The sequence below is a fragment of the Leucopleurus acutus genome (assembly GCF_964270905.1).
Source record: "Leucopleurus acutus genome assembly, chromosome: X".
Taxonomy (NCBI): Eukaryota; Metazoa; Chordata; class Mammalia; order Artiodactyla; family Delphinidae; genus Leucopleurus; species Leucopleurus acutus.
Window position 1 is genome coordinate 92,574,841 of NC_139148.1, and position 288,358 is coordinate 92,863,198.

At 38.7% G+C, this 288,358-nt stretch overlaps 3 protein-coding genes across 6 annotated transcripts in view; all 3 read left to right on the forward strand.

Annotated features, from left to right (window-relative positions):
• The first annotated feature begins 70,120 nt into the window (after positions 1–70,120).
• RADX (RPA1 related single stranded DNA binding protein, X-linked) lies at positions 70,121–133,090 on the forward strand. Its single transcript, XM_082864629.1, has 14 exons — positions 70,121–70,802; positions 78,298–78,440; positions 79,591–79,783; positions 90,128–90,236; positions 90,437–90,528; positions 90,636–90,758; positions 93,766–93,870; positions 95,228–95,392; positions 96,579–96,739; positions 97,502–97,674; positions 109,836–109,909; positions 117,625–117,915; positions 125,121–125,288; positions 132,103–133,090. The coding sequence occupies exons 1-14, from the start codon at positions 70,160–70,162 to the stop codon at positions 132,231–132,233; spliced, it is 2,571 nt and encodes an 856-aa protein (XP_082720755.1). The 5' UTR covers positions 70,121–70,159; the 3' UTR covers positions 132,234–133,090.
• Positions 133,091–141,268: 8,178 nt separating this feature from the next.
• Positions 141,269–238,619, forward strand: RNF128 (ring finger protein 128; the record flags this gene model as incomplete). 2 transcript variants are annotated; one of them, XM_082864631.1, is made up of 7 exons in its annotated part: positions 141,269–141,674; positions 205,575–205,822; positions 224,790–224,861; positions 228,887–228,969; positions 229,862–229,958; positions 230,754–230,922; positions 238,250–238,619. In XM_082864631.1, 7 exons carry the CDS (start codon positions 141,269–141,271, stop codon positions 238,381–238,383), a joined length of 1,209 nt encoding a protein of 402 aa, XP_082720757.1. In that variant the 3' UTR covers positions 238,384–238,619. The 2 variants fall into 2 exon arrangements, with proteins under 2 accessions (XP_082720757.1, XP_082720756.1); XM_082864630.1 differs by lacking the exon at positions 141,269–141,674 and adding an exon at positions 180,019–180,718.
• A 7,746-nt stretch (positions 238,620–246,365) lies between these two features.
• TBC1D8B (TBC1 domain family member 8B) overlaps positions 246,366–288,358 on the forward strand; it is an 83,796-nt gene continuing 41,803 nt past the window's right edge. Inside the window, exons 1-7 of one of the 3 annotated variants that reach the window (XM_082864627.1) lie at positions 246,366–246,587; positions 261,782–261,892; positions 264,313–264,431; positions 264,929–265,154; positions 265,867–266,107; positions 268,932–269,091; positions 269,750–269,917. In XM_082864627.1, the coding sequence (XP_082720753.1) occupies positions 246,458–246,587; positions 261,782–261,892; positions 264,313–264,431; positions 264,929–265,154; positions 265,867–266,107; positions 268,932–269,091; positions 269,750–269,917 (1,155 nt within the window). In that variant the 5' untranslated portion in view covers positions 246,366–246,457. Of the gene's footprint in view, positions 246,588–261,781; positions 261,893–264,312; positions 264,432–264,928; positions 265,155–265,866; positions 266,108–268,883; positions 269,092–269,749; positions 269,918–288,358 lie in introns of all 3 variants that reach the window. The other 2 variants (XM_082864628.1, XM_082864626.1) reach the window with 2 other exon arrangements.

The following is a 288,358-nucleotide window of genomic DNA, read 5'->3' on the forward strand; positions in this document are numbered from 1 at the left end:
TTAGGGGTGGGGCCAGGGTGAGTGTTCTGGTGCAGAGGTAGGGGCTTGCATGGCTGGAACCTCCTGCTGGCTTCCAAGAAGAGATTACCTGGGATTTCGTGTCAGCTTACCCAGCTGTGGGGTGGAGGGGAAGAGGGAAGGCTGAGTCCTAAAAGTCCTCAGCACTCAAACATCATAAAGGAATCAGACTCATTTTTACGTGAGCCAATCTGATTTTCACTCCTTGGTTCCCAGATTCATATACAGTAGATTTGGCGACATAGCGTCAAATATCAGTTTTTGATTCAGTGCATATACCAGATCCTTGAGGAATGTGTCCCAACTATGCAGAGTGTCGTACCTGCACTGCTGCAATAGCTGAGCTGCTCCACCTGGTGGAATTAAGCCAACCAGAAAGGAGATGTTGTTGATCGGATATACTCCTCCCCCTTGAGCCTGAATGTACCCTAAGGCCAGTCTGTCATCCATTACAAGAGTACAAGGAAGTTTAGACTGATTCTCTTATCTTCCAGACCTTGTGCCACCTCATTGGCTATGAGAGCTAAAGTTACAGGTATGTTTCTGCCATTGTCTCCAGGGCCTGGACACTGATGCCAGGGCTATGGAACCAGGTATCTCCCCAGGTAGAACAGCCCTCTTTGCCTGGTGTCTCTAAAGGTGCTCCAAAGGGTTGCGTCACTTCCAATAACTACAGGGGACAGTGCAGGATTTAAAACATTACCCCTCCTCCCAATGGAAAGACGTTCTGTGGCCCACTCTCCAACACAGACAAGCATATAACCTAAAGGGTCTTCTTACACTTGATTTGGATCACCTTTATATTGGTTTGGTAAAGCCACATGGGCAGTGTTGCTGAATAAATGCAGCTTCAATATCCATACATGCCTCTGGTGCCATGGATGCATCAGGAGAACCATGTGGACTTGTATCAGTAATAATGAAACCAGGTTGCCCTGGTCAGAGTGTTTCTATGAGGGGGTTCGAATTTAATAGCCATGGCCATGGAAGATTTTCTGTTCCCATCTATGTGGATGGAAGGACAAACCTCAGACAATTCAGTCAGCTGCTACCGCCACTTGACTCAAGTGGGCCGTGGGGATATTTGCCAAGCCGTGGTGCTGGATTTAGGGGACACAAACCCGATCCCCATCTCTGCACCTGCCAGCTTACAAGGAGTTCCACTCCAGATACTGAGATTGTTGTTTTCCTTCCATGGCCCCATAGTCTGCTTGTCCTAATTCAGTAGTCAGTACTTCTCCCGTTGACCCAGCCATTTCCCACGTGCATCCAGACCTATCTGGATGTTCCAGGAGTGACATAGGCTGTGGCACAATGGTAGAACTTTCAATGGTCTATTGACCATCACCTACTGCTGCCTGAGGGAGCCACCACAAGGGTAATCTAGGTTTCACAGATTCCACCAGTGGATCACTATCCCTGTGATCTGTGACCCACAATGTCCAATGACTGGAGCCAGGTAATAGTAGAAGCAATAAGCTGGAGTCACTTTCACCTCGTTCTCTGACTAAGGTCAGTGAAGGAAGAAAAAAGAAAGAAAGAGGAATGGTTGGGGATTGTCGGTGTGGAATCACTGATAGAGTGAAGTGATCTCCCTGTCCTGACATCCCCCAAGCAACCATCCCCTTTAGAAAGGGAATATTCCTGGGGAATTCCCTGGCAGTCCAGTGGTTAGGACTCAGCGCTTTCACTGCCCAGGCCTGGGTTCCATCCCTGGTTGGGGAACTAAGATCGCACAAGCGTCAAGGCGCAGCCAAAATACAAAAAGAAAGGAAGAAAGAACGAACGAAAGGGAATATTCCCTTGCTGGGAACAGCCTCATATAGTGACCCTATAGTCTGACTGTGATGTCTAGTCTGGCAGTGATTATTCTGGCAGCACGGCCTGTCCAGCAATCTTTTATAGTCAAAGCTTTGAAAATCCACTCTACTTCTTGATCATGCCAGCCACCAGAGCATGAAAAGGGGCGTGGAATACCTATGAAGTGTCATGCCCATCTCTGCCTGTTTTTTTAGTCCTTGAAATTTCAGCCGTTATTATTTGATTTATCCTAGAGGTTTTGCTTCCATCCAATATGCTCTTGAGAATGTTGACCAAGGCTGTAAATCGTGAACAGCTCTTGTCTCTCTAACTGTGCTCCTCCAGTTCTGTCTGGCTGCTGGTTCTCTCCATGGAATGAGCTTCTCTCAAGTCATTACGGAGAATAACGGGTTGGTCAAAAAGAGCTGTACTCTGTTTGGAGTGAGAACCAGAAAGGTATTCTTCATTGGCACACACCACGGCACTTCCGGGGTGCTCTGGCGGTCTTGCTTGAGTCTCCTTCATCATGAATGGCTCGCACTGAAAGATTACAAGTGGCCAAAAGCGTGGCGGAACTTAGATTCAAGTGTCGCCCTGGTGCTGCCAGAATCTGCTGCTCACACAGGAATGGCAACTTCGTAGCCAGAATAGGTTTCAAAGGTTATTTGACACCAGAAGTAGCCACCGGATGGCAGCAGAGGGTGGAAGTAGTCTCTTTGCCAGGCGTGGGCAGAGCTCAAAGTCCTGTCACCTGCTGGCAGGTAACCCAGATGGAGGCCTTTTGAGCTCATTCGATTCTGGTAGCAGGGCCACTTGCCCAGTCTGACAATCAATCATCCCCCATGAACTCCAAGAGACAACTAGGCTGTTAGCTAGAGCCCAAGAGCCAGTGAAAATACAGCATGCCTGCCCCTTAGGAGCATTGTCTAGGGCAAGGAGGGCAGCTTTTAATTTAGCCCATGGTGCTGACTGGTCCTCACTGCAGTGGGTCCTTTATGATTGTCATTGAGGCTAAAGGAGTGCTGAAGCCCGGGGACACTATAAGCTTTTATTGTGGCCAAGACACCAGTAAGCCAACACCAAGCATCCTTGGGGACTTCTTGGAAGTGTGGTCACCAGGTAGCAAAAGACTTCCCTTGTAGTTGAGCAAACAGAGGTGAAATGGCCCCTAAATAGGTAGCCACAGCCTTTTCAAATAAGCAAGACACAGCTATAGGACCAGACCTGCCCCTCTCTCAAATACAACATTTCATTTAATAAGAAAAGATTGTTGTACCTTTCCAACCTTGTTGTGAGGATCTGAGTGGAACAAACTCAAGGTAGGGATGTCTGGACGTGCTGTTCCTTGGCAGTCCTGACTAAGGCTCTCATTCTCCACAAATGTCCAGTAGCAGGTTAGCAGCTGTTGCTCAGGAAGGGTGCAGTGGATGGCCCTCTCAGGGAGGCATCAAGTTCAGGACTCCAAGAGGCACTGCCAGGTGGAGGTGGTCTCCCTTGCTAGAAGCTCAAAATAGCCTAGTTATCAGTAGCAGACACCTACAATTCCAGGGGACCCTTGGGGTTTTACAGGCATCAAACATAGGGCTGCTGAGATAGCCTGTTGCACTATCCCAGCTGCCTGCTACTCCTGTACCAAGCTACATTTGCTAGATTTTCTCTTCAACATAGACACAGGGTACAACAAACTGTCTAGGTGAGACATATTGTCTCTTAATAGTCAAACACTCAAATTAAGCGCTGGACTTCTTTTTAGGGAGTAGTGAGCCATAGAGTGAATGACACTTCCTTTCCTATCTTGGAGATTGGTCAGCCCACGTGGATCTCAAGAATTTGACTTGAGTGGCTGGTCTCTATATCTTATCAGAATTAAGGAGCCACCCCTTGGCTTTCATGCAAGTGAGCAAACAACCATTGCCAACTCTTCTTTATTGGGGCCTACCATTATGATAGGATCAACAGAGTGACTTGTTCCATATGTCAGCCTACCCACTGGTGGTAAGTAGCAGGAAAATCTGAGTCCCCCAGGTGCAACATGGTAATTGTGCATTTAAGCCCAAGGTCTGGAATAGCCAGAGCTACAGTGTCAACAGCTAAATTCAGTTGGCAATAATAATTACACCATAAGTCTCCAGATCTCATTAGCCTTTTCCCCTGGATACTCAATACTGTAGTCTTGAGATACAGATGCTCTCAGACCCCTACTACCCTTAAGTCCCTCATCAAGCTTTTGATTACTTTTCCCCCTGGAATTATATATTGCTTCTGCAGTATAATATGGGGAAAAACTGGAAGTCTGTGGGTGGTTTTGGTGTCATCTTCCTACTGTTACAACTCTACAAAGGGCTCTTCACAATTGGGAGAGTCTCTTTTGAGTCTTATGAGCACTCACAACGTGAACACACCCATATAATAGCCCTCAGAATAGGAAGCAGCGCATTGCCACATCCTAAAATCCCCTCGTGTCTGCTTCAAGTCACTACATGTCCGGAGAGTGAACACTAATCTGACTTCTATCCTCACAGATTAGTTTTCCCTGTTTTTGAGCTTTACACAAAAGGGCTTTTACTATACACTCTTTTGGGACTGACTTCTTTTGCTTTTGAAAGACTCATCTAATTTTTTGTGTGAGTGGTTGTAGATTGTTCATTTTCATTGCTCCATGTTATTCTCTGATATGAATATACCACCATTTATCTAGCAACTCTAGTTTTCATATGCGTTTGGGGAGTTAAAAAACATTTTGCCTACTGTGAAGAGTGCTGCTGTGAACACTCTTATACAGGTGTTCTGGTGCACATATGTATATAATTCTCTTGGGTAAATAGCTAGGAGTGAAATTGTTGCATCATAGGTTATGCATAAATTCACATATATTGAAGTTGGCAAATAAATTTCCAAAGTGGATGTACCAGTTTTCACTTGCATCAGTTGCTCCACGTCCTCACAAAGACATGATGTTTCTATCAGTTTTCATTTTACCTATTCAGGTGTGAAAGTAAAAGCATCACAATATGGCTTCAATGTTCATTTCCCTGACCTTCATGAATTACGAGGTTGAGACCCCTTCATTTGTTTATTAGTCATTGGTATTAGCCAGTTTTTCTGAAGTACCTGTTTGTCTTTTCCCATTTTTTCTGTTGGGTTGTTTGCCTTTACTTCTTGATTTGTAGGAATTTTTAATGTATTCTGGATACAATTCCTTTGTTGGATACATGTATGGCAAACAAATAGTCCCAATCTGTGGACTGCCTTTTCTCTTTCTTAATGGTGCCTTTTGATGAACAAATGCTCTTAAGTTTTACATAGTCTTTTTTCTTTATTGTTAGTATTTTATTTCTGGTGTGACCTGTTAAAAAGAAAATGTTGCCTACTTCAAAATCATGAAGACATTCCCTATGTTTGCTTTAAATTATTTTTTACCTTTCACATTTATATCTGCAAACCATATCCAATTGATTTTTGTTCCTAGTTTGAAAAAAGGTCGATTCATTTTTTTCAAGTGGATATCCAACTGACAAAAAAAGACCATTGTCTCCTCACTGTACTTAAGTGTCACATTTGTCATAAATCAGGTGACTTATCATATATGTATATGCACACACACACATTTTTTGCCCTGTGTGATGAACCAGTATGTGTATAGATTGATAGATAGATAGATAGATAGATTCTATATTCTCTGTAATATTCCATTGGTTAATTAGTCTCTCCTTGACCAGTACCCCATGGCTTAATTCCTAGAATTTCATAATAAGTTCGAAGTGTGGTAACCTATGTCTTCCTTTTTCAAGATTACTTTTATATTCTTGCCATTCTGCATTTCCTATACCTGCACTGTCCAGTACGGTGGTGACCTGCCACGAGTAGCTATTTATTTGTTTATTTGCTTGGTTGGTATTTTGGGTTTTGTTCTTTTTTTATTGCAGTATAGTTGATTTACAATATTGTGTTAATTACTGCTGTACTGCAAAGTGATACCGTTATACATATATATGCATTCTTTTTTATATATTCTTTTCCATTATGGTTTATCACAGGATACTGAATATAGTTCTCTATGCTGTAGAGTAGGACCTTGTTGTGTATCCATTCTATATATAAAAGCTCACATCTGCTCACCCCAACCTCCCACGCCATCCCTCTCCCAATCCCCACCCCCTTGGTAACCACCAATCTGTTCTCTATGTCCGTGATTCTGTTTCAGTTTCTCAGATAGGTTCATTTGTGTCATATTTTAGATTCCACATACAAGTCATATCATATGCTATTTGTCTTTCTGTGTCTGACTTACTTCACTTAGTATGATAATCTCTGGTTGCTTCCATGTTGCTGCAAATGGCATCATTTCGTTCTATTTTATGGCTGAGTAGTATTCCATTGTATATATGTACCATACCTTCTTTATCCATTCATCTGTCGACGGACATTTAGGCTGTTTCAATGTCTTGGCTCTTGTGAATAGTGCTGCTGTGAACGTAAGGTGCATGTATCACAAGTAGCTACTTAATTTGAAATTTAAAATAATTAAAAATTTAGTTTCTCAGTCACTGTAGCCACATTTCAAGTGCTCAGTAGCCACATAGTGACTACTGTATTGGGCAGCACAGATACAGAACATTTTCATTATCACAGAAATTGGTATTGTATAATGCTACTACTCAGATCAGTTTATCACTTTCCACACACACTCACACACAAAACCTACTGGGATTGGGATTTGGTTTGGTTTCAATCGCCAGACCAGTTTGGGGAAAACAAACATCTTTATGATAGTGAAACTTCCAATCCCTGTGAAAAGTCCCAATCCCAATTAGTAGCTAAGCTGTGTATGATTAATACTGCGTAATTAAATCCTAATGGAAAGCTCAAATGTGCAAGCACCTCACTATATTGCATCCGTGGAAAACAGAAGTAGCTAGAGCGTGGAGGTCTGAGGTCTGATTGCTACTGCTCCCTTTATGAATTCAATTTGGCTACAGGTTTAATTCTAGTCTATCCTGGACCTTTTCTTATGCATTTCATGGGGTTCGAGATAGCTTCCTCTTGCTGCAGGTTCCCTCAGTATAGATCCTGTATCTACACCCTTTGCCTAAGGACTCAGTAGACGTTCCCACTGAGAGAGGGACTATATTTTCTCATTCACTGACTTTAAGTTTGTCCATTTGATTGCATGGGCCAATGAAATATTAGTGGGGGCAGCACAATCAGAGGCATGAAAAAGCACTTTTGCATTTCAGCCTTAGGTTCTTGTACTTGGGCATCATCATAAGTATATGCCAAGACAACATGGAGTATAAAAGGCAAGTGGACCAGAGTTAAGTAACCCTCAGTTTCTGAAGTGAGGCCTGTCCAATCAGTCAACAGCCAAACAACACACATGCATGCAAGTAAGCCTAGCCAAAATCAGGAAAACTGCCCAGCTGAATCCGGACTAAAATGCTCACCTGAACACTCATGTTCTAAATGGTTACTGACATATGCAAAGGAAGCAAATAGAAGAGGAATAAAATGAAAGACAGACAACTAGGCATGCCCATATAGAGGCAGCACTCTCCAGCCTATGGAAAGTTCCATCCTCACCTAAACGTGTGTGTGTGTGTGTGTGTGTGTGTGTAATAAAATAGGATTGGCTATTTTCAGATCCATTTTAGTTAAAAAAACATTGATCAGGACTTCCCTGGTGGTGCAGTGGTTAAGAATCGGCCTGCCCATGCAGGGGACACGGGTTCAAGCCCTGGTCCAGAAAGATCCCACATTCCATGGAGCAACTAAGCCCGTGTGCCACAAATACTGAGCCTGTGCTCTAGAGCCCACAAGCCACAACTACTGAGCCCATGTGCCACAGCTACTGAAGCCCAGGTGCCTAGAGCCCGTGTTCCACAGCAAGAGAAGCCACCGCAATGAGAAGCCCACGTGCCACAACAAAGAATAGCCCCTGCTCGCCACAACTAGAGAAAGCCTGCGCACAGCAATGAAGACCCAATGCAGCCAAAATTAAATAAAACTAAAATAAATTTATAAAAAAAACATTGATCAATAAATAATTTTAAAAGATGTTAAAACTTAAGAAAATACACATCATCAGTGATCACACAAGATAATATTTGGATCTATAAACTTCCAAATTTCAATTTTGAAAGGAAAAATTGTTATTCTTTTAAGCTTAACTCTCTATTTTATAGATTCACCATAATTTGAGTCTCATTTAATAGACTACCTCATGTACTTGGAATCTGCTCTGAAGATAGGAAAGCAGGGAAATGTGTAAAATGAGAATTTTAAATTATCAGGTCTCTTCACTTTATACCCAGCCCAAGGTATCGTCTTTTTTTTTTTTTTTTTTTGGCGGTACACGGGCCTCTCACTGTTGTGGCCTCTCCCGTTGTGGAGCACAGGCTCCAGACGCAGAGGCCCAGCAGCCATGGCTCATGGGCCCAGCTGCTCCGCGGCATGTGGAATCTTCCCGGACTGAAGCATGAACCCGTGTCCCCTGCATCGGCAGGCAGACTCTCAACCACTGCGCCACCAGGGAAGCCCCCCAAGGTATCATCTTTATGTACGTTGTACAAATTCTTGTAAACATTGTTCATTTTATATTTTGTACCAACGTGAAAGAAAAAAATTCTCTCTTACTCTCTCTAAATTAATCTCAATGTAGGCATTGATAGATAAAAACCACCAATGACAAAATAACATGTTTATTGAGATGCAATTAACATAAAATTTACATACTTTAGTTGGAAAGTTCAGTGATTTTTGTATTAAAGTTACAACGTTATGCAACCATCACCACAATCTATAACTTCTATTCAATTTCAGAAAATTTCCAACACCTCAAAAAGATCCTCCGGGCCCATTTGCAGTCCATCCCTGCTTCCTACTTCAGACCCAGGCAAACACTAATCTACATTCCATTTCTATGGATTCTCCTTTTCTGGCTATTTCATATCATATGAAGCAAACAATACATGGCCTTTTTCACTAGCTTGTTTTACTTAGCAAAATGTGTTTCATATATATCTATATATAGAGAGATACGTATATATCTACACGTATCTATATATATAGATATATACGTATAGATATAGATATATATGTAAGACCATGTCTTGTGAAAATACAAATAGTTTTATTTCTTCCTTTTCAATATGCATGCCTTTTATTTCTTTTTCTTGGCTAATTGTCCTGACTAAAACCCCCAGTACATTATTAAATAGAAGTGGAAAGAGCAGGCATCCTTGTCTGCTTTCGATTTTTAAGAGGAAAGCTTTCAGTCTTTCAGTAGTAAGTATGCTGCTAGCTTTGACTTGATTCCAATCTCTCATTTATCATTGTCCTTTGTAGCTTTTTGTCCAGTGTGTTGAAAATCATTGTTTCATAGTCTTTTTTTGATTATTTTGGTGTTTCACAGGAACTTGTGGTAGGCTGAATTACAGACACCAAAAGATCTCCACATCCTAACCCTCAGGATCTGGGAATATATTACCTTATACTGCGAAAAGGACTTTAAAGATGTGATTAAGTTAAGGGTCTTGAGTGGGGAGATTTTGCGGCATATTGCAGATATCACACAATATCTGGGTTGGCCCAGTGTAATCAGAAGTGTCCTTGTAAGAGAGAAGGCGATGTGAAGATTGAAATAGAGATTTGAAGATGCTTCCTGGCTGGCTTTAAAGATGGAAGAAGAGGCTCCGAGGAAAGGAAGGTAAAACATGCAGTGCTAGGAGCTAGAAAAGACAAGGAAACAGATTTTTCCTAGAGCCTCTGTAAGGGCATGGCCACCACTGACACCTTGGTTTCATCCCAGAGAAACCCATTTCACACTTGTGACCTCCGGAACTGTGAGACAATAAATGTGTGTGGTTTTAAACCACTGAATTTGTGCTTGTGTTTTATAGCAGCAACAGGACGCTAATAGGTCCTTGTTCCTCCATCATATGTGGACACAGAAGGAAGTTCAATAGTCATTCTACATAAGCTATTCCTGGGGCAAAAGAAGAGGTGGGAACAATTCTCAACTTTTTTTTTTCCAAACCACGGCGCGTGGCGGGTGGGATCTTAGTTCCCTGATCAAGGATTGAACCCACACCCCTGGCAATGAAAGCACAGAGTCCTAACAACTGGACTGCCAGGGAATTCCCTGGGGTTTCTCCTCTTTTCCTGCTCACACTCAGGCATATTAAGTTGTCAATACATCAACCACCGCTTGTTCTTCTACGCTTATAACACCTTCTGTATCTCCACATCCAGTTATCACCCATAGCCAATCAACTGTTGACTTTCAGTTCTATACACTTCTTCATGTGTTTCCAATACCCCTACCTTAGTCTAGGACTTTAGCATCTCTCACATAAATCACTGCTTTAATGAGCACTCCATTCTTGCTCCTCTCTGATCCTTTCTTCACATTGCTTTCAGAGTGACATGTCTAAAACACAAATTACTTCCCAAATTAGAGCCCCTTGATGGCTTCTTGTAGCCTTAAGAATGAAGTCTCCACTGCAGTCTCTGGGGAAATGCAAATGGCCAATAGACACATGCAAACATGTTCAACATCACTAATCAGCAGGGAAATGCAAATCAAAATCACAATGAGACATCACCTCACAAAAGGACACACGTAACAAATTTTGGCGAGGATGTATAGAAAAGGGAACCATCCCACACAGATTCGCAGGAGTGTAAAGAGTTGCAGCCACTGTGGAAAACAGTATGGATATTTCTCAGGAAACTAAAAATAGTTTTAGTTTGTAGTTGTTAGAACTACCATACGACCCAACAATTCCACTCCTGGGCATCTATCTGTAGAAAACAAAAACACGAATTCAAAAAGATGCATGCACCCCAATGTTCATAGCTGTGTCATTTACAGTTGCCAGTGTATGGAAGCAATCTGTGTCCATCAACAGATGAATGGAGAAAGAAGATGTGATGTATATATAGAATACTAATCAGCCATAAAAAAGGAATTTTGCCATTGGCAGCAACATGGATGGACTTGGAGGGTATTATGTTAAGGGAACTAAGTGAGACAGAGAGAGACAAATACTCAGTAAATTAAAAAGAATTAATAACTGGCTGAATTAATGGACATAGAAATGAATGTAGAAGAGACTTAAGAAAGGGTAAGTCTTCAACACCAGACATGCTGCAGAGAGCAGAGAAAGGGCAGGGCTTATTTGAATACCACCTAATAAGTTGGTATTACTAGGTCTACAGAGCTACTGGGCCCTTTTGTGTGCGTCTTAAATGCCAAGTTTATTGTGTATGCAGTAGAGTCATCAAAATTTTCTTACAGGAATCTGGCATGGCCAGAATTGGGTTTTAGGAAGGTTGACTTAGCAAGTACATGAAGCATGTATCTGTGGGGAAAAATATGGAGGTAGGAGAAGGTTAGGAGACTAGGGCAAAGTTCAGGCAAGAAGTAATGAAGGTAATGATACTAAGAGTTGGCAAGAATGTGGAACAAATAGAAATCTCATCCTCTGCTGTGGGGAATATGAACTAGTACAACCGTTTTGAAAGATAATTGGTGTTACCTAGTAAGGTTGAACGTGGGCAGACCCTATGACTCAGGAATTTCATGTTTAGGCCTATACTGTAGATCAGGGTTTCTCAACTGTTGACATTTTGGAAAAGATAATTCTGGGTTGTAGAGAACTGTCCTGTGCATTGTAGGATGTTTAGCAGTATCCTTGTCCTCCACCCACTATATGCCAGTAGCACACCCTCAGTTATGACAACCAAAAGGTTTCCAGAGGTTATCAAATGTCTCCCTGGTTGGGGCGGAGGGGTAGTGCGTAAAATTGCCCTCAACTGAGAAAGTAGAGAAACTCTTGTATGTGGGCATACGGGGATATAATGAGAAAGTTCGTCGCAAAATAATTTGCAAAAGCATAAACCTGGAAACAAGCCACATGTCCATCAACAGGAAAGAGACACACTGTGGAATTTTCATATGGTGGATAAGTATACAGCAATGAAAAGTGATTACTACAGTTGCACACATCAACATGGATAAAGATCACAAACACAAAACTGGGGGGATAGAGAAAGAGTAAGACAAGTAATACATCTAGTAAAACTAGATCTACATGAAGTCCAAAATGGACAAGAAATAACATTATTTAAAGGAACATTCCTCTGCAGTGAATGTATAACACTGTGAATTATTAACAAAGTTCAGGATCGTGGTTACCTCTGGGAAGGAATGAGGGGAGGAATCTGGAAGGGCACAGGTGGACTTCCAAGGCATTAGCCGTGTTCTAGTTCGCAAGCTTGGTGCTGGGTACACAGGTTTCTATATTATTATGACATACCTTACATATATGCTGTATTATCTTCTGTATACATGAAACAGTTCATAATTTGTCAGGAAGTGATGAGGTCTAAAATAAGGCAGGAAAATGGAGAGAAAGGCAGCAGAGTAAATAACTGGATGAGAGAAAGAGAAAGACAGGGAGAGAGAGGGAAGAGTCAACTTTTAGGTACCTCTTCGAAACGTTTTAAACTCATTTTCTTCATAGATTTGGGGATGAAATCAATTCCTTATCTATAAACACACATAATTCATTGCTCAGACTTCTAAGAAATGTACATTTTATGCCTCAAAGCCGATCCTACTATATGATGTGATTCACGGGACTGGATAATACCACATTTCACAAAACACCATTGTCTGAGAATCCTGCCCTGTTAGACCTGTAAACGTGTTCTCATTTGTATTCCTTGGAGTTATAAGCATCTGAAACTAGGCGGCTTAGAGTAAAAGTGATTCTTCATCACTAACTTTAGTGTCATTAGCATATCCCTAACTGGGACAGAACACTGTTTCCAACTCCGGCACCCACCCTACCCCTCTGTTTTTCTCCCAATGGTCACCTCTCAGGTAGTGGAATAAAAGGAGAGTTTTCGGATCAAATCCTTTCAGAAGATGGGGCCATAACCAAGGAAAATATCAGAATACCCTAAGCTTTCCTGGACGAGGCAGAGAGGGACAAGACAGGTCTTTTCCTAGAAGAAGCACAAAGTTTTCAAGGCAGAAGGACTCACTGAAAACATATTTTACATATGAGGATAGAGAAAAACCCACAAACACCCAGAGAATCAGGAAATGCAGGATTTGTCCCTGATTGATTTAGGGACCGTCTGTCGGAGACTCAAAGAAGCCTGATATGTTAGAGCTACAGCAAACCCTCAGAGCAGCAAGCCTGAGCTTCCTCCCTCAACATGAGAGGCTTCAGGTGCATTCATGTGGATAACGTAGCCCACTTGTCCTGTTACCTGGATACGCAGCCTTCACCTCGTAGATACCTCTCAGCCCTGAGAGTATAACACTGACAGTGCCACTCAGCCCTCAGAAGCACAGACGCAGTGAAGAGGAACACACATGTCTCTTGGGGCTTGGGACATGGGGCCACCTGGGGAGTAAATTCAGGGCCCTAGGTAACTGGAGCTCGGTAAGGGCCAGGGACATGGACTCCAAGCATGCACCAAAACAGGCTTATCTCAAAAAGAGGTGTGCATGCGTTTGTCTAAAGTGAACCTCCCGGGACTTCCCTGGCAGTCCAGTGGTTAACACTCTGCTCCCAATGCAGGGGACACGGGTTCCAACCGTGTTCGGGGATCTAATACCCTGCATGCCACACGACGTGGCCAAAAAATAATAATAAATAAATAACGTGAGCCTCCGAAAATTCTTCAGCCCAGGTAAAGGCCTTTAATATTCACTATTAACTATAGTTAATACGCTAACTATATTAACACAGAAATACACACACACACTCCCTGCCGGCATGGCATGAACCATAAGGAACCAAACCAGTTTGAGGACTTTCCAGGGACCCTACATGGATAAATTTCTACTTGGACTGTTCTTTCATTAAACAATGGTGACAAAAGGCCTTGTGCCTTTTGTTGTTGTTGTTCTAGCCATGAGGAATACTCTGTGTTACTACATGATAACGCATTTTTAAATGTCAACGCCAGTGACAGGGGAAAGGGTTGTGGATACCTTACACTCACTTCACTTTAACAGAGCTTTATCAAGCATCTACGAGGAAGAAAACACAGTGCTTTAGGAGAGAGAAATCAATAAAAGCCTTTACGTTCCGAACAAGTCAGAAGCTCACACTTTAGGGAGCTGGGGAGATACACGCATAAATAAATAAAGTTAATCTACTCTCCATACGCGAGGAACTAGCATAGAAAACAGAAAGCGGTATTGATGCTAACTAGCAAGCTCTCAAGCAGCCTTAACTGAATATAGAAATAAGGCCTTCTACCCTCAAACCCCTGGTCCTCCCCTTCTCTGATCCTCTGCTCTGCTCAAGTACCACTTCACATTTTTCCCTTAAAGAGGTTCCAGATACTAGGCCCATTTTCTCTTTTAATTTTCTTTAAATTAGGACATATTTCAGATCTCGACAAAGGTCTGAAAATGCTACACCCATGCAACCATCAGCCGTCTTAAGAAACATAAGCTTACAAATAAAATTGAAACCCAGTGTACCTCTCCCCAACTGAATGCTCCGTCTTCTATAGATTTAACCACTGTCTTAAATAAGTTTATTGTTCTCATACACACCTTTCTGCATACTACATATGTATGCATTACTCCTATGTATGCCTTTTACTACAAATAGATGTATCTATAATCAACCTAGTAATTTTGCATGTCTTTAAACTTCATATGTGCATGGTATCATAATGCTTTTATCGTTTTGGAACTAGGTTTCTCCTTTATCTATTCATCCCTTCCACTACTGAATCTTTGCCCCTTGTTATAAGCTGAATTGTGTCCCCGCAAAAGACATGTTGAGGTGTTGACCCCCGCAACCTGTAAATGTGACCTTATTTGGAAAGAGGGTATTTGCAGGTGTAATAAAGATCAGATGAGGTCATACTGGATTAGGGTGGGCCCTTAATCCAATATGACTGGTGTCCTTATAAGAAGAGAAAGAACACAGAAACAGAGACACAGAGGAAAACACTATGTAAAGATGAAGAAAGAGAGTGGAATCGTGCATATACAAGCCAAATGATGCCAAGGATTGACAGCAACCACCAGCAACTAGGAGAGAGGCATCGAACAGTCCTTCCTCCGAGCCTCCAGAAGGAACCAACCCTGCCGACACCTTGACCTCAGACTTCTGGCCTCCAGAACGGTGAGAGAATAAATTTCGGTTGTTTTAAGCCACCTGCTTTGTGGTAGTTTGTTACGGTAACCCTAGGAAACTAACACATCCCTCCCGGAGGCCTTTGTGTCTCAGGCCCCTGAGAATTCTAGTGTCTTCCTCAGTCCAGATCTTACCATCCTGTTCAGTTTACCTGCAATAGTACCAAGTCAGTGAATTAAGGCTGGTCCTACTGTGGGTGTAGTTAAACGTTTCCCCCATTGCTCTAAAGCAGCAGTTCTGAAACTTTAGTGTGCTTCAGTAGCACTTGGAGGACTTGTAAAAACCTGATGGCTAGCAGCCTACCTTCAGAATATCCAATTCAGCAGGTCTGGAGCAGGGTCTGAGAATTTGCATTTCAAACACGTTCCCAGCTGACGCTGATGCTGCTGCTCCATGGCAGGCCACTAGCACCATCTGGTCTCCAGGCAAGCTAGGCCATCCATCAGTTTGTTTCAGTAACATATACTAGAGGCTGGGCCACCATCTCTATTGCCACACAAGTTGTTTATAATCTAATATTTCAATTTATTTGAGGCTGCTATAAAGGGATGTCAAACAGGCTTACCAAATAGTTGAAAGAAATCCCTTTCAATGACAGTAAGGTGGGCCGAAATAAATAGAACCAAGATACATTGGAGTCTGTATTATTTATATAAAAAAAACCCAACTCTGCAGCTTATTCATGTCAAACAAGCTTTTATTTTCAATGTGAACAATACTGTCAAATTTATCTGTCAAAGGTAAGAATAAAGTCAGATATCAGTTAATATCATTTTGGGATGTTGAATTTTGAAACAACATTTGTATTGTGGGCTAATGAAAACTAGAATATCCGTGAAGAACAAATTCTTCTTTTCTTTAGCTGTCCACTTCTTTTTATGCCTTCCAACTGCAGGGTGGGAGAAGAGTCAATTAACAATTGAACACCAATAACATGCACCAGGGACTTTCTAAATAGGAGTCAATACTATGAACATCTGTTGGCTCTCCAAGGAGAAAACAAAACGTTTTCTTCGTGTAACCCAGAACCTTGGTTGTCATGGTGCACATCATTTCATCACACCAACCTCATCTCTCTCTTGCCCACCACTATAAATGCTAGTTTTTGTTCTTGAAAGGCCACTCTGTGATTTAAATGTCTTTCCACCTTAAGAGCCTATGCTCCTTACACAAATCATAAATCCCTTATATTCCCAGACCTCCGGTTTCCGTATCTGTAAAATCAGAAAGAGGCTGTTATCAAACATCCGCAGGTGTAAAAATTAAGAAAAGGAGAAAGAAAGAGTGTGATAGTGTGAGAGAGAGAGAGATGAGAGAGAGAAAGGAAAAGATGAATGGGTAGAGGAAAGAGAAACTAAGACTGAATTACCAACTCAGTGATAGCCAATAATCTTACTATTGTATGCCCCTTACTAAGTATGCCCCTTACTAAGTATGCCCCTACTTAAGTAGTCTTAAGGCTACAGGACAAAGGACTTGTGGCTGTAAATGAAACACATTTCAGAACACACTTCCTTCTATACCATCAAGAATACAAGTACATTAAACTGTATTTCCAAAATTAAACTTCACCAATTTTTTCTTATTTACTTTACAAAAATTATTAAAAACATGATAGATAGCTAGTGGGAAGCAGCTGCATAGCACAGGGAGATCAGCTCGGACCTCTGTGACCATCTAGAGTGGTGGGATAGCGAGGGTGGGAGGGAGATGCAAGAGGGAAGAGAAATGGGGATATAGGTATACTATAGCTGACTCACTTTGTTATAAAGCAGAAACTAACACACCACTGTAAGGCAATTATACTCCAGTAAAGATGTTAAAAAGATAAACAAAAAGTAGATTAAGGATATAAACAAAACAAAACATAAAGCTGTTATTAACAGGTATATGTCAGGAATGCTTGCACTATACAATAATACCTGTATTCTCCAGAGCTGCCCTCTGCTGAGACCATATCCACCTTGGGTCCTTCTTCTGGTTTCTCATTTCCATCCTCTTCCTCTTCATCAGCATTTTCATACCGATGTTCACTCTCTTCTTTAGTGTCGAATGATACGGACTTTGGCATCACAAGGTGGTGGACAACATTTCCCGATTTAAAATCAGCAGCAGAATCTAGTTCTCTGCCCTCGGGAGGATCTGGAGAAGACAAATATGTCAGAAAATAAATAAAGAAATGAAAAGAATAGCTGGCCATGCTCCTACTGGTTGATACAACACTTCCATGGCCCGCACACTTCTGCTGCTTGACAGTTTTCACAACATTTTCCCCCTCTTTCCAGTAGATCTCACACACTGTGCTGCTGATTACTTCTGGCCCTTTGGAGAAGGGATCGAAATCATCTGATCCTGAGAGCATGTTTGTATGTTTCTGCCAGAACGTCACTGGAAAACGTTCGCCCGATTTAAAGACAAATTCTACGGCGAAGCTCATTGATTCCTCAACCACTGAAAAGTGCCCCTGTGCCGTTTCATCATTTTCTCAGGTCATCCTACTGAGAATCTTTACGTTTTTAGAAGCCCGTCAGCCAAAAGTGAGGTATGCCATTTGTTTGCCCCTCGGGTGGTAGAAGGCAGCATACTTTTTCTCAAGATCCTAAAGGTCTTTAGAGAATTGGGCTTCTACTTGTGCGTATCTTGCCTGAAGGTTTTTGAGAGCTTTGACCCGCTGCCTAACCGCCAGAGGCCAGCGCTGAGCACGGCCTGCCTTTGAGGCCGATGCCCCAGCAGGGGCTGCAAGGGCCTGAGGTCTGGGCCGCCCCTCGCCAGCTTCGGCCCCGTCGTCGGGTCCTCAGGCCCCAGCCTCCCAGGACTCGGAGGCATCAGCCAGGACCTCGCCCGCCCAGAACTCGGCCTCCACTGCCGCCGCCGCCGGTTCCTCTGCCTTCTGGGATGCCGCCCCCTCTGCAGGTTCCCGCGGCTCCCAGGGCGGGGTGCCCTCTGCCTGGCACTCGCCTTCCAGCATCTGGTCCCCTCTCTCTCCCGGCTCCCTGGGCTCCCAAGAGCAGTGCCTGACCACCACGTGGCCGGCGTGCGGCCGGGCCAGGATACGGCCTTTATAACGAATACGGGGTCTAGAAGGGAAGGGACCGAAACGGCGCGGTGGGGAACTCACAGATACCCGCGACCACTTCTGCGCCCTCCTCACCGTCCTCCTCCTCCTCCTCTTTGTCCACATAATTCTTGTCCTCTTCCTTGTCTCTGTCTCCCTCCTCCGCCTCTTCTTTCTTCTCCTCGTCCTCTTCAGCCTCCTCCGCCTCCTCCACTTCCTCCTCCTCCTCTTCCTCTTCCTGCTCTTCTACCAGCTTTACACCCCAGTCCTCCTGGACTATGGGCTGGGCGCCCTGCTCTTCCCAAAGGGCTCGCACTACCGCCTGTAAATCCCTATGGGCGGCGACACTGCGACCCCTGCCACGCCATTCTGCCCGCACCGCTCCTCCTGGGACTGAGCCAGGGATGCTGGCCATCCCACTGCCTGCTCTGTTCTGACCACCTGTGGCTGAGCCCCGCATTTCTGTGGCAGAGATGGCAGGAAAGACGCACCAGTCCGTGCCTCAACCAGAGAAGCGATCCGGCTGCTAGACCTAGTTGGCAAAAATGGCTGCTGCCGAGCTAAGCGTCGCTGCTAACAGCAGAGCCTGCTGGGACGGGGCGGGTGAGGGGGGCGGGGGTGGTGGGAGGCAGAGAAGATGGCGGCAGACAGCGGAACAGCCTGTGATGGTGGCCTTTGGAGGACTCGTGACAGGAAGGGTCGGGGGGAGGGGCCCGAGGAGCAGCCAACCATAACTGTGCCTGGGAGGCCGTTGGACAAGGCGGGAAAGAATCTGATAGGCAGTTGACGGGAGCCACAACTTCGAAGCGTCAACAGAGAACTGTTTCCCCCCCATCCCCCCCCACCCCGCATAGGGAGCGCTAAACTCATTGGCTGAAAGGCGAGGATTGACATGCCTGCGATTCAATGAAGTTTCAAGACCCAGCTTCTAGCGTTTGAGACCTTCCTCCCTTTCCTTCCAGGACCTTGGAGTCCCCAATTACCCTTTATGTCCAAGCATATCCGATACTTTTAATTTTACCACTGCCAGCAAAACTAAAATGTCCCCATATAGAGGCACTCTGCTGCACAGGGTGAATTGTTCCCTGATTTCCATCTGGAGGTGGCTGGTGCCAATAGGGGCAGAGTCATTAAAAACTGTATAGTTAATATGTCAGCAATAGTAAAAAACCTACCAGTAGAGAGAGAAAAAAAGAATTTGGACATTTTAACAGGTTAGTGTTTGTGCATGTGAGGGTGTGAACATCTTAAGGATGAGTAGGCTGATGCACGTAAGTAAATGTATGAGTGACACCGTATACGTGAGGCATATTCGGGTGGGTGAGTGAATGCATAACCACGTTAAATTGAGTATATTTGTATTGGAACGAATGTGTGCATATGTCAGTCTATCTAGGAATGGGAGTAAGTCTGTGAGCACGTTTATATGAGTGAACGTGTAACTTGTGGATGTATGTGATCATGTCTGTGTGTAAGAGTGAATGGAGCCTGTTCACATGTCAGTGTGGTAATGTGTGTTTCTGTGTGTTCACGTGTATGAGTGAATTTGTAAGCATGTGCATGATGGTAGCATGTTCATCTGTGAGTGAACGTGTAACCGTATTCATTTTTGTGAGCTTGTTAATGTGTGCATCTATTTCTGAGTCAATGCATGAGTGTATGTGTATGTGTGAATGTTGATCAGATGCGTGTACATGACTGTGTTAATGAGGGTACCTGTGAGTTTATGAGCAGGTTCACTGTGTGCATATGTGAACATGTTCATGTTTGTGTGCAAATGACTGTGTAAGTATATACATGTGATCATGTTCCCGTGTTTGAATGAATGTAGAAGCATATCAGGTATGTTCATGAATGTGAGTGTATGCATGCTTTGTATTTTTGTACATTTGTGTCTGAGTAAATGTACAAAAATGTTTATGTCAGTAAATGCATGAGCATATATATATATATATATATATATATATATATATACACACACACACACACATATATATGGGGCATATTATTAAAATGTAAGTTTAAGTGAATACAGGAACATGTGTGTGTTAATGAATATGTAAACATACTGGTGTGTAGGGGCATGTTAATGTGTGTGTTCTTTTCTGTGAGTCAATGCGATTATGTTTGTGATTAAAAGTGCATTCATTTGTGTGGAAGTGATAATGTGAGCATGTCTATGTGCAACTGTGAGTGTGTGAGTGTATGTGAGTTTGAATGTGAGAGATTGTGTGTGTGAAAATGATCCTGTCTATATGTGAAAGTCTGATCGTGTCCATGTCTGTGCATGAGTGTTTTTGGGGTATGCGTGAATGCTGTTTTTTAAATAAACATGAGAGCATGTGTGTTTATGAGCACGTAGCTGTGTGAATATGTGAACGTGTTCATGTGTGTGAACTTGTTCATGCATGAGTGATGTGTGTGTGTGTGCCTGTTATTTTTTAAATAAAGGTGAAAGCATGTCCATGTGTGAATGTGTGTGAGTGGCCATAGGGAGTGTGTGTGAGTGTGCAGTCATGTCTGTATGTAAGTCCATGAGAATGTGTGTGTGTGTGTTTATGTGCGAATGTGAGTGAAAGTGGGAGTGTCCACTTGTTAGTGAGATAACGTGAGCACGTTTGTGTGTCTGGGAATGTCAATGTTTAGGTATGTTCATGTGTGGGTGAATATCTGAGTATACTTGTGTGTTTGAGCATGAACATATGTAAATGAAAGTTTGAACACGTTTGTGTTTTGGGCATGTTAATGTGCAAGTTTTTGTGTGTGTTTAAATGAATTTGTGTGTTCATTCATATCTAGGTGTGTGAGCATGTGCATGTAAGGGAGCATGTTCACATGTACTAATTTATGTATGAAAAAGCTGGTGTGTGTGAAGGTATTGATGTATAATTATTTTTCCTGTGTGCAACTGAATGTGTAAGCAAGTTTACGTATGTGAGCACGATGTATAATTTTTAGTGAAGTTGTAAGTGTATGTGGGGTGTGTCTGTACATGCGAATTGATCTGTGAGCAAGTTCATGTGAGTGAATATGTCAATATGTTTGTTTGATCATGTTAACGTCTGCTTGTGCTCAGGAGTATCTGAGCAGCTTTGTGCGTGTGATCGAATATAAGGATGTGCATTTATGTGAACATTTTCCTTTGTGTCAATAAATGTGTAAGGTTTTTCTGTGTTTGAGTATGTTAAAGTGTGAATATGTTCATTCAGTGAATGTGTGAATATGGGTATCTGTGGGAATGAACATGTTAGTATAGGTGTAATTGTACTGAAATGTGTGTTAATATGTGTACATTCATGAATGTGACTATGTGACTGTATTCATGTGTGGATTAACATATGAACATGTTCGTGTGTGAGTAAATGGAGGAGCAGTTTTGTGTGTGAGAACATGTTCACGTTGGTGACAATGTTAACACCTTAGTTTGCATGACTGTGTGAGTGTCCTATGTTTAGACATGAGTGCATCTACGTGTGAGTGAATGTGTGAGCATGTCTGCGCATATACGCATGTTAATGTGAGTGTGCTCATTCGTGTGAAGGAATGTGAGAATGTGCTCCTATGGGTGACTGAATGCGTGAGTGTGTTCGTGTGGGAATGACTGTGAGTCTATAGGTGTATGTTCATGTGCAAGTGTGAATGAATGTATGATTTTATGTGTGTGAGACAGCATCACTGTGTTCATGTGTGTGAGTGGATGTGTGAGTGTGAGTGTATGTGAGCATGTCTGTGTGCGAGTGACTACCAGTTTGTGAGTGGATGTTATTGTGTCTGTCAGGGTGTGAGCACGTTCTTGTGTGTGACTGAGTTAATATGCACGTACATGTGAGCATGTTCATTTGTGTGAACGTGTGAACCTGTTCACGTGTCAGTGATCTGTGAGTGTGTATGCATTTGAGCACATTTGTTTCAGTAGATATGCAGGTACGTCCGTGTGTGAGCACGTTCACGTGTGAGTGAATGCGAGTGTAGGAGTCTACGTGTGACTGCAGCAGCATGTTCCTGTGTGAAAAATGGGTGAGCATGTCCACGTGTGTGAACATGTTGATGTGAAAATGTTAAGAGCATGTGTAACTATATTTGTGCGTGAATGGGTCAGCATGTGAGTGTTTGTGTAAGTGAATGTGTGAGAATGCTTATATGCGTTACAGATTTAATGTGTAAGTGTGAGTGAATGTGTGAGCATGCGTTTGAGTGTGTTTCTTTTTTTTCAGAACCCCAGGTCCATATAGTGAACTGTAAGGCACTGTGCACAAAGAAGTTTTTATTTTCTATTGGCTCAAAGCTGTCTTTAACCAGCTCTACAGCTAGGCCATATTATTCTCTGTGTATTACATCACACTGCTGCTATAGAAACCTGTGTGACTCTTGTGATTCAACCTGCTGGCTTCCCTGAAGGATAACTGCCCAGAAGCTGAGCTGCAAAGACAGAAATGTGTTACTCCAAGCCTAATGCTTCAGAAAGCAAAGTTCTACTGGGAATAATTGTCTGAATGACAACTGAGAAGTAAATGGGTTTCTGTGTTAGGGCAAATCCCAGACTCCAGCATTTAGGGTTACTCTGAACAAGCCCCAGCAATGTGCTATGTAGGGACAGGGGTTCCTATAAACACAGTCCTTTATTACAACCTTTTGCACCCCTCACATGCCTTTAGAGGATGGAAGCTGTGTAAGACAGTTAACAAAACCCAGCAGGGCCGGGGAGCCAGGGACCCCACCAATCCCAGGGTCGTACTTCTCATTCTAGACCATTCAGTGCCACTCAGGCAATTCCATCCCTTTTGGTGGAATCCTGAGGACCCTAAAGGGCCAGCACAGAGCCCTGTCCAAGGGCTCCCAGCTAAAAGAGCAAACGGGAGCTGAAATGCAGTCCACATTCCCCTCATCAAGCCATGTGTCCTGGCACAGAAATGCAGCCCAGAAGAAGGGAAACTTGTTCTACTTATCTGCCCAGAGGGGCCGCCTTATGTGCTAGCAGTGATCAGTGTGAGAACTTGGCTAAAGTATGCATACATCTCTAACAGGAAAATTCAAAGTGTTACAGACTGGGCTTCCCTGGTGGTGCAGTGGTTACGAATCCGCCTGCCAATGCAGGGGACACGGGTTCGAGCCCTGGTCCGGGAAGGTCCCACATGCCGTGGAGCAACTAAGCCCGTGCGCCACAACTACTGAGCCTGTGATCTAGAGCCCGCGAGCCACAACGACTGAATCCATGTGCCACAACTACCGGAGCCCATGTGCCTAGAGCCCGGGCTCCGCAACAAGAGAAGCCACTGCAGTGAGAAGCCCGCGCACCTCAACGGAGAGTAGCCCCCGTTCGCCGCAACCGCAGACAGCCCACGCGCAGGAAACGAAGACCAAACACAGCCAAAAACTAAAATAAATTAAAAAAACAAGTGTTACGGACTGCATGTTTGTGTACCCTCCAAAATCCATGTTGAAAGCCTAACAGTGTGATGGTATCTGGGAGGTAATTAGGCTCAGGTGAGGTCATGGGGGGGCGGGGGGGATCCCCATGATGGGATTAGTGCCCTTACAAGAAGAGGAAGAGATGCCAGAACTCTCTCTCTTTCCACCATGTGAGCACACAGCCAGAAGGCAGTCATCAGCAAGCCAGGAAGAGCACTCTCACCGGAAACCAAAATGCCCAGCACCTTGGTTTTGGACTTCCCAGCCTCCAGAAGGATAAGAAATAAATGTCTGTTGTTGCCACTCAGTCTATGGGACATTTGCTATAGTGGCCAGAACTAAGACAAGAAGCCTCCAGATAAGGTGCCTAAATCCCATCTTTGCAGTGATGACCTCAGCTCCATAACCTATCACTGTCCTCTCTGATGAGCTCAGGAAAGCAAGAAAAGTTGTGCGGGTAACCACTTCCCTTCCTCTTTGAACTTCACTGCTCCAACGTCTCTCTCTCCCTAGTGTCTATCACAGGTTCAGGGTTCAAAGGAAAGGCGAAGGGAGGAAGAGTAAAAAATGTCTCATTTATTCCTTCACTCCACGATATGAGAGTGCCTGTGTCATAGGAGGTGCTGGGCTGGGCGACGCCCTCAGGCAGCTGCTTTTCACAACACTGTGGCCTCCAGTTCTCTTGCCCAGAGGGAAGCCGCTTTGCTAGCTTTCCGTCGCTCCTCCTCCTCCTCTTCTCACTGCCCCTTCCTTCTCGAGGGAAAATAAAGCTCCTCTTTGAACCTGAACAGGACAAAGTTCCCAAGGCTTCTGCTTGCGAACTTGTGGGGGAAGAGGAAGAACGGGTTAAACCCTGAGGCTCTCCTTCACCTCACACACAAAGAGAGGTTCGACTCAATCTAGTGGGAGGCCTCACAGGGAGATCTAGGGGTCCCTAAACTCTGAAGCCCTTGGCCCATTCTCCCTGAAGCCCTGCTTGAGAAGAGGAACAGGTGATGGCAGGTGACTCTCCCAGGGTAGGTGCCACCGCCTGGATCCTGCTTGCTGCTGATAACCTCACAGACCTGGGGATGGGCTCGGCTCAACTTGCCCGTGGAGCAGGCAATGGTTCGAATGGGTTTTGAGTGCTCTTGAGACTACCACTTATCTCTAGGCAGTGTTCTCCTTCCTGTCCTCACTGTTCTTTACCCTCATCCCTCATCCTCTCTGTCCTGACGTCTCTACTCAACTCCGTCCAGTGTCAGCTCTCATTCTCCTGCTGCCTCTTTCTTCCTTCAATTAAAGCAATTCAAAATGTAAGCCGGTATGTTCACTCCTTGATTGCTAGAGTCTCACTCTCTTTCAGAATCAAGTTGCAAATCTCTATCCAGGTGCTCTTTTCTCCCAGCGAGACACCCCCAGCAACTTTAACCTTGCTCCCGTGGTACCTATGGGCCCCTGGCAGATGCTCACCTTCCTCTTCTCCTGCCCCCCTGGGCTGAGCTTCCTTCCTCTCCAGAGCATGCTGCAGTTGCAGGCCAGGCAGGGAAGTTACCTCCTAGGACACACACCTTGCCCCAAAGTGTTCGGCTTTGTTCTCCGCTTCCCCCAGCCCTGCCACGCACTCCATTCAGAGAGCAACTACCCCACCTACTGTCCTCCCTGCTCCCCAAGTACACACACTCACACGCGTGCGTGCACACACGTGCACACACACACACACACACACACGACATCCCCAGACTTAGCACCTGCGGTGCCCCCTTCTGTATAAAGAAAGTCTAAAGTTGTTCTTGCACTCCCCTCTTCATCGAATATTTGGCCAAATCTATCCAGGGACCTCGTTTGTCTCATATGTCCCAGGTTTGCATTCCAAAAAAGTAATGTAACCCACCCCCTCCCACCTTAGGCAGCAGGTGTAAACAGATCAGAGTCTGAAAGATGGTGATGAGGTGCCTCAGAGATAATGCAGATTCTCCACACCTGACAATCCCCAGAGCTTGGCCCTCGGCCCTGTTCCCTCCTTCTGGCCCTGGATGCCTGCTGAGATGCTATCTTGCTTCAAACAATGGGAGAATGTGCTTGGTGTTTTTAAATTGTGGTTGTTAAGTCTCTGCTGAGATATAGGAGAACATGGAAAGGAGGAAAGGAGGCAGCTACTCCCTGACACCGACCAGTGTTTGGGCCCACTGCCCCAAACGATATCATACAAGGGGCAGGGGCTGTGCTCTAACACCTGAATTCCCCTATACCCAGCCCTCTAGCCCTCGCTCTCCTCCCTAAGGTCCCCACCTAGAGCCACTGCTGTCCTTCTAACGTAAGGCTACTGAAGGAGCTTGCTTTCTGCCTTCTCCACCCCAGCCTCCCAGCCCCTAGGTACACACACACTCACCTTGGAACATGTGCGCTACACCTTATCCCCTCACACGCTGGAGGGAACAATGCAGCAAAGGGAAAGCAACAGTCAGGGGACCCACCTCCAAAGCTCAGGGCCCAGGGCAATGGCCTTGGTTTTCCAGGTAGCTCCCAGGGCAAATGGTGCCCTCACTGGTCTACCCCCAAGTGCCAAATCCTCACAGCCGTGTGCTCTCTAGGGTGGAGGCACCGCATATTCAGAAGACTTGTATTCATTTCCACAAATATGAACTATGAGCGTTCATTAGCTCCTCAGAGTTGGTATCTAGTTCAACCTCCCATAGAACCTCTAATTAATGTACCCTTCCTTTTCTCTGTCATTGGCTTAGGGTTCCTGGGTGTCCCCTGGGCCAAAGAATACTACTCCTGTTCTGTGGGCTTAGGGCAGGTTTCCTGTCACTTCAAGCTGTGTGGCCCAGGCTAGCTGCCCTTTCTAAGGGGAAGGCTAGGAGGGAATACAGAAAGAAACTGACTCATTGGCTTCGTGGTGGTTTCTATTTCTCTTTCTTTGCCAGTTCTCACCTCTGCTCTAGAAATCTGAATGCTAGGCTAAAGGGTTTGGGTTTTATTGGACAGCTGAAGTCATCAGATGTTCCTGACATAATCAGGCTTGATTTATAAAGACCATGCTGACTGCAGTGTGCTGAATGGATTAGAGGGACCAACACTAATATTAGGGCGACGAGAGGCTGGGAAGTTGTTGCAGAAATTCAGTAGGAAGATGCCCAAGGCCTGATCTGGGGGTGGCTCATGATCAACAGAGAGATAAGAAGAGACTTGGGATGTTTTCCGGAGGTAGAACCAATACAACCAACCTGGTGGGAGTTGAAGGCTTGCGGGACACAGGGGCAAGCACCTGGGTCCCGGGTAGGTGACGTAGACTAGACAGCGATCACGTGCTCAGTTTTGAAGAAACTCTATATGGTGAGTACCCAGGGTGCACAGAAGGTGTGCTCAACTGCCCTCCCCATAGAGCCTGACAGATGGAGCAGAAAATTCTACCTTGAGCACCATAGCGCCCTCTGGCCTGCACGCCCATTCTGTGGGTAGTGCTCCTCCACTCACACCAGGGAGTGTACTTCACGTGTGGGACCTTCTCAAGGGAGTGTGGAGCGAGCAGAAGGCCTCGTGCATGTGAAGCCAGAGAAGTGGGAGAAATTCCAGGGTCAGAGCAAAAGGCCTGGAGGTTGGGAGCCCAGGAGCACCCCGACTGCAGGTCTCTGCAAGTCAGGAAGGTGGGATCTCGAGAGGCAAAGGTGTAGAGCCTGGGAGAGGGCCACTAGTATGCTTACGTGGTGGGCTGCCTTCCTGTGTTTCAGCTCTCCTCAACAGAAAAACCTCAGGTGTCTACACATGAATTTACCTACAAAACAGGAACAGACTTACACACATAGAGAACAGACTTGGGGTTGCCAAGGCGGTGGGGGGCGTGGTGTAGGGGAGGGAAGGATAGGGAGTTGGGGACTAGCACATGCAAACTGTTATATATACAATGGATAAACAACAAGGTGCTACTGTATAGAACAGGGAACTATATTCAATATCCTGTGATAAACCATCATGGAAAACAATATGAAAGAGGAGATATATATACACATATATATATATATATGTGTGTGTGTGTGTATATATATATATATATATATATATATATATATATGTATATATATATATATGAATCACTTTGCTGTGTGCCCAAAATTAACACAACACTGTAAATCAACTATACTTCACCAAAAAAAACAAAAAGCCCTCAACATCTATAAGCGGTTTACCTCCAATATGTGGAGTCAGATGGATAACATCCCATCAGCATCCTGTCCAAAACCTTCTGGACCACTTTCATTTGCATAGTTTTTGCTGAAACAGAGAAGTCACTGGTCATCAGTAAAGGCCACATTGTTTCCCAGAGGACAAGCAGCAGAGAAGAGCGCAGCTGTCACCTTTCCAGGGCTTTCCCTTCTCCTGCACACATGTAGACATGTATAGTCGTATGGGTACACGTTCTCTCCCCCACCCCCTTCTCTCCCCACCCCCTTCTCTCCCCACGGTGAGTCAGCCAGAAGCACGCAGTGAGGCAGACTCCTCCTCCCCCGCCCCAGCTTTTATCCAGAGGATGGGGCACAAAGACTGGGTCCACGTTACCAAGCAGGATGAGGGGCTGCGGGAGCGGGGGCAGGCATTCTGGGAAGTGGAGAGGAGAGGAAGCAGGCAGGGGGCAGCCCTCAGAAAAATGCATTACCTCAACCCCCTAAAGAGCCCCAGTTTGTAATCAGCAATGGACACAGCTTTCCAAGTCGGTGGCTGTCCTTCCAGGGGCAGCTGATTGCCCCAGGAAAAGTACTCTTCCACCCTCAGTGCCCTCCTGAGCTGAGCTAACAAGTCTACGGCCTCTAGCACAAAGTCACATTTCCCCATCTGGGCATTTTCTTGTCATACCCATGTCAACCTTGCTCTTGTACACCTCTGATTTTAGAACTGGGCATACGGCTTGACACAGAGAGACAACCTTCTGGCCCTCGCCCAACAAAGTCATTTCACACTCTTAGGCCTCAAGGCTGTCTTCTCAAAGACATTCATTCTGGGAGCTGGCGTTTCTCTCACTAATCATGTATTTCCAGCCTGGAGGTGTCTTGGCTGAGTATACGCAAGTAGCCAGCCAGAGCCCTGCAGACAGCTGGGCTTTCCAAAGCTCTCTGATGTGCTCACCCAACACACCTGAGACCTTCAGCAGGGCTCTTTCCTCCCAGAGGGCATGCGAATGGGAACCAGGCCCTGAGCATCACTGTCATCCTAATGTACTCCCACACGTTGACCAAGGAACATCAGTTCCTGCAATGTGTGTGTGTGTTCACTATATGTCCTACAAAGTCACCACAAGTAATGAATCAGTGACTACTAAACCACTGCTCCTAGGGGAAATACAGGGTTAGGTTCCTGCGAGCCTCTGGTTACAACACTTTCATCAGCCAATCAATATATAAACTCGTTTTATGTCTGTTTCTGTTTCAATTTATAATTTAATCCAATTAGAAATCAAGAATTTACTGAAAGAATGTATATTAACAAAACGCTAAAAGCGTCTTCCAACAAAAAACTCTAGAATCTGTCCAAGTCTAAATCACTGGACACTCCCAGTAGTGTCTCCAGAGGCTCCTTCATTGTTGAGGCTTTAGTAACCTCTGTTCATGCCCCATGGCATCTCTGGACCACACAGGATGGCTGTAAGGTGCCCACGGGGTACTGAGGCAAGAAACTGCCCTTCTTGGCCTTGTATTATAAACCATTAGAGTGGCAACTGTCAGCCACATACCGGGCCATCCTCAAAATAGACGTTCTCACAGACCCTGGGCCTGTGACCCTCTGTACCCAGGTGCCCAGGATGCCTTAGATCATGGAACCAGCACCCCAAAACCTCAGCATGGTTACTGAGGCCTCCTTGATACCAGATAGCTTTCTGGCATATCTTTCTTGCAAGAGGGCATGGCCTCAGCTGTCCTTAGTCCCTTGCCAGATGAGATAGTGGTAGAAGGAGACACCCCTCTCCCAGACTTCTTGGCTACCTGCGGAGCCCCTTGGAATCAACTGAGTGGGCAATATTGGGCATGGTACACTACATATGGTATGGTCACCATCATCCATATTACTGCTTTCGATCCCTTAACCAAGATGCCTATGATAAAGGACAGGACCAAAGAGTCAGCACAATTGACCAAACTTCAGCCATTTTAGTACTCAATGCCCCTGCTAACAAATGGGCCCATCTTCACATTTTTATAAACTCTTGGGTCATTGCCTAAATGTTGTCCCCTTTGAGGTAAAGAACTCTGGGAATCACTTGCCTCACAGATACCCAAAATATAGATCAAGATATTAGGGACTGACAGAATGGCCATCATCAAAAAGTCTACAAACAATAAATGCTGGAGAGGGTGTGGAGAAAAGGGAAGTCTCCTGCACTGTTGGTGGGAATGTAAATTGATACAGCCACTATGGAGGTTCCTTAAGGAGTTAAAAATAGAACTACCAAACGACGCAGCAATCCCACTACTGGGCATATACCCTGAGAAACCCATAATTCAAAAAGAGACATGTACCACAATGTTCACTGCAGCTCTATTTACAATAGCCAGGACATGGGAGAAACCTAAGCGTCCATCGACAGATGAATAGATAAAGAAGATGTGGCATATATATACAATGGAATATTACTCAGCCATAAAAAGAGACGAAATTGACTTATTTCTAGTCAGGTGGGTGGACCTAGAGTCTGTCACAGAGAGTGAAGTAAGTCAGAAAGAGAAAAACAAATACCGTAATGCTAACACATATATATGGAATCTCAAAAACAGAAAAAACCCAAAATGGTCATAAAGAACCTAGGGGCAGGATGGGAATAAAGACGCACACCTAACAGAGAATGGACTTGAGGACACGGGGAGGGGGAAGGGTAAGCTGGGACAAAATGAGACAGTGGCATGGACTTATATACACTACCAAATGTAAAACCGAAAGCTACTGGGAAGGAGCCGCAGAGCACAGGGAGATCAGCTTGGTGCTTTGTGACCACCTGGAGGGGTGGGATAGGGAGGGTGGGAGGGAGGGAGACACAAGAGGGAAGAGATATGGGGATATATGTATAGCTGATTCACTTTGTTATAAAGCAGAAAGTAACACACCAGTGTAAAGCAATTAAACTCCCATAAACATGTTATAAAAAAAGAAAAAAAAGATGTTATGGAATGGGGCTTCCCTGGTGGCGCAGTGGTTAAGAACCCGTCTGCCAATGCAGGGGACACGGGTTCAAGCCCTGGTCCGGGAAGATGCCACATGCCGTGGAGCAACTAAGCCTGTGTGCCACAACTACTGAGCCTGAGTTCTAGAGCCCGCGAACCACGACTACTGAGCCCGCGGGCCAGAACTACTGAAGCCCGCGCACCCACAACAAGAGAAGCCACCACGGTGAGAAGCCCGTGTACCTCAACGAAGAGGAGTCCCCATTCACCGCAACTAGAGAAAGCCCACGCGCAGCAACGAAGACCCAACACAGCCAAAAGTAAAAAAAAAAAAAAAAAAAAAAGATGTTATGCAATTAACTCTGTTCCCCTCAAATTGGTATGTTGAACCCCTAACCCCCAATGTGACTATATTTGGAGATATGACCTTCAAGGTTAAACAAGGTCATGAGCTTGGAGCTCTAATCCAATGGGGGGTATCCTTATAAGAAGACGAACAGAAGCCACAGAGCTCTCTCTCTCCCCACACTGAACAAAGAAAAGGCCATATGAAGACACAGTGAGAAGACAGCTGTCTGCCAAGGACAAAGGTCTCACCAGGCTATAAATTCTTTTAGCAAATTCTAGATTTCCAACTGGATTAAATTGTGGACATCTTTGTATCAACTTAAATTGTTTCCTCCCTCTATGTACAAGTTTTCTGATTGCTTTCTCTCTGATGCTTTTTGCTTGTTTGTTTGTCACTGGATATACTTTGTGTGTGTGTGTGTGTGTGTGTGTGTGTGTGTGTGTGTGGGCAGTGTCCTCTCTAATCTGCTCATATTTATAGATTTCTTCCTTCAGAGAGCATCAGATCAGTTTCATTAGGGTTAGGGGCCTCCCCTATGGCAATGGTTGCTTAATAAGTTTTAAGGACTCTGGCTTAAGTTGCGTTTAATTTCATCACTGCGTCCCAAAAGTGCCATGGTTGCTTTTCCCTATCATTAGGATGATCAGGATTTCTACTGCAACAGAAGCATATGCCATAGAATGGCACAGCAGATTACTGGGCCCCCAAGCCAGAGGTGGGTGGACTGAAGCCATCTTCTGCTATGGTGCTGCCACTTGTGCTGCATGGAATTATTATTATCATCATTTTGTCTTTACTCTCTGTACAAATTCTGTCAGAATAGTTTAGATTTCTAGCAGTGCAAATTTACAGCTGTGGGTTTCATCTCCATCTAATCATGAGTGGTCCAGACCTTCTGGGTGGTTATGGGGACAGGTTCGGAGGCCCACTGACCCACCTCCTGGGCAGCCCAGGAGAGGAGGACATCGCAGGCCATGCAGGACACGTGGGGGTTGCATTCTGGAACAGCGTGAACCAGAAGGGTCTGTGGGAAGCGGGCTTTGCAGTACTAAGAGGGCGAGGTACCCCCTGGTGCCTAAACAAGGATGTGATTGGCTTGTTTGAATCGTTCTGCTGGCTGACAAGGAAACACTATTCAGGGATAATAAGCAGGAATGCATCCGGTGCATTTAATAACAAGGGTTGTTGCTAGAGGACCCTATCTGGCGGAGCAGAGTGGGCAGCAGAATCTGGGATTAGGCCGCTCGAGGCCCTCCCAGTTTCACCAGCCGTCTACTCAGCACGGCGGAATACTAACTTGGGCCCTCACCGCACCATCACCCCCTCCCCGCGCACTCACACACAGCGGTCAGTATACCTGGCTGAGGAGAACTCAGTCCCTGGAGATGGAGGGGTGGACCCTGGGGCGGTAGCTCCCCGAACCCCGCCATTTCAGCGCTATTAGGTACCACGGCAACACAGGGCCTGAAACAAGGGGGCTCCATCGCAGCTGGACGTGCCCAGCCCCACCACCAACTCCTCTAGGGACTGGCCAGCAGGCAGCGCGCGTGGGCAGCCGTTCAAAAGCCCAGGCCCACGTCTGCTCCAGCCGTCTCCTTCTAAGAGGTCGCCCACTCACCCACCGCCCTCCCAGCTCATGGCAGCCTGGCGACCCCGCTTACCAATCAAAGAAGTCCAGAACGACGTCAGGAACATCAGGCGAGGAGAGGTTAGAAGCCAAAGTGGAATTTCCAGCTGGGATGGGGGTCGTCGCCCTCCAAGGGCAGGGTCCTGATGAGGAGTAGGCAAACAGCGGCCCGCCGCATGTCGGGACGCCATAGCTCCGACCGTCCAAGAACCCTGGAGACCGCTGCGGACCGGGAGGAAGAGAGACGAGGGGGGGCGCGGGATAACCAAGAGGAGCGGGGCGAGGAGCTCGTGCTTCTGCAAAGAGCCGCCTGTAAGGTGAGAACATCGAGGCCAAGGGGAGCGCGGAGGGTGGGGGTCGACCAGCGGCCCTGAGCCTGGCAGCGGCAAGAAGAGCAGCAGCCCAGCAGCTTCACTCCACGTACCAACCTGACTACTCACCCGGCCGCTGCGGACAGCGCGGGGTCTGAAGCACTTCCGGCTGCCGCTGGGCGGGCCCGAGGCTCGGCACACAACTGGTTCCGCCCACTCTGATGGCAAGCGAGCTTAGCCAATCCGGCATGCGCCGGGAGCTTTTCAAATAGATGCCCGGTCCCATCTCCTAGCACAGGCTGTGTGCCGCCCAGCCCTGTGCTCCTTCTGGCGTCTGCAGTCATTCCTCGGTCAGCAGCAGCTCCAACTCCTTGGAAGCTGGAGAGCTGGGCCGGGGGTCGGCGGCGTGCGGCACCCCACCCTGCGCCTCCCCTCTGCAAATACGCAAAATATGCTTTTCACTTGAAACAGCGTATGCCCACGAGTTTGCTTTTTGTGGTGAAAGAAGTAATTTGACGACCCAGGCTCTATGTGCAGTTTGAAAGTACTGAACACCTTTGAGGAATCAGGACATAGTTGACTGGTGGTCATTCCCACACCCTCGGGCCTACAGTGAAGCAGAGTGCCTGTCCTCTGGAAGGCATAGAGGAGGTGCAACCAGTGCGTTTTGTGACACGGCTCTGACCCATCATCAGGACAGAAATTGGGCTCCAGGAGCCCCCCTCCCATAGCTAAGGGATGCACAGTTGAAGTGAGGGTTCTTGGCTGACAGCATTGAAGGGGAAAAGAAGGCAACGGTCAGTGTATCGGATCTTCAAGGCAGTGAGTCCCTGGAGAGCAGGTCACTCTAATGCTCCAGCATTCTGGCCCAGCATGGGGGGGATAAAAGCCTTACATTTTTGCTAGAGGTTTTCTATTCTTTCCGCTACCCTGAACATTGCCACGTAGAATAGAAATATCTCAGAGAAAGAGGAAATGCTTCCACTCATTCACTACCCTTCGTCCTTCCCGTCTCAGGTAACTTGCTGAAGCAAGGTCAGAAAGAGGCTTCTTCAGAGCACATAAGCCAGATGGGCAATGAGCAGATAAACCTCAGTCATATTCACCAGTGCTGGACCTCGTGAGGCATGCCATGTAAAAGTGTTGAAATCAAAATGGATTTCAGGTTCACTCTTGGTGAACTAGAATATTCAAACAAACATTCTCCCCCTTCGCCTTTCCTTCAGTATTTGGTGAAAAGAGTTGGGACTGCTTGTGCCCAGCATGTTGCAAAGCATTAGTTGCATGGAACTTCCTGGGGTGACTGAGTGTTTTGTACAGCTAAAAATTTAACTCTTTACCCCACCTTGACCCCTTCTCCAGCACCCCCTTTCTTTTTCTTTTGTTTTTTTTTACCATTTTAGAATCACACATTTTAAAAATGTCTCTTATTTTCCTTCCTTCTCTTCACCAGCAGAGCATCTTCACACCTTCGTTTCCCCTCTCCTTTCCCCCTCTTTTTCCTTCTATTACAGTAAGTGCTTTCTTCTCACTTACGTGGCGGATCTGCATGGAACTAACCCACTTACTTACGTGGGGGATCCCTCTATAACTAACCATCACAACAGCAGTGGGTCAGGTGAGCTCAGCCCTACTGCTCTTAGTCCTGCACCCCTTGTCTCTGGTCACTAAGGCATCCTCGTAGAGACAATACTTGCTTGTCAAAAATGAAAAGGCCATTTAAGATCCGTTTGTCCAAGCATCTGAATTGTATATGGGCGGGGAGGGGTGGGGACTGAGGCCTGGAGGAGGGTGGATGGGCCCAAGGTTACACAGTGGCAAAATGCAAAACTAGAACTGTATTCCCAGGTTGGCCTACTTCCAGATAAGTGTGTTTTTCCAGTGAAAGTCAGCTTTGACTATTATCTCATGCAGCCACTGGCATGTGGGAATTGTTTTGTTTGGAAGCAGGTTATTCCTACTCGTGGAATCAAATTCTGCAATCAGTGTCTCAACTGACAGGAAAAGGAAGCCTCTGTTTTTTTCTTTTTTTCCTAGGCGTCCTTGTGACTATGGAGATGGCCAAAAACTTGATGGCAAAAATGAATTTATTTCCAAAGCTTACGTCCCACACTCACATGACAAAGAGCCCCAAAGGCAGCAAGGAATATGAAAAAGCCAGTACAATTTGTACTTGTTGAGTTTTTGTCTAGTTCCTTTATTAGAATGTACATAAATATCCACATTGAATGGTATTAAACATGAATATGGGATCAGGGTGTAGAGGGCAGGTCACTGACCTAGGAGTTAGCCCATCTGTGTTCTGACCCAGCTCTGACACATGACTGCAAATATTCCAGTTTGTCTAGAGTATGAGGTGGATTGGGAGGTAAGGCAAGAGGCCAAATAGGTAAGAAGCAAAAGAATAGGTGGCACCTGGCCTAATGATGGCCACACATTCAGTGCACAGAAAATACCTCCTCGGTGAATAACTGAAGCTAAGAAGGAGAGTTTCACTGTATTTTTTTTTTTACTTATAAACAGCAAACATTTATTTTTCACAGTCCTAGACGCTGGTTAGTCCAAGATCAAGGCACCAGCAGCTTTGGTGTCTGGTGAAGGCCACTTCCTGGATCATAGATGGCAACTTGTCACGATGTCCTCACATGGTGGAAGGGGCAAAGTATCTCTCTGGACCCTCTTAAATAAGGCACTAATCTCATTCATGAGGGTTCCACCCTTTTGACCTTGGCACCTCCCAGAGACCCCACCTTCTAATACCGTTACCTTGGGGATTAGGATTTCAACACATAGATTTGGGGGGAATGCAAACATTCTCTTTAGGACACCTACCCAATTTCTATACTGCCCAAAATGTGCCATGTGTAAACCCAAATAAAATCACATCATTTTCTTACTTTAAAAAGTTCAAAGTTTTCTGATTGACTGGCAGAGAACTTTTCATCTTCAACCTTTCTCTCCATAACCTATTCCACATACTCCATTTTTCATTTCCATCTCTTCTTTTTTTTAAGTTAACTTTTATTGAAGTATAGCTGCTTTACAATGTGGTCTTAGTTTCTGCTTTACAGCAACATGAATCGGTTATATGTATACACATATCCCATCTTTTTTAGATTTCCTTTGCATTTAGGTCACCACAGAGTACTGAGTAGAGTTCCCTGTGCTATACAGTAGTTTCTCAGAAAGAGAGTTTTAGATCTGATTATCCAAAGTAAGGAATTTGATTTCTATCTTACATTCAACAGTAAGCTTTTGGAGGCTTTGTGCAGGAAAATGACACCATCAGGAAGAAACTTTCAGTTACTTTCTGGAGGAAGAATTGGAAGAAAGAGAGACTGGGGACAAGGAGAGAAGTTAGGAGGGTGGTGCACACTTCTGCTCCGAGTAGTGGCAGGCTAAGTCATTTGCACTCACCATCGCAATGAGGACAACTAAAAAATACTGGGTGAAATGTAAAAAGAAATTATCTTCATTAAGTGCTAAGAAACTCTGAGGCTAAAATGTAGAAGAAAGCAAAAACCCAAATAGGAAAGCCCAGCACTCAAAGCCACTTTTGCCTGAGGGCATTAGCTGGATCCAGAAGAAAGAAGTGTGACACTGAGCTGTGGTTTTGGCGGCCTGATGGGAAAAGAGACCAAAAGTTGAAGTCCTCACCCCCATTGAGTAGATCTGTTAAGCCCTCCAGCCCCTCTAAGCTGAAAAGAAGTGGCTACCCCTTTGGGATAATGGTGAACCAGAAGCAACAAGCCCTGGCATGGACTTGCAGTCTAGGTATCAATCACCAGAGTGATCCGAGGAACTTCAAGCCCTGAACTTGGATTAAAGTGGTCTTGGACAGGTAGTGACCCCAGGCATTTAGCAGAAGCAGGTGAAAATGCTCTCTGCAGGAAGGTTCTGTCTTCCCATGCCTGAAATCAGTCTGATAAATAATTTTTCAATAATATATTGGCACATAGTCAAAGATAAGTGGACACATAAGCAAAAACAATACATTGTAAGTGACAGCCCAAAGAAAAAATAGACAATGAAAACAAATTCACAGATATTTCAGATATCAGAATTATGAGACCCAGACTATAATCACTATGGCCTACTATAGTTCAAAAAATTAAGAAATAAGCTTTAAAATATTTTCAGGGAACAGAAAATCCTAAAATGTGGCATAGCCAATCTGGAAAAGAATCACATAGGACATCTAGGACTAAAAAAATATAACGATTGAGGGTTCAATGGATGCGTTCAACACAACGCTAAACATAATCATTAGATGATGATAAATGTGATGAAGAGAAATAAACCTAAGAGAGAATTATTGAATTAGAAGACAGATCAAAAGAAATCATCCAGAATTCTGCCTGGAGAAGTGAATTTTATGAAAAGAAATGTAGGATAAGAGACACAATGAATAGAGTGAAGAAGCCTAATATACATTTAATTTAAATCCTAGAAGGACACGAGTGAGAAATGGGAAAGAAGATGATGGCCAAACATTTTCCCGAGCAGATGAAATGCACCAATCCACAGATACTAGAAGCTCATTGAATTCTCATCAGCATAGAAAACAGAAATTCACTCCTAGACGCATCATAATGAGAGTGCAGGACATCAGAAAGAATGAAGGCTATGTTAAGGATCCAAGTTAGAGATAATGAATCTTGACCTTGGGCAGGAGCAGAAGAAATAAAGACAAGGGGATGGGCCTCTGGACGCTGGTCTTTAGAATACCTTTTTCTCAGACTTAGCATGAAAGACTATTTTATAAACGTTATCCATTCCATCCTTCATTAATAAAAAACATTTGCTACCAAATCTATTTCTTAGAGCACCCTGACACCTAGGAGCTGTTCAAATTGTCTTAGTCATACATGGAAGGTCGTCACCCTATAAGTATGTCATCTCATGGGCTATGACAGGGGTGAGTATTCTCCATAAGAATTATGAAGGTTAACTTTATGTGTCACCTTGACTGGGCTAAGGAAGAATTTCAAGTGCATGAACCTATTCCAGGAGCTATTAGGTCTGGAAAAGCTTCTCTGGACCTGCAGATCCTATTTAGGAGTCAGCTATGGAAATGAAGTCAGAGTGACCCTTCTTGTGTTCCATTTAATGCAAACATGAAGAGAGCTTCTTTCCACTGAAATGCACTGTTATGGCACCTTGCTTATACACAACTTCACTTTGAATTTATTAAAAGTAAATGGAAACGCTTATTTCACCTTGAGGATTATGTGTGGATCTTAATTGACAAAATGTACTCTCTACCCCATCCCACTGATCAGAAAACGGCCAACCTCCTCCAGAGGACTAATAATAATAATTTAATCCTCACTTCAGCTCTGTAAGGTAGGTATTATTCTTCCCGTTTTCCAGCCAGGAGGGGAGATGATATAGTAGAAGTCAGAGCTTAGACTCTGAAGCCAGACTGCCTGGGTTTGAATTTCACCTGTGTCACTCACTAGCCGTGGAATCTTAAGCAACTTACATAGCTGCTCTGTGCCTCATTTTCTTCATCTCTAGAGTAAGATAATAATAGGACTTCTTTAGAGGCTACAATGAGTTAATTCATGGAAAGCACCTAAATTATTATGGCCAATCAGTGCTCAAAACATGGAAACTCTTCTTCTAGAGTTACGTGGCCATTTATTTTCTGGCCACTTAATACGACGAACGAGAAGGAAAAATATGGATCACTGAAGCCGACTAGAAGAAGAAACATGGGTCATGGGAGCAGCCTGGCCTTATTATCCATAGCTCCTGAGATGAGCTGTGTGACCCTGACTAGGGGCAGGGGGAGGTGTCTACAAGGGTTCTCCAACCCTTGCACTCCAGGGGGAGCCAGTGCCTAAGATATGTCCCAAATGAGTCTGCCCCAGCTAGAAGCTCCTGGAATCCCGGAGATGAGAAAAGGCCCTTTCCCACACAGGCTCCAGGAAGCGTTTAGAACCCCAAAGAATATACAAATTACTAAGCTCAATGAGTCACAATAAATTCACTTTAAAAGTACTACTTTACCCTCTTAATTTACAAGTGGCAAGGTATGAAGCAACTGACTGTTCATCATAGTTTTTCTTTGGGAGACCTGAAGCAGTTTCTGGCTCACCCAGTAGGGGTGTCAAACCCCTGAGTGACATGGAACCACCCTATCACCTTACCTTATCACTTCTGATGGCTGGACTTTGTGTTCCGTTGTCATCACAGAATGTAAGTGGTTTCAACTATAACTTTGTTCAAAGCTCTTAGTCCATTTCAAACCCACTAATGTTTCCCCTTTACTTTTCAGTTAAGACTCTCAAGTAGCTCCTAGCGCAGCTTCAGCATTTATACCTTTCTGTCAGCAGCTTTGTCTCAGATATTCATGTGGATACAGCCTTGTTCACAGTGGAGCACAGGGCAAAATGCAGAATGTCTTTGTGTTTCTGATTTACTATAATGAGGGATAAGTGTGCTTAGGGCAATCACTCCCATGGAGAGCAAAGTGGAAGTTTAGCGGAACATAATGTGTGTTGACTTGAGTAAGCCTCAGTCCCGTGCCCCTCCCTTGGGGTTGGATTCCAGTTTCTGACTCCCCAAATGTGTTCACAATGCACACTGGGAGATGTAGCCCCATCTGGCAACACTGGAAATAAGCAAGGAGTCATAGGGCCCCTTAATACAGAAATATTCCCCTGGTCACTGAGCTGGTGAACTCAAGGTGATGCGGTATTCCTCCAGTCCTCATGATAACAGTATTTATTGAGAAAGCACCATATGCCAGGTCCTGTGCCATGCAGAGCCACACACACGGTCTGCCCCTAGGGAAACGACTCTTTAGTAGAAATATAGATGATGAGCCAAGGAATTCCAAAACACATGCTGCAGTGATATACGTAAGAGGGGCTCCTGAACCAGGCTGGAGGGTTTGCAAAGAAAACTGGATGTCTGCGGCAGGAGTGAAAGGAAGTATTAATCTTCACACTTTTATGTCTTTCCCTCAACCCGGCCATAATTTATAGACAAGTCCTATTTTCTGAGTAAAATATAAATCCAACCACTTTCTAACACCTTTGCTTTTGTCACTCTGGTCCAAGTCCCCATCGTCTCTCAGGTGGACCACTCCAATAGCCTCCTAATTGGCTTCCCCACTTCCAGTTTTATATCCTGTGGCAAATATCGTAGATTAGCTCACTTGACTCCATTACAATCCCAATCACAGCAGGTAAGGCTTGATCGACGTTGCAAGCCAAGTCTACATTTCCTGAACTCCCGCCCTTATGGCCTGGATTGCACACATAACTTAGCCTCTGCCAAGCAGATAATAAACCCCCATGAGAGTTGGTAGGAGCAGGAAGGTGGAGTCTATGCTGCTTCTGGGGTTTCTGGTTTCTCTCAGTGAGCATGGGCTCAGAAACTTTCGCATCTCCTGCAGCAGTAACAATAGAGGTCCCAGGGTACCGTTCCTAGTTCTGTGGGTATCAAAAGGCAAGGCATGGGACATCAACTTTGTATAGACGGAGGAAGGAGGCAATGTGGCCTCAAAGCCAAAATTTGTGATGCTCTCAGCAGAAACAGAGTGGTCCAATGGCTTCCTAACGTTCCACCCTCCTGATTGTACCAGTTCTGTGGTATTATTCAGGAAAACAGTTTTGGAATTTACAGACAAGTCCTATTTTCTGCGTAAAATATAAATCCAACCATAATGCTTTTATCATTTTGGAACTAGGTTTTTCCTTCATCTCTTTGTCCCTTCCACTACTGAATCTTTGCCCCTTGTTATAAACTGAATTGTGTCCCCGCAAAAGACATGTTGACGTCTTGACCCCCGGAACCTGTAAATGTGACCTTATTTGGAAAGAGGGTATTTGCAGGTGTAATAAAGATCAGATGAGGTCATACTGGATTAGGGTGGGCCCTTAATCCAATATGACTGGTGTCCTTATAAGAAGAGAAAGAACACAGAAACAGAGACACAGGGGAAAACACTATGTAAAGATGAAGAAAGCGATTGGAATCGTGCATATACAAGCCGAATGATGCCAAGGACTGACAGCAACCACCAGCACCTAGGAGAGAGGCATGGAACAGATCCTTCCTCCGAGCCTCCAGAAGGAACCAACCCTGCCGACACCTTGACCTCAGACTTCTGGCCTCCAGAACGGTGAGAGAATAAATTTCGGTTGTTTTAAGCCACCTGCTTTGTGGTAATTTGTTACGGTAACCCTAGGAAACTATCACATCCCTCCGGGAGGTCTTTGTGTCTCAGACTCCTGAGAAGTCTAGTGTCTTCCTCATTGCAGATCTTTCCATCCTGTTCAGTTTACCTGAAATAGTACCAAGTCAGTGAATTAAGGCTGGTCCTACTGTGGGTGTAGTTAAACGTTTCCCCCATTGCTCTAAAGCAGCAGTTCTGAAACTTTAGTGTGCTTCAGTAGCACTTGGAGGACTTGTAAAAACCTGATGGCTAGCAGCCTACCTTCAGAATATCCAATTCAGCAGGTCTGGTGCAGGGTCTGAGAATTTGCATTTCAAACACGTTCCCAGCTGACGCTGATGCTGCTGCTCCATGGCAGGCCACTAGCACCATCTGGTCTCCAGGCAAGCTAGGTCATCCATCAGTTTCTTTCAGTAACATATACTAGAGACTGGGCCACCATCTCTATTGCCACACAAGTTGTTTATAATCTAATATTTCAATTTATTTGAGGCTGCTATAAAAGGATGTCAAACAGGCTTACCAAATAGTTGAAAGAAATCCCTTTCAATGACAGTAAGGTGGGCCGAAATAAATAGAACCAAGATACACTGGAGTCAGTATTATTTATGTAAAAAAACCCCAACTCTGCAGCTTACTCATGTCAAACAAGCTTTTATTTTCAATGTGAACAATACTGTCAAATTTATCTGTCAAAGGTAAGAATAAAGTCAGATGTCAGTTAATATCATTTTGGGATGTTGAACTTTGAAACAACATTTGTATTGTGGGCTAATGAAAACTAGAATATCTGTAAAGAACCAATTCTTCTTTTCTTTCGCTGTACACTTCTTTTTATGCCTTCCAACTGTAGGGTGGGAGAAGAGTCAATTAACAATTGTACACCAATAACATGCACCAGGGACTTCCTAAATAGGAGTCAATACTATGAACATCTGTTGGCTCTCCAAGGAGAAAACAAAACGTTTTCTTCTTGTAACCCAGACCCTTGGTTGTCAGGGTGCACATCATTTCATCACACCAACCTCATCTCTCTCTTGCCCACCACTATAAATGCTAGCTTTTGTTCTTGAAAGGCCACTCTGTGATTTAAATGTCTTTCCACCTTAAGAGCCTATGCTCCTTACACAAATCATAAATCCCTTATATTCCCAGACCTCTGGTTTCCGTATCTGTAAAATGAGAAAGAGGCTGTTATCAAACATCCGCAGGTGTAAATATTAAGAAAGGGAGAAAGAAAGAGTGTGATACTAAGAGAGCGAGAGAGATGAGAGAGAGAAAGGAAAAGATGAATGGGTAGAGGAAAGAGAAACTAAGACTGAATTACCAACTCAGTGATAGCCAATAATCTTACTATGGCTAATTTTCTTTTCTTTTGAATAAAAAATCTAAATTGAAGCAATATTTGTGAATTACTCATGAAATGCAGTCTTATTTGAAATCCTTAACTTTTTACTACTTTGTAAGGAGTCACCTTCTCAAAGGCATTGTTATTCCAAGAGACTCCATTTCTGTGGCCAGGTGATGAAGGTACAGCTAGTGCACAGCTTGGTCGCTTTAGGTGCTTCTCCTCATGGCCACTCTCTAAAAATATAGGTCTCTATATTTTAGACCTCTAAAAAAATATAGGTCTCTATTTCCAGGTCTGATAAATTTCCCATCTGTAGTAGTCTTAAGGCTACAGGAGAAAGGACTTGTGGCTGTAAATGAAATACATTTCAGAACACACTGCCTTCTATACCATCTAGAATACAAGTACATTATTAACATTAAACTGTTCTTCCAAAACTAAATTTCATCAATTTTTTCTTATTTACTTTACAAAAATTATTAAAAACATGATAGATAGCTAGTGGGAAGCAGCTGCATAGCACAGGGTGATCAGCTTGGACCTCTGTGACCATCTAGAGTGGTGGGATAGCGAGGGTGGGAGGGAGATGCAAGAGGGAAGAGAAATGGGGATATAGGTATACTAGAGCTGATTCACTTTGTTATAAAGCAGAAACTAACACACCACTGTAAAGTAATTATACTCCAATAAAAATGTTAAAAAGATAAACCAAAGGTTGATTAAGGATGTAAACAAAACAAAACATAAAGCTGTTAATAACAGGTATATGTCAGGAATGCTTGCACTATACAATAATACCTGTATTCTCCAGAGCTGCCCTCTGCTGAGACCATATCCAGCTTGGGTCCTTCTTCTGGTTTCTCATTTCCATCCTCTTTCTCTTCATCAGCATTTTCATACCGATGTTCACTCTCTTCTTTAGTGTCGAATGATACGGACTTTGGCATCACAAGGTGGTGGACAACATTTCCCGATTTAAAATCAGCAGCAGAATCTAGTTCTCTGCCCTCGGGAGGATCTGGAGAAGACAAATATGTCAGAAAATAAATAAAGAAATGAAAAGAACAGCTGGCCATGCTCCTACTGGTTGATACAACACTTCCATGGCCCGCACACTTCTGCTGCTTGACAGTTTTCACAACATTTTCCCCCTTTCCAGTAGATCTCACACACTGTGCTGCTGATTACTTCTGGCCCTTTGGAGAAGGGATCGAAATCATCTGATCCTGAGAGCATGTTTGTGTGTTTCTGCCAGAACGTCACTAGAAAACGTTCACCCGATTTAAAGACAAATTCTACGGCGAAGCTCATTGATTCCTCAACCACTGAAAAGTGCCCCTGGGCTGTTTCATCATTTTCTCAGGTCATCCTACTGAGAATCTTTACGTTTTTAGAAGCCCGTCAGCCAAAAGTGAGGTATGCCATTTGTTTGCCCCTCGGGTGGTAGAAGGCAGCATACTTTTTCTCAAGATCCTAAAGGTCTTTAGAGAATTGGGCTTCTACTTGTGCATTCGTGCCTGAAGGTTTCTGAGAGGTTTGACCCGCTGCCTAACCGCCAGAGGCCAGCGCTGAGCGCGTCCTGCCTTTGAGGCCAATGCCTCAGCAGGGGCTGCAAGGGCCTGAGGTCTGGGCCGCCCCTCGCCAGCTTCGGCCCCGTCGTCGGGTCCACACGCCCCAGCCTCCCAGGAATCGGAGGCACCAGCCAGGACCTCGCCCGCCCAGAACTCGGCCTCCACTGCCGCCGCCGCCGGTTCCTCTGCCTTCTTGGATGCCGCCCCCTCTGCAGGTTCCCGCGGCTTCCAGGGCGGGGTGCCCTCTGCCTGGTACTCGCCTTCCAGCATCTGGTCCCTTCTCTCTCCCGGCTCCCTGGGCTCCCAAGTGCAGCGCCTGACCACCGCGTGGCCGGCGTGCGGCCGGGCCAGGATACGGCCTTTATAACGAATACGGGGTCTAGAAGGGAAGGGACTGAAACCGCGCGGTGGGGAACTCACAGATACCCGCGACCACTTCTGTGCCGTCCTTACCGTCCTCCTCCTCCTCTTTGTCCACATAATTCTCGTCCTCTTCCTTGTCTCTGTCTCCCTCCTCCGCCTCTTCGTTCTTCTCCTCGTCCTCTTCAGCCTCCTCCGCCTCCTCCACTTCCTCCTCCTCTTCTTCTGCCTCTTGGTTTTCTTCTATCAGCTGTACATCCCAGTACTCCTGGACTATGGCCCTCCTGCCCACCCTGCTCTTCCCAAGGGGCTCCCAAAGGGCTCACACTACCGCCTGTAAATCACAAACCCCTTATATTCCCAGACCTTCAGTTTCCATATCTGGAGAATGAGGCTGTTCTCAAACATCCACAGGTGTGAAATTTAAGAAAGGGAGAAAGAAAGAGTGTGATACTGAGAGAGAGAGAGAAAGGAAAAGATGAATGGGTGGAGAAAAGAGAAACTAACATTGAATTACCAACTCAGTGATAGCCAATAATCTTACTATGGCTAATTTTCTTTTCTTTTGAATAAAAAATCTGTATTGAACGAATATTTGTGAATTACTCATGAAATGCAGTCTTATTTATTTATTTAAAATCCTTAACTCTTTACTACTTTGTAAGGAGTCACCTTCTCAAAGGCATTGTTATGCCAAGAGACTCCATTTCTGTGGTCAGGTGATGAACGTACAGCTAGTGCACTGCTTAGTCGCTTTAGCTGCTTCTTTTGGTGACCATTCTCTAAAAATATAGGTGTCTATATTTTAGACCTCTAAAAAAATATAGGTCTCTATTTCCAGGTCTGATAAATTTCCCATCTGTGGTAGTCTTAAAGCTACAGGACAGAGGATTTGTGTATGTAAATGAGATACATTTCAGAACACACTTCCGTCTATATCATCTAGAATACAAGTACATTATTAACATTAAACTGTTTTTCCAAAACTAAATTTCAACAAGTTTTTCTTATTTACTTTACAAAAAAAATTAAAAACACGATAGATAGCTAGTGGGAAGCAGCTGCATAGCACAGGGAGATTAGCTCGGTGCCTTGTGACCACCTAGAGTGGTGGGATAGGGAGGGTGGGAGGGAGATGCAAGAGGGAGGAGATATGGGGATATAGGTATACGTATAGCTAATTTACTTTGTTATAAAGCAGAAACTAACACACCATTGTAAACCAATTATTCCCCAATAAACATATTAAAAAAAAAAGAACCACAGTAGTGGCAGTCATACCTGTAATTTCTGTTCACAAAAATCACAGTATATATTACAAAAATCACAATGCATATTACAAAATCACACACAATCTCAAGGAACATTATAGTTGTTGTAGAGATTTCAAAATATCATTTATACTTCCTATGACCTCGGAAGTACAGTATTTATTATACCTGCTGAATGATGTTTTTAGTATAGAACACATATCTTACTATATGCAGTGTTGAGTGTCTGACATTAAGCTTTTGATTGCTAAGTCATCAAGTTCAAAGATATCCATCTCAAATAAACACATTGCTAGCTGTATGGCAGCTACACAACTAGATAAGCACCCAGGCTACGCCCACCCATGATACCCATTAAGTTCTTCTTGTAGAAAGCTCTGGGTAACCTAGATAACTGACCAGGTGAGTGACCTCATTTTTCCCTTCCTGTGCCTAAATCCCCTCTGATGTTTTAAAATTTATTTATTTACTTATTTTTGGCTGCGTTGGGTCTTTTTTTTTTTTACATTTAACCTAATTTTATTCATGCTTGACATGGGATGGGGACTAGATCATTCAGTAAACACATGAAGTAAAAACAAAATATGTCTTGACATGTACAACTTTTAAAATACAATAATGATGTACCTTAATTACTTCCATGCACACAAGTCTAGCATTACAGTTTTTTTAAAAAAATAAACACAATTAAGACTTCTACGAGCATTTTACAATAAAGTAATTCTTAATTTTTCTGTGTACATAGATCAAGCACCTCCAAAATACAAACTCCTATACACAGTGAGCGCTTCACTTAAAATGAATACTTAAGTAAATTAAGTATGTAGACAGCCTTAGGATAGCTGACATTATAATATTCAGCTAAGTAGGCAACAAAGCATAGTGCCAAATGTAAAAAAGTGTATTTTCAAATAAATTTCAAAAACTAAGTTAACTTTTTATAATTAATTACAGAAAATATAATGATTTGCTAAAATAAATAAGATGTGATGTAGTAACACTTCACTATAAAGAATGCATACCAGGGCCTTCCCTGGTGGCGCAGTGGTTAAGAATTCACCTGCCAATGCAGGGGACACAGGTTCGAGCTCTGGTCCAGGAAGATCCCACATGCCACGGAGCAACTAAGCCTGTGCGCCACAACTACTGAGCCTGAGCTCTATAGAGCCCGCAAGCCACAACTACTGAGCCTGCGTGCCACAACTACTGAAGCCCACGTGCCTAGAGCCGGTGCTCCATAACAAGAGAAGCCACCACAGTGAGAAGTCTGTGCACTGCAATGAAGAGTAGCCCCCGCTTGCTGCAACTAGAGAAAGCCCGCGCGTGGCACAAAGACCCATCACAGCCATAAATAAATAAATTTATTTTTAAAAAACCCAAAAACAAAGAATGCATACTAGAAGATTTATAAATGGTGAGGGAATCTTATAAAGAATAGTTTGCTACAATAAACAATGGCTAAATAGAAGTGCATATTGTGAAGCACCATGGGTGGTATATGTTTTGCCACATACTTTTGTTACCTTGAGGTAGATAATACATGTATACCAAATTTGGCATTCATTTTCAGTTGCTCCTGGTATCATGTGTTTTTAAAAAATGTGTACAGTACGAAAAACTTGAAAATACTCATGAATGAAAAATATTTTAGGAAAAAAATAGATATTTTCATCTAATTATGTACAGTCTCACTGTGTAGACTTCAAGGCAAGATTTTTGTTTCCTGTAAAACAGATCATTGTTCCATGAGAGAATGATTTTTACTTGTCTTAGTGCATTTCTTTTGTCTCCTCCTGCATTGCATTATTTTGCTCTATTCTTTATTTTTGTCTGCAAACGACATGCCAGTTAAAGTGAAAACCATCTCATATGTAGAAAAAAAGTCTGGATTTTAAAAACCAAGAAAAAATCCTTTCTAAATGACACCATCTGATTCAAGTAAAAAAATGACTTAAACACTAGTAATAAAAAAGACAAAACACATTTCATGAAGAATACAAAAAGAAATGTCTGCTGAGTGTTGTAGTTCAGATGTTTCAGAATGCTGCTGTATGTTTTATGAGGAATCTGAGGGGAAGATTTCATAGCAGAAGGTGTTAATGCGGCCTGTATTGACTTAAGTGGTGACCCAACTGGACTGTGAAACTGTGGAATGCCTATGGGTTCAAGCTGCTTGTTAAAGAGGAACTTCCCACTGTTGTTCAGAAATCCTTCCTCGTTTCCTCTCTCCCCAAGCTTCCCATCCTCTGCTGGCCCAGTTTCTATTGCTGCATTGGATCTTCATTGCTGTGTGCGGGCTTTCTCTAGCTGCTGTGAGCGGGGCCTACTCTTTGTTGTGGTGCACAGGCTTCTCATTGTGGTGGCTTCTCTTGTTGCGGAGCGCCGGGCTCTAGGTGCACGGGCTTCAGTAGTTGTGGCACACAGACTCAGTAGTTGTGGAACGTGGGCTCTAGAGCGCAGGCTCAATAGTTGTGGTGCACTGTGGCATGTGGGATCTTCCTGGACCAGTGATTAAACAGGTAGATCCACAGGCAGATTCTTAACCACTGTGCCACCAGGGAAGTCCCACCTCTTATGTTTTAAATTCACCAATAAAGAGAGAACCTAGCCACCTTGCCCTTGGACCTAATAAATGCAAACCTCAAGTTCATTTCTCTCTGTCTCTGTCTCTCTTTGTCTCTCTTTCTCTCTCCATGACCTTGCTATGTGTCCCTCAGCTGCGCCATATACCCTCCATGACCAGCGAGTAATTAACTTTGCTTTTTCAAAGTTTCCTGATGGTTGTTCCTGAGGTGCATGTTACAACCATAATAAGAACCACAAGGGCCGGTCCAGCTACAACATTGGCTCTGGTTGGGGAAATGTCTGTGGGGGTCTCCTCACAGGTAGTACCACTGGGTAAGTGCCTCAGGCAGTCTTAGCCAATAGGACTACTATTGATGGGATGAGACTGACACAACAGTATATCACTAATTTGTCATTGTAGTAGTTTTATAATTATACTTCAACTTTATTGGTGCCCTTTGTTATCCTAAATTTTCTTTTTGGCATTTAAAAGTTTATTCTGAAAAGAAATGCATAGTTTTCACCAGACTGCCAAAGAACTCTTCACTTACTTGGCAGTTAAAGCTGGATCCATGGTGTAAGTCTGTGATCTAGCTCAAAGGAGGCAGAAAGAGAGTGGAGAAGGGACTCAACAATTGTTATGCCCTGGCCAGTAAATGTCACACATCACTTACACTCCTATTCCACTGATGAGAACTTAGTCTCATGGGCACCTTTAATTGTGAGAGGCTAAGAAATGTAATATATCAGGGCAGCCATGTGGCTATTATTTACAGTGGAGAAAGGAAAACAGAGTTGATGACTTCCATGCTCCATACCACTACTCTTTTTTAAAAACTGAAGTATAGTTGATTTACAATATTATATTAGTTTCAGGTGTACAGCAAAGTGATTCAGTATTTTTGCAGATTATACTCCATTACAGGTTACTACAAGGTAATGGCTATAAGTTCTGTGCTATACAGTATATTCTTGTGGCTTATCTATTTTATATATACCACTACTTTTTTGTATCTTCTTCCCCAACAAGTTTTATCCTTTTAGTTCTAAGAGTTTACCCATAGATTTTTCTTCATTTTTCTGTGTAGGAAGATTTGTTTCCTCCTTTCCACACCATCTTTTATAATGTTTATTTCTTTTTCTTATCTAGCTGCATTGACTAAGACCTCCAGTATAATATTTAATAGAAACAATGATAGAGAAAATACTTGTCTTTTTCCCCAATTTAGTAGAAATTCTGCTGTAAACTTTCACTATTGAGATATTAGTATAGATATTTAATGATTAACCCTTATGAAGTTAAGGAACTTATCTTCTATTCCTCGTTTGCTAGGATGAGCTGAGATTTACAAGGTGAATAATGGTAGTCCTTCATGATCTGACCACAGGAATGAATGATTTGAATGAGGTTTAGTCTTTTTTCTTTTTTTTACATCGTTATTGGAGTATAATTGCTTTACAATGGTGTGTTAGTTTCTGCTTTATAACAAAGTGAATCAGTTATACATATACATACGTTCCCATATCTCTTCCCTCTTGCGTCTCCCTCCCTCCCACCCTCCCTATCCCACCCCTCTACGTGGTCACAAAGCACTGAGCCGATCTCCCTGTGCTATGCGGCTGCTTCCCACTACCTATCTACTTTACGTTTGGTAGTGTATATATGTCCATGCCACTCTCTCACTTTGTCACAGCTTACCCTTCCCCCTCCCTGTGTCCTCAAGTCCATTCTCTAATAGGTCTGTGTCTTTATTCCTGTCTTACCCCTAGATTCTTCATGACATTTTTTTCCTTAAATTCCATATATATGTGTTAGCATACGGTATTTGTCTTTCTCTTTCTGACTTACTTCACTCTGTATGACAGGCTCTAGGTCCATCCACCTCATTACAAATAGCTCAATTTCGTTTCTTTTTATGGCTGAGTAACATTCCATTGTATATATGTGCCACATCTTCTTTATCCATTCATCCGATGATGGACACTTAGGTTGTTTCCATTTCCTGGCTATTGTAAATAGAGCTGCAATGAACATTTTGGTACATGACTCTTTTTGAATTATGGTTTTCTCAGGGTATATGCCCAGTAGTCGGATTGCTGGGTCGTATGGTACTTCTATTTTCAGTTTTTTAAGGAACCTCCATACTGTTCTCCATAGTGGCTGTACCAATTCACATTCCCACCAGCAGTGCAAGAGGGTTCCCTTTTCTCTACACCCTCTCCAGGATTTATCATTTCTAGATTTTTTGATGATGGCCATTCTGACTGGTGTGAGATGATATCTCATTGTAGTTTTGATTTGCATTTCTCTAATGATTAATGATGTTGAGCATTCTTTCATGTGTTTGTTGGCAGTCTGTATATCTTCTTTGGAGAAATGTCTATTTAGGTCTTCTGCCCATTTTTGGATTGGGTTGTTTGTTTTTTTGTTATTGAGCTGCATGAGCTGGTTGTAAATTTTGGAGATTAATCCTTTGTCAGTTGCTTCATTTGCAAATATTTTCTCCCATTCTGAGGGTTGTCTTTTGGTCTTGTTTATGGTTTCCTTTGCTGTGCAAAAGCTTTTAAATTTCATTAGGTCCCATTTGTTTATTTTTGTTTTTATTTCCATTTCTCTAGGAGGTGGGTCAAAAAGGATCTTGCTGTGATTTATGCCATAGAGTGTTCTGCCTATGTTTTCCTCTAAGAGTTTGATAGTTTCTGGCCTTACATTTAGGTCTTTAATCCATTTTGAGCTTATTTTTGTGTATGGTGTTAGGGAGTATATTTAGGTCTTCTGATGTTGGGCATATGTATTTACAGTTGTTAAATCTTCTTGATGAGTTGACCTCTTTATCATTATATAATGATATTCTTTGTCTCTTGTTAATCATTTTTGGCATAAAGTCTATTTTGTCTGGTGTTGTATAGCTACCCACACTTTCTTTTGGTTTCCACTTACATGGAATATCATTTTCTATCCATTCCTTTTTAGTCTATGATTGTCCATAGAGCTGACATGAGTCTTTTGTAGGCAGCATATAGTTGGGTCTTGTTTTTTTTATCCATCCTGCCACTCTATGCCTTAGGACTGAAGAATTCAGTCTGTTTACATTTAGAGTAATTATTGATATGTAAGCACTTACTAATGCCATGTTATTGTTTTCTGGCTATTTTGTAGTTCCATTGTTCCTTTTTTCCTCTCTTTCTGTCTACTTTTGTGAGTTGGTGCTTTTCATAGTAGCTATTTCTGATTCACTTCTCTTTATCATTTGTGAAGTTATGATGGGTTTTTGCTTTGTCATTACTATAAGGCTTACATAAAACGTCTTATATTTTTAACAGTCTACTTTAAGCTGATAGCAACTTACTTTGATCACATACAAAAGCTCTCCCCTTTTACTCCCCCCTTTTATGTTTTTGATGTCACAATTTACCTCTTTTTATATGGTACATTCATTAAAAAATTATAGTCACTATATTCCTTATATTATTTACCTTTAAACTTTATACTATAGCTAAGTGGTTAATACACCATCATATCACTGAATTAGAATTTTTGGAATCTGACTCTATGTCACTCTTTATCACTGTGTTGTATATTTTCATATGTTTTCCTGTTAACAATTAGTGTTTTTAATTTCAGGTTGAAGAACTCCTTTCAGCATTTCTTGTAAGGCAGGTCTCATGGTGATGAGCTCCCTCAGCTTTGTTTGTCTAGGAAAGTTTTTATTTCTCCTTCATTCCTGAAGGACAATGTTGACAGGTAGAGTATTCTTGGCTGGCAATTTTTTTCTTTCAACACTTTGAATATATCATTCCACTCTCTACTGGCCTATACAGTTCCTCCTGAGAAGCTTAGTGATTCTTTAATGGATGTTCCTTTGTAGGTTACAATCTTTTTACTTTCTGCTTTTAGGATTCTCTATTTGCCTTTGATTTTTGACAGTTTTATTATAATGTGCATTTTCTGAGCATACTCCCTGTCTACCAGGACTTGCTCATGCTTCTGCCCTTGAGAAGTACGGACAAGGAGTTGGTTTCGGACTGAGATAGGTATGGGTTTGGCACTCAGGGCATTGGGAGTGCTCATGGGCCAGGTTGGGGGATCCTCCAGAGGTTTTCCCAACAATAAACCTGTATATTTATCGTTGATTGATTTTCAAACAGAATACCAAGAATGTCAATGTTGTCACCAAAGGTAGGTTTCATTCTGAGGCCTCTTCTCTTGGCAGCCGTCTCATTGTGTGCTCACATGACCTCTTCATTGTGCATACACAGTGAAGGAGGAAGAGAGCAAGCTCTTTGGTCTCTCTTCTTATAAGGACACTAATCTCATCAGAATAGGGACTGCCCTCATTAGCTCATCTATCTGTAACTACTTCCCAAAGGCCCCATCTCCAAGTACCATTACATTGGGGGTTAGGGCTTCAGCATATGAATTTGGGGGAGGGGACAAATATTCAGTCCATAACGCTAGGCAATATTTAGGTAAGTATCACATGAAGTCTTTACAGAATGACAACCTCCTAGATTTACCTCTAAAAGGAGCTTGCTAAGGAGCATTGGCAGTAGCAGGCACCAAAGTATATAATGGGTCTGTTGTACATACTTTTTAAAAGTATGGCGTTGGTTAAAGAAACGATGAAGAGCACAGTGGAACAAAATGAAAAGGTTAATTTGAATCTCACATTAAAGAATCAAGATTCTGGGCTTCCCTAGTGGCGCAGTGGCTGAGAGTCCGCCTGCTGATGCAGAGGACACAGGTTCGTGCCCCGGTCTGGGAAGATCCCACATGCCGCGGAGCGGCTGGGCCCGTGAGCCATGACCGCTGAGCCTGTGCGTCCGGAGCCTGTGCTCCGCAATGGGAGAGGCCACAACAGTGAGAGGTCCGCGTACTGCAAAAAAAAAAAAAAAAAAATCAAGATTCCAATTAGCAACAATTAACTCTTCCCACAAGTCGTTGCTTACACTTTCCAGAAGTAAAATTTAAAATCAACTGTCTAGATCTATATTTTTACTTATCTGTCTAGCAATATATTCATCTTGGTATGCATGCCTTACAGAGTGTTCTCAAGATTAAACTAGTTGCATAATCATGGATTGGAATGGCTTATTTTTAAAAACAAAATGTTGATACCTAAAAACTTAACATTAAACATCAGTTGCAGCTAAGTCAATGAGCCCCATCTCAAGTAACCTCCAAAAAAAGAGACTTAGGAGGAGCACTAACAATAGAAATAAATAAAATATTGATCAACTGACAATGAAATCATTTTAATGGTGCCATGAAGAGTCCAATGGAGAAAAGGAATAAGTACAATTTTGCTATGTAAAGCGAAATCTTAAATTTAAAATAATCAAGTAAGATTCTAACGTGCAACAATTTACCCTTTGCACAACATATGTGTGTCTGCCTTGGTTCACCCTTTGCACTACTCAGATACACTCATACCCTATGTTAAGTATACTCTGACATCAAAATTTTCAGGGACGTACAAGCCATAGTCTCTAAAATTAAGTAATACAGGAGAGTTAATTGAACAAGCTATGGTTCTCCTGCTTCAATTGGTCTTGAAGCCATAGTCTATACATTCTCTTCTATCATTCATTCTAGATTACCCTTGCTCTTGACCAACACTGCAGCTGGTTTAAGTCATTTACCTTTTGGGACAACCCAACATTTTATCTCTGAGGGGTTAGAGCCCTTTGTTGCCTTGCCATTATTAGGTCATTGTTACTATAACTGTCCATTCACTGTTATCATCAGGCATGGAAGCACTAAAAGACACCCCAGTGGATCATCTGAGTGACAAACATATTCTTCCCTGCCTCCATTAGGTAACAGAAACCCTAACTTCTTATGATAATCAGAGACAGTTATGCCCACTAGTATAGTAATTCCTTTCTTTGCCTTCTGCTCTACCAAAATGAGAAGCCTAAAGTGACCAGGTAGTAATTGTAGTTTCGGGTTAGGAGGAACCCTTAAAGTGTTTCCTGGTGGAAGCATCACTCTTGAGAAGCAGACATGAGTATGCAGAAACAAGAAACACAAATTCTGTAAGTGGGTCACTGAGTTGGTTCCCGGACATGTATTCTAGCTATTAGAAATACAATACCGCATATCATTTGTTAATATGTAGGTATATATTATTTGCTCTGAAGGACAATATTCCAACACTGTGGTGTCTTCCTCTGTCTGGTGCCTTAGCTGTGCCTTGAACAGGCCATCCAATCAGCTTACTGGACCAGCTAATACTGAGTTCTATGTTATATTATAGGACCAGTGGATCCTTGTGGTCGTGTACCCATTGCCACACCTCCTTCACCATAAAATGGATCCCTTGAATCAGGCATTTTGTAAACTTCAAATTGTGATGCCAGCAGAGAAAGCAAGCTAAACTCATATTGGGAGAAGATGTTGATTCTGTTAAGAGCAAATCACACCATCCTCCATGGTAGAAAGGTCTGAAATAATCAACTTGCCACCAAGATGGTAGCTGGTGTTGGTGAGTACTCCATGCTTTTGAGCCCGTGTATAGCCTCCATCCTTACCATCATGGCTACTCCACTCATAGGCCCATTGTGCAAATGCTGGGGTGGCCAAGGATGGAGGCTGGCTGACATGCACAGGACAAGTCAGAGATAAGGTTGTGCAAAAGCAGTATTAGGCACCAAATGTGTCTGCCACACCTGGACCCAAAGTAGTCTTTGCTAAATGGGGTCCCTATTCTCTTATCCATGACATTGCCCTCAGCAACAGCAGCAGGAATATGTCCTCCATCTCACTTACACATATTACAAATATCCAACAAGTCAATCTTATTGGCAGAACTGAATTTACTATGAGAAATCTAACTGCAATTAGTAAGGTAGAATGGAGGTTGAGTTAATCAATCCACAATATCTCTACATTTATTAGAAATTTATGTACTTTTATTCATAAATGCAATTAGTCTACTATTCTGAGTTATCTTTACAAAGTTTGTGTTAAGGTTATCCTCGTTTCATAAAATTAATTGAATCTCTATACACGTTTGTGTGTATGTTATATCTGAAGTGAGCATTATGGAATATGTCTTCCTTGGGGGTTATGCCTGCTTCTTGTCTATAGAATTTTGGCAGCCTAAGGGTTGTTTTAAGTCTTATGGCCTAAATTGAGTCTGATAACCTAGATTATTTTAATCCTGGTGGCCCAAGCATTGGTTTAAGTCTTTTTCACAGGCTTTCTTAGTTCAGGCTTACGGTTCGTTTAACAGTTCCATTGTCTCAAAAACAGGCTTGGCTTCAGTCAGCCATATGTGCCAATAACCACACCTGCACTTCTTATGCAGGCGTAGTTTTCAGATTTGCTATAGCTTTTTTTCTTTCTTTCTTGCTCCCGTATCTCCGTGTTTCTTTAATGTGGATTAACTTGAGGTTGTCAGTCTTCTGTGGAAAAACCACAACAGTAAGGTAATCTTTGACCTGAGCATTTTATTTATATGAAAAGTTTTATATGGTGTCACACCATTAGTCTAATTTTCCCATGATACATTTTAATAATTTGAAACATTTCATTGAGCATTTGTCCTTCCAAAGAGCTCTCAGTCTTATTTTTTACAATTTGAGGTTGAAACCCAGTTGGGTTTTCCAACCATAAAATGTTTGAAATTCTTGTATTCTCTATTCTCCTTTATTTCTGTTTGCAAACCAGCTAATTCTTTCTTGAGCAATTCTTGCAAATTGTATTAATCAAGGTTCTCCAGAGAAACAGAACGAATTATATACATAGATAGATAGGGACAGAGAGAGAGACAGAGACAGAAAGAGAGATATTTATTACAGGAACTGGCTTATGCTATTATGGAGGCCAAGAAGTCCCTCCATTTGCCATCTGCAAGCTGGAAAACCAGGAAAGCCAGTGGTGTAACTCAGTCTGAGTCTGAAGGCCTAAGAATCAAGGGGCTGATGGTGTAATTCCCAGTCTGAATCCAAAAGCCTGAGAACCAGGAGCGCTGATATCCAAGGGCAGGGGAAAATGAGTGTTTCACCAAAGCAGAGAGAATGAACTGCCATTTCTCCATCTTTTTGTTCTATCCAAGCCTTCAACAGATTGATAGATGCTCACCTACATTGGTGAGGCTGATCTTTACTCATTCTACTGATTCAAATACTAATCTCTTCTGGAGACTCCCTCACAGACACACCCAGAAATATGTTATATCAGCTACCTGGGCATCCCTTAGCCCAATCAAGTTGACACATAAAATTAACCATCACACCAGTCAAAGCCAGCAGCTATTGCCAAACACTATCATCACTATTAAAAACAGTACTAACATTTTGTTTTCTAGCTTCTTCCCCTATATTTCCCCACTAACATTGCTTTCCAATCTCTTCTCTTAGAGTTACAAATTCCCTAATTATATATGCTGAGTCTATTGCAAGTTACAGTTTCACCAATTTTTTTTTCACTGAATTTTTGCCACTGAAAAATCCTACCACAAAACCACTTAGCCAATGTCATAGTTCAGGTTTTTGTTGTGGTAATACTCGAAGTACCAGTCTTCTGTATTAATCAGGACATGTTAAACTAAGCTATGGTAACAGTCCTATAATCTCAGTAGCTTAACATAACAAAAGCATGCTTCTGACTCACACAAATTATGCTATGGATTCAGATAACTCTCCAGAGTATCTTCCCTCTCTATGGTGACGGAGTAATCAGGCTTCTTCAAATTTGAGAAGCTCTAGCATCTCAACACAAGGCATCTTCAGTTACTGCAGCTAGGAAAGAGAGGTGGCAAGAGTTGCACATTAGTAATTAAGTGTTTTCACCTGGAAACAAAAGCTCTCACAGCCCCTTGGCCAGAACTAGTTAGGTAGCCCTTACCAATTACAAGAACACTAGGAAATATACCCTTTCAATGCACATAAAATGGAAGAAAACCAGATATTTTTGAACTTTAGTAATGTATACCTCAGATACTACTGGAAGTAGCATAGCTTATAGGTAAAGAGCACACCTGGAGTCACACACCTTAAATTCAAGGCTTAGCTTTGCTATTTGCCACCTGACAAATGGCTTAAATCCTGAGCCTTAGTATGGATAATAATACCTATCCAATTAAATAATTATTTATCTTAAATGATATTATGTTTGTACAATGCTTAGCACAGTTCCTGGCACACAGGAAGCATTCAATTAATTATTCTATATGCTGCATGGTGCATAATCACACTGTGATCCACTAAGCTGTGATTATGACCAGTAAAATCTGCTGCAGATAATCTCAGGGACATCATAGCAGTACCACTTGTAACATATGGATTACTACAGTTCTCCGTCATTTACCAGTATTTGACAGACTGGGAAAATGTTGACACTGTTGTAGTCCCCACAGTAGATTAGAGTGAAGACCATGATGATAGTAATGTGTTGACAGGAAGAAAATTAATGTGACAGAGATTATTTCATTTTGCTAAAACGTCATAAATTTTGTAGAACAGTGCTCATTTACTATAATCAGGAGCTACTTCAAAATTACAAGCTGAAATAGAAATTTAAAAAGGAAACACATAGCAAAAGCAAGTAAATGACCCTGAAGAGCCTCTCAAAAGAGCTGTTTGTAACATCCTTTTATCTGGCTTCTGCAAATGCTATATTACCATATCTCCTAAGTAATTTTATCCAACCTTTATCTGTCACCAATTAGGATTTTTTAGTAAATAAAATTTCATAACTCATATTATTGGAATGATGTTTGGCCCTTCTAGAGAAAGAAGTGTATATTACAAACAGAAATTTTTCTGTGAAATGACTCTAAATTAAACATATGTTTTATGTTCATGGCACTAAATACTCAGAGTTTATGCAATACCTTATTTTTTCTACTTTTAGGTGATAAGTTTATTATAAGTATTAAGCTTCTGATAAATGAAAATAAAATATATTTTTCAACTGATATAGTCATATTAAATTAAAAGTTTTCAAATTTGTATATTTTTTCAATCTGTGATCAAATTTTCTTCCAGAACTATAAAATTAGCATGTGTTCACTGAAAATAATGAAATGAAATAATATAATGATATTATTAAAAATATATATAATTTCACCCCCACCCCCACCCCCACCCCTTTCCTTCTTCACCTGCAAACCCCAAATAACCTTCTATGTATTATTCCACACTTTTCTCATATTCTGTGTGTGTGTTTGTGTGTGTGTATTTCGCTTAATACATCATGAATATTTCTTCATCATTAATATAGATAAAACTTATCCTTCCTTTAAAAGCTGAAAAATGCTCTATTATGAATATACAACAATTTGTTCAAGCTTCTACCCATTGGTGGACATTTGATTAGTTTCTAGCATTTTGCCATTATAGGCAAGGCTTCAATAAGCATTCTTTGCTGATATACTATATCAGTAAATCACATGCATCTCACAGTGAGAGAGGGAGAGAATAAGAGAATTACATTTCTCTTGATACTGAATCTGAATCTGAAGTGAAAAATACCTGGAATAATATACACCAAAGCTATTTATAGAGAATATCTTAGAAAGGGCCCTAGGAGTAGGATCACAGGGCAATTAAATCTTATTTTACAGATTTCCCCTACTATTTTCTAATCTAAAACATATACTATCTTTGTAGTCAGAAAAGTAAATGAAATTTAAAATTTGAAGATATGCAGAAATTATTTCTTCTGTAACTTATTAACAAAATAATGATGTAGACAGTACAAGCATGGAAGGATGTTAAATATGCTGTGGAGTTTTAAAATTATTTTCAAATAGTTTATTAAAAATGTATCAATAGTGTATTAGGTACCTAGGGCTGCCATAACAAAACACCACAGACTAGGTGACTTAGAACAAGAGAAATTTATTCTCTCATAGTTATGGAGGTTAGACATTCAAAATCAAATTGCTGGTAGGTCCACTCTCTCTAAAGGTTCTGGGGGAGGAATTCTTCCTTGCTTTTTCTAGCTTCTGGTGGTTACTGGCAATTCTTGGCATTCCTTGGCTTGTAAATGCATCACTCCAATCTATGCCTCTGTCTTCACATGGCATTCTCTCCCCTCTGTGTCTGTGTCTTCCCATGTTATCCTCCTCTCTTTCTCTGTCTCTGCATCTCTTCTCTTCTCTTCTTATAAGGACACTGGTCATATTGGATTAGGGCCTGTCCTAGTCCGGTTTGATCTCATCTTTCCAGACAAGGTAAGAACCTTACAACACTTCAACTCCATTTACACCCTCCTACCTTATGTGCTGTTATCACGTATTTTAATTGCACATATATTTTAAACTCCAAAAGATATTATTGCTGTTGTTTTGAATAGCCAATATTCATGTAGATTTACCCATATTAACTCTTTTTAGTGTTCTTCATTCCTTCTTGAATTACCTTGTTTCCATTTGGGATCATTTTCCTTTTGCCTAAATAACTTGCTTTAGTATTTCTTTTAGTGCATGTCTGATGGTTATAAATTCTCTCAATTTTTGTTTCTCTTAAACCATTTTGGTTGGAACTTTTTTTTTCAACACTTTAAATATGTCAGACCATTGTCTTCATTATTTCCTTGGAAAATTCAGTTGTCAAGGTAATTGATGTTCCTGCAAGATAATGTGTCTTTGTTTTCTAGTTTCTTTAAACTTCTTCTTTGTTTCCACTATCCATCAGTTTTGCTTTGATGCACCTATGTCTGGTTTTCTTTCTCACTGTATTTTCTATCATTGTCATAAAAAGTTACTACAAACTTAATGACTTAAAACAACACAAATTCATTATCTTTTAGTTTCATAAGTCAGAAGTCCAGTATATATCTTACTGGCCAATATCAAAGTGTCAGCAGGGATGAGATCTGTTCTGGAAGCTCTAAGGGAAAATCCATTTTTTTGCTCATTCAAGTTGTTGACAGAATTCAATTCCCTGTGCTTGCAGGACTGAGGTCCCAGTTTTCTTGCTGGCTGTAAGCTGAGGGCCATTTCCAGCTTCTAGAAGCCACCTGCATTACTTGACTCATGACCTCCTTCCTCCATCTTTAAAGCCAGCAATAGTTCAAGTCTTCATGCCACATCTTTCACTAACCAAATTGCTGCTTTCCTCATCCACCTTTAAAGGCCCTGGATCCAGGAAAACACCTTAAATTCTATCTGCAACCTTAATTCCTTTCTACCATGTAATGTAACATATTCATAGTTCTGAGGATTAGGATGTGGACATCTTTGGGGGTTCAGTATTCTGCCTGAAACAGTCATTATACTGCTTGAGATTCATATCGCATCTAGAACATACAGCTTGAGACCATTCTTCAGTTTGTGAAAAATCCTCAACAAGTATTTCTTAAATACTGCTTTTGTGCTCTTTTTCTTTTCTTCTCAGATTCCAATTACATACACGTTAGACCTTTTCACCCTGTTATCTGTGTCTCATTCTTTTTTCTGTACTCTCCGATGTTTTTCTCTCTGAGCTTTAGTTTGGATTTTGTCTACTGTCCTATTATCCCATCCACTAATCTCTAATTGTTGCTTTTTGTTTGTCCTTTAAGCCACACATTCTATGAATTGAAAAATTCTTTGAGGAGAGAAAAGTAGCAGCAAATGGAAGACTCATCTCAATGTTTTCCATACACTACAATGTGTCCTCTCATGTCCTGGCTGCCTTGGCTCTCTCTAATGTCTCCGAACAGCTTTGTAAAACTTTTGTCAAGCACTTATAGTTATTGTTAGCAGTAGAATTAGTTCGATACCAGCTGCTCCACTGTAGCTGAAAATAAAAGCCTGATGCATGATTTCCAAGTTATAATTTTTATATTTAAAAATATGTCACTGTGTTAGAGACACCTTCCTATAGTACAGAGAAGAAAAGAGATATCTCCTGGCCTTGTCACGGTGTTGAGAGTTTAGATCAGTCCCATAGTATGGGAGGAGGAAATGCATAAAAGATACATGAGCAGTCTGGCCATATTCCAGTGAAGCTCAGTATCCTTGAGACTGGCACCTTCCCTACAGTTCAGTTAGTATGAACTTCTTCCTCCTGTTCCTCTGGCGTAACTAGCATCCAACTTGGAGGTTAGACAAAATGGCAGCCAACGAATAACCGATTATGATGCTTCAAAAAAATTTTTGGCAGTTTTGTAAGTAATTTTAATGGGCATTTTCTTGACTACTAAAGAAGTTAGGATACTTTTCTTATGATTCTTTCTTTCTTTTTTTTTGGCTGCGCCATGCGGCATGTGGGATCTTTGGTTCCCCAACCAGGGATCGAATCTGTGCCCCCTGCAGTGGAAGCGTTGGAGTCTTAACCACTGCACCACCAGGGAAGTCCCTCATTTATTTCTTAACACATCTTCTAGCTTGTGTTATATACTGCACATTAAATTATGAAACATCTTTTTACTGACTATTTGCTCTTTAAGAATTATTATCTGTACCATGTAAATAGTATAAACTTTCTAACAGGCTACATCCCAGACCTTCTAGGTAAACTATGTTTTAAATCTCATTAACAACCATGTGAGGTAGGTGTTCCACTCCATTTTTATTTTTATTTATTTTTTTTTGGCCGCACTGCACAGCTTGTGAGATCTTAGCTCCTTGACCAGGGATTGAACCCAGGCCCTTGGCAGTGAGAGTGAGGAGTTGTAACCACTGGACCACCAAGGAATTCCCTCCACCCCATTTTTAAAAGGAGGAATCAGGTTTAGAGAGTTTAGGTAACTTGGTCAAGATCAAACAACTAGTAAATAGGAGAATGAGAATTCAAATTTGTATTAGTCTAATTAAAAGCTAGCTTTCCATTTCTAGTAGTTAAACTAGGAGCAAACTATAGATAAAGAACATACATATATTGTTGCTGATGCCTGTCTTCTGAGATCTGGTAGGGAAGAAGGTGAAAGATCCCCAACCAAAATAAAATTATGAGTTATAATTTCTCATCATTCTCCAGAATATAGGCTACTTTGAAAAAGGATAAGGGTACATGAAATAATTTCAACAGCCTAGGGATACCACCAAAGAAACTGGGTCCTCCAGAAAACTGTGTCTAGTCAGAGAGGGAACAGCATGACCTTAACCATGTGTCAGATGTTACAACAGCACCAGCACAGACTAGTGATATGAATTTTTTCCAAGCTGTTTAAGAGAGAAATCCATTAAGGCTTCTATCTTATGAAGCCAGCCAAGTCCTGGTTTTTATGAAAATTAGCAAAACATTCAAGGTCCAGGCTATCCAAGCACATGGAGGACCACCAGATATCCAGGATCTGAACAACTTAACTACATCAAAAATGACCAGACAGGGCTTCCCTGGTGGCGTAGTGGTTGGGAGTCTGCCTGCCGATGCAGGGAACACGGGTTCGTGCCCTGGTCCGGGAGGATCCCACATGCCGCGGAGCGGCTGGGCCCGTGAGCCATGGCCGCTGAGCCTGCGCGTCCGGAGCCTGTGCTCTGCAGCGGGAGAGGCCACAGCGGTGAGAGGCCCACGTACCACAAAAAAAAAAAAAAAAAGAAAAAAGACCAGACATTCAAAGGCTGGTTTGTTAAGGCGTAGTAATCCACCTTATAAATCGTATAGCTAGAAGCCAACTTACACTTTAATTTCAAAAATAAGAGCAGCACCTAAATTCAGAATGCTACATCATAATGAAATTGCCTCAGCCAGCATTATGTCTAAGTCCTACACATTTCATATATTTTAGGGAACAACCTAGTGATTAAAGGGGAAAAAAATCTCATTAAAATACCACATTTGTTTAATGGGGTCCTTACCAAAGACCAGGGCTCATTTCCAAGTCACATTAATTTTCAAACCCATATTTTTTAGAGACTGGAAAAAAAGAGTGGCTAAACAAGATAGAAAGATTATTTTACTCTTAAATTAAAAAGCCTGGATATAAGCAAGTGAGGGCTGGTATGCTGGCATCATGAGGTTATCAGGGTATTCCATTGTGTGATTACACCACAATTTATTTATTCATTCTCCTATTATAAATATTTGGGCTGTTTCCAGTTAGGAGTTACTATGAATAATGCTACTGAACATTCTTTTACATATGTACTAGTGCAGCTATTAAAGTTTCTCTAGGCCAGTGGTTCTCACCTGGGAAGTGCTGATGGTCACAGTGACTGGGGAGTACAATTGGCATTCAGAGGGTTAGGGCCAGATGTTAAACATCCTATACTGTTTGGTACTACCCAGTACAAGTAAAAATCATTCCCCCACGAAATGTTAATACCATCTTCTCCTTTGACAAACACTAGTCTTGGGTATATACAAAAGAGAATTTATGGATCATATGGTATGCGCATGTTCAACTTTACAACTAGTTGAACAAATTTTCACTCCCACCAGTGGTTTATTGCTTGACATCCTTTACAACACTTGGCATTCATAGGCTTTTTAATTTTTGCCAGTCAAGTGGGTATATAATGATTCCTTCTTTAATTGCTTTTGTCCTCTTGAAGTTCCCAAGGAAGGGTCCCTAAATGCTGCTGCTGAAGCTATCCTTACTGCAGATGAAGTGGAGCACATTTTCTATGAGTCCCAGGATCAGTAGAACATCACTCAAGAGAAGCTATCAGAGATGATAATGATGCCTTAAATGAACAGGTTCAATATTCTAAGATGAAAATGGCAAAGATTAAGATGAGGAAAATGAATAAGGAGGAGGATAAGGAAAAGCAGATTCTTCAAAGGACACATTCAAGAAAATTAAGATACAATCCACATCTTCAAAGAAAATGTTTGTAAATCATATATCTGATAAGGGACTTGTATCTAGAACATACAAAATACATAAAGACCTCAGGACTCAATAATCAAGAGACAACTCAATTTAAAAATAGGCAAAGGAAAAAGAAAAAAAATTTAAATAAGTATATAAAAAATAAAAATAGGCAAAGGATCTGAATTGACATTCCTCCAAAGAAGATATAAAAATGGCCAATAAACACAATGAAAAGAAGCTAAAAATTATTAGTCATTACAGAAATACAAATCAATACCACAATGAGATATCACTTCACATCCACTAAGATAAACTAAGGTAAACAAAGACGGACAATAGCAAATGTTGGCAAAGTTGTGGAAAAATTGAAACTCTTGTATGTTGCTGGTGGGAATATAAAATAACACAACACTTTGGAATACAGTTTGACAGTTCCTCAAGAAGTTAAACATAGAATTGCCATATAAGCCAGCAATTTCAGTCCTAGGTATCTATACCAGAGGTTTGAAAACATATGTCCACACAAAATCTCATACACTAATATCATAGCAGCCTATTCATAGTAGCAAAAGGTGAACACAACCCAAATGTCCATCAGTTGATGAACTGATGCACATAATGTGGTATATCCATAAAATGAAATATTATTCAGCAAACAAAAAAATAAATGAAGTATGCTACAACATGGAAGAAACTTGAAACCATTATGCTAAATGAAAGTACTCAGACACAAAGTATGTTTCCATTCATATGAAATGTCTAGAATAGGCAAATCCATAGTGACAGAAAGTAGATAACTGGTTCCTGGTGGCTGGGGCAGGGAGCTGGAATTGGGGGTAGCTGCTAATATGTATAGAGTTCCTTTATGGCATGATAGAATGTACTAAAATTAGATTGTGGCCATGGACGTACAACTCTTTGAGTATACGTAAGCAATCAAATTCTCCAGTTTCAATGAATGAATTGTGTGTTTTGTGAGTTATATTCCAATATAAGCTGTTATTTTAATAATAAACTAACACAAACATCTTTAGATAAATAGCCTACTGAGAACCAACTTTCTGACCCAGCTCTATTTCATGTAAGGCAACCCAGCATAAACACTGGTGTTTGGATTTCCAAAATGTCATCAAATTGTAGCCACACATTTCAACAAACAGAAATTCTTGAGAGGAGGAATGTAAACATTGAAGCATGCTAGATACATGATGCTAGCATGACCAATGAAGACAAATGGGAATAAATTAATCTGTAGAATACTGAGAGTTTACAGTCAGTCCCCCTTCATCTAATAATCAGAGAAACAGAGACCTAATAAATTGAAAATGATCAAATCAGGGATTTCCCTTGTGGCTCAGTGGTTAAGACTCCGTGCTCCCAATGCAGGGGGCCAGGGTTTGATCGCTGGTCAGGGAACTAGATCCCACATGCATGCCGCAACTAAGAGTTCACATGCCGCAACTAAGGAGCCCACCTGCCGCAACTAAGGAGCCTTCAAGCCGCAACTAACAGCTGGCGCAACCAAATAAATATTTTAAAAAAAGAAAATGATCAAATCCATATTCTAAAATCCAACTCTCTTACAGATATATAATATTGAGACTCAGAAGAAAAGCTAACACACTGAGATATTCATGGAAAATAGTAGGATTTGAATGAACAGAAGAGAAGGGAGGACAGCAGCAATCATTTATCGTGCATCTAATATGTGCTCAGGATAAGCAAAGGAATGCAGACAAATAGGAACATTTGTTTGAGATACTGAGGGGCAAAAGGAGTCTGGAACCATTGTTATGGTGAGCCTGTGTTAGAGACTTCTGTTTAAGTACATTCAACAAGTAAATCAAAACAGATTTGCCATCTGATAGAAAGGTAACATAGGAACATCCTTGATTCCAATGAGGTAGGGAGTATTATAAGCTGTGCAGATACATCCTTGTATATAGAGGCAATTTAGTTAATAAAATCATCAAAAGCAGCATTAAAAGGGAAAGATGTTGGAAAAGGGCAGCATTATGCTGAAGGCTGTAGTGCTCTGGTTGCCAGGCAGCCACTCTGGGGCCCTCTTTTGTTACCGTCGTGATGTTTGGAGAGCTTACCTAAATACTCTTTGAGATAGCATCTGAACTCTCCACATCCTTTTAGCACCAACTAGTCATGACACTTGTTTTTCCTCCTCCCCCACATCTCTACTCATACTGTTATAATCTTATGAATTTGATGAACCTACAAGTGTACCTCCAATGCCCAATGCACTTGGCCAGAGAATGATGCTGATTTGTCTACCCAAGGCAAATAAATGAAAGAACAGTTAAATGAATGAGAAGATCAACCAAGATTATTCAAATAAAAATAACCAAAACAAGATTATTCAATAAAAAACTGATATATCAGGGGGATAATCCAGGATCTGTGCAACCTTATGTCGTGGAAAGGACATTGGCTTAATAAGCAGGAGTCTTGGCTAATAGTTCTGATGCTCTGTCACTTACCACTGTGTGATCTTGGTCACAAAAGTCCCGTTTTCTGGGCCTCAGTTCCTTCACTGTAGTAAAAGAGGGTTGAATTATGGCAGTCGTGTTTTAAAATTTTCTGGTCACAATCTATAGTAAGAAAAACATTTTACATCATGATGCAGTATACACATATACATACCAACAAATCTAAAATAAAAATTTTATGAAGCGATCTTTACGATTACTATGTATGTGTGAGGTGCTCTGACATTTTCTGTTCTAAACTTTTTCATATTTTTAGTTGCTGGTTGTAACCCAATAAATTGACTTCATGACATCATTAATGTCTCACCACCCACAGTATGAAGAACACTGAACTAGTTAGTGGGTATATAATGGCTCCTGTAGTTCTAGAATTCTATGATCTTATGTTATGCCTGTATCTTCTTTTTAGAATAATAACAATTGCTAGCATTTACTGAACTCTTAGTATGTGCCAAACACAGTTTTAAGCACTTTATCTATATGAACTAACTTAATTTTTCAACTACTGTGAATACTTTCATTAGTCCAATTTTAAAGATGAGGAAAATCGATGTGGCAGATAATCTGCACCAAATTTAATGGACTACCAAAATAAATTTCATGTTGTATTTGAAGTGTTTTGAATATCTCAGAACATCACCGTTTCATGAAATAAAAGTAGTGTAGCACCTGCTTTTACTATTTTAAGCTTTGGAGGGCACTAAAACAAATTGTCCAGATCTCAGGGGAGAGAAAAAATCAATAACCTAAATGATACCTATTATTGGCTCTAAAAGTCTTATTCTATTATTGTGTAATTAATCCCAAAACAGGTGCTTATAATGCCTTCAGAGAACATTCATACATAGGTGTGATAACTATTCAAGTAGACACCTTAATTCTCAGGGAGATGCACTATCAGCAGATTGTCAGTAGAACAATACAAAAGACTTCAACTGTGTTCTCATAGTTAGTGTATATCTTTATTGTGTGTGGTATTGTAAAAACAAACATGGGTGCTATTTCTTCCCAATTTCAGTAATTATTCAACTACTGAGCACCATTGCCAATATTCATCTTTTATGAATTAGATAGACTCAGAATATGATGATACAATACTATTATGTATAAATTCCACTGAGTATATAGTTTAGGGGGTGCTGATGGAATGGATTTGAAAGATTTAAAACCAGTTCTTCTTGGATAAACAATAGAGATGGCTGATATTTAATGGCTCCTGCAGTAAATCCAATAAAACCCCATAATTTCATTTATTCATTCAACAATTACTATTGAGCACATGCTATCTGCTGGAATACTGATTTTTGCACTGGAGATGCAGCAGCGAACATAACAAAGTACCTACACTCGGGGAGCTTACTTATTTTGTGTTTTGTAAGTTTGGATTTTTGTTTATTATATTTGTTTACAGAGAGGCACACATATATATTCCCTTTGGTGGAGAGGTAGTGGGAATTACATGTTTCATTTATTTAAAATATTTGAATGCCTTTTACTTATAGCAATAGTGAAAGAACTATAGGAAACAATAAAGAAAAAATCAATTTCTACTCTCAAAAGGCTTATAGTCTAGCTAAACTAGTGGCTCCTAACAAGGGGTGATTTTGCCCCCCAGGGGACATTTGTCATGTCTAGAGATATTTTTGGTTGTTACAACAGGGAGGGAAGAGTAGTGCTACAGGTATCTAGGGGGTAGTGGCCAGGAATGTTTCTAAACATCCTCCAGTGCACAAGACATTCTCACAACAAATAATTTTCTGACCCTAAATGTCAACAGTGTCCAGGTTGAGAAACCCTAAGTTAGGGAGATGAGCTACATACATTAGAAGTTTTGTTTTTAATTACAAGGTATTAAATGATAAATGTTAAATGAGTGATACATACAAGGTGATACAGATAAGAGAAAGATCATTCTAGAATAAATTGATTATGGGAGGCTTCATGAAGGAAGTGGGGCTCAAGCTGAAGTGTTAGGTCACTCTTCTGCTCAAAACAGAGGAAAGCCTAAAGGGCCCTTCTACCTCTCTGACTTTATCTCCTACCACTCTTCCTCTCACGTCTCCACTCCAGTCAACTGGCTTTTTGCATTTCCTTTAAAATATCAAGCATGCTTCTGTCTCACGGAACATATTCTTGCTGTTCCCTCTGATTTAAGTGTCCTTTCCCAAGAAGTCCACACACTCCCTCACTTCCTGCAGAACTCTGCTCTATTCAATCTCTTAATAGAGAACCCTTCCCTAATCGTATTGTATATAAAATATTAACTCCTGCCCCCTCCCCTCCCTTTCCCCTTAACATGTTTTTTGGTTTCCAAAGCAAGAGTGTACCAGGCCTAGAGCAGACACTCAAGAAATATATGTAGAATTAGTGAATTAGTTAAATATTAATAATGGCAGTGAGAAGAAGCTTGAGTAAAGGAGCCTGACTACTGTTATCCATAATGGCCTAGAACAGTGCCTGCCTCATGGTAGGGACTTCATAAATAGTGAATAATGAATGATGAAAAGAACAGCCAAGGGAGATTAATATAATCAAAACACGACTGTTTCTATCTTTGAAAAGTATTCTTAGGACAATTACTATGTTCTTTGTATACTGGCACATCTGGGTACATGGAATAAATGTTTTATTTTTAATTCTGACTATTCCTATCAGCTTTTTCACATTACATTCATTCCGTATACAATCCTTGCAGTTTAGAAATGCAGCTTCTGAAATTCTATATCCTACCTGTATGTTAAGCCAGGTATTGTATAAAACATAAGTATATATATATTTTTTGTTTGTTTGTTTGTTTTTGTGGTATGCGGGCCTCTCCCTGTTGTGGCCTCTCCCATTGCGGAGCACAGGCTCCGGACGAGCAGGCTCAGCGGCCATGGCTCACGGGCCCAACCACTCCGCGGCATGTGGGATCTTCCCGTACTGGGGCACGAACCTGTGTCACCCTGCATCGGCAGGTGGACTCTCAACCACTGCGCCACCAGGGAAGCCCCATAAGTATATTTTAATAAGTGTAATCTAAAGGCAGCTCTCCACCAAGCCAGTTCTATAATTTTATGGCTTCATTTGCACTTAATCACGATTTAACCCACCCTGCACTCAGTGAGCCACTACAATTACGCGAATGCTAATAACAATAACAACTAATGTTTATGGAGGACTTTTTGTGCTAGGAACTGTCCAGAAGGCTGTGCATACATTATCTAGTTTTGTTCATACTACAGGAGACCCATATTATCACATTCACGTATATCAAACTCTAATTTACCTTCTGTGGCTGGCCCAAGGCCAAAAGCCTGGAACTCCTGAGCTATGACTACTTGCCTCCCGCTTCCAGCCACATTCTCTTTTCTTGCCTCTCTGCACCCTCCTTTCCAGAAGAGCCACGAGGCCTCCTCCCCCTCCCTCTTGCTACTTTGTTTTGGAAACCATGGCGACCAACGCTTTTCCCGCTTCTATCCTGGCAAATGGGCGGGCACTAGGTTGGACGACCCAGTACGTATCCCCGGAAGTGACTGACTAGTAACAGTGCGGGGAGACAGAAACGTGCAGAGCGAGGAGCGGAGCCAGAGAGCGGACACGTGCAGAGCGAGGGGCGGAGCCAGAGAGCTGACGCACGCCCTCCTATAGGCTTCGTAGCTCCTCGACTGGGCGGAGCTTTACCAGTCAGCCCGGGCAGAGAGCAACCGTCGCGCAAGCGCGCGCTCTCATTCTCTCAGCCTCTGACGGGGAAAGTTAGGTTTTGGGAGCGAAGAGGGTACGCAGTCACCCCGCCATGTCTGGTGAGTTAGGTCAGCCGCAGGAAGGCCCGTCACATTCTGGGCTCTATCTGCCGAACCCTGAGGGAAATGAGGCTGAGGTCCAGAGAAGTGTGAACCAAAGGGTCGGTGCCCCAAGGCGCAGGTCCTGGATCCAAAACGTTCTTGAGCAAATAACGAACTCACCTCGCCGGTGTAGCACCCCGTCGGAGGTGGTGCCTGTCGCTGTTTTGGCCGTCCAGAGGTACCTGTTAGAGGGTGAGCCACGCGACATGGAACATAAACCTCCGCTTTATTGCTATGATGTGACGATCTCGGACGGGGTGTTCCGTGAGAAGTGCTACCTGGACCCCAGGCTGAATTTTCTCGTATATAAAAATATTCTCAAAGTTGGCATAGAAGTGAAAATTTCCAGAGTCTCGTGTATTTACAACGAGAAAAGATTAGGCCAGGGGATCCTGTGCATAGATAACGTCCACTGTGGGGAGCCCCTGGACTCTATTTCTTTAGAAATTCCCTTCAGAAATAGAGCGCACCGGGAAATCCCGGAGAGGCCATTAAGAGGCGGAAAGAGCCATTACCTGGCCCTGTGGAATAACGAAGATCCATATGGAGATATCTGGTTAAGCAACAAGCGACCTGAAGAGCACAATTTTAACGGTAAGTAATTGGAGGGAACGACGGAGGGGTTAAGGTTTTCGGGAGCTTGCTTTAATGGGAAAGGAAACGAAGGTGCTTTGGTATTGTTAATTATAAGCCGGGAGTGGTAAGAGACAAGCTTTGATGGGTGACGGGGTTCCAGCTCGCGTCTTGCTTTGATTGTAAAAGTGGTCATTCAGGAAATGTCCGAATACATCTTAAATTTAATCTGACGAACGTAGTGATGTTGCAGTCAGTATTCCTCATGTGTTCGTTATACGTTTGACTACAGTGGAATTCATCCTAGTTTTAGTCCCATTCCAGTCATGGAAGTAGTACTTTCTGTGTTGGTTGGAAAGTGTATAGATTTGAATTCGGCATAAGCGTTGTAAATATTTGTGGTTTTGCCTGTTTTAACTGTCGTTCAAAAAAGGATGTTCCGTGATTTATTCCTTAATAATTCACATTTAATGAAACGCCATTTTCTATACCTTTGAGTGTGGCAGTTATGTAAATGTTGTTTTTTGAATGTGTGATTTTGTGGGAAAGCTTGGAATTCTCATTTTTATGTTTCTTATTACTTACCATGAACAATACTAACCTGAGAAGTTCAGTTCTTCTGTTTCAGAAGTAGGAAGTTAACCTGATAATGCTAGCTCGTCCGTCATCAGCAAATGCTCTAAAATATATTTTTATCTGTAAGAGATGGAATAAGGGGAATGATAGTACTACAGTGAGAGGCCCGCGTACCGCAAAAAAAAAAAAGTGTAAGACCCAAGTACAGTAAAGTGTTGATGACAAAATATAGAAGTGGGTATATTGGTGTTCTTCTCAGGTTTGCTGTATGTTTGAAATTTTTAATAATAAAATGGGTGGAGTAAGAGACCCTTTTTGCCTTCTCGTATGCCTTCCAACTTTTCTCTTAAGATGGGGAAAAATGAATTATATTACATTGCATGATTTGTTATTTCCACTTCTCTCAAACATCTTTAACGTACATCTTTTTATACACTTTTCCATAGTATGGATGTACCATGATTTATATAACCATGCCCACATTAATGGGTAATTTATAATTTTAGGCAGTTATTGGTTTTTCAGTTTTAAATCCAGTGCTGAGCATCATTAAGATATACCTGTATTTGTTCACTATGTGCAAGTATTTCTGTTGAATGGTTGGCTTCCTAGAACTGAAATTGCTGGGTTAAAGACTATTTGACTTTTTTAATTAAATGGATATTGACAGAGCAGCTTCTTAAAAGGTTGTGCTAATTTACATTACCACTAACATATATACGACAGTGTCCAATTCCCTGTACTATTATTTTAAATTATATGTTTTGACTTTTTCTAATTAATTTGTAGGATTTCTTTGCTAATGGGTATTAAGTTTTGTCTGCCGTATTTTGCAAATTATTTTCTCCCACTCCGTTCCTCTTAGTTTTGTGGTGCGATTTTGTGCTTTTAAAACTTTTCTATTAGGGTGTACACAGTAAAATAGAAGAGTCTTAAATATACAGCTATCTATATATATATCTGTGTAACCACCCTCCTAGATCAAGATATAGAGCATTTCAAGAACCCCAAAAGGCTCCCTCTCCTCGTTCAATATCCTATTCTAAAGGTACCAATACGATCTCAGAGGCAGCGGTTTAAAAGGGAAGTTAGGGGAATTCCCTGGCGGTCCGAGTTAGGACTCCGCGCTTCCAGTGCTGGCGGCCAGGGTTCGATCCTTAGTGGGGGAGCTAAGATCCTGCAAAGCTGAGGGCGCAGCCAAAAAAGTAAAATAAAGTAAAAAGGAAGTTAGACTGTGCCACTCTCCTGCCTAAATCATTACAGTAGCTCCGCACTGCAAGAAAATCTAGACCTACCCAGGTCCACGTGGCGCTACGGCGGTTGGCAAACTGTCTGTAAAAAGCCGGATAGTAAATCTTTTTGTCTTTGCGAGACCTATGGTCTCTGCTGTAGCTGTTAAACTTTGCCATTGTTTATGGAAAGCAGCCACAGAAAATATGTAATTACATGGGTTTGGTTATGTTAAAACTAGAACTTTATTAACAAAACCGGGGAGCAGCGTGGATTTGGCCTGAGGGCCGCAGTTTGCGGAGACCTGACCTACAAGGTGCCCTTACGCGCCTTTCTAACCGCTCTCCTCCGCCATTTTGTTTTGGCCACGCCAGCCGCCTTTTAAATATTTAAACCTCCAAGCTCTGTCCTGCCCTCAGGTACTTTGCTCCTGCTTTTTCCTCTTTCTGGAAAGTTCCTTCCCATCCTCAGGTTTCAACTCAGATATATAAAATATATTAGAAAAGGGCTCTCTAAAATATGCATTCCTTCCGCATTTATTGTTATTACATCACCGTGCAAATGCCTTTCATAGAAGTGGTAACACACTGAAATTATTTTCTTTTCTTTCTTCTCCCACTAGTTTGTAAGATCCAGGAGGGCAAGCACTCTTTTTTTTTTTTTCCCTCACTGCTGTGGGCTGTTTCTCCTATACCCAGAACAATGTCTGGAACATAGTAGGCATCCAATACAGGTTCATTGAATAAAGGAATGAATGAAATGAATTACATTCCTGGATTTTCTAATGTTGAACCACTTTTGTTTCTATTTGGTCATGCTTGTTATTGTTATATTTGTATATTCAAGTGAATTTGGTCCATAAGTTTTGTTATTTTTTAGGAGAGTACTATTTCAGTTCGATTTTGATATCAGGTTAATTAATATTAGCCTAGTAGGATGAGTTACCTGTTTTTCTGTACTTAGCAGAAATCATGTGTTCATTGAAAGTTTGGTAGATTTTACCCCTAAAACGATTTGAACCTGGGACCTTGGGCCGGGATTGGGAATTGGGAGAATGATTCCTTTTCAGTTTTTTGAAAAAGTGGTAAAACCAACAATGCTTTTAGTGCGTTAAAAGCATTAAAAAAGCACTCCCTGGTGGGCTTCCCCACCAGGGAAGCCCAGTAGTCTACATTTTTAAATCTCTGTCTTGTCAGTTACATCCCCTGATGCATTCCTAATGTTTGTGTCTTCACCCTTTTTTATGGTCAGCCTTGCCAGAAGTTTGTCTACTTTCTTGGTATTCAAAACTAACAAAAGACTTTTAGGGCTTCCCTGGTGGCGCAGTGGTTGGGAGTCCGCCTGCCGATGCAGGGGACACAGGTTCGTGCCCCGGTCCGGGAAGATCCCACATGCCGCAGAGCAGCTGGGCCCGTGAGCCATGGCCGCTGAGCCTATGCGTCTGGAGCCTGTGCTCCGCAACGGGAGAGGGCACAACAGTGAGAGGCCTGCGTACCGCAAGTCTATATTGGGGAGATGTTTCTACTTTATTTTTGCTGTCCTCTTTCATTCTTTTTACTTCCTTTGTTCTTTTTTTGGCGGGGGAGGGAGGGGTTCTACCTTCTTGAGTCCAATGCTTGGTTCATTTATTTCCTTGTTTATTTCTTCCAAAAGCTTTAACAGTTCTGAAGTTTCCCATGAGTACTGCTTTGGCTGTATCCCCCAGGTTTTGAAGTATAGAAATTTCATTATTACTCCTTACTCATATTTTCTGATTTTAAATTTGAGTTCCTCTTTACCCCCAAAAGGTTAGAAAAAGCTTACTTATTAGACATGAAGTTACTTATTATATGAAGTTTTTAAATTAAAGTATTCCATATCCTTATTTTATAATCTATTTTATTTGCCCATTCCTTTGAGAGGAATATTGGCTTCTCTTTATGTTGGTGGTTTTGTTCATTTCTCAACATCTAAGTTTTCGATTTAGATGTTGCTGTAATGTGTAAAGTTTCATAGCTTGTTAATATCTTGGTCGATTTTACTCTATCAATATAGAATGTATCTCTTAGTCCCCCTTTTTTTTGGCCGCACAGCACCACATGGGGCATCTTAGTTCCCCCACCAGGAATGGAACTCGTGCCCCTTGCCGTGGAAGCACAGAGTTTTAACCACTGGACCGCCAGGGAAGTCCCTCTTAGTCCCTTTTTGGCTCAAATTATATTTTGTATATTTTGATAGTACTGTTTACCACTTCCACTGTCTTTTAGTTAGCATTTAGGGCAGTGATTTTCAAACATGACTGGGCATCCATATCGCCTCAAAAGTGTTTTAAAATTCAGATTGCTGCACCCCATCACCAGTTTCTGATTCAGTACAACTGCCCTAGAGTTTACATTTCTTTTCTTTTTTTTTTTTTTTTTTTTTTTTTTGCGGTACGCGGGCCTCTGCCCCACCAGGGAAGCCCTAGAGTTTACATTTCTAACACATTGATGCTACTGGTGCAAAGGCCACACTTTGATAACCACTAGCCTAGTGTATGTATCTTGGTTCATCACTTTATTTCCATTTTGTTTTAGGTTTCTTTCTACAGCCAAGATTTTGCTTTTTGACCCAAACCAATTCTTTTTCTTTCAAGAGATGAATTTAATCCAATTAAATTTAATGTAATTAATGATTATACCTGTTCTTGCAGTCCTGCTTTGTTTAGTGTATGCCATGCTTTATTTTTTTTTACTATTTTTTTTTGCTTTCACAGGATTAAAAATTTTTTTCTTCTAGTGCTTTAGATGTAATATATTATATTTTTATTCTCTTTAATGTTTTAACAAAATCATTTGAACTTACGTTTTATGTCAAGCTCCAGAATTATTTAGAATTTATAATATTCTCCTCCTGAACAAGACAAGAGGTTTAGGACTCTACTTGATCATGATGTAATTTGGCATACTGCTACATTGGATTTGCAGGTATTTGATTTAGGATTTTTGCCATCATAAATGTTTTGGGTTTATAGTTTTCTCTTTTGTACTATTTCTGTCATAATTTTTCAGGATTTATCTAAGTTTATAAAATGAATTGGTATAATTTCTATATTTTATTGTGCTCTAGAACAACATAGTTAAGAGAAAGAGCTATTCTTTGAAAATTATTAAAATGAAAATTGTTAAAAACCATATAAACCTGGTGCAATTTTGGGAGGTCATTATTTGTGAACTTTTTCATTTTCTTGCATGGTTATTGACCTGTTCCAGTGTTCTTCTGTTCCTTAGGGCAACAATATTGGTAATTCATATTTTTCTAGAAGATTATCTATTTCACTGATAGTTTCACATTTAGTGATATATAATTATATATAGTAATCTTTAAGTTGATTTTCTCTATGTTTATAGTTGATCACATTCCAAACATTTTTTTGTTTGCTTTCTTCATGGTTGCACTTATTAAAGTTTTACCTTTTTATTAATTTTTCCAGGGAATTGGATTTGCCAGTTATACTGTTTTCTAATTCATTAGTTTCAGTTTTTAATCTTTATATTCCTTTCTATATTCCTTAGATTTATTCTTTTGCAGTGGTTTTCACTGTACGGTCCAAGGACCCCTAGGTGTTTCCCCAAGATCTTTTCAGGGGATTTGCAATGTTAAAAGTATTTTCATAATAATAATATTAAGGCTTTATTTATCTTTTTTTACTCTCATTCTCTCAGAAGTATAGAGTGGAGTTTTCCAGAGGGTACATGTCATGTGACATTGAAACAGACTGAATAAATGCCAAAGAAAATATGATTTATCCAGTTGTCTTCTACTAAGATAGACACTGAAGAGATTTGCAAAAATGTAAAACAATGCCACTCTTTCCACTACATTTTTGGTTTTGGAAAATATAGTCATTTTTCAAAAATATACCTTTTTATTATACATTAACAGGTTTATTATTGTTGTTTTAAAGGAATTAATGAATATTTTAATTTCTTAGTTTTACTTTATAGTATGGTAAATATGATAAATATTACCCACATAAACAAAAGCTTTTTGAGGTCTTCAGTAATTTTTAAGACTGTAAAGGGGTCCTGGGACCACAAAGTTTGAGAAACACTATTGTATTGCTTACTAACTTTTTATATTGAATATGTAGTTTATTATTATTTTCATTCTTTCTTTTGATAATGAACCCACTTATTTCTATGAATTTACACAGATTCCTCATTGTCTATGTATAACCTGTAATTTTTTTTTAGATTTCAGAGATATGTATATTCTATGAAGTTAATGAGTTTTTTTGTTTGTTTGTTTGTTTGTTTTTACCCAATCTGGGAAAATGTTAACCAAGCACGTATCTGATCATGGCTAACTGTCTGGACTCAATTGTAGCAGAAACAGTGGCTCTTACAACTGTGGTTTTATAAAATCATGTAGCTCTTGAATTTATTCCGGCTGGTAAAGGTGGTATATGTGCCTTCATTGATGAAGAATGTTCCACATACCTTCTAGATAATTCAGAGGTGATCTACAATTTGTTTGACCATATTTAAAAGGAAATCACTTAATTACGTCACATCAAATATTAGGATCTGTGATCCTGGGCTAGTAATGTATTGGGAGAATCTGGAGGGAAATTTACACAAGATACCCTAATACTGAAAATAGTGTAGGGGGGCAGTGTTAATGGTACAATTGTAGTTATAAAAGGCCATTTAAACTTTTATTGAAAAGAAATTACAAGAATGGTTTTCATGCCAAAGTTGAGTAGGTGATACATTATATAAATAAAAATGGAAGTGGAGGATGCCTTAAAGAAATAAATATTGGAAAAAATACAAATAGACATTTTAAAAGTTGGGACTGTGGGCTATGAGAGAGCAAAATGTGGAGAAAATTGCAGATGGAACCCCTCTTAACCAAGGAAGAATAAAATTAGAAATACAAGTTAATCTTTTAAAGATGGTGAATAGCTTTTAAGCAGTTTTGGCACTTGCTAGCAGGTTTGGAGATTAAAACATTTCAAAGTAAATTATATGGCGTATGAGAAGGTAATATGTGCTATGTAGAAAAATAAAATGGGATGGAAGATAAGTAAGGGGATCAGTTTTCTATAGGGTGGTTATGGCTAACATCACTGAGAAAGTGACCTTTGAGCAAAACTTGAAGGAGAAGAGAAAGTCACTCGGGTATCTAAGAGGAAATCACTTGGGTATCTAAGAGGAAGACATTCCAGACCCAGGGCACAGCAAGTGCAAAGGCCCCGTTACAGGACCATGTCTGGAATGTTTGGGAAATTTCGAACTTATACATATGAGACTAAGGTGAGGGCAGTAAAGAAATATATCATGAAACAATTCTATAAGTTAAATATATAAGTGCCATGGAAAATATTCCATGGCATTGAGTTTTTTCTTAAGGGAGGTAAGTTTCGATCCAAGTCTTCCAGGAAGTAATTACACAGTTTGATGAGGTAGAGGGCATTCCAGATGGAACATTCCATCTAGATGTGTTAGTTAACATAGGTGTTTACCTATATTCTAGTCACATAGTAAGTCATATATATATTTTAGCTATTATTATTAGGGATAATATTTATTACTAAGTTTTATATGTGAGAAGTATACAGACTGGTTTAGCTGGTGAGAAGGAGTTGCTTTGGGTATGATCTGGCTACCATTTTTAACCAATAAAATAGAATTTTGAAATTACCATGACATGTTTAGTAGGATTTTTTTTCTTTTTTGTATTCTAGATACCAGAATAATTTCCCTTTCTCACCTTGAAATGACCTGGTCTAACATAAGGAATTTTCCTGCATTGCTTGTGAGAATCTTGCATAAATCAAAACTGCGATACTATGGAAAACCCAATAAAAAGATGATTGAGCCATACCAGGTATAAGTAGTGATAAGATATTATATGTTAATTTAGCACTCATAAATTATAACTTACAGACCTGACTCTTTATTAGGATAATTTATGTTTAAATAACATATTTTAAAGTTCAACTTAATAATTTTAAAAATGAACAAATATATATTTCAAGGTATTTTTCTATGTAGTTTCTTATAGAAAAAGAAGTTCTTTCTGTATTAGTGCCCTTTAGTTCCCTTGATCCAGCTGGTCTCCTTCACACCTTTTTCTGTATCTTCAACTTCTTCTTTACTGTGCTTTCTACACCAGCATATAAATATAGTCTAGTTTTCCATTTTAAAAAAGGAAAAAAATCTCCTTTGACATCAGGACTCCTGTATTCCCTCTGTCCTTCTCTTCAGGCAAGCTCCTTGAAGTAGTCTACACTATATGTTTTCACTTTCTTGCCTCCCTTTTACTTCTCAACACAATTAGTTTGACTTTTTGCTTCAGCTGGTAACTCACCAGAGACCTTCTAATTGTCCAATCTATCTGACACTTTTCTGTTATCTTGACACTCTATGTCATATGGTGCTGATTTCTGTCCTGTGTTTTTTTTTAAACTTAACATTTTACTGTATTTCCACATGTTATCAAGAACTATTTTAGGTGCTTTATTAAGCTTTTATAGTAAAAGTTATACATATTTACAGGGAATTTGGAAAATGTATAAAGATATATAAAGTTGATAAATAATATCAAGCCAAATCTTAACACTCAGAGAGAACCACTGTTAATATTAAAGTGTATTTTATTCCCCTTTTTTATATGTGTATATCATATATATACACATATCTGTGATATCATATGTATGTCATAGATAGCACATCTATGCATATATGTATGCCTATCATATATTACATATAACTATGGCATATATCATAGTAAGTTATCTTACAAAATGGGAATCATATTGTATATAAAATTTTGTATCATTTAACATTTTCTTAAGTATTTTCTCATATTACTAAAAATTCTTCATTTATAACTTTTCATCATTATAGAGTCTCTCATATCATAAATTATTCAGTGATTCTTCTATAGTTTTGCTTCCTCATTCTTAAAATAAAATTTGAACACCCTGTAGATTAAAGTAACAAATATGCATGTGCTTTTACTCTTTTTTAACTAGACCTTTTTGGAAGTTGCTGACAGTTCAGGCGCTGTGTCAGTGATTATGTGGAATGCCCTGTGTCCTGAGTGGTATAAAAGTTTGCACGTTGGTTTAGTTCTTCTGCTTCAAGATTATTCTATTAAAAAGAGTCACCCCCTCAGGATGCAGCCTCTCCCTGTGGATCCACAGATCAAACTAATTTCTACAATGGGTTAAGTATTCAATGAATTTGTTATTTTATCGCTATTTTGTTTGTATAAATTTGCAAAGTACCATATCAGTCAAAAGCCCTTAAAAATTACTGAAGCTGTTAGAACCTGACAGACTTTAAATTCTTTTGTCCATAAAAATTTTTGAGCAATCACAATAAATATGTTTATTTATTATTGCATTTTTTAAGAAAAATCATCTGAGATATATATTGTTGATTAATGAATGAGTGCCGCTTGGGATGTACTTATTTTCTTTCATTTTTTGTATTAAAATATTAAATTAATGACTTGAAGATAATTTTTGGTACTACGAGGTGCTATTTGAAAAGGCTTTTGTCAAAATTTTATTTTGAAATAATTTCAAACTTACATAAAAGTTGAAAGGATAGTATGAAGAACTCTCATATACCTTTCACACAGATTCAACAATTGGTAACATTTACCTTTGCTTTGTCATTCCTCCACTACATATATATACACACATACACACACACATATGTATTTATCACCTCTGAACCGTTTGACAGTAAGTGGCAGCCATCATACATACCCCTTTACCTCTAAACACTTCAGTAATATTTCACTCTATATTTCCTAAGAACGAGAACATTCTATTATGTAATCACAGTATAGTTATCAAAATCAGGAAATTTAAAATTGATATTATACTATTATCTAACCTATGGTCAATATTCAAATGTTGCCAATTGCTACAATCTTGAAAGGGCTCTTCCTGATTAGTATTGAAATCACAGTACTGACATCTTGGCATCATCCTAAATATTTTGGGAGCATTAGAATTAATATAGTAAGTGATTGCTTTAAGATGTGGATGTGGTTTTTTTTGCATTTCCCTTTTTCAAAATTGTAGGACACATCATTCAACAATTTTAAGCATTGTTTTTGGCTTGTCATAGTTTTATACTGGACCTTTATTTCTGTGTATTCTGAACTCCCTAGCTGACCCATTAAGCTTAATTATGTAAAGAATGTTCAAATAATGAAGCCTTTGTTCACTGTTTACTGAAATATATGTTTAGGAAAATCTCATATGATTCTCTATTAAAATCTTAAGCATTTGGTAGACATCAATCTTGCTGGATGAACAGGTCATTACTTAGATAGTTTGGTACAACCAGTCCATAATCTCATTACTCTTTATTACAGGAGAAATTAAACTCATATTGCTATTGAGACTTAATTAAGAAAATGTAGTAAAATTTGGCGAGAGGAAGCTAATTCAAAATGTGTATTATTGTGTCTGCCAATTTATAAATTCTTTCCCACAACCAAGCATCTCCAAGTGACAAAATTGCTTTAGTAAAAATTGAGACATTCTTTGTCAATAACAGATAAAGTAAGTAACTTTGTCAATGTCACATAATAAATCACTGGCGTAGTGAAAATTGAAACCTAGTTTTCCTGATACCTAATCTAGTGTTCTTTTTACTAAATACAGTGTTTTCTGGTGTAAAGAAAATTAATTTCTATCACAGTTTTTATGTGTCTGTGGACAAATCTAGAAATGTGTCTGTACTAATAGCTGCTTCTAAACCTTAAAAACATATGGAAAGTGGGACAATAGACAGCATGTGAAAAGTAGATACAGCCATTAGAATGTAGCAGTGAAACTGATTGAGCTGTATGCTACCTCTGCTACATAGAATTATAGGGCCAGATTTTCATAATGGAAACTCTCTTTTTAGGATATGAGAAGCTATTTACATTTTCAAGTGAATAATTGCAAATATAGAAATCGTTTTTAAAGTGAGAGCCTTGATGAGAATATATTGAAAACGTTCCTTTTAGCCTTTACAACAGTCTTACTTATTAGTGTTAGCATCAGTCTCTGTTATCCCATACCTTTTTGATAAGTAATAGGACTTTGTTCCTCTTTATCAGGGGTCAGCAAATTATTTCTATAAAGAACCAGACAGTGGGCTTCCCTGGTGGCACAGTGGTTGAGAATCTGCCTGCTAATGCAGGGGACACGGGTTCGAGCCCTGGTCTGGGAAGATCCCACATGCCAAGGAGCAACTAGGCCCGTGAGCCACAAGTACTGAGCCTGCGCGTCTGGAGCCTGTGCTCTGCAACAAGAGAGGCCGCGATAGTGAGAGGCCCGCGTACCGCGATGAAGAGTAGCCCCCGCTTGCCACAACTAGAGAAAGCCCTCGCACAGAAACGAAGACCCAACACAGCAAAAATAAATTAATTAATAAACTCCTACCCCCAACATCTTCTTAAAAAAAAAAAAGAACCAGACAGTGAGTACTATAAGCTGTGCAGGCAGTATAGTCTTCTTCACAACAACTCAGCTCTGCCTTTATAGAGTGAAAGCAGCCAGAGATAATATGTAAACGAATGGGCTTGGCTGTGTTACCGTAAAACTCTATTTGCAAAACACAGGCATCCATCTACAGGCCATAGTTTGCCAAGTCTATGTGTATAAGTAGATGTCAATACTGGCTGTACATTTGTATCACTTGGGGAGCTTTAAAGAATCATGAGCACCCCACCCTCAGAGATTCTGAATTAATTACTCTGAAGAGGGGACCAAGACATTGGTGTGTCTCTAAAACTCCTCAGGTGATTCTAATGTACAGCCAGGGTTGAAAACTATTGATATATGATCTTTTAAAACCTCAGTATGATTAATGATCTTTTGAAGGGAAAAAAAGTTTTGTAAACCATGCTAGGCACAAGGGACACAAAGATAAGTAATATAGAATTCTACCCTTAAAATTAGTCTAACAGGGTAACATATGTAAAATGAACAAATTACAGTAAAATGAAAGACTGCTGACAGTAAACAGTAAGAAAAAAGAATGAATGGAAGGGGAGAGGAAATGAACAGAAATTGAGGAAAGAATGAATGGTCTGGAGAGTGGGAGAATGGGTTGAATTGGAGAAAGTATAAGTGAGGGTTAGGAATAATAGCAGGGTAGTTTAAATGTTATGAGAGGAAAAATGAGAAAGCGTATGTAGTTGGGGCCGGTTTGGTCAGTTTAGGAATAAAGATCTGATAGCATCACTGCCTTCTAGGTGTCGATGTTGGAAGACAAATTATTGGGGTAATTTAGCTTGGTTTATTTTTTCATACTTACACATATAGTTCCAAGTTATACAAACTAAGATGCAATTTTTAAAAAAACTAAATAAATGGAAGCTTATAAAGATGAAAATTCTATTGCAAAAAAAAAAGGACATATTTGCTGGTAATGTATGCTTTGTATATTGCCATTTTGTATATCATTCTGTCCCCGTATACAAAATAGTATTCAGTTGGCATACACAAATAATAAACCTTTTAAAGTCTTGAGATTTTCAGACTGTATGGCATAATACATATTGAGATAATAGCATCAAGTGTTTTTGGTTTGGGGCAAAGGAGGTTTTTAATTGATTCAAAATCCTAGCATTTTAGAGCTGGGGGCGACCTTGAATATAACTGAGTAACTATGGCTATGAAAGTGCTTTGTAAAATGCAAACCACTTTCTAGGTGCAAGGTGTAATACAAACCTTCCTCACTCATATATGAAAAGGTAAAAGTGAATTTTCTAGTCACATGGATGGTAATAGGCAAAAAAAGAAAGCAATTATTTTCATCCTGGTTAAATCTTTGTTTGCTACATAGCAAATTCTTAGAAAAATATTACTGGCATTAAAGAAATAGAAAGCCCAGATAGTTCTATAACTGTTAAAGAAAATGAACCAGAGGTTTAAAATCATCTCACAAAGAAAATACCAGGCAGGTACCATTTTACAGGCAAATTCTAGCAAACATTGAAGGAATGTACCATTCCAAAACTATTCCAGATAATAGAATAAGAGGGCATACTCTGTAACTCATTCTTTGCTACCAGTATAACTTTGATAATCAAAACCAAACAAGAATATTATTAATGAGGAAAATTAAAGACTAGCTTCCACTATGAACATATGTACAGATATTCAAAATTGAAGATTAGCAAACTGAATTAAGTTATATGTGGAAAATGATCACACGCTATGACTAAGTTGCATTGTTCTCCAGCAATGTGAAGTTGATTTTACATATGAAAATCTGTAAGTGTCACTCACCACACAGATTAAAGAAGGTCATCCTAATAGAGGCACAAAACACATTTGCTAAAATTTTACACACATTCATAAATTTTAAAAAGAAAATAGCGAGAAAAGGAACCTTCCATAATTGATAAAGGATGTTTGCAAAGTCAAAACATAACAACAAGCACAACTTTTTTTAATAAATTTTTAAATTTTATTATTTTATTTTATTAATTTATTTATTTTGGCTGTGTTAGGTCTTCATTGCTGTGCGCGTGCTTTTTCTCTGATTGCGGCAAGTGGGGGGCTACTCTTCGTTGGGTGTGCAGGCTTCTCACCACGGTGACTTCTCTTGTTGCAGAGCACGGGCTCTAGGTGCGTGGGCTTCAGTAGTTGTGGCACGTGGGCTCAGTAGTTGTGGCTTATGGGCTCTAGAGTGCAGGCTCAGTAGTTGCGGCGCACGGGCTTAGCTGCTCCACGGCATGTGGGATCTTCCCGGACCAGGGCTTGAACCTGTGCCCCCTGCATTGGCAGGCGGATTCTTAACCACTGCACCACCAGGGAAGCCCAACAAACACAACTTTTAATGGGGAAAATTTAGAAACACTCCTTTTTTAAACAGGGAACATTGATGGTTTCCTATTACTATTTCTGTTTAATGTTGTACGGGCTCTCCTAGCCAATGTGAGAAGATAAAATCCATTAAAAGCATAAGAATTTTTTATTGAAATATAGTTGACATAGTGCTGTACAATACTATCTTAGTTTCAGGTGTCCTACATAGTGATTTGACATTTGCATACATTATGAAATGATCACCATGATAAGTCTAGTAACCATCTGTCCCCAAAGAAAGTTATTATAATGTTATTGACCATATTTCTTTTATTGTATATTACATTCCCTTGGCTTACTTGTTTTATAACTGGAGGTTTGTACCTCTTAATTCCCATCACCTATATCATCCCCCCTCCCCTGGCAACAGCCGGTTTATTGTGTATCTGTGAGTCTGTTTTTCATTTTGTTTGTTGGATTGTTTTGTTTTTAAGATTCCACATATAAGTAAGACCATATGGTATTTATCTTTCTCTGTCTGACTTATTTCACTTAGCATAATACCCTCTAGATCCATCCATGTTGTCGCAAAGGCAAGATTTCATTGTTTTTAATGGCTGGGTAATATTCCATTGTATGTATATATAGACTACATCGTCTTTATCCATTCATCTATCAATGGACACTTAGGTTGCTTCCATATCTCGGCTATTGTAAATGACACTTCAGTGAACATTGGTGTGCATATACCTTTTCGAATTAGTGTTTTTGTTTTCCTCAGGTAAATACCCAGAAGTGAAATTTCTGGATTATATGGTAGTTCTATTTTTAATTTTTTGAGGAACCTCCATATTGTTTTCCATAGTGGCTGCATCTATTTATAATCCCACCAACAGTGCACAGGGTTCCCTTTCCTCTACATCCTCTCCAACATTTGTTATTTGTTGTCTTCTTTGATGATAGCCATTCTGACAGGTGTGAGGTGGTAGCTCATTGTAGTTTTGATTTGCATTTCCCTAATGATTAGTGATGTTGTGCATCTTTTCATGTGTCTGTTGGCTATCTGTGTGTCTTCTGTGGAAAAAATGTCTATTCAAGTCCTCTGCCCATTTTTTAATTTGGTTGTTCTTTTTCTTTGATGTTTTTTGGAGTTCTTTATCTATTTTGGATATTAACCCCTTGTTGGATTATCATTTACAAATGTCTTCTCCCATGCAGTGAACTGTCTTTTCATTTTGTTGATAGCTTCCTTTGGCGTGCTAAAGTTTGATGTGGTCCCATTTATTTTTGCTTTTGTTTCCCTTGCCTGAGGAGACAGATCCAAAAATATATGCTAAGACCAACGTCAAGGAGCATACTGCCTCTGTTTTCTTTTAGAAGTTTTATGGTTTCAGGTCTTACATTTAAGTCTTTAATCCATTTTGAGTTTATTTTTGTATATGGTGTGAGAAAGTAGTCCAGTTTGATTCTTTTGCATGTAGCTGTCCAGTTTTCCCAACATCATTTATTGAAGAGGCTATTTTTCCCCATTGTATATTCTTGCCTCCTTTGTCATAGATTAATTGACCTTATAAGCATGGGTCACCAGGGCTATATGCTCTAGGAGTGCCCCCTCTGTGGGTTGTGTGGGCCCTCCTGTTGTAGTTGACTACTCTGGGCATGCTGGTAGGCGGGGCAGCCCCGGGGAGGGTGTTGAGTGGGGCCATGGCTTGTGCCATCCTGCTGGTGGTTGGGGCTGGGTCACTACAGGACTGGCTGCTTGGTGTTGGGGGTGTCCCAGGATCCGTGCTGCTCAGCTGGTGGGTGGGTAAGCCCCTGGAGCTAATAGGCTAGAGGAAGGACTCCAAATTAGCATTTGTCAACACCAGTGTCCTCCTGGTAGGAGTTCCCCAAAATGGCTGCCACCAGCATCTGTGTCCCCAAGAGAGTCCCAGTTGCCTCCTGCCTTTCTAGGAGGTTCTTCAAAATTAGCAAGTGGGTCTGACCCAGTCTCCTTTAAAACTACTACCTACCTCTGTGCTGGAACTCAGAGTATGTGACATTTTGCATGTGCCCTTAAGAGTGGAATCTCTTGTTTCCTGTAGTCCTCTGGCTCTCCTGCACATAAGCCCTGCTGCTTTTCAAAGCCAGATGTTCTGGGGGGCTCATCTTCCCAGCGCAGGACCCCCAGTCTGGGAAGCCCAGTGTGGGGGGCTCAGATGCCTTGTTCTTGGGGAGGACCTCTGTGGTTATGATTATCCTTCCTATTAGTGGGTCACCGACCTGAGGGGGGTGCTTCCTGACTATATCATATCTCCACCCCTCATATCTGACTCATTGTGGCTTCTTCTTTATGTCTTTAGCTGTGGAAAATCTTTTCTGCTAGTCTTCAGGTCATTCTGTTAGGTAGTTTCTCTGTAAGTTGTACTTTCGGTGTGTCCACGAGAGGAGGTAAGTTCAGGGTCTTCCTACTCCACCATCTTGGCCACCCACCAAAGGCATAAGAATTTTAAAGAAAAACACAAAACTGTCATTATTCACAAATTAGATCTTCTACAAAGAAAATCCAAAATAACACAAAGTATTAAAAATAATAAGAAACCACAACGTGGTATCGCCTCACACTGGTCAGAATGGCTATCATCAAAAAGACTACAGATAATAAATGCTGGAGAGGGTGTGGAGAAAAGGGAACCTTCCTGCACTGTTGGTGGGAATGTGAATTGGTGCAACCATTATAGAGAACAGTATGGAGGTTCCTTAAAAATCTAAAAATAGCTAACCATATGATCCTGTAATCCCACTACTGGGCATATATCTGGAAAAGACAAAAACCCTAATTCAAAAAGATACATGCACCCCAGTGTTCATATCACCACTATTTACAATAAGCAAGACATGGAAACAAGTACCCATCAACAGATGATTGGCTTAGATGTGGTATACATATATATATATATATATATATATATATATATATCAATACAATGGAATATTACTCAGCCATAAAAAAGAATGAAATATTGCCTTTTGCAGCATGGATGGACCTAGAGAATATTATACTTAGTGAAGACAGAGAAAGACAAATATTATATGATACCACTTATATGTAGAATCTAAAAAATAATACAAATGAATCTATTTACAAAACAGAGACAGATTTACAGACATAGAAAGCAAACTATGGTTACCAAAGTAAAAGGGAGGGGGGGAAGGATAAATTAGGAAAAAGGGATTAATAGATACAAACTACTATACATAAAGTAGATAAGCAACAAAGATTTACTGTATAGCACAAGGAACTGTATTCAGTATCTTATAATAACCTATAATGGAAAATCTGAAATATATGTATAAATATATATTTAGAAATATATTTATAAATTAATATATGTATATATACTTTATATATATATATAAATAAAGCTGAACCACTTTGCTGTATACCTGAAACTAAAACAATATGGTAAATCAACTATACTTCAATAAAATTGAAAAAAATAGGGAATTCCCTGGCAGTCCAGTGCCTAGGACTATGCACTCTCACTGCCGAGGGCCCAGATTCAATCCCTGGTCAGGGAACTAAGTAAGATCCCACAAGCTGCATGGTGCAGCCAAAAAAGAACAAAAACAGAGAGAGAGAAAAAAATAAGATACTGGCAAAGCTAGCTGTAACAGCAATATACCAAAGTCAGTTGATTTTGTACACTCCAGTAACAAAGAGTTAGAAATTATAATTTTAAAAACATAATTTACCTTGTCAAAAATAACTATAAAGTATCTAGAAATAAATCTAACAGAAGATATGGAAGACCTATTTGGAGAATATTTTAATACTTTTCGAAAGACACTAAAGAGTCCCTAAATAAATGGAGAAATATCCCGTGTTCCCAGGCAGGAGGTTAGTCTCAGTTTCATAAGTATGTCAAGTCCCCCCCAAATTGATCTATAAATTTAGTGCTATTCCATCGGATTATTTTTTCTGGAACTGACAAACTGATTCTAAAATTTATGTGAAAGCATACAATTATCAAGAATAGTTAAGACACCTCTGAGGAAAAAGAATAAGGGGCTGAAGAGAGAATGAGGACTTGTCCTACAAATATCAAGAATTATTATAAAGTATAACCATGTAGTATTGGTATAGATATAGACAAACTGACCAGCAAGTCATAATACAAAGTCAAGAAACAGCCCTAGACGTATAAAACTTTGATATACAACAGATGTGCTGTGCAGATCATCAAGGAAGGAAGAGCCATTCAGTAAATAGTATTGAGACAATTGATTATATATGAGAAAAAAATTACATTATATCCCTAACTCATACCGTATAAAAATAAATTTCAGGTATATCAAATACTTAAATGTGAAAGGCGAAACTTTTAGAAGAACTTATAGAAAGTATCTGTTTGACTTTGGGATAAGGAAGGATTTTTTGGATAGGACACAGAAATGGTAGCCATAAAAGAAAGATTAATAAACCTAACTACATTAAAATTAAGAACTTTTGTTCATCAAGAGACAGCCCCCCAAAATGAAAAAACAATCCAAAAACTGGGTGAAGGTATTTGCAATGGTATAATCAACAAGGGATTAGTATTCAACATATATAGAAACAAGTAATACAAATAAATAAGAGAAAGACAATCCAGTAGAAAAATGGGCAAAAATATGAACAGGTATTTCACAGAAGAGGATGCATGAATGAACCATAGGTTTATGAAATGTTGTTGAACATAATTAGTAATAAGGGAAGTGCAAAATAAAACCACAGCAAATTGTCATTTTCTGTCATTGGACTGACAAAAACTAAGAAATTTAGGGATTTCCCTGGCGGTCCAGTGGTTAAGACTATGCACTTCCACTGTAGGGGACACAGGTTTGATCCCTGGTCAGGAAACTAAGATTCCGCATGCCGCATGGTGAGGCCAAAAAAAAAAATTTTTTAACAGTACCAAAATTTGGAGAGGATGTGGCTCAGTGGGAATTCTTGCACATCACTGCTGGAACTGTTAATAGTTTAAATAAATATTTAATATTCAGTAAATATTAGTAAATATTTATTAATAAATAAATAATAAATACTACTTTAGGATAGTTTGAAATTATCCTATAGGGTGGAACATTTGCATATTTTACAATCCAGGGTTTCCCTCCTGGATATAATACCTTAGAAAGCTTTTGCCTGTGTGTACAAGGAGATATGTAGAAAAAGCTCATAGTGACCATGTTTGTAACAACAGAAGCTGGAAATAATCCAGATGTCCAGCAATACAATAAAGAGTAAATAAAATTGTAGTATATCAACACTCTGGAACGTTATTCAGCAGTAGAAATGAGAAAAAAATTGCTACATGCAGCTGCATGGATGAATTTTAGTACCATAAAGTTAAGTGAAAAAAGTAGCCCTAGAATACTGCATTATGGTAAAATTCCATTCATTTAAAGTTCAAAAACAAAGAAATTCAAACAGTATACTATTTGGGCAAGAACACATAAGTGATAAAAAAAAAACCTCTTTTTTAAATTAAGTATATGATGAAACACAAAATTTAAGGTATGGTTAACCTTTAGTTGGCGAGATAAGTGGATGTGATAATGTCGGAATAGGTAGAAGAAAGCTATTGATAATGATCTAGTTGTTAGGTTTAGTGGTGGGCTCAAAAGTGTTCAATCTATTTTTTGCTGTGTGATTTATATGCATATATTATTTTATATGTATTAAATATCATACTAAAGTAATATATTTGTTTTTCAGAAATCTGCCTGAACCTTCGAAATCCTCCAAATAATATAATTATCATTCCAGAAAAGCAGGTGAAACGAGAATGGAGATTGCCAAAATTAAACCACCGTTTTGTCACAAGGTAAAATAGCTTCTTGTAAAATATCTCAAATATTAATTTTTAATGTTAGTTAATGAAACAATGTATTGTAATTTGCTCGGAATCTACCCAGAATTATGCTGTAACAGTTAGATAGATGTGCATTTTCACAGTCATATTTGCAGAACGCTTTTTCACTGTTTAAAAATACAATATCTATTTAATAATTTTGCTTTTTTTAGATCCGAACTGGATGATATGCCAGAAAATAGTATCTGTGATGTTATTGGCGTTTTAGTTTTTGTAGGAAGAGTCCAGCGGTTAAAAAAGAAGGGTAAGCTTTTGATATTGAAAGTCATAAAAAGTATTTCAGTGAATAATTCTGTGTTCATATGTGCATTATCAGTTACCTTCATTTATTCTAACATTCTATCCATATAGAAAGCCGTGAAGATTTTTGGTCATATCGCTGGATTCACATTGCTGATGGGACTTCCAAAAAACCATTTATAGTGGAACTGTTTTCTACATCTCAGCCAGAAGTCTTTGAAAATATTTACCCAAGTACTCAGTTTCAATATTTTTATCATTTTGTTTTTGGAAGTGGGGGCATTGACTTAAAAAAATGATAGAGGTATACTGACTTACTTACAGAATGCCATGATATTGAGTTAGCAAATTCAAGCAGTCTGATAGCATGTTTAAGTTTTTTCTATATTAATATTATAATTGGTATTAACAGATATTAACCACCTTCTGGTTTTCTATTCAGAATTAATTTGGGATTGAAACTAGTTTTTCAGAAAACGGGTGCTCTTATCAATTCCCATTTTTAGCATTTTAGACATAAAACCTTAAAATTCGGTGAAACTAAAACATAGATAGTCCGTTTCCTTTGTATCCATTTGGAAATTGACTTAGTAGACCCCATTAAACACAATGAAGGCTTTACTAATGTAGAATAAGTAGTAGAGGATTGGGATACTGTGTAATTAAATAATGGCAGTGGTAAGTATGATGTCATTTGAGTATGGAATTAATATTAGGTTGGTGGTGTTAAACCAGCTGGTCAATATTTTACTTAATTTGGTGTTGATTTTTTCCACTACTTTTATTTATTTGAAAACATTTTAAGTATGTCCTATTATGTGTTTTATATAACAAGTTAGTCTTTAGATCTACTATGATAAGGATAAAAGTATATCTAATACTTTTTAACAACTTCAGTGAATTTTTCCTTATTTGAATTTGTAACATAAAGCTTTTTTAGGTATTGGTGTGCTATTTTCCTATTTTCCAAATGATTATGTGAATAAAATACTGATTGTTAAGTGCTTGCCAACATTGGAGAAATTCCCAATCTTGACTACATGTATTTTTTTTAATGAGCAACAAGATAGAAATTGTGGAATATCAGGAGACCTAGAGACCATATACAGGGCTGTTCTGCTACCCCTTTATTTTCTGTTGTAAAACAGTATTACACACCATTCGGATATTACCTCATTAGAATCCACCCTCTGCTTGTGAGATTAAATTTTTTAAATATATATGAGTAGAACTGAACATCACCCCAAATGTCTTTGGAGGAGAGGGCAGAAAGAGAGTTTTGGCCAAAACCAAGGCATGGGCTTCCAAGGTAAGTGGGGCCATGACCTTTCATATAACTTCTCTCAGGTCACAGATGATTGGTAGTGATGATCCCTGATAACAATTTAGATGGGCTTTAGGGCCAGGTCCCTCTCTCTTTGTAGCCACTTTAAACAACAAACTGACACAGGTTTTGGATAACGATTTTTCACAGAAATGTTGCCATCCATGCACATTCTATTTCTTGTGAAAATGTGAAATATATCTTTTAAGAAAGGTTTGTATGGGCTTCCCTGGTGGCGCAGTGGTTGAGAGTCCGCCTGCCGATGCAGGGGACACGGGTTCGTGCCCCTGTCCGGGAAGATCCCACATGCCGCAGAGCAGCTGGGCCCGTGAGCCATGGCCGCTGAGCCTGTGCTCCGCAACGGGAGAGGCCACAACAGTGAGAGGCCCGCGTACCGCAAAAAAAAAAAAAAAAAAAAAAAGAAAGGTTTGTATGGACCTTGGTGAGATTTACTCTAGTACAATAGTTGACAACAATCAAAATTCATTTTCATCTTTTGACCAAGAGTGAAGGAAAAAAATCATAAAATAAATGGTGAGTATTAAGGGGGCTTCAGGCCTATGAAGGGGAACATGACCAAGGGTCTTCTGGAATAATACCAAAATCCTTTGGTAGTAAGGCATCTTGTTTACTTTTGACTAAGAAAAGGGGAAGTAATTTTGAGCGTTTACTATATACCAGTTGCTCATAGATATTATCTCATTTTGTACTCCCAGTTACCTTTTAAACAGGTGATGTTTTTACAAATTTACGGGTGAGGAAACAAAGGTCCAGAGGGTTGTCAAACAGCCAGAAGGTGTTAGGTCCAAATATCTGATTTTTAACAACCATGAAATTAGAATTAGAAGTATTCTTATATCAACGTCTTTAATCATGAATACTCACATCTTTGTACAGTTTTTGAATTAAAGGAAAAGTGATATAAATCAAGAGAATTATTCTTGGTCATTTGAACAGATTTTCTTTATTTTCATTGCGACAAAATAAAGAACTAGTAAATGTGAGATATAGGAAACGAATTTATAGATATTATCATGCTCTAGGGAAATATTTATTCTCAAATGAGAGCTTACTGTTGATATGAAATTACGAGTATTTATATTTATTTCTTTATTTCCTAATTTGAAGACCGTAAATGTTTTGGCATGCAGTGGGTTAAAATTTTTAAAATATTGTTGGATAAGTAAACTTTACCTAAATAACCTGATAGTTGAAAGCAGTTGATAGCTTTTGAAAGTAGCTGGTCTGAAGACATTATAATCTCATTTTCAGGAATTCTTTTTAGTCTATCCAGTTGGTTAGCAAGGCAAACAGAAAATAGTAGGTGGTATAAGCCCTGTCCTTGAGACTTAAAGTCTAATTAAGATATGCACAAGTAAAACACTCGCATAAGCAAATTCAAATTAATATTGTGTAGCCCTATCTGATGGAAGGAGTCAGAGTAATTCAGGGATCAATGTTAGATTGGGTTAATCAGTGGAAGCATCATGGAGGAACTCAACTTTTTTCTCTGTAGGAAATAACTATTCACATTCAGTTGTGTGGCCAATTAGAAAGACTGTTGCAGTCTTCAACTGTCCAGCAAGCAGTGACTTCAGTTAGGTGCGGCCGTTGTACTTTCTAAAGGAAAAGTTAAGTGTTAGATCCTTTATTTAAAGGAAATGATTAAGTGTTAGATCTTTGTTGCTCCAAGTGTGGTCAAAGGACTGGCAGCACTAGTATCACCCAGGAGTTCATTAGCGGTGGAAAATCTCAGGCCCTACACTAAAACTACTTTAATCTGAATTTGCATTTTAACAATTGTCCTAGGTGATTCCTCAGTTCATTAAACTTTGAGAAGCACTCTGTTAGATCCTGATCTTGGTATTCCCATTTGAAATGCAGAAATAATTTCATAAGTGTTTTCATTTTCTACAGTGGCACCTTTCATGTGTACACAGTTGAAAGTTGTCAGAAATGACACTCAAGTACCTGAACTGCTTTACCTTACTACTACAAATGAGAGTCGCATGTTTATTACTGGTGAGCAAGTTCTTTGTATATAGTTTATTGGAAATCTAATGTATTTTCTCTTCATTAAATTAACTTTTCTATTATAAGATTCAACCACAAGATAGCTTTATTTTGAACTCCTTTCTCACTTATAAGAATGGTTTAAGAAAGAATATTTAGCCTATAAAATCTATTGCTTCCAGATTATTTACAGTTAGAGCAATGATTTCGTGACTTACTGAAGAATTTTGTTTATGTCCTTTGGTTAACTTTAATTCCTGCTTGACATAAGAAGTTAGATAACCATAAATTGCTTCATACATTGAAGACTGTTGGGCCCTGTATCACAATATGGATTCAATTAACAACAGTTTTAAAATATTAAATAAAACAAAAATGTGCATTCAATTTTGGTCCCCAGATCTCGCATTTTACTTATATAGCAAGAAAAGTCTCACTACTTATCTACAAATATACTATTTTTCTCTATTCCCTTGGATAAGGGGGGCAAAAAGATAAAAGTTTTCAGATGAGTGAGGGAGTACTATGGAATGATGTATTTACTAGAATGCTACCATGTTGGTAATTAGGAAATTTGTCAAAAGAAGAGTCCTAGGGCTCCCCTGGTGGTGCAGTGGGTGAGAGTCCGCCTGCCGATGCAGGGGACACGGGTTCGTGCCCCAGTCTGGGGGGATCCCACGTGCCGCGGAGCGGCTGGGCCCTTGAGCGGCTGGGCCCGTGGGCCATGGCCGCTGAGCCTGCGCGGCCGGAGCCTGTTGCTCCGCCACGGGAGAGGCCACAGCAGTGAGAGGCCCGCGTATCGCAAAAAAAAAAGAAGAGTCCTAGGAAGGATGTAACACACATCTTTGTCCATACCTCATTTTATAAATATGAATACTATCAGATCTAATATATACTAATAATAGCAGATGTGAATGACACTTTTAAGTACGTTTCAAAAACATGAACTTAAATGCTGAGCTATATTCATAGGCAATTTAGTTAATACATGATGTCATACCTTCAGGTTAAAACATAATCAATTTTCTAAGAAGATGCTAACCAGTTGGATAGTTAGCAAAAGCCAGACTATTAGTTTTCTTTTTCTTCTGGCTTTTCGGTGTCCTGTAGACAGTTACAGTTTAGTCCACGTAAACTAATATGTCTGATTTCCTTATTGACTTAGGATTTGTTAACTGATAATTTTCATATGCATATTCAGTATAATTATCTGCTACATAGTGAATAAGTTAACTTCTTGGTGCTATAAGAATGATTTTATATTAAACTGTTTTTATACCCAAAAAAGTCCAGATGGTTTATTACAGTGAGTTGTCTTTTTTTTTTTATTCCTCATATTTTTGCACTTTACCCTTCCTGCAATAAGATCATAGAGGCCAGCCGTATACCAACGATACCAAAGTAAAAAACTTTATTCGGTGGATTAAAACAAAGACCGATTCTGGAGAATTGAAGAACACTGTTATTGGTGGATATTACCCCTATCCACCAGTGCCAGAAACATTTTCGAAGTATAATATTTCTGTTAAAGGTACTGATGTAATTGCTAGTCCCTTATATGTTTATATGTGATATGTATGGTATATGCCATATCAGTTAGTCATCTTTAATGGGAGTGAGCCAAAGTGTAGCAACACTCACTGGTAATAATTTGGTCTTTATCAAGATCTAAAAACATATGTCATGACCCATAAAGGTTAATATTTTGATTTTATTAGACTGCAAGAAAAGAAGGAGTTTAAATAGACTATGACTAAATGGAGGTAATATCTTGATTTAAGGTCATTGAGATCAAATCTGAGTTGGTAGATCCCAACTCCTATAATACTACTTAGACTAAAGATATCAGAGGAGACACTGGACAATTTGATACCAAGGTACTGACAACTGTATTAGGCCACTCTTGTGGAATGATATATAGACATCCCTTGGTGTCCTCAGGGCATTGGTTCAAGGAGCCCCCATGGATACCAAAATCTGCAGATGCTCGAGTCCCTTATATAAAATGGCTCAGTACAATGAATACAGTAGGCCCTTTATATCTGCAGGTTTGCAAAACCTGTGGATATGGAGGGCCAACTGTGTATTGGATATAACACAATTGAGCTCTACCTTTAAATAAAAATGATACCAAAATCAGTGAGATTCAGAATAAGTATTAATGAGAGGCCTAACATTATTTTAGTAGAATTAAGATATGACAGTTGAAAACTTTAACATAAGTATATTATTTTTGAAAAGCTGTGGAATAATGCATGGTTTTGGAAAAAAGAGAAACTTTGAAATACTGATCTATCATCATCTAAATATTGACACCCTCCTGTACTTCATAATGCCAGCAATATGTAGTATATGCTGTAAATAGCATGTAGAATACAGAAAATATCAAACAAAATATGTGTTTCTATGCAGTGGCTAGGCAACGCTTTATAGTTTGAAGTATGATATACAAATTACGTTCAATATGTAAAATTTCTGTTTCAAATTAAGATGCCAGACTAGAAGGCTGTATCACAATTTAACTGACAAATGTGTTTTGCCAATTTTACCGAAATTACATAAGGGGTTGCCAAATATAAACACAAAATCTCACATATTTAAGTTATGTAGCAAGTTTATAATTTTCATGTTGTGAAATTACATTGCAAATCTAATTGTTATTTTTGTCATTTCAGTTCTTTAAAACTTACAGTTTCCTTGAAATTACTCTTTTGCAGTTGAGTTGTTCTTCACAGCTATAAGTGAAGTGAGGAAGGAGATTGAAGACTTGCAGTATAGGGAACAAAAGCGCATTGCAATTCAGGGGATAATTACTGTTATAAAGTATGTCCCCTATAACGGTGCAACTGAACGTGCCTCAGCATCTGAAACACTACGGGTATGGTGCCAGAGAATTAATAGTATATCTCTGAAAGCACTGTGTTTATAATCACAACTGGTATCTTGTAAATTTCATTCAGAACTCACATGTATTAACTCTTAATGATGTAAACCTAAAAGGAAAAAAATGATTTTTAGTTTGTTTCTTTTTTATGTCATTTATTTTGGAGCAGTCTGGGCTGCCCTCAAAACTTGGTATCTTGTTTTTGTTTTCTGTGTAATATGAGCCTATCATGATTGTCTTTATTTAAATTTCCAGGTGGTATATATGATTATGATTTTTTCCTTCCTTTTGTCTAGGCCAAAGTTATAGGCACACTCCCACCAGAAGTTTTTAGCTCTATTGTCAGTTTGACAGTTCTACCCAGGTTCTATAAGAGGTAGCAATGACTCTTGTAGGATAAATGCTACAGAAGAGGCCACTTCTAGAATCTAGGCAAAATCAAGACAAATAAGTTAATTTTTTCCATGAGCTTATCTTTTTAAAAGTTATTTCTAAGATTACTGTTTTTACGGAAATAAGCATCTAATCCAACTTTACAGTTATATTAATATAAGAAGGACTTTTATCTTATTAAAATATTTTAATAGCAGATGGATTAAGATAAATCAACTTTATAAAAGCATTGTTACGATTGCAAAGTTTTGTCACAACTCTTAAGTTATGAAAAATGGGTAAACTAAAATTATAGAGTCTTTTAAGAGAGAAATAATTTTTGTGAATCAGTTTTAAACGTTTTCTTCAAATTTTTGGTTTTAGAATGCTAACCGACCCTCAACATCCCAAGCAGCTAGAAGAGAAAGTCAAAGTCAAGAAAGAGATGGAGAACCTAGAGATAATGGTCCTGTGAGTTCTCAGTGTTGTCATACTACATCTGCAAGTTTGAGCCCTCCCAAGAAAAAAAGAGCTCTACAAGGGCCATGTGCCAAACCGTAAGTCATTTGTATTAAGTATATACATGGCATATACTTTTTAATTTGTTTCTATCCCGTAAAATGAGCAATTCTACTAGAAGTTGTATTAGTTTTCTAGGGCTGCCAAAGTCCAAGACCAAGATATATAGGCAGGGTGGGTTCACTCTGAGGGCTATGAGGAAGAATCTGTTCCATGCATTTCCCCTAGCTTCTAGTGGTTTAGTGGCAATCTTTAGCATTCCTTGGCTAATGGAAGTATCACCCCAATCTCTGCCTTCATCTTCACATGGCATTCTCCCTGTGTGTGTACGTGTCCAAATTTTTCTTTAAGGACACCAGCCATACTGGATTAGGGACCCACTCTGGAGTACTGGTCTACTTTAGTATGAACTCATCTAAACCAATTACAACCAAATAAAGTCATATTCTTAGGGCCACTGAAGATGTAATTGGTTACATATTGGTAGTCCCAGTGATATTTGGTGGGGACATAATTCAATCCATAACAATCTACCCTCTAAAAATTCATGTCCTTCTCACATGCAACATACATTCATCCCATCACAACATCCCCAGAAGTCTTAATCTATACCAACATCAACTCTTAAGTCCTAAATATCATATAAATCATGTATGGATGGAATGCAGGGTAATTGAACCTGGGGCAAAATTCTTTTCCATCTGTGAACCTATGAAACTAGACATGTTTCATTCTGTCCAAAATACAATGGTGGGACAGACATAGGAAAGGTATTCCCATTTCAAAAGGGAGAAACTGGAAATAAGGGGGTTATGGGTCACAGAAACCTTGTTGAAACCTAATGAGGCAAATTCCATTTGGCATTAAGGCCCCAGAATTATCCTCCCTGGCAGAATACTGTGTCCTCTGGGCCCACTGGGATGGCAGCCCCACCCCCGTGGCACTGAGTGGTGGTCTTGCACTCTGGAACTGAGAAGGTGGCCCTGGATTCTAGAATTGAGGAGGTGTCCCTGCCCTCTAGAACTGAGGAAATGGCCTCATCCTCAGAGTCATTTTTCCCTTTTCTTGAAGGATAATACTTGATCACAGCTGGATATCTCTAGCAGCTCATTTCCTGACTGTAGAATCCCAGAAATTCGATGGAATTGCATTCCTTCGTTTCTTCCCACCCGTGTTTCTTTCAGTCAGAGCTAACAGCATGCCTACTGAGATGGTTGACTGGATCCACAAATCACAGTCTCTTGGGCAAATGGTTATCTAGCAGTGCCCTTAGTGTTCTTTCCAAAGCAAGCTTTCTTATGTTTTGCAACATGGATAGGCTTAGAATTTTCCAAGTATTGAAATTCTGGTTCTTTTTTTCTTAACAATTCCCTTTTCAACTTTTCTCTCCCCTCTCATATGTTACTATAAGCAGCAAGGAGAAACCAGGCTGTGCCTTCAATACTTTGCTTAGAAATCCAGTTTCCAATAACACATTCCTTATTTCTGTCTGAGACCTCACCAGAAGCACCTTTTACATTCATATATCTAGTTCTGTTCATGACGACGAGTGTATTCTCTAAGACTGCAGAAACTTTCTCTACAGCTCTTTTCTTTCTAAGCCCTCAACAGATTCTCCTTCAAAATCCATATTTCTACCAACATTCTCTTCAAGCCCATCTAGGTTTTTTCTGTTATGCACCTCAAAACTCTTCCAGCCTGCACTTAATACCCAATTCCAAGCCACTTCCACGTTTTTATGTATTTGTTACAGCAGCACACCACTTCCTGGTACCAAAATCTATTAATTTTCTAGGGCTGATATAACAAAGTACCAGAAACTGTTTGGCTTATACTATAGAAATTTGCCTCACAGCTTTGTAAGTCCAAAATCAAGATGTCAGCAGGGTGGATTCCTTTTGAGGGCTGTGAGGAAGAATCTGCCCCATGCCTCACCCTTAGCATCTGGTGGTTTGCTAGCCATCTTTGGCTTTCCTTGGCTTGTAGAAACATCACTCCAATCTGTATCTGTGTCCAAATTTCCCCTTTTGATAAGGATGTCAGTCATGTTGGACTAGGGGCCCACCCTAATCCAACATGACCTCATCTTAACTAATTACATCTTCAGTGACCCTATATCTAAATAAGGTCACATTCCGAGTTACTGGTGGTTAGGACTTCAACATGAATTTTGAGGAGACACAGTTCAACCCATAACAGAAGCTCTCTTATCTGCCATGCTCAGCATGGACTAATTGAACGTGAGTTTAAAATGGGGAATTACAAAAAAATAAACATTCTTTGCCTCTCTTTTTTTTTTATTCTACGGATAAGAGAGATCATACTGTATTTATCTTTCCCAGTCTGATTTATTCCACTTAGCATAATAACCTCAGGGTCCATCCATGTTGTCACAAATGACAAGATTTCATCTTTTATATGGCTGAGGAGTATTCCATTGTATATATCACATCTTTATCCATCCATCTGTTGATGGGCACTTAGGTTGTTTCCATATCTTGGCTACTGCAAATAATGCTGCTGAGAATATAGGGGTGCATATATCTTTCCAAATTAGTGTTTTCATATTCTTTGGATAAATACCCAGAAGTGAGATAGCTGGATCATATGGTAGTACTGTTAATTTTTTTAGGAATCTCCATACTGTTTTCCATAGTGCCTGCACCAATTTACATTCTGACCAATAATGTAGGAGTGTTCCCTTTTTTCCACATCCTCACCAACACTTGTTATTTGTTGTCTTTTTGATAATAGCCATTCTGACAGGTGTGAAGGTGTGAGGTGATATCTCACTGTGGTTTTCATTTGCATTTCCCTGATAATTAGTGATGTTGAACATCTTTTCATGTGCCTGTTGGCCATCTGTATGTTTTCTTTGGAAAACTGTCTATTCAGGTCCTCTGCCCATTTTGTAATCGGATTGTTTGGTTTTTTGAGGCTGAGTTGTATTCGTTTTTTTTAATATATTTTGGATATTAACCCTTTATGGGATATGTGATTTGCAAATATCTTCTCTCATTTGGTAGGTTGTCTTTTCATTTTATTAATGGTTTCCTTTGCTGTGCAGAAGCTTTTTAGTTTGATGTAGTCCCATTTGTGTTTATTTTTGGTTTTGTTTCCCTTCCCTGAGGAGACCTACCTAGAAAGATAATACTAAGACTGATGTCAAAGAACATACTGCCAATGTCGTTTTCTAGGAGTTTTATGGTCTCAGGGCCTACATTCAATTAATTTACCCATTTTGAGTTGATTTTTGTGTATGGTGTGAGATTATGGTCCATTTTCATTTTTATGCATGTGGCTGTCCAGTTTTCCCAACACCATTTACTGAAGAGATTCCTTCCCCCACTGTATGTACTTTTGCTCCTTTGTTATAAATTAATTGTTCATTTACGTATGAGTATTTCTGATATCTCAATTCTATTTCATTGATTTATGTATCAGTTTTTCTGCAAATACCATGCTGTTTTGATTATTATAGCTGTGTAATATAGTTTGAAATCAGGAAGTATGATACCTCCAGCTTTGTTCTTTTTTCTCATGATTGCTTTGGTTATTTGCGGTCTGTTTTGGTTCCAAATAAATTTTAGAATTCTTTGTTCTATTTCTGTGAAAAATGCCTTTGGGATTTTGATAGGGATGGCAGTGAATCTGTAAATTGCTTTAGGTGATATGGACATTTAAAATTAGGAAGTGTTCCCTCCTCTTCAATTTTTTGGAAGAGTTTGAGAAGGATAGGTATTAAATCCTCTTTGAATGTTTGGTAGAATTCACCTGTGAAGCTCTCTGGTCCTGGACTTTTGTTTTGGGGGGAGGTTTTTGATTACTGTTTCAATCACTTTACTAGTGATCAGTCTATTCAGATTTTCTATTTCTTCTTGATTCAGTCTTGGAAGGTTGTATGATTCTAAGAACTTGTCCATTTCTTCTGGGTCGTTCAATTTGTTGGCATATAACTGTTTTGTAATATTCTCTTATAAGCCTTAGTATTTCTGTGGTATCTGTTGTTATTTCTCCTCTGTCATTTTTTTAAAAAAAATTATTTTTATTTATTTTGGCTGCCTTGGGTCTTCATTGCTGTGTGCAGGCTTTCTCTAGCTGCAGCAAGCGGGGGCTACTCTTCATTGCAGTGCGCGGGCTTCTCGTTGCGGTGGCTTCTCTTGTTGCGGAGCACGGGCTCTAGAGCGCAGGCTCAGTAGTTGTGGTGTGCGGGCTTAGTTGCTCCGCGGCAGGTGGGATCTTCCCAGACCAGGGATCAAACCCATGTCCCCTGCACTGGCAGGTGGATTCTTAACCACTGCGTCACCAGGGAAGTCCCTCCTCTTCCATTTTTGATTTTATTTATCAGAGTCTTCTCTTTTTTTCTTAGTCTGGCCAAAGGTTTCTCAATTTTGTTTATCTTTTCAGAGAACTGGCTCTGTTGGATTGATCTTTTCTATTGTTTTTTGTTTTTAGTCTCTATTTCATTTATTTCTGTTCTGATCTTTATTACTTCCTTCCATTTACTGACTTTGGACTTCATTTGTTCTTCTTTTTCTACTTCCTCTAGATGTAAGGTTAAATTATTTATTTGGTATTTTTCTTATTTCTTGAGGTAAGCCTGTATTGCTGTAAACTTCCATCTTAGTACCACTTTTTTTTTTTTTTTTTTGCTGTACGCGGGCCTCTCACTGTTGTGGCCTCTCCCATTGCAGAGCACAGGCTCCGGACGCGCAGGCTCAGGAGCCATGGCTCACAGGCCCAGCCGCTCCGCGGCATGTGGGACCCTCCCGGACCGGGGCATGAACCCACGTCCCCTGCATCGGCAGGCAGACTCTCAACCACTGCTCCACCAGGGAAGCCCTTAGTACCACTTTTGCTGCATCCCTTAGATTTTGCTTTGTTGAATTTTCATTTGGATTTGTTGTCAGGTATTTTTTGATTTCTCCTTTGATTTCATCACTGACCCAATAGTTGTTCATTAGCATGTTGTTCAGTGTCCACACATTTGCGATTTTTTTTAACTTTCTTCTTGTAGTTGGTTTCTAGTTTCATACTATTTTGATCAGAAAAGGTACTTTCGAAAAGATATAATTTCAAATCTTTTAAAATTTATTGAGAGTTGTTTTGGGTTCCAATATATGGTCTGTCCTTGAGAAAGTTTCCCATGCACTTGAGAAAAATGTGTTTTCTGCAGCATTTGGATGGAATGTTCTATACAAATCTATCAAATCCATCTGGTCTGATATTTCAGTTAAGGCTACTGTTTCCTTGTTGACTTTCTGTCTGAATGATCTACCCATTGATGTTAAGTGGGATGTTAAAGTTCCCTACTATTATTGTGTTGTCAACTTCTCCTTTTAAATCTGTTGATAATTGCTTTCTGTATTCTGGTGGTCCTAATGTTAGGTGCATATATATTAATCACTGTTATGTGTTCTTGATGAATTGTCCACTTTATCATTATATACTGTCCATTGTCTATTGTTACCTTTTTTGCCTTGAAGTCTATTTTGTCTGATGTGAGTGTGGCTATACCTGCTTTCTTTTGGCTGCAATTTGCTTGAAGCATCATCTTCCATTCCTTCACTTTGAGTTTATGTTTGTCCTTAGAGCCAAGATGAGTCTCCTGGAGGCAGCATATAATTGTGTCTTGTTTTTTAATCCATCCAACCACTCTATCTTTTGCCTCGTGAATTCAATCCATTTACATTTAGGGTGATTATTGATAGATGAGGACTTAGTACTGCCATTTATTCTTTTGTTTTCTGGTTGCTCTATATCTCCATTGTTTCTTTTTCCTTGTATTTCAATCTACCATTTTGGTTTGGTGGTTTTCTCTGATGTTTTTCTCAGTTTCCTCTTTTTTTATGTTTTGTGTCTCTGCTTTAGATTTATGTTTTATGTATTAGGTTTGTGTACAACATCTCATAGATAAAATAGTTCCTTTTCTGCTGATAGCATCTTATCTTCATTTACCTATATAAGTTACGTCCTTTTCCTCATCCCTGTTCATGTTTTTGTTTCTCAAATTACCCCTCTTTATGTTGTGAGTTTGTTACCAAATTGAAGTAGCTATAGTTATGTTTTCTTCTTTTTTCCTCTTTAACATTTATGCTATAATAAAATGTTAAAAAAAAACCTACTCTGGGGACTTCCCTGGTAGTCCAGTGGTTAAGACTCTGCGCTCCCAACACAGGGGACACGGGTTCAATCCCTGGTCGGGGAGCTAAGATCCCACATGCCGTGAGACATGGCCTAAAAAATTTTTAAAAACAAAAACAAAAAACCTATTCTGATATAGAGTTACAGTTTTCTGATTCTGTCTATTTATTACCTATTCAAAGTTTTGTGTCCTTTTTTGCCTTTTTGTTTCTGGTAGAAGAGTTCCTTTCAACATTTCTCATAAGGCAGATCTAGTGTTAATGAGCTCCCTCAGCTTTGTTTGGAAACTCTTTATTTCTCCTTCATATCTGAATGATAACTTTGCTGGATAGAGTATTATTGGGTGACAGTTTTTATCTTTCAGTATTTTGAGAATGTCATTCGACTCCCTCCACTGACCTGTGGAATTTCTGCTAAGAAATCTGCTGATAGCCTAACGTGGGTTCCTTTGTGGGTTACCATCCTTTTCCCCCTGCCTTTAAATTCTTTCTGTGTCATTGACTTTTGGCAGTTTTAGTATAAGGGGTCTTGGAGAAGGTCTTTTTTGCATTGAGGCAATTAGGTTTTCTCTTAGCTTCATGGACTTGTATATCCACTTCCTTCCCCAGACTTGGGAAATTCTCAGCTATTATTTCTTTAAATAAACTCTCTGCTCCCTTCTCCCTCTCTTCTTCTGGGATGTCCATTACCCTACTATTGCCCTTTCTAAAAGGGTCAGCTAGCTCTCGTAGAATTTACTCATTTAAAAATATATATTTTAATTCTCTTCCCTCTTCTCCTTGTATCATTTCTATATTTCTGTCTTCAAGCTCACTAATTCTCTCTTGCATGTGGTCTGCTCTATTTCCACTGCTTTGTAATGCATTCTTCAACTCATTTACTGAGTTCTTCAGCTCCAGAATTTCTGATTGGCTCGTTTTAGTTTCAGTCTCTTTGGTAAAGTATTCCTTTTGTTCATTAATTTTATTCCTGAACTCATTGAACTTTCTGAGTTTTCTTGTAACTCATTGAGTTTTATAATAGCCATTTTGAATTTTCTATCAGTTATATCTCAATATTCTGTGATTTTCAGTTTGGTTTCTGGAGAATTGTCATTTTCTTTTTGTGGTACAGTGTTACTGTGGTTCTTCATGGTGCTTGATGAGTTGTTCCTCTGCTAGCTCATTTCAACTGGCAAACACCTTTCTTCTTTAGGTAAAGCTTTTTTTATCTTGTTTCTAACAATTCAACAGGTTAGGCCCTTCTTTTATCTTCCAGTAGGTGGTGCTATACTACAAGTTTTTGGTTTCTCTTACCTGCGCTGCCTCTGGTTATGTTTGACAGTCAGCACTTTCCACTTTCTACCGCCTCCATCAGAGGTATCAGCCAGTGCCCTAGTTGTCACTGCTTATGCCTCCAGTGTCGTTGGTGCCATGCTGCTGCTGGTGTGGCTGGTGTCACTGCCTGGTGCACCAGGATGGTGGACAATTCTGCCATGTTTAGGACCTGCTGAGTTGCAGGCACTCCCACTGCAGAATGGGGGATAGCTCAGGTGGCACAGGAACCTCTGCTGTGTTCAGTATTGTCAGGTTTGAGGACTCTGCCGCTGTAAGCAGGGGACGAGGAGAGAGAGTCATGGCTACCTCCACAGCTGGAGAGACAGGGTCCCAGACCCTACTGCTACTGCTGCCCAGTTATCTGTGGCTGTGGGCACCACTGCAGCCAGGAGGCCAGAGCTGTATTCACCACCTCCCCTGTCGCTACTGAGTTTTCTGGCACTGCAGGTTCAATTGCCATGGCTGGGGGACCAGAACTGCAGGTACCACCTCCACTGTTCCCCAAGTTCCACCTCTGTGTGTTCTAGTCCACCCACCTTTAGGTGTATGGATATGTGGAATTCTCCAGTGTCCTGGTGTGTTGGGCAGAGGCACTTTTGTTGAGTCATGGATGTTTTACTGATAGTAGATAGAAGGAGAGAGACAAAGAGAGCGTCTCCCTTTGCCATGATGCTGATATCACTCTCCATTCACTTTTAATGGAGTTAATGATACAGATGGTTCCCAACTTATGATGGTTCAACTTATGATTTTTCAACTTTACAATGATGCGAAAGCGATACACATTCAGTAGAAACCATACTTTAAATTCCGAATTTTGATCTTTTCCCGGGCTAGTGATATGCAGTACTATACTCTCTTGTGATGTGGGGCAGTGACAGTGAGCCACAGCTCCCAGTCAGTCATGTGATTACAAGGGTAAACAACTGATATACTTACAATCATTCTGTACCCAGACAACCATTCTGTTTTTCACTTTCGATACAGTATTCAATAAATTACATGAGATATGCAACATTTTATTATAACATTGGCTTTGTGTTCGGTGATTTTGCCAAACTGTAGGCTATTTTTGTAAGTGTTCTGAGCACGTTTAAGGTAGGCGAGGCTAAGCTATGATGTTTGATAGGTTAAGTGAATTAAATTCATTCTCAAGTTATGGTATTTTCAACTTACAGTGGGTTTATTGGGATTTAACCCCATCATAAGTTGAGGAAGATATGTATTTGGGGCTTATATCAATTTTTATACTATTTGCTTAATCAAATAGTTTTAATTATTCAATTTCCCCTCTTTTAATTTGTTAGGTATATATTCTTCAGCGGTCACGCTATAAATTACAACCTGAACACTTGACTTACTGCAGTTAAATACAAATTTTACCATTTCCTGATAATGCTAGATCCTTAGAACACTTCAATTCCATTTGTCTCCATTTTCATTATTTTTGCCTTGTATTTGAATTCTACATATATTTTAAATTCTGTAGGACATTATTAGTATTGTTTTCTTATACGGTTAACTTTCAGTTATATTTAACCACATTGTTTTTGGTTCTCTTCATTCCTACTTGTATTTTCATACTTCTCTCTGGGATCGTTTTCCTTCTGACTGAAGAATTCTTCTCAGCATTTATTTCAGTACAGCTTACTGATGATATATTCTCTCTTTCTGTTTGTTTAAAAGCATCTTTATTTCACCTTTAGTTCTAAAATGATATTTTCACTAGGTTGCACATTTTTTTAATGTCTTATTGTACTGTTTTATTGCTTTCATTGTTTCTATTAAGAATCAGGTTAATGTCTTCTAATTGCTCCTTCAAGGATATTGCGTCCTTTTCCTCTGAGTGCTTTTAAGATTTTCTCTTTGATTTTCAACTGTTTAAATATGATGTGCCAAGGAGTGGTTTTCTTTGTTTTATACTACTGAACTTCTTGAATCTGTGTATTGATATCTTTCATCATTTTTGGAAAACCATCTGCCATTATCTCTTCAAATATATTTTCTTCCTCATTATTTCCTCTCTTTCCATGATTCCTATTTCACATATGTTAGCACTTCTAACTGTGACCAACAAGTTTCTTACACTGCATTCTTTTTTATTCATATACATATTTCATTTTTGTCTTTGATTCCATGTTTCAGTTTGGACCTGTCACTCCGTTTACTTTTTCACTATGTCCAATCTGCTATTAAACCTATCAGTTAGGTTCATTGAGCTCTTGTTGGGTTTCCAACCCAATTAGCTATACTGTGATTCATTTCTAATGCTAACTACCCAGACTTAACATCAGACTCTTAAGGGCTTAGTCCTCCACGAGACTGACCTTACTTCAGATGCTAGCCACAGTTCAGCTGGTCCCCAGGCCACCCTCACTTCTAACCAAGTGGCTGCAAATTCAGGAGTTCCCATGTCCCCCTCAGAGTCAATAGCTTACTAGAATGATGCAAAGAACTCAGAAAAACACTATACTTACAATCACAATTTTATTGTAAAGAATACAGATCAGGAATAGCCAAATGGAGACACATAGAGAAAGGTCTGAGAGGGAACATGGAGCTTCTATGCCCTGTCCTTGTGGAATCTGGACATGTTACTCTGTTGGCACATCATTGTATTTTAAATCCTGGCTTGCTGACTCCAATATCTGTATTACCTGTTGGTCGGCTTCCATTTGTACAATTTATGATAGTAATAAATATGACCATTTAAGAGGTTGTATCAAAGAACATTTTAATCCAAATGGTAGATAGTGAACCGTGGTGCTCTATGTTAGATAGTAAAATGTAGTCAAAATACATCAACTCATTCAAAAGTTAGCACTGAGAAATAAAATATAACAATGGGACATTAAAACTTACTCTTTGCATTCTGTTGGTAATATTTACTCCATAAAGATAGAAAATGAACCATACCAGGTTTATCTGAATCCTTAAAAATCGTTATCAGTGTCTCCTTCTAAGAAAAGCAGAAGGTATTATAGGAAAGACTACAATAATATTAACTATAATACTGTTATATAGATGAGGACATGGCATACTATACAATCTGTATGACTTTTATCTAAGGTCAATAAGTTGGTGAAAAGGGAAAAGTTAGAGTACAGCTTATTGCCTCTGACAGTTTTTATAATATTCGGCCACTATCCATCATATGTAATGTTATTGTCTCTTCTTTTAGCCGTCTTTTCCCTTTCTTTCCTCAGGTATCCTTTTATTTCTTATATTTTCATTTTTCATCTCTTTTTTTTCAGTTTCCTCATTTGATACCTGTAGACATTGTATACATCCACTTCTGTTATGAAGCCCCTAACCTTTAAGACACTTAAGGCATACAAATGAATGACTGTATATTCCAGTAAAAATTCCCTAAGCCACTTTAAAAAAATTCTATACAATATAATGATGCTGTTAGAGTTTGGAAAACTATTTCTTCTAATTTATTTCAGATAAAAAATCACTTTATAACACCATATATTTAAAAGTATATACATACTGTTTAATGATCTCAAAATACATGTAATTTAACTATTTTTTAATTTATTTAAATATCTCTCAGAGTTGATGTTTTCCGTTTACTAATTTCTAGAAATACCATTTTTCATTACCAGAAAAAAAAGTTAAAATTACAACTATAAAATGTGTTTTTATTTGCTGGAGTTTTATATTGAAATGGATGCAGTCTTCATTTATGAAAGCTAGTTCTTTGTATTCATTAATAACTCATTAGTAAAATAAAGAATACTATTATAAGAGACAAATCTATTGATAAAATAAGTTGAGCAATATTATGTGGCATTCTACAACATGACACTTCTGTTTTGCTTTATGCTTTTAGTTTTGGGAATACAACAAAAGAAAATGCTCATCATAGAAATATACTGAAAATTTGTAAGAAGGAAGTCTTTATTATAAGTGCAAGCTTCTCTCCTCAGCTTCAAAATAAGATGCTTCCCTTTTCACTTTTTTTTCAGTTCAATAAACAGTTATTGAGTGGATATTCTGTGGAGATACAAAAAAATAAAGTCTGTATTTTTGTAGAGTTTATGGTAGAACCTGGTAGAAGAGACAGATTGAAAAAACAGTAATTTTAATACAGTGTGATGAATGCTATGATAAAGTTTATCCATGGTGCTATGACAGCATATACAAGGATCAGTGAGCCTTGACTAGAGATCAAGGTTGGCTTCTTATAGGAAATAATGCCTGAGCTAAATGTTGAAAGAGGAAGAAGAGTTAACTAGGAAAAAGAAAAGGAGCATAGGGTTTTTCCTGGCTGAAAGAAAAACACGAAGGTTTGAACCAGTATGAGGCTTATAGAAAACTCTGAAATGAAGTTGGAGAGTTAGGCCAAATAGTTTTCCAGAATATTTGAACAAAGCAAAGATGAAAATAGGCCATTGGACAAATTTTTAAATTCCTATCATAGGGAATGAAATATATATCCATCTTTAGTTGACATTTAATAAAGTTGAATACTTTCTTTTGTGTAACACTCCTAAAGAGAACATTTAAATCTGTTGCAGTATTTGAATTATGTTAGTATGGATATTTGTTCATAATTTGAATGTGTTTTCCTTAAATTCCTAATGCATTACGTTAAGAAACTAAACCTATAAATTTTCTAAATGTATTGAATTAGAATAAACTCTGAATGGAACCAATTAGTTTTTCCCATTCAAGTCTCTTTTTATAACTATTTGTTAACTATTTGTTATCTTTTTTAAAATCTTTTGTAGAATTCCTGTGCCTCAGTCAGAAACTTCTGCACAAAGAAAAGGAAGTAAACCAGACATGCCAATCACCTTCCAATGTATGTTGCTTTGACGATGATGATGATGATGATTTATAAAGTCTTTATGGAACACTGTTATATACAGATTGCTGTTTGATTTGATTCTGCATTTTTGGGTCATGCCTGCCACTAGCATAATATAAGTACTTGTATTAAACTATATGTAGCTAGTTATTTTTGTTTCTATTTTTATTTAGCTTAAGTCCTTGTCAAAAGTACTGGTCCCAAATTTAGAACAATTTGGTATCATCACCAAAGTGCAAGTAAATATAAATAAACTTGTTTATATTAAGCACTTATTAAGTTGTTTCTTTGGTGGTACATCTCTTCAAATGTACTATTTTGAATTAACAGAAGAATACTAAAGTAGGAAGTTTAATTTTTATTTGACAATAAATATAGGTAAAGCTTAAAAGGTAGTTGTAGTTCCTTTCTTTGACTGGTTTGAATATTTGGGTTCATTTCTGAAGTGATTTCATGACACAATTTAGTTCTGGTAGGGTATCTTTAGAGTGGTTTTGTTTAAATCAGATGTTATAAGGGGTCATCTCTCTAAACTTTTTAGCACTTTAGATCCTTCTTGCTTTTTGAGTTACTCTTATTTGGGGATTGACTTCTAGTCAGTCTGACAGATTAACAACCCACAAAGGTCCCAGGTTTTGGCACCAAAAAAAAAAACCCACAAAGGGATCTGGACTATACCCCCCAAAAAAATAAAAGATAGAAAATAAGGGGAAGATCATTATAATATAAATATATAACCAAGCTGAAAGCAAGAGTGAAAAATCCCTAAGTGGCAGAAACAAAAGAATTTAAATTTAGTGGTGAGTAGGAACTAAAACTAAAACTGCTCTTGGGCATTTCAGAACTAGATAGAGGCCTAAATGATCATAGGCTGAGGTGTAATAACGACATGGAAAAGAGAGTCCAGACCACAGGCCTCTTACATGTGAAGTAGAACTAATATAAAGTTGGAAGGTTATTAAGGTCCGGATAAATTATTCCCATCAGCATGGGGAAGTATCAAGGAGCTTCCTGTATTCCCTGGGCAATGGGTAGGAAAAATTGAATTGACTTAGTACCCACTGAATTGAATTAGAACCCTTATTAAACATCAAATTCTATTCCATTGGTCTATATGTATGTCCCTATGTCAGTATCACAATGTTTTGATTACTGTAGCTTTGTATCAAGTTTTGAAATTGGGGTGTATGAGTCCTCCAACGTTGTTCTTCTTGTTCAGGATTGCTTTAGCATTCGGGACTCCTTGTAATTCCATATGAATTTAAGGATCCATTTTACCATTTTTGCAAAATAGGCTTTTGAGATTTTGATAGGGATTGCATTGAGTCTGCAGATTGTTTTGGATAGTATTGACATCTTAATAATATTAACTCTTCTAGTCCATGAACATGGGATTTCTTTCTGTTCATTTTTAGACATTCTTTAATTTATTTCAACAATGTTTTGTAGTGTTCAGTACACAAGTCATTCACCTCTTGCTTAAAGTTATTCCTAGGTATTTTATTCTTTTAGTTGCTATTATATTTAGAATAGGTTTCTTAATTTCCTTTTGAATCTCTTATTATTGGTCTGTGGAGATTTTTTTTTCTTTTTTAGTGAGTTTAGGTAGTTTCTTTGCTTTTAGGAATTTGTTTCATCTAGGTTTTCTAATTTGTTGGTATATGATTGTTCATAGTGTTCTATTATAATCATTTTTATTTCTGTAATAAATCACATTTTCATTTCTGCATTTAGTTTTTGTGTCTTCTCTCCTTGGGGAGAAGGTCAGTTGAGGTAAAGATTATCAATGTTGTTGGTCTTTACATAGGACAAGCTTTTGGTTTCTTAGATTCTATTATTTTTTCTATTCTCTATTTCATTTATATTTACTCTAAGCATAATTACTTCTTTTTCTTAACTTTGGGTTTAGTTCTCTCTTTTTCTAGTTCCTCAAAGTTTAATGTTACGTTATTGAATGAGATCTTTCTTTTTTTTTAACATCTTTATTGGAGTATAATTGCTTTACAATGGTGTGTTAGCTTCTGCTTTATAACAAAGTGAATCAGTTATACATATACATATGTCCCCATATCTCTTCCCTCTTGCGTCTCCCTCCCTCCCACCCTCCCTATCCCACCCCTCTAGGTGGTCACAAAGCACTGAGCTGATCTCCCTGTGCTATGTGGCTGCTTCCCACTAGCTATCTATTTTACGTTTGGTAGTGTATACATGTCCATGCCACTCTCTCACTTTGTCACAGCTTACCCTTCCCCCTCCCCATATCCTCAAGTCCATTCTCTAGTAGGTCTGTGTCTTTATTCCCGTCTTGCCCCTAGGTTCTTCATGACCATTTTTTTTAGATTCCATATATATGTGTTAGCATACGGTATTTATTTTTCTCTTTCTGACTTACTTCACTCTGTATGATAGTCTCTAGGTCCAGCCACCTCACTACAAATAGCTCAATTTCATTTCTTTTTATGGCTGAGTAATATTCCATTGTATATATGGGCCACATCTTCTTTATCCATTCATCTGTCGATGGACACTTAGGTTGCTTCCATGTCCTGGCTATTGTAAATAGAGCTGCAATGAACATTTTGGTACCTGACTCTTTTTGAATTATGTTTTTCTCAGGGTATATGCCCAGTAGTGGGATTGCTGGGTCGTATGGTAGTTCTACTTTTAGTTTTTTAAGGAACCTCCATACTCTTCTCCATAGTTCTTTTTTTTAATATCAGTATTTCTGCTGTAAATTTCCCTCAGATCACCACTTTCACTGCATCTTATAAGTTTTTATGTTGTATTTTCATTTTTGCTCATCTCAAGGTATTTTATAATTTCCCTTGTGACTTCTTATTTGACCTATTAGTTGCTTAAGAGTGTGTTGTTTAATTTCCACATATATGTGAATTCTCTAGCTTTCCTTCTATTGTTAATTTCTAGCTTCATTCTGTTGTGGTCAGAAAAGATACTTTGTATTATGTGATTCTTTTTAAATTTATTGAGGCTTATTTTGTGGCCTAACATATGGTCCATCCTGGAGATATTTCGTGTATTTTTGAAAAGAATGTATTCAACTGTTGTATAAATATATATTTAAAGAAGTTTAGCTTCTACCCCTGTTCCCTGCATCCTCTTCCTTCTCCACCATTATAGGTAACTTTTTAATTCATTCTATGGTATGTCTTTTCATTGTTTTTTTTATAATATAAGAAGGTATGTGTGTATATCAGAGAGAGAGAAAGAGTCATGCCCCCCCCTTTCTTAGATAAATGTACAACTACCTTTGAGAGCAATTTCACAAGACCTAATTTATTGAAAATGTTACACTTTGTGACCTATATGTTGGGCACACTGGGAGACATGTTCTAAGATGAGTATTGGAGCATTGTTTAAAATAGAAAAACTCTTACATTCATTATTTTTTTCTTTTTTTAATTGAGGTATAATTAGCGTGTAACATTATATTAATTTCACGTGTGCAACATAATGATTTGATATTTGTATATATAGCAAAACGATTCCCACAGTAAGTCTAGTTAACATTTGTCACCATACATAGTTACAAAAAATTTTTTTCTTGTGATGAAAACTTTTAAGATCTACTCTCTTAGTAAGTTTCAAATATGCAATATGATATTAACTATAGTCACCATGCTGTACATTACATCTCCATGACTTACTTATTTTATAACTGGAAATTTGTACCTTTTGACCCACTTCACCCACCCGCTCCCAAACCCCTACCCCTGGCAACCACCAATCTGTTCTCTGTATCTATGAGCTTGTTTTTTTCTTGGGGGGAGGTCTGTCGTTTTTTTTTATTCCACATGTGAGATCATACAATATTTGTCTTTCTCTGTCTGACTTATTTAACTTAGCATAATGTCCTCAAGTTTCATCCATGTCAAGATTTCATTGTTTTCATGGCTGAATAATATTCCATTGTATATACACCACCTGTTCTTTATCCATTCTTTCATTGATGGGCCTTTAGGTTGTTTTCAGGTCTTGGCTATTGTAAATAATACTACAGTGGACAGGGGGGTGTATATATCTTTTTTTTTAATGTTATTTTTTAACCATTATGCTTATTGTATTTTTTTTTTACAGCAGGTTCTTATTAGTTATCCATTTTATACATATTAGTGTGTATATGTCAATCCCACTCTCCCAATTCATCACACCACCACCCCGCCCCAAAGCGGGGTGTATATATCTTTTTGAGTTAGTGTTTTTTATTTCTTTGGATAAATACCCAGTAGTGGAATTGCTGGATCATATTGTTGTTCTATTTTTACTTTTTTGAGGAACATCCATACTGTTCTCCGTAGTGGCTGCACCAATTTACGTTCCTACCAACAGCATATGAGGGTTCGCTTTTTGCCACATCCTCACCAACACTTGTTATTTCTTGTCTTTTTGATAATAGCCATTTTAACAGGTGTCAGATGATATCTCGTGGTTTTGGTTTGCGTTTCCCTAATAGTGATGTTGAACATCTCTTTTATGTACTTGTTGGCCATCTGTATGTCTTCTTTGGAAATATGTCTATTCAGATCCTCTGCCCCCTTTTTAATCACATTGTTTATTTGTTTGTTTGTTTGTTATCGAGTTGAACAAGTTCTTTATATATTTGGATATTAACCCCTTATCAGATATGTGATTTGCAATCATTTTCTCGCATTCTGTAGGTTGCCTTTTCATTTTGTTGATGGTTTCCTTTGCCATGCAGAAGTTTTTTAGTTTGATGTAGTCCCATTTGTTTATTAACTGCAGTTTTAATGAATGAATTAGATCTATATGTGTTAACATGGTTACTGATGTATTTCCAGATATGTTTCATGATAGCTTTGGAAATTACTGTGTCTGTAAATTCAAAAGCCACTCATTTTGTGAATATATAGCTAATTTGTTTATGTGGTTTAATTGTGCTAGTTATTTTGAAGACTACAAAGTTTAACATCTTATTGTTTGTATCTGGTAACTTAGATAAGTAAGACATACATTGAAAAGTTCACAATAACAGTACTACTGAGATCATAAGACATTATAGGTAGCCTCTGACTTACACAGTTCTTTAAAAAGTCTATTATACTTGCTACCAAGCATAGATCTGATCACTGATTGAAATACTCTGTTTCTTCTAGACTTGTAGATCTTGCACCAGCATGGGGTCAGTGAAGGCAAGGGGGAAAGAGGCAAAGGAAATAGCTCCTCTCCGACCCCCATGCCTCCATACACCCCTACCTATCACTCTTATCCACATAATGAAATGCTTAGAGTAGATTTTGTGAAGAAAAATCACTATGCCTATACACATACATTTATACCATGTCCTTTTTCACCTCACAACCTAAATGTGGTCTTCTCCTGAAATTTTTCCTCATTAAAACATAAATCCATTCTCACCAGAAATAAGGGTAAAATGAATCATTAAAATAACAGTGATCACTATAATTCTGGTATATAATTAGATATATACAAAAATATAATTTTGCTAGTAATTAACCTGTATCTTAGTTATGCATTAGGCTTAAACAATAATGTTTTTCATTTGGTAATTTTAGTAATATTCAAGCTAAAAATAAAAGCATTCTAGTATATAATTTTCCATCTTATTTTTAGAAAAACCTGAGCTCTAGATGTATTTTGTCTCCTAATTATTGCCTTTGAAATCTTGCTATTCACAACCAGTGACTGCCAATATCTCTTGTACTGATTTCATACCCATTTGTATTAATTATGAACATATAATTGGGATAGTTAATTACAGTCCCAAGTTACTAAATTAAAAAACAATGCATGGGGCTTCCCTGGTGGCGCAGTGGTTGAGAGTCCACCTGCTGATGCAGGGGACACGGGTTCGTGCCCCAGTCCGGGAAGATCCCACATGCCGTGGAGCGGCTGGGCCCGTGAGCCATGGCCGCTGAGCCTGCGCGTCCGGAGCCTGTGCTGTGCAACGGGAGAGGCCACAACAGTGAGAGGCCCGTGTACCGGGAAAAAAAAAAGCATTATTTTTTCAGAAGAACTTTTCATGTAAACATTAAACCTTGCCAGTTCTTAACACTCAAATAAGAAAACAGCCATAGAAAATATTCTGACTTATTCCTGACAGTGTCAATCATAGGATTTTTTTTTCCTATGCAATGGATGTAATTACTTAATTTTTAAAGATTGGAATGGCCCATAACTTGTTCTTTGTGTGCATTATTTTAGAACAAATCAGTCAGGAATTCTCACTATAACTTGAGTTGTAATAGCTACTTATTGCTAATCTAATTATGTACTTTTATTAGTTTGGGTAAGGGAAATTCATTTCTAGAAGATAAAAAGGATAAATCATTGCCCAATCCTTACTTTACTCCTATTAACTTTGAGTTTTTCTCTTGGCTTTTATTGTTTCCTTTCCTTTTCATGTGTGATTAAATTTTTTATCCTTTTCGTTTGTTATCAAGCGTTATTGTAGGAAGTTAAGTGTGTTCATCAACTAAATTTTAAGTTTAAAAAAATACTCTTGTAATATCACAGTGTTTTGAATACCTGGTAAGAAGTTCACCTCTTCATCTTCTCTAAAAATTCAATGTAGTATTTTACCTCGTAATAAATTTTCAGTCTCTGTCTAGGTTTAAGAAATCAAGAAAGTAGTCTGGGGATATAGAATAAAGTTCAAAAACAGAAGTGATCTATTAACCACACTGAAACCTTGCTGTTGAAACACCCTTCTGTCTCAGCATGGTTTTTTATGCTAGGAAGATAATAAATGCCAAGGCATAGGCAGCCTACAATGAAGCAATTCAGCAACCTTGCTAAACTCTGGAACAGTTGCTGTCAGCTTGCCTTAACTAGCAGAACTGACAGTGTGAGAAGTTCCAACATCTCTTTTTTTTCTGATTCTTCTCTATGTCTTCAGTTCCCAGGGTGTATTATTTAATTAAAATATTATTTTAGCAAATTCCTTAGTGTAGTATTTGGTACATAATAGGTGCTCAATAATTATTTGCTGAGTGAATTGAATGAATGGATAAATGTCATAATGTGTAAGAGGGAAATTATATTCTGCCTTAGAAACTAAATATGTTAGATAAATTGTACATAAATGATAAACTGACTTGATGATAGAGAACAATTAAGAGTTGAAGTGGTCTTTCATTTCAATTTAGTTCCCTCTTTGTTTTCCATATGTTATTTATATCTGAAAGGAATATCATATCAACGGTCCTTTTGAAAGAGACTTATATCCAAAAAATAGACTGCATTCTGTGTGTGTTCAGGATACTTTTAGCAAAGATTAACAAAATTTTATTTTAAGCTTAAATTCCACCAATAGTGTGTGGAGGTCCAATCTCTAAAGGTTATTATTCTCATGAATTTTACTTAACTTGAATTTGTCACTGAATATAAAAGGAATGTTTGTTTATTTAAGAGCATTTAGGAAATATAGAAAAGTATAAAGAAGATAATTACAAATCTCATTAATTCCAGAAACAGAAAAAACAATATTACTTTTTAATATTTTGCAGTAAAAGTTTATTTTGAAGGTGAATTCTAGTTCTTTCCTCACTTTAATAAGAGTTACCTTTTGGACATTCAGTTTACATTTTGTAGGTGGTTGATTTTTAAAGTTAATTAAGCTATTTCTCATTAATCTGTGCCTGTTTTGTAGTGATTTACCTGATTTGGTTAGTTTATAGGTCTCAATTGTGTTCATCTCGCTTCTTTAACAGGTCAAGAAAGGACAAGAACTGGTCGCATAGGGAAAGCCAGAAAAACTATAAGTGATAAATGGGAAAGTCAGATGTGGAGAGAAAAGAAGTTTGGCTTAATAAGTCACCTACGATACAGCTGTATTTATCCTGAAAGTATTCCACGGAGATTTGTTTTAGAACACAGAAATTTTCTTACCCAGCAGTATAATTCTCAGCCTGCAAAATACATACCACAAGAAGGAAGACCCCCAAATCTTTATGATTTTAAGAGTGCCCTAGTCCTTGGACATTTTGAAGTAACCATCTTAGGTAAGTCACCTGTTCTTCTCTTTGAATATGATACTATTTTGCTTTAAAAAATTAAGCGCGCCACATCCCCACCACCAAAAAAGTTAAGCCCAAGGAGAACTCCTGTTTGGCTCAGACCAAAGGAATGGAGCACTAATTCTGGAATACATTAAGCTTTAATTGTGGGCATTTAAATATTGGCAAGTCCTTAGAAAGTACTGGGGAGAGAAGAATGGGAACCAAGGGAACTTTCCTTAGCCCTGACTCTCCTACTACCTCTAAAACTGATTCACTTATCCTTTAGCCACCACTTTCTTGCTCATATTCTCTACCTCTTTCTCAGTGCATCTGAACCACTGAAGGGTAAAATGTAGGTTAAAGAGAAAGGCATACTAATTGAGAGAAGATCCTATGAACAGACGTCTGTTTAGCCTGTGAAGAAAATAAAATTCTCAAGTAACAAGTTGAACAGAAGGAAGCTATTCAAAAAACTATCTTGTCTGACAAGGGACAATAAACTGATTTTCTCAGGTTGTTCTAAACTGACAGGTAGCTATAGAACTTATAAAAATTTAAAGTCAACATATTTTTAAACTTATGTTTATTTTTTAATTTTTTAAATTTTGGCTGTGTTGGGTCTTTGCTGCTGCGTGCGGGCTTTCTCTAGTTGCGGCGAGCAGGGGCTACTCTTCGTTGCAGTACGTGGGCTTCTCATTGCGGTGGCTTCTCTCGTTGTGGAGCATGGGCTCTAGGCTCGTGGGCTTCAGTAGTTGTGGCCTGCGGGCTCAGTAGTTGTGGTTCACGGGCTCTAGAGCGCAGGCTCAGTAGTTGTGGTGCATGGGCTTAGTTGCTCCACGGCATGTGGGATCTTCCCGGACCAGGGATCGAACCCGTGTCCCCTGCATTGGCAGGCAGATTCTCAACCACTGTGCCACCAGGGAAGCCCAACTTACATTTATTTTTAAAGTTTGTTTCTCATGAATGAAAAATGTACACAAAAATTAATTATAAAATAAAATCTTAACCAAAATGAGCTACTCTCTAGGCTTTTATTTGTACTTGAAAGGAAGATCTTGTTACCTTAAAATGAAAGAATGATGAAGTGACATTAATAAATTAATTAAATGCCTGAGAGAGGATGCATTTCATAGAGTTTTGCACCTACAGTACTGAAGTGAATTACCTTGCCCTTAATCAAGATTCCGGTTTCCCCTTTACTCTCTCCCACTCCTTCTGCCCTACTTCCTCACACGTAAATATGTACATACATGTGATTGTGTATATGTATATAATCTATGGAAAGTATAAATTCCCATTGACTCTGTTAGACCTTCTCAGACCTAAGTTTCAAATGCTTCTTTTTCCTAGACTGCATTGCTTGTTATCTTTGGGTAACTTATCAATCTTAGTTTTATATCTAGGAAACAAAAATTATAGTGGAGATTTTTCATACATCACAAAAAGTAACCATGAAAACCATGAGTTCATCTGGAATCACAGAAATTGAATACTTCTCTTCTTTTCAACATGTCACTGATCCTCTAAACATCTCAGCTGTCTTATAAATATTGTGAACCTTTGTAGCTTTACTATGCATCACCTAAAAGCAAGAATCAGATATAAAGAAGGCAAATTTGTCATTCTGCCCAACCAGCTGTAATCCATGTTAGAATTGGGCTGTTTTATATCCTACCATTTTTCAAGGACATAAGTGGATTTACAGGGATAAAAGACAGTGAAAATATGTATGGATAAAACAAAACAGAGCATTTAAAAGGATACAGAAAAAGTAGGTATTACTAGGTGCCTATAAATAACAAATTATTACCATTCGGTGGTAATTTTCTGTGAGCTTTCTGGCAGGAAGGGAGAAAAAGGATTGTTCCTAATGAGGTACTTAATTTTAAAGGTAAAAGAAGCCTGGATATCTTCTAGTCGTAACCCCCTAGCTAGGTAAAAGCCAGGCCATGATTAAAAATCATGTCTTAATCCCCTACCCCTATACTGTCCCTCCCCCTTCCCTCTCCCCCCTGGTAACAACTAACTTGTTCTCTATATCTGTGAGTCTGCTTCTTTTTTGTTATACTCACTCACTTGTTTATTTCTTTGGATTCCACATGTAAGTGATATCATATAGTATTTGTCTTTCTCTATCTGACATATTTCACTTAGCATAATGCCCTCCAAGTCCATCCATGTTGCTGCAAATGGCAAAATTTCATTCTTTTTTATGGCTGAGTAGTATCCCATTGTACACGTATACCACATCTTCTTTATCCATTCATCTGTTGATGGTCACTTATGTTGCTTCCACATCTTGGCAATTATAAATAATGCTGCTATGAACATTGGGGTGCATGTATCTTTTCAAATTAGTGTTTTTGTTTTTTTCGGATATATACCCAGAAGTACAATTGCCGGGTCATCTGGTAGTTCTATTTTTACTTTTTTGAGAAACTGCCATAATGTTTTCCACAGTGGCTGCACCAATTTACATTCCCACCATCAGTATGCAAGGGTTCCCTTTTCTCCACATTCTTGCCGACATTTGTTATTTGTGTTTTTTTTTTTTTTGCGATATGTGGGCCTCTCACTGTTGTGGCCTCTCCCATTGCGGAGCACAGGCTCCGGACGCGCAGGCTCAGCGGCCATGGCTCACGGGCCCAGCCGCTTCATGGCATGTGGGATCCTCCCGGACCAGGGCACGAACCCGTGTCCCCTGCATCGGCAGGTGAACTCTCAACCACTGCGCCACCAGGGAAGCCCTATTTGTGTTCTTTTTGATGATAGCCATCCTGACAGGTGTGAGGTGATATCTCATTGCTCTGCTCTTTTAGTGTGAAAGCAGCCATAGACAATGTGTAAACGAATGTGCATGGCTATGTTTGAATAAAACTTTTTAGACCCTTAAATCTGAGTTGCATGTAATTTTCACATATCACAAAATATTCTTCTTTAGATTTTTTTTCAACCATTTAAAATGAAAAAAATGTTTCCTAGCTCATGGGTTGTACAAAACCAGGTAGAGGCTATATTTGACCCTTCCCCCCACCAACTCATAGTTTGCTGACCCCTCTTCTAGATTCCCGTTTTTAGATGAAACTGATTAAACCAATCAAGGCAGATAAGTCTGTATGATTTTTAAAGTTCTTCCAACATGAAGTTTGTCCAGCCTACACTGATACTACCTTCTGGTGGTTTATTGTCCCTCTGCTGTATCTTGCTGATCTCTGGAGGACCCAGTAATTTTGAAGTGTCTTATTCTGGGAGCCAGAAAGGTTATTCAGACCATAACCCTGTTACTTGGTCATTAGCTCTGACTGGTCTAGGGTGAATCATTATTGAAAATATTGAACGGAATTTGTAATCTTACCTCCCACGATTCTAATGGCTCCCAACAACCACCTGGGTACTGTGGCAATAGCAGAAACCCATCTCAGAAGTACCAATTCTTGTGTTAAAATTCTTGCTATGCCATCTCACTTGACTCAAATAAGTAGATAGTATTAATAAGTGCTAAAATCTCGGCCCATTGCCTATTATGTAATAACACACTTCAAAGAGAAGATATTGGGATGGAGTGTAATAACACACTTCAAAGAGAAGATATTGGGATGGAGTAACACTAAATTTTCAGTGCCTTTAGCCCAGGTACAAAATTTTTAATCTATTGGTCAATTTTAAGAATTATTTCTCACTTTAAATATAAGAAAGTATTTTTCAAAAGCTTTATTGGACTCATAGATAGTGTTAGTATATCACTGACTCTGCCAACACTAATTTAGTTACCCATGAAATGCTGAGTCAGTTAAAGCTTAAGAGTTCCCTCTTCGATTTGCATTTGACTTAGACAATAGGGAAAATATTCAGCCAGTCTTTAGTAAACCTCTGAAAGCCATCTGTTTATCTCTTGGAAATCAAGAGATACAAACCCCAGTAACAATAGGTATAATTTAAGGAGAGCTGTCAAGACAGTATTTTCTAGACTTTTTGTCAAAAGATTTTTTGTCAAAAATTTTTTATATGGTTTGTTCTTTTCCTTTTCTGCAAAATGCATTTAAATGATAATTTAAAAATTTTAATAGCATTAATTGTAACATCAAAGTAATGTAATATGCTATAGTTAACATGGAAATCATAAGGCTTTACTTACCTTGATTTTTTTCTCCTATTAAAGCAACCAAGCAGGCCAACATAATTCCTGCCCTCCTTGGTACTGGCCTGCAAGCTCAGGATCAATTATTTGTACCCCTGAGGTATGCCTCCTTCCGTACTGAAGACTACTTGAACCATTAACTGAGTAGCACTGGGTTCCCTCACTCTTGGTTCCCTAACTGGCTATATCCTTAGGATATTCTGTCCCACTGGCATGCTTCCCATTATTGTATCTTGAATGGAGCAGCACACTGGATTATATGGGTTCCAGAGGTGGTTACTGTTGCCACCCCTTAATTCTGTCCCTTATTCCATTGCATAATAAAAGTAATTTAATCCTTAAACCTTAAGTAGCTACTATCAGATTTCATCAGTGTAAGACACTTTTTTCCCCGTATTTTAACATCTTTGAAAATTGATACGGATCTTATAATCGATGTCATGCCTTTGTTTAGTTGGTAGCATTTTTCTTTCTTAGTGGTATATAAAATAATGATCATCTTAAAAATCAATGGTATCTTAGATTCCATGAAACATGGTATATGCCAAGTACCCTTAGCTATGTGCTTGGATTACAAATTGCCCTCCTCTGCAACACACAAAAACACACACTTTTCACTGGAAAAGAAATTCAGTGACAACAAAGAATTTGAGAGGAAGATATATAAATTGCATACAATACACTTTACAAAAGAGGAATATGAGCTTGTTTGATTTTATATCTGCCTCTAATTTTTAATATAGTCCACATATATATCACGTTTACCTAGATAGTATGTTGTAAGTTATCTAAGTAACACATAAACAGTAAGTCACCATTGAAGTGCATTATACATGTACATTGTGGGGAGGATGTTTGTGTTCATCTCTTTTGCTGTTGGGAATATGGATGAATTCATATTTGAACACAATGCACAAATGTCCTAAAGTCCAATATTCGAAAATTATAGGTTAAAAATACACACATATACATTCTTTTGCTCAATTTAACAAATATTTACTGAGCACCTAAGGCATGCCCAGCACTGTTCTGGGGGCTGAGGTTACATGTGTTAATGCAACAGATAACAGAGCCTGTGGTAAAATGAGATGGTGATAAGGGTTAGAAGAAAAGGGTTGGAGAGTGCTGTTGTAGGAAAGGGCTAAATTTTAAATAGAGTTGTCAAGGGAGGTCTCCCTGAGAAAATAACATTTCACCAGACACCTGATGGAGGTGAAGGAGCAAGCCGTGTGTTTACCTGGGGAAAGAACATTCTATGTACAAGAACATCAAGTACAGAGGCCCTAGGCATGTTTACTTATACATTTGCACTCTGAACTCTAGTTTTAACCAAACAACTCATGATGAATTTTACCAATAATGTTGAAGCTAAACTCACAGCATTCTGTAATTTAGAAAGCAACTCATAATAGCATCAGTGACACACTGATAATGAAGCTATCTTCCTGAAAATATCAGGATTTCCAACTTCTAATATTTCCTCAATTCTAAAGCATACGTTTTTTTTTTTTTTACATTTGCAAGTTGGAATGCATCTTATGGTCAATGGGTACATTAATGCAGCATTTCCTTTTTCATTAAAAAACTGTTACTAAATTGCTGGTATGTCTTAGAGTTAGATTTGGTATTAGAATCAAGGAAATGGGATGCCATTGTGTGCACATTGACATGAGTTTTGCAGCATTGCTAAGAGTTCTGAGGTAGCTATACTTGTAATACTGAATTGGAATCCACAGTAAATTCTAGATGGCATGACTGTTTTAGTTTATGAATACCAGATTTTAGTAATCCTTAAAAAGCTTTAAGTAGCTCTTAGTTGTTTGTTAAGTTAAAGCTATGGAACTTAGTGTCATTTGCCCATAAAATCAAAGAACGAGGGCTTCTCTGGTGGCGCAGTGGTTGAGAGTCCGCCTGCCGATGCGGGGGACGCGGGTTCGTGCCCCGGTCCAGGAAGATCCCACGTGCTGCAGAGCAGCTGGGCCCGTGAACCATAGCCACTGAGCCTGCACGTCCAGAGCCTGTGCTCTGCAACGGGAGATGCCACAATAGTGAGAGGCCCGCGTACTGCAAAAAACAAAAACAAAAACGAACAGACTTGCATTTCTGGATCAGTTTACAGCTTAACTGGAAGGACTTGTTTACTTACCATTTGCTCCTACTCCATACTTCAGCATTGCTATAGGGCTGAATAGGAGAGATATAGAATCTACAGGACTTGCTGACTAAAATATCAGGGAAGAATGAAAGGGAGGAGTTAAGGATAACTTCTAGGTTTCTGGTTTGGGTGACTGGGTGAAATTCAGAGTTTTCAAGATGTGCTCTGTGCGTTTACCCTTGCTCCAGCCAAGATGGTCTCCTTAACTCTGGTCTTTACTTTTGGCTTCTCCCTGTCCTGCCTGAAATACCCTTCTCTCTATTTAAATGTTACTCATCCTTTAATACCCAGCTCAAACCCTTGACTCTAGGAATCTTTTTTTATCCACCCTAGTTGACATTGACTCTCATAAAGAGTAACAGACACAGGTCAGGATTCATATTGGTTGTTTCCCCATACTGCAACCTTTTCTAGCCCTAATGGTGAGTGATTAAAGTTTTTCTTGTATATTTGAGGACAAATGGAATCTTGTTACTACCATCCCTGGCCTTGCTTGAGTCTTATATCCTTAAGTCCAAATTGCAGTAATTGAACCAGTAGTTACCTCTGAATTCTCCTATCCTGTAATGGCACCTGTCATGAATGATGAAGAAAACACCCTACATGTCTTCATTTATGTGACTAGGCTATCCTCTGGATATTGAAATTTAAGCCTTCTGTCAATATTAAAAGATTTGGGATTGTTATTTCCAGCGGTGGAGATAGATTGCTCCAAAGTGTCTCTTCTTTCAACCAATAGCATGTATTCATAAATGTTTGTACAGGAAAGGGTTTAGTTCCTAGTTTTGAAAGTTTTTTTTTTTACAGTTTTGAAGCTATTTGGCACATGTGCGGATCAAACCAGCAAATCTGGCCACGTTAGCACCATGTACTAACCCACTGCACTTTTAATAAAGTGTGATTTTTCTTTAACAGGTCTGAATCATGAGAGAGCAATCAGTGTTGCATTCCTTCCCGAGTATTCTCCGGAAGATGTCCGAACATCTCAAATAGACACATTATTGACCTGCATGAATTACAGCTGTGTGTTTCCACGGGAATTAACTGGCAATGACCGATTTCAAGGTCCAAAAGCAGTTACAGGTAAGACAATCTCAGGATCTTTTCACTCAGAAAATAAAATTAATATTGCAAACAGTCCTAACCTTAAGATGTTATTATATAAATAGTTCTAGCCTTAACATTTGATATAGTTTAAAGAATTATTAGGTAAAAGTACCCAAAGACTTATAAATGAGAATATATTTTTAAATAAAATTGGATAGATTAATGGTTTCTATTCCAGGCAGGCATTAAGAATGTTCTCTTATAATACATTTTTAAATGTAAGTATTCATTAGACCTAAGTGGTATGCACATGGAGCAGTGCAACTTCTACTCTTCTCTCCTTTTAATTCAGGCCTTTCACCTTATAATTGCCTGAAATCTCAATACCTCCATAGTATAGTAGAGTACAATTGTTTTCTCTTATAAATGTTCAGTTATTCAAGTGCTATGCAATAAATTTCTTCAGGAGTGTATGTAATCCCAGTAGTGAAACCCTTCAACCAACTAATTGTTTAGGCTGCTACATAATATCCTGAACTATAAATCATTTCTATATACCAGTAAAATTATGTGTCCAATTATAATTATCCTATTCACTTTCTGTTGTCATTTCTATTTCCTAAGCATGTGGTAAAGTTTCTAGCCATTTTCATCAAGCTTATAAGAATATTACATTTTAAAAAGCTTTAAAGAAAGGCTTTATTATCTTGGGATTTTTGTGGTGTGTCTTTCTAAGCTGATGAAACCCTTGAGTGGGTGTCGTTTTTAAACAAGTCTTATGAGCTGTACCTGATGATGAAGTAGCTTTTGGCAGTAATGGTTACTGCAAACTGAACTTGAGTATCTAATTTTGTAAGAGATGAGGTTTTTTATTTTTCCACAGTCCATTTTAAAGATGGTATATTAGTTAACTTGCAGTATTACTTCTTACATTTCAGCTCCTTAGACTTACAGTAACCCAGATTTCGTAATTAGGGCCCTAATATGTACTTTAAATATTTGTGCACTCATGTTCTTGCTTCATGCAGTATCCACTTCTGTCACGTTTCTTCTGCTATATGTGTATGTTATTATTGATATAAAAAATCAAGGCAAAATCCTCAGGTATCTACTAGTTGCTAGTGCCAGTAGTCTTCCAGCAGTCACTAACATGGTCAAGTGAAAATACCTGGTACCATTCTGCCAAAGCAGTTAGTATTTTGGGACATGAAGGGCAAGAATCACTAGAAAAGTGATGTAATCAAAAGCAAGGTGATTCATTTTGAACATGGAATACCGTATTTTTCATGACATAATGATAGTGTCCGTTTAGCTCTGTGCAAAGCATTGTGCCTGGACATTTTACATAAGTTACAACTAATCCTAACAAGAGACTTTCAAGGTAAACATTATTATCCCCTATTTATAGATGATTAGACTGAAAATCAGAGAGACTCACCAGCATGGATAACAGCTAGGATCTAAACCCAGATCAGTCTGATTCAAAACATTTCTATTCCCTCCATAATTACAAACTGAAAGATAAAAATATACAGAATAATGTAATGCAGTGGCTTATAGTATAACATTGGTATCATCTTTTAAACATTTTTATGAACTAGTTTCTTTTTTATTATAAAAGCTATACATGTTCATAATTTAAAAATTCAAACAATACCAAAAGGCACAGGGTAAAAGTGAAAGTTCCCCTCCCTGCCTTTGAAGGTCCATCCCCTTCTGCCAACCTACTCACCCACTCTCTGGAGGTAACCAGTATTCTTTGAATCCTTAAGAAATTATTTTTGCATATAACAGTATATTCTGTCTCTCACACACGCATACACAAACATACACTCTCTCTCTCTCTTAAGTACACACAAATGGAATTATAGTAAACATGGTCTCATAACCTACTTTTTCCTTGTAACACTGTGTTTTGAATAACTTTCATATTAGTATAGAGAGAGCTACCTTTTTCGTTTAGTAACTATAAATATTCCACTGTGTAGATATACCTGTATTTACTTAATCAGTCCCCTATTGATGGACATTTAGATTGTTTCCAAATGTTTTTTTTCTTTTTCAAATGTTTTTGATATTAACAAACAGTACTGCAATGAGTATATCTATCTGTGTGTATGTATATAATATAATCTTTGTGCACTTACACATCTGTAGGATGAATTCTTAGATGTCACTGACTCAAAAGATATATGCATTTATAACAAGTTACACTTTAGCCAAAAGAAAGAGTGCCACTTTACTCACACCCTTAGAAATACTAGGTGTTATCAGTCTTGTTAATCTTTGGCAGACAATAGGCAAAAAAGTATTATATCATTATCTTCATTTGCATATCTTAATTATTCTAAGCTTGAATATCTTCCTATGCTTATTGGCCATTTATATTTTTTCTTTCTATGAACTTTCTATGCTAGCTTTATTTTTTCCATTTTTCCATGAGCATTCTTTTTCTTATTAATTTGTAAGTTCTCTTTGCATATTGAAGAAATTTACCCTTTATTGTGTGTTGCAGTACTTTTACCAGTTTGACGTTTATTCAGTGGAAATCTTGATATTTTAAGTAATTTTATTTTTATGTACTCAAATATATCAATCTTTCATTTCTATGGTGGCTGGTTTTATGTCATACTCAAAAAGGCATCACTCAGTCCAAGATTTTTTTTTAATTCACTATGTGTTTTTCTGATACTTTTATAGCTTCGGTTTTTTACTCATATATAATTTGTACTGTGGTAAAATATACGTAACATAAAATTTACCACTTTAACCATTTTTAATTGTACAATTCAGTACATTTACACTAAGTACATTTACACTAAGTACAAGTACACTAAGTACACTAATTTACAATGTTGTGCAACCATCATCGTTACCCATTTTCAGAACATTTTCATCATCTGAAAACAGAAACTCTATACCTGTTAAACAATAACTCCCCATTCCCCCCTCTCCCTAGCTCCTGGTAACCTCTCATTTTACTTTCCGTCCCTGTGAATTTGCCTATTCTAGGTATCTCATATAAGTGAAGTAATGCAGTTTTGTCCTTTTGTGTCTGGCTTATTCACTTAGTATAATATCCTCAAGATCCATCCATGTTATAATATATATCAGAATTTCATTTCTTTTTATGACTGAATAATATTCTGTTGAATGTATGTACCACATTTTGTTTATCCATTCATCTGTTGATGGACATTTGGGTTGTTTCCATTTCTTGGCTGTTATGAATAGTTCTGCTGTGAATATTAGTATTCAAGTACCTGTTTAAGAAGTCCCTGCTTTCAATTGTTTTAAGAATATCCCTAGGAGTGGAATTGCTGAGTCATATGGTAGTTCTATATTTAACTTTTTGAGAAACAACCAAACCATTTTCCACAGCAGCTGCATCATTTTACATTTTCACCAGCAATGCATGAGGATCCCAATTTCTCCACATCCTCGCCAACACGTTATTTTCTGTTTGTTTGTTTGTTGATAACAGCCATCCTAAAGCAGTATCTCATTGTGGTTCTGATTTGAATTTCTCTAATTACAAATGATATTGAGCATCTTTTCATGAGCTTATTGGCTATTTGCATATCTTCTTTGGAGAAATGTCGATTTAAGTCCTTTGCCCATTTTTGAATTGGGTTGTTTGGGGGTTTTTTTGCTTTTGATAATATGGCTTCATTTTTATAATTTAAAATTTTAATCCATTTGGAATTTTATTTTGGTATAGAGAATGAGATAAGGATCCAGCTTAATGTTTTCCCAAGGGATTAGCCATAGTTCCCAAATCATTTATTGAATAATACTTACTGTTATGGTGTTATAATTGGTATTATATTTAACTATGAAGTACAAGGAGATATATATATATATATATATATATATATATATATATATATATATATATACACATATACATATACACACATATATATATCCCACCTCTTTGAAAGCATTGTTTTCATTGATAAACATTTCAGAAGCATAGCATGATATGGAAAGGTTTTAACACATGTAAGAAATAATTTTATTATTCTCTAGATAATCAGAGTTTCCGACATTATTTTCAGAGGCAGGAATACCACACTATATTACAAGATAGGTTAGACTGTGCTGCAGTACAAAGCAATTCCAAAGTCTCAGTGACTTAATACAGTAAAAATTTATTTCTTGCTCAAGTCAAGTCTGATGCAATCAGTTATTAGCTTTCTCCCCAGCAGTGATTCAGGAATCCAGCATGCTTCCATCCTGTTGCACCTCCAACAGGAACAAATGGCTTCTAGGGTTGTCTAGGCAGAGGAAGAAATAGATGAAGGAGACACTGACTTTTAATTTTGTTGGACCCAAACTGCCACATCATTTCTGCTCACATTCTCATTTGCCAGAACTTATTTACATGATCCCAAGCTAACTACAAGGGAGGCCAGGACACTTTGTCTCCCATGTGACCATGAAGAGGAAATGGAGTGGCAAACACAAAGCATTGCCTTTGTCACACTCACCTTCTGCATATGTGATGTTCCTAAAAATGTACAATTTTAGTAATTCCAACATTTTAAAGTGACATGTAGAGAAGCTTATTTTATAGGTAAAATCTATAATCATTTTAAAATGATTCCTTTGTAATGTAAATAATAACATTTTAATTTAATACTAGGTTTTCTTAAGTAGAAAATGATGGTTGCTGGCATTTAATTAAGTGCTTACTATGTGTCAGCTACCATTCTAAATGCTTTTACATGCATTTAATCCTCACAACAGCCTATGATATAGGTACTAGATGAGCAGATTGAGGTGCAGAGAGGTTGTCATTTACACAAGTAGGCAGAGTTACCTAAACAGAAAGCTTACTTATACGTTATGTTGCAGGTACTACGTAAGTCATTATTTGTAGAATGATATGATGACAATTAGAATTATTAAGGTTTGGGTTTCTGCTGTTAGCATCAAATCTGAAGAGCTTGAAATCTTTCCAAAGCATCTGGATTAAAGTCCATCCCACTCAAAGAAGAAGAAAATTATATAGTACCAGCAGTTGTTATTATATTCATTGTGCTTTAGTGAACTTGCACAATTTTAAATCATTCATCAGATTTTGTGACATGCCTAGCAGATGTGGCTGTCCTATGCAGCTAATGAAGCCTAAGCTTGAGGAGCTCTCACTTGTGTAAATCCTTTCCACAGCACTTCTAGGGTTTTTTTGTATTTTGTTTTCTATTTCATAAAGAAGACCCCCAAATAGTATACCTTTCAAGCCCCACAAAATCTAGATCCACTACTGGGCCTTGGTCAAAATTTTGTAGAGATATAGCTCTAGCACAAAAGGTTAAGAGCCCATGCCTTGGTGCCAGACTGTCTGGATTAGAATCACCCTGTGACTTTGCTTAAGTTACTTAACCTCTAAATGTTTTAGCTTTCTCATGTTTAAAATGAGGTCTTTGTCATGTGTAACCACTGAAGTCTGTGATACAGTAGCTTGGTAGTGGTTAGTGTTTTGAAAGAGATTCCTTAAATACCATTTTAGCCAAGAAGAAGAAGAAAAGAAAAACATTACTTTCTCACCTTTTGCAGATTGGCTCTGTGTTGTGGCACCCCTTCAGTGCTTAGCCAAGATGTTTATGACTCTGTCTTAGCCCTCACTTCCTGTTCTACAGAGACTGATGGTCAGCCAGAGGTGAACAATGAGAGTTTTCTCAGGCCTTTTCTGAACATGCATCCAGCACTGGGCATACATGTAGCCTTCTTGATTCCTTGGAATACACAGGAGCTCTTAAAAGCTCATATTCCCCCACGTATCTCTTTTCCCAGGCCCTTCCTCCCCAGGCTTTTTGGTCTGTCTATTGCTTGTCCCAACTTTAAAACCCTGATCTATCTGCTCTGACAAATGCTTTTGCCTTTATATGCTTTCAACAAAAGCCATTGGGAAAGCTACCCTAGTCATGGGATGCTCCAAATTGGGTGAAACACAAGCAAGCTCTTGCATCTGACCTTGAGGGAGCTGCCTGACAGGTCAAAGTACACAACCACATCTTTGAGAATAAGGTCTGTGTAGCTCCCTCTGGTGCTAGCAACCTGCACCAAGAGTACGAGCTGCCATCTTCATGGCTGCTACTGATCTGGGGAGTAGGCGGGCAGTTTAAAACACCACAGCACACTCTTACCATAGTGCAGCAACTTCTTTCTTCATTAATCTTTCACCAGGTTGTTAAGTTTTTGTCTAGATTCCAGAGTTCTGGAAAAGTAGATCTGAGAGGTTTTTTGCCAGCTTATAAGTTGCTTTAGTGGAGGAACAGAGCCCTGAAATTCCATACTCTGCCATTTTCATCAATGTCACTCACCCGATCCATTCTTGATAAAGCTTCTTAAGAATATCCAAAGCTAAGTGTTAGTTAATAAAGCCACTTAAAAGGAAACATACTTTAAAAGAAGCTTCTTTTTTAAATTTTGCTTTATGTCTTGTAAATTTTGCAAATAATTGATGATTGAATTGCAAAATAGAAAAATTTATCTTTGTATTTCCTTGAAGGGTAGTAAGAAGTTGTTTACTTGGCACCTAAATGACCTTGAAAATATGTAGATTTACTTTGCTCCACTAAATAAATAAATAAACAAACAAATAAGGCTTTGGAGTACCAGCCTGTATCTTGACATTTTTGGTAACATCTGTTTGATGTATTCGCTGTTATTGGCAGAAATTACTATATTATAACTTTGATGAATGTATGTGATGAACTGGAGGGAAGAGGGAGAAGATGAGAGACACTGTTAATTATAAGAAAAAAAATCAGCTTATGTGATACTAAATCCAAGTAAATATTTAACTATTTTACAATACTTACCATCTGCTTTTTACTTTTAGGTGATATTATAAAAGCAGCAACTGAATTGGATAAAGTGCATATCGTTGGTATCTTGGATATCTGTAATTTAGGTAACGGTAAAACAGAAGTCTATTTGCACAAAATTTATAGACCAGATAAAACTTCTTAAAAACTGGCAGATGAAATTATTAAAGGTTATAAAGAGGGCATTGCTTTAAAGATATTCTGTCAAAAAAAAAGATATTCTGTCATTTTGTTGGTAATTTCAGTAACTGTTTCTCAGAGTATTACATACACTCTAAAGTTAAGTGGTTTTATGTTCGTCTTGTATTTGGAGCTAGCACACTTCATTTTAAATTCATTCTTTGGAAAGGTCACTGAAACAATTTGTGTGTATCAAGAAAGTTCATCTTACTTCTTTCTATATGACTGTTATCTTGACTTGTGATAATTTGTGTTCACTGTTCTATTTGTGAAGTATACTTTTATTCTAAAGCCTCAGCATAAGGCATCCCAACTTAAGAGTAACTTTTCATGGACATTTAACATTTTATTCGGCTGTAATGGGGGATTTTGAATTGCTGATTTGAAGATTAAATTCTCCTAAAATGGTCAACCTGAATTTCTCAAAACCAAGGTAGTTTCTATCATTTTCAAAGGCACACATGGATTGTTATGTTCCATTTGCCTTGGTCTTTAGTTTGGTCAGCTGTACAAAGAGCATGCTAAATTAAATTGTTTTAAGGTTTTCTACTCCCTAATGTGACTTCTTATCCTTTGAATTTCTAAATGTTTTGACCAGTGTGTGGTCTTAAAGCCAGAGGCTACAGTATGTCTGTGTTCTTGCTATGTTCATTTGTAATTTTGGTACATGTAATGTGAGTTTAAATAGTGAAAATTTATCTCAAATTAACATTTTAAGTGCTCATATTGAAAGTATAAAAGAGTAGCTAAGGGAATTGATTTTATTCTGGTTGTCTATCTTACTTCATTTTAACTGTAAATGGCCATTCCACATGTGCAAGATTCTGTGATTGACATCTACGTGGTTAGTTAGATGAGCCAACATGACCATCACTTGAGTTAAAAAGTACTGTTTCAGGCTTCCCTTAGCGGCACAGTGGTTGAGAGTCCGCCTGCCGATGCAGGGGACGTGGGTTCGTGCCCTGGTCCGCGAAGATCCCACATACCGTGGAGCGGCTGGGCCTGTGAGCCATGGCCGCTGGGCCTGTGCTCCGCAACGGGAGAGGCCACAACAGTGAGAGGCCTGCGTACCGCAAAAAAAAAAAAAATACTGTTTCAAGATGAATCCGATTGTAGTTAAGCTATTAACTTTTAGGCTTCCTTCTAGCCCTGTGGTTCTGTAACTTCATATGCTATACATTTTAAATGTGTTGGGCATCATGAACCTAAAGACAGATGCTACAGTTTTTTCATAAATGTGTTCAATCTTTTGTTCTTTAAAATTGTGTTTAAACATTAATTAAAATAGGGAATCCTTCTCATGTTAAAATTTTGACTGTATTATTAAAGAAGTTAAAACCTATCTCATTTTGAATGTATTTGATGTTTTTCCTTCATATTTTTGGCCTATATTAGACCTACACATGCTTGCTAAATGAGCCAATATGATTCTTCCATATGGGTTGAAAACTGTTGTTTATCAAACAGAATCTGGGCTTTTGTATTAAGCTATTATAAACTTTAACAGGCAATTCAGTTTTAGTGCCTCATAAAAGTTGGAGAAGGGAAAAAGTTAATACTTAAATGGCTATTGACTAAAATACCTCAGGCCGAGATTGCAAAACTACACACTTTAACAGGTGTAATTTCTGTTCTTATATTGAATGAGAAATATGAACTCATTATTAAGTTTTAGGATCCTGGACTTCCCTGGTGGCGCAGTGGTTAAGAATCTGCCTGCCAATGCAGGAGACACGGGTTCAAGCCCTGGCCCGGGAAGATCCCCACATGCCACAGAGCAGCTAAGCCCGTGTGCCACAACTACTGAAGCCTGGGCACCTAGAGCCCATGTTCCACAACAAGAGAAGCCACCACAAGGAGAAGCCCGTGCACAGCAACGAAGAGTAGCCCCCGCTCGCCACAACTAGAGAAAGCCTGTGCACAGCAACAAAGACCCAACACAGCCAAAAATAAATTAATTAATTAATTTAAAAAAAAGATTTAGGATCTTTAAAAACAACTTCCATGGCAATTTGTTTTATATTATAGTAATGTTTCTATCCAAATTTGGAGTTAAACATCTGTGTCCACATTTCCAGTTTATGGCAAAATTGGTTAGCTACTGTGGCAGTTTTCTAAGAAAAAAAGCAAACTACATCAGAATACCTTATCTTCAAGTGACAATATGTGTTGATTCTTTCCAAAGCAACACAAATATACTACTGTGGTGTCACTTTTATATTAACAAATCAGTTAGTAAATTATGAAATATTACATAGTCTACCACAAGACCACAATCTTTCACTGAAGTTTCTAATTTTAGATGGTACATGAGATCTACACATTGAAATCCTTTGATTAAACTATTAAAAGAAGAATCTGAGTACATGTTTATCCTGCCACTTTTCTTTGTTGGAATTATCCTGCATTAATTTTATTCATATTAAGACAAGGACTTTTAAAAATTTTGAAACCCTTATTTGGTGACACTAATAATATTTGATGTTTTTGGCTAGATAGCTTCTGCCAACATGGACTATAGATTATAACCAATTCTATTATTCTGAAGTCATTTATATGGTTTATAATTGAGCTGGTTGCTATTTTACTAGTTACCTGTTCAGGTACAGTTCCTTTTTTTTTTTTAAGCATTGCTACCCATGAGTTTTCAGGTAAACTGATGGGAGGTGAAGTATGTATTAGTACAGCTTATTTCAGTAATCAGTTGTGCTTAGTAAGGAAATTTTAGGGAAAAGGGTTAAAATGAATACGTAAAACTAGATTTGGGGATTATCTGAAGATTTCAGTTATTTGCGATTATATTTGAGTCAAGTCATATTACATTAATGTCACATCTCCAAAATGGAAACATTAGATAAAAACTTATCTCTTGGTCTAGGTCACACCACCCACTAAATATTATCCCTCATTCTTACATTGTTATGTTGATACCACTTCTAGCCCTAAGTTTTTGCTTTCCTTTATACTAAAGAAATAAAAAGTAGATTTTGAAAAAACAGACTTAAAGCTAGCCACAGGTCTGTCCCTAAATCCCTGTGGAACTTTAAGGAAAGCCACTTAAACTGCTTGGCCTTAGTTTTCTTATTTGTAAAATTTGCAAAATAATGGTCCCATCCAGTTGTATGATTCTTTTGGTATGTTAATATCGTTATTAGAACAGTAAAAATGTCTTTGTGTTATTATCATGTGTGTCATGAAAATGTGGTTTTCTATGAAGAACATTTTAAAGTTATGATTAGACCATTATCAATTATAGCAGCTCATCATAACAAAAAAAATTGAAATATTTAAATCCCAGTTATTTTTATTGCTGATGTTCTTCCTAATTTGTTGCCTTTTCAGTGATTGATACATATATGTATTTTTTTCAAAACAGAAATCTGAAATATTTTAGCTGTTTTTAATCATATGCACATTTTCATTGAAAATCAAGTAACTTTTTTTTAAATTTGAGTACTTCTGATGCTATTCTGAGATTATTGCATGTGACTTCTAGTCGCTTAAGATCTAGGAGTTGCCCCTAACAAGGTTTTTAATGTCTGTTTTGTAGATAGGAACCTGAAACAGAAAAAGACTAAATGATTTAATGTAAAATTGTCAAGGTGGGCTTCCCTGGTGGCGCAGTGGTTGAGAGTCTGCCTGCCAATGCAGGGGACGTGGGTTCGTGTCCCGGTCTGGGAAGATCCCACATGCCACGGAGCGGCTAGGCCCATGAGCCATGGCCGCTGAGCCTGCGCGTCCGGAGCCTGTGCTCCGCAATGGGAGAGGCCACAACAGTGAGAGGCCCGCGTACCGCAAAAAAAAAAAAAAAAAAAAAATATTGTCAAGGCAATTAAATTTTAAGGTTGGGCTTATAACTCCAATGTCTGTTTCTTTAAACTCTAATTTGAGCACAAAGTAAAACGTTTGAATAATAATAAATTTTCAGCTAGTAGATTACTGTGAGATAAACTTCTCTAAATCCTAGGGTTCATAAAATAATGAGCCCAGTTATTGCAGCATATATCCAAGTATTTGAATGCCCACTCTATGGCAAGCACTGAGTTTGCACTAGGAACACAATACAATACAAGCAAAAACAGACATGGCCCCTACTGTCATAAAGCTTACAGTGTTGTGGAGGAGAAAGACATTCAAATAATTGCACAAATAAATAAGATAAATTTCACAAAGGAAGCTGGCCGGGGGGCATTGGGAAAGTTTTTCCTGAGGAAGTGAACTGAGGTGTAAAGGCCTTGCAGCACAAGGTGTGCTTGAGAACTTGAATGAGAACTGATATGGCTGGAGTGCGGAATGTTGGATATAAGACGAGACAGACAGACAAAGGCTCTTGCAAATTACACAGAGCCTTATAGTCCATGGTAAGGATTTTAGTATGTATCTTCAGAGCATTAGGAAGCCATTAAGTGGTTTGTGGCCAGGGATATGCCTTGATTCGATTCATGTTTTAGAGTGGTCACTGTCTCCTGGAAGGAGAATGGATTATAAGAAGGTTAGCAGAGACTGCTAGCTGTACCCTAATACCTATTCTATAGTAATAGTTCTCCCCATGTTTAGCTAAACACATGGCTATGTAGAATAAAGAATACTTTTTCTTGCTTCCTTTGTAGCTGGATATGGCCTTGTGACTATTTCTTTTATTTGGCTAGGGCTAATATTAAAATTAATTTCTTTTGAACATACACCAAGTCAGAGTCACCCAAGGCAGAACTGGAAGTTTGCTATGAATAATCAAGGGGTACCTGTATTCTATTAGAAACACAGCCCTGTACTTCCTCATCTTTATTTTTTATTTATTTATTTTTAATAAATTTATTTATTTATTTTCGGCTGCGTTGGGTCTTCGTTGCTGCACGCGCGGGCTTTCTCTAATTGCGGCAAGCAGGGGCTACTCTTCGTTGGGGTGCACGGGCTTCTTATTGCGGTGGCTTCTCTTGTTGTGGAGCACAGGCTCTAGGCTCACGGGCTTCAGTAGTTGTGGCACGCGGGCTCTAGAGTGCAGACTCAGTAGTTTTGGCTTGCAGGCTCTAGAGCGCAGGTTCAGTGGTTGTGGTGCCCAGGTTTAGCTGTTCCGTGGCATGTGGGATATTCCCGGACCAGTGCTCAAACTCGTGTCCCCTGCATTGGCAGGCGGATTCTTAACCACTGCGCCACCAGGGAAGTCCTCGTCATCTTTAAATGGTAGGTTTGCCATAGCTGTTATTCAATCATATGGAAAAAATTGAAATGTTCCTTGCTTAAGAGATGAGTGATTCACTTCTCTATACCTTAATTAATATTGTGTACCTTTGCTAAGATACTTAATATTTATTAAGCTACAAGTAGTTGAAAAAGTCCAGTAGTATTAAATGTTTGAAACATAGCAGTGGTTCTCAAACTTGACTTCATATTGGTATCACCTGGAGAGTTTTAAAAATTACTATGCCTGGGCTTCCCTGGTGGTGCAGTGGTTAGGAATCCACCTGCCAATGCAGGGGACACAGGTTTGAGCCCTGGTTCAGGAAGATCCCACACGCTGCAGAGCAGCTAGGCCCGTGTGCCACAACTACTGAGCCTGCACTCTAGAGCCCGCGTGTCTAGAGCCCGCGCGCCTAGAGCCGGTGCCCCGTGACAAGAGGCCACCGCAATGAGAGGCCCACGCACGACAATGAAGAGTAGACCCTGCTCACCGCAACTAAAAAAAGAAAGCCCACACGCAGCAATGAAGGCCCAACGCAGCCAAAAATAAATAAATTAATTAATTAATTTAAAAAATTATTCCTACATGCCACCCCCACCCCAGGTTTCTGATTGGAGTGTAGCCTGGGCGTCAAGAGAGTCAACATCTCCCCCAGATGATTCTAATGTGCAGACGAGTTTGAAAACCACTGTTACATAGTCCTGTTTCAAGCACTTGTTAGTTTTATTAGAGATCAAGCTTCACCCAGTACTTTGAACTTACCTCCTATCTAGGTGCCATAGTTCATCTGCTCTCAATGCAGCTTCCACTTCAATTGTTCTGATAAGGAAAAATTAACAATTGATAGTTTTGAAACAACTTTCATTTTCATAGAGTTCTAGCATGGCAGATCTGGAAAAGACTTGATAGATAAATTTTAACCCAACCTCTTTCATTGTGTAAAAGAAGAAAAAGTCCAGGAGAGGTTATTATTTTCCTGAGGATATAACACTAGCTGTTGCAGTATCAGCACTTGCACAACCTTTTGGTTTTTAAGATAACTTCAGAAATTTTCAGAGAACCACGTAAAGTACAAATAAAACATCAGACCTTTATAGATTGGAAGTTGAAGCACGATGAGGTTGAAATAAAATGACAGCAGCTAATCTGTCAAAACTACAACTAGGACTTCCCTGGTGGCGCAGTGGTTAAGAACCCACCTGCCAATGCAGGGCACACGGGTTCAATCCCTGGTCCAGGAAGATCCCACATGCCGCGGAGCAACTAAGCCCGTGTGCCACAATTACTGAGCCTGCGCTCTAGAGCCCACGAGCCACAACTACTGAGCCCACGCACCACAACTACTGAAGCCCAAGTGCCTAGAGCGCGCGCTCCACAGCAAGAGAAACTACCGCAATGAGAAGCTCGCACATCGCAATAAAGAGTAGCCCCCACTCACTGCAACTAGAGAAAGCCCGCGCGCAGCAATGAAGACCCAACGCAGCCAAAAATAAATTAATTAAAAAAAAAACTACTAGATCCCATACTGTTCATCATGTACAACTTGTATAATCTAAAGTTCTTAAATTGTAAAGTGTGTAAGAATTACCTGGAGAGCTATTTAAAATGTGAATTCCTATATATATTCCTCCAATTTTGATTCAGGCTGACCCAGAAATCTTCACTTTTAATAAACTTCCAAGTGAGTCTAATGTAGGTATTCCACACATAAAATTTTAAAAACACTGAATAAGTACTAGACCACTCACCCCTCCCCCAGCAAATTACCTTAAGACTTAACTGGAAAATTGCATTGATGGGTATTTATCGTTCTAGGACTAATTTTACTTAACTGTAAAATTTTAAAAACAATCTAAAATTATCTTTGTGAGTTATGACTCTCTGAAAGCCATACAAGGAAACATAAAAGCACTTACATACAAGGTATATAATGCTGGTTACCATACAAAGTCATGCACTTCAAACTTCAGAGTAATTTAAAATAGTTTAGCAAAGTTCACCAGTGCTGCCATAAAGTGTTATGGAAAGTTGTCATTTTAAAAGCATATAATGATGTTCCTTTAGAAACAATTTAATAACTGGTAGAGAAGGTTAACTCAAATTTCTACAACTTTACTAATGAATTGCCTGTTGAATGCTGATGTTGAATTTATCACAGATGTCTATTAGCAATTAGCAGACTAATCATTTTGACAATAACACTTTTGTTTTCAGTTTGATAGTTTTCTTTATCTAGTGAATACAGTCTTTATTATGAGTTTGAACGTTGGCGATAGTGTTTACTCTGAAATAGACCATGAGCTAATACACAAGACCTTTAAACTTTTCATGAATAATTATTAAGTGATTACTGTGTGTAAGTTGTTACTAATACCAGGTACTGTGAGGGAGATATGAGTAATCAGCAGCTGTAACAGGATAAAAAGGTTCATATTTCTCTTGTGCATCTGCTGGGATTTATCCATCAGGTTCTACTGCAGATTCCGTGAACTCTCCTCTGCTGTTAACTGTTGGTTCCCACTTTCAGGGTCCAGTCCAACGCTAATACCTCAGATGCCCAAGAACGGACAAGAAGTGTGTGTGGGGGAAAATAGCTTTATTGATCATGTCCTTCAACAATGTTTCCTATTTTCTGTTGTCCTGTCCCCTTGACTCTAGTGGTATTCCTTATTTCAGACTATTTTCCTTGGACTTCAGGCTACCATTGTGTCTGCCTTCCTTTTGACCTGGTGTCTTTCTGCTTCTCTGACAGCCTGTTGCCTATTTGTGTAGTTTGCTGACTCTTGGCCCAGTCAGACTCCTGATATCTCTGTTTGTCTTGTTGTCCATTCATCTACTCCTTCACTAGCCCCTTATTCACTTTGTTATAAAGCAGAGACTAACACACCATTGTAAAGCAATTATACTCCAATAAAGATGTTAAAAAAGAATATATAAAAAATGCAAAAAAAAACAGCTTACAGTAAAGGAAGCAATGAAATAACTAAAGCTGTCTATACATTTGAAAGAACTAGAATTAAAATTTTTAAATGTTAAAAGATAAACCTTGAACAGTCTTTTGTTAGAGTATAACACATGGGACATAAAAATTAATGGAATGCATCAACAGATATTTGAGTGCCCACCATGGGCAAGGCCTTGTACTTGAAAGGATCTCTAACGATGAATATGTTTCCTTTTCAATGAATAAACAAAGGTAGCATAAGATGTTCCTTGGGGAGCCTGTTAAGAAAAATTCCACAAAGAAGTAAGAGAAAAAAAGGCTGTGAAATCAATTCTACCAATGCCGTAGCAATTAAAATGATGGATCTTAACTTACTTCCGGCTGAACTGGTTGATAGCATTGTTTCAGCAGGGCTTGGAAAACCAGTTTGGTGTTTTAGATGATCTGAGAGAGGTGACTTTCATTTTGTCACATGGTAATCCCAAGAGTCCAGTTCCTCATTCCAATCCACTCCATGTTTATGAAAGTTCATTAGCTGGAACAGTAAGAAGAAAAAAATGTCAGTGAAGGAAGTCATCCAGTCCTGATAAGTTGACATGTAGAATAAAGTTGATGGTGTTATTTATTTCTAAGGTAATCCTGGTTAAGGGTTACATGTGTGTACAGTTGGAGGAGGGGCAGGCAAAACGGAATGTAGCTAAGTAAAGTGAAATAGAGCTGATGTATTCAGAGCTTACGTTGCTAGAGGTGAGATCAGTTACCTACTTGCAGCTGAAATTTCAAACTTCTGCTTAGTGGGGACCTGAGTGGACAAATGGTGACTGATAGTTGGAAATATCAGCAGACATCTTAAATTTTATTCTCAAATGAATGAGCAATGAACCAGGAGAATAAGTCCGGTTGTTTTCAGCTGCTGGTAATTTTTACCTTTTTAGTTAGAATCACAGCACCTTTTTCAATGAATGCCCGTGTGACTGTGGCTTATTACAATGAAACCAGCAACTACACTTCAACAGAGACATGTGAATGTGGTGTTTATGGATTAGCCTCACCGGTGGCTAATGCTATGGGGGTGGTGGCCATCCCTAAGGGCAGTAACTACCTAGCTTGTGACTACAACACTGAGTTTACTAATACTAAGAAGCCCTGGATTGCACTGATAGAAAGAGGTAATTGTACATTTTCAGAAAAAATTCAAGCAGCAGGCAGAAGAAATGCTGATGCTGTTGTGATTTACAATGCTCCAGACACTGGCAACCAGACGATACAGATGGCAAATTTCGGTAAGTAAGAACTGATTCCCAAAGAGGGTGAATGTCTTTGTTTATCTTAACATGGTATTTCCATCTACAATGACTCAGGGTCTGGCAATGAGGTTGTAAAACAAGTGTATTTTAAATTTTCTTGCCTGGCACTACTCTGAATTACTTCACTATTATTTAATATTGGCAATTAATTTGTTTCAAGGTCAAAAGCAATTCATGAAGTGGTTCCTGTTTTCTTTCACGATGTTCTTAGCTCTACTAGTTTTCTCAGTGTGTATTACAGAATTGCTTTTTAATAAATGTGCCTTTACCTGTAACCATTCAAGAAAATATAAATATTTAAATTTCATTCTTAATTTGTACTTTTCAGTTTGATTCAGGGTTGTATGTATTCAAGTGTGCAGTAACTGCAAAACTGATTCATTATTATGATTAAACAGTAGCATATTGTAAGTGTGAAAAATGCTTACAGAAATGAGAATTCAACTCTCTGCTGTGTGCATGTGATATTTTAATGTCTGTGGGACTAATATACCTAAAACTACTCTGTAAGAAACATTATACATTGAAAACGGTAAGGCTGAAATTGGATACCTCTGTAATTCACACCAAAAGTAAAGATTTCCCTTAAAAATGTTTACTTATGACTTCTTAAGTAAATATAATTATCAAATTTATTAATTTTGTGAAGGAATGTACTTCTTAGAATTACTGTTTTCATTTTGTAAAAAATGCCACTTTCCAAATAAATGGTTTTAAACTAATGAAGAAGTAGACTTCTGAAACAAGTTTTCTATACTGTAGGTGGGTAAAGGTTTTTTGACCCCAGACTTGGCCAAAGGAGAAAAATGGTAATTTCAAACAGGGTAAGATCTGGTTGAACACAATACCAGGATAATTGGTATTCTTACCACCAAGTTTGGCCTCTGAGAAGATTAATGTAAATTAAATCAACCAGATTTCAGAACTGTAAAAAAAAAACAAATTTGTGTTAAGAGTAGTAGAGTGGAACATCCAGGTTGTGTACCTACAGTATGGCAATTTAGTACTAATCTTTGAAAAACAAGCTGCTTGTTTCTCTGGGTATCAAAAACTAGGTAACATGGTCTTTAACAGTACAAAATTATTGTAAATGTACAAAGCTCTACTTGCTACCTTTTGTAACATATCCTGGACATTTGGAGAACCCAGGCATTCACATTTTTTTCTTTTGAAGTTAAGAGCACTTCATAAACATTATCTGCATGTACCTATAATTTTACGAGTGAATTTTATTTTTGTAGAAATAAAATGAGGTGGCTTTCTGTTGAAGATTAGAAATTAAACCTTTTCTAAGGAACCTACTTGCTCTATGTTTCAACTTAGAGATTCTGAGTATTCTAGGTTTCCTTTTACATGCATAGCCACATTCTGCTGTTCACTCCCCTGCTTTCTTTAGGATAATTTTCTTTCTTTTTTTTAAATTGAAGTATAGTTGATTTACAATGTTGTGTTAGTCTCAGGTGTACAGCAAAGTGATTCAGTTATATATATATATATATATATATATATTCTTTTTCAGATTATTTTCCCATATAGGTTATTATAAAATATTGAGTATAGTTCCCTGTGCTATGCAGTAGGTCCTTGTTGTTTATTTTATATATAGTAGTGTATATATGTTACCCCAAAATTCCTGATTTATTATCCCTCCCCACCTTTCTCCTTTGGTAAACATAAGTTTGTTTTCTATGTCTGTGAGTCTGTTTCTGTTTTATAAATCTTCTGCTTTTTTAAAAGTATAAACAGTATCAAACTAAATAGTAGTCATGTTTTCCAAACTTGCTTTGCATCATGCAGTAAGGGCCAACTACTGGAAAGTAGGTGCTCAGCCACTGAATTTAAAAGACTGACCAAAACAGTAAATCTCTCCAAAAGGCATGCACAGTCATTTGAGTATATGTCTCTGAGCAGAATTTAAGAAACAAAGCAGTTACATTTATCATTGAATATATACTTCCAATATAATCAAGGATATGTGATCAAAAACATTTTTTAAAGCTACGGCATTGCATGTTTTAAAATAAGCACATTTGAAAAGATAGCATAATCATAGTAACTGTAATAGTTAATATTTATTGCCATTTAATATATGTCAGGCACTGTTTTAGGGTCTTTATTTAATGAATGTTGAGCTTTAACATTAAACGATCTCAACCCCAAAGAATTAAAATTGTAAGTTTAGTGTTTTGCCGTTATAAAACCTGTCAACTAGTGTGTCATTGGAGTTCTTCCTTCCCAGAAATTTCTCTTATATAGATACTATTATATGATGCAGTTGACAAACATAGGGAAGGGAGTGTGGATACGAAAACTCTATGATCAGCCCCTAGACCATTAAAGATTGAGTCATTATTTTATAACATAAGCCAAAATTGTGTTTGTTTTTGCTGTCTTTCATTAGGGTTTTGTTTAGGCACAGAGGGTAGGGCAACAACTCCTCCTCCTCCTCCTCCAAAAGCTCAAGGCTTTACCATCTATCACATTATCTATTTTTTATTAGTTATCTATTTTATACATATTAGTGTATATATGTCAACCCCAATCTCCCAATTCATCCCACCACCACCACCCCCCGCCAAATTCCCCCCTTGGTGTCCATACGTTAGTTCACTACATCTGTGTCTCTATTTCTGCCCTACAAACCAGTTCATCTGTACCATTTTTCTAGGTTCCACATATATGCGTTAATATATGATATTTGTTTTTCTCTTTCTGACTTACTTCACTCTGTATGACAGTCTCTAGATCCATCCACATCTCTACAAATGATTCAATATTGTTCCTTTTTATGGCTGAGTAATATTCCATTGTACATATGTAGCACATCTTCTTTACCCATTCGTCTGTCAATGGGCATTTAGGTTGCTTCCATTACCTGGCTATTGTAAAAAGAGCTGCAATGAACATTGTGGTACATGACTCTTTTTGAATTATGGCTTTTTCAGGGTATATGCCCAGCAGTGGGATTGCTGGGTCATATGGTAATTCTATTTTTAGTTTTTTAAGGAACCTCCATACTGTTCTCCATAGTGGCTGTATCAATTTACATTCCCACCAAAAGTGCAAGAGGGTTCCCGTTTCTCCACACCCACTCCAGCATTTGTTGTTTGTAGATTTTCTGATGATGCCCATTCTAACTGGTGTGAGGTGATACCTCATTGTAGTTTTGATTTGCATTTCTCTAATAATTAGTGGTGTTGAGCAGCTTTTCATGTGCTTCTGGGCCAACTGTATGTCTTCTTTGGAGAAATGTCTATTTAGGTCTTCTGCCCATTTTTGTATTGGGTTGTTTGTTTTTTTAACATTGAATTGCATGAGCTGTTTATATATTTTCGAGATTAATCCTTTGTCCATTGATTCGTTTGCAAATATTTTCTCACATTCTGAGGGTTGTCTTTTTGTCTTGTTTGTAGTTTGCTTTGCAAAACCTTGTAAGTTTCATTAGGTACCATTTGTTTATTTTTGTTTTTCTTTCCATTACTCTAGGAGGTGGATCAAAAAATATCTTGCTGTGATTTATGTCAAAGAGTGTTCTTCCTATGTTTTCTTCTAAGAGTTTTAAAATGTCTGGTCTTACATTTAGGTCTCTAATCCATTTTGAGTTTATTTTTGTTTATGGTGTTCTAATTTCATTCTTTTACATGTAGCTGTCCAGTTTTCCTAGCACCACTTATTGAAGAGACTGTCTTTTCTCCATTATATATCCTTGCCTCCTTTGTCATAGATTAGTTGACCATAGGTGTGTGGGTTTATCTCTGGGCTTTCTATCCTGTTCCATTGATCTCCATTTCTGTTTTTGTGCCAGTACCATACTGTCTTGATTACTGTAGCTTTGTAGTATAGTGTGAAGTCAGAGAGTCTGATTCCTCCAGCTCCGTTTTTTTCCCTCAAGACTGCTTTGGCTATTGGGGGTCTTTTGTGTTTCCATACAAATTTTAAGGTTTTTTGTTCTAGTTCTGTAAAAAATGGCAGTGGTACTTTGATAGGGATTGCATTGAATGTGTAGATTGCTTTGGGTAGTATAGTCATTTTAACAATATTGATTCTTCCAATCCAAGAACATGGTATACCTCTCCATCTGTCTTTGTCATCTTTGATTTCTTTCATCAGTGTCTTATAGTTTTCTGAATACAGGTCTTTTACCTCCTTAGGTAGGTTTATTCCTAGGTATTTTATTCTTTTTGTTGCAATGGTGAAAGGAATTATTTCCTTAATTTCTCTTTCTGGTCTTTCGTTAGTGTATAGGAGGAATGCAAGAGATTTCTGTGCATTAGTTTTGTATCCTGCAACTTTACCAAGTTCATTGATTAGCTCTAGTAATTTTCTGGTTCCATCTTTAGGATTCTCTGTATATAGTATCATGTCATCTGCAAACAGTGACAGTTTTACTTCTTCTTTTCCCATTTGTATTCCTTTTATTTCTTTGTCTTCTCTGATTGCCCTGGCTAGGACTTCCAAAACTGTGTTGAATAATAGTGGCGAGAGTAGACATCCTTGTCTTGTTCCTGATCTTAGAGGAAATGCTTTCAGTTTTTCACCATTGAGAATGATGTTTGCTGTGGGCTTGTTGTATATGGTCTTTATTATGTTGAGGTAGGTTCCGTCCATGCCCACTTTCTGGAGAGTTTTTATCATAAATGGGTGTTGAATTTGGTCAAAAGCTTTTTCTGCATCTATTGAAATGATCATATGGTTTTTATTCTTCAATTTGTTAATACAGTGTATCACATTGATTGATTTGAGTATATTGAAGAATCCTTGCATCTCTGGGATAAATCCCACTTGGTCATGGTATATGATCCTTTTAATGTGCTGTTGGATTCTGTTTGGTAGTATTTTGTTGAGGATTTTTGCATCTATGTTCATCAGTGATATTGGTTTGTAATTTTCTTTTTTTGTAGTATCTTTGTTTGGTTTTGTTATCAGGGTGACGGTGGCCTCATAGAATGAGTTTGGGAGTGTTCCTTCCTCTGAAATTTTTTGGAAGAGTTTGAGAAGGATGGGTGTTAGCTCTTCTCTAAAGGTTTGATAGAATTCAGCTGTGAAGCCATCTGGTCCTGGACTTTTGTTTGTTGGAAGATTTTTAGTCACAGTTTCAATTTCATTACTTGTGATTGGTCTGTTTATATTTTCTGTTTCTTCCTGGTTCAGTCTTGGAAGGTTATAACTTTCTAAGAATTTGTCCATTTCTTCCAGGTTGTCCATTTTATTGGCATAGAGTTGCTTGTAGTAGTCTCCTATGATGCTTTGTATTTCTGCAGTGTCCATTGTAACTTCTCCTTTTTCATTTCTAATTTTATTGATTTGAGTCCTCTCCCTCTTTTTCTTGATGAGTCTGGCTAAAGGTTTATCAATTTTCTTTATCTTCTCAAAGAGCCAGCTTTAGTTTTATTGATCTTTGCTATTGTTTTCTTTGTTTCTATTACATTTATTTCTGCTCTGATCTTTATGATTTCTTTCCTTCTACTAACTTTGGGTTTTGTTTGTTCTTTCTCTGGTTCCTTTAGGTGTAAGGTTAGATTGTTTATTTGAGATTTTTCTTGTTTCTTGAGGTAGGATTGTGTTGCTATTAACTTCCCTCTTAGAACTGCTTTTCCTGCATCCCATAGGTTTTGGATCATCATGTTTTCATTGTCATTTGTCTCCAGGTATTTTTTGATTTCCTCTCTGATTTCTTCAGTGATCTCCTGTTTATTTAGTAACGGATTGTTTACCATCCATACGTTTGTGTTTTTTACGTTTTTTTCCCTGTAATTGATTTCTAATCTCATAGCGTTGTGGTCAGAAAAGATGCTTGATATGATTTCAATTTTCTTAAATTTACCGAGGCTTGATTTGTGACACAAGATGTGATCTATCCTGGAGCATGTTCTGTGTGCACTTGAGAAGAAAGTGTAATCTGCTCTTTTCAGATGGAATATCCTATAAATATCAGTTAAATCTCTCTGGTCTACTGTGTCATCTAAAGCTTGCTTTTCCTTATTAATTTTCTGTCTGGATGAACTGTCCATTGGTGAAAGTGGGGTGTTAAAGTCCCCTATTATTGTGTTACTGTCGATTTCCCCTTTGATGGCTCTTAACATTTGCCTTATGTATTGAGGTGCTCCTATATTGGGTGCATAAATATTTACAATTGTTATGTCTTCTTCTTGGATTGATCCCTTGATCATTATGTAGTGTCCTTCTTTGTCTCTTCTAATAGTCTTTATTTTAAAGTCTATTTTGTCTGATATGAGAATTGCTACTCCAGCTTTCTTTTGATTTCCGTTTGCATGGAATAGCTTTTTCCATCCCCTCACTTTCAGTCTGTATGTGTCCCTAGGTCTGAAGTGGGTCTCTTGTAGACAGCATATATATGGGTCTTGTTCTGGTATCCATTCAGCGAGCCTGTGTCTTTTGGTTGGAGCATTTAATCCATTCACGTTCAAGGTAATTATTGATATGTATGTTCCTATGACCATTTTGTTAATTGTTATGGGTTTGTTTTTGTAGGTCCTTTTCTTCTATTGTGTTTCCCACTTAGAGAAGTTCCTTTAGCATTTATCATAGAGCTGGTTTGGTGGTGCTGAATTCTGTTAGCTTTTGCTTGTCCATAAACCTTTGGATTTCTCCATTGAGTCTGAATGAGATCCTTGCCGGGTAGAGTAATCTTGGTTGTAGGTTCTTCCCTTTCATCACTTTAAATAAAAAATGCCACTCCCTTGTGGCTTGTAGAGTTTCTGCTGAGAAATCAGCTGTTACCCTTATGGGAGTTCTCCTGTATGTTATTTGTTGTTTTTCCCTTGTTGCTTTCAGTAACTTTTCATTGTCTTTAATTTTTGTCAATTTGATTACTATGTGTCTCAGCGTGTTTCTCCTTGAGTTTATCCTGCCTGGGACTCTCTGCACTTCCTGGACTTGGGTGGCTATTTCCTTTCCCATGTTAGGGAAGTTTTTGTCTATAACCTCTTCAAATATTTTATCACATCCTTTATCTCTCTCTTCTCCTTCTATAATGCAAATGTTGTTGTGTTTAATGTTGTCCCAGAGGTCTCTTAGGCTGTCTTCATTTCTTTTCATTCTTTTTTCTTTATTCTGTTCCACAGCAGTGAATTCCACCACTCTGTCTTCCAGGTCACTTATCTGTTCTTCTGCCTCAGTTATTCTGCTATTGACTCCTTCCAGTGTATTTTTCATTTCAGTTATTGTATTGTTCATCTCTGTTTGTTTGTTCTTTGATTCTTCTAGGTGTTTGTTCTTTAATTCTTGTAAGTCTTTGTTAAACATTTCTTGCATATTCTCGATCTTTACCTCCATTCTTTTTCCGAGGTCCTGGATCATCTTCACTATCATTATTCTGAATTCTTTTTCTGGAAGGTTGCCTATCTCCACTTCATTTAGTTGTTTTTCTGGGGTTTTATCTTGTTTCTTCATCTGGTACAAAGTCCTCTGCCTTTTCATTTCGTCTCTCTTTCTGTGAATGTGGTTTTCCTTCCACAGGCTGCAGAACTGTAGTTCTTCTTGCTTCTGCTGTCTGCCCTCTGGTGGATGAGGCTATCTAAGAAGGTTGGGCAAGTTTCCTGATGGGAGGGACTGGTGGTGGGTAGAGCTGACTGTTGCTTTTGTGGGCAGAGCTCAGCAAAACTTTAATCCTCTTGTCTGCTGATGGATGGGGCTGGGTTCCCTCCCTGTTGGTTGTTTGGCCTGAGACGACCCAGCACTGGAGCCTACCTGGCTCTTTGGTGGAGCTAATGGTGGACTCTGGGAAGGCTCATGCCAAGGAGTACTTCTCAGAACTTCTGCTGCCAGTGTCCTTGTCCCCAGGGTGAGCCACAGCCACACCCATCTTTTGCAGGAGACCCTCCAACACTTGTAGTAGGTTTGGTTCAGTCTCCTATGGGGTCACTGCTCCTTCCCCTGGATCCTGATGCACACACTACTTTGTGTGTGCCCTCCAAGAATGGAGTCTCTGTTTCCCCCAGTCCTGTCAAAAAGTCTTGCAATCAAATCCCACTAGGCTTCAAAGTCTGATTCTCTAGGAATTCCTCCTCCCATTGCCTGACCTCCAGGTTGGGAAGCCTGACATGGGGCTCAGGACCTTCACTCCAGTGGGTGGACTTTGTGGTATAATTGTTCTCCAGTTTGTGAGTCACCCACCCAGCAGTTATGGGACTTGATTTTATTGTGATTGCGCCCCTCCTACCATCTCACTGTGGCTTCTCCTTTGTCTTTGGCTGTGGGGTATCTTTTTTGGTGAGTTCCAGTGTCTTCCTGTCGATGATTGTTCAGCAGTTAGTTGTGATTCCGGTGCTCTCGCAAGAGGGAGTGAGCGCATGTCCTTCTACTCCGCCATCTTGAACCAATCTTTGAGTGTTCTATCACCTTATCTTTTATCACCCCTAAAAACCACCTTTTCAGAAAAACACACTCTAGCCCCCCTCAGGGCTGTGGACCCCCTTCACTTCCTTGGTTGCCACTATCTCTTCATTCCTTCCATCCCATTTTCCATGCTAGGCCTTCCTAGCCTTTCCACAATGCTGTGCCTCTTTATGTCTTACTGATGTCAATGCCCTCCAACCAAAGGCTCCTAGGAACAGACCTGTAGTTGAAAAAGTTGGGTTTATTACTTACTGCAGCAAAGGGAGAATGCACACCACAGGAAGCGATGGGGTATCTCAATAAGAGGGCTTAAGAAAGGATTTATAGGATTTGGGCTTGCTTCAGTTGATTTGGGGGAGGGTTTAAGGAAGCAGGCCATTGACCAGCCAGCCCAGTTTGCCTGAGACAGGGATTTCCTCGAACTTGGGACTTTCAGTGCTAAAACCAGGAAATTCCTGGGAAAACCAGGCTGAGTAGGTCACTCTAGCTGGCTTTATTCTGGATTTGGATACTGTCAGAAAGTAGGGGGTAATTCTGTGATTGGATTTCTAAATAAACCTTATTTGTAAGTGGGGAAGACTAACCTGAAGCTACAGCTATAATTAGTAAATAAGCAACAGTCACTCATGTTAGCCAGGATGGGAGATGTTTGGTCATTTTTGTGACTTGGATGCTGTTCATATTTTGACTGTGTTCAGACATGATTACAGGATGGTCTTGTTTTTGTCTTGATCTATCATGGCACAGAATGACCTCTACCGTTGATGCTCTGTGAAATTATTTATGTTCAACAAGAAAACACCAAAGCCTGATTGGTAGTGCCAGGCCAGGTCCCAGATATCAAGGGCTGCTTTCCTCTTTCTCAACAACAGTATACTACGCCTATGTCTTTACTGCTGTGCAAATACATTATCTCCTCCCATTTTATGTATCAGTGCTTCCCCATCCCCTATAGCCTGCCTTCAAGGTCCCCAGCAAGCCTAAGGGATGCTTCTGCACTCCTTGCTTCTCATGGTTTCATGATGTGGATACAGAATGTCTTTACTCCTGGGCCCAATCCATTCATAGCCCCCCTACTAGCAGTATCCGTTTTCTGAAGGGGACAACTTCAGTCTGAGAAGTGCTCCCACCGAGGAGGAATGGTGTCTAACCTAGTACTTGGAGGTAAACCTTTAATTCTAAGTTTCCCAGTTTGAAGTGTGTTTTGATTTGTATTTTGATGCAGTTGGAAATAGAAAGATATGCTTATGGTATCCTTAAGTAATTATGTAACTTCTTAACAACCCTTTCCAAATGCTCCAGAGACGTTCATCCATCCAGTTGTCCCAGGTGTACAAGAAAAGGCAGGACTCCTCAGTTATTAAAGCAGAAAATTCAGACTATGTTAAGTACTTGCTTGCTGACAGAACAGGTTTTGAAAGTTAAATATGCTATTAATAGGTTAATTGCCCTAAGGATTAGATTTTAATGTACTGTAGTTTATTTCAGCAAAATCAGTAATCTAAGAGGAATAAAATGTTTCTTAACGTTTTTATTATTATGACTGTGTTCAGCGAAGTGTATTACAGGGTGAGGTCTGCAGCATTTCAGAATCCCCCAAACTCACCAATTCCCCAGCAATTAAGTACATGGAAAGGAAGGGTTTAATCAGAGTAGCAAACTCACATGTTTTAGAAAAAAAATTTTTCTAGAACTGAGAGGGGAAATAGAAACATAGTATATAAATGAAGTGAGAAGATAATAAAAACTTCAATAAGGCTTAGACTCTGATATATACATGAGTTTAATTCAAGAAAACTAATCAGTTCCACTTCAAATGAATCTCAGATCTGCCCAGCACCATCTCCAAGACTTCATCCTCAGAACTCTGCAATAGCTTCCTAACTCATCTCCCTGCTTCTCTTGTCCCCCTCTAAGCCCACTACCCACACTGAAGCCAAAGTGGCTTTTTAGAATAAAACCAAACCACACCTTGTTTAAAACTCTTCAGTAGCTTCCCACTGCACTTAGAGTACATTCAGACTCATTTCCATGTCCTCACCCAGCCATGAATTACCTGGCTCATGCCCACCACTCTGACCTCATCTCCTCTCACCTCCCTGCACGCCTCCTGCCCCCTACACTGAGCTCCAGCCACACTGGGCTCCTTTCAGTCCCTCAATCCCACTAAACCCTTCCCTGACTTGAGCTTGAAAATACTTGAAACCGCCCTCTTCTTCACACTCCCACATCTCATTAAAGATCAAGTCCTGTTGATTCAACCTCCAAACATTTCTGAAATCCATCCCTTTTCCCACCTCTGCTGCATCCATCCAAGTCCAGGCCAATATCCTGTCTCACCTGGACTATTGCAGTAACCTCCCAGCAGGTCTCCCTCTTATTCTCACCCCCCTACAGAGTCTTGTCTTCCACTCAGCAGCCAGAGTGATCCCGTAGAAAATGGAATTCAGTCCCAATTAGAATAAAATCCAGGCTTCATGCCATGTCCTACAAAGCCGTGTGTGATGAGACCTGATTCCACACCCCTCTCTCCCACATGACTATGCCTCAGCCACTCTGGTCTTCTTTCTGTTTCTAAACCAAAAGAGCTAGCTTTTGCACTTGCTGTTCCCTCTACCGAAGTCATTTCTCTTTCATGTTTTCACATAATGCTTCCTCCAAAAATGTAACCATGTCACTACTTTCTCGACATGGCAGCTGGAGCGATCCTCTAAAAATCGAGGTTGGATCACATTGCTCTTCTTCTCAAAACCCCCCAGTGACTTTTCATTGTTCTTCAAATAAAGTCTAAACTTTGCCATGCTGAAAAGGACTTGCATCATCTGGCCTCTGCCTACCTTTCCAACCTAACAGTGCCACCCCTGCCCTACCAATGCCTAACCACTCTGACCTTCAGATATTTTCTCCAACCCACGAAGATTTTTCTGTGAGGCCCTTTGTGCTTGTTTTTCTCCCCATCACTATCATCACTACCACATGTAACAGGTTCTCCGAATCCCAGTTTAAATGTCACTTTGAAGAACTCCCCCACTACCGCATTAATTCCAATCAAAACCTGGTGCTCATTTCTGTTGAAATCTCTTATAATGTGTAATGATTTTCTTATTTGCATATTATCTTAAGATGATTATTGTAATGATTTTCTTATAATGTGTAATGATTTTCTCATTTGCTTATTTTCTGTCTTTCCCACTTGATTGTAGGTTCCAGGAGGGCAGAGACCATGTCATCCATTGTAGTGCATAGTCTTCACTAGTTGTTAAATGAATGAAAGTTTAAGAAACTTGAAAGCAATTCCCTTTTATATATGAAAAGGTATACAAGTTTAAGTGAAGTTGATTAGGTGAATTCAGCAAACTATTGTACTTTAAAATTGTTTTTATTTTTACCTATACAAGTAATACTTTCTCCTTTAAAAAACAACACAAGATATAAAGTCCCCCTTGACTATTGCCCCCAATCTCAGGCCTCTCCCAAGAGATAACTATTGTTATTCATTCAGTAGGTAACCTTTCAGGCTTTTTCTATTAATTTTTACATATGTATACCTGTAGAAACTGCAAAGTCAACCTGTGTTTTATTTTTCACATTAACGAAGTTATTCTGTAGCCTGCTTTTGTCACTCAATAGTGGGAATTGGAGTTATTTCCATACTAATAAATTTATATTTAGATCTAATCCATTTTTAACTACTGCATAATATTTCATAGTGTGAACACACTCATAACTTATTCAACCACTCCCCTACTAATGGACATTTGGGTTGTTTTCAACTCTGCTCTTTTACAGACAATACTTCAATGAACATAATTATTGCTGATACCTAAGGAAGTTAATGATATGACCTTGCATCACTATTGATGTTGCTCTTGCATGTGACTGCCTTGTTGAACTCCTATTTCATTTTAATAGTTGGCTCTTGACTTTTCAGGATAAATGACCATTTTCTCTACAAAGCTTTACCTCATCTTTTATATTAACTGTACCTCTTCATTCTTTCCAGTGGTCTTATTCTATTGTCTAGGGTTCTAATAGTCATAATATATACACGTTTGACGTGTTCCTGACTTTACTACCAAAATGCTCCCACTGTTCCACCATTAAGTGTGTTGTTTGATAGAAGTTTCTGGGAGATACTCCTTATCAAGTTTCAGGACTTCAGTAAGACTTCTGAATCATGTTATTCTTACTGGCAAGCTATAATATAAATACATATATATATATACATATACTTATGTATGTATATGTGTAGATAGATATAAGATACAGCTATAGGGCTTTCCTGGTGGCGCAGTGGTTGAGAGTCCGCCTGCCGATGCAGGGGACACGGGTTTGTGCCCTGGTCCGGGAAGATCCCACATGCCGCGGAGCAGCTAGGCCCGTGAGCCATGGCCGCTGAGCCTGTGCGTCCGGAGCCTGTGCTCCGCAATGGGAGAGGCCACAACAGTGAGAGGCCCGCGTACCGCAAAAAAAACAAAAACAAAAAAAAACACATACAGCTATAGTCACTATTGTAGGATATGATCCAAAGGGGAAATCCAATAGTTTACTGTCAGCTAAGGGGAAATAATAAAGTGATATACAGAAACAAGCTGAAACTAACACACCATTGTAAAGCAATTATACTCCAATAAAGATGTTAAAAAAAATAAACAATAGGTAAAAGGGACAGTTTTGGTTTTCTTTCTTTTTTTTTAGATATCATTTTATTGGTGCCCTTGATAAAAGGATTGAAAACATTTTTGTTGCTTATACATATGACTCCAAGTTGAGTGTCAAATTGTAAGACACAAACAAAATTTAAAAGTATCTTGACAAACTAGAAAAACTGTTTATTAAAACAAGATGAAGTGCCACAGTGAATAGTAAAGAATAATAAATGTAGGGACAGATATAAAATAGAAAAACCTATCAGGTTTATAAGCAAAATATTTGACAGCCACATTGCACCACAAGTTAAAGAGTGATACAGTTATTTTAAAACTAGTATGATCGTGAGATATGCCAACAAGTATATAATATGTTAGGTCTGGAAAATACCTCGGCTATGCTTGGAATTCACAAAACCATGAAAACATCATAACCCTTACTGTAACCTGGCTTACAAAAATAGGATTTTAGTACCTCTCTCTCATATTCTCAAATAAATTCCCAAGTGTCTGTCTGTCTGTCTCTCCCCGCCCCCACCTCCCACCATATAGGCACAGACATACATAACTGCATAAGAATTTATATTTTTATAAGGGAGTCAAAGATACAGTACCTCCGGATGCTGGTTTCCAGAAAGAAACAAAATGAGTAAATTCACTATGAGCTCATTAAAGTACATTAGCTCCCTTTTCTCCATTTTAAAATCTAGGAATACTTTTTTAAAATCAAGGGATATTTTGTAATATTTTTGTTCATTGATATATATTGTTCATTGATATATATTCTCTACTTACCTCTTGTCCTCTTCCTTCTAAACTTTTAATCTTTTATTTATTATATTATTATTTACTGCCAGGACATTGATTGCCCCCCAAATTATTGATAACTACTTGGAAAGAATGTGCACATGGATGTGTGTGTGTGTGTGTGTGTGTGTGTGTGTGTAAGTACAGACAGAGAAATGCCTGGATAGGATTGCATAAAATAGAATAGTTCCTCTCAAGTACCCTCTCCCTCTATTTTCAGCAATCCTTGGTTCCTAAGTTCTCTTACCCCAGCTACCCCTCTTCCATCACTCAGGCTTACCTCCCCTAGACAACAAGGACTTCATGTAAATAAATTATATCTGTTTCCATCTAAACTCTCAAGTCTTATATCCTACTCACTTAGGTAATTGTTAGATATGCAGGAGCTACTTTGTTAAAGTATCCCAGGGGAAACTTTATTTGTTGTACTTGGAAACAACATGACTTAGACAAACAAACCCAATTTCTAACTGATGATAATTTCAGGACCTTTGAAAGAACTGTGGAACAGTAAATTGGGGGAAATCATATTTCAAAGCATCCCTTATCACATCATATAAGCAATAACCTACTCCACCTAACGTTTTAGATTTTTAGATGTATATCATATTTGTATCTAAATTTTTAATAATATATATTATCATGTGATCTTTTAAAAAAATTATTGTATTTATTTATTTATGGCTGTGTTGGGTCTTTGTTGCTACGCGTGGGCTTTCTCTAGTTGCAATGAGTGGGGGCCACTCTTCATTGCGGTGCGCGAGCCTCTCATTGCAGTGGCTTCTCTTGTTACAGAGCACGGGCTCTAGGTGTGTAGGCTTCAGTAGTTGCAGCACGAGAGCTCAGTAGTTGTGGCTCGCAGGCTCTAGAGCACAGGCTCAGTAGTTGTGGTGCACGGGCTTAGTTGCTCTGTGGCATGTGGGATCTTCCCAGACCAGGGCTCAAACCAGTGTCCCCTGAATTGGCAGGCAGATTCTTTTTTTTTTAATAGATCTTTATTGGAGTATAATTGCTTTACAATACTGTGTTAGTTTCTGTTGTACACCAAAGTGAATCAGCCATATGCATACATATGTCCCCATATCCCCTCTCTCTTGAACCTCCCTCCCATCCTCCCTATCCCACCCCTCTAGGTCATCTCAAAGCACCGAGCTGATCTCCCTGTGCTATGTGGCTGCTTCCCACTAGCTATTTATTTTACTTTTGGTAGTGTATGTATGTCCATGCCACTCTCTCGCTTCGTCCCAGCTTACCCTTCCCCCACCCCGTGTCCTCAAGTCCATTCTCTATGTCTATGTCTTTATTCCTGCCCTGCAGCTAGGTTCATCAGTACCATTTTTTTTTAGGTTCCGTATATATGTGTCAACATACAGTATTTGTTTTCTCTTTCTGACTTACTTCACTCTGTATGACAGACTCTAGGTCCATCCACCTCACTACAAATAACTCAATTTCATTTCTTTTTATGGCTGAGTAATATTGCATTGTATATATGTGCCACATCTTCTTTATCCATTCATCTGTCGATGGACATTTATGTTGGTTCCATGTCCTGGCTATTGTAAATAGTGCTGCAAGGAACATTGTGGTACATGACTCCTTTTGAATTATGGTTTTCTCAGGGTATATGCCCAGTAGTGGGATTGCTGGGTTGTATGGTAGTTCTATTTTTAGTTTCTTAAGGAACCTCCATACTGTTTTCCATAGTGGCTGTATCAGTTTACATTCCCACCAACAGTGCAGGAGGGTTCCCTTTTCACCACACCCTTTCCAGCATTTACTGTTTACTGTAGATTTTTTCATAATGAACATGCCAACCGGCATGAGGTGATACCTCACTGTAGTTTTCATTTGCATTTCTCTAATAATTAGTGATGTTGGGCATCTTTCATGTGCCTCTTAGCCATCTGTATGTCTTCCTTGGTGAAATGTCTATTTAGGTCTTCTGCCCTTTTTTTTCCCCCGCCTATTTTTTATTTATTATTATTATTTTTTTGTGGTACGCAGGCCTCTCACTGTTGTGGCCTCTCCCGTTGCGGAGCACAGGCTCCGGACGCGCAGGCTCAGCGGCCATGGCTCACGGGCCTAGCCGCTCCGCGGCATGTGGGATCTTCCCCGACCCGGGCACAAACCTGTGTCCCCTGCATCAGCAGGCAGACTCTCAACCACTGCGCCACCAGGGAAGCCCCTGCCCATTTTTTAATTGGACTGTTTGTCTTTTGATGTTGAGCTCCACGAGCTGTTTGTATATTTTGGAGATTAATCCTTTGTCCTTTGTTTCATTTGCAAATATTTCATCCCATTCTGAGCATTGTCTTTCGTCTTTTTTGTGGTTTCCTTTGTGGTGCAAAAGCTTTTAAGTTTAATTAAGTGCCATTTGTTTATTTTTGTTTTTATTTCCATTACTCTAGGAGGTGGGTCATAAAAGATCTTGCTGTGGTCTATGTCAAAGAGTGTTTTTCCTTTGTTTTCCTCTAAGAATTTTATAGTGTGTGGTCTTAACCAGATTCTTAACCACTGTGCCACCAGGGAAGTCCTACGTGATCTTCTTTATCATGCAATGATAGTGATACCACGTGGTTAAATAAATTAGTCTCTAGCAATAATCAATACATTGGCACCTCCTCGGTGGAAAGTACAAATAGAAGGAAATGAAAATTTGCTTAATAATTTACTTGCTTTCAATTTGTATTTTAAATGACTGTCTCCATATCATTATTCCTAATACCGGGAGCTCTTTCTTTTCTTTCAGCATTGCACCTAATTCCTATTAAAATATGTTTTTCTTTGCCCTTTATGAAGGCAATTGTTAACAATAAATATTCTATTAGCTATGTGCTGCACATTCTTCTAAGAGTAATTAATCACTTCAATAATCCATGGGGTACAAAGTGTTAGTATCCCCATTTTATATATATATGGAAACTGAGGCATAGAAACGTTGGTTAACTTCCCCTCATGGTCATACAGCTAGTAGATTGCAAAACTAGGGTTTGAACTCTATACCTCTATACCATGACTCCAGAATCCGTGCTTTTAATCAGTACACAATACTATAATACCTTTCTGGTGAGCATATACTATGCAAGGCACCATACAAAAATGGTACCAAAACACGATCGTTGCCCTCAAGGAGGAAAATGTAGTAGGGAGAACCGATATTTATACAACTAGTAGAAGGCAGAATATAAAAAGCACTATTAATAGAAGTGTTAAGATTATTGGAGCTGAAGAGGTTAAGAAATTATGAGGTCATAGTGTTGGGAAGGTCATCAACATGGATGTTAAAGTTATAGATGATTATAACAGAGAACTGAAAGATCAGTAGTGGGAGTATAAAAGGGAGAGCTACAGAGTAGGCAATCAGAAAGTGGAGTATTTCTGTTACGATTTCAGAAGTTGAGCAGATCAGGATGATAATAATGTCCAGAGTCTGGTCATGGCAGTGGGGTGACTACACTGGAATAGAGACAAAAGTCCCTCAAGTTGAATCACAATGAGGTCAGAGTGTTGGATGATGGAAGAACTTAGGGTGGAGAGAATGCCTGTGATCCAAGTGACAAAGTCTTCATATATGTGGTGGAATGACTGGGAGGCTGGTCCATGACCAAACAGGGAGGGAAGGAATAGAAGGTGGTAAAACCAAGTGCCATGAGTCTCTTGACTGTCATGAGTCTCCAAAAAATGGGTTTTACTCATGACGGTGGGGGAAAAGTAGTCTGGAGACAACCATGTGGGAGTGAGGAGACCCCTTGTAGCCCTGAAGTATGTAGGATACAGAAGGATGAGCTGCCTCTACTAAAAGTAACTGAAGGAGAAGTGGTGTCCTCAGGGGTAAGATGGGTCAGGGACCGTAAGGAAACATAAGCTTTAGTGTAACCCTCAGTGAAGAGGAAATGACAGAAATTTACCAGTTAGGCATGTGTCACGTAACCAGAGATCTAGAAGACACAGTGGAAATTCGGGGGAAAGAGCAGTGGAAGAAGAAAGTAATGAACAGTACAGAGAGGGGAGCACAGAAATGAAGATTAAACATATTAGCTTCCATTTGGGGCAATAACTAAGGATGACATGAATGTGAGAGAAGGAAGCATTAGTGTGAAGGTAAAAGTGTCTCAGACAAATAGAGGACTTGGGTTACCAGTGAAGAAGGCTGGCAGTCTATATAAAACATAAGAGAATTATTCACAAGAGAGCAGGCACTCTTGAAGGAGTTGAGAAGGGCAGAGCTGAATAGGGTAGAGATGAAAATATGAAAGAATTTAGATCAGTGGGGTCCTAGAGCTGTGGCTGTAGATTACAAGGGTGAAAGATGGGCATGTTAATGTTTGGGCAGGGAAGGGGAGTACACTGAAGGTAATAGGTGCTGAATGACCCAAAAGTAAAACTAACCAGCCTTAAGGTTCCAAATGGAACTTCTTTAAAGTCTTAAGTCAGGTGCAAGTTGGGGCTTGAGTTAAGTGTTACATAGGTATCTGGAGGATGTTTCATGAAAATATGAAATCCTTATAAAGAATTAGCTCATGACAAAATTCTTTGGGGCCATTTTAATAAATCAAATGTTCTGGGAAATGATCTGTTTGTTATGACTAATGCTTTTAGTAAAAACTGGTAGAAACCTAGTCAAGGCCTTAGGATTTCAAAATTGCAATGATTAAATGTCTGTATGCCCCCCATTCCAGAATTGAATTAAATCCAATCTACATTTACTTGTGTATATTTTTAGCTTTTAAATGGAAATGTAAATTGAGTTCTTCTCCTCAAGCAGTCAATTCAGTGACAGAGGCTGAGGAGGAGTGTAGAATCAGTCACATAGGAGGTCTGACATTATTTTACCTCTAAAAAATGCCTACATGGACCAAATAACCATTTGTCAAATTAATTTTTCCACTGATTATTTTTATTAACCTCATACAGGATATAACCAGCATCTAAATGCTCAGTAACTTGTGTATGGTAAGATCAGCTGCAGTTGCAGGCCACAGTGGTTAATTCTGAGAAATTTAGTACCATTCCGACCATACAGGCAAATGTTCTTCGAAAATTAGTCTTGTCAAAAAGCCAGGGTATGCAAAAAGGCCATATTTACCAAAGGGCTTTGAGGAGAATTCTTGGAACAGAAGTCAGATGGAGAGAGGGGTAAGTTGCATTTTGGCTGAAGGAAGATGTGTGGTTTCTCTGACCATTTCACAAAGAACACATCCTTTCTCCCCTGAAAACTGTAGCCCTTTGGCTGAACAAGGGAAGCTTAAAGAAGGCCTAAAGAGAAATACTAGGGCTCTAACCTGATGCATATTATCACATGACATCTCCCTCACCTGGGATACAGGGGTGAGGTTAAACACTAGGGCATAAGACCCTTGGGTGCTATTCGTTCTTGTTTACATACCCATAGCCTGGGTCTAGGGATAACTCTGCAGTGACTAAGAGGTAAGCTCCTAGGGAGAGCAAGCTCTGGCTGACAATTGGGTTTTCTAACATGGGAATAGAAGAAGACATAAAAATGTGGGGTTTTTTTAATCTAACTGTTCCCAGTGCAGAACTAATATACACCATAAACTTCCTTTCATCATAGAATAAGTCCTAGCCCTTCTTCAAAATAATGAAATATTACTATATTCTATAATTCCAATTATAGAGCTTGCCAGCTTCAAGCAAGTCTAATTTAGTAAAGTTTTACTCTACTTGCAAAATAATTTGATAATGAAAGTAGAGTTCTATTTTCTTTATTCTGTATGCTTGGACTGTACTTCTGGCAATGAAAAAAGTTAAATCTAAAAGAATATCCACATTGTTCATTTGTGAAAATTGTTTAAACTATTGGATGTCCTATTAATACGTCTCTGAAAAAAATTGATGTCCACAGCCCATTAATTCTCACTCTGTGAACACTTAAAATGTTAGTAAAGTGGTAAATACAAGATGTGTCTCCTTCAAGCAGTAATACCTTACAAATCTGTTCCTTTAGGTTTCCATTTAATGGACCTGTGCTCTTAACCTGTAATTACTTTAAAAACATGCAGTTGTGGTGTTTTGTGGGTTTTTTTTATGACATTTATTTGGGACATTTTTATGCTATAACTTCGTATGGGAATATTTCCATTTCCTTACAGTAAGATCTTAGAGATAGTATATATTTTTAAAATATCTTCTCATAGGGCTTCCCTGGTGGCGCAGTGGTTGAGAGTCCACCTGCCGATGCAGGGGACACGGGTTCGTGCCCCGGTCTGGGAAGATCCCACATGCCACGGAGCAGCTGGGCCCATGAGCCATGGCCGCTGAGCCTGTGCGTCCGGAGCCTGTGCTCCGCAACGGGAGAGGCCACAACAGTGAGAGGCCCGCGTACCGCAAAAAAAAAAAAAAAAAAATCTTCTCATATCACATACCCTATTTGCACTTTAGAGAAAGAAAATATTACTCAGAGTAGAAGGGTAATTCAAGGCTTTTTTGCCTTCAGCTGAACAAAAGGGCAAAAACAAAAAACCAAACAAAACCCCTATTGTCCTAAATTTACCTTCAGATAAATTTAATTACTGCATAGATTGTAGTATTCTGATTTCTGAAAGGCTAAACAGTAAAGTACCATGTTCTACTGAAATATGGAAAAATAGATAATCTAAATTCCTTTAATATGTTTGTTTTCCTGTCCTTGAGTCAGTTTCACCCTTGTCTTTGACATACCACTAACATTCATAACAAAAGGAAAGCAGGGAAGACTAATATATACCACAAGACAAATCTCTAGTGCTCCAATCATTACTTTTGCACCTGTTGTTATTTTATTTTGTTAATGGTGTAAGCAACTGGATAAAACTCAGAGAACAGTAATTTCATTGAGGGAATTGACTTAAATGAATCCAGAAGAATTTTCAGTTTGATAAAAATGAAAACCTTTTTGACTCCCAGGGGTATGAAAGCTGATCTTGGCGCCTTAGGGAGAAATTCATAAAGAAAATAGCCAGCTATATTCTGACCAGTTCTATTTTTTGAGCGCCAGTTGGCACTGGGGAGAGTACAAACAATAGTCTCTAGATTTTGTCTAGTTTCATGATTTGCTTCTTCTGAAGCTATAAGCAGGAACATGTGGTCAAATAAAATGTGGCTATGTGTACAATTTATACAACCGAACTGTGTACACCCCCATTTAACTGTAAGGAAGTTGTGGGGAAGATACTTGCTGGATGGTCCATGGCTTGTTAGGAACCGGGCTGCACAGCAGGAGGTGAGAGGCGGGCGAGCAAGGGAAGCTTCGTCTGCCGCTCCCCATCCCTCCCCATTGCTCGCATTACCGCCTGAAACACCCACTCCTGTCTGGTCCATGGAAAAATTGTCTTCCATGAAACCGGTCCATCGTGCAAAAAGGTTGGGGACCGCTGCCATAGAGGATGCTGGGGAGAAGGGTAAGCTGTGACAAAGCGAGAGAGTGGCATGGACATATATACACTACCAAACGTAAAATAGATAACTAGTGGGAAGCAGCCACATAGCACAGGGAGATCAGCTCGGTGCTTTGTGACCACCTAGAGGGGTGGGATAGGGAGGGTGGGAGGGAGGGAGACGCAAGAGGGAAGAGATATGGGGACATATGTATATGTATAACTGATTCACTTTGTTATAAAGCAGAAACTAACACATCATTGTAAAGAAATTATACTCCAATAAAGATGTAAAAAAAATATTTTGATCCAACAAAAATATAAAAATAATTTTTGCCGAAGAAAACACTGAATCTAAATTCCCATTCTTCTCCATAAGCAAAACACCCTCTTAATTTATAGGAACACCTGCTGATTCATAGAATTTGGTCTCAGACAAAACCTTTGTGATAGGGACCGGGCAGGAGGTAGGTAGAAATGCATCTTTGCAAACCCTGCAAAAATCTTGAATTAAAATCCACCTCTTTGGGGGCTTCCCTGGTGGTGCAGTGGTTGAGAATCTGCCTGCCAATGCAGGGGACACGGGTTCGAGCCCTGGTCTGGGAAGATCCCACATGCCACAGAGCAACTGGGCCCGTGAGCCACAACTACTGAGCCTGCGCGTCTGGAGCCTGTGCTCCTCAACAAGAGAGGCCGCGATAGTGAGAGGCCCGCGCACCGTGATGAAGAGTGGCCCCTGCTTGCTGCAACTAGAGAAAGCCCTCGCACAGAAACGAAGACCCAACACAGCCAAAAATAAATAAATTAATTAACTAATTAAATTTTAAAAAAGAATCACTTATTAAAAAAAATCCACGTCTTCACAGATATCCTCTTGTGGCAGAATGATTTAGTTGGTTTGTATAATAATGTAATAATTACATAAAATATAATAATGGTAGAGTTATTTAGTTGGTTTATATATTTATGCAGCGATTACCTGACAATAAGATTACCTTCATAAAATACAGGGGGATTCTCAAGTGCATAATAAAGTTTTCATTTCTTTGGGTCTAGATAGCATTTTATTTTTTATTTTTTTATTTATTTTTGGCTGCGTTGGGTCTTCCTTGTGGTGCGTGGGCTTCTCATTGTGGTGGCTTCTCTTGTTGCAGAGCACGGCCTCTAGGCGCGTGGGCTTCAGTAGTTGTGGCTCGAATGCTCTAGAGAGCAGGCTCAGTAGTTGTGGCACACGGGCTTAGTTGCTCTGTAGCATGTGGGATCTTCCTGGACCAGGGCTCAAACCCGTGTCCCCTGCATTGGCAGGCGGATTCCCAACCACTGTGCCACCAGGGAAGCCCTAGATAACATTTTAAATCTTCCTTTTGAAACCAGCTAAGTGAGCCAGACTTATCCGTGCCAGAAAGACTCATGAATCTGTATTTAGGGTTTATTCATTGCATGTGATCATTACAGGGGAATTCCTTGTCTCAACCCACTGTACAACCTGATGACACAGCATTCTTCAATTCCAATCTTATAAAAGAAAGGCCCAGCAGAGGGCACGTTAAGCATTTTTATGACTAAACACCTTGGTTCTTGTCTCAAGGATATTTAAACAGTAAGATGCTATATTGGCATCTGAAGTAAAGTTTCCAATGTCTTCTGACATCATATGGCAACTCTTTCAATTAAGAGAACACCAAGATACTCAGTCAAGTTCAGACAAATAGATTTAAATAAAACAAAAATCAATCTAATTGATTACTTTAAAACCAAGCACCTTGAAGATGTGAATAAATTCCCAGAATGAATAAAACCAGTGAGTTCATAGATCCTCTTTAGTGGTTACATGCTCATGGGAGCAAGGCGATATACAGAATATAAATATGCTAAGTTATGCCACTAATTTAATTACCTGCATGCAGCTAGTCCACTGGCAGTGTTTAAATCTCAGGCTAACTTTCTTTGATCACTCAAACTACTTCAGAGTCACCTCTTATGGGTCTGAAGGGAACACCTGCATAAAACATAAAATGAAAATGTGCTGAAAAATGCATTTCAAAGCCAACTCCAAGTGTCTTTCATAATCTGCTCTTTTGTATTATCTACATCACTGCTTCCCATCTACTAGTATCTATAACTGAGATCTGACTCCTTTCTTAGGGGACTAATAAACAATGACCCTGAGAAAACTACACCTTCAGTATAATAATTCTGGTGTGTACCTAGCTTTAGGTGGAAAATGAAATTCAACTCAAAAAATAAAATAGTTGATTTCAATATCTGAAGGAGAAAGCCAGGAAGGCAAGAATATTGTTTACATTTTAAGAATATTATTCTTCTAATAAGAGAAAGATCATCAGAGCTTTGGTAAATGACTACTACTTTAAGCATGAATGCCCTCTATTCCTAAGTACTTGACAAACTGCAATGAACTAGAAAGTTGCTTATTGCAAGACACCATTTCCCTTACATTTTTCTCCACCTTTTTTCTGCCTACACATCTAAAATGTTACTCAACTCAGCTGTTTATTTTCCCATCACAGCATTTAAACTCTTGCTCTTCCCCCTTTCTATTTTAATAACCCTTTGCCACAGTTAGCATCATATATGTTTACATGCTACCAAAATAAATAAAAGATACTAGTTGAACAAGGCAACTGAATGTTCCACTTTTAAACAATTGTTTTGGTATTATGTAGGTAAGCCTGACTCTTGAATATGTCCTAACATCTATTCATCTGTATCTATGTTCTCTTCCAAAATTACTTTATGCACTTGAAACAATTCTTCCCATTTTTAGCTTCTTTTTTTTTTTTTTTGTGCGGTACGCGGGCCTCTCACTGTTGTGGCCTCTCCCGCTGCGGAGCACAGGCTCCGGACGCGCAGGCCCAGCGGCGATGGCCCACGGGCCCAGCCGCTCCGCGGCACGTGGGATCCTCCCAGACCAGGGCACGAACCCACGTCCCCCGCATCGGCAGGCTGACTCTCAACCACTGCGCCACCAGGGAAGCCCCAATTCTTCCTATTTTTAAGTGCCAGCCCTGTCTTCTTCCGTCATTATATTTAATAATTGAAATGGTAAAACTTTAGTTTCTGTAGCCTACGTAATTCAAGGGGATTTCAATTAGTCCCTTGGTTAAATCCAATACAAAAAATAAGACATTTATGGATAAAAATAGAATCTATCTAAAGAGGGGATTCTTAGTCTGGGGTCCTCGGAGATGCACAGATAGGTCATACAAGGTCTTTATGCAGCTGAAGTTTTCTTTTTTATTTGCTTATTTATTTATTTTTGGCTGCGTTGGGTCTTCATTGCTGTGCATGGGCTTCCTCTAGTTGTGGCGCGTGGGCTTTCTCTAGTTGCGGTGAGCAGGGGCTACTCTTGTTTGCGGTGCGTGGGCTTCTCATTGCAGTGGCTTCTTTTGTTGTGGAGCACGGGCTCTAGGCACATGGGCTTCAGTAGTTGTGGCTCGAGGGCTCTAGAGCGCAGGCTCAGTAGTTGTGGCGTATGGGCTTAGTTGCTCTGTGGCATGTGGGATCTTCCTGGACTAGGGCTCGAACCTGTGTCCCCTGCTTTGGCAGGTGGATGCTTAACCACTACACCACCAGGGAAGTCGTTATGCAATTTTATTACATGTTTAGGTTCATGTGATCACCACCACAGTCAAGATTCAGAACAGTTCCATCACCACATTGTTCCCTCATGTGGGCCTTTTATAGTGACACACAACTCCACCCCATACCTTCTCCTTGGCTCTGGGCAACCACTAATCTGTTCTTCATTACTACAGTTTTTCATCTCAAAGATGTTATATAAATGGGATCATACTGTATGTAATTTGGGGGGGATTGGCTTTTTTCACTCAGTAAAATTCTCTGGAGATTCATCCAGATCATTGCATATATTCATAGTTCATTCCTTTTCATTGCTGAGTAATATTCCACGGTATGGCCGTATCACAATTTGTTAACCATTCACTTATTGAAGAGCATTTGGGCTGTTTCCAGTTTCTGGCAATTATGAATAAAGCTGCTATATATATATTCACATATATATATTCATATATATATGTTTTAGTGAATATAATTTTTCATTTATCTAAGATAGAAGTCCATGACTGATATTGCTGAGTCATATGGTAGTTACATGTTTAGTTTTATAAGAAACTGACAGACTGTTTTCCAAATTGGCTATACCATTTTACATTTCTCACCAACAGTGTATGTGTGTGTGATCCAGTTCCTCCACATTCTCACCATCATTTGGTGTGATCACTTTTTTTTTTAACCATTCTGATAGGTGTGCAGTGATATCACATTGTGGTTTTAATGAACATTTCCCTAATGGCTAATAATGTTGAACATCTTTTCATGTGCTTATCCACCATGTGTATACTATTCTCTTTGGTGAAATGTCTGTTCTTGTCCCAGAAAAAAAAAAGCATCCCAAATAGGAATGGGTTCTTTTTACATAGGAATTTGAGTAATATCAGTGGATAACAAAATTTTACAAAAGAAAGAAATGCTGTTAAACCAGGATTTTTTTATTGGCTATCTGCTAAGACAGAAGCCATAACATTAATTCTTACTTAACCCAGTGAAGGTGTTTCTGTGGAGAATCTGGAAAATAGAATCCAGGAACAATGCTTGGCTTTTGGATAACTTGACTGTAGAGAGAATTGAGAGAATACAAATGAATGAAGAGATAAGAGAGCTTTTGGTAAGTATTAGATTCCGTCATTTCATGAACACGTTTTCTAGCGAGTACCAGTAGTGCAGATATTTTATATCCTTGGTATGCTTTTGATATATTTAAATATCATTTGTGGCCTTGTTTTATGGGTCATAGTTGTATACTCACCCAGAAAGAGAGCTGTCTACTTCAGCTCAGGCAGGGTAACAGAATTACCTATAGGCAGAACTATTACTCTCCTCCAAGAAGAGCTTGAATCAAAAACCTGCAATGACTATCCACTGCCTAATAAATCAAGACCAAATTCCTAAATACCTTTTCAAGGTCAACAAAACCCTAACCTACCTTTTCTGCCCTATCTCCTGCTACTCATCCTCTTATGCTCTCAACAAACTGAAATAATGTTTCCTAAATCCCCTCTGCTCTTTCCTGACTCTGAGCTTTTGTTTCTGCTATATCCTTTACTGAAATATCTTCTCTCACCGTTGGTACCTATAAAAATCCCACCTATCCCTCAAGGCCCTGCTCAGACAGACGTTGCTTTCTCCATGAAATCTCCCCTAATTTCTCAAGTCAAAAGCAAACATTCCTGCCTCTATACTCACACAGGACTTTGTACCCCTTCCCAGCACCCATCTCTCTGACCACTCTTTTGTTTAAACGCCCTGCCATTGCAATAACATGGATGAATCTCAAATGCATTTTACTAAGTGAAAGAAGTCAGACACAAAAAAACCTACATACTGAGTGATTCCATTTATATGACATTCTAGAAAAGGCAAAACCATAGGGACAGAAAACAGATGAAGGGTTGCCAAGGGTTAAGGAGGTGGGGGGCTTTGACTATAAAGGCATAGTATGTGGAATTTTGGGGGTGATGAAACTGTTCTATATCTTGATAGTGGTAGTGGCTACATGACTATATATTGAATATTTGTCAAAATTTATGGAACTGTACACTAAAAAATGTTTATTGTATGTAAATTATACCTTAACAAACACAGTAGAAAAAAAATCATACCAGCTAGCCAGCAAACCAACCAGCCTGCCCTCCAGTTCTTGCCGTCCACTTACTGTTTTTCAAATGTACTCTAATGTGCCAGGCTAAGAGCAGGGGCTACAAAGAAGAAAAATACATGGTCCCTCCTCTCAAGGAACTCAGTCTCTGACGGAGGAGATATGTAAGTAAATAAATGCAGCATAGCATGGAAGATACTATATATAATACACATATATGTCAGAGACAGTGGAGGTATAAAGGAGACAGTGGTCAGATGGACCTAGATTGTTGAGATCCTAGCCATCAAAGCTTAGAAATTTCTATTCTGTTCAATATACAGTGAGAAATGACATAATCACAGCTATGTTTTCAAAAGTATAAATGGCAGTAATATGAAGGATGACTTGGAGTGAGGGAGAGACTAAAAGCAGAGAAATCAATTAGAAGGCTATTTACAATAATCTGAGAGAAAATTAATATCACTTCTCTTCCCCATTAGTAGGCAATTGAGATTAGACTAGGCTTTCAACTAAAGCTTGTATTGCTTATAATCTAGATTCACATAGGCAAAAACAGAGAGGGCTCACAAAATTTTCCTTGGTACAATTTACCCCCAGTAGACTAAGATACTAAATGGAGGGACCTTGTTGCAACTATCATAAGACTTTGTAGATATTAGAAGCTCTAAAAAATGTTTATTATCCTAATGAATAAATTAGAGAATGTGTGAATTTTCTTTTAAATCACCGAAACTCGAAAAGAGAAAATTATAAGTCCTGTATGCCCAGTGATGCTTATTGCTTATCATTTTGTATGTCGGATGGCCCAGAGGGTCGAGGTTAGTAAAAACATTTTTTTTCCCTAAATTCAAATACTGATTGCAGTTATCAGGTGGGATTAGTCTAGCACATTTTTTTCCCAGAAAGTCTGTTTCTTCTTTGCTTGTTCACTGCTACATAACACGACTAGCAGTGACAGGGCTAAGATTCTGTTAAAAAAAAAAAAAGGCTGGGTAACAGCAGGCGTTATAAATCTACTTTGTTCCAGTATACTACCCTTAAGCAATTGACTGTTCCACCTGTCTCGGAACTTGAAAACCTCTGCTGAAAATGCCTTATGAGGGCATAACTGAAGGCACTGATATAAGACAGCCTGATTCTTGGAATGTGTGTGCTGAAAAGTTTTCATACTGCCTTCAATCCAAACAAACAGAAGGTCCTAAAACCATCATGGTATTGAGCCCTAAACACCTTGTAGGGCCCAAACATATGCTCTCATCGGGTCTGTAAACACCTCAACCATAACCGCCTCAACAAAAGGAAAACATTTAATGAACTGGTGGGATTATTGAAGGTAAAGTTGACAAACTCTTCTTCAAACAAACAGGAGCTTCAGGCTTTCAATGTCTGCTCCCTCTCTCTTTTTTCCCCCCACAAAAAGCAAACATTGCTGAGCCACTTCATTGCCTCTGCTAAAAGGCTTTCTGTGGCTCCAGAGCTGACAGCATCTAGAATATTAAGCAGTTGTTGACTTCTGTGTCCAAACTAGTTTGTTCTGAAGGACCTGAAGTATACTGATCCTATCTGTACACAAAGTTACATAGAGACAACTTAGAAAAGAGTATACCCACCCTCTGCTAATCGGAAGATTGGCAGCTAAGGGAGAAGTGATTTTATGGATTCCTGAGTGTGCTGTGGTTCAGTGGATCTGGACATTTTTTCCTTTTGATGATTCCATTAGTGTTTTTCCTCATTAAAGTTCCTATACTTTATACTGCATGATTTGTGGTGAAGTCAAACCAAAGTAATTTTTGTAACCACAAAATACCCTTTTGGGTTTTTTTGTTTGTTTTTTAAAATTTATTTTATTTATTTTTATTTTTGGCTGCATTGGGTCTTCATTGCTGCGTGTGGGCTTCCTCTAGTTGCGGCGAGCGGGGGCTACTCTTCCTTGTGGTGCACGGGCTTCTCATTGCGGTGGCTTCTGTTGTTGTGGAGCGTGGGCTCTAGGTGTGCGGGCTTCAGTAGTTGGGGCTCGTGGGCTCCAGAGCACAGGCTCAGTAGTTCTGGCACACAGGCTTAGTTGCTCAGCGGCATGTGGGATCTTTCCGGACCAGAGCTCAAACCCGTGTCCCCTGCATTGGCAGACAGATTCCTAACCACTGCACCACCAGGGAAGCCCATAAAATACCCTATTGTTGAAGGCCCGCTTGTCTCTTGCCCGTTTCCTGAGACCAACATAACCATGACACATCTAATTCTGGTGTGACAGAACTTAATTACTATGTGAATCATGAGTGGGAGGCCAGCTAATTTCAGTTGTCTCAACTGTTTGCTAGTACCTGGTCACTTATTGCCAGATACTTGTTTACTCCAAGTTTTTGATCGATTTTGAGCCCTGGCCAGCAGCAACTAATCCTAATGCATATAGTTGGCAGCTGTGAAGTTTTGACTTTGCCCCTTGGAATACAAAGGCTGCCTTTGCCCACACTCAGGCTGACTTTAGCTTCCTAAGAGTAAACCTTGGGACTTCTCGAGTGGCACAGTGGTTAGGAATCCGCCTGCCAATGTAGGGGACACAGGTTTGATCCCTGGTCCGGGAAGATCCCACATGCTGCAGAGCAACTAAGCCTGTGCGCCACAACTACTGAGCCTGCTCTCTAGAGCCCATGAGCCACAACTACTGAGCCCACATGCTGCAACTACTGAAGCCCGCCCACCTGGAGCCTGTGCTCTGCAATGAGAAGCCACTGCAATGAGAAGCCCACGCACCACAATGAAGAGTAGCCCCCGCTCACCATAACTAGAGGAAGCCCACGCGCAGCAACAAAGACCCAACACAGCCAAAAAATAAATAAAACTTTAAAAAATAATAAATAAAATAAAGTTTCTACTCTAAAAAAAAAAGAATATACCTTGGCCTCAGTAGGTGATTGTGATTATGTGCTACAATATAACTATGTTTATTCTTTTTTTATGATATTTAATTAATTTATTTATTTTATTTATTTATTTTTGGCTGCACTTGGTCTTTGTTGCTGCACGTGGACTTTCTCTAGTTGTGGCGAGCGAGGGCTACTCTTTGTTGCAGTGCACGGGCTTCTCATTGCTGTGGCTTCTCTTGTTGCAGAGCACGGGCTATAGGCGCGTGGACTTCAGTAGTTGTGGCACGTGGGCTCAGTAGTTGTGGCTCACAGGCTCTAGAGCACAGGCTCAGTAGTTGTGGCGTAGGAGCTTAGTTGCTCTGCGGTATGTGGGATCTTCCTGGGCCAGGGCTCGAACCCGTGTCCCCTGCATTGGCAGGCGGATTCTTAACCACTGCGCCACCAAGGAAGCCCACTATGTTTATTCTTAAACTGCTTTTCAGAAGCCCCAGCTTTACTAGGAATTATCAAATTAGGCTCCTATTAGAAAGGAATCCCATTCTGTCTGTAGGCTAAAAAAAAGCTTACTGCCCACGTGCATTTTAAAGAACTTAACCCCTCCCTAATTTAGTAAACTGATCTTATCCATGCCTGTGAGGCCCACTCCCTTCTACAGCGATTCTGTCATTTGTCCTAGGCAGTGGCAAAATCATAGATATTTATTTTAGCTACACTAGCTGATTTGGTAGGCTTTAATCTGAAGGAACACTAAGTGGTTCAATATATATCTGCACAATTTCCCATTATTATTATCCCTATTTTGTAGCTGAGAAAGAAGAAAGAGAAACTTCCTTGGTGTCACATAACCAGTCAATGGAAAAGTTAAAAATAACAACAGAGACTGGAATGAGGGAGTTCTGTGGATCTAGTCTACTGAGTAGCACAAACGGATTGGAAGTAAACCTCAAATATGTGGCCATATCTGTAGGGCACAATTCATTAAAAACATTTTTTTCCCATTTTCCCCAAGCAATTGTTTTTCTTTCTTTTAATATACATAAATCTCTTGTGGACGCCAATTTAGTTCTTTGAAAGTTTTCATCTTACTAGAAACCTAAAAAAAAAATAAAAGGAGAGAGGAGACTGCATGAGAACAGATTAATTTCCCAAGTAGGTTGTCCTGATACTGCAGGCGAGGGTAAAAATCACTCATGTCCATCTTTCCCTCCAAGCACCTCCCCTGCCCAACTTTCCCCTGGAGCCATTGCTGCCCTCCCATGCCTTGGGCCCTTCCCCACTCTTATCCCTTTTTAGCAATCTGGGATCCCCTCAATCATCTCCCCAAACTCAAGATAGCTAATCTGATCCCTCAATAGCAATCAACTTGACGCAGCTTAAATTTTCTGCATTATCCTTATCAGTACAATTCCTTTCTGTACCAGTTTTCGTCAGTGGACAAAAAACACCCTTTCCACACATAACACACGTTCAGGCATTCCACTCCACACATGCATGGGAGTGAGTGTGTACAACTGAAGATGTAGACATTTATAAATGATGATGAAGCACTTGACAAAATGTACTTTCATAATCTCTGTTATCTAGGATTTCCAGGGCTGCTCAGCAAGAAATCAGGGCACCCTGATGAGGGGTTCTTAGTAGGTTAAATGTGTTACCATATCTGGTTGAAAAACACCGAATCTTTCCACCTTGTAATAATATCCTTACTACGTGTGTGGAGAGGTAGTACAGCAGAGTGAAAATGGTATAGAATTTGGAGTCCGATATGCTCCCATGTGAATTCCAACTCTGCCACTTACTAGCTGTGTGACCTTTGGCAAGATACTTCACCTTTCTGAGCCTCATTTTCCTCATCTGAAAATAATGGGCTTTTATTACTTGTTGTAAGAATCAAATGCTATAATTAATACACATACAGTGTCTGGCACATAGTAAGTTCTCAATAAATATGTTTCCTTCCTACCTCTACTTTGGAAGGTAGTGTTATAAGGAGTGGAATGTTGCATAAGGAGAAGAGTGTAGTTTTGTACTAAGATGTTGGGTCAAATTCTAATCCAATCATTAGGTTATTCCCTAATGGGTGCCCTCAGCAAGTTACTTAACCTGAGCGCACGTTGCTTCTTCTGTAAGATGTAGCATATAATACTTATCTCATGGGTGTAAAGTATCTGGCCCCTAGCAGGTTCTCAATGGTAGCTATTTCTGTTACAGGTATAAGACTGTTCTTAGTTTCAGATATAGCACACCTACTGTTGTAAAGCCCCTCTCTGAAATTCTGTCTTTTCTTCGAGTGCATGAAATCTTTGTTTAAAAATATCCCCTGTTTTTTGGGCTTCCCTGGTGGCACAGTGGTTGAGAGTCTGCCTGCCGATGCAGGGAACGTGGGTTCGTGCCCCGGTCCAGGAAGATCCCACATGCCGCGGAGCGGCTGGGCCCGTGAGCCATGGCCGCTGAGCCTGCGCGTCCGGAGCCTGTGCTCCGCAACGGAAGAGGCCACAACAGTGAGAGGCCCGCGTACCGCCAAAAAAAATCCCCTGTTTTCTAATGGTTGTATATCCACTTGAGCTGACTGAGGTTTACCTGCATTTGCAAGTAACAGTATAGTATTTGAAAGTATGCTGCAGCATCACATTTGGGGCTTTTTGTTCTGTTTTGTTTGGCTGCTCTCTCTCTCCACACCACCGTCATCTTCTTGCTATACAAGGGGCAACTGCCTTGAGTGGAAATTTGTTGTCATTCATTCTCTACACCTATATTGTCCAGCTGTGTGGCCACATCATCGCTTTGATGCCAGGACACTAGTTGTCTCAGATGGTGCTTTACCATTTAATGGTAAGAAGCCAGATGTGGTGTCTCATTTCCTGCAGACATATTAAAGGCTGAACACTATGGCCCATCTCTGCACCACCGCAGAAACTCAGTATGATCGGAAACTTAATCGGCCATGGTGGTACCCTGCTGTTGCTTCTGCAGGATGCTGCTCTGTTTACCAGTTCATCATTAGATAGTGCACTGCTTAGGGCAACTTTCAGTTCAGTGTTGCTGATATAAATATTTGGCAAGGCTAGCCTTTGTGGTAGGATTTGAGGAATTCAAAAAGCCTCCTGGCCCAAATATATCTCTGTCACTGGTCACAGTGCCTGAAATGCATGCAAGAAACATTTCACATGAACTTTCCTTCTTGGGTATAAGGCAATGTTAGAATGCAAATACCACTCTCTAAAGGGAAGATACTGAGTCATTATCGGCTATTAATACTCAGAGTCAGAAGTGCATTGGAATCCTGATTCTGTTACTAGCTGTATGAGCTTAGGGGGTTGCTAATTCTCTCTGAGCCAGTTTCCTCTTCTGAAAATGGGGATAATAATGGATGGTTGTGAGAATTTAATGAGAGAATGCATGTAAAGAACATAGTAAATGCTCAACGAACAATAGCTGTTATTAGCCTTAGGGACAGCAGGGCTCTGAAGGAATACATTTAGGACCTGGTAAATTTGGTTTGAGGGTCAGGAATAAGGTGAAGTCTGGTACCAGGAAACTGCTCACAGCAAAGGCCCTGGTGGAGTGGTGATATTACAGCTGGGGAATAGCATGGAAACTCTGGGGACCTGGGGTTGGAAGAGTTGGGTGGGAGGAAGAGGAAAGACTGAAGCAAAATCACACTGCATTTCCATGAACCTTCCAATAAGAAAAGCGCAGTACTACTCAGGATGCGATGCTTTGTGAGGTAGTAGGCTCTGACACTGGGAGTGTTCAAGCAGAGGCTGAGTGCTGGCTACCCTCAGGATACTCAGGGCTTCTCAAACTTATATTTACATACAAATCACCTGGGAATCTTGTTTAAATGCAGGTTCTGATTCAGCAAGTCTGGGTGGGACCTGAGATTCTTCATTTCTCATGAGCTTGCTGACAGTGCTGATGCTTCCGATCAACAGATGTCATCCTTAGTAGCGAGGCTCTGTTGCAGTTTGAAGAGAAATCACAGTGAGACAGAGGGATATGGTTAGGGAAAGCCAGAGAGTTACCCGGACAAGGCTCCATAAAGTAGGAGCACTCTGATGCAGTCATGATCTACAGTCTGGTTCTTAGCTTTGTAAGCTTTGAAATTTGATTGGTAGTATTGGCAGAGCCTGGGCTCCTGGGGACTGACTCACAATTAAACAAATTCACGAGACCAGTATATAAGCCAGAATGCCAACTGATTAATTTATTATGAGAAGTATAACTTCCAGTGGAACAGATACTAGTGTTTGCTGATCAGAGAATTACCTCCCTGTAGGCATATTTACAGGAGGAGCTAAATGATGAAAAGAAGGTTGCTTGGTGAGGAGGAGCTCATAGCAAGGGGAGTTCATAGGATGATTTTAATGGTTCATGTCATCAAGCTATGATAGTCTGATACCTTCATCTCCACTACTGGTCTAGACCTCCAGATAGTGCTGAGGGTGTTAGCCTCCATAACAGTCTCTCTGCCTCCTGTCTTGCCCTCATACAATCCAGATTATCTATGTAAGCCTAGGTCGATACTATCATTTGTTTGATCCACTGATTTCAATATAAATTCACAACCTAAACTCATCATTACAAAAAGTTTAAAATATAGAGAAAAGTTGAAAAATATTACAGCGAGCACCTATATACCCACCATCTAGATTCAACAATTGTTATCATTTTGCCATATTTACTTTATGTATCTGTGTGTGCACATGTGCATTGAGCCCACACTCTTTAACATAGATTTCTAAACTCTTCATGTTCTGGCATAACCCACTTGACCTGCTTCACTCCCCGGGCTCCCCCTTTGCTCCCCCAGACATACCTAACTATTGAATGTTAGTTCCCTGAATGTTCGCTGGTGTTCTCATGTATTGCCTATTGCCTATGCCTGAATATCCTTACTTTCTTTTTTCTTGATTAGCTCTATTTGTTCGCAAAGAGAGCCATGCCCATGTTGCCATAGCACCCTATGCTCTTCTCAGTGATAACATGTATTACACTATACTGTTATTGTGTGTTTGCCTCTTTGACTTTCCTACTAAACTATGAACTCCTTGAGGGCAGGGACTGTTTCGTTTGTCTCTGTATACCTGCACCTCTCAAGTGTCTTGAGCTTAGGAGGTGTTCAGTAATCAGAAAATCCAACTACCTGCTGGACAGTTCTACCTAGTTACATCATGGGTACCTTGAATTCAACTTGTCTAAACTGAACTCATTTCTCCTCCTACCCACTCTACACATTTAAAACCCTCCTCCTAATTAAATGCCATTCAGTCTTCCAAGCCAAAAGCTTCAGAGCAATCCCTAACTCTTCCCTCTCATTCATCCTCCAAACAAGTCCTGTTGATTCTATATCCAAAATACATTACCAATTTGTCCATTTCTCTTTATCTCCACTACCAATTTAGTCCAAGCCACCTTCATTTCTCACCTGGAGCACTGCCAACAATCCTGTATCTGGGCTCCCTGCTTCTACTCTTGTCTCCTCCAATTTTTATTCACAGAGAAGCATAATGATCACTAAAATTCAGATCTGATTTTATTACTCCCTGCTTAAACCCTGATTATATTACTCCTTGCTTTTGGATTAAGTCCAAACTCCTTAGCTTTACCCAAAGGACTCTCAAGAACTGACCCCTTTGTCCCTCTATAACTTTATCTCTTGTACTCTGGGTTCCAAACACTTGGTGTTTATAGAGCCTGTAGTATTTGTTGTTTCTCAACATTTTCAGTTTCATGCCTCAGTGCCTTTTCTTGTATTGTTCTCTGTCTAGAAAGGCTAACACTCTCAAAGTCAGCACAGGTGTAACCTCCTCTGGGAAGCTTTTTCTTACTTACCAGTCTGGGTTAGTTCCTCTTCCCTAACACCCACTACTGCCCTATGCATACCTCTAGTGTAGCTCTTATACTATATACATCAGCACTCTCTCTCTATATATATTACAATTATCAGCTTGTTTGTCTCATCAAAGGTAATTTATGAGCTTTTTGAGAGCAGAGTTAATGTCTTATTTTGTTTTAACCCAATGCTTAGCCCATGATTGGCATATAGTAGATTGCAATAAATATTTAAGAAAGAATGAATATTAACAAATGTCTCTCCAAACTTCATTTTTGTAAATATCTTATAAAAGATCTCTTTTCTTTTAAACACATTGTTTCTTCAAAGTACAACATAGTTGACTGTCATGCAGGTTTTATATGTATATATTTTCTGCCGCACAGCACGGCATGTGGGATCTTAGTTCCCCGACCAGGGATCAAACCCACACACCCTGCATTGGAAGTGCGGACTCTTAACCATGGACCGCCAGGGAAGTCCAAATCATGCAGGTAATATTGATTGAATATTGAGTGGTCTTCACCAGCAATTTCAGAAAATTTCTGGAACTGTACCATTTCTTTTTTATATATAAATTTATTTATTTTTGGCTACGTTGGGTCTTCGTTGCTGCGTGCGGGCTTTCTCTAGTTGCAGTGAGCAGGGGCTACTCTTTGTTGCAGTGCGCGGGCTTCTCATTGCTGTGGCTTCTCTTATTGCAGAGCACGGGCTCTAGGCACATGGGCTTCAGTAGTTGTGGCACGTGGGCTCAGTAGTTGTGGCTCGCAGGCTCTAGAGCGCAGGCTCAGTAGTTGTGGCACACGGGCTTAGTTGCTCTGCGACATGTGGGATCTTCCCGGACCAGGGCTCGAACCCGTGTCCCCTGCATTGGCAGGCAGATTCTTAACCACTTCACCACCAGGGAAGTCCCGTACCATTTCTTTAGATGACAGATGCTACCCTTTTATTTTCCCCTAGGTAATTTTTATCTAAGAGATTAACATCATCAGTAGTTGGGGGTGCCATGCTATTGGTCCCATATACCTCCCTTGACCTCTAAGTCCCTTTCAACACCTACGATTCATGTTTCACAAAATTGCCCATTTATTTGGATTCTAGGTGCTGCTTGGTTATGGTGTTAATTTTCCGCTAGGTTTCTCTCAAGCCATAAGAGCATCACATGCAGGATTGTCCCATGCTTAATCTTTGCAAATAATATTGATTAAATAAATGTTGGGCCAGGGGAGTGGAATGATTGATTAGGAATTTAACAAATGTTGGGCTGGATAAAGTAAATTATATTTATTTGAACTGAAAAAAATGGCTAAAAGTAAACATCCTGAACATTACTTTCTCTGATTATTACCTCAAAGTAACAACCTTAATATTATTTTAAATGTATTGGGTCCCTGAATCTGTTTAATAATAATAGTATTTAACAGATACAATTTTTACACTCTGCTAAGCACTGTTCTAAGTGCTTTATATGTATGAACTCATTTAATCATATAGACTACTCTATGGGGTAGGTACTATTATTATCCCCATTTTACAGATGATGAGGAAACTGTGGCACAGAGAAGTAATTTCCCCAAGGCCAAAAGTTATCCATAACTGTCAGACACCAGAAGTATTAATTCAGTTTAATCTATGCATATTTATTGAGCACCTACTAAATGTAACAACTGACAGGGTAGATAAAAAATTGTACACTTAAAGTAAGGAGAAATCTTAACGCAATAGTGCTGTGAGTGAATTGTCAAGGTGAGTCAGGCTCTTTTTTAGTTAGTGGGAGATGGAGAAAGATTGTTGAGGTCGTGAATGGCGCAGACATATCTGTTTGGGTAAGTCTGGTTTGCGGAAAATGGAAGAAAAGAGGCTTAGTTTTGAGGAGTATGAAAATGGTCATTCCTTTTTGAGGGCTAAGATTACTTTTAGAAGGGGCATCTGATGCAGTATATTTAGTATGAGGTAAGGGTAAGAAGGAAATACATAGGTATGACGCTTGTTTAGAGAAGGAAAGGAAAAAGTTTAAAACAAAAAAAGGCAATGCTCCCCCCCCCCCCCCCCCCCCCCGCTTAGAGAATTAGTAAATAGCCTGCTTAAGCACCACCCACCTACCCAAATTCTCTGGACTGCAAGTCAGACCTTTCAGATCTGCACTTTTTAGAAGTACTTTCGCATTCTGGCACCTTAAGCCAGAAATGCCCCGCAGGCAAACGTTACGAGGGAAAAATATATTCTTGCAATTCAAAAGGGACTCAAATCTTACCAACGAGCGTTTCTGTTCTCTGTTTCCATAGTTCCTCGCCTGTCCACTTTTCATACAACGACTTGACACACCTGACCACACAGCCTCCGATCCTATTCTAATGCCTGCCCATCCTGTTACCCTTTTTTTTAAATTTATTTAGTCTATTTATTTTGGCTGCTTTTGTTCTTTGGTGTGGTGCACGGGCTTCTCATTGTGGTGGCTTCTCTTGTTGTGGAGCACGGGCTTCAGTAGTTGTAGCTCGCGGGGTTGGTTGCCCCGCGGCATGAGGGATCTTCCCGGACCAGGGCTCGAACCACTGTTCCCTGCATTGGCAGGCAGATTCTTAACCACTGCACCACCAGGGAAGCCCCCTGTTACCCTTTTAAAAGGCGGATCCCGCAGTGTCCTTTCCTCCCTCCCAGCCGCCTCCACCCCCAGTCGGCTGGGCGGAGCTTCACGCTAAAGCCCCGGAGCCCGACGCGGCCAAGGCAGTAGCAGAGAGGACTGAAGCTCCGAAGAGCTGCATCTGCGGCAACATCTCCAGCGACGTTACGTGCCTCTCGGCTTCGACCCAGCCCGCCGCGCGTGCCAGTCTCTCCCCGCCCCCTCCCCACCTGGCGCGCACCTGGCCAAGGCCGGGGTCCCACCGAGAGCCGGGAAGGCGCGTGCCAGGGGCCCTAGGGAAGCGCAGAGCGCGCGCGCCATGGGGCCGCCGCCCGGGGCCGGGGTCTCCTGCCGCGGTGGCTGCGGCTTTTCCCGATTGCTGGCCTGGTGCTTCCTGCTGGCTCTGAGTCCGCAAGCCCCCGGTTCCCGGGGAGCCGAAGCAGTGTGGACCGCGTACCTCAACGTGTCCTGGCGGGTTCCGCACACCGGAGTGAACCGCACCGTGTGGGAGCTGAGCGAGGAGGGCGTGTACGGCCAGGATTCGCCGCTCGAGCCAGTGGCTGGGGTCCTGGTACCGCCCGACGGACCAGGGGCGCTGAACGCCTGTAACCCGCACACGAATTTCACGGTGCCCACGGTCCCGGGGGACTGGGGCAGCAGCGTGCAAGTCTCTTGGTTGGCCCTCATCCAGCGCGGCGGGGGTTGCACCTTCGCAGACAAGATCCATCTGGCTTACGAGAGAGGGGCGTCTGGAGCCGTCATCTTTAACTTCCCGGGGACCCGCAATGAGGTCATCCCCATGTCTCACCCGGGTGAGTGCCGCTACCGAATTGCGCGCCATCAACCCCCTGCCAAGGCCATTTTCCCTTATTTTCCTCAGTGTAATCTTCCCCCTATCCCCTTGCTCCGAAGGAAAACGAGTGCCCTTTTTGTCCCCATCGAGTGAGGGCAGGGTCCTCTCTTCCCCGAGATTCACCCTGCGTCGGGGGTTTGGGCAGAAAAATCCTTTAGAATTTGCCTCTCTGGTGAAAAAGGGTGAAAACAGAGTGAGGAGGCTGGCAACTCGAGAAGGACTGTTTGGGCTCTTTGCGTCGTCTTTTCCTGCTGTTTCACGAGGGTGGTTTGCATTGGATTAATTGGTTGGTGGTGGGCATTGGCTTTGAAATGACTGGGAAGAAGCCTACCCGAGAAGCCTGCCTGGAAATCCCTTCCTCAGTCTTGTCCTGATTAACAGCCTCAGGCCCGCAGCAGATTTTTTCCCTCCTCTCTCACTGTTTTCTCTGCATGTTTCCTAGTATCAGGTACAAGATTGTGTTACTGTGCCCTGTTAACCTCATTCCAGTTTTGGTGGAAACTTTGCTCAGCTGTTGGGTTCTTCTCTGCCCAGGGGTCTCAGGTCCCAAGTGATTTTTGGTCTCAGTGCTTTCCTTTGCATTTGAAAAAAATCTGATTTAGGATATTGAGTGGCAAAACAGGTGATTAGTGTAATTAAAGAAGAAGAGGTTTCTGCATGAGGCTAGCAAAGGCCTAGGCTTCGGAAAATGTAATCCAGGTAGGTCTTAAATTTGTGCAGATGAGGTGGATTACTGTTTTTCCCTCTTCAGTTATCTTTCCAGAAACCTTCTCCCTACTTGTGATTAGGTATCCATACCATATGCACATAGTGATCCTAGGCCCCAAAAGACAAAGAAAAAAAAATTGGGGGAGAAAAAGGCAGAGACACGTAATAGTAGTAGCAGTATATCATAGTTGTTGAGAGCTGGGCCTCAAGTCAGACCTTGGTTAAATTCCGGCTCCATTGCTTACTAGTCCTGTGACCTTGAGCAACTTATCTGAAGTCTGGCCTGGATTCCCTCAATCAAATGGGAAAGAACTAAGAATGAACCACTCCCACAGGTTTGCCTTGAGGATGAAATGAAATAATGATGGGAAAGAGTTTAACACATCATCCTTCTCTGTAAAGGTTAGGTGATAGGATCAGCTTTTCAGAGTTGTTGGAGAGATGAATCTGCTTGTTTAGCTACTGGAGATTCTGTGTTTTTCCTAAAACAGTATGTCTGGCCCTGTCTAGAGAGCACTTGCACTGCGTGGCTGGGTGGTATAATGGAAAGAGCACTGAACTGGAACTTAGGAGATTTTAGCTCTTTTAGTCCCTTCTCTGCCTCTACCAGCTTCACAACCTTGTACAAGTTACTCACTGGTCAAATGATAGTATAGAGGCAGGAGGAGGAAGCCAGGTTGGCAGATCGTGACAAAACATGAACTAGATGAACTCCCTTCCAGCTCTAAAATGCTGTGATTCTTAGATTTTATGTTGATTAAAGAAAGGAGCAGCTGCATCTCTTTTGGTTGATAATTCGTTGATTAGAATGAAATTACTTTTTAAAGGCTGATAGAAACAAAGAATAAGGACTTGGTATATTTTAAAGTCCTTACATTTCAACTGGCTACCTAAATGCAAGGGTTTGACTTTGCTTCCTCCCAATGAGATTCATTTGCACAGATGATTTGGAATTGAAGAGTACTCTTTAGAGAATTCCAATTTAGACTGCTTTCATCCTACTTCTGTTAAGTATATAAGCTTATATTTATCTGATAGATTTAGGGGACAATAAAATTAATTTTGTTGAGCTCCCACTATGTGCCAGGCACTCTACATACATCTTACTTATTCTTTATTGAGAGATAGTGTGGTGTACTAGGAAAAGCAAACACACTGTAGTCAAGAATGAGAATCAAATTCTGGATTTACCACACAATAGCTTTGTTTCCTTGGTCAGATTATTTAACATTACTGAGTCTCAGTTTTCAGAAAAGTGTTTTGATACTTTAAAAATGTATTATTATCTGCGGGTTCGTGCCCCGGTCCGGGAGGATCCCACATGCCGCAGAGTGGCTGGGCCTGTGAGCCATGGCCGCTGAGCCTGCGCGTCCGGAGCCCGTGCTCTGCAACGGGAGAGGCCACAACAGTGAGAGGCCCACGTACCGCAAAAAAAAAAAAAAAAAGAAAAGAAAAGAGGTGCTAAAAATGTATTATTATCTGAGATGCTGACTGTAGCAATGTTACACTTAGGCTAACTAGCTAAAATAACTAGCTAGTTACTTGAGGAATGGAATCACGTTTCTTCCTTGAACTCCTGGAGAAACTACTTTTCAACACAGGGGAAAAATCACTTTGCATTTCATCCACATATGTTGTTAAATATTTGTTTGCAGAGTGCTGTGTTGTTTGCTTTGCTCATTCCTCAGAGTAATCCCAGGGTTTGTTGTAATCTCTGGTCAAAAACGATTTCTCTTGGATTTTAGTGGCAAAGAGGTAGGACTGAAGTTTATGTGTTGATTAACAATATATATTGCCATGAATTCTACAAGGGCCACCAAATGTGGAAAAGCCATTGCTGTGGTCTTTGTTTACAAAACCTTTCTTCACCCCCTCTCACAGGGGCCTATGCTTGAATTGTCTGTCCTTTGTTGGAGTTCGTGTTGATCATCCACACCCACCTATCACAGTCCTGCGACCATGAAGACCCATTTGTTTCAAGTAACAGAACTAACTGGTTTAGAACAGTAGCTTTAAAACTTTTGTGTATTGGAGAGAAACTCCACTATATAAGTGCAATCGATTAGGAAAATCAGACTATTTTTTTAAAAAATCAGGCTATTTTTATGGATACCAAATTTTCCCAGAGGGTAGCTGTAGGCTTGCAGCAATCCATGCAGTTTATTTCTGTATATTATCTTCCAGAAAATCCTGGTTCACACATATAAAAAATTTTAAATGACAGATTTTTATTAACAGATGATCCTGCAGTCTCTGGATATTTTTCATTCAAATGGATCCAGAAACTGGGAATAAAATGCAGAGAAAATTTTGGTTTCACAGTTTAATCACTATTCATGTCTTATTTAAATATGAAAATCAGATAAGAAGCAGCCAAAACAGAGTAAGCACTAAAGCTGTCTAAAAGGTATGGTTGTCACGATGAGACACGTTATGCATGTTCTTGTTGTTGCACAACTAACTAGTCTCCTTTCGCCAAGCAGATGAGCCTGAGCCTTGCATGCTTTCTAATTGAGCACAGCCCACAGGTTGAAGTGGTGTCAGTACTTCCTTACACAATTTTCCTTGAGTCAACATGTGCAGGCATGAATTTATTGAAAGACCTGTGCAAAGCTTCCACCTTCATAATCCATGACGCATTTACAAGAACTTGAAATATATTCAGAGGGATGGCAGGAGAAGCATTATTCCTGAGGGCTGTAAAAAAGTGAATGAACCAAGCCATTTAAGTTAGTGATTTGGTGGTCTTCCCTGGGATAGAGTTTGCTGTATAAAACAGTTGCTTGTATACATTGTTGAAAGACCCCTTAGAGTGTATTAAGAAGATGGCCTCTACCAGGTTTTTTTTTAGGTTTTCTTTTTTTTATTGAAGTATACTTGATTTACAATGTTGTATTAATTTCAGGTGTATAGCACAGTGATTCAGTTATATATATACATATATAGATTCTTTTCCCTCATAGGTTATTGTAAAATATTGAGTATAGTTCCCTGTGCTATACAGTAGGTCCTTGTTGGTTATCTGTTTTATATATAGTAGTGTGTATATGTTAACCCCAAACTCTCTCCCTCTGCCACTTAATATTTTTAAAATCTTAGGCCAGTATTTTACTTCTCTAAGTCTCAGTTTTCTCCTGTGTAAGATGGGCATAATAAAAAACTTACCTGAGGACATATATACACTACCAAATGTAAAATAGATAGCTAGTGGGAAGCAGCCGCATAGCACAGGGAGATCAGCTCGGTGCTTTGTGACCACCTAGAGGGCTGAGATAGGGAGAGTGGGAGGGAGGGAGATGCAAGAGGGAAGAGATATGGGGACATATGTATATGTATAACTGATTCACTTTGTTATAAAGCAGAAACTAACACACCATTGTAAAGCAATTATACTTCAATAAAGATGTTAAAAAAAAACTTACCTGTTAAGGGATTAAATGAGATACTACAGATAAAGTGTTTAAATGAGATACTACAGATAAAGTGTTTAGCATAGAGCCTGACATTTAGGAAGCTACTATAATTTTTCTTTATTACAGTTAAGATAGTTAAATGTATTTTAGAAAATGAAAAGTGATTTGTATGTTGGTGGTATACAATTTGAAAATGAATAGCCTAGAGTACTTCAAGGTCCATATTACCTGACATCTGACTGTAACCCTTGAGGAATAAGTTGAGTAGACTGACTGTTTTACCAGAAAATGATCTTTTGGCCCACCTATGTTTGTCATTCTTTTCTCAAGTAACTGCTTATCCCTCAAGTAACCAATCTTCTTCCCATTCACAAGGACTTTGGAATAGGATTTTCCACTGATTTATTACCACCCAATCCCTTCTCAACCACTTGACATTTAGTTTTTATTCTTTGTTGGGTTTTTTGTTGTTGTTGGCTGGTTTGGTTTTTTTTTTTTTTTTGCCCCCTAGTAAGTTGACATCAAAAAGAACCTATTTTAGTAGAATGATAGACTCAAAAGAAGTTGAGAAGAGAATGGGTGGTGATGATTTACCAACGTAAAATACCATTCCAGAATCTGTTCCATGTGCATCCTTTTTGATCTCTCTGCAGTACTGTATTTGATATTGTTGACCACTCCTTTGAAACTCTTTCCTAAGCAGTCTCTTGCTTCTCTTGCCTCTCTTTTGTTTCATTTCTGTTATTTTATTAACATACTCATCTCATACCTTTTCTTCCTTGCATTCATACCCAGGCCCCCAACACTCTCCCTCCAGTAAATATCTGCCACGTCCAGTTGATTTCAGTCTTCTCACATATGTTCAATCTTCTCACATATGTTCCTTTCTTCCTCACAATTGTTTTTACACTGCTTTCAGTTCCTGTGTCTTCTCATGGGAACAAATACTTAGCCTTGGTCTCCCTGCCTCCAGTCACTTCTTCTCTTCGGTTCTTCCTCCACGTGGCCACCGGAACACAGCTCTGGTCACACATACGCCATTGCTCAAAAGCCCATTACTTATAAATTTGAGACTATGTTTCTCAGCATGGCATATAAGACTCTTAATGATCTAGTCCCAACCTACTTGTGAAGCTTTATGTATTTCTTGTCTCATATTGATCCCTAAACATGTTCTCTACCCTTTCCCATTATCATTCCTTTGCTTGTACTTCTGCTTTTGCCTACATACCCTTTTCTTACCAGCTCTGTTGGTCAAAACCTTACCCATCCTTCAAAACCCAGCACAGATGCCTCCTCATCTTTGAAGCCTTTCGTAATTCTTTCATTTCCTCTTCCCACCACAGCCCCCACACCAAAAACAAAATAGTCTCTTCTCTTATCTCCTGTAGAACACCATCTCTTATAGTACTTTCTGCATTTTTTTAACATCTTTATTGGGGTATAATTGCTTTACAATGGTGTGTTAGTTTCTGCTTTATAACAAAGTGAATCAGTTATACATATACATATGTTCCCATATCTCTTCCCTCTTGCGTCTCCCTCCCTCCCACCCTCCCTCAGGCGGTCACAACACACAGAGCTGATATCCCTGTGCTATGCAGCTGCTTCCTACTAGCTATCTACCTTACATTTGGTAGTGTATATATGTCCATGCCTCTCTCTCTTCGCTTTGTCACAGCTCACCCTTCCCCCTCCCCATATCCTCAAGTCCATTCTCTAGTAGGTCTGTGTCTTTATTCCTGTCTTACCCCTAGGTTCTTCATGACATTTTTTCCCTTAAATTCCATATATATGTGTTAGCATACGGTAGTTGTCTTTCTCTTTCTGACTTACTTCACTCTGTATGACAGACTCTAGGTCTATCCACCTCATTACAAGTAGTTCAATTTCGTTTCTTTTTATGGCTGAGTAATATTGCATTGTATATATGTGCCACATCTTCTTTATCCATTCATCCGATGATGGACACTTAGGTTGTTTCCATCTCCAGGCTATTGTAAATAGAGCTGCAATGAACATTTTGGTACATGACTCTTTTTGAATTATGGTTTTCTCAGGGTATATGCCCAGTAGTGGGATTGCTGGGTCGTATGGTAGTTCTATTTTTAGTTTTTTAAGGAACCTCGATACTGTTCTCCATAGTGGCTGTACCAATTCACATTCCCACCAGCAGTGCAAGAGTGTTCCCTTTTCTCCACACCCTCTCCAGCATTTATTGTTTCTAGATTTTTTGACGATGGCCATTCTGACTGGTGTGAGATGATATCTCATTGTAGTTTTGATTTGCATTTCCCTAATGATTAATGATGTTGAGCATTCTTTCATGTGTTTGTTCGCCATCTGTATGTCTTCTTTGGAGAAATGTCTATTTAGGTCTTCTGCCCATTTTTGGATTGGGTTGTTTGTTTTTTTGTTATTGAGCTGCATGAGCTGCTTGTAAATTTTGGAAATTAATCCTTTGTCAGTTGCTTCATTACTTTCTGCATTTTGCTGGTAGTTTTTTGTTTATATATTTTACCTTCCTACTGTATCGTAATCATTTTAATGTTTTTTTATTGTCATATTCCCCATAGGAACCTTTATACTTTATGTGCTCTGGAAATGCTTCTTGAGTGGTCTTAAATACACAACAATGCCAGAGGGTCATATGATTCCCTAGAAAAATATCTAACGGAAGGGGATTGAAATTCAATTCATTAAACATTTATCAAGGGTCTATTGTATGCTAAGTACTGTGCTTCTTGCCTGAATATACAAAATAAGGAGGACTAAAATTGTACAGATACTTCAAGATTGCAAACGCCCTAATTTTTATGTTGGTCACCATCATGTGCCAGTTTATGGGTTTTTAATGGCAAAATGACCTAGGTAACAAAGAAATAGTGACAGTGAGTATTTACGTGAACTTTCCCTGTTCTATTTTTTATTGATGTTTTAAAAATTTGATTTACACCATTCAACTTATGTCTCCAATTAAAGTGCTTCCAGTGAACATGTTGATGAATGTGGAATCCCATAACATAAAAACCTTACAAAAATATAGCCTGATCGGTGAATTGTTTTTCTAAGCACATAAAGAACTATTTCCCCCAGTCCATGAAGATGTGTGTTGTCTCATATAGAATGCCACATTTAGTATCTGTTCTCAGGCTTAAATGGAGAAAATAGAGGAGGGTACCAAAGATATTTTCTAAGTTATTTTATGATTATAAACTTAACCATGCATCTTGCAGAAAACTTGGAAAATACAGAAAAGTATAAAACTAAAAATAAAAGCTACGTATAATTCCACAATGCAGAGATGGTACCATTAATATTCCTTCTAGTCTCTTTTTCCATGTATCCTACTTTTATCTTAATGGTTATTTTTTCATGAATATTAATGTAGTATTAATAAAATACAGACAGTTTAAAGGAAAACACAAAAAGCCATAAATATAACCATTTTAGCATTTGGGGGTGTTTTTTTGGTCATTTGCTTCCTTTGCTCTGCATATATATTATTTAAAGAATTATAATTATATACTATATATACAGCTTTGCATCCTGCTTATTATTGTAAGCATTTTCCCATGTAATTAAAAATAGAGAGAGGGTTCTCTTGTAGGCTGAAGATGGTGGTCATTGATTGGAGGGGTGGGAATTGAGCTTCTCTTCCATTAACCAGCAGAAAGGAAGTGCAGAAATGGTGACAGGGAGGGGTGTGAATTGGAACATTTAAAACAAAAATATGCCCCAAAGAGCCTTACATAAAAATATACTTACTAGCCATAAATGTGATCTGGTCTAACCCATGTTCATTGCCTACTGTGGCCTTGGTGTTTTGAAAGGTTTGATCACCATTTGTACCTTAGTTCCTCTTCTCCTATAATATTCCTATAGGTGATGTCTTTGTTACAAATGAGGTTTGCAACCAGTTTCCTTGTTGCTTGGTTAAGTAGCACCTCATTGACTAAAATGGCCTTTCTTATTCATGATGACCACTGAACTGTAAACTATTGTTGGGGTTTTTCCCAAAGTTTACTTGATAGGGTACCACAAATACTGCCTAGCGGTGAACAACTTTTTGTATATGTAAATTTCATCAAAGAATAATGTACATACCAAATAGGTATAGAAATAATTAACGTATAGCTCAGTGAGTTTTCACAAAGCAAGCACACCTGTGTAACCAGCACCTGGCTCAAGAAGCAGAACAGTACCAGAACCCCAGAAGACTACCTTGTGCCCCAAGACAAAGAATCTTTGAAGCAGCACAATTGTCAACTTTGTCTCCTGAGGAAATGACTTCTTACAGCATGTGGCAGGAGCCTAGTCACCTACAGAAACAAATCCTTCACTGTATTGGAGCTAGTTAACTGTGGTGATCCTCAGCTGCACACTGTAGGTAGTTATTTCCAAGCACAGAATACACGCACTTTTAAAAAATAATTAATTAATTAATTTCGGCTGCATTGGGTCTTTGTTGCTGAGCACGGGCTTTCTCTAGGTGCGGTGAGCAGGGGCTACTCTTCGTTGCAGTACTTGGGCTTCTCACTGTGGTGGCTTCTCTTGTTGTAGAGCACAGGCTCTATATGCATGGGCTTCAGTAGTTGTGGCGCGTGGGCTCAGTAATTGTGGCATGTGGGCTCATTAGTTGTGGCACGTGGGCTCAGTAGTTGTGGCACGTGGGCTCAGTAGTTGTGGTGCATGGGCTCAGTTGTTGTGGCTTGCGGGCTCTAGAGCATAGGCTCAGTAGTTGTGGCACACGGGCTTAGTTGCTCTGAGGCATGTGGAGTCTTCCCGGACCAGGGATCGAACCTGTGTCCCCTGCATTGGCAGGTGGATTCTTTTTTAAGTGATCTTTTTATTTTTTTATTTTTAACATCTTTATTGGAGTATAATTGCTTTACAATGGTGTGTTAGTTTCTGCTTTATAACGAAGTGAATCAGCTATACATATATGTATATCCCCATTTCTCTTCCCTCTTGTGTCTCCCTCCCTCCTACTGTCCCTATCCCACCCCTCTAGGTGGTCACAAAGCACCGAGCTGATCTTCCTGTGCTATGCGGCTGCTTCCCACTAGCTATTGGTTTTACATTTGGTAGTGTATATATATATGTCCATGCCACTCTCTCACTTTCTCCCAGTTTACCCTTCCCCCTCCCCATGTCCTCAAGTCCATTCTCTAGTAGGTCTGTGTCTTTATTCCCATCCTGCCCCTAGGTTCTTCACGACCATTTTTTTTTTAGATTCCATATATATGTGTTAGCATACGGTATTTGTCTTTCTCTTTCTGACTTACTTCACTCGGTATGACAGACTCATTCCATCCACCTCACTACAAATAACTCAATTTCGTTTCTTTCTATGGCTGAGTAATATTCCATTGTATATATGTGCCACATCTTCTTTATCCATTCATCTGTCGATGGACACTTAGGTTGTTTCCATGTCCTGGCTATTGTAAATAGAGCTGCAATGAACATTGTGGTACATGACTCTTTTTGAATGATGGTTTTCTCAGGTTATATGCCCAGTAGTGGGATTGCTGGGTCATATGGTAGTTCTATTTTTAGTTTTTTAAGGAACCTCCATACTGTTCTCCATAGTGGCTGTATCAATGTACATTCCCACCAACAGTGCAGGAGGGTTCCCTTTTCTCCACAGGCAGGTGGATTCTTAACCACTGCACCACCATGGAAGTCCCCGTGTACTTTTTGACACAGTTATTAAGCCAGTTTAGAGTTGCCACATTTTGCTGTTAACACCCCACTTTGGAGCCCTATGGGCAAAGTAGAGCACAAGGGCTCTTTGTTATTTTTCCATTTCTTGTTCTGTCTTTTTCAGCTGTATGTATGTATGTCTTCCTAGATATCATGACATATAATTATTGCTTAAATTTACCCATAGGTTTGTTACAATATTGATTTCTTCCAAAAAGAAAGTTTGGTGATTCATGCCTGACTTGACGGAGGCTGTTGGGTTCAGAACCTAGTCGCGCTTTACTTGGTTTTAATGCTTGAATGCTCAAGTTAGATACAAATCAGTGATTTTGAGTTTAACCTTATTTATTTTGACCTTTTTTGAAAGAAGATGGTGCTTGAACTCACTTGTTGGGGTGTGTGTGTATGTTTCCCTTAAGATATTAATCATTATCATTTCAGATAAAATGTTGAAGTAGCTTAGTTAAATGCTGCCTGCAACTAAAAAGTCTTAGCTTTTGAAAGGAAAATATACCAAAATGTTAACCTTGGTTATATCTGGTTGGTGGAATTATAGGTGATTATTGTCCTCGTCATTATCATTTGTCTGTATTTTCTGAATTTCCTATAATGAATATGTTTTATAACTGTAATCAGAAAAAATCAGGTATTTTAGAAAATCCAAAATTCTCCTATAGTGTTGATAAATCCTAAAGAAAGCATTAATAATGTGACCTTTGCAACAACAGGAACGAAGCATACCTTATAATAGAATGATTTACTGACTATTATGAGAATTTAAGGAAGAATTACTTTGGTCTTTTGAATATATCTAACGTACATAATTGTTAGTGACTAACTGTTAACACTAACTGGTTTCTTTCTTGTTAACACTAACTGGTTTCTTCATATGTAAAATGAGCCTTGAACACTACAGAACTTTAAAGAATGACTTTTTCTATTTTAATATGGAATATTTCTCTTCTCTTCCTTTTGTATCACAAGTGGTGTTTTTTCTTTCCCCCCTTACACATATCTCACCTTTCTTGGTTTTTTTGTTTGTTTCCCGTAAGAGACCTGCTTCCCTTCACTAGCCCCCTTCAATATCTATTCTATTCAATACTTTTAAGATTAGTGCTAAATTTAACAGCTTAGGAAGAAGAATCCAATATATTGGCAGTTTTAACCCATGACACACTGAGTTCATCTGATGACAATAGCTTCTGTCATTCTAGAAAAGAGGAAGAGATTTTGTGAGAATAAGGGCAGAGGAGAATCATGGTGTTCTTATTTTACACTTCATTAATGATATGCAGAACATACAAGCTCAATCAAAATTGCATTTAACACATCAGTAAAATTGAATTACAGATCTTCCTCAACTTATGATGGGGCTACATCCTGATAAACCAATCATAAGTTGAAAATATTGTTAAGTCGAGAATGCATTTAATACACCTTAACCTACCTAACATCATAGCTTAGCTTGGCCTACCTGAAACGTGCTCAGAACATTTATATTAGCCTACAGTTGGGCATATTTGATAATAAAGTGTTGAATATCTCATGTAATTTATTGAACACTGTACTGAAAGTGAAAAACAGAGTGGTTGTCTGGGTACAGAACGGTGGTAAGTGTATTGGTCATGTGGCTGACTGCTGCTGCCCAGCATCACAAGAGAGTATCATACCACACATATCGTAAGTCAAACCATCATAAGTTGGGGAACTTCTGTACTTCCTTTCAAAATTGGCATTTCCCTTGAAATACTATTCTGCTATGTGAATCTCCACAAGTTGGTGGTTTGCACAAGAAACTGTCAAATTCAAGGGTAGCTTCTGTACCACTTCTTTTTCTCTTAGGATACATTTTGTATCCTACTTTTATACCCACTTCCTTTGCCTTTCATAGCTTAATTAATTGTACCTTAGATATTCCCCCCACCTCTCTCTCTCACTGAACCCTATCTTCCTTTTCAAAAAAATTTGAGCTTCTTTCTATGTGATGCCATTTATTTTGAAGAGAAATTAAACATTATAAGCAGCCAGTGCTTTCAATATCTGACGAACTTGAATGTGTCCATAACTCAGTCCCACAGTCTCCACAGAAACTTCCCATTAACCATGTAATCCTCCTGATTAAATATGCATTTTCCTTATGTCCCACTATTTAAGATATTTTAAATGTTTTTTGTTTTGTTTGTTTGTTTTTTGCTTTAAGTATTTCTGTGATTTTTTTTCTGAGAAGTTTTATTACAAATATAGGTTAAATAATAACTTATATTTGCTTTGAAGTTTTTAGTCCTCCAAGCATTCCACACGGAAATAATCTGTGGGCTCATTTGGGAGCTCAGACACTGTTTACCAACATTACTATGGGAAAATGTATTGTCTCTAGTTCCAAACAACTCATTTACAAATGAATTTTTTTTTAGTTTTTTAAAAATTATTAACATCTTTATTAGACTATAATTGCTTTACAATGTTGTGTTAGTTTCTGCTTTATAACAAAGTGAATCAGTTATACATATACATATGTCCCCATATCTCTTCCCTCTTGTGTCTCCCTCCCTCCCACCCTCCCTATCCCACCCCTCTAGGTGGTCACAAAGCACAGAGCTGATCTCCCTGTTCTATGCGGCCGCTTCCCACTAGCTATCTATTTTACGTTTGGTAGTGTATATATGTCCATGCCACTCTCTCACTTTGTCACAGCTTACCCTTCCCCCTCCCTGTGTCCTCGAGTCCATTCTCTAGTAGGTCTGTGTCTTTATTCCTGTCTTACCCCTAGGTTCTTCATGACATTTTTTTTTTTTTTAGATTCCATATATATGTGTTAGCATACGGTATTTGTTTTTCTCTTTCTGACTTACTTCACTCTGTATGTCAGACTCTAGGTCCATACATTCTTGTACTAGTTTCACCTGGTCTGAAAATTTGAGGGTAAAGTGGCATGATGGAGGCCATGTCAGAATTTTATTTTATGCCTAGGCTATGGCCTGGTTTTGTGCTCATTTTTCCCCCCTGGGTGCAGCAGCAATTTATTCAGTGGAATTCTCCTTCCCAAGGTCTCACATTACAGGAAAACAGAACCAATAACTACAAGGACAAAAGAGCACCATAATTTCCAACATTCATTTGCGAAACTCCTAAATCTCCTGTTTATCTTTTTTACTGCCTAACAGAGATCTGATTATTTTTAACCTGTTGTGTATATATTGTTAGTCAGTAATTGCTTTACCTTGAGCCATTAAATAGTTTTATCAGATTCTGAATAGCTCTGGATATCGTGCAATTTATTATCCCGAAGGGTTGAATACATTGATGCTGTGGAGTTTACTGACTAGCATTCCTCCAGGAAACATTAATAAAGAGCAGCAACAAATATTGAATTTGGTTTCTAGAAATCTTACTACTCCAAAACAAAAGCTATGACAATAGAAAACTTTAGCATAAACATTTTAATACAATCACAGAATACCCTATTAATCAAATAATATACATACTACAATTTCTGCCTGGCCTGGCAATAGCATATCTTATTATTTTATTTTCCTCAGTATCAGCACAAATTTAAGGTTGTATAAACACTCAACCTGTTCCAGCTGCTTCAAGACTTCTCTTTTATGTCCTCTGAACTTCCTCATAAGTGTCCAAACAACCAGTCTGCTAGTGGGTTCTAACTTGAACTTGGGGCTAAAATGGCATCCATCCTAGCTCCTGAATGTAAGTATGAAACTGAAGTGGACTCAAACCCTAGGCTGGAGAGGCATTATTGCCACCATTAGTGCTGCTCTGGCAGTATGGTGATTTCAGTGGGATCAGCACTGTAGCAGTAAGCGTCACACTAAACCCAGGGTTTGCAGAGTAGGATTAGTATTTAATTTGTTACCCGTGTATAGATAATATGTCCTTGCTTATAAGCAAACAGTGTTGAAGAAATGCCATCTTTGAATGCAGGGAGGAGGCGCATCTTAGACTCTGTTCACAATTATCTTTAAAGGATGAATTTGTTTTCAGATTCAATCAAGATTCAAATTACCACTAAATATAGCACAGTTAAAATTGCATTCATCAAATATTTATTTGACATGTGTTACGTGCCAGGCACTCTGTTAGACATTGTAGTTACAGTGGTGAAAGACCCAGTCCCTAACGTGAAAGAATCCATAGTTTAGTGAAACTCAAGTAAACCAGATAACCTCAAGGGAAGCCTGCACTCGACAGTGTAAAACCTATCTAACGCAGATGAGTCAGGATCTTATAAAAGGAGGTTGAACTTTCTTCTGTAGGTGAATAAAGCTACAGAGCTTTATGGAGACCAGCTAAGGGCCTTTGGCAAAGAGCTCTTTAAAGGCCTTTGGCAAAGGAATTACATGAACATTTTTCCCATTTAGAAAAATTTATCCAGTAGCTGTGAGGGGAATGAATTGGAAGACTGAGACTGGTGGCGTAGAAACCAGTTAGGAGGTTGTTACAGTGATTTTGGTGAAAGACAATGGTGACAATGAAGCAGTATTATAACAGAAAAGAAATGGGCCTGTTTATTATGTAGCTAATTTTCAAAAAATAAGTCTATTGGCAGAGTTTTTCCATGCAGGGTAAAGGACTGGCATTGATCTGGCTAGAGTGACTGGAACACTATCTTGAAACTCCTTGACCATAACATCAAACTATAATCAAACTCCAGCCCGATACTTCTGAAAGTATGGGCCACAGACCACATGCAGCAAAAGAACCCACAGAACTTGTTAAACCGCAGATTTCCAAGCCCCACCCCAGACATACTGATTTAGGGAATGGGGCCCAGGGAGTTCAATGTTTTAACAAGTTTCCCAGGTAATTCTCATGCATATTAAAGTTTGAGGATCATTGATCTAGCCTGACAGTTTTCAAAATATGATCTGGGAGCACTGGTCCCTGAGATTCTTTCAGGGGCCCATGAGGTCAAAACTATTTTCACAGTAATACGTAGACATTATTTGCAGAATTCACTGTGTTGACATTTACACGGATGGTATAAAAGCAACGGTGGGGAAAAGCTGCTGGCACCTTAGCACCAGTTAAGACAGAAACAACAAGCTATGTTGTATACTATACCTCCATGCATTTACAGTAAAAAGAAAATGCCAGTTTCACTTAGGAATGTCCTTGATGTAGCAGTAAGAATAAGTAATTTTATTAAATCTCTACTCTGTCATGCACAACTTTTTTTTTTTTTTGCCTGTTCTGTGTGGTGAAATGGGAAGTAGGCACAAAGCACTTGTATGACTGAGTTGTGAGCTGAACTAGCTGTTTTCTCCAAGCAACTCCTTTTTAACTTGAAAGAACTACTGACAAACAATGGTTATTCAGCCTTGGGTGTTTGGAAGACCTATTAAACACTCCTCAATCTTCTAATTACATATCTGTGTGAGTACAGATTTACCTTCATATGCTTCAACGAGAAAAACAGTTCACAGTAGATCTAGTGCAGAAGCAGATATGAAGATCCAACTGTCTTCTATTAAATCTGACATTAAAGAGGTTTGCACAAATGACAATGCCACTCTTATTACGTTTTTTGGGAAAATAGTTATTTTTGATTTAAAAATGTTAATTACATTAACACATATTTACAGCCGTTATTTTAAATGAATGAATAAATACATGTAAAATTTCTCTGTTAATTTCTAATATGATTAATATGAATAGAAATAATCTACATAAACAAACGTTCTTTGGAGTCTTCAATAACTTTAAAGAGTATAAAAGAGTCCCAAGTCTAGAAACTTGGAGAAATGCTGATCTAGCCCTTGGGTTCTTAACAATGTGCTAAACATTACCACTTGTGGAAATCAGAAGAGGCCTAGGGTTTTTAATAATAATTCTAAGAATTGTTTATCTGTGAATATGACATGTCATCCACAAATTATGCATCTGTGACCTTTGGAACAGCATGGTTTCTAATTTCCTAGTGTCTTTAATATGCTGTTTCCTGAGGGTTCCAGCTCCTGAGATTTTTTTTGGTGCCATATCAAATCTGTGACCCATTCCCTAATGTAGTATTACCTTCAAAACCTGGGGGTACAGGACAGAAAGAAAGGCAACCTGCTGAACTACCCATGGCTGTGTGCTTCTGTTTCATTTGTTGGCTTAAAAGGATGCTAATAATAGAAGGTGATTTTGGTCATCTTCACTGCCACCACCCCTCCCTCAAAAAGATGATTTGTAACAGTACAAAAAGTTAAGAACCATTGTTTTAACTGACAGGCAACCTGTACTAAAGCCTATTTCATATTCTGCTATAGACTAGAATTTACCTAAAGACTAGTTAGGAGCATAACATATTAAAGGGATGTGCAGAACTGATTTGTCTGGTTCCCAGTAAACCACAGACATGTATTTCCAGATACTTTTAAGAAATCATTTGTATATTTGTTTGTTGAGGTGCAATGATAAAATTATTTTTTTTTTCATCCAGAGAGCTGCCATGAAGCAGTCAATTTAAGAAACTAAATTTGGTTCATTGGTGACTGGCAATAACTAAAAGGGGGCAAAAAACCAAGTTGTCACAAAACAGGAATTTGAATAAAGAGAGGCTAGTCTGGCTTAAAAGTTTAGATAATTTTTTTTTATTGGTTTAAAAAAATCCCACTTAGGACTGCTTGGTCTGGGGAGCTTTGATATCCCTCTTTGAAATACATTGACCTTCCCCAGTTGCTCAAAGAGTTTGGGCTATGAGGGAGGGGGTGGGGGGGAACCGCACTTTTAAAAGCTACTGTGGACAAAACGAATGTTTAGAAGTTCACTTGAATTGGTTCCAGATTTTCTAATGGAGGAAATGTTTGTTAGAAAATTATGTTGGAATTTGTCACACCTAGATCTTGTTCATTCCAGATACAAGTAAATTCAGAAGTGGTGACCCCATTGTATCATCAGAATGTTGGGCAGTATTGAATGTGAGCTTATTTTTAGAAGAGCTACTTTGGCTTTCAATTGCCTTTATCATTTGTAAGTCGCTCATTGTGAATACTTCTTTCTAATATTAAAAGTGGAAAACTGGTTGAAATAGATACTAGAACAGCTTTCCTCTCCTCCTTGTATTTTGTGTTTGAATGCCAAGGTGCTGTAAGTATGCCATCCATATGCTTAGGATATTTCATATATTGTAAAATATTTTAGACTTTATTTTACATTTTGACATGTTAATATTAAAATGTGGGGGGGAGAGGAAGATCCAGAAGCACAGAGCTCACTACATGGTTTGCACTTGATAAATAATTTATTCAGTGGATTTGTCTGTGTTCACAAATAAATAAGGTTAGACCAAAACCATAATATCATTAGTTTTTTTGAAAGAAATGAATGGGGTTGGCCACCAGCAGGATCCTAGGGTCAAATTTCTATATATTATGAATAATAACTAAAAAGTATTTTTTGCCAGTAGTGCTGAGGATAGATAACCTTTATTTATATTAATTATAATTGAATGATATTTTAATTGAATTATATTGAGTAACAGTAGTAAGAGTTGCTACGGCCTATTTTATTACCTTTGCTTCCAAGATAGGCACATGCCAAAACCTTTATTCACTGTTGAACATTTGAAATTGGAGTCTGAATTTTCTCTTCTGCTTAATTATTATCTATTCCTAATCTGTCCCTTCTCCCAAAATACTCTAGATATCAGAGTGAGAATGTGAAAAACTTGAGCCATAGAATGTTGTTAGTGATTTTTAAGTGGGAAGTTCAAGGATTCCCTGTAGAGTGACTGCTACAATGATCCTATCAAGATAAATCCTATCAAGATAAATTAAAGTTCTGCTGGACCCAGGAGCATGTGTTTAAGCAACAAGGGCCCAGATTAGCTATTCTTGACCATTAAATTGTTAATTATAAAGTGATGTTAATACACTAGAATTGTAAAAATGACAGCTTGTTTTTTTTTTTTTTTTTTTTTTGCTTTTCAACTCTGAAAATTTATCAGATACAAAGCATTAAAATTTATGTATTTGCATAGCACAGGGAGATCAGTTCGGTGCTTTGTGACCACCTAGAGGAGTGGGATCTGGAGGGTGGGAGGGAGATGCAAGAGGGAGATATGGGGCTATATGTATACATATAGCTGATTCACTTTGTTGTACAGCAGAAACTAACAGCATTGTAAAGCAATTATACTCCAATAAAGACATTTTAAAAGTTTATGAATAAATCCTTGAAACCAAGTGCAGATTTGGAGAGATTCAAATCCTGAAATGACAGCTGTTCTGTGATCAGGGTTTAGGCCATAAAGGTTTGTTGTCCGATTAATGATCAGTTTTCCTCACCAGACATTTTTAGCATGTTAAAGATTTTTCTTTTCTTTTTGGTGGGAATGGGTGCTATGATTTTTGGAAAAACAATTAAATTAATAGCTGTTTGAAAATTCCATAAGGATAGCAGGAGAGATGTAGTCATATTCCTTTGCCAGAATTGATTTTAGAAGCTTAGTACAGCCCTGCTTCCTTCAGGCAAAAGCTGCAACCCAATGGTCTGATTCCCACTTCAGGGTTATTTTTGCCACGTGATACTTCTTCCCTCCCTCAAACTCTAGTCTGTTTCTGGTTACCAATTTTTAAATAAGGAGTACTACCAAGTTCAGAAATATCAAAACAAGTACAGTTTGTTATATTACAAATTACTGGACATTGAAGGAAATTAAGTTGTCTTTTTTATATAGGAACCTATTCTAACCCAGTATCAGTTCGGAATGTGATTTGGAAATCCTTTTTTTCTACTACTGGCCATGAAAATGGATATGTACAATTCATTTCGCTGGCTTAGTTCATATTCCTAGTGGTGAATGGCTAATATATAGGAGACATTTGCAAGTGCCTAGAAGGCAGGGACTATATTTTATTCCTTTCTGTAGCCCTAAGGCCTAGCACAGTGTCTGGCATGTGTATAGATACTTATAAAATACTTAATGAGTTTAGAGGTACTGTCTTCTGTATAACTGATCCACAAGAAGATTAATTGAATAGCCTTGATCTTATTAGCACCACGTTTTAATCAGCTGAGCTGTACAACCCATATTTGGCTTCTTAAGCCTGGTACTTTCCACATGAGATAGTTGTTGTAGCAATATTTTGGATAGAAAAGTGAAAAGCTTGACACCTTGTATAAGAGTCTATGTATTAGTACATCAACATTGGTTTTAAAGATCAACTGTAAGGGGCTTCCCTGGTGGCTCAGTGGTTAAGAATCTGCCTGTCAATGCAGGGGACACGGGTTCTAGCCCTGGTCCGGGAAGATCCCACATGCCACGGAGCAACTAAGCCCATGCACCATGACTACTGAGCCTGTGCTCTAGAGCCCACAAGCCACAACTACTGAGCCTGTGCTTTAGAGTCCGTGAGGCACAACTACTGAAGCCCGTGCACCACAACGAAGAGTAGCCCCCCACTCGCCGCAACTAGAGAAAGCCCGCACGCAGCAACGAAGACCCAACGCAGCCAAAAATAAATAAATAGATAAATAAATTTATAAAAAAAAACAAGAAAGAAACTGCCAAACTTCAAAAAATAAAAGATCAACTGTAAGAATGGTTTAAGGAAATAGCGATAATTTTAAAGATTGTTAAAACTATTTCCGTTTAATACATTATTGTACTACTGTGAGAGAATAAACCGATATGCAAAATTCTGCAGCATAAAGAACATAGATTCAATGATACAGGTTAGGTTTCTGTTAACTGAGCTTGTTTTCTTGAGTGTCTGAACTCCTGTCTTCAAAGAAGATCAATTCTTATAATCACTGAAGAAGTGCTTTGAGTTTCTCCAGGAAGGGATTAGCAATACTTCATCCTTCCAAATAGGCAAAAGATTGTATTTTAATCATCCCGTTGAAAAAATGTCATTCTTCATATTTTCTAAATCTTATTTAAGATGAGAAAAACTTCTGGGCTTTCTGTGCATTTTCAAAGTTGCCTTCAAGTTTCTATTCCTCAACACACCGGAAATCAGAGAAATTAAACATTCAAAATAAGTTCTGAATACGACCACATCTGTGTTTCTTATAATAAATGGCTAACTTTTTATACAGAATATGTTTTGTGATGCTTTGAAAAGATCACTTTCAAAGTCATTAATTTTAATTTGAGAGGTTTGGAATTAGCTGAAGCATAACAGCCTCTTGAATCTGCAATATTTTAAGGACAGGAAGAAAGCTTAAGGGAGAAAAAGGCTCCACATGCCCGCTGTAGCAAAACACACACACACACACACACACACACACACACACACACACTCTCTCTCTCTCTCTCTCTCTCTCTCTCTCTCTCTCTCTCTCTTTCTCTCTCTCACTCACTCACTCACTCACACGCCCCAGTCAGAAAAAGGTTTTTATTCCGTTCCACAAAAAGAAGTCTGATTGTTCTTCTTTGAAGTTTTAGGGTACATATTTTGTGTTTTTAACAATAGCAAATAGGAAAACAAATTTTACTTGGGGCTGTACATGAACTTTGGCTTTTTAAAGCAGGTATGAATAAGTGAAAAGAATAAGCAAAGTAATTTCGTTATAAGTTTTGGATTGTATACTACTTGTATTTAAGTTTTGACTCGGTAATGTCCAGTGGTGCACTGGAGTCATCTGACTCAGCCAATTGTACCCATATTTTCCCAACTCTACATTCATATGGCCATGGGAGTAGTATTTATACCATGGAAATTGGCACACACTACAAATCAAGGTTTCTTCCACCTCCCCCAAGAGCCAGTTGTTAAACATTTACCACTCCCCATCCCGAATGTACCTATTTAATTTTTATTTTTTACAGTCAAATAATAGCTTTAGGTTTCATTGAAGATAGAGAACTGATGTAGAATGGTGGTGAAGAGCGGAGGCACTGAAGCCAAACTGCCTGGGTTCAGATACCAGTTCTGCACGTATTAGCTTGTGTTATCCTAGGCAAGTTAGTCACTCTTATCTCTAATGGGATAATAGCAATGCCTACCTTATAGGGTTGACGTAAGGATTAAATATGTTAATACAGGTAAAGCACTTAGAATAGGGTCTAGTTTACAGATGAATCTTATCTGGCAATTTCAGTTATCCAGAACATAGCCAGGGTTCAGGAAGTAAACAAAAATGTCACTGAGCAACCAAACTAAATATCAGAGGGTGGTACTTGCACTGAAGCCCTCAAGCTGTCTCTGGGAGCCTGTTTTATTCTTTGTTTAGATCCAAGCTTGATTGACTTTTCATAGCTGACAGTAGATTAGATGTATAAAATTAGAAAGAGGGGAGAGATGCTGCTAGAAGCAACAAGTGACAACCTCTCTCCCCCAAAGAAAATTACCCAAAGTGAGAACTCAAAAATGAGTCAGAGGGGCTTCCCTGGTGGTGCAGTGGTTGAGAATCTGCCTGCCAATGCAGGGGACACGGGTTCGAGCCCTGGTCCAGAAAGATCCCACATGCCGCAGAGCAACTAAGCCCCTGTGCCACAACTACTAAACCTGAGCTCTAGAGCCTGCGTGCCACAACTACTGAAGCCCACGCGCCTAGAGTCCGTGCTCCGCAACAAGAGAAGCCCGTGCGCTACAACAAAGAGTAGCCCCTGCTCACCGTAACTAGAGAAAGCCCGCGCACAGCAACGAAAACCCAACACAGCCAAAAAATAAATAAATTAATTAATTAATTAAAAAAAAGAATCAGACTGGATGATATCTAAGGTCCATTCCAGCTCTCCAAGTCTGTGACTTTGGTGAAAAATCATAACAGTTTGGGGACAAATAACCTAACTACTGTATTAAATAATGGCTTACAAAGATGATCCACTATCAATAGTAAATCATAATCAGTATATCCTAGTTAGGAAAATAGGGCTGTACGGATGCCTTTTTAAAATGTCCGTTCAAAATTGTTGAAATTAAGTATTTGTGTAAAACTTTTTGTTACTTGGGAATTTAACTTATATGGAATACCTAATTCTCTGACAATGCCAGATAAAGGAAGGCGTTACTGTAGTTAATTAAGACAGTCTCTGCCCTTAAAATGTTCTTTAGAGAGGGGGTAACAGAGGAGCAAAGAGGGAGCATTTACATTCTCACTTGGAACTCGGGAAAATAACACAGGAGGCAGCATTTGAGCTGGGACTTGAGTAACACATAGACAGGCAGAGAAGGAAGGGGGAGTGTCAGAGCAGATGTAGAGCATTTTAGGCTGAGAGAACAGAATGAGCAAAAGAAAAGTTATGAAGAGTGAATGACACTAGCCGATCCCATGTGGCTGGATCTAAGTGTTCATGAGATGGGGGTGTAGTGGAGGTACATCAAACTGGAAAAGTTGGCTTGGGACCAGATCATGTAAGGCTTTAAATGCTAGGCCAAGAAGTCAGAAATTTAATGAGTAATAAGGAGCCATTAAAGACTTTTGAGTAGGGAAGAGGCATGATCCAACCAAGTGATGACAAATGTCAACCAGGAAGGCTGATGAAACTTTAAGGGAAGGGGGAAAATTGGAGTTAGAGTGACCAGTTAGGAGGTTGCTGAAGTAGCTCAGGCAAGGAAATTATGAGGGCCTACATTATAGGGCAGCAGGAATGGGACAGAGGATCTGATAATGGGAGATGCCAAGGAAGTATTATCTACATGACTGACTAGGTTAGCAGTGAGTATTCAAATGTGATTCTGAGGTTACTAAACCCGGTGACCAGAGGGTTGTGATGCCATTAAGTGTGATCAGGAACAGTGGAGGGGGAGCAGTTTTTAAATAGTTGCAAGGGTGTAAGGAGGAGGAGATATATAATAATGCTTAGAAATAGATCTTTTATATGATTAGAAAGCTAATTCAATAGATAGTTGGACTACATATAGCATATATGAATATGAATTGGGGCGATTGAGGCACAGCATTGTTCCTTATGTGTAGACAATGTATATTTCTTGACTATCCTTGTTTTTTATTTTTTCTCCTTCCTACCCTAAATTTATTTTATTTAATTTATTTATTTATTTTACATCTTTATTGGAGTATAATTGCTTTACAATTGTGTGTTGTTTCTGCTTTCTAACAAAGTGAATCAGTTATACATATACATATGTTCCCATGTCTCTTCCCTCTTGCGTCTCCCTCCCTCCCACCCTCCCTATCCCACCCCTCCAGGTGGTCACAAAGCACCAAGCTGATCTCCCTGTGCTATGAGGCTGCTTCCCACTAGCTATCTATTTTACGTTTGGTAGTGTATATATGTCCATGCCACTCTCTCACTTTGTCCCAGCTTCCCCTTCCCCTTCCCCATATCCTCAAGTCCATTCTCTAGTATCCTTGTTTTTTAATCTCCACTTGACCACAATGGCCAGTATGTTCCTGAGCATCCAGCCCTGCCACCCACCTCATATCTTCTAAAAGAATGAAAACTTACTTCTGTTAGTCAAAAACATTTAGAAGGACACATGTGTGATTTAAAAAGAAATCTTTAAAATTATCATATATTCCAAAACCTCATTTTTAGAATGATATATGCTTTCAAAAATTATTCAGGTTACAATATCAGAAATGAACGCTAGGTTATATAGTTAATCAAAACTTTATAGCCAGAAATTTTCCTGATAGATGGCTTGTAGTGAAAAGCCAAATAGTGACAAAAGAGAATTGAAATAATTTCTGTGCTTTTAGTGCCAAAGCTAGAAATGTAAAGCCCCCAAATAAAGAGAAAAATGAGCCTCTCTCTTGCAAAATAGCCAGTTCTTTAGGACTATTTGCATTATATACTGATAGAGGAAAGAGATGCAAAGAAGACATTTCAGCCTCGTTCACTTCCCATTGCTTCTGAGATTTTCCTCATGTAAATGGGAAGAGAGTGAGTCGTCAATGTTACCAAACTGAGTAATGGCAAATGAGTCAGCAAAGTTATATAAAAGGGTTTAACTAAATGGCTGTCATATGTAAAAATAATGTATTTTGGAACTTTAAGGATCTTTAATAATACCCTATGAATATATTTTTTGAATTGGTAACTTCAAGCGAGAAGAGGATCTTGATCTTTCGTAGACTTTGGCCACTGGGGGCCATAAACTTAAAGGATTACTTGCATAATAATTCTGCTATATACATTGCCATTTAAGGTTTGTACTCTTGATTTGATCCACTGAAAGTGTGAATGCTATTAACATTCAAAGAACTCTATTCTCTTCCTAAAGATTATTGGTCTCAGGTCATTTAAACTAGAAGGAATATAAACCGTGATAAGCGTTGGAATGGTGAGAGTAATCTAACATTCACACACCACTGGGAAAGATAATGTCTGTTCTTTATTTTTATCATAAGATTTATAAAGTCGGTAAAGTGGGAGATGTTATAGAGATTTGGCCTTTAGACTAAGACTTATAGATGATTAGACTAAGTAATAAGTTTAGTCTGATTTCAGACTTGACTTTAGTTGGGGTTGAATAGAAACACATTTCTATCAATTTTACATGTTATATTCATTGCTAACCTGATTAGGTCCATGCAAAACCTTAGAGCATCTTGGACAAATTTTATATTGCTCTTGAGGATATAGAAAAATGGCACATGGACATATATATAGGTTGTCCATTTGGGCTTGTAATCATTATTTGTCTCAAATTACTAATCCCGATATGTAGATCCTTATACATTTTAGTAGTGAGCTCATGAGATAGTCTATCACTTCATAAATTGGGAAACATATAGTTAAATAGTTTTGTCTTTCTCAAATCTCAGATTCTCTAGGAGAATCCCCTACCATCCAGGTGACTACTTGTCTTTAAGAAAGCCTTCATGTAAGAGGCAGATTGGGTCCCAAACCCAATACTTTTGAATTATAGCTGGCAAACCTGAGGGGAGGGGAGGTATTTGTTGTATATCATAGCTTCCTTACTAAACTATGAGTTCCTTAAGATCAGTAACCAAGTCTCAGCATGTTTATGTTTCATTGAGTGTCATTTAAAATCATTTTAGCAATTGGATTTTTATACTAAGAATGCTTTACCAAACTAAAACTGAATTCCTTTTCTTTTACAGGTGCAGGAGACATTGTTGCAATCATGATTGGCAATCTGAAAGGCACAAAAATTCTACAGTCTATTCAAAGAGGCATACAAGTAACAATGGTCATTGAAGTAGGGAAAAAACATGGACCTTGGGTGAATCACTATTCAATTTTCTTCGTTTCTGTGTCCTTTTTTATTATTACGGCAGCAACTGTGGGCTATTTTATCTTTTATTCTGCTCGAAGATTACGGAATGCGAGAGCTCAAAGCAGGAAGCAGGTTTGTAATGGCCCTTTCTTCCAATTTAAAAATATTTTACTGTTTTAATTGTAGATTCAGTGTCATGCATTTTAATATTCTTCACTTGCTGGACAATGATCCATGCATATGTTTTGTGAAAACTGGTAGTTTTTAAAAGTATGTCACCTTCTATCCTCTGAGATCTCTTATTTTCTGAAATTTGTCTATGGCCTTAATCCTGCCTGGTTAAGTCTTCTAATACCTCATTAGGGAGCACAGCCAGCATTTAAGTATATATGGGTGTAAATACATATGTTCATTTACACATTTTTTCTAAATTACAAAAGCATTTCATACGCAATATAGAAAATTTAGAAACTAGAAAGTACAAGGGAAAAAAACCTTCACCCAAAACTCCATATAACAACAACAACAAAACTGTAGTCACCACCCAAAGGTAACCACTGTTATTTTACATGTAAGTGTGTGCCTGTACATGTGTGCATTTGCATTTGAGGGCAAGGCTGGGAAGAGAGACTAGGCTGAATGTCATGAGTAGGCAAGTTTAAAGATCTAATTGTGCATCATATAGTACTAGGCTCCAAACAGAGTCACATATTCATAATCTCTCCCATATTTTAACAACTGATGTATAAACAGGTACAAAGTACAGAAATAATAGAACAAAAATACCAAAGCATCATTGAACAGGGAAGAACCTCTGGTTATGTGGCATTGATCCTACCACATTTAAAGTGCCCCTCATTCCTCTTATATCCTCGCTTCTCTTCCATACCCAGCTTAACTTCCATGGCCACTCCCATGCGTACGTCTTCAGTTTCCTTGGCCCTTCTCTCTCTTTGTTAACTTGCTCTCAAAACCCAACCCTGATTAAATCCTACTTCCCACCTACTCTATGCCAGTTCTTTGCTTAGCTGAAGTAGGAGACAAACATTAGCATCTATACAGGCTAATCTCATTTTTAAATTTATAATCACAAACTCAGAGTGAGTTTGCTTACTGCTGCCCAACAATCATGCCATGTTTTCTTAACAATTTCCTCTCCTTTCCTAGGTTACTAATCATACATATTCCTTTCTCCTTAAACCTCCAACACGTCCTCCAACTTTACTCTCAACTTGTATTTTGGATCTTATTCCACTGAGAAAATTGAAGTAATCAAGAGTACTTCCACAAGCTTCCACCACATGTACCCATCTATCTGCATCTGTGTCTATACCCGATATCCTCTGCCTTGTCTTCTGTTGCTGTAGACACCCAAACATGCTATTAATTGCTTCCATTTTCAGAAGAACTTCTCTTGACCCCAGGCCAGAAACCTTGGAGTAAATTCTTTATTCTTCTCTTTCTCTCACTTCCCGCATAACCTCCATCAGCAAGTCCTGTTGTTTTCTACCTTCATTATATATCCAGAATCCGATTACTTCTCACCACTCCCATTGCTTCCACCCTGGTCCATGCCACCGTCATTTCTTAACCTCCTCTCCTTCTTGAGAATTCTCAACACAACAGCAGAGTGGTGTGCCGCTTCTCCAGAATGATTAGTAGGGATTTAAGGCTTTCAGCTGATCATATAGTAGAGGCCAGATTGTATTTTATATGTACTGAGAAGTTCCTCCAAAGGCAGTGAAATTCTGGCCACTTCATGCACTCTATCTCGAATAAGCAAAGATGAACCCAATTTATTTGAGAGTAGGGAAGCAGTGAGGATTTCTATATGGCAAGAAAGTTAATTAAATTTGGGAACAGATGAAAAATTGAAATCGTGTTCTAAAACCTTTGTAAAGATTTAGACACCAGCATGTGGTAATGAGTGATGATTATCTCAATGTTTAAAGTTAATTGACTTCTGTACTTCTCCTTAGAGAAGCAGCTTATCACACTGGTGGCAGGTTCAGCCCGTTACTAGTTGTAGTCAAAAGGATGTTTAAAATTCCTGTGCCAGGCCATTCAATAGTTTCACACTGTGTTAATATTTGGCATTTGTATATAGTGCTGATCTTATCTCTGAAGTTGAAAAGAAATTGGTATCCAGTATGACGAACTATTCAAATGTTATAGTTACAATGACAAGAGTGTTTGGTTCAAAGTTTATAGTTACAGTGACAAGAGTGTTTGGTTTGTGCCTGTTCATGGTGGGGTATGTATTTCTGTATGCCAAGTGCTATATTAAATCTATTAATGTGGCATTAAAACCCATAAGCAAGTAATACAGTTTATAAAGAACTGTCTGGTGTTGCACAAGCTCCATTGGATATTTGACTCCGGTCTCATCACTCAAGTAAATTTCATAGTTTATAATATATCTTAAGAAAATCAACTTCTGTACACAATGTTAAGAATAGCATTAAAACTTCTCACCTCACCAGTACTGAACCAAGGTGGCAGAGAAGAAGGACGTGCTCTCACTCCCTCTTGTGAGAACACCAAAATCACAACTAGCTGCTGGACAGTCATCGACAGAAAGACACTGGAACTCACCAAAAATGATATCCCACATCCAAAGACAAAGGAGAAGCCACAATGAGACGGTAGGAGGGGCGCAGTCACAGTAAAATCAAGTCCCATTACTGCTGGGTGGGTGACTCACAAACTGGAGAACACATACCACAGAAGTCCACCCACTGGAGTGAAGGTTCTGAGCCCCACATCGAGCTTCCCAACCTGGGGGTCCAGCAACGGGAGGAGGAATTCCTAGAGAATCAGACTTTGAATGCTAGTGGGATTTGACTGCAGGACATAGACAGGATTGGGGGAAACAGAGACTCCACTCTTCCAGGGCACACACAAAGTAGTGTGTGTATTGGGACCCAGGGGAAGGAGCAGTGACCCCATAGGAGACTGAACTAGACCTACCTGCTAGTGTTGGAGGGTCTCCTGCAGAGGTGGGCAGTGGCTGTGGCTCACCGTGGGGACAAGGACACTGATGGCAGAAGCTCTGGGAAGTACTCCTTGACGTGAGCCCTCCCAGAATCCACCACTAGCCCCACCAAACAGCTCAGGTAGGCTCCAGTGTTGGGTCGCCTCAGGCCAAACAACCAACAGGGAGGGAATCCAGCCCCACCCATCAGCAGTCAAGTGGATTAAAGTTTTACTGAGCTCTACCCACCAAAGCAACAGTCAGCTCTACCCACCACCAGTCCCTCCCATCAGGAAACTTGCACAAGCCTCTTAGATAGCCTCATCTACCAGAGGGCAGACAGCAGAAGGAAGAACTACAATCCTGCAGCCTGTGGAACAAAAACCACATTCACAGAAAGATAGACAAGATGAAAAGGCAGAGGGCTATCTACCAGATAAAGGAACAAGATAAAACCTCAGAAAAACAACTAATAGAAGTGGAAATAGGCAACCTTCCAGAAAAAGAATTCAGAATAATGATAGTGAAGATGATCCAGGACCTCGGAAAAAGAATGGAGGCAAAGATCGAGAAGATGCAAGAAATGTTTAACAAAGACCTAGAAGAATTAAAGAACAAACAAACAGAGATGAACAATACAATAACAAATGAAAACTACACTAGAAGGAATCAATAGCAGAATAACTGAGGCAGAAGAATGGATAAGGGACCTGGAAGGCAGAAGGGTGGAATTCACTGCCGCAGAACAGAATAAAGAAAAAAGAATTAAAGGAAATGAAGACAGCCTACGAGACCTCTGGGACAACATTAAACACAACAACATTCGCATTATAGGGGTGCCAGAAGGAGAAGAGAGAAAGGACCAGAGAAAATATTTGAAGAGATTATAGTTGAAAACGTCCCTAACATATGAAAGGAAATAGCCACCCAAGTCCAGGAAGCACAGTGAGTCCCATACAGGATAAGCCCAAGGAGAAACACGCCAAGACACATAGTGATCAAATTGGCAAAAATTAAAGACAAATTATTGAAAGCAGCAAGGGAAAAACGACAAATAACATGCAAGGGAACTCCCATAAGGTTAACAGCTGATTTCTCAGCAGAAACTGTACAAGCCAGAATGGAGTGGCATGATATACTTAAAGTGATGAAAGGGAAGAACCTACAACCAAGATTACTCTACCCTGCAAGGATCTCATTCAGATTCGATGGAGAAATCAAAAGCTTTACAGACAAGCAAAAGCTAAGAGAATTCAGCACCACCAAACCAGCTCTACAACAAATGCTAAAGGAACTTATCTAAGTGGGAAACACAAGAGAAGAAAAGGACCTACAAAAACAAACCCAGGGGCTTCCCTGGTGGCGCACTGATTGGGAGTCTGCCTGCTGATGCGGGGGACACGGGTTTGTGCCCAGGTCCAGGAAGATCCCACATGCCGCAGAGTGCCTGGGCCTGTGAGCCATGGCCACTGAGCCTGCATGTCCGAGGCCTGTGCTCTGCAGCATGAGAGGCCACAACAGTGAGAGGCCCGCATACCGCAAAAAAAAAAACCCAAAACAATTAAGGAAATGGTCATAGGAACATACATATCGATAATTACCTTAAACAGAAATGGATTAAATGCTCCAACCAAAAGACACAGGCTTGCTGAAGGGATACAAAAACAAGACCCATATATATGCTGTCTACAAGAGACCCACTTCAGACCTAGGGACACATACAGACTGAAAGTGAGGGGATGGAAAAAGATATTCCATGCAAATGGAAATCAGAAGAAAGCTGGAGTAGCAATACTCATATCAGATAAAATAGACTTTAAAATAAAGAATGTTACAAGAGACAAGGAAGCACACTGCATATTGATCAAGGGATCAATCCAAGAAGAAGATATATCAATTTAAAATATATATGCACCCAACATCGGAGCACCTCAATACATAAGGCATCTGCTAACAGCTCTAAAAGAGGAAATTGACAGTAACACAATAATAGTGGGGGACTTTAACACCTCACTTACACCAATGGACAGATCATCCAAACAGAAAATTAATAAGGAAACACAAGCTTTAAATGACACAATAGACCAGATAGATTTAATTGATATTTATAGGACATTCCATCCAAAAACAGCAGATTACACTTTCTTCTCAAGTGTGCATGGAACATTGTCCAGGATAGATCACATCTTGGGTCACAAATCAAGCCTCAGTAAATTTAAGAGAATTGAAATCATATCAAGCATCTTTTCTGACCACAACACTATGAGATTAGAAATGAATTATAGGAAAACAAACGTAAAAAACACAAACACATGGAGGCAAAACAATACATTACTAAATAACCAAGAGATCATTGAAGAAATCAAAGAGGAAATCAAAAATACCTAGAGACAAATGACAATGAAAACATGATGATCCAAAACCTATGGGATGCAGCAAAAGCAGTTCTAAGAGGGAAGTTTATAGCTATACAAGCCTACCTCAAGAAACAAGAAAAATCTCAAATAAACAATCTAACCTTACACCGAAAGGAACTAGAGAAAGAAGAACAAACAAAACCTGAAGTTAGCAGAAGGAAAGAAATCATAAAGATCAGAGCAGAAATAAATGAAATAGAAACTAAGAAAACTATAGCAAAGATCAATAATACTATGAGCTGGTTCTTCGAAAAGATAAACAAAATTGATAAACCATTAGCCAGACTCATCAAGAAAAAGAGAGGACAGAAATCAATAATTTTAGAAAGAAAAAGGAGAAGTTACAACAGACACCGCAGAAATACAAAGCATCCTAAGAGACTACTACAAGCAACTGTATGCCAATAAAATGGACAACCTGGAAGAAACGGACAAATTCTTAGAAAGGTATAACCTTCCAAGACTGAACCAGGAAGAAATACAAACTATGAACAAACCAATCACAAGTGATGAAATTGTGAAATTAAAAATCTTCCAACAAACAGAAGTCCAGGACCAGGCTTCCCTGGTGGCGCAGTGGTTGAGAGTCCGCCTGGCGATGCAGGGGACACGGGTTTGTGCCCCGGTCCGGGAAGATCCCACATACCACGGAGCGGCTAGGCCTTTGAGCCATGGCTGCTGAGCTTGCGTGTCTGGAGCCTGTGCTCCACAATGGAAGAGGCCACAACAGTGAGAGGCCCGTGTACCGCAAAAAAAAAAAAAATGTCCAGGACCAAATGGCTTCACAGGTGAATTCTATCAAACCTTTAGAGGAGAGCTAACACCCATCCTTCTCAAACTCTTCCAAAAAATTTCAGAGGAACACTCCCAAACTCATTCTATGAGGCCACTATCACCCTGATACCAAAACCAGACAAAGATACTACAAAAACAGAAAATTACAGACCAATGTCACTGGTTAATATAGATGGAAAAATCCTCAACAAAATACTAGCAAATAGAGTCCAACGACACATTAAAAGGCTCATACACCATGATGAAGTGGGATTTATCCCAGGGATGCAAGGATTCTTCAATATACGCAAGTCAATGTGATACACCATATTAACAAATGGAAGAAGAAAAACCATATGATCATCTAAATAGATGCAGAAAAAGCTTTTGACCAAATTCAACACCGATTTATGATAAAAACTCTCCAGAAAGTGGGCATACATGGAACCTACCTCAACATAATAAAGGCCATATACGACAAATCCACAGCAAACATCATTCTCAATGGTGAAAAACTGAAAGCATTTCCTCTAAGATCAGGAACAAGACAAGGATGTCCACTCTCACCACTATTATTCAGCATAGTTTTGGAAGTCCTAGCCACGGCAATCAGAGAAGAAAAGGAAATAAAAGGAATACAAATTGGGAAAGAAGAAGCAAAACTGTCAGTGTGTGCAGATGACATGATACTATACATAGAGAATCCTAAAGATGCTACCAGAAAACTACTAGGGCTAATCAATGAATTTGGTAAAGTTGCAGGATAGAAAATTAATGCACAGAAATCTCTTGCATCCTATACACTAATGATGAAAAATCTGAAAGAGAAGTTAAGGAAACAATCCCTTTTACCATTGCAACAAAAAGAATAAAATACCTAGGAATAAACCTACCTAGGGAGACAAAAGACCTGTATGCAGAAAACTATAAGACACTGATGAAAGAAATTAAAGATGATACCAACAGATGGAGAGATATACCATGTTCTTGGATTGGAAGAATCAATATTGTGAAAATGATTATACTATCCAACGCAATCTACAGATTGAATGCAATCCCTATCAAATTACCAATGGCATTTTTTACGGAACTAGAACAAAAAATCTTAAAATTTGTATGGAGACACAAAACACCCCGAATAGCCAAAGCAGTCTTGAGGGAGAAAAACGGAGCTGGAGGAATCAGACTCCCTGACTTCACACTATACTACCAAGCTACAGTAATCAAGACAATATGGTAGTGGCACAAAAAGAGACACATAGATCAATGGAACAAGATTGAAAGCCCAGAGGTAAACCCACCCACCTATGGTCAACTAATCTATGACAAAGGAGGCAAGGATATACAATGGAGAAAAGACAGCCTCTTCAATAAGTGGTGCTGGGAAAACTGGACAGCTACATGTAAAAGAATGAAATTAGAACACTCCCTAACACCATATACAAAAATAAACTCAAATGCATTAGAGATCTAAATGTAAGACCGGACACTATAAAACTCTTAGAGGGAAACATAGGAAGAACACTGTTTGACATAAACCACAGCAAGATCTTTTTTGATCCACCTCCTAGAGTAATGGAAATAAAAACAAAAATAAACAAATGGGACCTAATGAAACTTTAAAGCTTTTGCACAGCAAAGGAAACCATAAACAAGATGAAAAGACAACCCTCAGAATGGGAGAAAATATTTGCAAATGAATCAATGGACAAAGGATTAATCTCCAAAATGTATAAACAGTTCATGCAGCTCAATATTAAAAAAACAAACAATCCAATCCAAAAATGGGCAGAAGACCTAAATAGACATTTCTCCAAAGAAGATATACAGATGGCCCAGAAGCACATGAAAAGCTGCTCAACATCACTAATTATTAGAGAAATGCAAATTAAAACTACAATGAGGTATCACCTCACACCAGTTAGAATGGCCATCATCAGAAAATCTACAAACAACAAATGCTGGAGAGGGTGTGGAGAAAAGGGAACCCTCTTACACTGTTGGTGGGAATGTAAATTGATACAGCCACTATGGAGAACAGTATGGAGGTTCCTTAAAAAACTAAAAATAGAAATACCAAATGATCCAGCAATCTTACTGCTGGGCATATACCCAGAGAAAACCATAATTCAAAAAGACACATGCACCCCAGTGTTCATTGCTGCACTATTTACAATAGCCAGCTCACAGAAGCAACCTAAATGCCCATTGACAGATGAATGGATAAAGAAGATGTGGTACATATATACAATGGAATATTACTCAGCCATAAAAAGGAACGAAATTGGGTCATTTGTAGAGATGTGGATGGATCTAGAGACTGTCATACAGGGTGAAGTACGTCAGAAAGAGAAAAACAAGTATCGTATATTAACGCGTATATGTGGAACCTAGAAAAAGGGTACAGTTGAACTGGTTTTCAGGGCAGAAATTGAGACACAGATGTAGAGAACAAACGTATGGACACCAAGAGAGGAAAGTGGCGGCAGGGTGGGGGTGGGGGTGTGATGAATTGGGCAATTGGGATTGACATGTATACATTGATGTGTATAAAATTGATGACTAATAAGAACCTGCTGTATAAAAAAATAAAATTAAATTTAAAAACTTCTCACCTTTTAGAGAAGGCTTTTGAGAGGGCATTTTCCACTCCTTAATGGGTTATATCTGTTTATCCTTTGGTGACTAAAGGATTAAATATATGACTGATAATCGCTTTTGCTTGTATATACTTGAGAGTGCTGAAATGTCATTTACATATTATTTAATTTTCCTGACTTCTTATTTTTAAAACATAAAGCTTGATGCATATGATGGTTATAACTATCACTAAATATTTAACTGCATTATACCCATTTTGCTGGTAAAAATAATACTGAAACTGAGTAATGAAAATTTACCTTTGTTAAAATTCATTAGAATGTTCAGGAGTGTCTTCCCTCTGAACCATTATGACACATAGTAGATAATGTCAGGCGAACTGATAAATGTATGACCATAAATTTTGATGACCATAATGCCCAATTATAATGGACAGCATATAGTGATCGTATGCCTGACATTCCATAGTATGATGTGTCAGAACACACATCATCCCTGTTTTTGTGCATAGAAAGCTTTTAAACAAGATGAAAAATATCAGTGGGTTGTGAATGAAAATAACATATTAGGCATTATATGGTGGATTCATGTCTTCACTGGGAACAACCCTAACCTAAGACAATGAAGATTACGGAAAACCTTCTGGCATGCTCAAACTAAACTGAGTTTGGAAGTCACCATTATGCACTTGACTCTGGCATGAGACACCCAGCATTTTTGGGATATAGTGAATGTACCTTAACCTTACTCAAGCAGTCCATACTCAGTGGAAACAAGGTATGTGTTGGATTAAACATTGGCCAGTGAAACAAAACAGGGCTCTAGGTGAAAGAGAAGCTGGCCTTCATATAATGGAACAAGCTGAATTTACTTTTAATGAAAACTGTCTTTCAGAAGAAAAGAAGTTACTCTCTGAAATAGATTGGTAGGAATCATCTTCCAAGAGCAGAGAAAAGAATGGGAATCCACTTGGAAAGCTGATAAAAACTTAGTAATATGGTCACACAGACCCAATATATAATGCTAGAGAATGTTAGCACTCAACACTTGGAAAGAGCGTATACTCTGACACAACAGGGTCTGTTAACTATTTTACTCCAAATGGGGACCCAAGTAGTCATGGGGTAATGACCTTCCAATTTTAGTTATGGAAGTTCAGGAAGAGCATCTTTTTTTAAAAAAAAATAAATTTATTTATTTATTTTTATTTTTGGCTGTGTTGGGTCTTCGTTTCTGTGTGAGGGCTTTCCCTAGTTGCGGCAAGCGGGGACCGCTCTTCATCGCGGTGTGTGGGCCTTTCACTGTTGCGGCCTCTCTTGTTGTGGAGCACAGGCTCCAGACGCGCAGGCTCAGTAGTTGTGGCTCACGGGCCCAGTCGCTCCACGGCATGTGGGATCCTCCCAGACCAGGGCTCAAACCCGTGTCCCCTGCATTGGCAGGCAGACTGTCAACCACTGCGCCACCAGGGAAGCCCCAGGAAGAGCATCTTTGAGACACATGCAGAGCCATAAACTTTCTGGGTGAAATTGTAACTTACATTGCTGATCTCTGACTCACCTCTCCGAAAGGATGGACCAAAATAAGATGAGTTATAGGAATAGGAATAATACTGAATGATACCCATGTATTCCCCATGGGAGGGAGACAGCCTTGCTGCACGACAGTCAATGGGAAAACTGTATAATAGTGTGAGTTGAGACAAATGATTGACTTTGTCCTCAGCTAACATGGAACCTAGAAATGACAGAATCATCACCACTGGTGGTAACACTTGTCCATAATAATATCTGGTATGTGGGCAAAGAACAGTTTCTTCTAGGAAGATTTAATAAACACTTCTGTGATACTTCCTGACTTCTTTTGTAACCAGATGAAACTGTATCATAACCATACTGTGATATGGCGTAATACTGGTATTGTTGGTAAGGTTCAACTGCCTTATATAAATACATCTTATGATAATGAAATGTATTGGGAAGCTGAACTAAAACCTCCCCAGGATGTGATACCAATGGAGAGTGACTGGCCTGAGGAAGAATTAGATATAGTTTATTACTTTAAATAGCTCTGTACAAGTTCATCCCAAAGTTCAAGTGGCCATAGATCAAGGGAGTAAAGAGATAATTAAATTGGTACATCAATATAAAGATGTTTTAAATGGTCTTATAGATGGGAAGAATTATTTCTTTGAGCCTATTTTCATCCTTCATTGCCTTCTGCAAGTATTAGATATGGTTATGTTGTTCTTCCTTACTTTATATATAAATGCTGTACTAACTGTAAAAGCCCAAAATGACTGTTTTGTTGTTAAAAAGACCATGATTGAGAGAGAGAGTAGATTGTAAGGAAAGAGACAACACAGTAGATCTAGCTGCTTACTCCTTGAAAGTCTCCAAGGAAACCATGCTTGGCCCTTGGCCAACCCTGGGAATGTGGTCGTCAAATGGTTTTATTTTCTTTGTTTTGTTTTGTTTTGTTTGCTTTTCTGTTTTCTTCCAGTTTTATTGAGATATAATTGACTTATAGCACTGTATAAGTTTATGGTGTACAACACAATGATTTGACTTACATACATCCTGAAATGATTAACACAGTAGGTTTAGGGAACATCCATCGTCTCGTGTAGATACACATTAAAGAAATAGAAAAAAATATTTTTTCCCTTGTGATGAGAACTCCCAGGATTTACTCTCTTAATAACTTTCATTTATAATATATAGCAGTGTTAATTATACTTGTCATGTTGTACATTATATCCCTAGTACTTACTTATCTTATAATTGCAAGTTTGTAGCTTTTGACTACCTTCATCTAATTCCCCCTTCCCCCACCATCCACCTCTGGTAGTCACAAATCTGATCTCTTTTTCTGTAAGTTTGTTTGGTTGGTTTTTGCCCGCGCCACGCGGCATGTGGGATTTTAGTTCCCCGACCAGGGATCGAACCTGCGCCCCCTGCAGTGGAAGCGCGGAGTCTTAACCATTGGACCGCCAGGGAAGTCCCAAGTTTGTTTGTTTTTGAAATATAATTGACCTACAACGCTATGTTAGTTCCTGGTATGTAACACAGTGATTCAATATTTCTATGCATTTGAAAATGATCGCCATGATTGTCTAGTTGTCATTTGTTACCATAAAAGATATTACATAATTATTGACCGTATTCCACACACTGTGCATTTCATACCGGTGACTCATTTATTTTGTAACTGAAACTTGTGCCTCTTTATCTCGCTGTATGCAATGGAATATTACTCAGCCATAAAAAAATGAAATCTTAACCATTTGTGACAACATGAATGGATCTAGAAGATATTATGCTAAGTGAAATAAGTCAGGCAGAGAAAGACAAATACTGTATGATTTCACTTATATGTGGAATCTAAAGAACAAAACAAATGAACAAACGTAACCAAATAGAAACAGAGTCATAGATACAGAGAACAAACAGGTGGTTGCCAGAGGTGGGGGGCAGTGGGGGGAGGAGAGAAATAGGTGAGGGAGATTAAAAGGTACAGACTTCCAGTTACAAAATAAATGAGTCAAAGTGTTCTTTATGTTAGTGATTGATGATTTTGTTATACACATCTGGAGCAACAATCAGGATAAATAATATGCACCTGGTTTTGTTGTTGGGGTCCTGAGTTTGGAGCAGCATGGCCAACTGCTAGCAGAATTATCTAGTGACCAGTCCCCCATCTGAGCCTCAGATCCTGAGACTCAAATTGGCTTCCTGGGCAGAGATATGTAACACATGTCCTTATACTTTGCTGCCAAAGAGATAGCACTCCTGTGTGGTCTCAGATGAGGAAGAACTTAGCTACATTAATATCTTAAAATTTGTCCTTGAACTTAAAGCATGACTAAAAACTATCTGAAACATTTCTGGTTGCATTAAATTTTCTCTACTGTCCTAGTATATGAAATTAACTGGAAGACTTACCAGGTGTTTGCGTGCTGTACCACTATCAATATATACATATTTGTAGTTGGTGCATTTGTATGTATCTGTTCCTGCCTGAATTTGAGATTTAGAGCCCTTTACAAAACCACTGCTTTGGCTCTTGTATAAGAAGAGCAGATTAAACAAATTCTCGTCTGAGTAGGACCTGGTTTTATAGTCTTTCTCTGACTTTCTCACTGGACAAAAGGAAGCTCTTAAAATGGGTCTGTCGGGATTTTTAAAAATATTCACTTACTCTAATAAAGGTTTTGATTGTCTTTCTTTGAAAAATGCTATAATCTGAGTCATAACCTACCTCCTAGGGTAAATTCCCCCTTTTCTGACTGCTCTTTCTTACAGTGCATTTCCTCACACTGTTCACAGGGATCACCTTTGTGTAAGTGGTCTGTACTCCTATTTCTGTAGTTCCATAGACTTATGGAAGCTGTTCTATAGTCTGCACCTCCTCTTTCCTTTAGGAATACTCTCATTCAAATATTATACAGAGGTTTTTTTGGGCTTTATCTTTTTTAATTGAAGTATAATTGACATAGAATATTATATTAGTTTCAGGTGTACAATACAGTGATTCCATGCCTAGGTTTTTGCTGGGGGAAAAAAGTAGATTTCTCTCAGTTCTCATATATCTAAACAGCCACATCACTCAAACTTTGATTTTGTTCACAGGAATGTATCTGAAGAAAAGAATCCTCTTACTATAATCCTTGATTTTAAGTATTCTGTTTTATAAATTCCGAGCCAAATTTTTATTTTTAAAAAGTGGTGAGGGACTTTCCTGGTGGCGCAGTGGTTAAGAATCTGCCTGCCAATGCAGGGGACCTGGGTTCAAGCCCTGGGCCGCGAAGATCCCACATGTCGTGGAGCACCTAAGCCCACGCGCCATAACTACTGAAGCCCGCGTGCCTAGAGCCCGTGCTCCACAACAAGAGAAGCCACCACAATGAGAAGCCCGCACACCGCAACAAAGAGTAGCCCCCACTCAACGCCAACTAGAGAAAGCCTGTGCACAGCAACGAAGACCCAACGGAGCCAAAAATAAATTTTTAAAAAAAGTGGTGACTTAAGAACAGGGAAATATAGTTTGCTTATATCTACCCTCTTTTCTTGCTTTTACATACCCCAATCCACTCCCTCCCCCCACCATCAAGTAATTAGGTTTGACTACGTGCCTAGTGTTATTCATGTGGGTTTCAGTTAAACTAAAAGCTGAATGCTGTGGGACCAAAACCCAGGTGACAAATAACCAGACTAAAACATTTATTTTACTTAGTTTGCTATAAATTCACAGATGAACTAGGTAAAATATCTTTGAGTTCACTGTAATTTAAAAATTGAACATTGTAATATAGGGTAAGAATTGACCTGACTCTTCATTTTCAGTCCACTTAAAGTGTCACTCAGAAACAAAACAACTATACAGCTGAAATTCTTCAGTGACTAGAACCATCCCAGCTTTTGAATAGACTAATGGCATTAAGCTTCTGTTAAGAAAGTTGGCGAAAAACCAAGATGCTTTGAATCAATCTTCTACTCTGCCAAATATTCTTAGACCAGGTATCTCTTAGGATTGGGGAGAGGTGGGTAGAGTCTATTGATATAAAATACCTGTTTAAAAGAGCTCCCCAGGGCTTCCCTGGTGGCGCAGTGGTTAAGAATCCACCTGCCAATGCAGGAGACACGGGTTCGAGCCCTGGTCCGGGAAGATCCCACGTGATGCGGAGCAAATAAGCCCGTGTGCCACAACTACTCAGCCTGAGTTCTAGAGCCTGCGAGCCACAGCTACTGAGCCCGTGTGCAACAACAAAGAGTAGCCCCCGCTCGCCGCAACTAGAGAAAGCCCACGCACAGCAACGAAGACCCAACACAGCCAAAAATAAATTTATTAAAATATATATATATATATATATATATATATATATATATATATATATATATAAGAGATCCCCAAATCACAGTAAGTAGCCAGTTGAGGAAGGATTTGAAGATTGGATAATAGCTGACTTTGAGGGGTTTTTTTCTTATTTCTTTCATTTATCTTCTTCACAAGGAATGTGAAGCCCTTTAAAGGCTTCTTTGCTGTTACACAGTGGAGGAAGTGTGCTATAGTGGAGAGATCATGGACTTTAAAGCCACATAGAACCTGGGCTTGAATTGAATAGCAGCTCTGCAACTAACCAGCTGCCTGGACTTTAGTCAAGCTTCAGAACCTTTTCTTGTCCATAAAATTTGGATATTAAAATACCTATTCCATAAGGTTGTTAATGTTTAAACAAGATGACACATGTAAAAAGCTTAGGGTTAAACCTGACGCATGGCAGGGGCCCAATACATGTTCTCTAAACCTTTATTTTCCCAGATTTGATAGAATAGAAGCTTTTAATGAGTCAAACTTAGATGAGAAAATCATGAAAATCTGTTTTTCTAAACTCCAAAGCTATTCTTTGAGCAACTACTAGGCATTATGGGAATTTTTTTTAAATGATTAAGGACCAGTCTTCCACCTACTCACAATCTACTAGGAGAAAAAGACACATGAATAATACAACTACAGAATATAAGAGGTAGAAACAATGTGCTATTGGAATTTATAGGGTAGGGGAGAATTCTGATATGGTGGAGAGGTACTGAAAAGGTGTCCAAAGTAATTTGTGTAACAAAGTAGATATACTCTTGAAGTTCTGTTTTTTAAGGAATCAAATATAAATTAAAGTTTGCATTGGGGCATATTCTCTTTAAATGTTAAAGCCAGAAGTTTGACTTAAACAAAATTACCCAAACATATATTTAATATAAACTACTTGGTCTTAATTTTGTTCTCATATGTCAGTTTTTAGAGGAATGGATGCATCTTGGGAACTCCTGCTATCAGTGTGACAGTGAAATAGTTTGAGTACTGATGGCAGTTTTAAAAGTGACCTTTATTCAGGTTGTAAAAATACAGTTTGTGCTTCTTAACAAAACCACATGTCGCTCCTCCATATTGAAAGAAATGTCTTTTCTTTATAAAAGCTTGGTAAGAGTTATTGGAAATATTCAAATTGCCCTTTAAAGGATTTTTTAAAATTCTAGGGCTGCTTCATAATCAAGTCCCTTGCTTAGGATCTTCTGGTTTGTTTTTTTTTTTGGATCTTCTGGTCTTAATGTAAGTTCCACTTTTCTCATTCACACAGACTTGGACATTACATTTAAAGTTTGTGTTCAATCCCATCTCTCAAATTAATTTGCATTAGTCTTGGATATAATCAAAGTTGTATAGTTAGCATTCATCCCTGATGAATTGATGAACACTAGCACTGGAGACTCATGCATTTATATTTCGTTGAATATTTTGGAATGAGAAATCAGACTATATAGATTTAATCAGGTAAATACACTAGAGATGTATTACTTCCTTGTGAGTGCATTTCCCCAGTTGTGTCATAGAGCTTGTTACTTAAACCTAAATCAGAAGTGCTCTAAAGACAGGTTGCAAAATGATTGTCAAAGACTTCTTATCAACTACAGTTTTTCCTTGCCCAGTTTTCTCTTGTTGGCTCTATTTTTGTATCATTTGCATTTTTTTCATCTTCGTGTTGAAATAGCTCATGCTTTATAGGAAAAGAAAGTAGTGATGTTTGGAAATCTAGGCCAGGGCTAGAATCCTGTGGGCCTACTGGCTGTTCACTGTAAGGACTGGCCACAATTTGACAGACCGTAGAATCCAGGAGTTGGAAAAACTTCAGAAAGTTTTGGATGGTTGTATCGTAATGGAATCTTGGAATATGAAGAGCAGACTTCCAGTACCAGCCCTATCATTCAGAGGCTGCATGCCCTTTTGGACAAGTTATTTTACTCTTCCAAGCCTCCACTTGCTCAACGTTAAAATGGAAATATCCTCTCCTTTAGGGGATTGTTGTGAGGATTAAATGAGGTAATATATATCAAAAATAATTATAAAATAACTATATAAATGTAAGGAAGTAGTACTAGCTTCCTGCTCCAAGCCACAGTAAACAAAAGATGGCTACCTTGAAGTCAGAGTTAAGTGTTCCCAAACTCTGGGCTTCAGTGGGACTGACACTAACCAACTCTGAGATTTTGAGCACAGCATTCTTTCTCTTTGGGCATCAGTTTCCTTATCTGTCAGATTAGATCTCAGGCTAGGTGAACTCTAAGAGTTTTCCAGCTCTAAAGATCCTAAGTGTATCTCCTTTCACTGTCACTCTATTATTTATTTGTGATGCAAGTGACAGAAGGGAAAATATTTAAGCTCAAAATGAAGTACTGCGCTTCCCTGGTGGCGCAGTGGTTAAGAATCTGCCTGCCAATGCACGGACACGGGTTCAAGCCCTGGTCTGGGAAGATCCCACATGCTGTGGGGCAACTAAGCCCATGCGCCACAACTACTGAGCCTGCACTCTAGAACCCACGAGCCACAAGTACTGAGCCCACGTGCTTAGAGCCCATGCTCCGCAACAAGAGAAGCCACCTCAATGAGAAGCCCGTGCACCACAACGAAGAGTAGCCCCCGCTTGCCACAACTAGAGAAAGCCCGCACGCAGCAATGAAGACCCAACATAGCCAAGAAATAAAATAAATAAGTTTATTTAAAAAATTAAGTACCATCATAATATTCCCCTTGTGAGTGAAATCCATGATTAAGTGTCAAAGAGAGAGTGAAAGGGCTTCGATTAATGCCTCTTTCCTTCTGAGAGCTAGGCCTTCCTATTAACTGTTTCTGTGAGCTATATTTGCCAGTCAGGTAACAATCTGAGAAGTTTCTGCTGCTACTATGCCAGCAAAGAAATATTTTGGCAGTAATGTCCTTGGCATCAAGCCAAATACATTTCACAAAATGATATTTTATAGGAGGCAGGTTTGGGCATTAAGGAATTTCCTCACATATCTACACCCATGGATTATTCCCTTCCAAAATATATTTGCTACAGATATGTATAAATCTGTAATGCTAATTGATGAATAAATAGTACTTTATATTTTCATTTAATAAACATTTTATTGAGTGTCTGCTATCAGCCAGACATTATGCTGGATACTTTACTTAACGTTATCTCTAAATTTCATGTAACCTCAATGTCACCTAGGGGTCTCCCTGCTGGGGATGGAGGTACATACAGGGGGATGAGGAAGTTGTTGACATCCTCACAAGACCTCTGGTTCTGAGCACCTACTTTCTGCTGAATTTCTATAAGTTTGTTCATTTTACAGTACAAAATAGGAAGATTGCTTATCATCTTGCCATGCTGCACATGCTATCTCTCTATTCCATACAGCATTCACCCAGGTGTGAAACCTAGCCCCTTCTTCAATTTACACATATAATATCTTCACTTGAGGCATTCGTGTATGTGGTAGATTTTACTGAAATAGAAGGAAGGTTAATTGTGGCATCACAAATAATTTCAAATTAACACCAAATATCTCATACCACCTGGGAGATTTTTCCTCCCACACAGAGGGATAGTCTCTCATTGATTCCTCTCTTTCTCACTTTTCCCTCACCTTTTAAATTTCCCCCTATACCTTAACCTCACTTCTGATTCAAATATATATATTTGAATATATATATATATATACACACACATATATATACACATATATATACACATATATACACATATATATATACACACACACACACACGTGTGTGTGTATATGGATAGATAGATATAGATATGTATGTAATATTTTAGTCTTTGGTCCCTAAATGAGCCATGGACTTGCCTTTGCATATCCAAACTCATCTAGGTATATGTTCAGTGAAACAAAAAAAAGGCTTACCACTCTCAGAATCCACCCTCCTTACAAGGCAGTAGTGGTTATAAACAGCAATTTTTTTCCCTAATACCAAATAACACTGTGAGGATTGGTATTATCCTCATTTTATAGATGAGTAAACAAGCTCAAAGATTTAATGACTTGTCCAGGATTATTCATTTAGTAAGTGACAAAGTCAGATTTTGAAGCTAGGTCCATTTGCATCCAATGCACTTTCTACCAAACAAGACACGATTCAAAAAAGAAATTGGAAAAGATGTAACTTAAGGTCCTCTGGGCTTTTGAAAATAGGAAAATTGCTTTGAAAATTCATAGCATCCGAATCCATTTGGAATAGGGACGCATAGCTTTACCGTTGTGGCCCCAAAGCTGCTGTTTAAGAAGGTAGGGAAACATAAGGTTTCAGTAATTTAAAAAAATCCTGCTTGGTATCAGATAAATGGGCATTTATTATGGCTAATTAAATTTTATCTTTTAAAATTTACTTAGACATTGACTTTTACCTCATAAATATTTATTAATCCTCTCTACCTTTTTTATCATATTTCTTTTAAAAATACTTTTTCTAATACCTGCTATTTTTTTTATTACAGAGACAATTAAAGGCAGACGCCAAAAAAGCTATTGGAAGGCTTCAACTCCGCACACTGAAACAAGGAGACAAGGTGCATTTATGACTTGTAAATGCTATTTGTTTTAAAGCAGTGCTACCAAGCCATTGTTAAAAGCTAAATGTTCTTCCAAAGTGTGATTTTCATTGGAATTTATAAATCTTATTGATTTTTTAATTTATTTGATGCTGGAGGTAGGCTGAATAATGGCCCCCAAAGACATCTAGGTCCTAATCCCTAGAACCTGTAAATGTTACCTTATATGGCAAAAAGTACTTTGCAGATGTGATTAAGTTAAGGATCTTGAGATGGGGAGATTATCCTGGATTATCCAGGTGGATCCTAAGTATAATCACAGTGTCTTTATAAGAGGGAGGAAAGGGGAGATTTGACTACAGTGCAGTAGGAGATGTGACAATGGAAGCAAGAGGTTGCAGTGATGCAAGAAAGGGGCTATGAGCAATAACAGTAAGAGTATAAGTTTGTGTCATTTTAAGCCACTAAGTTATTGTAATTTGTTACAGCAACAGGAAATTACTACAGTGCTTCAGTACAACTCTACTTGAACATCCATTTTCAGATTTAGCACAATTGAAAACTACCATTGATGTATAAAACACGTATCAAAAAATAGCTATGGAAGTTTGTACTACAATAAGAATATAGCTACAGAACTTATTGAAATAAAAAATACCATTTATAATAGCACCAAAACCATTATATACTTAGGTATAAATCTTACAAAATATGTACAAGATCTATATGCTGAAAAGGGCAAAACATAATGAAAGAAAGAAATCAAAGAAGACCTAAAGAAATGGAGGGATATACCGTGTTCATGGGTTAGAAGACTCTGTCGTCAAGATGTCACTTCCTCCCCAAACTGATCTATAGATTCAATGCAGTTTCAATCAAAATCCTGGTTGCATCTTTTGTAGGAATTGACAAGTTGACTCTAAGTTTATTTGGAAAAGCAAAAGAACTAGAATAACCAAAACAATTTTGATAAAAAACAAATTTGGATGACTCACATTTTCTGAGTTGCAGAATTATTTTAAAGCTACAGTAGTCAAGAAAGCATGGTATTAGGGAAAGGATGGACCTTTAGATCTTTGAAACAGAAGAGACAGTCCAGAAATAGACCCACACATAAATGGTCGATTGATTTTCGACAAAGGTGCAAAAGCAATTCAAAGAAGAAAGGGCAGCCAATTGTTGGCTCTCCATACGCAATGACTGAATATCCATAGGCAAAAAAAAATGAACCTCAATCCATACTTTATACCCTCTGCAAAAATTAACTTGAAATGGATCACAGACTTAAATATAAAACCTAGAACTATGAAATTTTAGAAGAAAACTTTGGAGAAAAATATCTTTGTAGCTTGGGTTAGGCAAAGATTACTTAGATATGATACCAAAAACAAGTCCATTAAAGAAAAAAGAGAAATTTGTTAAAATTAAGAGCTTTTGCTCTTTGAAATACTCTGTTAAGAAACTGAAAAGACGAGCCACAGACTGGGAGAAAATATTTGCAAATCACAAATCTGATAAAGGACTGTATTCAGAATATATAAAGAACTCTCAAAACTCAAGAAGAGAACAGACAGAAGGCAGATGCTAAAAAAGCTATTAATGGGCTTCCCTGGTGGCACAGTCGTTGAGAGTATGCCTGCCGAGGCAGGGGACACGGGTTCGTGCCCCGGTCCGAGAAGATCCCACATGCCGCGGAGCGGCTGGGCCCGTGAGCCATGGCCGCTGAGCCTGCGCATCCGGAGCCTGTGCTCTGCAATGGGAGAGGCCACAACAGTGAGAGGCCCGCCTACCGAAGAAAAAAAAAAAAAAGCTATTAGCTATTAGTGGAAAAATGGTCAAAGCAGACATTTTACCAAAGAAGTATATGGCTGGCAAAAAAGCACATAAAATGATGCTAAACATCATTAGTCATTAGGGAAATACACATTAAAACCACAATGCGATACCCACAGCACATTTATTAGAATGGCTAAGACCAAGAGCTGACTAGATGTGGGACAACTGGAACTCTCATGCATTTTCTGGTGAGAATGCAATGTACAGCCAGTTTGGAAAACAGTTTGGCAGTTCTGTGTGTGTGTGTGTGTGTGTGTGTGTGTGTGTGTGTATGTATAAATTAATTGATTATTGGAGTATAGTTGCTTTACAATGTTGTATTAGTTTCTGCTGTACAGCAGAGTGAATGGCAGTTCTTTATGAAGTCAAATATACACTCTCGAAACAACCCAGCAATCTCACTGCTAGATGTTTACTCATTCACATAAAAACTTGTTCACAATTGTTCATGGCAGCTTTACTGATAATTACCAGAAACTGGAAAGAACCCAAATGTCCTTCAAGTGTTGAATGGATAAAAAAAACTGTGGTACATCCATAGCATGGGGCACTATTTAGCAATAAAAAGGGGGGAATCCTACTGATACATACAACAACATGGATGAATCACAAATGCATTACGTCAAGTGGAAGAAGGCAGACTCAAAGGCTATATAAGGCACAATCCCACGTATAAGATATTCTGGAAAAGCCAAAACTACAGGCACTGAAAAACAGATAAGTGGGTGGCAGAAGATAGTGATAAAAGGAGGGGTTAATTACAGAGGGGTTAATTACTAAGTGGTATAGAGGAATTTGTTGGGGTACCAGGACTATCCTGTATCTTGACTATGGTGGTGATTAAGTGACTGTATGTTTCTCCAAACTTGAAAAACTGTATACTCAACATTTAGAGTGAATTTTATTGCATGTGACTTATACCTTAATTTATTTTAATGGAAAAACATAGCCATAGAACTTGTGGCATTGTGTAAATTCTAAAACCAGGAAGAGGTTTAAATCAGTGCTACATGTTTCTCTTTGTACTGTTCCTCTTTGGTTGACTTTATTCTTTTACTTTATTTGTTTATTTGTTTGTTTGTTTTGGCTGCACTGAGTGGCTTTGCAGGACTTTATTCTTTTACTTTATTTATTTGTTTGTTTATTTACTTACTTACTTACTCACTCACTCACTTATATACTTACTTACCTACTTTGGCTGCACCGAGTGGCTTTGCAAGATCTCAGTTCCCCAATGAGGGATTGAATCCGGGCCACAGCAGTGAAAGCCCGGAATCCTAACCACTAGACCACCAAGGAACTTCCTTCTTTTACTTTTTTTTAAAAAAATTATTTATTTATTATTTTTGGCTGCGTTGGGTCTTTGTTGCTGTGCGTGGGCTTTCTCTAGTTGTCTAGGTGTGCGGGCTTCAGTAGTTGTGTCTCGCGGGCTCTAGAGCTCAAGCTCAGTAGTTGTGGTACATGGGCTTAGCTGCTCCGCAGCATGGGGGATCTTCCCGGACCAGGGCACGAACCCGTGTCCCCCGCATTGGCAGGTGGATTCTTTTTTTTTTTTTTTTTTTGCGGTACGCGGGCCTCTCACCGCTGTGGCCTCTTCTGTCACGGAGCACAGGCTCCGGACGCGCAGGCTCAGCGGCCATGGCTCACGGGCCCAGCCGCTCCGCGGCATGTGGGATCCTCCCGGACCAGGGCACGAACCCGTGTCCCCTGCATTGGCAGGCATACTCTCAACCACTGCACCACCAGGGAAACCCGGCAGGTGGATTCTTAACCACTGCACCACCAGGGAAGCCCCTTTCTTTTACTTTTTAAAGTCTAAATATTTTATTTTATTTTCCAACTTCAATTACATAATACACAGTGTTATTGACTGTAGTCACCATGTTTTACATTAGATCTTCAGACCTTATTCATCTTATAGTTGAAAGTTTGTACCCTTTTATTAACTTCTCCCTATTTCCCCCATTCCTCAGACCGTGGAAACTACTTTTCTACTCACTCTTTCTATGAGTTTGACTCTTTTTTTAGATTCCAATTAAGTCTAGATAATTTTAAACTGCTTATTGAAACAGTCGTTTTAGTGATGTGATGCTCCTTCTTCTGTAGGAATTTATGTAATTTATTAAATACATGTATATTCTGATTTTGCTCTGTAGTTTAATGTATTTTTCTTATCCATCTGAATAACAATAACTATTTGCTCTTAGGAAATTGGCCCTGATGGAGATAGTTGTGCTGTGTGTATTGAACTATATAAACCTAATGATTTGGTGCGCATCTTAACCTGCAAGTAAGTTTGATTTTCTTTTTTGTCGTCAATAAGAATAGCTGACTTACAAAAATGATTGTAGTGGGGGAAACTATTTCGAATGTTTCCAATTTGATGTAAAGAAAGTGTTTATTTTTAACTTCTTTTCATTTAAATATAGGTGATTGCTTTATTTTTAATGTCATTAGAAGTGGTATAAGGCTAATTATACAATATTTCCATAATCTGGTACAATTTGGAAACTAGTTCCGTAAAAGACTTAAGAACCTAGCCAGCATCACTGTTTATTTAATTGTGTGTGTGTGTGTGTGTGTGTGTGTGTGTGTGTGTGTGTGTGTGTGGTACTGGATTATTTAATTCAAAATAATTCTACCAATCCTATTGAGAAAAAAATAAAATCAATTTATGAGCACCTATTTGGAAGTCTTCATTCTTTAGCTTTTTATTATCCGTCTCCCGGAAGTTGTTCTTAACACTCTTCCTTTTAGCTATTAAATAGTGGCATTCTTGGAGCTTATCACATTGCCTAAAGTATCGGAATTATGTTACACTCAATACTTTATTGTACTATATTATTGAGAATGACTAACTGTACTATTTTATAGTTAGGGAATAACAAAATAATTAAGATCCGAATTACTGAACAAAACCTTAGGTCAGGTAACATCTTAGCAATTTTTCAAGTAAGTGGTATTGAAAATAGTTTTTATGAAGCTAGAGTAATGAGGCTATATTTAAAAGTACCGTATTATGAAATTTCCAAATTTTGTTTCTGTAATAGTGTGTTTAAAAGGAAAAAAAAGGCATCCGTTAAAAGACTAAGTAAACTTATAGGGTAACCCGTTAGTATATTAGGCAAAGTGTTGCTAGTTCACAACTGATAACCAAAATATGTGTTTTTTTCCTTCATTAGCCATATTTTCCATAAGACATGTGTTGACCCATGGCTATTAGAACACAGGACTTGCCCCATGTGCAAATGTGACATACTCAAAGCTTTGGGAATTGAGGTAAATATTGCTAAACTATTTATACGAAGGAACTTAAGCAGTGTGTTATTTATATATCTGGGCTTTCAGGAAAAAAATCCTTATTTTTTAGCTACATAATGTGCTAGACTTATGGTTTATACCAAAAATTGGACCTACTTACATCATAGTGACAGAGAAGTACCATGTTGGACCACCTCCATTTTCCTCCTTCTTCCCTCTCCTCAAATGTATTTATTATTTGGTCAGAATTGGAAGTGATGACCCCAACTGACTTCTGATACCCCTTGCTGTTTTTTACTCTCTTACTATTGCATAGCAATCAAACTTGTTGTTAACTGAGCATGTAAAGTTTGAGAGAGTATAATAAATATTAAGTTATATTTCGTAAATGAAAAAAAAAACTACCTATTTCACAGTACACACAACAGAAAGTCAAGCTCAACAAACTCTTCCTGACTTGAGGAGATATACAGACGACAGTGATTCTCAAAACCCCTAGGAGACAGCATAGGAATGTTTTTTGAGTGCCTTCCTTGTATCAGGCATTATATTATGAAGTGTTCACCCAGATAAACATGTCAGATGTTGATGGCAATCTGCCTGTAACATCTTTCACCCCATTGGACCCAATTACTCCAACTGCTCTGGCTGGGACCTGCAAGAAATTTTTGTGATCATCAAAAATGAATTGTAGGTTTAAAAGGTTAAGAAGCATTGCTCTAATAAGTCACCTATGAAGAAACTTTGTAATGATACGTCAAGGAAAAACGTATACTCTGAGAGCCTCTTAATGTGTTTAAATGCTTTCCGCAGGTGGATGTTGAAGATGGATCAGTGTCTTTACAAGTTCCGGCATCCAACGAAGCATCCAATAGTGCCTCTCCTCATGAAGAGGATAATCGCAGTGAAACTGCATCGTCGGGATATGCTTCAGTTCAGGGCGCAGATGAACCGCCTTTGGAGGAACATGTGCAGTCAGCAAGTAAGCACCATGCTGAGGGGCAGTGAGTGCCCCACAAATGATCCATTGGGGATTAGACACCAGGCAGAGTACTCCTGCTTTTTAGCATTTATTCATTCATCCATTAACACATTCCAGGTTTTTTCTAGTAACAATGATGCAATGCAGGATGCACCCCTACCTTAACTTAATATACACATTCGAATGTACCTGAAACAGATGAAATGCATTAAGAGTGGGGATTATTCACAGAAGAAAAAGATTTTTTTATTGGAAAGCTTCTCTCCAATGCATTTAAGTGTTGGCTTATTAACTTAGGCTAAGGGAGAAACTTTTCAACTTTAGAAGCCATTGTTTATTGCATATCAATCAGAACTTAAGATAAAGAATTCCTGGAATTATAAAACAGAATTTAATTTCCAAAAGCTTGATTTATACACAACTTCTCCAGAACGCATTTTTTGCACAGATCAGAAACTGTGTTTAAGAATGATGTGCTGCCACCTGTTGATTATTTGCCATGAAGTGAACAAACTGTAGAAACTAAAATTGAATGTATTAATTTCAAAATTCATGTGAATCAGTATTAGCAACTTAGTAATGTCATACCAGTAGAGAGATTTTAGGGAATTCTGTTACTTTTTTCCTTAGAGAAAACCCATATACAAATTACTTTCCCTTTCTTTAACTTCCACCTTTTTCATGGTTTTTGTTGGTTTGATAGTTTTTCCTCTATCCTCATTTTGAGATAACCTAATTCTGGCATAAAAGTAGAAGGAAAATGAAATGTCAAGATGACTTGTAAAAGTTTCAGCTTCCTATGACATGAACCTTTGTCCTTGGTAGGCTTATCAGTTGCATAGATACCATTTCTACAGAAGTCACGAGGAATACCATCATGCAAACGCAAACCTCATGTTGTAATCTAATCTTTGGACATTTCCTAGAGTACAAAGTAGTCATAAGAATCTTAATAATCTGTGCTCTGTTCTACCTATAATAGATAATCATTGTCTATTTGCCCCAGATGAATTTTTGGTTCCTGTAACTGTGGTAATAGAATTCAGTGAAGATAAAGGACAGTGTATGGGATAATTCAGTTTAGCAGCATTGGTGGTTCAGTGGTAGAATTCTTGCCTGCCATACGGGAGACCTGAGTGTATGGGATAATTCAGTTTATTGTCAGACCAGTTTAAAAAAAGAAAAAAGTCCCAACCTACTTTTTTTGTGTTCTATTCTTGTGGGGGAGGGTAGAAGGCAGAACAGTTTTTGCAGAGAATTTGCGAAGCAAATAAAATGATGATCCATGTTCCTTCTCCTGTATTCTTTATCTCCATGAATGGTAGTAACACCTACCCGGGTGCGTCAAACCAGAAACTTAGGTAGATCCTAGATCCTTCCCTCTCCCCTTCCTACTGATTCAATATCATTTTTCCTCTAAACCATCCCCTAATTTCCAACCTTAATTCAACAGTCATAGTTTGAGCCACTATCTTCTCTCTGCCCATTCCTTCTACTCTTCCTCCCCCAGGAAATTGGGGAAGCCCAGTCCAACTCCTGTTCCTCCTTTAAAACTTGCTCCCCTTTGAGAAGCCTCCTTTGACTCACCTGTGTGGTCCTACTGTCTAGGACTGTCTAGTTTGGTAGAACTTCTATCATTGCATTTATTGCACTGAATTGTATTAAAACCTTAAAAAGTCCCTTTGGGTAGGGACAGTGTCTTATTATTCACTATCGTATACCCAAGCACCTAGCACAGACTGCCTGCCACGTAGTAAATACTCAAATTAAGTGTTGAATGAGTGACCACATAGAATAGATTTAATTTTATCTATGATTATATATTAATAGTTTGGGCATTATGCCTATTAGCCATTGATTATTATGGTGATAGTTGTGATTTAAATAACTTTGTAAACATACAATTGATTAGTTCATGCCTGTGTGTTCCATCATTGTGCTGAATTTTATCAGAGCACTGATTTTCAAACGTAAGCATACATTGAGTCACCTGGAGGGCTTGTTAAAACAGAGGGGCAACCACCAGTTTCTGACTCAGTTGGTCTGGGGTGGGCCCTGAGAATTTTTATTTCTAAGAAGTTTACAGGTGATACTGATACTGCTTGTCCAGGAACCACACTTTGGGAACCACCGAATAAGGGCCCTAGTTCTTAACCCTGGCTGTACATTAGAATCACTCATAGAAACTTTAAACATTACTAATGCCTGGGCTTTACCCCAGAATTGTTTAATCAGAATCCATGAGATGTGGGGCCCAAGCACAGGTTATTTTTTAATTTTGAAATAATTTCAGCCTGACTATAAAAAAGTTTCAAAAACAGTAAAAAGGATGCCTATATACCCGTCACCAAACTTCTCCAAATGTTAACATCTTATATAACCATATACAATTATCAAAATCAGGAAATTAAATGATAAAATGTTATTAACTAAACTGATCTTACTCAAATTTCACCAGTTGGCCCATTAATGTCCTTTTTCTGTCCTAGGATCCCACATTGCATTTCCTCTTTTCTCATTTTCCCCCAGTTTTATTGAAATATACTTGACATATAATCAGAGTAAGATTAGTTAAATCCATCATCTCACATAATTACGAATTGTGTGTGTGTGTGTGTGGTGAGAACATTTAAGATCTACTCTCTTAGCAACTTTCAAGTATTTAATACAGTATTGTTAACTGTAGTCACCATCTATATGTTAGATTCCCCAGAACTTATTTATCTTATAACTGGAAACTTGTACCCTTTGACGAACATTTCCCCATTTCCCCCACCTTCCAGCCTCTTGCAACCACCATTCTACTCTGTTTCTATGAATTTGGCTTTTTTTTTTAAGATTCTACATATAAGTGATATCATACAGTATTGGTCTTCTCTGTCTGACTTATTTCACTTAGCACAGTGCCCTCAAGGTCCATCCATGTCGTTGCAAATGGCAAGATTTCCTTCTTTCTCATGGCTGAATAATATTCCATTGTTTCATATGTACACACACACACACACACCACATTTTCTTTATGTGTTCATCAGTCAGTGGACACTTAGGTTATTTCTGTGTCTTGGCTATTGTGAATGATGCTGCAGTGAACATGGAGGTGCAGCTCTCTCTTCAAGATAGTGATTTCATTTCCTCTGGATATATACCCCGAAGTGGGATTGCTGGATGATATGGTAGTTCTATTTTTAATTTTTTGAGAATCTCCATACATGTTTCCCGTAGTGCTGTACCAATTTACATTCCCACCAACAGTGCACTAGAGTTCCCTTTTCTTCACATCCTTGCCAACACTTAACTGTTTTCTTTTTGATAATAGCTATTCTAACAAGTGTGAGGCAATATCTCATTGTGGTTTTGATTTGCATTTCCCTGATTAGTGATGTTGAGCATCTTTTCACATACCTGTTGGCCATTTGTATGTCTTCCTTGGGAAAATATCTCAGTTCTTCTGCCCATTTTTTAATCAGATTATTTGCTTTTTTGCTATTGAACTGTATGAATTCCTTATATATTTTGGATATTAACCCCTTATCTGATATGTGGTTTGCACATATTTTCTCCCATTTTGTAGCTTGCCTCTTCATTCTTTTGATTATTTCTCTTGCTGAGTAGAAGGTTTTTGGTTTGATGTAGTCCCATTTGTTGATTTTGGCTTTTTAAGTCCTTAATCCATTTAGAGTTCATTTTTTAAGTGGTGTAAGATAGGGGTCCAGTTTCATTCTGTTGCATATTTATCCAGTTTACCCAACACCATTTACTGAAGACTGTCTTTTCCCCATTGAGTGCTCTTGGCTCCCTTGTCAAATATTAGTTCATCTCATACACATGGTCTCATACACATGAGTTTATTTCTGGGCTCTCAATTCTGTTCCACTGATCTATTTGTCTGTTTTTATGCCAGTACCATGCTGCGTTGATTATTATACTTTGTAGTATAGTTTGAAATCAGGAAGTGTGATGCCTCCCCACTTTGTTCCTCTTTCTCAGGATTGCTTTGGCTATCCAGTGTCATTGGTAGTTCCATATGAATTTTAGGATTTTTTTTATACTTCTGTGAAAAATGCATTTGGAATTTTGATATGGATTGCACTGAATCTACAGATGGCTTTGGGTAGTATGGACATTTAAACAATATGAATTCCTTTTTTTAAATACATTTATTTATTTATTTACTTATTTTTGGCTGTGTTGGGTGTTTGTTGCTGCACGTGGGCTTTCTTTAGTTGCAGCGAGCGGGGACTACTCTTCGTTGCTGTGCGTGGGCTTCTCATTGCGGTGGCTTCTCTTGTTGTGGAGCATGGGCTCTAGGCGTGTGGGCTTCAGTAGTTGTGGCACATGGGCTCAGTAGTTGTGGCTCACGGGCTCTAGAGCGCAGGCTCAGTAGTGGTGGCACACAGGCTTTGTTGCTCTGTGGCATGTGGGATCTTCCCGGACCGGGGATCAAACCTGTGTCCCCTGCATTGGCAGGCGGATTCTTAAGCACTGTGCCATCAGGGAAGTCCAATATGAATTCTTCTGATCCATGAACGTGGGATATATTTCCATTTATTTGTGCCCTCTTCAATATCTTTTATAAATGTCTTATAGTTTTCAGTACAAATCTTTTACCTCCTTGGTGAAATCTATTCATAAGTATTATATTGCTTTTTGATGCTATTGTGAATGGGATTGTTTTCTTTATTTCTCTTTCAGATATTTCATTGCTGGTGTATAGAAATGCAACTGATTTCTGTCTGTTGATTTTGTAACCTGCAACTTTAGTGAATTCGTTTATTAGTTATAACAGTTTTTGTTGGTATCTTTAGCATTTTCTCTAGGTCATGTCATCTGGAAACAGACAGTTTTACTTCTTCCTTTCTCATATTGATGCCGTTTTTCTGTTTGTTTGTTTGTTTAAATTTTTTTTTTATTTTTTGGCCGTGCTGCACGGCATGTGGGATCTTAGTTTCCCCGACCAGGGATTGAACCCATGTCCCCTGCATTGGAAGCATGGAGTCTTAACCACTGGGCTGCCAGGGAAGTCCCTTGATGCCTTTTATTTCTTTTCCTTTCTAATTTCTCTGGCTAGGACTTCCAGTACTATGTTGAATAGGAGTGGTGAGAGTGGGTACCCTTGTCTTGTTCCTCTTGAGTATGTTGTTAACTGTGGGTTTGTCAAGTATGTCCTTTATTTATTTATTTATTATTTTTTAAATTTTTTGGCTGTACCACGTGGCATGTGGGATCTTAGTTCCCCGACCAGGGATCAAACCCACGCCCCCTACAGTGGAAGCATGGAGTCTTAACCACTGGACTGCCAGGGAAGTCCCCATGTATGTCCTTTATTATGTTTGGGAATGTTCCTTCTATACCCAATTTGCATTTAACTGTTACGTCTTCTTCGTCTCCAATCTGTGACTGTTCCTTAGTCTTTTTCTTTCATGACTTTGACACTTCTGAAGGCCACCAGTTAGTTATTTTGTAGAATGTCCCTCAATTTGGAATTGTCTCCTGATTCCCAATGATTAAATTTATTGTCTGTTGTCTATTTCTGGCAAGAATACCACAGAAATTATATTGTGCCCTTTTCTGGCTCATATCATATAATGAGGCACATGATGCCCATGTCTTATTACCAATGGTTTTAATTTTGTTTGCTTGCTTAAGGTGGCATCTGCCAAGCTTCTCCTTTTAAAGTTATTCTTTTTCCCTTTATAATTATTAATTATTTTATAGAGAGACACTTGGATACTATGCAAATATCCTGTTTCTCATCATACTTTTTACCTACTAATTTTATCAATCACTGATGTTTCTTGCTTACAATAATTATTACTGAAATGTGTGCCAAATGGTGATTTTCTCTTTCCATCCTTCTTTCTACATTAATTAAGCTTCTATTTTAAGGAAGAGCTATCCTTTCTCTACTTATTTATTCAATTATTTATTTATAATATTATGTACTCATAGATATTTCTTTTATTCCATAATATTATTCTCATGATTTATTCGTGGTTAGATTGTCCTAGATTTGGTCATTGGGAACTCCCTCAAGTTGGTTTGTTTTCTTTCAACATGCCCCATCATTTTTTTTTTTTTAGGCTTTGAGGGCCATAGGTCTTTGTTGCTTTTGGTTGTTTTCTCTTCCAACCTCTTAAGAATGAAAAAAACACTCTTAGCTATGGAGTTGGCTTGCAAGCTGTAGTTTGCTGATCCCTAGGCTAGAATCTAGATTAATCTTGTACTTTCCTTGTTCTAGCCCTGGAATCAGTTATTTCTACAGGGGGTGAGGGCTTTTATTGGAGAACAGTACCTCGAAATCAAGATCTGGGCACTAGGTATGCTCATTGCTATTGGGGTGTCATTGCTATTAGCCCTTTCAAGGAACAACGCTAGGAAATATGTGTATGTGCTCACACAAATATACACACACATCTACATTCACCTATCTATCTGAAGAACCGCTAGTTCATACTGATATTTCTGATTCCAGTCCAACACCACAGAGTTTATTCTAGCCTTCCCCTTTCCTTATTTGTAACTCCTTTCTCTGACATTGAGAAACCTGGTTGTTATTATCCACAATATATTTACTTATTTGTTCAATCCTAAAGCACACCTAAGTTTCAACATTGCTAACACCCCCCTGTGAAAAACAGTTTCACTAACCAGTGTAGTTCTTTGGTTTTAGCCTTATAGGATATAATCAAAGTATCATTTTCCAAAGTTACTTAGGTTAGTTCTTTTCTTTCCCACTCTCTTCGGGATGATTATGTATTTCATCTGTAATATAATTATATTCACTTGTTACTATTTGCATTCCATTTTGGGAACTCCTGCCCCCCACAACTTCCTGGTTGATTTTTTTTAGTCATTCTGCCTGTCTGTCTGTCTGTCTGTCTCTCTATCTATTTATCTATCTATCTATTTATCTATCTATCCATCTATCTATTTATCTATCTATCTATCTATCTATCTATTTATCTGTCTATCTATATATCTATGCATAGCATAGGTAATTTTTTAAAGTGCCCAGGTGATTGAAGTGTGATTTAAGAGCTATTACATTTAGAATAGAGAAGTGGAAGATATAACTTTTGCTCTTAACGATGCTATAATCTAGGTACAAGTAAGCACACGTGTGAATCAATAAAATTGTAATTGTAAATTAAAATAATGCCATATGTGCTTTATGTAAGGCAGCACAAATCATATTAAAGGAACAGGGAATGAGCGTAAGAATCAGAGTATGATGGAATTAGATAAGTAAGGTTTCTTAGACGTGTGTTGAATTTTGTCTTAAAGAAGAGAGGGGTGAAATCATCCTAAAATTACCATTTCTTTAAAGATGAAAATCTACAGCTGGTAAACCATGAAGCAAGTTCCATGGCAGTGGATGTTGTCCCTCATGTTGACAACCCAACCTTTGAAGAAGATGAAACTCCTGATCGAGAGACTGCTGTTCGAGAAATTAAATCATAAAATCTGTGTCAATAGAAAACTTGAACCTTTAGTAATAACAGAACTGCCAATCAGGGCCTAGTTTGCTATTAATGAACTAGAATAACTTAATAAGAATGATACTGAAAGTGATGAGATGACTAATATTATGCTATAGTTAAATGACTTAAAATATTTAACCTATTAACTTTTTCCACAAACTCATTATATAATGTTTTTCATAGGCAAGTTTCCTCTCAATAGTGTAGCAACATTTTTAAACATTCAAAACTCTTGTCAGGTAGTCATGTTTTCCATTTATAACAATTTTCTTATAAAAACATGTTGCTTTTAAAATGTGGAGTAGCTGTAATCACTTTATTTTATGATAGTATCTTAATTAAAAATAGTACTACTTTAGCTTGGGCTATATGTGTCAGGGTTTTTCTCCAGGTGCTTATATTGATCTGGAATTGTAATGTAAAAAACAATGCAAACTTAGGCTAGTACTTCATGAAATGTCTATTTAAGCTACATTAAGTTGATAGAACAAGATTAAAGCAAAATATTCATTTTAACTATTTTTTGTTTTTAAAATTAGGCTAAATGTACTTCATATGAGTGTCAAGCATAGTTTATCAGAGAATATGGACTGGACTGGATTGATTGGTATATTAGTGACACCAATTTGACAAAAGATTATAGACAAAAACTGTACTTACAGAAACACTGTATAACTATTTCTCAAACTTTACTTATGGGACTTTCAAAAGCAGAGTATATAAATCATCATACTATTTGAAAATGATTATGAATAAGTCACACAAAAATTGGTAATTGATCTTTGTGTATGAATTTGTCTACAGAAATTACTCTGTAGAAAATATTTTCCAAACAATGTTGACTTTGAAAATTGAGTTTACATTTTACCTAAATGGGCTAAAATAACATTAGGTAAACTAAAATTCTGTCCATGTAGCTATAAATTTTGCGAATGCATTTTCTTGGTGTTTGAAAAAGAATTGGGGGAGGGGGAGAATTCCAGGTGCCTTAATAAAAAGTTTGAAGCTTCATCCACCAAAGTTAAATAGAGCTATTATAAAAATGCACTTTACTTCTGTTCTCTGTGGCTTATCTTTGGTTTTAGAGTTTTGTTTCCAGTACACATTCCAGCAGAATTTAGGCAAAAGCAGAATAGACATGTATTTTTGTTGGCTAAATGTAGAATGGATGAAACCATTGCATTCTTGTACGCTGATTTGAAATGCTGTAAATATGTCCCGATTTGTATTGATTCTCTTTAAATATAAAATGTAAATAAAATATTCCAATAAAAGTTTGTGTTTGGTGTTTAGTTATCATATGCTAACTTTTAATATATGCTTGGATTTAGGAGGGAAAAAGGTTTAATGTAAATGGTCATTGATATATTTGATCAATAAAAACTAAAACTTTACATTTACATATTTCATTACATAGAGAGGAACTGCTGCCATTATAATATAACTGAACCTACCATGAATTATTTTTAAATGTCAGCAAGGTAAATAATGAGGTTGACCACTGATAATATAAGGTTAGAAAAAGACCATGATGTCAGTCCATCTTTATATGACCCAAGACATAAGGCCGTTTCATTGCTTTAAAGTTACCTTTTCCTTCAGCCTTCTCTTTGGCAGTATCATTCTTGGGATGCTGTTAATGAGTTAAATGCATCTCTTTATTTTGCCAAACATGTTAAGAATAAACAGTTGCTTGTAACACTTCAGAACCATGATTATCAAACCAGTCTTCTGTGGCAATATGCCAAATGTACGTGTGTGTGATGCCACACTATAAAGTTGGCCTATATTCTTAGAAAATTAATCATTTCAAGCTTTGTGGGGTTTCTTCTGGGGAGGCATTTATAACTTCTTAAATTTTTAATAACTGTATTGACATATAATTTATATACCAAAATTCACCCATTATAAATGTATGGTTCCAAGATGCCTCACAAATGTATATAGAGTTGTGCGATTATTATCACCACAATCAAATTGAGAACATTTCATCACTCCAGAAGGTCCCCTCATATCCATTTGCACTCAGTTTCTGCTCCCATTCCTAGCCCCAGGCAACCACCAATCAGCTTTCTGTCTCTATGGATTTGCCTGTTCTGGACATTACATTTAAATGGAATCATACAAGATATGGCCTTTTGTGACTGGCTTCTTCCACTTGGCATAATATTTTCAAGGTTCATCCATGCTGAAGCATGCAACAGTACTTCATTCTTGTTCATTGCTGAATAACATTCCATTGTACGGGTATTCCATATTTGGTTATCCATTCATCGGTTAACGAACACTCAGATCGTTACCACTTTTTGGCCATTATGGATAATGCTGCTATGAACATTCGTGTACAAGTCTTTGTGTAGATGTATGCTTTCAGTTCTCTTGGGTATATGCAAAGGAGAGGAATTACATGTCACTTGTGAACTTTCTTCCTGGTATTATCTTTTGATAAGAAAAAAGATTAGGAGCAATAGACTTTATTACTTTCACATGGTCAAAATATAAGCTGATTCCTTTAACAGTGGCAGTAGATGTATTTGTATGTATAGGTAGTCTCCAACTTAAGAAGGAGGGGTTTTCTGAGAGTTCATTTGTAGGTTTAGTAGAAGTCAGGTTGTATTATCTTATAAGTAAGAATACACATGGTTCCCAGGTAAATCAGTAAAAATACACTTAAAAATACAACTGGAATGCTAGGAACAATTCTTTTCCTCCCTCCCTCTGGTTTTGGTTCATTTACTAAATATTTTAGTTATGTTCTATAATATCTGGATCAACTTTATCACCTTAGGTTATAAAAATTTTCCTTACTCATTGTATCTTCTGTTTGGAGTGGATTTTTAAAATATCTTTAAACATATTAAACAATATAAAATTTACATACTACTTAATGTAATGAACTTAAAAGAAGTTCATTATTATGGGGGGCACTTTGACCACCAGAGAAAAATGTTCATTATCTTCTACCTTAGAGGCAATTCAGTGAAAAGTTTGAAAACCACTACTCACTAGTTCTTAACTTTTTTCCTCCAGAAACATACAATCTCATGAATGTGAGACACTTATGGACATACCATTTTTGATGGTTAGAGGAGTAGTATATATAAATTGAGTTTAGCATGGATAGTTAGTGGCAATTTCTCTTCCAACTAACATCCCAGTTCTGAACCACTGCCTTAGAAAATTTTAATAGGCATGTCCTGATAGAAACTTTAAAAAAAAGCAATTCAGTCATCCAAAATTCATTAATAGAGCTTATTTTTTAAAAGATGCCTATTAGCTCTTAATGGAAACATGATTACCCCCAATTTGTTGTGAAGTTTGATTTTCAAATATCTAATTTGCTTTCAATTAGTGCATCTAAAACTTTAATGTGCTACAAATTACCTGGGGATCTTGTTAAAATGGCACACTCTGATTCTAAAGTCTGGAATAGGTTCTGAGATTCTGAATTTCTAGCAAGCTCCTGGGTGATGCAGATGTTGCTGGTCCAGAGTCTGTATTTTGAGTACTACAGCTTTATATGGCTCTCCTCTAGAATCTTACTGCTCCTAAGCCTGCTTCAGACTGTAAAATATCAACTAAGCTTGTGAAATTCATTTCAAATAAGAATCCAGTGGAATCTTGAGTGACAGCCTCAGCCTTTCCATGGCACAGGTTTGGAGTTGCAATTTGGGGTTTCCTAGTACCTTTTCACGTAGGTGTTTGAGACTATGATTTAGAAGGCTGAGTCAGCTGGAAGACTGACCTCTGGATAAATGAGGTATTATTCATCTCTGCGTGGTATATCATTGTGTCCATAAATACGTGGCTTGGATAAATCAGAAAACAAGCATGGGAGTAGACAGATGAATTGGGAAGCTATTATTATAGTGCCGCAGGAAAGTGATGTGAGGCTTATCTGAAGTGATAATAGGAGGATGGGGTGGACTTTTGAAAAAAACGTAGAGGTGTGTGTGTGTGTGTGTGTGTGTGTGTGTGTGACAGTGGAGGTGGTGAGAGTAAGATGTTTAAGACTATTCCATAACACAGCAACCATACTGGTTGATTGTAAAGCAACCATACTCCAATAAAAGTTAATTTAAAAAAAGCCTATTCCAAGGTTCCTTACATGCACCCCAATGTTCACAGCAGCACCATTTACAATAGCCAAGATGCGGAAGCAACCTAAGTGTCCATCAACAGATGAATGGATAAAGAAGATGTAGTATATATATACAATGGAATATTACCCAGCCAACGCAATCCAAAAATGGGCAGAAGACCTAAATAGACATTTCTCCAAAGAAGATATACAGACTGCCAACAAATACATGAAAGGATGCTCAACATCATTAATCATTAGAGAAATGCAAATCAAAACTACAGTGAGATATCATCTCACACCAGTCAGAATGACCATCATCAAAAAATCTAGAAACAATAAATGCTGGAGAGGGAGTGGAGAAAAGGGAACACTCTTGCACTGCTTGTGGGAATGTGAATTGGTACAGCCACTATGGAGAACAGTATCGAGGTTCCTTAAAAAACTACAAATAGAACTACCATATGACCCAGCAATCCCACTACTGGGCATATACCCTGAGAAAACCATAATTCAAAAAGAGTCATGTACCAAAATGTTCATTGCAGCTCTATTTACAATAGCCAGGACATGGAAACAACCTAAGTGTCCATCATCGGATGAATGGATAAAGAAGATGTGGCACATATATACAATGCAATATTAGCCATAAAAGGAAACGAAATTGAGCTATTTGTAATGAGGTGGATGGACCTAGAGTCTGTCATACAGAGTGAAGTAAGTCAGAAAGAGAAAGACAAATACCGTATGCTAACACATATATATGGAATTTAAGAAAAAAAATGTCATGAAGAATCTAGGGGTAAGACAGGGATAAAGACACAGACCTACTAGAGAATGGACTTGAGGATATGGGGAGGGGGAAGGGTAAGCTGTGACAAAGCGAGAGAGAGGCATGGACATATATACACTACCAAATGTAAGGTAGATAGCTAGTAGGAAGCAGCTGCATAGCACAGGGATATCAGCTCTGTGCTTTGTGACCGCCTGGAGGGGTGGGATAGGGAGGGTGGGAGGGAGGGAGACACAAGAGGGAAGAGATATGGGAACATATGTATATGTATAACTGATTCACTTTGTTATAAAGCAGAAACTAACACACCACTGTAAAGCAATTATACTCCAATAAAGATGTAAAAAAAATCAAAAGGAAAAAAAAAGAATGAAATAATGCCATTTGCAGCAACATGGATGGACCTAAAGAATATCATACTAAGTGAAGTCAGACAAAGACAAATATTATATGATATTACTTGTATGTGGAATCTAAAAAATACAAATGAATCTATTTACAAAACAGAAACAGATTCACAGACATAGAAAACAAACTTCCTAAAGGGGAAAGGGGGGCAGATAAATTAGGTGTGTGGGGATAACAGGTACACACTACTATATATTAAATAGATAAGCAACAAGTATTTACTGTATAACACAGGGAACAATGTTCAATATCTTGTAAGAACCTATAATGGAAAATTATATATGTATAACTGAATCTGCTGTACACCTGAAACTAACACAATATTGTAAATTAACTATACTTCATTTTTTTAAATGTAGGAAATGAAAGACTATTCCAAGGTTCTTAGCTTGAGCATGTTGGTAAACAGTGGTGCTCTGAACTATGAGAAGCTGGTAGAAGAAACAACTTTGGGCAGGGAGGATATTAGAAAAATAAATTTGGCTTTGGACATGTTGCCTTGAGGTAGCTATAAACGATATGTCATGGTTTGTGGTCAGACAAATCCAGGTTCAAATCCCAGCTCTGCCGTTTACTTAGTTATGTGATCTTAGGCAAGTTACTTAACTTCTCTGAGCCTCCTGTTCATCTGCAAATTAAGGTTGTAAAAAATGTACAAGCTTATTAATGAGGGTTAAATGACTATCCATATATACAGTCATAGATAGATATAGATATTACCAGCACAGTACCAGCAGTGATATCCATGGCAGTTTGTAATTCTTGTCCTTCGTCCCTAAAAACAATGTACATTAACATAAACAATCGAATAGAGTGACATGCTCTGCTTTTTTAAGGCACTTTCAGAAAAATACTTTTATTTGTAAAAGCTTGAAATATAGTGCATGACCAAGCCAAAACTTTATATCGCAGGAGTAATTTAAAAGTGTTTTATTTACATAATCAGTGAAATGTTTTACTACAGCGGGAGCTCGCTAAATGCCCCCCGCTCTAAGCCAAAAGCGGGTCCGATTCTATAACAGGGAGCATGTGGGTGTATCTGAATGGAGTTGCGCAGTAACGAGGCATAGGAACCATCCAGTTCTGCACAGCCCTTGCTACAACTCTTAAAGTTTAAGGATATTGGAAAAGAATGTGGTTTGATGAGGAAGGAAATAAAAAGGGGAAGGAAAGGTATCAGTAAAAATAAAGAAGGAAGATACATTTGCCACATTTACTGATCTTTCACCAGCAAGATAAGAAATTATCTTTCTTAATACACATCCAAATTAGGATGGCTTTTCCCAAGGATACATTGCAGTTTGGGCTGTGGGAAGACTGCCTCTTCCCACCCTGTCCGGAAAGCTGCCTTCGGACAAACGACTGCGTTTGAGAGAATCCCAAATTGGCCTTTTTCTCACCTCCAAGAAAAATCCCTGCTCGTAGCGCACGCCTGCCTTCTTTGGGCTGGCCCACATTTTGCGAGGGTTAAGACACAGACGCAACTCCAAGGCAGAATTCTTTGGCTCCACGACTCGGCATCCGGGTGTGCCCCACCCCATTTTTTTAAAAAAAGCCAGATCCTTGAGGCTTCATTCTCAAAATAGCTTGCCAAGAGCCCCTTGTTTTTTGTAGACTGCCTCCCAACTCCTTCCTTCCTATAAACGTGTTTTCGCTTTTAGTGCACTCTTTAATTCTGGTGGGCTTAGTTATCGCAGTAAATAAAAACGTCCCTCAAGTAATTTCTCATTATGATGTCTCACAAACCACTGACCTCATTCACCTTAGTGTTAAGCAGCTGCGTATCGTTGTCAAGGTACAAAGAGGTGCAGCTTGCCTTGAAAGGGATTTTTTTTTTCTTAAAGAGTTTAAGAAAGAAAAAAAATCGCTCATAAATTGTTTATATCCAGTAAAACAAAGTTGGATGACATTTTCTGTGGCTGATTACAACAGTTAAATAGAACAAATCTGGGAAGGGAGGAGCGCTGCGTAAAAAACACTGTGTGGCTTCTGGAGATTTTATATTCTTACTGTACGCGCGGAAAGAGCTTAATCTAAGGAAGATTCTCAATCAGACAAGGGATCGTATCAAACTCCACTTACTGTGTGACCTTGGATAAGTCACCGAACCCGACTGCGCATTTGTTTATTTATGTGCCAGTTGGGGAATGAGATATGCTTCGTGAGACTTCTGCCAGGATTATGTGAGACATTGTGTGAAATCTCTTTTGTACGTAAGAGCTCATTAAACGTTAGTTGCAGCTACTGCTCCTTCCCAGAATGGCCGTTCGTTACTCCCAAATTCCGGAAACTGTTTTCGACAGTTTAACACCCGGCTGTAAAAGGATGAGAAGAAACAACACTTCTATACCCAGGCTCACTTATTTGCTAGAAAACGCTTTAAACTTTCGATAGGCAAAATCCACTTAACTGGTGGCGGGACCCGCTTTGAAAGCACCCAAACCCAGTTCTCTCCCCAGTGGATTGTGGGAAGTGTAGTCCCGAGCTCCAGGTGCTTGAGTACAGAAAAGCGGGGAGTAAACTACAACTCCCAGAAGGGAAAGGAACGGGACTGTTTCCCAGTCGGGCGGTAGCGCTGTGGGAGGGAATTGGCAGTCTCGCTGCCTACGTGGGAGAGAAGGGAGGGTTGGGGGAAGTGTGGAAAAGCAGAACTAGAGCGGCTGCCGCCTGAGGCAGATTTGGTGGGAGAAGTAGAGGGGAGGAAACGGGTGGAGGGGTGAGGTGAGGAGGGCATCTGGCTCGCTGCTTCCGGGCGGCATAAAGTTCTTCGCGATGTGGCTGAAGCCCGAGGAAGTGCTCCTGAAAAATGCGCTGAAGCTGTGGCTGATGGAAAGGTCCAACGATTACTTCGTGCTGCAGCGGCGTCGGGGCTACCGGGAGGAAGGCGGCGGGGGGCTCACAGGTAAGCTTTGGCCATCCCCCTCACCCCCTCGCCTCTGGGCCGTGTTCGCTGGTACTTAAAAGGTGTTGAGGGACACAGTCGTCGCCGCCCGCCGCCCGATCCTAAACCCTGGGTGGGGGGGTACTGGGGTTCTTCTCCCGCCACCACCTTTCCTTCGCCCTCACTGAGTCCTGAGAACGCCTCCCTGGACCAGCAGTCGGTCTTTGGGTGGGACGGGGAAAGGGAGGAGGGGTTCCTTCTGAAGCCAAGGAAGAATCTGAGGTAAAGGAAGTGTTCTTTCTGAGGCAGAGTACCTGCCCTGTCGCTTTCATGGGGGAGGGGGCTGGTAACGAGCGTTAGACGTGGGCAGGTCGCATTTAGTCTGGTGACCCGGGCCAGTTCGCAGTTGTGCACTTAACTTTTTTCACAAGCCTCCCAGCCCCTCCCCTGCCCCCCATCGGTAACCGCCACGCTGGGGGTGGGAGGTGTAATTGTGTGGGAGGAGGGATGATGAGCAAAAAGGGAGGAGCTCCAATCCTGTCTCGAGGAATCGGCATCAAATGAGAGGTTAGGGAGTCAGGGGGAGGGTCCGAGTGCGGGGGAGGGTGAGGGGTAGGTCTCAGAATTGCTGAACCCTCCGATTTATCATCTTTCACTTTATCTCCAAGTTTTCAATCCTTGGGATCCCCTCTCAAAGTAACCTTCGTAATTCATTTCTCTCTGGAGGAAAGAGAGAAATGCCCTTTCTTTCAAAACCAAGGTTGTAAGCAAACCAGTTAAACAAACGGAAGTTTCTCTTCCCGCCTAATCTATCCTGCCTTCACTTCTTTGATTTACAAATCAAGAACTCTGTCTGGGTCTAGTGTTTAAAACCTCTAAGGAGTTTTGGTCTGAGACCTGTCGTCTTGGGCAGGGGCATGCAAACTTTTGGTCATTGGGAGACCAGAGCTCTTTATCGTGACAACTTCTAGTTTGGTATTGTGGCCTTGAAGTGATGAACCAGGCTTAATTCAGCAGCGAGATGGAACGGGAAGAGTGAAGAGTCCCAAAACCTTCATGTTAGTCCCATCCTAATCTCCTGTTGAATTACATTCGACAAATTCTTTCATTTATTCAATCTGAAGCGCCTACTATGTGCCACATGGAATTCTAGGGTACAAAGATAATTAACATTCAGTTCCCTGCCTTCGAAGTGCTCTTAATCTGGCAGAGGGTCGGGTTTGGGGGAAGTAACCAGCAAACCAGGCAAATTATAATTATAACCCGTTAACTACTAAACCAGGCAAATTGTAATTAGAACCAAATAACTGAAGGGTTGGGTAAAGATTCATGGAGGAGGTGACATTGCTTTTTCTCTTCTGGTAAATGGTGTCTACCTCAGAGCTGAGAGGATAAAATGAAAGTTAACAGGAGCCAAATCAATGTGTTTTGTTAAGATGGTGATGAACATGTGCTGTTATTTCCTTTTTTTCCCAAGACCCCAGCAGTGTGGAGAGAATTTTGAGGTTCTATGGGACACTTAAAAAAAAATCTTGCATGACCTATTCATCCTATCCAGCGTCTGAAAAAGCTCTCTTGAAAATACGGCAACAAAAATTGCCTGATTAAACTTCACATTTTGTCGTTTTCTCATTCTCAAAAATTACCAGTGTTATTTTGCAGAGGAGTCTTTCCATTTATTAGATGTATATGTTTACCAGATTAAAACTTGAGAATCAATGGTCATAATTACCCAGTGACAATTCACCCACTTGAGTCCGTTGAGAACAGATCGGAATATATTTAAAACAGATTTTCCAGCCCAGTGTTACAGCACAATATTTTGGTTCCCCATAATCTTACTTTACCAGAATTTTTCTGGTACTCCTGGCCTCATCTACCAAAGAAGTGTATTTCACTTTGTTACAACTACTGTGTTCCTGAAAATTAATAAGTAAATCAGCTTTTTGAGAATCAAATCACTGTTTTGTAGTAGTAAATGTTTTTTTACTTGTTGCAAATTTTCTTTATATAATCACTCCTTGCTTTCTGTGTTTGGTTTTTCATTTGACATAGTTTTTTTTTTTTTTTTTTGCCACGCGGCTTGTGGGATCTTAGTTCCCCGACCAGGGGTTGAACCTGGGCCCTCGGCAGTGAGAGCTCGGGAGTTGTAACCACTGGACCTCGAGGGGATTCCTTTGACATGCTTTCTTAGAGCATGGATCAGTTGCACCAGCTTCTTATCTCTATCCTACCCACTCCCATTTACTCTAGCCCCATCTCTTTAGAATAAGAGAGTGTTTATCTGAAGAAATAAACCAAGATTTCTTTTTATAAAAAATAAATTTATTTATTTTTGGCTGCGTTGGGTCTTCGTTGCTGCGCGTGGGCTTTCTCTAGTTGCGGCGAGCGGGGGCTACTTACTCTTCCTTGTGGTGCGCGGACTTCTCATTGCAGTGGCTTCTCTTGTTGCAGAGCACCAGCTCTAGGTGCGCGGGCTTCGGTAGTTGTAGCAGGCGGGCTCAGTAGTCATCGCTCGCAGGCTCCAGAGCACAGGCTCAGTAGTTGTGGCGCACGGGCTTTGTTGCTCCGCGGCATGTGGGATCTTCCCGGACCAGGGCTCGAACCCGTGTCTCCCGCATTGGCAGGCGGACTCTTAACCACTGCGCCACCAGGGAAGCCCTAAACCAAGATTTCTGCCACACATGTATGTTGAGAACAGCCACAGCCCCATTTTTGTGGTCAGTTCATATCTCTGCATGTTTGCTTTATCTGTTGTATTGTCAAGATGCTTGAAATTACCACATGAGAGCTACCACTATATTTCGTGTAAATTAAACAAAATAGATCAGAATGGAGCAAAGAGGTGTTTTTAAGGTTCGTTTGGTTCTTTGTGGTCCAGAGCAAAAGTGTGCTGATTTTCGTGGCTGCTCGATTACTGTATTCTTACTTAAAATCGTGAAGCCAAAAGCTTTGATGTGCTTTACCACAAATCCACATTTGGATTAGCTCTCACAGGAGTTTGACTGTGTGCCAGCATAAGCTTGCCTTTGTCCATTTTGTTTGCTAAAATCCAATGTTACGTGCTCCCCCTTTAAGATATTCGTTTATATATTTTTTAATGAAGAAAAGATAATGACCATCTAGAAATGTTAATAGTTGTACTTTATTTAAGATTTCATTTCTTGGCCATGTGATAATTGGCAATCAGCACCAGCAATGTAATGACTTTAGCTGTGGATTTGGTGAAGTTAGTTGACTCTTTTTTTTTTTTCTTTCATTCTAATAATGGAATCGGAGCAACAGAGAACGCTAGGATGGTTTTAGCAAGAGACTAATTTGGAAGTTAGAGTTCTTCAATCCTTTTCTAAATTTCTGAAACACTTCTAGTGGATATCTGGTAGATTACTTACCATTTGCCTAACTGTATCTTACTTAATTGTCCTGGTTCACAGCAGGGTGGAATATCTTGTGAAAATTTTTGTTATACATAAGATTATTTTTCAGATAAAGTGATCTGTACTTTATTACTTCTCATTTAGAGAAGTAATTCACCCTTCTGTAACTGTATTTTTGCAGTTACCTTGCATTATTCCTTGTTCCTCCTGTCTGATAAGTGTGATGACTTTTCTCTGGCACCTAAATTTAGCACCTGGCTTTATGTAATTAAAAATAATTTATGCATATTTGGCTTATTAAGCACAAATGAACAATTTGCTCTGCTTGGCAGATGGAAGCTACTACATGAGTGAAATTATGGGGCTACATTCTATTAAGTATTCTAGTGTATGGGACTTAGGAAGGTCTGCCAATTAGGAAGCTTTAATTTAGATAGTTTGTTGAGAGTATTTTGCTCTTGAATCTTCCATATCTGAACAGTGTAAGCAGGTTCTTGTGTGTTGGATTGACAGCCTCCCTCAGTAGGCCTCTTTTTTTGTGATGTAGAACAAGACTAAGAAATAAAACATGAAAATGGAGGATGTTTCCTTATCTCTTCTTTCATCTTGGCATCATTACTTTGAAATTAAACCATCTGTAAAAACTAGAACATGGTAATGTTTGAAATGAGCTTTCCATTTCAAAATGTTTTATGATATTTATATAAACTTAATAAATCACTATGTGAGTTATCATAATTAAACACATACATTAAAAACAATAAGGTAGCCTTTTTAAAAAGTTGTTAATGACCATCCCTCAAAAATACAAGACTTTTCTCTCCTTTTTCCCTACCCGAGCTCAAGGACCAAACTCTGAAAATGTTCTCAGTTTTCTTTGGCAAAATATCCCTGCATTCCATGCTCACAAAGGAACCATCTGGTAAAATTTTGGCCTCCCAGGTACCTCACTACTGGGACCAGGGTGCACAAATGGTGGCCTTGACATTTCATTTTACATAAGGAAAGATCAACCCTCCCCCCCCACACATACACTGTAAATTAGTAAATATAATTTTGGCTTATTAAAGAGAAAATCCCATAGGGCAACCCCTAGGGAGGCAAATCACACTGTATGCTCCGCTCCTTTTTTCCCTCCCTGGAACCTGGATCCCTGTGAAATCAAGCAAACAATTGCCTTTAAAGATTTCCTAGAATGATAAAGGACAGCTTTGTAGGAGGTTTTGAGATATGAAGGATGGTCAGTGTCACCAATTTTTCTAGGTAGTAATGGAAGGATTATTATTTTTTTTGGTAGGGATACATCTATATTATTATTTGTCTAAAACATTAATTATGCTTACAACTGAATTTTTCTACATCTTTATTGGAGTATAATTGCTTTACAATGTTGTATTAGTTTCCACTGTACAACAAAGTGAATCAGTTATACGTATACATATATCCCCATATCCCCTCCCTCTTGCGTCTCCCTCCCACCCTCCCTATCCCACCCCTCTGGTGGTCACAAAGCACCGAGTTGATCTCCCTGTGCTATGTGGCTGCTTCCCACTAGCTATCTATTTTACATTTGGTAGTGTATATATGTCCATGCCACTCTCTCACTTCGTCCCAGCTCACCCTTCCCCATCCCGTGTCCTCAAGTCCATTCTCCAGTAGGTCTGCGTCTTTATTCTTGTCCTGCCCCTAGGTTCTTCATGACCATTTTTTTTTTAGATTCCATATATATGTGTTAGCATATGGTATTTGTTTTTCTCTTTGTGACTTATTTCACTCTGTATGACAGACTCTAGGTCCATCCACCTCACTAAAAACAACTCAATTTCGTTTCTTTTTATGGCTGAGTAATATTCCATTGTATATATGTGCCACAATTTCTTTATCTATTCATCTGTTGATGGACACTTAGGTTGCTTCCATGTCCTGGCTATTGTAAATAGAGCTGCAATGAACATTTTGGTACATGACTCTTTTTGAATGATGGTTTTCTCAGGGTATATGCCCAGTAGTGGGATTGCTGGGTCATATGGTAGTTCTATTTTAGTCTTTTAAGGAACCTCCATACTGTTCTCCATAGTGGCGGTACCAATTTACATTCCCACCAACAGTGTAAGAGGGTTCCCTTTTCTCCACACCCTCTCCAGCATTTATTGTTTGTAGATTTTTTATGATGGCCATTCTGACTGGTGTGAGGTGATACCTCATTGTAGTTTTGATTTGCATTTCTCTAATGATTAGTGATGTTGAGCATCCTTTCATGTGTTTGTTGGCAATCTGTATATCTTCTTTGGAGAAATGTCTATTTAGGTCTTCTGCCCATTTTTGGATTGGGTTGTTTGTTTTTTTGATATTGAGCTGCATGAGCTGCTTGTATATTTTGGAGATTAATCCTTTGTCAGTTGCTTCATTTGGAAATATTTTCTCCCATTCTGAGGGTTGTCTTTTCGTCTTGTTTATGGTTTCCTTTTGCTGTGCAAAAGCTTTTAAGTTTCATTAGGTCCCATTTGTTTATTTTTATTTCCGTTTCTCTAGGAGGTGGGTCAAAAAGGATCTTGCTGTGATTTATGTCATAGAGTGTTCTGCCTATGTTTTCCTCTAAGAGTTTGATAGTGTCTGGCCTTACATTTAGGTCTTTAATCCATTTTGAGTTTATTTTTGTGTATGGTGTTAGGGAGTGTTCTAATTTCATTCTTTTACATGTAGCTGTCCAGTTTTCCCAGCACCACTTATTGAAGAGGCTGTCTTTTCTCCATTGTATATTTTTGCCTTCTTTATCAAAGGTAAGGTGACCATATGTGTGTGGGCTTATCTCTGGGCTTTCTATCCTGTTCCATTGGAAGGATTGTTGACTGCATACCTGTAAGCTTTGGGCCTTTTTTCAGATACCTGGTAATACACTGCTCTCTCTCCCTTTCCCTTCCCCTGCTTGCTGCTGGGGTCTTTCCTCCCTTAAGCATAGGCTGGAAAACACCACTCCAGTTTACCTTAGGGTCCTGAATCCTCAATCCTCAAGAGTTACGTTAAAGTAATAGTGATGTAGATTGTATGCAATTAGGTTGGTTTCTTTTCTTTCTTTTCTTTTTTTTTTTGTTAAGATATTGGAGATTTATAATATAAGTAGGAAATTAATATTTGCTGTCAAGTAGATGTCGTTCTAATGAAAAGAGAATCAAGACTTAAAAGTGTTGATACTGACCATCCTTCATTTTTCAAAACCTACAGAGTTGTTCTTTATTATATCATTCAAAGAGATCTTTAAAGGTAATTTTTTACTTGATTTCACCTGTATCAAAATGTCCCAGGGAGGGAACTGAGCACAGTGTGATTTGCCCTCCCCAGGGGTTACCCTATGAGATTTTTTAAAATAAGTCAACACAAGCTAAAATCCACAAATGCTTGAATACACCACCTAGTCCAGTGATTCCACTTACCCCATTCACCCTGCTTCCTTTATCTTCCCTGTTTCTTTAATATTTTTATGTGTCTATTCAGTTTTATAAAGGCTTTGTTTTGTCATTTGTAAAATGGGAACAAAACTTATTTTCCCTATCTCATGGCATTGTTATGTGAGTCAAATGAGTTTTGAAACCTTCGAGCAACTATATATTCATTTATCTATTAATGAAGGTACGAGATGTTAAGTGCCATTTTCTTTACCCGAAGACCAAATGAGGATCTATATTTGTACCATTTTCCCTAGTAATTGCTTTTCCCATGTTGTATATAGAAATTGATTTGGAGTAGTAACATTGAGTATATACAATATGCAGTGATATCACTACAAAATCAAAACACTGATAGTTAATCACTCAAGAATTTTGATATGATAATGACTATGCATCTATGGTTTTTTTGGTGGTTTTTTGGCCGCATGGCTTCTGGGATCTTAGTTCCCCAACCAGGGATTGAACCCGGGCCCTCGGCGGTGAGAGCGCAGAGTAATAACCACTGGACCACTAGGGAATTCCTGCATCTATGGTTTTTAATCAAAATAATATACAGCAATTAGAATAAAATAGCAGGACAGAATTTCTTTTTGAGCTACAATTTCCCCAAACCCAGAAGTTCTCAAACAGTGCTTCTGTAGATACAAGTATAAGCATCACTTGTCTTAGTGGTATTGAAGAGTATGTATAACTTTAGTTATCTTAGTTACAGTTTTCAAAACATAATACTTGAAGAAGAAATAATGATTCAGCTGGTGAGAGCCCGTGTTTCTGGTGGACAGTTGTGGAAGGAGTATAGATGTAAAGTAAGCTAAAAATTAATAAAATAAAGGGCACTATAAGGTTTACCATGTTGCTGTACAGCTATGACATGGATTTTATATTACCTTGATGTTAGAAAATCTGCCCAGTTTTTCACCTTTTGCTGCTGCCATATGAGCACAACAGGTAAGAGTAAATCCTGAATGTGATGTTACAAGATACATTCATTCAACAGATAATTACCTAGTGTCTTCTAAAAATCAAGCACTGTTTTAGGTGCTAGAGATAACAGCAGTGAGCAGAGCAAAATCCCCATTCTCATGGGGCTAACATTTTAGTTGAGGGAGGCAAATAAACAAATAATATATGGCTGGTGGCAGTAAAGGATATGAAGAAAAATAAAGTAAGGTATAGTAATAGAGAGGGGAGGGGATTGGTATTTTAGATAAATTTGGTGTAGGAACACTTCTTTAAGGTAACCTATGCGCAGCGACCAGAGGGACTAGAGTATATGAGCCAAGCAGGTTTTTGGGAGCAGAGTGAATATACATAATTCTGTCTGGGAATTTCACTGTGAAGGGAAGCAGAGAAATGGGTAGTAGCTGGCTACTGTCCTGGGTGTTGGGTATACAGTGATGAATAAAGCAGAAATAGTTTCTACCCCCACAGACTTTATAATCTGGTGGGACAGACAACTAATAAACAAGTAAGCAAGCAAAAAACGTAATTATTGAGGTAGTCAGTAATAACATCAGCCTGGTTTGAGTGGCTTATAAATAGTCATGCATGAAGAGTATTTGAAACTCCCAAAGCAATTTTCCAGGACCAGATCTGGTGTAAAGTACGCTTATCTAATGTCCTGTTAAATGATACAAAGATTTCCTAAAAGCAGTGATTAATAACAATAGGTGGTATTCTGGTGGCAGAATCCCAGTGTGACATCTGTGGAGCAACTTGCCAAAAGCCAGTTTGGATTGTTTTTTAAAATTAAATCAGCCATCTCTCAGCACCAACAATATCTGGGCTGTGGTTTGGTAGAGAGAACTGGGGAGGACATTCTAAGTGGGAGGAATAATATGGTAGTGAAAAAGCAAAAGATGGCAGTTGTTGGGGACACAGCAAGTACTCCAGATCCATTTATTTGTGGTTGAAAATATGAGACTCAAGATATAGTGCCCTTAGCAACCAGAAAGGTTGTTGAAGAGCAATGTCCTCATCTATAGAAGAGAAAAACCCGGAAAACCAGAGAGAGAATATCAAAGGGACCTGGGAATTAAACCTTTGTTGTTTTTTGTCTCCACTGCCATTTCAATTACCGCCTAGATGGTCTTGTTTTTTCCTCTCTCACTCCAGTATAAAAAAGTGAAGTTTTAATCATTAGTTCTCCTCTTGTTTTAAACTAACCAAAATCATGGGGCCAGCTTTAGTTCTTCTAAATAATGATTTTAAAGCACTGTACTATGTATGAGTTTTCATTTGCTGCCACACTTGCTTTTTGCTTTGCACCTGGGAATTCAGATGTTGTATTTTTAAAAATTTTCTGAGGGCTACTCATTTTGTACAGTGATGCATAAGTCTTGAAGTGTATTAAGGTGCTGTAAATAAAGATGGTAACAATTCTCATATTTCTCTATGTTTTAATCTTTAGAAGTATAGCTGGATTCGATTAATAATTCATGTATGCTTTTTTATCCCCATGACACTGTAATCTGCCATTTATGTCATCAGTTACTTACCTTTAAAAAATTCTAAATCCTTTAATGAAACAAAAATTTCAGTTAGGGAAGGAAAGGAGAGCTTAGGTATATCTAGTTTTCAAGTAAACGCCTTTAAAAAAATGAAGGGAGAGGGAAAACAGGACAAAAGAGTTATTTTTATTAACAGTTTTCCAAAGCTCTTAGTGTAAAGTTGGCAGCTTTCAAAATGTCATCTGTGGCTCTTGGATAGTTGTAAAATAAGCATTCACAGTCTTGTTTTAAGGACTTAGAACTGGCAGCAAAAGCAGTAGAAACAGGAAAACGTACAACCTCTACTGAGAACACTACTTTCTCCTATTTGAATGTATTTCCTACTAAGAGTGCTGTCATTTTACTAATTAGTTTGTTCATCAACTTTTAATGAACTTGAGATTATAAAAAATTCAGTAAAGGTGTACTTGTTTGACTTTGTAAATACAGCAACTTAAGGCAAGATACAGAATCCACTATAAAGTTCCAGTAATCATTTCTATGGCCCCAAATTATAATCTAACATTTTACTTAGAATGGAAATTAAATCTTGTTTGTATTAGGAAGTTCATTTTAATGACTTCTGTAGCTAGAGCAGTGTTGCCTTACACAGTGTCCTCAATCTACTTTACAAGCAGAAAGAGCCACTTGTCAAATGAAAGTGTACTAAACTAGCACATTGATAATGAGTACCATCTTCAAGCTTTGGCTCTTTTATAGTGGACCTTCCTCCAACACTCAGCTCTTGGTCCTACTTGTTCATCATTATCATTAACCTAATATAAAAAAGAAATGTTTATCAAATTTGCAGGTGTCTGAAAATGGAAAGGGACAGTTAATACCATAGATCAGTTTTCTCAACACTGGCCGTAGATTCAACTGAGAACCTTTTAAACAAACTAAATGACACTGGAATATTTATGGGTAAAATGATATGATATCTGGGATTTACTTTAAAATACTCTAGGAGGGATTAATGATAGAAGATTGGCAAAATGTTGATAATTATTGAAGTTATGTGATGGGCACATAGAAGTTTTAGTTTATTATTCTATTTTTGAAAATTTTTATAATTCAAAGTTAAGGAAAAAAACAGAATACCCGGGCCCTGTCCCAGATGAATTAAATTAGAATCTCCAGGCTTTAGTAATTTTAAAAGTCGAGCTTGAGGAGTTTTTAAAAGTCCTCCAAATGATTCAAATTTGCAGTTAGGGTTGAGAACCACTATCATAGAAGGTAAAATCAAGATTCAGATAGAACTGGACAAGTTAGAATGCTCAGTTAAAATCAGTGAGCTAAAATTTATCATAGGTAAATGTAAACTGCATAATGGACAGGCCACAAGCTCATAAAGCCAGCCCTGATTATAACATCTGGATATATACAGTTTACCCTTGAGCAACATGGAGTTTGAACTGTGCAGGTCCACTTATATGTGGGTTTTTTTCTCCAATAAATACAACAGTACTACATGATATGCGGTTGGTTGAACCCGAGGATGTAGAACCGCAGATAAGGAGGGCCGACTATGAAGTTATATGCAGATTTTTGACTGTGTGGCAGTTACCTCCCCTAACCCCTGTGTTGTTCAAGGGTCAACCATAAAATATTTTAGAAATAACTTTCTAATTAGTAGAAATTCCCACCAATGCAATAGGCTGCCTTGGGAGAACTCTGGAGTTTACAGGAAAAAGCCAGGCTTTCTATCAGGGATACCATAGAACAGACGAATGTATGGGTAGTTGGACTACATGACATGCTAGGGTGTTTTTCATCTCTGACATCAGTGATGCTCTATCTCTATCCATCCAAATAACTGGTTCACGAACAATAATCATTACCTGTAAATTGCCTATTTTTTAAAATCACAGAACCTTGCTTTTTTTGTTATCTTGCTGTGTCATTTAATAAAGTATTTCACATCACTTATGGTGATGAGTTTCCTTAAGAAGTTTGTTGCTACTTATATGTCAGGATGCTACCAAAACCACATAGACCTTTAATAGGGTCTAGAACATTGATACCTTACTCAGTTATAGACATTCAAAGAATGATTTGAATTTCTTGATATTTTTAAATCTCTTGTTCTGTCATGCAGCTGAGAGACCGTATCTATTCTGTTCCCAATTTAATATTGCTATAGAACTTCCCATATGTAGGCTGATTCATGACCTTGGATACTCAGGCTGTCAGATGATAAACCTCTGTGTGTATGGAAAGGCAACCCAAAGTTGTCTGCTTGTTTTCTTGTACTTTTAGAACCCAGACATTGGCACATATTAATTCCTAAACGACTTGCAGGGGCTTGATGATGATTATAGCTTAATGCACTGGAAGACTTCCCCAAGTGACTAGAAATGTATTCTAGCACTAGCTTCCAAATTATTTGTTGCATGGTTTTACACTAACTGCCTGATTTAAAGCACTTACAAAAACCGAACAATTTCCTTTCTATGTAGTGTAAAGCACTTATAATCTTGCAAACATTTCTGTTGCAAAAAAATGACCTTTCCTGCCAGTGGTTATGACCACTTTGTCTGTCCCCAGTTTCAAACTTTCTATCAAAGAGCTAATTGTTATTGTTACTCAGGAATGATTATCTGTGGCCTCTCCTTTCCTTTCTACCTCCTCACACATCCATACTCCCACTGTTAACTTTCAGCTGAGCCAAACTTTTCTTTACCTCTTTGTTCTTTTTCCCATTCTTCTAATACTGCTTTTTCTAGGATATATAAAGAAGAAAATAGAATTTGAGCTACTTTTATTTAAAATGTGGTAAACATGAAATAAATGATTTTCCTCGCAAATTTGAAAAAAATTTTTTGAAAGCTTTTTTAGATCTTAAATTCTTGGAAGCCAAATCCAGCAGCTTTAACAGTGCCGTGTTTAATGAATGCTTTTATTTGAACTCCTTTATTTTGACAGTTTTGTCAAGGTATTGCATGTTTATTTATATAAACAGACATTCATACACTTGATTTCATTTTTTCAACCTGAAGATAGTTACCTCTTTTGATTGTTTTTTACTACCACTCTTTTATCTATTTTAGTATTTTCACTTTCCCATCTTCAAACTGAGAACATCCTCCTTTTTTCCATTTCCTGAATAATTTCAATTACATTGCTCTGAAGAAGCCAGCTGCATATGTTTAGCTCCCACGTTTATTTCTTTTTTTTTAAAGACTTAAAAAAATATATTTATTTATTTATTTATTGGCTGTGTTGGGTCCTAGTTTCTGTGTGAGGGCTTTCTCTAGTTGCGGCGAGCGGGGGCCACTCTTCATCACGGTGTGCGGGCCTCTCACTGTCGCGACCTCTCTTGTTGCGGAGCACAGGCTCCAGACGCGCAGACTCAGTAGTTGTGGCTCACGGGCCTAGTTGCTCCGCGGCATGTGGGATCTTCCCAGACCAGGGCTTGAACCCGTGTCCCCTGCATTGGCAGGCAGATTTTCAACCACTGCGCCATCAGGGAAGCCCCCACGTTTATTTCTTTATCTTTCACCAACTTCCACTTTTCTTACCTTATCCTTGATCTCTTAGCCAGATCTCCAATTTCTTACACTTTTTCACTCTGAAAGTGATAGATTTTGCCTTTTATCTTCAAGCCCTTCAGTAATTCCCTCATTATTAGTTGATATATAATCACTTCCTCTGTCTCTTCTCTTCATTCCCATTCTCTCTTCCCTGGTACTGTCTCTTTCATAATATTTGTTTGGATGTTCATATTTCTTTTTCTTAGTCTTCAATTCATATTATAGCTTTTTCATATCAGATAATTTCTTTTTTTATGCAGACTTTACTTATTTATTATGTTTGCCTGAGTCGTCTTAGTTGTGGCATGCGGGCTCTTCCTTGCTGTGCACGGGCGTCTCTCTAGTTGTGGCATGCAGGCTCCAGAGTGCGTGGGCTCTAGTTTGTGGCAGGCAGGCTCTCAGTAGTTGTGGCACGTGGGCTTAGTTGCCCCACGGTATGTGGGATCTTACAGCGACCAGGGATCGAACCAGCGTCCTCTGAATTGCAAGACGGATTCTTAACCACTGGACCACCAGGGAAGTCCAGATAATTTCTTCTTTCTATAAGCTGCACGTGTTGTGATTGCCAAAATCTTTCTTGACACTTGGCCCCCACTATCAAAACCCTCTGTAAGATTGCTAATTAATGTTATGCTGCATTTGTGACCCCTATTTTTACTTTTTACCAATTCCTACATCTACTTTCCCACCCTTTTTTTTCAGCTGAGCCAAATTTCTCTTTATTTCTTTGCTCTATCTCCTACTCTTCTAATTTACCTCCTTCTATGCTTATAATAACTTCCTACCTCACATCTGCCAACCTACCTATCTTCTCATTCAAAGCTTGCTTGAAGTCTTAACTCCTTTTAAGTGGGTAAAGATAGGAAAATAGCCAAAGGCCTGTTTTATAGTTGATTTATTTTTTTCTAAGTCTATATGCTAAATAAAAGAGGAATGCCTCATAAAGTAAAACAAACACTCAACCAATCAAAGCTTCCAGAAAAGGAAGGTAAATTTATGTACTTCAGCCATCTCACTGATACAGTTAAGTCAACAAATTTTGCTCCTGTTGTGTCCAGCAATATGTTGAAAGTTAGGGATACAAACCCAGAGGTAGAAGACATGGTTATTGTCCCCAGAGAACTAATAATCTAGATAAGGAGGTAAGATAAATACACATGAAGCACTTAGAAAGTAGTTGTAATAACTAGCCTAATAATCAGAATTCTAGGTTGTGTCATATAGACTTTAAGTGCCATAAGTAATCAGACAAAAGGGAAGGCATAATTGCTTGGGGTTGCCAGTGAGGATTTCATAGGGGAATTGGGTCTTGAAGAAAATGTAGAATTTGGATTAGCCAGACTGGGCTACAAGACTTGCGTTAGCATTTCTAGGTTAAAAAGAGACTTGCTTAGCAAAGACTTTAAGGGAGAAATTAGTTGTTTAAGAAAACAGCAAACTTTATTCTAGGGAGGAGTAGGAAATATCAGATAATTAAATTGAAAAAGCTAAATGATCAAAGCCTTGAATTCCAAATTGAGAAATTAAATGTTAAAAAGAAATTCCCCTTACCTAAGCATTTTAATTAATCAAGGTTTTTTATCTTGTTTAAATATCCATTGTTTTCTTATAATAGTATTAGCTAACACTGAGTCTTTTGCTATGTGCTAAGCATTGTGCTAAGTGTTTTATGTGTAATAATAACTCATTTCATCTTTACAACAACCTTTTGTGGTGGGCTCCATTTTTACCCCCTTACAAATGAGGATGAAGAAAACGTAATTACAACTGGCTCAAGCTGACACAAGTAAGTACCAGAGCCAGGATTCAAACCTAGGTAATCTCTGGTACCAGAATCTACATTCTTTTGTTTTGTTTTGCTTTTTGCGGTACACGGGCCTCTCACTGTTGTGGCCTCTCCCGTTGCGGAGCACAGGCTCCGGACTCGCAGGCCCAGCGGCCATGGCTCATGGGCCCAGCCGCTCCACGGCATGTGAGATCCTCCCAGACCGGGGCACGAACCCGTGTCCCCTGCATCGGCAGGCAGACTCTCAACCACTGCGCCACCAGGGAAGCCCCAGAATCTACATTCTTATCTGCTCTATACACAACCTTGTAAAGGAGGTAAATAAGTGCTGCAAATATATCATGAGGTTTAGACAACTGAACCTGACTTATTCTTTTATTGAAAGATAATATTTTCAAGAACTACTGACATTGGAGCAGCATAATCTCTTCGTTCTGAGTATATTTTTTCTTTAAGAAAAATCTCTATAAGGAAGCTTTGGGCTAGAAATTAAAAGAAAAAAACATTGGTTGTTAGTCATATGAAGCGATATTGATTTTATCTCTTGTAAAATCCTTGTTTCAACAGTCTCTTTATTGCAATAGGGCTTCTGGTTGGGACTCTGGATTCAGTCTTAGACTCCACTGCTAAAGTAGCTCCATTTCGCATCCTACATCAGACACCAGATTCTCAAGTTTACCTGTCAATTGCTTGTGGTGAGTATGATTTTTAAAACATGGAATTCAAACAAATAAGGATCTTAAGAAATTGAATATTTAAATTTACTTATACTTCCCAGTTGTTGTTTTTTTAATTGATTTTTATTGGAGTATAGTTGATTTACAAATAGAGTCACAGATGTAGAAAACAAACGTATGGTTACCAAGGGGAAAACGGGGGGGGGGGTGAGGGATAAATTGGGAAATTGGGATTGACATATATACACTACTATATATAAAATAGATAACTAATAAGAACCTGCTGTATAGCACAGGGAACTCTACTCAATACTCTGTAATGACTTATATGGGAATAGAATCTCCCCAGTTGTTTTGATTTAGAAACGAGTTAAATGTGCAGCTCTATTTGAGAGACTAGAAAGATATCTATTTATTTAAGAAGGATTATAAATTATTTTTTAAAAATCCATTAACGTGAGGGACCTAAAGCATGTGTTCCAGCAGTGCTGATTCAGAGTAAATTTTGCTTAGTGCTACTGCTGTATGACTCCTTTCTTCAACTTATTGGGTTGGCCAAAAAGTTCATTTGGGTTTTCCATACCATCTTATGGAAAAACCCAAATGAACTTTTTGGCTAACCCAATACCTCTCCTGCTTAACCCAACTGCTAGGAAGATGAGAACCTCCCCCATGAAGTACTTTGTTTCATCTCTAATAACTCAGATGAGGAGAATCAAGTTCAAAACTTAAAGGTTGATCCCTAAGAAAATTTAAGCCTAAAAATCTGAACCTTTTTTAGTTACACGCCCACTTTCTCGCAAAAGGCACCATATCCTTGAAATATGAAGGGATATCTTACACATAATGCTACATATTCATCTATGCTGGGGTGGTTCAGATGCTTCCACATATATATTTTGTAGTAGAAAAGGAATTAGGATGGTTCTTCCTAACAAAGAAACTCAAAATTAAAAAAAATACAGTGACAGTTTACTTCTTTTATGATGCCATTACAATGTTGGTCTAAATTAGAATCGGAGATTTGTGGCTTTTTTAATGTTGAAAGGCTGCCTTTTTCTCATTCTTTCTCCCTTCTCCCCCCTCTTCTCTTAAGTATACATACTTTTTTAAAAACTAAAAGCCTGTCAATTTCTGGACAGTTCATATGTGTAAACATACAGCATACAATTAATTTTTTAAAATGTGTGGCTTGTTTTGTGCATCTCCTTCTAAACTTCCTTTAGTGTTTCTGGTGAGTGTTTTCTCCTGGCTCTTTTAAATTGAATGCTGTTTAAACTAAATGCAGAAGATATTACACCTGCTGACATCATGAGATGTCTATAACCTCAACTCTAAATCTCGTTGGTAGAAATTATTTAGAAAAAATTATCATTTTTACTTAAAAAAATGGATGATAATACAACTTATTCCCCCAAATTAACCTGATACAGAAATATAGTAGTTACCTACTAATGAAGCTTCTTTATACCTAAAGGACCAAAATAAAGGCCTTAAAATTTCCCCATGGCTTTTATTTGTTGTTCATTAAAGAAAGATATTACACATGGTATGATGACTTGAGAAACATGAATACAATTCTAACTGAACTGTAGGAAATAGGCGATTTTGCAGTGTCAAATTTTTTAATGTATCACTCTTCCATATATTATAAAACGTACTTAGAAGTCAGGATATTTCTTTTGAATGAGATTTGTATAATCTGCAGTGCTAGAGAGATCTTAAAGGAATGTGGGTTATAGGGGGAAATTGATAGATATTGAAATGTTCTTCAAGCCAAAGCAACCCAGAGCTAAGTGTAGTATTTAGTCTGACCCTCAATAAACCACCTAACACTGATGCAGGAGGTCACAAGGATTTAACCTTGCTACAGGATTTCTAACCTCTTTCATAAAATTTCTTTAAGTTGAATAGACCTTTTAATGAAGGAGTTGACTCTGAGCAAAGGCTTCATACTTTCTGAGAAAGAGTTGCCACAGTTGAAATCCACATTTACACAGTGTGCATAGGATTGTCATGTGCATGCTGTTTTCAGTCACACAGATAGGCACAGTACTGACTGTATTATTTGAAGGCCAAAGATTAAATTATGTTTATTTATATTTTGGTACTCTATATATTCTCTTAAAAGAACTGGTTACCGTAGGCACCAGTTACTGGCACCTTGTTTGCAGAATTTTATATCTTTTCTCATGAGTTGTATTTACTTTTCTCCACTTTCCTTAAATATTTTATCCTTTCTACTTATAGTGTTCCTACCCACATATAGTGATGAAATAGAGAATAAATGTAGTACCCTTATTCTTTTATGATGATCATTTTTGAAAATGAGCAAATATAATTTTATTTCTTTTAAAACTAAGCTTATAAATATCAAGAGCAGTTTTTTGTGTGTGGAGTTTTCTTTGAGTCTTTCATTCTCTTTTATTATGAATCAGGAGCCAACAGAGAAGAAATAACCAAACATTGGGAATGGTTAGAACAAAATATCATGAAGACCTTGTCTGTGTTTGATTCTAATGAAGATATTACTAATTTTGTACAAGGAAAGATAAGAGTAAGTGATATGGATATATTTTGTAGATGGAATACTAAAGTCTTTGACCCTCTTATTTGAGGATCAAAGCTGCATGGCAGGTCATTGTTTTACTGCCACCTTTCAGGATTGGCAGAAGCACATATATGAATATCAGAATCAGAACTAAAGACATTGTAAAGTTAGCAGTTAGTCTTTGGTGCCCTTGTGAGTGCTATTAGGGATATTTTCATTTCACAATCTTTTGCGTTTGCAGTTTGAATGAACCCTTCACTCAATCAAAATAATATTTAGCACCTCTATTTGTGGTAGCTCCTTGTGAGGCATTAGAAAAAGCCTAATTACAAAATTAAACAAAATCTGCTCACCTCTGTCCTAAGAGATGTGTGTGCACATGCATGTGTGTGTGTGTGTGTGTGTGTGTACACAGTTTTATTCAATGAATTGTTTAAATATGTGAGAGGTATTTTTGTTGGTAGGTAATTACTAATTTTCAGAAAATATTTTGTCTCCTTTAGGGATTAATTGCTGAAGAGGGAAAACATTCTTTTGCAAAAGAAGATGACCCTGAGAAATTTCGAGAAGCCCTTTTGAAATTTGAAAAATGTTTTGGTTTACCAGAGCAGGAAAAGTTAGTGACCTATTACTCGTGCAGTTATTGGAAAGGACGGGTTCCTTGTCAGGGTTGGCTATATCTTAGCACCAACTTTCTGAGCTTCTATTCTTTTTTGTTGGGATCAGAAAGTAAGTGGTTTCTGTTGCTTACTATGACTTTGAACTTGCAGACTGACCTATCAACTCTGTGGTGGTGTTAGGTTGCATATAAAGTAATAGGATAGATATTAAGGGTAATTAAACTGTACATTAAAAAGTTCACTTCATCTAGGGAAAGAATACTTTTAAGACTGGTTGTTTAACATAAGAACCATTAGAATTGTGTATAGAATGCCTTGCATATTGTGGGAGACAAATGAATATTAAATGATGATGGTGATCTAGCATGTGACTCCTTTCTTTCACTTGTTCTAAACTACCTACTTTCTTTAATCTGTTTTAATACTTGTTTTAAACATACAATATACATATAGTAATCATAGTACCTAATGGCTCACAGCTACAAAGAAGAATCAAACAGTACTGTTCATAGCAGATGTATAGCTTTTACACCAATGGTTATATAATTGTGTAAATTAAAATATCAAATTTAATATCAGGTTTAAATATCAAATCAGAAAAAATTAAAAATTATTTAAAATTATATCTGTTCCTAGGATCACCAATTATTGTATGTTCATTGTTATGCTTCAAAATTTTAACTAATATCTTGAACTCTAAAATATTTTAGTTGTTCATAGCATTTTTCAAGTGGTTAACTATTGTTTTGAAAGACCTGATTGATAAATATGAATCAACATTGAGAAATTTAATCATATCTGTTTATAATTCTTATTTGCAGTAAAACTCATTATCTCCTGGGATGCGGTCTCAAAACTTGAAAAGACTTCAAATGTCATACTGACAGAGAGTATTCATGTGTGTTCCCAAGGAGAGAATCACTACTTTTCAATGTTTTTGCATATTAACAAAACATACCTTCTTATGGAACAGCTGGCAAACTATGCTATAAAAAGAATTTTTGATAAGGAAACATTTGATAATGACCCAATCCTTGATGATCCTCTACAAATTACTAAAAGGTATTCAAAGCTTAATTAATATTTACTTTTTAAGTATTGTTTGACCAAAGAATGGTAGCATTGAATAGCATTAAAAGTTAACTGTTCTTAAAAAAATTTAATTGTTCTATGTTATATGATAGTTTTTCTTTGGAATAATCATAGATGTGTGGGTTTTTTTAGTTTATTCATGTGCATTTCACAAATAGTATCCTCTCCATTCCATTATGGTTTATCACAGGATATTGAATATAGTTCCCTGTGCTATACAGTAGGACCTTGTTGTTTATCCATCCTATATATAATAGTTGGCATCTGCTAATCCCAAACTCCCAATATTTCCATCTCCCACCATCCCCCCCACCACCAACAGCTTCATTTTTTATTAAAAGGGTAAGTTAGTAGAGTCAATGGAACATGCACTTCAGAATGAGAGTAGAGAAACCCTGGGACAAGTCATAATCTCTCAGGACCTCAGTTTTCTCAGCAGTCATTTGTACCTCAGAGAGCACTTGTGAGGAATGAGCAATATAACGTTTGAAAGCACTTTGTAAAATATAAAGCACTAGGTAAATGTTAATCATTATTAATGCCTGCATCAGAAGTATCTGTCTGGTAGCTGTTTGCCACTATATTTGGTTTGCTGAAACGGACCAGAGCCATTTCATCCTGCTCAACACTCAGAACAGTTGACTGAAGTGAGCTGAGCATGCCAAAGGGGAGGGAGGGCAGAGAGGATCCAGAAATAGCTAGTGAGAACCACTTCTGGCAAGGAGGATGAGGGTATAGACTGCATGGGAAAGTGTAAATGAGACAAACCTAAGCTGCAGTCCTATGGATAGACCAGAACAAGTGACCTGGATGGTTGTGTGATTGCTACATAGCCCTAACTTGGGTACAGTTGTTCCTCTTGCCTATTCTTAAACCATTCCTAAAAGCTATATACATAAGGGTTCCTTTGTGAGCCTTTCTGCTTTTCTGGAAATAGATCAGTGAGGTGAATTTTTTTTTTTTTTTTTTGCTATACGCGGGCCTCTCACTGTTGTGGCCTCTCCCGTTGCGGAGCACAGGCTCCGGACGCGCAGGCCCAGCAGCCATGGCTCACGGGCCCAGCCGCTCCGTGGCATGTGGGATCCTCCCGGACCGGGTCACAAATCCGTGTCCCCTGCATCGGCAGGTGGACTCTCAACCACTGCGCCACCAGGGAAGCCCTGTAGGTTGTTTTGATTGGCCACCATAAACAAACATTTTTAGCCATTTTATTTCCCTTAAAATATTCTAAAAGGCCAGCTATCAATGAGTTATTCATTACCAAGTCTGTATTTAAATGAGGTATAGGAAATTCATTTTTGTCTATGTGCAGTTTTAAAAGAGCCTATTGAAAATTGTATATATCTAAATCTTTTTTTCTAGTAAGTTAAAAAGAACAATAGCTTATTTAGACTTAGTCTCCAAATGACTTTTTTATAAACTGGAGTATCTTTATTGCTTTGGCTTATTGTTTTTACAAATATGTATTACAATAGCTAAATTCAGTGTATATCCTTCCAGGCCTTTTAATGCATGAATTAAAACTATTTGCCAAAAGCATGGAGGGGACCTAAACATCACATATTATTCTACAATCTGCTTTTTCTCCCCCTTAAAATAATGTATCATGGACATCTTTTCATTCATGTAAAAAGTCCTTATCCTTTTAAGTAATAGTGAAATAGCCCACCAAATTACAATTTAAGTGAGGTAAAAATTAATGTGGTTCTCTGTTCATATTTATCAGAATTATTTTTGAAAGACATGGTGAACTGCCACATATTCAAATAGTATATGCTGGAAGGATAAATTTAGTTTTTAACTTTGTTGGCTTTGAGTTAGAACTTGCATAATTTACTCACTACCGCAGATGGCATTGCTGCTTAGCACAAGTGTTTATTGCCTCTAGAAAAACTACTATTTTAAGCAATTGTTTTTTATTATATACTTATGTATCAGTTAACAAATCATCTGTATTTATTGACACCCATTCTGTGCCCAATACTGTGCAAGAAGTGTTGTTTTATCTTGCCTCTACTTTTGAATTTTTTAAATATTCATTTACATTTGTGCTTCACTTAATTTTATTTATTTATTTATTTATTTATTTTTTGCGGTACGTGGGCCTCTCACTGTTGTGGCCTCTCCCGTTGCGGAGCACAGGCTCCGGACATGCAGGCTCAGCGGCCATGGCTCACGGGCCCAGCTGCTCCGCGGCATGTGGGATCCTCCCAGACCAGGGCACGAACCCGTGTCCCCTGCATCGGCAGGCGGACTCTCAACCACTGCGCCACCAGGGAAGCCCCTTTAATATTATTTTTATGTACTAGTCTTCCCATCTAAATTTTGATGCCATAAATTTTCATTATTTTATTTTGTTTGAACTGGGTAACTCTTTTGACTTTCTGATAACCAGATGTAAAAATTATTGTCTGCCAAGATTGATTTTAGCCATACTCACATGTTATGAATATATAATAATATAGTAATCTTCCAGAAAATCACCCTTTAATAGATGGTTTGAAGACCTACATCACCTCTAACTGTTGTGCATTGTAATCTACTACTAATAATACAAAATTGGAAAAGAGAACAAACAAAATAAATTGGTTAGGAATCAGTGTTTCTTCCATTTCATAATTTGTTGAAGAACATAGCATGTAGTGCTTAATCATTCTGCTTTACAGTGCATTTAGATTAATCAATATGGACATGTGTATCCTTTAGAAGTCATCATTTGAGCCCCCCCTTTTTTTCTTTCCTATAGAGGTCTGGAAAATCGAGCCCACAGTGAGCAGTTTAATGCTTTTTTTAGGCTGCCCAAAGAAGAGACTTTGAAAGAAGTACACGAATGTTTCTTATGGGTACCATTCAGCCACTTCAACACTCATGGAAAAATGTGCATCTCAGAAAACTATATCTGCTTTGCTAGCCAGGATGGCAATCTATGTAGTGTAATCATTCCATTACGAGAGGTAAAATAAATTTAGTTACATATCAGTTTTTAGTTCAAAAATGTTACCATTCACAGAGTAAAATACCCTTTAATTCTGTAAATTATTAAAAACTCAATATGCAACATCCTTTTAGTAATTTTAAATAATAATTTTTAAGTGCAGTTATATTCTTCAGGGTAAGAGTACCATTCCTGAGGATAAGAGTACTAGGATAGGAGCCTTACAGCTCTTATTGAAAATGAAAAGAGAAAAAAATTAAAAATTAATAAACAAGATAAGGGTTTGGGATGACTCAACATGGAGCATGATCACTCAGATGTTTATGACATGGATACCAAAATTTATACTATCATATTTGATACACATGGTCAGAAAGAATAGAATTGATAGCTTTTGTGTAAGTCAGAAATCAATTGTCCATATTGCGGCCCTGAATTTTTACATTTGTATTGTCATTTTTAAAGGTTACATGTTAGTTAAACTTTTCCTTTAGAAGTGAAATATCTTGCTCTAAGGTTGCTTGTATTAGTGGTACAACTAGTACCCAAAGTCTATTTCTTACTAAGTCCTACCACAGACCAAAACTTGTAGCCACAAAAAAATAAGCTAAACACATTTTGCCTGACCTTGTCAGTAACAAGGGAAAATGCGATTCATTTATGTTTTCATCCCCCAGGTCTTAGCTATAGATAAGACAAATGATTCCAGCAAATCTGTCATCATTAGCATCAAAGGAAAAACAGCTTTTCGCTTCAGTGAAGTTAAAGAATTTGAGCAATTGGTGGCAAAACTCTGGCTCAAGTGCGGGGCAGCTTCAACTCAGTATCACGATATTAGCACAGAGGTAAGTATCTAGCAATCAAGTCATTTTGATAAAAAGGTTTGTGTTTTGTGTGGTCCATACTTTCAAAAGGAATTCATAGTACCTTTCCTATTTATACTTAGGTTGAGTTTTTTTGAAAGATGAATACCAAAGAAATTATATTCTCTAAGGCACATCATAAAGCAAAAGTGAGAATTAAGGACTTTATCTTTTTTTAGGAACTCAGACTTTTAAAAAAATTATTATCATTTGATCTTTCTTACTATATTTGCTATTTATCATATATACACTCCTTGTACTTTCACATAACATGGCTTTTAACAACTCAAACTATATTTGAGAATTCAATAAGGCATTGAAGAAGGACTTTCCTCTTATTGCTGTAGAGAGACAATCTATCTTTTTATTTAACATCAAGTAGGTCAGCCTTATTTGCATAATCTAGGCCAAAGCAAAATAGTGACATATCTATTTACTAGTAAAATATTAGAGAAGACAAATATTCTTGGCAGAGAGGGTGATCAAAAGCCTGATTTTGATGTTTGTTTTTTATGGAAATGTAGATAGTTTCAGTTCACATTAATTTTCTTTTTCAATGCCAAGGAATCTCATGTTTTAATAGATTGATAAAACATCACATTATAACTACATATATATATATATATATATATATATATTTTTTTTTTTTTGCCGTACGCAGGCCTCCCACTGCTGCGGCCTCTCCTGTTGCGGAGTACAGGCTGTGGACACGCAGGCTCAGCGGCCATGGCCCACGGGCCCAGCCACTCCGCGGCACATGAGGTCCTCCTGGACCGGGGCACGAATCCACGTCCCCTGCATCGGCAGGCGGACTCCCAACCACTGCGCCACCAGGGAAGCCCCCACTACTTATATTTTAATTAAAAATTCAAAGAAAAAATCAACATTGGCTTTACTGGCTATATTATTTTACTTGGATTGGATTACAGAGGCTTTTACTTCTTTCTCCAGAGCAGAGACTGAAAATATTATGCTAAGTCAATTAGAATGCAGGATTGACAAGACTAACTCTTCCTTTGATAATAGAAAAGCACAATGAAAACATAATTTTAAAAAATATGTGTATCTCAGTTCCAGACACAGAACTTTCATGTTGGCCATTAAGAGTTTTCTTGCCCCAATTTACTAATCTTTCACTCTCTTCAAATATATACCCAGGATATACCATAGTTTGATGTGAGGACATAAGTAAAATCTGATCAGTCTTGCTCCCATATTCTTGCTTATCTCACTTTTGTTTTTCTGTCCTAGTCCATTTCAGATTCAGTCTGTATGTTGGATGTAACGCTCTGCTTATATTTCCTTCTGTAATTTATCTGTGTCTCTTAAACCTGAATAACTGGAATTTTTTCCCCTGAAAACTCTCAGGCCCCTCTAATAGTTGGATATGCTCAGCAGTTAAGAAAGGATTTTGTTTCAAAATGTTTACCATCTTTTCAGATGTATGTCAAAGTTCTAAGCTTTCTAGTTTCTCTTAACCATTTTTAAAGGTTTTAATAAAGATATGTACAAAATACCAGTTGGTATACTGGGTCCTTGGAAATGTATTTTTTTAAAATTGTCATAACATTCTATTTTCCCTGAAGATTTTTATCTTAGCAATGAAGAAGAATATTAACTTGTTTTAGTATTATCTGTATATGTCTAGCTTTATTTATAGTACATTTTTTAAAATAGTAAAGAGAGAGCTTGTTAAACAGGAGCTGGTTCCATTTGATTTCTAAATGACAGATATTGTAGTTACATTATTTTATAGCTATACCTAGCATACTAAAACAAAAAAATTATATTCTGTAATTTTACCAAATCTGGTAAAATTTACACAAACAACAAGACTTTTTATTCTAAATCTCAAAGAAATTTAAATCAACGAATCTAAATATGAATACAGGAAGGACTAGGAAATTTTTCCTGTGAGTACATCAAAATGTGATACAAAGAACAAATGCTCCCAGAAACAATTGGGATTGTACGTACGTACCAGTTCTGTCTAAATTTTTAAATATGTCAATTAAAATTCTCCACATTTTGTTAAGTTATGTTAAAATCTGGGTGCATACATGGGTTTTGAAAAATTCTAATCAAATGCTTAGAAAACACATTAATTTTTAATTTTTTTATTAACACATATACTCAAGAAATATTACCAGATATGGTAATTTTTCAAAACTATACAAAATGAAAGAAAAGTGGGCCCTTTTAGCTTAATTTTAAGCAAAGTGGCCTAAGAGGGAAAATACTGCTAAAGATCCTTTACTTGATGCTTTGAGACTACATTATAAGTGGCTCATAGGAACTATAGAATGTCAAGAAGACGTAGAAGTTGAGCTATGTATGCATTGAAGTGTTTAGAAGGGCAAATATCTTCTACAGATTATCAAAGCATATATAAACATACTTGTTTCATTAGCTCTCATAACCAGCCCTATCTTTCTAAGTTTTTAAAATTAGAAGTAATGGCTTCCTTATCCTACACAATAATGCAGATAAGAATAATAGTTTAACCCACACAACTGGTGTTTGTTTGCCTTAATAAGAATAAAGTAATATGTTTTCTGTAACTATAATATAAATTAGGCTGTGTGGAGTAGATTTATTTCAATGTTAGGAAATCAGAAATTTTATTAAAAATAAAATTAGCGCTAATTTAAAATTACATGCTATGAACAGGAGCCTATTTTAAGATAAGCTTCTGATATCTAAGAGAAGTATTTCCTTGTATTTTTGCTGTAATTTTTTATTTTACAGGTCAACTCTGGCCCCCAACCATCATTATTATGCTGAGTTCATGAGATATTCTAATTTAAATCTAATAGTTTGTAGAAAAGTTACACATAAAGAAATATTAATCTTTACCCTGCCTTTTCTTCACCTTTAGAAGCCATATGCTATTTCTAAAGTCAATAGCAGATACCAAAAACCAAACCAAGTCTAAGAATAGACTTAACAACCTGTGTTGCTTCCTCATGTGATTGGATTTTGCTCAGGCACCAAATGTCTGATGAGTGCCAAATTTATAACTGTCACAAGTGTGAGCACCCGAATAAATGGATATATAAAATTGGTATGGCCATGGGGTAAAATCCTCCCATTCAAAAGAGCCAGAGCCAAAAAAAAAAGTTAAGTAATTTAAGCTTAGTTTCCTGAATACTTTATTATGCTCTTCAAACAATTCAAATATTAAATTGATTTAAACCAGTATCTTTGAAGGTGAATATGTTGATGTGATTTTTGTGAATACTTAAAAGGTAATCATGGATAGAAGCAGCACACTTGTCATCCCTTTTATATATTGATGTTTGGGGTTTCATAACTTAAGGGTTAATTTTTCTTTTCCTTCTTGGCTACTTTTCCTGTAGTTTAGATATACTACTAATAGATAAACTGGTTCCTCAGTCATATGGCCTAACTTAAGGGAATGTACTTTGCTTGAGACCCAGACTCCAGCCATGAATTTTTAAATCGGTTTTGCAAAAACATAATCCCTCATTAGAACAGCAAAATGTAACATTAATAGTAAAGTAGACTTGTCAAAACAAGCTTTTTAAAAAAGAAAAGTGTTGTAATATAGGACGTATACTCACTAATAGTTTTTTCCTTTGTAAGATTCTTCTGTCCTACCCTTATATTCAGACATTGATTTGAATACTCCTTTTAAACTTTCCCTGAATCCTCTTAACTTCCAACCCTTCTAGGTCTTGTTGGCTTCTTGGGTTTCAAGGTGAAATACTACTGGACTGCTTTACCCTAAACTTCTACTTTTCCTCCACCTTAGTCATGGACATTCTTTTCATCTTTCTTAAGCTACCAAACTGAAAGGGATGATGTTAAGTGAGCCTTTTTTTAGTACCTCTAGTGGTAACTTCAGACTTCTGGTATAGTTACAATCCACAGAAGCTGGGTAACTGATATGTATTCAGAGTAAAGCTTTGGAGATCATAAAATTAATGTGGAAATGCAAGGGACCCAGAATAGCTAACACAGTATTCAAGAGGAAGTACAAAGTTGGAGGACTCACAATTCTCAATTTCAAAACTTACTACACAGCTGTAGTAAACAAGACAGCATTATCCTGGTGTAAGGTTAGACATATAGATCAGTGTAATAGAATTGAGAGTCTTGAAATAAAGTCTTACATTTATGGTCAGTTGATTTTTTTAAATTAATTAATTTTATTTTTGGCTGTGTTGGGTTTTCGTTGCTGCGTGTGGGCTTTCTCTAGTTGTGGCGAGTGGGGGCTACTCTTTGTTGCGGTGTGCGGGCTTCTCATTGCAGTGGCTTCTCTTGTTGCAGAGCACGGGCTCTAGGTGCGTGGGCTTCAGTAGTTGTGGCACATGGGCTCAGTAGTTGTGGCGCGCAGGCTCCAGAGCGCAGGCTCAGTAGTTGTGGCGCACAGGCTTAGTTGCTCTGCGGCATGTGGGATCTTCCAATACTAGGGATTGAACCTGTGTCCCCTGCATTGGCAGGCAGATTCTTAACCACTGCACTACCGGGGAAGTCCCTGGTCAATTGATTTTTCAACAGAGTGCCAAATAAATGCAAAGAGGGAAATACAGTCTATTCAACAAATGGTGTGGGCACAATGGATATCCACGTACATATACAAAAAAACATAAAGTTGAACCTTTTTTTACACCATACACAAAAATTAACTCTAAATGGATCAAAGACCTAAATGTAAGAGCTAAAACTATAAAACTCTTAGAGAAAACATAAGAGTAAATCTTCATGACTTTGAATTAGGCACTTTTTTTCTTAGCTGTGACATAAAAACACGACAAAAGAAAAAATATGCAAATTGGCTGCATCAAAATTAAAAATGTTTGTTGTACAAATGATACCATTAAGAAAGTGAAGAGACAATACACAGAATGAGAGAAAATATTTGCAAATTATATATCTGATAAGGGACATCTATCCAGAATATATAAAAAACTCTTACAACTCAAAAATAAAAGGCAAAGTTATCTAATTTTTTTTAACGGTCAAAGGATTTGAATATACAGTTCTCTAAAGAAGATAAAGAAATGGCCAGTAAGCACATAAAGATCTTCAACGTAAATAGTCATTAGGGAACTGCAAATCAAAGCCACAATTAGAGACCCTTTCACACCCACTAGGGTGGCTCTAATAATAAAGACAGACAATAACAAATGTTGAGGAGGATGTGAAGAAATTGAAATCCTTCATACATTGTTGATTGATTCTTTGTTTTAATAATTTCTCTTTGTTGATATTCTCTATTTGATGGGACATAGTTGTCATACTTTCCTGTTTTAAATCGTTTTAATTAATAGACTTTATTTCTTAGAGCAGTTTTAGGTTTACAGAAAAATTGAACAGAAAGTACAGAGTTCCTATATACACCCGCCCACCCTCTACTATGCCCAGTTTTCCCTATTATTAACATCTTGCATTGGTATGGTACATTTGTTATAACTGATGAACCAGTATTGATACATTATTAACTAAAGTGCATAGTTTACATTAGGATCCACTCTTGGTGGTGTACAATTCTATGGCTTTTGCCAAATACATAATATATGTACCATTATAGTATCATACAAAATAATTTCCCAGCCCTAAATATCCCTTGTGCTCTACCTGTTTATCCCTCTCCCCAACGCTTGGTAACCACTGATCATTTTACTGTTTCTATACTCTTGCCTTTCCCAAAATGTTATATAGTTGGAATCATACCATATGTATCCTTTTCAGACTGACTCCTTAGCAATATGCATTTAAGGTTCCTCCATATCTTTTTGTGGTTTGATACCTCATTTATTTTTTTTTTGAATTTTTAAAAATTCAACAAATATTTGTTAAACTTCAACTATGTGTGTAAGGAACTGCTGGGTTCTTTTTTTCCCCCCAGATTTATTGAGATAATTGACATATAACATTGTGTAAGTTTAAGATGTACGATGTGATGATTTGATACACATATATTAAAATGTTTACCACAGTAAGGTTAGTTAACATATCCCCCACCTCATGTAATTACAATTTTGTTGTTGTTGTAGTGAAAACATTTAAATTCTACTCTCATAGCAACTTTCAAATATACAATATTGTTAACTGTAGTCACCATGCTGTACATTAGATTCCTAGAATTTATTTTTCATATAAACTGGAAGTTTGTACACATCGACCAACATCTCATTTCCCCTACTCCTAGCCCCTGGAAACCACCGTTCTACTCTGCTTCTATAAAGCTGGCTATTTTATATTCCACATATAAGTGAGATCATACAGTATTTGTCTTTCTCTGTCTGACTTATTTCACTTAGTGTAGTGCCCTCAATGTCCATCCATGTTGTTGCACCTTGCAGAACTTCCTTTTTATGGCTAAATAATAATCCTTTGTGTGTGTGTGTATATATATATATATATATATATATATATATATATATATATACACACACATACATATACATACACACATATATACACACACCACATTTTCTTTATCCATTCATCTGTCAACAGTTAGATTTGTCTTAGATTTTGTGAACAATGCTGCAATGAACATAGGGGTGCAGATATCTCTTCAAGATAGTGACTTCATTTCCTTTGAATATATACCCAGAAGTGGGATTACCAAATCATGTGGTAGTTCTAATTTTAATCTTTTGAGGACCTCCATACATGTTTTCCATAGCGCTGTACCAATTTACATCATCAACAACAGTGCGCTTTGGCTCCCTATTTTCCACATTCTTGCCAACACTTAACTCTTGTCTTTTGATAATAACCATTCTAACAGGTGTGTAATTATACCTCATTGTGGTTTTGATTTGCATTTCCTGATGATTAGTGATGTTCAGCACCTTTTCATGTATTTGTTGGCCATTTGTATATCTTTGTAAAAAATATCTATTTAGGTCCCTTGTCCATTTCTTAATCAGGTTTTTTTGTTCTGTTTTGTTTTTTGCTGTTGAGTTGTGTAAAGTCCCTTATATGTTGTAGATGTTAATCCCTTATCTGATTTATGGTTTGCAAATACTTTCTTCTGTTTTATATGTTGCCTTTTCATTTTGTTGATTATTTCTTTCTCTTTTCAGAAGCTGTTTAACCTTATGTAGTCCTACTTATTGATATTTGCTTATGCTTTTGGTGTCCTATCTTAAAAATTGTTGCTAAGACCAATATGAAGGAACTTTTTCCCCTATATTTTCTTCTAGGAATTTTATAGTTTGGAGTTTTATGATTAAGTCCTTAATTCATTTTGAGTTAATTTTTGTGCATGGTGTAAAATAGCAGTCCAATTTCATTCTTTTGCATGTGGATAATCAGTTTTCCCAACACCATTTATTGAAGAGACTGTTCTTTCCACATTGAGTAGTCTTGGTTCCCTTTTCAGATATTAGTTGACTATATATATGTGGATTTATTTCGGGCTCTCACCTCTGTTCTGTTAGCCTGTGTGTCTATTTTTATGCCAGTACCATGCTGTTTTGATTACTGTAACTTTGTAATATAGGTGGAAATCAGGAAATGTGATGCCTTCAACTTTGTTCTTTTTCAGGATTTCATTGTCTATTCAGGGTCTCTTGTGGTTACATGTGAAGTTTAGGATTTCTTTCCATTTCAATGAAAAGTGCCATTTGAATTTTGATAGAGATTGCCTTGAGTCTGTGGATGGCTTTGGGTAGCATGGACTTTCTTTTTTAACATCTTTATTGGAGTATAATTGCTTTACAGTGTTGGGTTAGTTTCTGCTGTATAACAAAGTGAATCAGCTATACGCATACGTATATCCCCATATCCCCTCCCTCTTGCGCCTCCCTCCCACCTACCTTGTCCCACCCCTCTAGGTGGTTGCAAAGCACCAAGCTGATCTGTGCCATGCAGCTGTGCCATGCAGCTGCTTCCCACTAGCTCTTTTAAATTTGGTAGTGTATATATGTCAATGCTACTCTCTTACTTTGTCCCAGCTTACCCTTCCCCCTACCATGTCCTCAAGTCCATTCTCTACGTCTGTGTCTTTATTGCTATCCTGCCCCTAGTTCATGAGAACATTTTTTGGTTTTTTTAGATCCCATATATATGTGATAACATACGGTATTTGTTTTTCTCTTTCTGATTTACTTGACTCTGTATGACAGACTCTAGGTCTATCCACCTCACTACAAATAACTCAATTTCGTTTCTGTTTATGGCTGAGTAATATTCCCTTGTATATATGTGCCACATCTTCTTTATCCATTCATCTGTCGATGGACACTTAGGTTGCTTCCATGTCCTGGCTATTGTAAATAGTGCTGCAGTGAACATTGTGGCACATGACTTTTTGAATGATGGTTTTCTCAGGGTATATGCCCAGTAGTGGGATTGCTGGGTCATATGGTAGTTCTAGTTTAGTGTTTTAAGGAACCTCCATACTGTTCTCTATAGTGGCTGTACCAATTTACATTCCCACCAACAGTGTAAGAGGGTTCCCTTTTCTCCACACCCTCTCCAGCATTTATTATTTGTAGATTTTTTTTTTTGATGATGGCCACTCTGACTGGTGTGAGGTGATATCTCATTGTAGTTTTGATTTGCATTTCTCTAACGATTAGTGATGTTGAGCATCTTTTCCTGTGTTTGTTGGCAATCTGTATATCTTCTTCGGAGAAATGTCTATTTAGGTCTTCTGCCCATTTTTGGATTGGGTTGTTTGTTTTTTTGATACTGACCTACATGAGCTGCTTGTATATTTTGGAGATTAATCCTTTGTCAGTTGTTTTGCTTGCAAACAGTTTCTCTCATTCTGAGCATTGTCTTTTCATCTTGTTTATGGTTTCCTTTGCTGTGCAAAAGCTTTTAAGTTTCATTAGGTCCCATTTGTTTATTTTTGTTTTTATTTACATTTTTCTAGGAGGTGGGTCAAAAAGGATCTTGCTGTGATTTATGTCATAGAGTGTTCTGCCTATGTTTTCCTCTAAGAGTTTGATAGTGTTTGGCCTTACATTTAGGTCTTTAATCCATTTTGAGTTTATGTTTGTGTATGGTGTTAGGAAGTGTTCTACTTTCATTCTTTTACATTTAGCTGTCTGGTTTTCCCAGCACCACTTATTGAGGAGGCTGTCTTTTCTCCATTGTATACTCTAGCCTCCTTTATCAAAGATAAGGTGACCTTATGTGTGTGGGTTTATCTCTGGGCTTTCTGTCCTGTTCCATTGATCTATATTTCTGTTTTTGTGCCAGTACCATACTGTCTTGATTACTGTAGTTTTGTAGTATCTGCAGTCTGGGAGCCTGATTCCTCCAGCTCCGTTTTTCTATCTCAAGATTTTTTTGGCTATTCGGAATCTTTTGTGTTTCCATACAAATTGTGCAATTTTTTGGTCTAGTTCTGTGAAAGATGCCATTGATAGTTTGATAGGGATTGCATTGAATCTGTAGATTGCTTTGGGTAGTATAGTCATTTTCACAATCTTGATTCTTCCAGTCCAAGAACATAGTATATCTCTCCATCTGTTTGTATCATCTTTAATTTCTTTCATCAGTGTCTTATAGTTTTCTGCATACAGGTCTTTTGTTTCCATAGGTAGGTTAATTCCTAGGTATTTTATTCATTTTGTTGCAGTGGTAAATGGGAGTGTTTCCTTCATTTCTCTTTCAGATTTTTCATCATTAGTGTATAGGAATGCAAGAGATTTCTGTGCATTAATTTTATATCATGCTACTCTACCAAATTCATTGATTAGCTCTGGTAGTTTCCTGGTAGCATCTTTAGGATTCTCTATGTATAGTATCATGTCATCTGCAAACAGTGACAGTTTTACTTCTTCTTTTCCAATTTGTATTCCTTTTATTTCTTTTTCTCCTCTGATTGCTGTGGCTAAAACTTCCAAAACTATGTTGAATAATAGTGGTGAGAGTGGGCACGCTTGTCTTGTTCCTGATCTTAGAGGAAATGGTTTCAATTTTTCAGCATTGAGAACGATGTTGGCTGTGGGTTTGTCATATATGTCCTTTATTAGGTTGAGGTAGGTTCCCTCAATGCCTACTCTTTCAAGTGTTTTTTTAATCATAAATGGGTGTTGAATTTTGTCAAAAGCACTTTTTCTGCACCTATTGAGATTGTCGCATTTTTTTTTTTTTTTTTTTTTTTTTTTTTTTTTTTTTGCGGTACACGGGCCTCTCACTGTTGTGGCCTCTCCCGTTGCGGAGCACAGGCTCCCAACGCGCAGGCTCAGCGGCCATGGTTCACGGGCTCAGCCACTCCGCGGCATGTGGGATCCTCCCGGACTGGGGCACGAACCCTGTCCCCTGCATTGGCAGGCGGACTCTCAACCACTGCGCCACCAGGGAAGCCCTGTCATACGGTTTTTATACTTCAGTTTGTTAATATGATCTGTCACATTGATTGATTTGCATATATTGAAGAATCCTTGCATTCCTGGGATAAACCCCACTTGATCATGATGTATGATCCTTTTAATGTGCTGTTGGATTCTGTTTGCTAGTATTTTGTTGAGCATTTTTGCATCTATGTTCATCAGAAATATTGGCCTGTAGTTTTCCTTTTTTGTGACATCTTTGTCTGGTTTTGGTATCAGGGTGATGGTGGCCTCATAGAATGAATTTGGGAGTGTTCCTCCCTCTGCTGTATTTTGGAAGAGTTGGAGAAGGATAGGTGTTAGCTCTTCTGCAAATGTTTGATAGAATTCGTCTGTGAATCCATCTGGTCCTGGGATTTTGATTGTTGGAAGATTTTAATCACAGTTTCAATTTCAGTGCTTGTGATTGGTCTGTTCATATTTTCTATTTCTTCCTGGTTCAGTCTTGGAAGGTTGTGCTTTCCTAAGAATTTATCCATTTCTTCCAGGTTGTCCATTTTATTGGCATAGAGTTGCTTGTTGTAATCTCTCATGATTCTTTGTATATCTGCAGTGTCAATTGTTACTTCTCCTTTTTCATTTCTAATTCTGTTGATTTGAGTCTTCTCCCTTTTTTTCTTGAGGAGTCTGGCTAATGGTTTATCAAATTTGTTTATCTTCTCAAAGAACCAGCTTTTAGTTTTATTGATGTTTGCTATTGTTTCTTTCATTTCTTTCTGATCTGCTCTTTATGATTTCTTATCTTCTGCTAACTTTGGGGTTCTTTTATTCTTCTTTCTCTAATTGCTTTAGGTGTATAGTTAGGTTGTTTATTTGAGATGTTTCTTCTTTCTTGAGGTAGGATTGTATTGCTATAAACTTCCGTCTTAGAACTGCTTTTGCTGCATCCCATAGGTTTTGGGTCGTGCTGTTTTCATTGTCATTTGTTTCTAGGTATTTTTTGATTTCCTCTTTGATTTCTTCAGTTATCTCTTGGTTATTTACTAGCATTTTGTTTAGCCTCCATGCGTTTGTATTTTTTACAGTTTTTTTCCTGTAATTGATACCTAGTCTCATAGCATTGTGGTCAGAAAATATACTTGATCTGATTTCAATTTTCTTAAGTTTACCAAGGCTTGATTTGTGACCCAAGATACGATCTATCCTGGAGAATGTTCCATGGACACTTGAGAAGAAAGTGTATTCTGTTGTTTTTGGATAGAATGTCCTATAAATACCAATTAAGTCCATCTTGTTTAATGTATCATTTAAAGCTGGTATTTCCTTATTTATTTTCATTTTGGATGCTCTGTCCATTGGTGAAAGTGGGGTGTTGAAGTCCCCTACTGTTACTGTGTTACTGTCAATTTCCCCTTTTATGGCTGTTAGCATTTGCCTTATGTATTGAGGTGCTCCTACGTTGGGTGCGTAAATATTTACAATTGTTCTGTCTTCTTCTTGGATTGATCCCTTGCTCATTATGTGGTGTCCTTCTTTGTCTCTTGTAATAGTCTTTATTTTAAAGTCTATTTTGTCTGATAAGAAAATTGCTACTCCAGCTTTCTTTTGATTTCCATTTGCATGGAATATCTTTTTCCATCCCCTCACTTTCAGTCTGTATGTGTCCCTAGGTCTGAAGTGGGTCTCTTGTAGACAGCATATATACGGGTCTTGGTTTTGTATCCATTCAGGCAGTCTATGTCTTTTGGTTGGAGCATTTAATCCATTTACATTTAAGGTAATTATCGATATGTTTGTTCCTGTTTCCATTTTCTTAATTGTTTTGGGTTTGTTATTGTAGATCTTTTCTTTCTCTTGTGTTTCTTGCCTAGAGAAGTTCCTTTAGCATTTGTTGTAAAGCTGCTTTGGTGGTGCTGAATTCTCTTAGCTTTTGCTTATCTGTAAAGGTTTTAATTTCTCCATCAAATCTGAATGAGAGTAATCTTGGTTGTAGGTTTTTCCCTTACATCACTTTATTTGTTTATTTATTTATTTTATCTCCCTTGCTCTATACACCATAATTTATTAAACTGAATCCATGACCTTTCCAAACATTTCTTATTTTATCGCATTCCAGATTTTTGTCATTTCTTACTCTTTTTTTTAATTTTTGAATTTTATTTTATTTATTTTTTCATACAGCAGGTCCTTATTAGTCATCAATTTTGTACACATCAGTGTATACATGTCAATCCCAATCTCACAATTCATCACACCACCACCACCACCACCACCACCCTGTCACTTTACCCCCTTGGTGTCCATATGTTACTTCTCTACATCTGTGTCTCAATTTCTGCCCTGCAAACCAGTTCATCTGTACCATTTTTCTAGGTTCCACATATATACGTTAATGTACGATATTTGTTTTTCTCTTTCTGACTTACTTCACTCTGTATGACAGTCTCTAGATCCATCCACGTCTCTGCGAATGACCCAATTTTGTTCCTTTTTATTGCTGAGTTATATTCCATTGTATATATGTACTACATCTTCTTTATCAATTCGTCTGTCAATGGGCATTTAGGTTGCTTTCATGACCTGGCTATTGTAAATAGTGCTGCAATGAATATTGGGTTCCATGTGTCTTTCTAAATTATGGTTTTCTCTGGGTATATGCCCAGTAGTGGGATTGCTGGATCATATGGTAATTCTATTTTTAGTTTTTTAAGGAAACTCCATACTGTTCTCCATAGTGGCTGTATCAATTTACATTCCCACCAACAGTGCAAGAATGTTACCATTTCTCCATACCCTCTCCCGCATTTGTTGTTCGTAGATTTTCTTTTTTTTTTTTTTACATCTTTATTGGAGTATAATTGCTTTACAATGGTGTGTTAGTTTCTGCTTTATAACAAAGTGAATCAGTTATACATATACATATGTTCCCATATCTCTTCCCTCTTGCGTCTCCCTCCCTCCCACCCTCCCTATCCCACCCGTCTAGGTGGTCACAGAGTACCGAGCTGATCTCCGTGTGCTATGCAGCTGCTTCCCAGTAGCTATCTGTTTTACATTTGGTAGTGTATATATGTCCATGCCACTCTCTCACTTTGTCACAGCTTACCCTTCCCCCTCCCCATATCCTCAAGTCCATGCTCTAGTAGGTCTGTGTCTTTATTCCCATCTTACCCCTAGGTTCTTCATGACCTTTTTAAATTTTTTTTCTTAGATTCCATATATATGTTTTAGCATACAGTATTTGTTTTTCTCTTTCTGACTTACTTCATGGTGTATGACAGACTCTAGGTACATCCACCTCACTACAAATAATTCAATTTTGTTTCTTTTTATGGCTGAGTAATATTGCATTGTATATATGTGCCACATCTTCTTTATCCATTCATCTGTTGATGGACACTTAGGTTGCTTCCATATCCTGGCTATTGTAAATAGGGCTGCAATGAACATTTTGGTACATGACTCTTTTTCAATTGTGGGTTTCTCAGGATGTATGCCCAGTAGTGGGATTGCTGGGTCGTATAGTCATTCTAATTTTAGTTTTTTAAGGAACCTCCATACTGTTTTCCATAGTGACTGTATCAATTTACATTCCTACCAACAGTGCAAGAGTGTTCCCTTTTCTCCACACCCTCTCCAGCATTTATCGTTTCTAGATTTTTTGATGATGGCCATTCTTACCTATGTGAGATGATATCTCATTGTAGTTTTGATTTGCATTTCTCTAATGATTTATGACGTTGAGCATTCTTTCATGTGTTTGTTGCCAATGTGTATATCATCTTTGGAGAAATGTCTATTTAGATCTTCTGCCCATTTCTGGATTGGGTTGTTTGTTTTTTTGTTATTGAGCTGCATGAGCTGCTTGTAAATTTTGGAGCTTAAACCTTTGTCAGTTGCTTCATTTGAAAATATTTTCTCACATTCTGAGGGTTGTCTTTTCATCTTGTTTATGGTTTCCTTTGCTGTTCCAAAGCTTTGAAGTTTCATTAGGTCCCATTTGTTTATTTTTGTTTTTATTTACATTTCTCTAGGAGGTGGGTCAAAAAGGATCTTGTTGTGATTTATGTCATACAGTGTTCTGCCTATGTTTTCCTCTAAGAGTTTGATAGTGTCTGGCCTTACATTTAGGTTTTTAATCCATTCTGAGTTTATTTTTGTGTATGGTGTTAGGGAGTGTTCTAATTTCATACCTCTACATGTACCTGTCCAGTTTTCCCAGCACCACTTATTGAAGAGGTTTTCTTTTCTCCACTGTATGTTCTTTTTTTTTTGCATCTTTATTAGAGTATAATTGCTTTAGAATGGTGTGTTAGTTTCTGCTTTATAACAAAGTGAATCAGTTATACATATACATTTGTTCCCATACCTCTTCCCTCTTGCGTCTCCCTCCCTCCCACCCTCCCTATCCCACCCCTCCAGGCAGTCACAAAGCACGGAGCTGATCTCCCTGTGTTATGCGGCTGCTTCCCACTAACTATGTACCGTACGATTGATAGTGTATATATGTCCATGCCTCTCTCTCGCTTTGTCACAGCTTACCCTTCCCTCTCCCCATATCCTCAAGTCCATTCTCCAGTAGGTCTGTGTCTTTATTCCTGTCTTACCCATAGGTTCTTCATGACATTTTTTTCCTTAAATTCCATATATATGTGTTAGCATACGGTATTTGTCTTTCTCTTTCTGACTTACTTCAGTCTGTATGACAGACTCTAGGTCTATCCACCTCATTACAGCTAGCTCAATTTCGTTTCCTTTTATGGCCGAGTAATATTCCATTGTATATATGTGCCACATCTTCTTTATCCATTCATCCAATGATGGACACTTAGGTTGTTTCCATCTCCGGGCTATTGTACATAGAGCTGCAATGAACATTTTGGTATATGACTCTTTTTGAATTATGGTTTTCTCAGGGTATATGCCCAGTAGTGGGATTGCTGGGTCATATGGTAGTTCTATTTGTAGTTTTTTAAGGAACCTCGATACTCTTCTCCATAGTGGCTGTACCAATTCACATTCCCACCAGCACTGCAAGAGTGTTCCCTTTTCTCCACACCCTCTCCAGCATTTATTGTTTCTAGATTTTTTGATGATGGCCATTCTGACTGTTGTGAGATGATGTGAGGTGATATCTCATTGTAGTTTTGATTTGCATTTCTCTAATGATTAATGCTGTTGAGCATTATTTCATGTGTTTGTTGGCAGTCTGTATATCTTCTTTGGATAAATGTTTATTTAGGTCTTTTGCCCATTTTGGGATTGGGTTGTTTGTTTTTTTAATATTGAGCTGCATGGGCTGTTTATATATTTTGGAGATTAATCGTTTGTCCATTGATTCGTTTGCAAATATTTTCTCCCATTCTGAGGGTTGTCTTTTCGTCTTGTTTATAGTTTCCTTTGCTGTGCAAAAGCTTTTAAGTTTCATTAGGTCCCATTTGTTTATTTTTTCATTTATTTATATTGCTCTAGGAGGTGGATCACAAAAGATCTTGCTGTGATTTTTGTCAAACAGTGTTCTTCCTATATTTTCCTCTAAGAGTTTTATAGTGTCCGGTCTTTCATTTAGGTGTCTAATCCAGTTTGAGTTTATTTTTGTGTTTGGTGTTAGGGAGTGTTCTAATTTCATTCTTTTACATGTAGCTGTCCAGTTTTCCCTTTACCACTTATTGAAGAGACTGTCTTTTCTCCATTGTATATCGTTGCCTCCTTTGTCATAGATTAGTTGACCATAGGTGCATGCGTTTGTCTCTGGGCTTTCTATCTTGTTCCATTGATCTATGTTTCTGTTTTTGTGCCAGTACCATATTGTCTTGATTACTGTTGCTTTGTAGTTTAGTGTGAAGTCAGGGAGTCTGATTCCTCCAGCTCCGTTTTTTTCCCTCAAGACTGCTTTGGCTATTCGGGGTCTTTTGTGTCTCCACACAAATTTTAAGAATTTTTTTCTAGTTCCATAAAAAATGCCATTGGTAATTTGATAAGGATTGCATTGAATGTGTAGATTGCTTTGGGTAGTATAGTCATTTTCATAATATTGATTCTTCCAATCCAAGAACATGGTATATCTCTCCATCTGTAGCTATCATCTTTAATTTCTTTCATCAGTGTCTTATAGTTTTCTGTGTACAAGTCTTTTGTCTCCCTAGGCAGTTTTATTCCAAGGTATTTTATTCTTTTTGTTTCAGTGGCAAATGGGAGTGTTTCCTTAATTACTCTTTCACATTTTTCATCATTAGTGTATAGGAATGCAAGAGATTTCTGTGCATTAACTTTGTATCCTGCAACTTTACCAAATTCATTGATTAGCTCTAGTAGTTTTCTGGTGGCATATTTAGGATTTTCTGTATATAGTATCATGTCATCTGCAAACAGTGACAGTTTTGCTTCTTGTTTTCTTATTTGTATTCCTTTTCTTTTTCTGCTCTGATTGCTGTGGCTAGGACTTCCAAAACTATGTTGAATAATAGTGGTGAGAGTGGACATCCTTGTCTTATTCCTGATCTTAGAGGAAATGCTTTCAGTTTTTCACCTTTGAGAATGATGTTTGCTATGGATTTGTCTTATATGTCCTTTATTATGTTGAGGGAGGTTCCCTTTATGCCCACTTCTGGAGAGTTTTTATCATAAATGGGTGTTGAATTTTGTCAAAAGCTTTTTATGCATCTATTTAGATGATCATATGGTATTTCTTCTTCCATTTGTTAATTGGTGTATCACATTGATTGACTTGCGTATATTGAAGAATCCTTGCATCCCTGGGATAAATCCCACTTGATCATGGTGTATGACCCTTTCAGTGTGTTGTTGGATTCTGTTTGCTAGTATTTTGTTGAGGATTTTTCCATCTATATTAACCAGTGACATTGGTCTGTAATTTTCTGTTTTTGTAGTATCTTTGTCTGGTTTTGGTAGCAGTGATGGTGGCCTCATAGAATGAGTTTGGGAGTGTTCCTTCCTCTGCAGTTTTTTGGAAGAGTTTGAGAAGGATGGGTGTTAGCTCTTCTCTAAATGTTTGATAGAATTCACCTGTGAAGCCACCTGGTCCTGGACTTTTGTTTTTGGAAGATTTTTAATCACAGTTTCAACATCATCACTTGTGATTGGTCTATTCATGTTTTCTATTTCTTCCTGATTCAGTCTTAGAGGGTTATACCTTTCTACGAATTTGTCCATTTCTTCCAGGTTGCCCATTTTATTGACATAGTGTTGCTCGTAGTAGTCTCTCAGGATGCTTTGTATTTCTGCGGTGTCTATTGTAACTTCTCCTTTTTCTTTTCTAATTTTATTGATTTCAGTCCTCTCTCTGTTTTTCTTGATGAGTCTGGCTAATGGTTTATCAATTTTGTTTATCTTCTCAAAGAACCAGCTCTTAGTATTATTGATCTTTGCTATAGTGTTCTTTGTTTCTATTTCATTTATTTCTGCACTGATCTTTATGATATCTTTCCTTTTGCTAACTTTGGTTTTTGTTTGTTCTTCTTTCTCTAGTTCCTTTCGGTGTAAGGTTAGATTGTTTATTTGAGATTTTTCTTGTTTATTGATGTAGGCTTGTATAGCTGTATACTTCCCTCTTAGAATTGCGTTTGCTGCATCCCATAGGTTTTGGATCATCATTTTTTCTCTTTCATTTGCCTCTAGGTGTTTTTTGATTTCCTCTTTGATTTCTTCAATGATCTCTTGGTTATTTAGTTACGTACTGTTTAGCCTCCATGTGTTTATGTTTTTTACGTTTTTTTCCCTGTAATTCATTTCTAATCTCATAGTGTTATGGTCAGAAAAGATGCTTGATATGATTTCAGTTTTCTTAAATTTACTGTGGCTTGATGTGTGACCCAAGATGTGATCTATCCTGGAGAACGTTCCATGCGCACTTGAGAAGAAAGTGTAATCTGCTGTTTCTGGATGGAATGTCCTATAAACATCAGTTAAATCTATCTGGTCTATTTTGTCATTTAAAGCTTCTGTTTCCTTATTTATTTTCATTTTGGATGATCTGTCCATTGGTGTAAGTGAGGTGTTAAAGTCCACCACTATTATTGTGTTACTGTCGATTTCCTTTTTTTATAGCTGTTAGCAGGTGCCTTATGTATTGAGGTGCTCCTATGTTGGGTGCATATATATTTACAATTGTTATATCTTCTTGGATAGATCC

What these genes read in the sequence shown, in the direction of transcription:
- RADX (XM_082864629.1), top strand. Translation starts at nt 70,160, where the DNA reads ATGTCTGGTGAGTTAGGTCAGCCGCAGGAAGGCCCGTCACATTCTGGG. An exon ending in CAGCATCTGAAACACTACGG is followed by an intron (nt 96,740 to 97,501) that starts GTATGGTGCCAG and finishes TTTTGGTTTTAG; the next exon opens with AATGCTAACCGACCCTCAAC. An exon ending in TTTTGAAGTAACCATCTTAG is followed by an intron (nt 117,916 to 125,120) that starts GTAAGTCACCTG and finishes TTTCTTTAACAG; the next exon opens with GTCTGAATCATGAGAGAGCA.